At 40.9% G+C, this 229,284-nt stretch overlaps 1 protein-coding gene across 7 annotated transcripts; it reads right to left on the reverse strand.

Annotated features, from left to right (window-relative positions):
• Positions 1-3,266: 3,266 nt before the first annotated feature.
• Positions 3,267-169,912, reverse strand: PIP5K1B (phosphatidylinositol-4-phosphate 5-kinase type 1 beta). 7 transcript variants are annotated; one of them, XM_048851732.2, is made up of 17 exons: positions 169,483-169,784; positions 135,020-135,129; positions 132,789-132,881; positions 116,065-116,146; positions 114,396-114,464; positions 96,676-96,806; positions 83,193-83,310; positions 78,282-78,434; positions 75,777-76,076; positions 59,639-59,850; positions 57,033-57,116; positions 56,851-56,899; positions 55,865-55,949; positions 49,416-49,571; positions 48,023-48,167; positions 23,167-23,284; positions 3,267-4,035 (listed from the first exon to the last, which is right to left on the reverse strand). In XM_048851732.2, exons 5-17 carry the CDS (start codon positions 114,462-114,464, stop codon positions 4,033-4,035), a joined length of 1,623 nt encoding a protein of 540 aa, XP_048707689.2. In that variant the 5' UTR covers positions 116,065-116,146; positions 132,789-132,881; positions 135,020-135,129; positions 169,483-169,784; the 3' UTR covers positions 3,267-4,032. The 7 variants fall into 7 exon arrangements, with proteins under 7 accessions (XP_048707689.2, XP_048707687.2, XP_048707693.2 ...); XM_048851730.2 differs by having other exon boundaries at positions 132,789-132,939; XM_048851736.2 differs by lacking the exon at positions 23,167-23,284 and having other exon boundaries at positions 132,789-132,939; positions 169,483-169,787.
• Between the last annotated feature and the right edge of the window lie 59,372 nt (positions 169,913-229,284).

Below are 229,284 nucleotides of genomic sequence, written 5' to 3' on the forward strand. Positions count from 1 at the left end.
AGGGTAAAATTCAACACCCAAACACAGTGGCATTAAATTCTTAGGGTGATATTTTCTCTAGCGCAGAGAGTAGCACAAGGACTATTCACTACTTAAGTCTTCAAAATAGAGCCTAAGTGATGCACTGGTTGCATGCTGGCTTTCTGCATAAGGATGGATCTTACCCTCCACGTCTAATACTCTATAACAGTGCTACTCAAAGTGGTGGTCCGCAGACTGGTGCTGGATGTGAGCCATCGGCTGCCGGTCTGTGTGCACATTGGAAAAAAAAAATGGCCGGTCCCCCACATCAGATAGCTTGAGAAGCACTGCTCTATATCACTTAACCCTTCTGTGTCTTAATCTCCCCACCTGAAAAATGAGACCAACAATACCCATCTCTTAAAAGCATGTTGAGCCCATGAGGGATGTTGCTATATAGAGTTCAAAGCTTTAATTTTTTTTTAAAATCATGCAAGTCCCACAAGGGATTTGAAATAATGTAAGTATGGTAATTATAGAAGTTGAAAAAAACTCTGTAAAAACCATGCCACACTTCATTTCTGTAAGCCCTCTGCATGCAGATTTCCATGGTCTTCTATAAGTTTCACATGAAAAGGAGTTGTGTTCAGGTTGAGGCCTGTTTTGAAAAGTCTCTCTGATGCCAAAAAGCTGATATAATATTGGAAGCAAATGTGCACATCATCCTGAAATGACTCAACAAATGGCTTATGTGCTGAATAGACAGAGTGCTGCTGATTTGCTCTTTATCACTATCTGCTGTTCACTGGGTTGAGGCATGTAATGGTGAAAGATATCCAATAGTTAGATACCTGTGGTATAGTAAAGCCAACACTATCTAAATAATATATCAAAGTAGGAGTTTGGTGGTTTTCTCAGTACTGAATTTTAGAAGAGGTGCAGAAGTATCCAGTTTTTCAGTCAAGGGACTATGCCACAAAATCTTGTTAAATGCAAATGACACCTTGATTTACTTTTCTCCCCCAGAATTCCACAGGATTACAGAACAGTATCAATTACAGGGTCACGTATAACGAGCCTAAATTATTCCCCCTACATTCCCCTAGCAGACAATTATCTGCCTTTTCTTCTGGGAGGTTCATATTTAAATTAAAGAATTTAAATACCTGCGTATACAGATAGAACACCCCATAGGGAACAAAATGCGGCGCTATCTGCCCAGACCTCAAAAAATAAGCTAAGATGACCCTCTTCTAGCCCAGAAAACCTAATATTTGGTGGCCAGGCCTTCTTGCACATATTTTAATTTTTCCTGGCAGGTGTCCCCTTTTCAGTTCTTATTGATGTGCATAAATGATCCTTCAAGCTTACTTAAAAGCCATCCGTGCAAATTAAATAGCATCCAGTTACTTAAAGATCAGACATGCAGAGTCCTTCTAAACCTATTGTACTGTTATTTTGTAGTAAGATTTTCTCATATGGTTACAGGCATTAGACCTTTTCTGGGGCAGGCTTGAACCATTGGCCATCAGGAGTGCTTCATTGGACTTCCTTTCACAAAGTCCATTGGCTGCACTGATTGGAAATCATATCAACAGGAACACAATAATGCACACTTCAGAATGCGAGCCTTAGAAAGAAAAGAATCTTTCCACTAATACTTGTAATTTAACCTGGATTTCCTTTTATCTGCAATGGGTGGCTGTTTCTATTCAAGGGGGAGAGTAGGCATGCTGGGGTGACAGTATGTAAACATACTGAACATGATATGTAATCTTTTTATGTGGAGCAAATTCCCTCTGAAGATTACAGCATTTCCATTTATGAAGCCTTTTAAGCAGCTATACAGAAGAAAGCATGTTATTTGAGAATTACACAGTATAAAATGTATCCTTGCATAGACTGGTCTCTTTTCAATACATTTCTTTTTTCTGGGGTCTTGCTAAGCATAAGGGCATTCTGTAGTCCTTGAGATAACTGGAAAACAGATGAATCTACCAAGAAAAATTAAGCTTCTGTCTGTTTTGAAAAAAGTCTCTCTGATGCCAAAAACTAGGAACTTTGTTTTTTTTATGAAACAAAACATTTCAGTGAAGTTTATTTTGTTCAGACATATTCTATATTTGTTATAGATTATGCAGGAAGCAGGAGGCAATCATCTCACACATACACATTATATGCAGCAGTTTTGGTTAAGGGCATAGATCTCTCTGTTGTTTAACATCCAGGGTGCCACTGGGAACTATCTAGGATGACCAGACATCCCGATAAAATCGGGACTGTCTCAATATTTAGTGGTTTGTCCCGCGTCCCGACCGATGTACGGTCGGGACACCATTTGTCCCGATATTTTGCTTCGGCAGCACTCTGGCTATTTTTTTTTTTTTTGCGCTTCGGTGGCACTCCGGCTTTTGAGCCTGTGGCTGCCCCCCCATGTGTCCCAATATTTTGTTTTTGTCATCTGGTACAGAGGTTTAATTTGTTAATGTTGGGAAAAATCCTCACATGGCGGGTTCTACAAGATGAGGGTCTAGTCCTGGCTTTGCCACAGATTTTCTATGTACTTGAACAAGTTATATGACCTCTGTTTGTCCATACCATCTGTAAAATGGGGATAATACTCGTCTCTTTCACAAAGGTACGGAGGTTTGATTTGTTAATGTTGGGAAAAATCCTCACATGGCAGGTTCTACAGAAGTGCCAGCTCCAGTGTCCTACACTATCCGCTCTGCAAGGAATGTTATTTTTGGGAGAGCTATCATCATCCCCAATAGCTTCCATACACCTTAAAGAGGCATTTATGAAGTTCCTAAATATGCTCCCACATCAAGGTCTGGATTCTTAGAATGATGCTTAGCAGCCCTTACCCTGCTGTGACTAAATCTCTGCTCCCATGTGGAACCAGATTGCTTCTACCTTTTTTTGTCCTGCAATGGTTGCACATGGTGAGAGATCTGTAACATTTATCAAACCATACATGTTGTATCTGTTTAGGGTGACCAGACAGCAAGTGTGAAAAATCGGGACAAGGAGTAGGGGGGTAATAGGAGCCAATATAAGAAAAAGATCCAAAAATCGGGACTGTCCCTATAAAATCGGGACATCTGGTCACCCTACATCTGTTCCTTTGCCTTTCTCCTTCTAGTACAACATTTTTTCCACCTTCTCTTCTATGTGAGGGCATACGGGACAGATTACCTGTTATGTACTGTTTGGCACAGCGCATAAATAATGATTCTCTTAGAAAGGGTCAGAAGGCAAGAACAGGAAGTGTATAGACCAGAAACAGCTTGAAATATGCACCATAGGTTTTGAGAACAAAATATTTTATTTCTGTCAATAAAACTATAGTTTACAGTAGTATTTACTAAATAAATTATATAATTTCTCTTTTACAAGCAATAAACTAAATCACACATTTCAAAGACAATTTATGTACACAACATAAGGCCTTGTTATAAATAGTTTTTTTCCCCTCATTTCACCAACAAACAGTGAAAATATCTTTAGAGGCTATTGTCCATAAAGTAAGTGCAGACATTTACATTAATCCTTGTTTGAAATAATTTTGAACTTCCAACAACATGGACCTAAGTAATTATGATTCTGGGGGAGAAAAAAGTGGAATTAATTTTATTTACCACTGTGTTGATGATGGATATTTAAATAGGTAAAGCGGATTACATATTTTGCTTGTACACAATCACTGAATACATGCAAATGAAATCATGAGAGTCAATAGGAAAATATCACTTTCAGGTCCAAAAAAGGTGATTAGCACTAGTATAGAAAGCATCTTAAATACAGTTTATGCAGTTCTTCACAGTTTAGCAAGCAACAGCACATGATAGCAAAGTGTGGAATGTTTCATGTCACATCTGTCGAGTCTAGCTATCATTTCCATGGTTCAAGGTTCCCATGACATTTCTCAGAGATAAGTTCCATTGATTATTACTCTTTGTCTGTTAGGCTCAGCAAATTCCTCCCTTTAAATCAGGAGTGCAGAAAGTGCTCTTCATCAACCATGGTCACGTCTTATCCACTTTTACTTTGATTTTCTTCTATTCTCTATTACTGGAAATAGAAAATAATTTAAGAGGTTAGGAGGTTTTGTTTCTTTATTCTGCACTTTATAAAACTGTACTTGGATAAAATCTCTCTCTCTCTGTGACCAAAAGCACTCCTGTAATTCCACCCTACACATTATTGTAATAATCTTTGTGCAAAATATGCCTTGCAAGGTATCATTTATAAACTAGTAACACATTGATCATCAATATTCTTGTGTAATGTATGTACAAAATGCGTATGAAGAATTATGAACATTAAATGAAATGATAATGACCATGTTTACCAGTCCATCTGGGGAAGGGGTAAACTTGTTTCTCAAAGACAAAGGACAAGCTGAGGCCGCTAGCCAGGTGTCATCAAAGTTAATCACCTGTCAAGAAGGCATTCTCTGGCAACGAAGGGGGATAAGAACAGATCTATATGCATTTTAGCAAACAACATTGAACCTCTTTAACCATGGGACTCCACGTATCCTTCCTCACATCTGGAATGAGTGTTATCCAGGGATAACACATTACAAGGGTGCAAAGACCCGCCAGGTCTTTTTCACCTAAGATGACAAAGGAACAAGCCCTTTGACTTTGTGGGGAGATTCTGACCCCTGAACAGGGGTGAAAGTAACTTAAAAGTCTTACCAGTAGGGGGGGTCTGGCTCCGGACCCCTGGAAGGGGCAGGGCCTCAGATGGAAGGGACGGGGCTGGAAGTCAGCCTCCCCCAGCCAGCCCTTCAGTGCTGGCCAGCCTGTGCTGCCCAGGACTCCGGCAGCGATTTAAAGGGCCTGGGGCTCCGTGGCAGCTGCCCCTTTTGCCCCCCCCCCCCGGCAGACCTGGGGGAGGCAAAAGGGGCAGCGATGTTAAAGCGCTGCTGCGGCACCACTTTAATGTCAGCTGTGTACGGCCTTGTACCAGCGGCCACTTCTGACCGATACGCTGTACTGGCCCACCTTCACCTCTGCCCCATAGACTCTGGTCAGCACAGTTGCTGGGAACATGTGGTAAGGATTTACCTTGAGCCAAGTCTAGCTTGTTAAATTTTAGCTACTAGGAACTATTTTATCTTGATTTTTCTTGTAACCATTTCTGACTTTGATACCTTTATACTTGTACTCACTTAAACTTGTTTTAATTTTAATCTAAACTAATGTGTTTAAACTGAACTGTTTGGTAACTCCAGTTAAAGTAGCAAACTGTTGAAAATTGACCCTTTACAGGACAACAGACTTTTAATAGCCAGACTGTCCAGGAGAGGGCTGGACAGTGCAAAACCCACATTTTTGGGAAAATTTGCGATTGGGACTGTGTTGGCCCTGCAAGTAGTAACCAAGTCTGTTGGAAGCTAGAGTTTGACTGGTGTGTTGCTGACAGGCTGCTGGGATCAGAGTGGGTGGACCAGGGCTGCAGCTATACACAGACACTGTGTGTGTGACTTACACAATGTTAGACTGTTTGTGAGTGGCCCTGGTTGGGAGCTACAACAACAAAGCATTGTGAGGCACTCAAGGTTGCAGGGCAGGTGGTGAGACAAACTCTCACTGGTCTGGATTGCAGCCTGGAATGAAAAAGACACCCTCCATCTTCACATTTCAGTAACTTGAAGTATAGTTCTGCAGTGATACTCTTTTTTTTTTAAAAATTCACATGCACAGTATTATCTTCTCCCCTGTAAAATAGTATCCCTAGTACATTTATGTCTGTGAATATTGATATACTTAATTCATAAAACCAGTATTTGCTCTTGAGAGATACTGGGCAACCTGGATATCACTGAAGTCAGTGAAAGTGAAGTGCATCAGCCAACCACACGAGGCATTTATAACCTTGTCGGATTGATCAGGGCCTTAGAATGCATGGGGGCAAAATCCTGGTCTCATTGAAGTCAGCTATAAAACTTCCAAGATTTGAAAATAGAAAATAAATTGAATATACATTCCTCCAGGTGTAGGTTTTCTTATGGATCTGTAAAGCCTCATGAATAATTAATATATATGTAAATAAAGCTACAAGAGTTATACTCATAATATGACTAATGAACATGACAGTTATTTAAAAATATATAACAAATTACTCTATTCTATAATATTACTGGAGAAATTAATTTCTATAGCACAAATTTTATTTTTAATATTTCTGTAGGATCAGGTGTGTCTATATTGGGCACTTAAATCAAGGTCAAATGGATCACCAGCAAACTTCTAGAAAAACCAGGGAAGACCATAATTGACATCACTAAAGTGTAAAAAACCCAAACCAATGCAGACTCCACTTTCAGACCTTCTTTGTATATCCAAATAAAGCATACAGAGGACACAAAAGTCCCATTTTTATTAAACTCTTTTGTAGGTCACTGTTAACTTTAGTTCCAGATAAAGGTATTTAATTAACCTTCAAACAATTCAAGAGAAGAATCTAACCTTGGCAGTGAAGGAAAATGCAAGCTCCTCAGGCATTTTGAATAGCTTACCTTATTTAGGAAAAGGCAACCACCAGATAGAAATCATACTCAAAATGCCATTTAAAATAACGTATCTGGCACCAGGCATATGCTCCACATAATGTTCCACTGCAGCAAACTTTCAGAACTGTGATCCAGTTGTACACTGGAAAATGGTACAAGAAGGATTTTCTAATCAGTTGCTTAGTGAATAGACTGATGTATGTATCATCCTCAGTGTGTGGACATGACACCCTGGCCAAGGCAGGTTATGCTGCTATTTGTGGGACGTGGGTTCACTATGCAAAGCAATTTACTATGTAAAGTGAAACTGCTGAATAGGTGAATAGAATGAATTTGGGTGGATGGATGAAGTGGAACTGATGACTGAGTAGAAGGAATGTATTTTGATGACTGAGTGAAATGAACCTGACAAATGGACTTTTTAAACTTTTTCAATCATCAGCTTTGCAAGAAGACAGAGCTAAATCAATCACTTTGCTAGCACGTTTTTATGAGACCAGGATAAATGAAGCACAGTTTTCCCATTGATCTGTGTGGCTGGGTCTGAATGGCCATTGTTACTTCTTTGTAAAGGGTACAGTATGCATTCCCTCACCACAGCACTCAAACTCAGGCCCTGCCCTCACTTCTCCTAGCTCTCAGAGACTAATAGCACTGCTGGCATAGCTTTAAGCGGCTCCTGTACTGTACTCTCTGCAATTGTGACTAGCTCCTTCTTGCTCCTTCTCACATCCCCAACCTGAACAGACTAGTCACCATTGAGCCCTAAACATTTAGGAAAAAAGCTGCACACAGTTTACAATGCGGAAAGAGAAGGATTGACAGGACTGTAGTTGGACGTGACTAAAGACTAACAATTAGTGCTGGGTCACAAAAATGATGCTCATGGTAGTGAGAAGAAAGGCAATTGGGCTGTAGGGAGTTGCTGTCTGGAATGCCCCACTCCGGGTCCAACCCTGTGCACCTTATTTCAGGCAAAGCTCCCATCTTCAATGTTCAGGAACTAGTTCTCTTTGAGGAATACCTATGGCGCAGTTGTTGGAGTGACACTGAGGGCAACCAGAGAAGCAGTGTTTCCTGCCCATATTGATAAAGAATGAATATGGTCATGGCGATCAGAGTTGAGATGCTTGATGGGAAACGCGTAACAAGACAAAAGTGACTGACTGCTACAATGGGCCAAACACTGATAATCAAATGAGTTTGTACTAGCCAGGGTTTGTTATGTAATGGATTTAGAACGTGCTCCATTATTTGAGCATATTTTTGTGCTTTATTAATTTTTTGCATGCATTCATTCCTCAGTAAATTGATTTCCTCATACAGCACATTAAAAAGCCTCAGGGCACCAAAAATTTATTGTTTAGTGAAATTTACACAGGCTTTCTAGCACTTGACTCACTTCACTAATGTGTTAATTGTAACTTGAAGTACATTTGCATTTAGTAAAGCACATTCTTCTTGTATCTGACTTTGATACAAAGAGAGATGGATGCCTTGCTGTGGTTATATTCTTCCTTAAAAACTTAAAATATGTCTCGTGGGCCAAACTCTGCTCTCAGATGCCCGGGTATAACTTCAGTTAAAAATCAATGGCAGCCATGCACTCATATTCAAAGGACAGAATTAGGACCTGTGTATTTCAAAATGAACATTTTCCTTTTTAAGAAGAGGTAGTAATAAATGGATAAAAAATACTTTCAACCATATTAGACTACGTGTACTTCATTTTAGATGCCATTGCAACAACAATAGTTGGCAGCATTGTGGGGTTTTTGGTTTTGTTTTTTTCCCCCCCTCAAAAGATGATGTTAATTTTGAGGGCCTCCATTTTTGGGTTCAGAGCCTTGGACACCTTGGGCCTGATCTTCAGAGGTACCAAGCACCCACAGCACCAATTCATTTGTCAGGATTGGGCCCACTCCATACTACCCAACCTCCCCAGAACACACCTTAGGATTCAAAGACATTTGCAAAGGGAGGCTCCAGATGCTTGTGTTCAGTTCAAAGAGCTTCTGCTTTGTGCACAAAACTGACGCTAATGTCACTTAATAAACAGGGGAGCTTTGGACAATATTGTTCATAGACATATACACTATCCCTGCAATGACTGGATGTGGAGAAAGCTACTAGCGGGGGGGCTGTTCTAGGTTTGATTGTGACAAATAGGGAAGAACTGGATGAGAATTTGAAAGTGGAAGGCAACTTGGGTGAAAGTGATCATGAAATGGTAGAGTTCACAATTCTAAGGAATGGTAGGAGGAAGAACAGCACAATAAAAACCAATGGTTTTCAAGAAGGCAGACTTTAGCAAAACTTGGGGAGTCGGTAGGTAAAATCCCATGGGAAGCAAGTCTAAGGGGAAAAACAATTGGAAACAGTTGGCAGTTTTTCAAAGACATTATTAAGGACACAAGAGAAAGCTATCCCACTGCGTAGGAAAGATAGGAAGTACGGCAAGAGACCACCCTGGCTTAACCAGGAGATCTTCATTGATCTAAAATTCAAAAAAGAGTCCCACAAAAAGTGGAAACTCATTCAAACTACAAAGGATGAATATAAACAAATAACACAAGTATATAGGGACAAAATTAGAAAAGCCAAGGCACAAAACAAGATCACACTAGCTAGGGATATAAAAGGAAAAAAGTTTCAGAATAGCAGCCTTGTTAGTCTGTATTCGCAAAAAGAAAAGGAAACAAGACGACATTCTACAAATACATTAGAAGCAAGAGGAAGACCAAAGACAGAGTAGGCCCATTACTCAATGAGGGGGAAAAGACAGTAACAGAAAATGTGGAAATGGCAGAGGTGGTTAACGACTTCGTTTCGGTTTCACCGAGAAGGTTGGTGGCAATTGGACATCTAAAATAGTGAATGCCAGTGAAAATGAGGTAGGATCAGAGTCTAAAATAGGGAAAGAACAAGTCAAAAATTACTTAGATAAGTTAGATGTCTTCAAATCACCAGGGCCTGATTAAATGCAGCCTAGAATACTCAAGGAGCTGACTGAGGAGATATCTGAGCCATTAGCAATTATCTTTGAAAAGTCAAGGAAGACTGGGAACATTCCAGAAGACTGGAAAAGGGCAAATATAATGCCCATCTATAAAAAGGGAAATAAGAACATCCCAGGGAATTACAGACCAGTCAGCTTAACTTCCGTATCTGGAAAGATAATAGAGCAAATAATTAAGCAATCAATTTGCAAACGCCTAGACAATAATAAGGTGATAAATAAGTCAGTATACATCTGTCAAGAACAAATCGTGTCAAACCAACCTGATAGCTTTCTTTGACAGGGTAACAAGCCTTGTGGATGGGGGAAACAGTAGATGTTGTATATCTTGACTTTAGTAAGGTTTTTGATAGTCTCGGATGAACTTCTCATAAACAAACTAGGGAAGTACAACCTAGATGGAGCTACTATAAGGTGGGTGCATAACTGGTTGGAAAATCGTTCCCAGAGAGTAGTTATCAGTTGTTCAGTCATGCTGGAAGGGCATAATGAGTGGGGTCCCACAGGGATCAGTTCTGGGTCCGGTTCTGTTCAATATTTTCATCAATGATTTAGATAATGGCATAGAGAGTACACTTATAAAGTTTGTGGACAATACCAAGCTGGGAGGGGTTGCAAGTGCTTTGGAAGATAGGATTAAAATTCAAAACGATCTGGACAAACTGGAGAAATGGTCTGAAGTAAATAGGATGAAATTCAATAAGGACAAATGTAAAGTACTCCACTTAGGAAGGAGCAATCAGGTGCACACATACAAAATGGGAGATGACTGCATAGGAAGGAGTACTGCGGAAAGGGATCTGGGGGTCATAGTGGACCACAAGCTAAATATTAGTCAACAGTGTGACGCTGTTGCAAAAAAACGTGAACATCATTCTGGGATGTATGAGCAGGAGTACTGTAAGCAAGGGACAAGTAGTAATTCTTCCACTCTACTTCACGCTGATTAGGCCTCAACTGGAGTATTGTGTCCAGTTCTGGGCCCCACATTTCAGGAAAGATGTGGACAAATTGGAGAAAGTCCAGAGAAGAGCAACAAAAACTATTAAAGGTCTAGAAAACATGACCTATGAGGGAAGATTGGAAAAATTGGGTTTGTTTAGTCTAGAGAGGAGAAGACAGAGGGGACATGATAACAGTTTTCAAGTACATAAAAGGTTGTTACAAGGAGGAGGGAGAAAAATTGTTCTTCTAAGCCTGGTCTACACTACGAATTTAGGTCAAATTTAGCAGCATTAGATCGATTTATCCCTGCACCCGTCCACACAACGAAGCCATTTTTGTCGACTTAAAGGGCTCTTAAAATTGATTTCTGTACTCCTCACCGATGAGAGGATTAGCACTGAAATCGACATCGCCGGGTTGAATTTGGGGTAGTGTGGACGCAATTCGACGGTACTGGCCTCCAGGAGCTATCCCAGAGTGCTCCATTGTGACTGCTCTGGACAGCGCTTTCAACTCAGATGCACTAGCCAGGTACACAGGAAAAGCCCCGGGAACTTTTGAATTTCATTTCCTGTTTGGCCAGTGTGACGAGCTCATCAGCACAAGTGACCATGCAGTCCCAGAATCGCAAAAGAGCTCCAGCATGGACCGAACGGGAGGTACTGGATCTGATCGCTGTATGGGGAGAAGAATCTGTGCTATCAGAACTCCGTTCCAAAAGATGAAATGCCAAAATATTTGCAAAAATCTCCAAGGGCATGATGGACAGAGGCTACAACAGGAACCCGGAGCAGTGCCGCAAGAAAATTAAGGAGCTCAGGCAAGCCTACAAAAAAAACAAAAAGGCAAATGGCCGCTCTGGGTCAGAGCCCCAGACATGCCGCTTCGATGATGAGTTGCATGCAATTCTAAGTGAGGCCCCTACCACTACCCCACCCTGTCTGTAGACACCTGCAAAGGGGGAGTCTTATGCAACAGGGATGAGGATTTTGGGGATGAGGAAGATAATGATGCTGATGAGGATAGTGCACAACAGGCAAGCGGAGAAACCATTCTCCCCGACAGCCAGGAACTGTTTATCACCCTGGAGCCAATACCCTCCCAACGCAGGTTCCCAGACCATGAAGCCAGAGAAGGCACCTCTGGTGAATGTACCTTTGTAAATATAAATACATGGTTTAAAAGCAAGCATGTTTAATGATTAATTTCCCCATGCATTCACAGCCAGTACAGCTACTGGAAAAAAGTCTGTTAATGTGTCTGGGGATGGAGCGGAAATCCTCCAGGGACATCTCCAAGAAGCTCTCCTGGAGGTACTCCTAAAGCCTCTGCAAAAGGTTTCTGGGGATGGAGCCTTATTCTGTCCTCCATGGTAGGACACTTTACCATGCCAGGCCAGTAGTACGTAGTCTGGAATCATTGCATAACAAAGCATGGCAGCATATGGTCCTAGTGTTTGCTGGCATTCAAGCATCATCCGTTCTTTATCTCTGTGTTATCCTCAGGAGAGTGATCATCCCAGAGAATTGGGTGGGAGGGGGTTTAGTTGGGTTTGCGCTGCACGTTAACATGAAAACTGCAGCACCTCCTTTTAAATGGACAACCCAACGGGTGCTTGGTATGGGAGAGGAGGGTGCTGCTGTTTGAAACCATTCCCACATGTTATGAAGGTTGAAGAAGCTGAAAGACTGTGGCTTACCATGGTGGCCTGCAAGCCGAATTCTGTTGCTGCGTGTGTGATCTCACACACCAAACCGGCAGGCCCTCAATATAAGATGCAAAATGCGACCTTGTACCGAAAGCATATGTGCTATGTAATGTTAACAGCTTGGTTTACTGTGAAAGAGTCTCCCCATTGTTCTCTAAAATGTGTCTTTTTAAATACTACTCTCCCTTTTTTCCCCTCCCACAGCTGCAACTGTTTCAATGCTCCCCCTATCATCTCCGTCCCAGAGGCAAGTGCAGAGAAGGTGGCAAAAAAAAGAAACACACTCGCAATGAAATGTTCTCTGAGCTCATGCAGTCCTCCCGCACTGAAAGAGTTCAGCAGAATGCGTGGAAGCAAACAATGTCAGAGTCCAGGAAAGCAGAAAATGAATGCGAGGACAGAAGGGACGAGCGAGATGAGAGGAGGCGGGAGCAAGATGAGAGGAGGCGGGATGCAATGCTGAGGCTACTGGGGGATCAACTGATATCTCCGGCATCTGGTGGAGCTGCAGGAAAGGCAGCAGGAGCACAGACCGCCACTGCAGCCCCTGTGTAACCACCCGTCCTCCTCCCCAAGTTCCATAGCCTCCTCACCCAGATGCCCAAGAATGCAGGGGGTGGGCCCCCCTTCGGGCACCCAACAACTCCACCCCAGAGAACTGCCTAAGCAACAGAAGGCTGGCATTCAATAAGTTTTGAAGTGCAGTGTGGCCTTGTCCTTCCCTCCTCCCCTCATCCACCATCCCACCCGGTGCTTCCCTCTTCCCCCACCCCTCCTGGGTTACCTTGGCAGTTATCCCCCTATTTGTGCAATGAATAAATAAAGAATGCATGATTTTGAAACAATGACTTTATTGCCTCTGCAAGTGTTGACTGAAGGGGGGAGGTCGGTTGGCTTACAGGGAAGTAGAGTGAACCAAGGGGGCGGGTTTTCATCAAGGAGAAACAAACAGAACTGTCACACCGTAGCCTGGCCAGTCATGAAACTGGTTTTCAAAGCTTCTCTGATGCGCAGCGCGCCCTGCTGTGCTCTTCTAATAGCCCTGCTGTCTGGCTGTGCATAATCAGTGGCCAGGCGATTTGCCATAAACGTCTACCCCTTACTCTCACAGATATTGTGGAGCACACACAACAAGCAGCAATAACAATGGGAATATTGGTTTCGCTGAGGTCTAACCGAGTCAGTAAACTGCACCAGCGTGCTTTTAAACGTCCAAATGCACATTCTACCACCATTCTGCACTTGCTCAGCCTATAGTTGAACAGCTCCTTACTACTGTCCAGGCTGCCTGTGTATGGCTTCATGAGCCATGGCATTAAGGGGTAGGCTGGGTCCCCAAGGATAACTGTAGGGATTTCAAAATCCCCAACAGCTTCTTCTGGTCTGGGAAGTAAGTTCCGTCCTGCAGCTCTTCAAACAGACCAGAGTTCCTGAAGATGCGAGCATCATGTACCTTTCCCGGCCACCTCACGTTGATGTCAGTGAAACATCCCTTGTGATCCACCAGTGCTTGCAGCACCACTGAAAAGTACTCCTTGCGGTTTATGGACTGGCTGCCAAGGTGGTCCGGTCCCAAGAATAGGGATATGTGTTCTATCGCCCCACCACAGTTAGGGAATCCCATTGCAGCAAACCTATCCACTATGACCTGCACATTTCCCAGAGTCACTACCCTTGATAGCAGCTCAGTGATTGTGTTGGCTACTTGGATTGCAGCAGCCCCCGCAGTAGATTTGCCCATTCCAAATTGATTCCCGACTGACTGGTAGCTGTCTGGCGTTGCAAACTTCCAGAGGGCTATCGCCACTCGCTTGTGAACCGTGAGGGCTGCTCTCATCTTGGTATTCTTGCTTTCCCCTGCCCTGAAGCGCAAGTCACAAAGTTCCATGACAGTGCCCTTAAGCATGCAAAAGTTTCGCAGTCACTGGGAATCATCCCAGACCTGCAACATTATGCAGTCCTACCAGTCTGTGCTCATTTCCCAGGCCCAGAATCGGCGTTCCACGGCATGAGCCTGCCCCATTGCCACCAGGATTTCCAAATTCCCGGGGCCCGTGCTTTGAGAGAAGTCTGTGTCCATGTCCTCATCACTCTCGTCACCACACTGCCGTCGCCTCCTCACCTGCTTTTGCAGGTTCTGGTTCTGCACATACTGCAGGATAATGCACGAGGTGTTTACAATGCTCATAACTGCCACGGTGATCTGAGCGGGGCTCCATGCTTGCCATGGTATGGCGTCTGCAGGACAGCAGAGTTGCAGTGGAAGCGGTGGCTGACGGATGTCACGAGAAGGACCTGCGAGGTGGATTCATGAGAGCAGGAGAGCAGAGTTGCAGTGGAAGCGGTGGAGGACGACGGTTAGCACCACACACATTTCCTGAGGAAGAACACATGTATCCGGGAGCCCATGACAGACAACATGGAGAAATTTGCTATTGAGACAATAGCAGCAGAGCAGAGTAGCAGCGGAAGCGGTGTAGGACAACAGTTAGCAGTCCTACTGCACCGTCTGCTGCCAGCAGCACCCAGGACACAACAGCGGCACTGTCGGTGAGCTAAGCTGAGTGCGCTGCATGCTTGCCGTGGTATGGCGTCTGCATGGAAAAAAGGCACAAAACGATTGTCTGCTGTTGCTTTCATGGAGGGAGGGGTGACTGACTACATGTACCCAAAACCACCCTTGACAATGTTTTTGCCCCATCAGGCATTGGGAGTTTAACCCAGAATTCCCATGGGCAGCGGAGACTGCAGGAACTGTGGGATAGCTACCCACAGTGCACTGCTCCGTAAGTCGATGCTAGCCACAGTAGTGAGGACGCACTCTGCCAACCTAATGCGCTTAATGTGGACATATGCAATTGACTGTATAAAATCGATTTCTAAAAATAGACTTCTATAATATCGACCTAATTTTGTAGTGTAGACATACCCTTAACCTCTCAGGATAGGACAAGAAGCAATGGGCTTAAATTGCAGCAAGGGCTGTTTAGGTTGGACATTAGGAAAAACTTCCTAACGGTCAGAGTGGTTAAGTACTGGAATAAATTGCCTAAGGAGGTGATGGAATCTCCATCCTTGGGGATTTTTAAGAGCAGGTTGGACAAACACCTGTCATGGATGGTCTAGATAATACTTAGTCCTGTCTTGAATGCAGGGGACTGGACTAAGTGACTTTGAGGTCCGTTCAAGTTCTATGATTCTATGTGTACACAGTAGCTGATTCCACACATCATTTAAGGCATAATGCTACACTGTGTATATTCAAATTTTAATCAAGAGGAAGTTTTGAGTATACAATACAAGCGTTAAAAATGAATGATTAGTTAGAAAAACTAGCCAGAGGTTTTATTATAAAGCTCACATGCTAAAGGGTTTACCCTTATTTTCAAAATATACAATAAAGCACAGTATTTATAAAAATCAAATAAATTCCACATTTATATGACACTGTTGTATTGCTAAAAGAAATTATTATACTACTCAGAATGGGTTCTGTGCAAAGATAAAGATAATGGAGAGTGTTACTTGCACTGTGCAGAATGTTTGGCAAATAGAAACTCTCAGTATCACTGGCCCTATCAGATGAGGAAAGAAGAAACAAAGATATTTTAAGAAGGGATTAAACTATTTTGTTGCACTCATTCTCTATATTTTTAGTTATATAAGAATGTTTTGTTTATCTCTTATTTTGTTGCTTTGTTTATGGTTAATCATAAATATACGTTTATGCTTAACATTTAGCAGGGAATTTACCCTCATTCTATTATTTGCTTTACCAATTAACTTCATCTTCCATAAGAAAAAAGCACACCGATATTTTAAATATGTATAATTAGCTATTAAAAATTCATGGATTTCATACAAATGCCTCTTTCTGGAGTCTTTAATTTTAAAAAGTCTTTATTTATGATTTATAAGTTCAAAAATTAATTGAAAACATATTCTTTAGCCATCTGACACCAACCCACCATTCTTACACTACTTGAATATTTGGAAACCACTGAGATTGCCTTGAACTTATTCTGCATGAAGCACGCTTAGTCATATATTATGAATAAATTCTACATTTGATTAATTTAGTATCTGGACTAAAAAGGTTTAACAGGAAAATAAAATAACCAGCAGTGTTTTACAGTAAAGTCTGACAAAAGTATTTTAATGTGAAGTAGGACACCAATTAAAGTGATCATATGTCCCAATTTTTCATGTAATGTCCTGGAGTCTCAGGAACTTCTTTTATGACACCTGAAATGCCTTGTTTTTCCCCCACTACAATCATCAAAATATTTGGCTTATTTATAGTCACAACATATTTGTTCATAAAATATTGTTATACATGTGGAATTTGCTCTATTTACCAGGAACAATCTAGTGGAATGAGGTTTCAGAGTAATGACTAGTGTTTGGAGTGAAAAGAAAAACTGAATGATCTAGACACTGTTAAAGTTGTTCTTTTGCTCAGAGAGAATGTTAATGACACTTATTCAATGTTTCATGATAAATTAATTCATAATGATAAGCTAGTGGAAAAAATCCTCCACTCTGAGTCAGAACCTGGCAGTAACAAAAGGAAATGTCCTTTTCTGTGTCTCTTTCACAACCTGAAAAAATGTCATCACAATTTTCCTGGTTTTCAGTTTTGAAAATATGGTCACCTTTACATTATTTGTCATTAACGTGCTTTCAAACTTGTCTTCCCCTTCCCTCCTCATCATACATTCAGAACAGCAGCTGCAGGAGAGCATTGTTGCATTTCTACCCGGCTTTAAGAGTTTAAGAAGCAACAGCCTCTAATGCCGAGTGAAACTAACCAGGACTGTGATCGGCAATGGACTTCCTGGAAAAGTGACTGCAGGAGTATGGCACTTCACTTCCTTTACCCACCTGCTGAAGTGAAGAAACTGATTGACAGAGCCAGAAGAGTACCCAGAAGTCACCTACTAAAGGACAGGCCCAACAAAGAAAGTAGCAGAACGCCACTAGCCGTCACCTTTAGCCCCCAACTAAAACCTCTCCAGCGCATCATCAAGGATCTACAACCTATCCTGAAGGACGATCCCTCACTCTCACAGATCTTGGGAGACAGGCCAGTCCTTGCTTACAGACAGCCCCCAAACCTGAAGCAAATACTCACCAGCAACCACACACCACACAACAAAAACACTAACCCAGGAACCTATCTTTGCAACAAAGCCCGTTGCCAACTGTGTCCACATATCTATTCAGGGGACACCATCATAGGGCCTAATCACATCAGCCACACAATCAGAGGCTCGTTCACCTGCACATCTACCAATGTGATATATGCCATCATGTGCCAGCAATGCCCCTCTGCCATGTACACTGGTTAAACTGGACAGTCTCTATGTAAAAGAATAAATGGACACAAATCAGACATCAAGAATTATAACATTCAAAAACCAGTCGGAGAACACTTCAGTCTCCCCGGTCACTCGATTACAGACCTAAAAGTGGCAATACTACAACAAAAAAATCTTCAAAAACAGACTCCAACGAGAAACTGCTGAATTGGAATTAATTTGCAAACTGGACACCATTAAATTAGGCTTGAATAAAGACCGGGAGTGGATGTGTCATTACACAAAATAAAACTATTTTTATTTTTCCCCCTACTGTTACTCACACCTTCTTGTCAACTGTTGGAAATGGGCCATCCTGATCATCACTACAAAAGATTTTTTTTTCTCCTACTGATAATAGCTCACCTTAACTGATCACTCTCTTTATAGTAGGTATGGCAACACCCATTGTTTCATGTTCTCTGTGTATATAAAATCTTCCTTCTGTATTTTCCACTGCATGCATCCAATGAAGTGGATTTTAGCCCACGAAAGCTTATGCTCAAATAAATTTGTTAGTCTCTAAGGTGCCACATGTACTCCTCGTTCTTTACACTTCCTTAGCAATCCCCAATATTGGTAGTTTGTCACAGGCATTCACAGTGCAACATGTAATATACATTAGACATAACAGACCCAATTCTGATCTCACAGTAGCATAGACAGGAAGCGAGTAACTCCACACCAGTTTAAAATTAGATGAGAATCAGGTCCAGTAGCTATGAATAAATTTCTGCTGGCTGATGCCCATATAAAAAGACCAGAAAACAAATGGCCAAAAGAAACAGTGTAAAATGGAAGTTCTCTGTCCTGATTTTGGCTTCCCCACAAAATCCATGAAATACTCTGGAGGCCTTTCACAACAGAAGCCATGTAGGAGGTTTTCAGGTAGGTGTGGTCTATACATTTGTCTGTGTAAACCCCTTTACTTTTCTATGGCATGTAAGCAGCACCTCAAACCTACAGCTTGGATTACTCCTATTCTGGACTGAAATCTCCTTTGCAGGGCTTGGCGATTGTGCTTGGAGATGGCAAAAACAGTCAAGATGACATTTGCAGGATTATGTGCACCTGTTTCTATGATGAAATAGTGCAGTTCCATAATTTGTCCATTCATACAACACCCAATAAACAAGAGCTCTTGTCTGCAACTCTTTAATTTCTACCAAAAAACCCCCAAGTTTACCCGACCATCTAAATTATTTGTTATATACGATATTGTTCAGAGCTAGGTACTCTGCCCCCTCCCCTGTAGGTAGTAAATCCATTTTATTATACTATTTTCCTGATTCATAGGGAATATTAAGGACTTAATAAAATAGGATCAGTCATGTCTTTATCCTAAGAAGCTTAGCACTTCAAAGCAAGAGGAGTAAGGCAATGGAGTTATTGAAATGAAGCAAGTTAAAGTATTACACATTAGAATATCTAACAGATAAGGTTTTAGAAGCTTGCCTTGCAACAAAACCATTGATAAGGATTATTAACCAGCCTGCTAAGATAACCGTCAAATGACATTTAAACAGGTTTTCCATTAATGATTGACTCATGTCAATATCTTTTATGATGATGTTCAACAGATGCTTAAATCTATTTGAAAGTAAAGTAGTCATCTTTGATTCATCTAGTTTTCCTAGGAAATGCATGACTAGAATTACCAGCGTTGGTGCTTTGTCCATGAAAACCATTTAACCATGATCCTAAACACAGAAAATGGAAGTGCACTCTGATCTCCCAATTCAGAATTAAGCTGAAATTAGATCACTGCTGCTTCAGTCCCAAGCCTTATTTTCATCACAGATTTACCATTGTTTCAAACTATATATACACGATGATCTAATAAGGTCTTCAGATATAAAAGGCTTTTCCATACAGACTGTGTCACTGATCCTTCCTTCCTCCAGCATCCAAAGTCACAAGACATGCTGGTCTGGGACATCCGTTTGATTCTTTTGAAGTAGTTGGCAGATGCAGAATAAGGTTGTCTACGCTATAGCCTATGTCAGCATAATTTATGTCAATCAGGGGTGTGAACAAACCACACCCCCCCCCCCCGAGCGACATAAGTACGCCGACGTAAGTGCTTGTATGCCCCACGCTGTCGACAGGAGAGAAACTTCTGCCGCCTACAGAGGTGGTTATTTTATGCTGGCATCAAGTGTCTTCACCATAGACATGGCCTCAGACCCTTATCAGTTGGGTGACATAAGCTTTTGTTCTACTATAAAAAAAAAGAGTTATGGAGACAAGGTTGACGACCTTCAGGGCACAGTTTAAGTTCTGCCTATTTGTCCAGGCTTTTTGCCTAAGGGGCAGAGTGCTGTGTACACAGTCTTCTCTAAGGGGTAGGGATTTTAGTTACATTGCCATTCACACTGATCAATAAATTTAGTGTTTTAATCAGTTTTGTATATTCACCCAGAGGCAAAGAGATGAAATGTGTTACCTTCACCTTGAATGGTCACTTACAACATGTTAACTCGTTATGCTAAACAATCTATTCCACCTTGTATTTAGCTATGACATTGAGTACCTTTTGCAGACCTGAAGAAGAGCTCTGTGTAAACTTGAAAACTTGTCTTTCACCAACAGAAGTTGGTCCAATAAAATATATTACCTCACCCACTCTGTCTCTCAATAAATCTAAAAATACATTTAAAATACATACCTCAGAGAGAGTCATAATGAGAAAGTTTATCACTTTAATTAAATTCAAACTAAGTTATTCCCACCACTGGATTTCCCAGCACGTTCTGTCTTTTGTGCATCTTTCTTTTAGACTGTAGTCTTTATTTTGGGGTTTAAGTGTCCACTAGCATTTGTGCTAAGCAAATAATTAAAAATAAGCATATTATAGTTTTCTAAGCAAAATAAAATGTTTCATCTAGACTGGATTTTTTGGGAGGGAATGAAGGGAAGAGAGATCCATGTAACTGCTCTTTATATCTCCATTTTCCCTGATTTCCAACCTTACCAAGTGCTCCATCGGCGGTAAATATTAATGTCAACAACAAACTAGCAACAAAGCGGATTTATACAAATAGAGTAGAGTGTAATGGATTGCTTGATGGACACAAAATTGTCAGTTAAACCAGTTCTATATCTAAGTGAGCACTGGCTGCTTGCTACTGGTATAGAAGTGGAGAGCAATGACTGTTACATGGGTGGGATTATTAAATTAGTACCGATAAAATTGGTGTTCTACACATTCAGTTTTGCCTGGCTAGAAAACTACTTAGGAGAGAGAACATGTGGTGTGATAGCACATGTAAAGTGCAAGGACAGCATGGGGATCTGAAACACAAACCACTGTAACAGACCTACTGGATCCTGTGGGACAAGAAAGCTAGGAAGCATGAGACATCAGGAAAAACAGAACCTTAGGATAATCTTTTTCTAAGTGCTAAATAATTGTCACAGACATAGTTTCCTTTTTTCTCCACTAAGAAAAGGAGTACTTGTGGCACCTTAGAGACTAACCAATTTATTTGAGCATGAGCTTTCGTGAGCTACAGCTCACTTCATCAGATGCATACCGTGGAAACTGCAGCAGACTTTATATACACACAGAGAATATGAAACAATACCTCCTCCCACCCCACTGTCCTGCTGGTAATAGCTTATCTAAAGTGATCAACAGGTGAGCCATTTCCAGCACAAATCCAGGTTTTCTCACCCTCCACCCCCCCACACAAATTCACTCTCCTGCTGGTGCTAGCCCATCCAAAGTGACAACTCTTTACATAATCAAGTCGGGCTATTTCCTGCATAGATCCAGGTTTTCTCACATCCCCCCCACCCCCATACACACACAAACTCACTCTTCTGCTGGTAATAGCTCATCTAAACTGACCACTCTCCAAGTTTAAATCCAAGTTAAACCAGAACATCTGGGGGGGGGGGGTAGGAAAAAACAAGAGGAAACAGGCTACCTTGCATAATGACTTAGCCACTCCCAGTCTCTATTTAAGCCTAAATTAATAGTATCCAATTTGCAAATGAATTCCAATTCAGCAGTTTCTCGCTGGAGTCTGGATTTGAAGTTTTTTTGTTTTAAGATAGCGACCTTCATGTCTGTGATTGCGTGACCAGAGAGATTGAAGTGTTCTCCGACTGGTTTATGAATGTTAGAATTCTTGACATCTGATTTGTGTCCATTTATTCTTTTACGTAGAGACTGTCCAGTTTGACCAATGTACATGGCAGAGGGGCATTGCTGGCACATGATGGCATATATCACATTGGTGGATGTGCAGGTGAACGAGCCTCTGATAGTGTGGCTGATGTTATTAGGCCCTGTGATGGTGTCCCCTGAATAGATATGTGGGCACAATTGGCAACGGGCTTTGTTGCAAGGATAAGTTCCTGGGTTAGTGGTTCTGTTGTGTGGTATGTGGTTGTTGGTGAGTATTTGCTTCAGGTTGCGGGGCTGTCTGTAGGCAAGGACTGGCCTGTCTCCCAAGACTTGTGAGAGTGTTGGGTCATCCTTTAGGATAGGTTGTAGATCCTTAATAATGCGTTGGAGGGGTTTTAGTTGGGGGCTGAAGGTGACGGCTAGTGGCGTTCTGTTATTTTCTTTGTTAGGCCTGTCCTGTAGTAGGTAACTTCTGGGAACTCTTCTGGCTCTATCAATCTGTTTCTTTACTTCTGCAGGTGGGTATTGTAGTTGTAAGAAAGCTTGACAGAGATCTTGTAGGTGTTTGTCTCTGTCTGAGGGGTTGGAGCAAATGCGGTTGTATCGCAGAGCTCGGCTGTAGACGATGGATCGTGTGGTGTGGTCAGGGTGAAAGCTGGAGGCATGCAGGTAGGAATAGCGGTCAGTAGGTTTCCGGTATAGGGTGGTGTTTATGTGGCCATTGTTTATTAGCACTGTAGTGTCCAGGAAGCGGATCTCTTGTGTGGACTGGACCAGGCTGAGGTTGGTGGTGCGATGGAAATTGTTGAAATCATGGTGGAATTCCTCAAGGGCTTCCACATACCACACAACAGAACCACTAACCCAGGAACTTATCCTAGACATAGTTATCAGAGTTATGTAAAAGCAGAATTGCACAGACATGTAGATAATCCAAACTGTGGGCTTATAAAGGTGTTTCTCACTTCAAATAATGAAATTTCCTGTACAGCAAAACAGACTGCTCACTGGGAACCATAGCAAAAGAGGAAAGCTGTAACTTCAACATACTTCTGCAGCCACAGCTACATCATTAAGAGTGAAAAAGGAACCACTATTTATTTTAAGTCCAACTGTGCAAAACCACTTGTTTTCTTCTTCACAAATATTTGTGTGCAAAAATGAGTTTTCAGGTCTCGGAAAACTAAGCTGCAACACTATGAAAAGTTCAAGGTGAGAAGTAAAAAAAAAGTCTGCTTTTCCACAAGATTGTAAAAAAATTATTATTGCCAAGGTACATTGAGAAACGTTTTGGCATATTTCTTAAAGAATACAACAGTGAATAATCACAGTGAATATTTGAATTCTTTAAGATCCTGATTCAGCAGGGTACTTAAGTGTGAGCTTAAGTTTAAATACTTGGAATATTTCAGTGGGACTATTGTGATTTTAAAGCTGGGCATACACTTAAGAACATAAAATTAGAAGAAATCATAAATTAAGAAATGGAAGCAACACAGTCCGACAACTTACTAAATAGACATCCAAAACTGAAGCATTATCATTTTCCATTTCCAGTGTGCTCTGTTCTGAAGTCAAGTAGATGGCACTGTCTTCTAGGGTGAATGTTGAACTCGAAGGTAACCCTTTACTGAAAATACAGAGGGGGGGGGGGATATAATGAACACAAAAGCAAATTATACAGAGAAAAAAATTCCTACAAACTTCATCTCTTATGTTTGTGTACTATTTTACAACCTCCCCTCCCCCCTTCTTCAGTACTATACTTTTTAAGACAAAAAGTACAAATATGGCTGATTCCTGGTTAGCAAAAAGTGCTCACATACAACTAATGTGTCTTATCCGCACATTTCTATTGGATGGGTTGCATTAAATAAAGTGCTATCAGGAAGAAATGATGCTCTTTCTGAACACTGTAGGCCAAATTCCGCTCAAAGTTGCATCAGGGTAAATCTGGAGTAACTTCACCGTTGTCAGAAGAGGTATTCCAGTTTTCACCTGATGTAACTGTGAGACGAATTTCCTGCTGTGCCCTTAATTTTTAAATTAAACCCAATGGCGAGCGTAATAGCCCCCCCCCCCATAACATAAAAGTCTAAAGCGTCCAAACAATACTCCCTATTCCCTACTTCAATTTGGTACAAAAGAAAAGGAAAAACTGACATTTTAGCCTCCCACCCGTGTGATCAGGTTATACTGTGATCAATAGATTATCATGTTTTTCCTGTTTCGCTCATCCTGAATTACAAACAGAGTCATTACTTTGACTATGCAGCCTATTATTTGTTACACTGAAGTACCAGTGCTTTCTTCATTTGGCTTACGTTAACTGTTATGTGTGAGGGAACACCCATAACAAGACTGCACCCACACACAATTCAGAGTAACGGAAGTTCAATAATTGAGGACTGACCATATTGAATTCTGATGTGCAAATATGGGATTATTCAGGGAAAAACTTTCAAAAGCATGTTCCAAGGCAAAAAAAAAAAAAGTATGGAAGGGTGCTAGTGGGTGCAATTAATTCAGTTGTGCGTATGTAGGGCTAATTCGTTATCCACTGGGTGTAATGAGCTGATTTTAATGAATAATCGTAGGAAGGAAGTGTGAAACTGCAGGGGTTTTTGCACTTTTTTTTGCAGGAAGAGCTTGGGCCTTCATTTTTAAAAATTGTCCCTTAAGGGTGGGATTTTCAAAAGGAGTTTAAGAGAGTGACCTGCCCACCTTTCACTGAAAGTCAATGCCACTGTGGTGCCAAAATCCCATCCTAGATTTTTAGTCCCAGATTTTCAAAGATGGTCATCCTTGCTTTATCCACAAACATCCCAGGCAGCCACCTACAGTGCTGCCACTCCAGGACCTAGGAAAGGAGGATTCATTTCTTCCTCCCCTGAAGAACTTCCCAGTCTACAGTTGACTGCTTGGGTTGTGTGCTAGGGACAGGTTTTGCTCCTACGTGTATGCCTAAGAAAATGCACATCAAATACGACAAGAGTATTTGTCATTGCGCCAGTCAGTATTATTAACGTCTCCTTTTCAGAATCAGTAAAATTAGCACTCAAAATATAAAACAAATACAAACAGAATATAAAACAGGATGGATAAAAATGCCCAATACACCTGATGCCACACTAGTATTAGATGCATACAATTACATTAAGATAGTATTCTTACTTTTGTTATCTAGTGCACTGGGCGTCTTTTCAATAATAAGGCTTTATTCCCTTTCCTTCTGGGCTTATCCAATTCCCACTGACTTCAGGGGAAGTTGGATAACACCCTCTATTTATATGCCATCTAGTAACATTTCAGTCACACCACTTTCATTTAACTAAAGACAACAAACAATAAATAAAGCCAGTCTGCCAGGGTAGCACTGGAAGTGCTTCTTGAATGTTGACTATGTTTTATCATCTTACACAAATAAAGCACTGGCTTGAAAGATGTTGTCCCTGGCAAAAAAAGAAAAAAGAAAAAAAAAAGAATTAAACAGAAACAAGAGTTGTTTAGGTTTCATATTTCAATAAACTCATGGGGCCTAATTCAAACCTCAGAATGTACAAAGGTGCACACACACATGGCCATGAAAGGAGGGGAATTACACAGAGGGTGTGGGGTAGCTGCTATTTATGTAGGGATGGGGGCAGGTGTGACTGTAGAGACCAAAGGTCACCCTCCACTTTGGAAGACAGTGCTTCAGGCAGCTGGGTGCAGAGCAGACTGGCAGGCTGCAGTTTATAGCAGGCTGTCAGTGCTGTTTTGTAATGTTTAAACAGAAATAATTTAAATGGTTAAACACAAGTCCTTCATGCCCTAATAAGACTACCGCCTCCGCCACCATCACACACAGTGCCTTTTCTACCCTGCCCCCAAAAGCTGCAGAGCTCACATTCTGCAAGTCCTCTATGTTGGGAGCTAGAGAGACTGAGTGTGAATTGGGTCAGGACATTTTAGCTGTTTCCCCCTATAAATCAGCCAAGGATGGTTCTGTGACTACTTGGAACAAAATCTTCTACTTCTACTCCAGTTAGTTTATTGTTTCATTCAACCTGGTAATAGACTTTCTTTTCTAGAACATACTGCTCTCCTTTCCTTACCAGTATATTATTTCCTGCTACAACTGATGTTGCTGTAGCCTCCAGTGGTTAAAAGAAAAGGAGTACTTGTGGCACCTTAGAGACTAACCAATTTATTTGAGCATAAGCTTTCGTGAGCTACAGTGGCTAGAGTGTGAACACCAGTGACACGATGCTAAGGGCTGTGATTTTCATTCTGGCACTTAGTGAACTGTCGTTTTCGTTACTATGCAGATAGAATCCATTTCAGTAGTTAGCGGCAGCAATGGTTTCATCTTTAAAAATATGTAGAGGTGCTGCCTTCACCTTACCAGATGCCCATCACCCACACAGAGCAAGGAAGGCTGGTGGTTTCCATGGTAGAGTCCCACCATGCAACAGCGAAGTGGGTATAAGGCAGCAGTAGAGGGAAAAAGAAAAGAAGAAGGGTGGAAAGAGAAGACAAAGAGATGCTACTCTTAATGGTCACAATCCAGTCATCCAGCCATGAACTTTCTATGAGTAGGGCCCTACCAAATTCACAGCCATGAAAAACACACCATGGACCATGAAATCTGGTCTTCCCCCTCCCCCGCCGGTGAAATCTGGTCTTCTGTGTGCTTTTACCCGAGACTATACAGATTTCATGGGGGAGACCAGCGTTTCTCAAGTTGGGGGTCCTGACCCAAAAAGGATTTTCAGGGGGGTCGCAAGGTTATTTTAGGGGGTTGCGGTATTGCCACCCTTACCTCTGCGCTGCCCTCAGAGCTGGGCAGACGGAGAATGGAGGCTGGGTGCCCAGCGCTGAAGGAGGCGCCCCGCCAGCAGCAGCACAGAAGGAAGGGTGGCAACACTATACCATTCCACCCTTCCTTCTCTGGTGCTACTGGTGGCAGCTCTGCCTTCGGAGCTGGGCAGACGGCCTGCAGCCGCTGCTTGTCAGCTGCCCAGCACTGCTGCCAGCAGCAGCAGCAGCACAGAAGTAAGGGTAGCAGTACCACAACCCCTCTGCAACTCCTTTTTGGGTCAGGACCCCTACAGCTACAATACGTGAAATTTCAGATTTAAATAGCTGAAATCAAGAAATTTACAATTTAAAAAATCCTATGACCGTGAAATTGACCAAAATGGACCGTGAATTTGGTAGGGCCACATCTGTGAGGCAACAGTAGGGAGAGAAATAAAGACATGCATACAAGGGAAAAGATATATGCAAGAGGGCAGAGTAAAGAGCCTAATGATAAGATAAATCATCTGTTTGGGAGTTAAGACCCTGAGGGAAAGAAGGCATTGCAGGAGAAAAAGGAAGAGGAATGAGGCAATAGGAATTGCATGAGCCAGCACATTTCTTCCTGTAACTGAACTCCCCAAAGGTATCTACATGGACAGCAAGCTGCCTCTTGCTTCTGTGACTATCATTTCAAATGGTCAGAGGTCATCCCTTTAGCAGCCATTCATAACAAGGTAACAGTCTCCAGCACAGAACTGTTTATTAGATGGGGCCTTCCCCAGGTGGTCGTAAGATTTCAGTTGATCAGGTCCCATGCTTCAGGGGAAGCACACTGTTTGGTGGGATAGCAACAAGGAAATCACCATCCTTCCTTTCTTTCTATAGAAGGTGGGGTAGAAAGTAAAAGCTCAATAACAAATCCTTGAAAAAGACATGCTCCGAGCTACCTGGTGAAAAAGAATGCACAATCCAAGATAAAGGCTGTCTCAAATACTGTGAAAAAGCTGCAGTGTCTCAACGGGCTGGCCATGTTACAAGAACTAGAGAAACTGGATTCTATGTGTGATAAAATGGAGTGCAATAGACTTCAATGGTAGGGACAATAGTAACCAACACCAGAAAAGTTGTTGTCAGAAGCCTTTGCAGCACCAATAAAATGTCACCTTTGTCCCAGGACAGGGATGGTCAGGTGCACTCACGTTTCATAGGCAGCTCTTCATTTTGCAGTGAACAGAAAAAGGTTCTGATGATGCCAAAAAGAGTAATACAGGAACCTGCAGTATCCTTGTGGCAGAACAGAGCTTCGTTTTAATCTACCTGGACATTCAGTAACTGGAAAATTATAGAAAATGTAACTGATACTATAAGATACTACAAGAAAATGTTAACTTCTACAGATTTTTTTTTTTAATCAGCACTTTGCAAACTTGGAACAGCAGGTAGAAGCTCCCCTTTATTTATATACCTGAAGTTTGTGTCTTATTTTTAGGTGAAGCATCTGGTTTGGAAACATTGCTGGAAAGGGCATGTGAACAAGGACTGTCAGTACTAGGAAGCTAATCTGTAAAGTGAGTAAAGGAGAAAGTGGAAATTCTGAGTCACTGGCACATTAGTTTGCATTTGGAACCCACGCTGGTGCCAGAATACAGGCTATATAGCCTTTGCCAAGAGCTAAATTCTGCCACACATTAAGCTGCAGTTTAATGTTTATTGATAATACTATAATGTCACTTCAGTAACACACTGTCTGCAGCAAACTAACACAGACCCTCCAAACGGAAATACAGAAGAACATACCGCCTACGCCAACAAGGCTCCTCAGTTGGAAATCAGTCTGATGGCAGAAACCACTCAGTCATTTAGGTTTACTAAAATTGTTTTCTTCATTGTGTTATGACAATTTCTAGAACAGTTGGAGAGACCATGCAATATGCTGAAACTATGTTGGAAGCTATGTTGAAAGCTAAGCGTACTCTGGTTGTCTTTTCCTTTCAGAGGTATATGATGAGAATCAAACAGGCCTTCCATTACTGTTTGCTGAGCAACTGGATTCAACTTTGAAAGGTACTGTAATCTGCCATTGTGTTCTAGCATGGAGAACAGCTGAACACCCTCCCTCCTCCTCAGCACAATCTGGTAAATTCACACAAGTGAACAGACTCTAGTTTTATCTCCTTCTCACTAGAACAGATATTGCTTGAGAAAGTAAAACCTTTACCTACTTAGATGCATTGTAAAAACCCTGCCTTGGACATGAGATGCAACAAGTACATTGATTTTGTCGTGGTAAAGGATTACTCACATAAATCAGGGTTGCGGGATTGGGCACAAAGTTACTGATAGAATAATCAAAACTAAGCTAAACCTATGATAAATATGTAAAGGCACAACTCTTACATGCTTACATACTGCTCCTAGCTTTTTAACAAGTGAAGGTAACTATGTCAGACTAGGTCAAAAAATGGACAGCACAAAAATCTGACAAACCTATTTGAGGGGGAGGGTGGAAATCAACAGACTGGAAATCTGGTAGGAAACCCCTCAAACCTTCCTAAATCTGAACCCAGACATTTTTATTCTTCAACAAAATCTCCTGTCTTATTCTTACTTATTTTTATTGAATTGTACTTGTTATTTAAAAGGTCCCAAAATAGAAAATACTGGAAAATGCTAGCCACAGAAAAGATATGGCATTGAAAATGCAAGCTTCTCCCTACGCTGCTCTGTCAATAAGCTTTGACTCTGGTCTACCTGTAGGAGTGATGGGATCATTTAGTCTCCACGCCAATTCGATATATGCCTCCGCAGAACTCCAGCAAGTGTGCCAATTAGCAGAACGAGCATAAACAGATTTTTTGGGGGGGTGATATGGACATATCTTGTAGGAACTGAATTGAAACTATCAACTGCTTTCATATAGGCCAAATTAATGTCACAGTTTCTTCAGTATAAGGGCGACTGGATGGTTTTGATCTAATGTATTGTTACTATCATCTAATATAGCTGAACTTTATAGATGAAGTGGACACCAAGTACTCATTACTCGAGTACTCACAATGTTTACCCCTATGCACCAGCACCTAGAATAGCTGCACACTGACAACTTTCTCATAAACATGAGGGTTTCATGATAGAATATTAAGCTTCTCTGAGGCAGCCTACAGCACATCACCCCTGGATATGAAGTTTTCAAAGGCAGTGCTTAAAGGAGGGCAGAAAACAGCCTTGTTTCACAATGGCTAAGTAAAGTAGTGGATACGTGGGCAGTAAAACAGATGTCTTAACAAATGAGCTTTTAAAAGCTGTGGAAAATGCATCTACATACATGTATATATTTGCACAGAGACAACTCACTCTTCACGAGCCCATTTGGTATGATTGAATAATTAGTCTAATACAGGTCAGCAGTGGCATCATTGCTGAAGCCCAACACTGCTTTTCGGTCTACAAAAAAGGAACAAATTGTATTATAAGGAAACTATCAATAATATTTTGTTTGCACTGCAATCACTATTAAGTTCCAAAGATATAGCTACTGAAAAACCAATAAGCAGGACTAACTTTTTTAAATGCTGGCTTTGAAGTGAAATAGATTGACAGGAAGGTTCTTTTGTGCTCCCAGACCTAAGCTAATTGCAAACTAAAACTTGTGAATCAGTAAACATCATGGAAGCAAGAGATCTATTCCATGAAAATGATTGAGTCAATACTTTTATGCAGCTTCCATTGTAAATCAAAACAGCAGTTGGCATACATTTTCAGCACAATAGGGTGTCACAAGAGACCACATTTAAAACCTACTCAGTGTTTTGTTCCTGCTACAGAAGGTGCTGCAAGTGGGCAGCATGTATAGCCTCTGGGAGGCTGCAGTTTCCACGGTATGCATCCGATGAAGTGAGCTGTAGCTCACGAAAGCTCATGCTCAAATAAATTGGTTAGTCTCTAAGGTGCCACAAGTACTCCTTTTCTTTTTGATCTTGATTCAGTTACTCATCTGACCAAAAAACCTCCAGCTGGTAATGACTGGGTCCAGCTGGAGAGAATGTAATCCTTCCTACAGAAGCCAGTCAGAGTGAGTTCTTAAGTCACTCGCTCATTGAGTTTAGATGGAGGAATCAGTCTATCACATGATGGGAGACTGGTTACAAGAAGCCCTCTTCTCCTTCGCTAGCTTATACTCTGGCTGTAAGAGGCCATTAGATATGGACCAGCCTTTTAAACCTCAAAATTATTGTTTGTCTCTTGTACCTGGCTTTGTCTTACCCTACTGGTCACATCTTTCATTACGTTAAAAGTCAAAGCTACTGAGCTATAATTTTTATATAAAAACTTTTGCTGGTAGTTTTTGCAGCCTTGGTAGTTTATTACTTGTTGCTGAGGATCTCTAGTTAGAATAGATGACTTATGACAAAACAAACTGTCAGTTTTTGTCACAGATGTTGGATCCTTATTTGATATCTTTAGCTGTTGTTGATTCATCTATTTGCCTCCTAGTATCTACATGGGCAGATAGTCGACCAAATATTTCTTTTGGGAACCAGAAAATTCTTCTTACTCAATTAGGGATTTGTTTTTTTGCTGTTCATTCACTGAGAGATTTAATAGTACAAAGTATGCAAAAGTTGCAACAAAACCTAAATATTTGCCTCTAGTTTCTAACATCACCACCAAAGATAATATTTTAATGATTTGTCAACACAAGGAATAGTTTCATAAAATGAAATATAGAGTCATAGAAATGTAGGACTGGAATGGACTACAAGACGTCATCTAGTCCACCCCCCACCTACCTGAGGCAGGATCAAGTATACCTAGACTATCCCTATAGATGTTCGTATAACCTGTTCTTAAAAACCACCAGTGACAGGGATTTCACAACCTCCCTTGATAATCTATTCCAGCACTTAACTATCGTTATACTTAGAAAGTTTTTCCTGATTTCTAACCTAACTCTCCTTTGCTGCAGATTAAGCTGGTTACTTCTTGTCCTACTTTCTGTGGACGTGGAGAACAATTGATCACCATCCTTTTTGTAACAGCCCTTCAGATATTTGAAGGCTTGTCAGGTTCAACCTCAATCTTCTTCTCTCAAGAAGAAACATGACCAATTTTTTTTAAACCTTCCTTCATAGGCCAGGTTTTCAAAACTTTTTATCATTTTTGTTGTGTCCTCTGGGCTTTCTCCAATTTGTTCACATCTTTTTTAAAAGTGTGGTGCCCAAATCAGCACACAATACTCCAGGGGAAGCCTCACCAGTGCCAAGTAAAATGGAACAATTACCTCCCATGTCTTACATATGACACTCCTGTTAATACACCCCAGAATTACATTAGCCTTCTTTGCAACAGCATCACATTGTTAATTTATATTTAATTTGCGATCCACTATAACTCCCAGATCTTTTCTGTAGTACTACTGCATAGCCAATTATTCTCCATTTTGTAGGTGTGCATTTGATTTTTCCTCCTTAAGTGTAGTACTTTGCTGCAATATCATAATACCAATTTCTGGCTCCACAACGCCTGTCCAGCCTATGCTTAGAGCAGGGATCTCAAACTGAAATGACCAGGAGGGCCACATGAGGACTAGTGCATTGGCCCAAGGGCCGCATCACTGACACCCCGCTTCGCTGCCCCCGGCCCCGCCCCCACTCCACCCCTTCCATGAGGCCCCGCCCCCATCCCAACCCCTTCCCCGAAGTCCCCATCCCAACTCCACCCCCTCCCAGCCCTCAGGGGGTGTGGCGGAGGCTCAGGGCAGGGAGTTGAGGTGCAGAAGGTGTGCAGGGTACGGTAGGGGGCTCAGGGCAGGGAGTTGGGGTGCAGGGTGCAGAGGGGTGAGGGATGTGGCAGGGGGGTCAGGGTGTGGCAGGGAACTCAGGGCAGGGAGTGCAGGAGGTGCGCAGGGTGCGGCAGGGGGCTCAGGGCAGGAAGTTGGGGTGTGGGGTGCAGGAGGGGTTTGGGGCGTGGGCTCCGGCCTGGCGCTGCTTACGCACAGCAGCTCTGGGGTGGCAGCGGCGTGCACCGGGGCACCTGCCTGCCCTGGCCCCGCTCTGCTCCAGGAAGCAACTGGAACCACGTCCCTGCGGGGGGGTGGGGGGGGGAGACGGACGACGGCACAGGGCTCCGTGTGCTGCTCTTGCCGCTCCTCCAGGTACCTTCCCTGAAGCTCCCATTGGCCGTGGTTCCCTGTTCCCGGCCAATGGGAGCTGCGGGGGGTGGTGCCTGGAAGCGAGAGCAACGCACAGAGCCTTCTACCCTCCCCACTACCCAGGGGCCGCAGGGACATGGTTCCGGCCGCTTCAGGGAGTGGCGCGGGGCTTGCAGGCTGTAGTTTGCCCACCCCTGGTCTGGAGGTAGGCAGAGGGGCGTGGGGAGCTTGGTAGGCCACACAAAAGAACCCCGGAGGTCGCATGTTTAAGACCCCTGGCTTAGAGGAACAGCTCAGTCTGGCTTTTTCATGTAAATTTCCTTGGTTAGAGTACATTCAGAATTCTTTGCATTCTCTAGGCCTCTAAAAATTGAAAATGATTAGATTTATTTTAAAAACATGAAATCCCTAATCAAGTTGAGATTAGAGGATATTAATAAGCAATTAGACATAGCAGTTATTTCCATTACAAATGTGTCTCCTTGGATCCCCTTTGTTAAAAAGAGCCCTGAGTATGCAAGTTATTTAGACAGTTTGTCCAATAACAAGTTAAGGAGCTCTCAGTATTCAATCTATGCAGTCAGAATACTTAGGTATGTCTACACTGAAGAAAAAAAAAAAAGAAAAGAAAAGAAAAAAGAAAGAAACCTGTAGCGGCAAATTTTTTAGAGCCCAGATCAACTGATTTGGGTTCATGGGGCTTATGTTCTGAGGCTTAAAACAGGAGGATAGACCTTCCCACTTGGGGGTGGAGCCCAGGCTCTGAAACATGGCGAAGGGGGTGGGTCTCAGAGCCTGGGTGTCAGCCTGAGTGGCAACACCTACATTGCTATTTTTAGCCCCATAGCCCAAACCCTGCTAAAGCCCTGAGTCAGTTCACTGGGGCTCTGAGACTTGCCAACCGTGGTTCCCTCTCCCCTTCTCCCAGTGGAGACATGCCCTTAGAAGGCTGATGTACTGGCATCAAGAAACATAACCACCTCTGTCCATGCAGCTCTGAGCAGGTGGAAGACCTACCCAATTATTTATTTTGTTGTAATCTGTATTGCCACTTGAGGTCAAAATGGCTTTCCATGTTTTTGCCTTTTTCTACGACCTCACAGAAAACAGAGTATTTATTAGGAAATTTATTAGGATCAAAGCGATTGCCCTATTTGCATGGTCAGCCAATAAAATAAGGAAATGGCAAGTGGCATGGTGCATATATATGGCTTAATGGTCTTTTGACATTTGTATTTATAGGGTATTTGAATATTCTAAAACTTTGGATTTAATTTTAAATTTTACAGTAATATATTTTGGTTTTGGTGCACTGGTCTCTGACTAAGTCACTATTAATAAACTTAACCTGCTTGTAGTACTTTGCACTTGCCTAGAGTGAGTTTCATCTGGCTGATTTCAAATCAATTCTCCAATCTGTCAAGGTTGTGTTGAATTCTAATTCTGTCCTTTGAAGTGCGAGCAACCCCTTCCAGCTTGGTGTCACCCACAAATTTTATGAACATGCTCCACTCCATTATCCAATTCATTAATGAAAATACTGAATAGTATTGGATCCAGGACAAACCCATGCAGAACCCCACTAGGCTGGTCTTCCTAGTTTGACAGCAAACTATTGATAACTACTTTTGAGTAGCTCAGTAGAGCAGTACCATAAACTCACAAGCCAACTAACGCAAGATTTATAGCAAAGACACATACATTATTAAACATCCTCTAATGTCTCATTGAGTAAAAGGGAGTAAGTGTAAATGGTACAGAACTCTCTAAATGAAGAAAAAAATGATTTCTTTTCTGAAAGCCCAAATCAATCCATTGGTATCAGCAGTAAACAGTAATTTCAAATCTTGTATCTGAATTAATGAGTGAGTCAATATTCCTTCTGCTGTCAAAGTACCTCATGAAACAACCTAGACTTCAATAAAGAAAATTTCAAATTAAATTCTTCCTAGATTGTAAACTCCTCAGGGAAGTGATCATCTTTTGCTATGCATATGTGCAGTGCCTAATTCAAGGAGATATTTGGGCTACTGCAATTAATGTAATACAAATCAAACGGAGGCATTATGAGTTAAGATTACTTAGAATGCATACTTAAAAAGTCTTGTCTACTTAGTATTCAGAGACAAAACCTTTCTGATAACTGGTCTAGGACCAGTGCAATACTGAGACAGATTTCTGCTCGTTTCCCCCCCGCCCTCAAATTTAGCCACTAATATTACATTAAAACCATGCTAAGGTTAGTGATTATATCAGTGGACAGAAGGAATTCTATGCTTTCCAACGGCATAAATAATAATATTGTAGTGCATGTGGCTCAGAAAATATTGGACTTTAAAACTGTCAAAAACTTACATTGGCCTTTTGGTTTAGCAGTGCTTTTCTGATACTGATCCAACTCTGTATACATCAAATCCTGGCTTACAACACTATAATTTTCAGACCTGCTATCACATTTTCCTCTTTTGTATAATACTTTAGTAGAAGGTTTCCTACTACTAAACCCTGTCACCAATCCCTAGCTTCAGTAAAATGTTTATCCTCAGGAGAAACAAGTAACTGATATATTCTGGTGACACCATTTGTTTCATACTGTAGGCATAAAAAACTTTATGCATGGTGCATCAAAATCCAGAAATGTGTCATTACTGCCGCTGGAAGCCTTTTCTAAAAAAAGAAAGAAAGATAGCACAGCCTTTCAAATGTGCAAAGCTTTGCATAAAAGATTAAATACTGCCTCAACCAACTTTCCAACCATTCAAACAAATTACTGCCTTCTCTTTTGAATCTTAAATTAGTAATTGAACTGAAACTGATGTGTATCAGTACTGCTCCAAAAAACTATATACAGTAAATGCACAAAATCTATTACTGCAACCCTTAAAATCATCAAAAGCCTGGAAGTGCAAAAGTTCAGGTTTCCATAGTGATGTCTACATAACTGCACACCATATAGGTTTTAAGGTACACATTTTATTGTGCAATAACAGATGAAGCCATGTATTTAACCAGAAAAACACTACTACTAAATATATGCGTAAGCAACAGATTTTACATTGCATTCGAATTTTTTGCGTTTAGTTTTCCCAAGTTTTTCTTAAATGGAATGTTTCCCATGAGTAACACTAGCAATTAAACGGTCCCAATTAAGCTTAGCAGATCACACAAGTGAATGGGGTAAAAGTGGAATGAGGTCCCATCTCTGCTGTAGGTCTCATTTTGCTGAATACAAGTCAATGTTTTAGCCCCCCCCCCTTTTTTTTTTTTTAAAATAAAAAGAAGTGTAGTTAGAAATTTCTTACAATGGAAAGCTATTTTAACTACCTCCTAGCTTGGAGGAGGGGAGAGGGCGGGAACAAAACAAACAGTTGAGTAGATTTTTCAAACTCTCCCATCTGCCCTCAAATATATTCATTTTCACAAGAAGTCCAGGCATAAGATGTTTCAGATCAAAATGTGAATGTTTCAGCAAGTTTTAACAGTAGAAAAACAAGGACGAAGATACAATATAAAGTGTTTTGCAACCTGAATTATAGTAATTATCAGTGATGTTTATGTTCTATAGAAATACACTATTAATGTTTCTTTCTGGATACCTTACTTTCTTCAAGCTATGGTATAAAAACTAGAGAGAACATAATAGTCAAAGAAACCATATATAGAAGAAATCTTATCTGATAGAAGTGGAGTAAGTTTTACTGTTTAATGTAACACCCATACAGAACTCACAAGGACAGATTATGCAAAGTCATGCAGTTAAATTAATTCATTACATGTCGCACAAGTCACAGAAGGAAATGTTGCTTTTTATTTAGAAAGTGGATTTTTGACTAAAGGTATGTGTTTCATTATAAAGTTCTTCTGAAATGTATGGATTAGTTATTTTAAATTAAACCTCACAAACAAGTCCTGAAGGTATTTACTTTGTGTTCTCATTGTTTTAAAATAGAATGCCACAGCCTTTGCCTCTGTATCTTGCAATTTTTGTGTAATTTTATGAACTGCTTAGTACACAGGCATGACAGAGGGACAGACTGCAAACAAAGACAGTAGGCAGAAGGGGAAGAGAGAACCACAGGAAACCGAGGAAAAGAGCAATAGAGAAAGGTAGGACAGAACAAAAGAGTTGGAACAAAGGAGCAGACAGGAACAATAGGGAGAAGAAAAGAAGCAATTGAAAAAACACAGCTAAGAGGCAGCAAACAGGAGAGAAATGAAGAAAGACTGAGAAAATCCATCCTACAGACACACCAGCTTGAATCCTCCAGAAAGGAGGTTTAGCTTAGGAAGGTACAGCAAGAAGTAGGAATTTTCTATTAATAGGAAAACTAAAGAGGAGACAACATGCAACATTTCTTCCCGTATTAACATACTTCCAAACTACATGAAGTTCTCAGCACATTCTGGTTACAGAAATCCAGTCCTTTACCCCTTTACAAGCATAAAATATCCTGCTATATTTTATTTCTGTGCCCCCAAGCTCCCATTTAAAATATTTCAGTAGGTGGCACTGGACTTCCATAAAGACCATGACCTCACTGAGCTCTTTGCAGGTTTAAAAACAGAGTGAGTTCAGGCCCTTTTACACAATAATGGCAACGGATACCGCACGTGACCATTTTGGATATAATTGTTGTTTGTTTTTAAATTTTTGCTGTGTGAAGACGTTTTAGCACTCTGCTTCAGCAAATAGACAAACAAATATTGGCAGTCACTCACTTCTGTTACATAAACAATGCACAGGATTATATACCAGCATATACATTTTCTAAGGTAAGGTTGAACCCTTTCAAATAACAGGATTTACATGTATGTTACTGACTATAGTCAAGCATTAAAACAACCACAGCATCAAAAGAAGACCTACTTGAGAAGGAGAAGTCAGTCTTTGAAGACTTCATAATGGGAGAAAATTTATTTCCTTATGAAATTAATATTTGGCACTGCTTATCTGGCAAAACCACTTACCTGAGACCCCCCTCTTTTGCCCCTACCCCAAAAAACCCAAAACCATGACAACTATCAATTCACAAATAGAAGAAGGTCAAAGGTCATTGACTAAAGTATTTATTACAGATTATTTTCCTTGCATTAGTCATCATTTTCCCCCGCTAGTTTCTGTTTTGTTGGTGAGGCCCAGCTACCCTGGAAATCCCAATTTTGCCATTCCCACCTGCTTCCTGCTGCAGTTATAGATTCTCTAATTCTGCTCCAGCTAGTCAAAGTTTGAAGAATGGCATGCTGAAAAGGAGCAGTTCAGTAGTGCTCAGATGCAGGTATTCAGAACGCTACTAATGTCAGGATTTTATGACTGTTTATAGGTCCCTGGCTATTTCACCTCAATGACAAGCCTCTTTGCTGGGCCCTAGTGCATCGACTACCATTCAGTTGTGTGTGCTCTAATCTACAACAGAGCCCAAGAGTCTCAAAACCCCATACTTGCACAGGTTTCAGAGTAGCAGCCGTGTTAGTCTGTATTCGCAAAAAGAAAAGGAGTACTTGTGGCACCTTAGAGACTAACAAATTTATTTGAGCATAAGCTTTCGTGAGCTACAGCTCACTTCATTGGATGCATTCAGTGGAAAATACAGTGGGGATATTTATATACACAGAGAACATGAAACAATGGGTGTTACCATACACACTGTAACGAGAGTGATCACTTAAGATGAGCTATTACCAGCAAGGCGGGGGTGGTGGGGGGAAACCTTTTGTAGTGATAATCACGTTGGGCCATTTCCAGCAGTACAGCCACAGCCTTCAGCTTCAGCAAAGCACTTCTGCACATGCTTAACTTTAAGCACACAAGTAATGCCTCTGAACCCAGTGAAATCACTGAGGTAGCGAACACCTTCAACACAGACTAAGTTCCTCATGTCCATAGCACATACATGTGGTTTGAACTCTCTCGAGGGAATGCTGAGTTTCTTTCCTCTAAGAAACTTTTCCCTCCCACTGAAAAACAGTTAAATGCATAGTTGATAAAAAACCATTTATGTTTTAATAAATTAAAGCTAATACTCCAAATAAAAATCTGTCAAGCAACATCATGCTGTTCAAAATTAATGATTTGTTTTTCAACAGGCAATTAATGGATTCCATTTTCCCCACTGATGCATGAGCATATTCCTCTAACATTAATGGAAGTCATGTACACACACAGATAGATATAGAACTACTAAGCATACATGCAGTATAAATTTTCTTCAGTAAACATAATACAAGGATTCCTGTATACATACAAGCAGTTTCCTCATTCTGTACTTTATGCTAAGAGGCTTCCTAAAATACAGATACAGAATGACAGATTGGAATGATAATAAATAATTTAGCAAAGTAATAGTCTGTTACATATTTAAGGGCTGAAAACGGGTCATGTTTGTAAACAAATCTTTCAGTTTTAAATGTCAAAGCCTGCTTTAGGCTTCCTTTTTATCAAAGAAAGCTCATGGAGTAATGGCTTTGCAATCAAAGTTTCTCAAATTTAAAAACACATATCTAATCACCAAAATATCAAATTATTGATACAAAGTATCAGTTTCATTTAATCTTTTTTTCCCCACAAGGATTGAGATTTCCCAATGTACCATAAAGGTGTAGGCAAAATGTAAAACACATGCTTTATGCTGCAGCACTTTATGTCCAAAGAAAAGGAAAGCAGCAATGGCGAGAAGGGATTGGTATATTTGCATTATCTGTCTCTGCGCATATGCGGAGACTAGGGCTGAGGACGCAGCAGGAAGTGTCCAGAATCATCCAAAAGAGTATGGTATAGAGTCACCTTTGAGGTGCAAAAACCCAGGACATCCAGGGTCATCCTGAGCCCATAAAACTAGACAGCTGTCAGTGTGTTCTGAACATCCTTACAGATCTCCTGGGGCAGCTACCTCAAGAAATGGATGATCCTGGGGAAACTTGGACACGCAGCAACCCCCGTGCATTAGCCATTATTGAGCATGATCAGTGGGTTTCTTTAAACCCAATAGAAACCATCGTGGGCAAAATGTTCTGCTTGTCTTACATACTCTGCTTGAGGTCTGAGCCAGAGCTTACGGGGAAATATAACAGTAACTAAAAGCCCTAGGGGACTTTGGCTTAAGAAAATCATGTAAGGCTGGGAGGTGTGCTAGGTATTAGGCCTGGGTCATCAGAACCTGTGGCACTGTGGCTACAGAGCAAGATCTTTCATTCTGAAGCACAAGCTGAGGAGAGGCAATCATCTAGTAATAGCAGAGGAAGAATTGCTAGCTAGAAGGATCCACGGACTAGACTTCTGTTTTGCTGACAAGCCAGAAGTATTTGATTCTGGAGAGACTCTTCCAGTCCTATTCCAATTCTATGGGATCCTGGTAATATGCACTACATTATAGGCCACAGTAAAGACGGAGACAATAATTGCTGAAGATGAACCGGGGGGAAAAAAGAACAAGTTTATATGAGTGCACTAAAATACAACGTAGAAGTTATGCTAAAATCCTACATTTTTAGCAGCAGCAAAAAGTTTGTGAATGTCTGTATAGGAAGAACATGATGATAGATTTATTATCTAAAAGCCTTTATTTAAAAATTATTTCAGAGTATTTATATTTAATGAAAACAAAGAAAATACTTTAAATGGTTGTTTACTAAGCAAATTGTGTGGTACCACTGGATTAAAAACAAAGGCACTATCTGCTTTTGTAAAAGAAGAAGGTTGATCTTGTTAGGGTGCTAAAGTAGCACTCAGGGAACCCTCGTCTCTGCCGCCGACTTCCTGGGAAAACCAGTAGGGCTGAAGTCTCTAAAGCCAACTAGCCATTGATTTCATTGCATGGTAGAACTCCCGTAATACGTACGCAAAAGGAGAATGAATTAAAGAAGCCTGTGCCCAAAGTCACAAGGAGGAAAGGAGCTGAAGGCCTCCAGGACTCTCTCAAGTCAAAAGACACTGAAAGGTGGGATAGTACATATGGTAGGGATCCTGGGACCAGCACATGGCTGGTGTTTCTTACACAACCACATGAGCCTCAGTGCTTTTGCTTTCATAACCCCCCAAAACTATGCATTTCACTGCAAAAGGTTTGGACAAGCATAGTCCAGAAATGACTCAGTCCTATCAGTCTCCACATACATGTAGAAGCAGGCAGAGAAGTATACTTTTAGAAATGAAAGATGTTACCATGGCCAGAAAAAGATACACACTTGGTGATGGATTTTACATCATGTGCAAAGATAATACCAAGACAAACATAAGCACATAGTTATAATGCTTAGTTGTGCATTTCTGTACAATCTGTAGCTCCGTATGCATGTACTCAAATTAGGGCTGTCAAGCAATTAAAAAAATTAATCGCAATTAATCACAGTTAATAATAGAATACAATTTAAATAGTTTTAGATGTTTTCTACATTTTCAAATACACTGATTTCAATTACAACACAGAATACAAAGTGCACAGTGATCACTTTATATTTATTTTTTATTACAAATATTTGCACTGTGAAAAACAAAAGAAACAGTATTTTTCAATTCACCTAGTACAAGTAGTAATGCAATCTCTTTATCATGAAAGTTGAACTTACAAATGTAGAATTATGTACAAAAAAGAACTTATTTTTGAATACAATGTAAAACTTTAGAGCCTACAAGTCCACTCAGCATAGCTGGTGTTGCAAGATATTTACGTGCCAGATGTACTGAAGATTCATATGTCCCTTCATGGTTCAACCACTGTCCAGAGGACATACACCCACACTGACGACAGGTTCTGCTCGATAACAATTCAAAGCAGTATGGACCGACGCACGTTCATTTTCATCATTTGAGTCAGATGACCCCAGTAGAAGGTTGATTTTCTTTTTTGGTGGTTCGGATTCTGTAGTTTCCGCATCAGAGTGTTGCTCTTTTAAGAGTTCTCAAAGCACGCTCCACACCTCATCCCTCTCAGATTTTGAAAGAAACTTCAGATGCTAAAACTTTGGGTCAAGTGCTGTAGCTATGTTTAGAAATCTCACATTGGTACCTTTTGTGTTTTGTCAAATCTGCAGTGAAAGTGTTCTTAAAATGAACATATGCTGGGTCATCATAAGAGACTGCTATAACATGAAATATATGGCAGAATGTGGGTAAAACAGAGTAGGAGACATACAATACTCCCCCAAGGAGTTCAGTCACAAATTTAATTAATGGCTTTTTTTTTTTCAAATGAGCATCATCAGCATGGAAGCATGACCTCTGGAATGGTGGTCGAAGCATGAAGGGGCATACGAATGTTTAGCACATCTGGCACGTAAATACCTTGCAATGCTGGCTACAAAAGTGCCATGTGAATGCCTATTCTCACTTTCAGGTGACATTGGAAATAAGAAGCGGGAGCAATATTTCCTAAAAATGAAAAGGAGTACTTGTGGCACCTTAGAGACTAACCAACAGCTGTAGCTCATGAAAGCTTATGCTCAAATAAATTGGTTAGTCTCTAAGGTGCCACAAGTACTCCTTTTCTTTTTGCGAATACAGACTAACACGGCTGTTACTCTGAAACATTTCCTAAAAATGTAAACAAACTTGTTTGAGTGATTGGCTGAACAAAAAGTAGGACTGAGTGAACTTGTAGGCTCTAAAGTTTCACACTGTTTTGTTTTTGAGTGCAGTTATGTAAAAACAAAAATCTACATTTGTAAGTTGCACTAACACAATAAAGAGATTGCACTACAGTACTTGTATGAGGTGAACTGAAAAATACTATTTCTTTTGATTGCCATTTTTACAGTGCAAATATTTGTAATAAAAAATAATATGAAGTGAGCACGGTCAACTTTGTATTCTGTGTTGTAACTGAAATCAATATATTTTAAAATGCAGAAAAACATCCAAAATATTTAATACATTTCAATTGGGTATTCTATTGTTTAACTGTGATTAAAACTGCGATTAATCACAATTAATTTGTTTGAGTTAATCAACTGCAATTAATCGACAGCCCTAACTCAAATCCCTTAATTATTCATTACCGTATTTAACCCCTCCCCAATTTTAATGCAGGCTGTTCCAAGTTGTGGGGAGGGCAGAGTAATGAAGTCTGCACTTTTATGAGGAATTTTCAGCAGCAGGAGATACTGAAAGTTCAGGTAGTGGGTTTAGCTGCTAAAGATAAACTCAGAGCAATCTCACATGTGGCCTTTTGACCATTTACAAAATACATTGTAGGGAAATTATTTAAGTGTTGTGTTCAAATATGGTCTTGGAATGAAAACATTTAAGTCTCATTCTCTTTGTAAGTCTTAGCAAAGTTTTGAAATAATGAACAAATCCAATTGGTTCTTGGAGTAGGCAAGCATGGTAATTTTTTGTCTGCACGCATCAACCTGAAGGTAACTGCTGGTGAAAGTGTCTTAAATGCAGGTTCTAAACATATAACCAGCAGGCAATAAACCTATTTATTCTTTATTCATGTTCAAGAAAAAGCTAGCAACTGAAAATTCCAAAATAGTTCAACCAAAATTTTGCTTCGGCCAAATGAAACATTTTGTTCAACCTACACCAAATTCACACAATAGTCAAAGGAAGAGGAGGAAGCAGCTCCCTTATAGCATTCAGCCGAGTAGTTATGGCACTCACTTGGGATGTGACACACCCCAGTTCAACTCCCCCCTCTGCCTGATGTGTAGGAGGGAGCTGAACATGGGTCCCTCACCTACCAGGGGAATGCCGTAACTACTGGTCATTGGGGTAGTCAGGGATGGGAATCTCATGCTCTCCTGTTGAAGCTTTTCAAATCTGTATAAATAATTAGTCACTGGGGCAGGAAGGCTGGAACCTGGGTCTGCCACCTCCCATGTGACTGAAAGCACCCCTGTATTCACACCCAACATATTATTGTAATGGTCTTTGTGCAAAATATACCTTGTGAGGTATCATTTAAAAACTACCAACACAATGGTCATCAATATCCTTCCGTAATGTATGAACAAAATGCGAATTAAGAGTTATGGACAAAGTGAAATTATGACTACACTGTGTTTACCAGGCAAGTCTGGAGTGGGAGTAAACCCATTTTTCAAAGACAAATGACAAGCTGACACCTCTAGCCAGCTGTTATCAAAGTTGACTGGCAATCACTTGTCAAGTCGCCATTCTTTGGCCACAAAGGGGAGCAGGAACAAATCAATCTGCATTTTAGCAAACAGTATGGATCCTCGTTCACCATGAGTCTCCAGGTCTCCTTTCTCACAGCTGGAATGAACTTTATCTAGAGATAACCCCCAGGAAAATGCATTTCAAAGGGTGACTGGACTATAAAAGTAAGGGGCAAACACACCCCAGGTTCTCGCTCTTTATTACCTAAGACAATGGAACCAGCCCTTTGACTTTGAGGGGAGATTCTGACCTGAGAATTTGGTCAGTCCTGTTGCTGGGAACATATGTTAAGGATTTCACCTTTAATCATATGTAGCTTGTTAAGTTTTTGCTACTAGGAAGCATTTTATCTTTATTATTCTGGTAACTACTGCAGATTTTAATACTTATATTTGTACTCATTTAAAACCTCCCTCTTTGTACTTAAATAAACTTGTTTTATTTTTAATCTAAACTAATCCGCTGTTGTGTTTAAACTGAACTGTTTGGTACCTTCCGTTAAAGTAGCCAACTGTTGAATATTGACCCTTTACAGGGGTAATGGACCTTTAATATCCAGACTGTCTAGGAAATGGCTGGACAGTGCAGAACATGTTTTTGGGAAAATTTGGGTCTGGGAGTTTGCTGGGGTCACCCTGCAGGTAGTAACCAAAGCTGCTGGAAGCCAGAGTGTGACTGGTGTGTTGCTGACAGGCTGCTGGGGTCAGAGCTGGCAGACCAGGGCCGCAGCTATACACACACACACTCAGGGTGTGACCTGCCTGCTGTTAGGCTGTTTGCGAGTGGCCCTTGTTGGGAGCTACAGCAACGAAGCATTGGGAGGCACCCAAGATTGCAGGGCAGGCGCAACCTCTCACTGGTCTGGATTCCTGCGTCTTCCACCTCCCATGTCAATGGCCTGACCACTAGTCGACAGAGCCATTCTAATTCTCTTATTGGCCCAATGAATAATTATTTATACAAGTAGAACAAGAGATTGAGAGAGGCTTGCCCAGGATATCCCATAGCCCAGTGGCTAGGGCACTCTCCTGACAGTGAGACCCCCAAGTTCGAGTCCCTCCTCCACATCGGGCAGATGGAAGAACTGAACGAGGGTCCTCCCACATCCTGATGAATGCCCTAACAGCTGGGCTAAAGGCTGAAGGGGAGATGGAGGCAGCACATGCTCCCCATCCCCATTTTGTGAATGGTTCTGAAGTCGTCCTGTCCCCCACAAAAAATATTGTCCAAAACCATGTGGCAAATTCACATCTAATTCACGAATAGCTTTGGGTCAACCAAAACTGCATTTTTGGGGCAAAGAAACTGTGTGCCTGACAAATTTGCCCTCCTCTACACAGGACTATGCAAAGCAGTATACAGTTATAAGACTGCACAAAAAACCTTGTATGAATGAACATATGGACAATTGATGCACTAAATTCTGAATGCCTTATGCAATTTTTACTCCTGCAGAGCTTTTTATTTATGGTAGTAAATATGATTTATGTGGCAAGTTAAATTTATGGGATTGATGAAGCAAAAAAGTGGTAAAAAGTGATTAAAATGCTTCCCTCCTCCCTTGCAGATTTACAAAAGAAACTTGCAAACATTTCATATATGTGAGGAAGAGAAATTACATGAGGAAGGAAAGAAAGCAGAGCACCAAATACAAGCAAAATGAAGAGCTAATTCCTTTTCATTCTATGTAAGCATGTATGACATTCAGAGAATCACAAACAAACCTATGCTGACCACAATAATGTAACAAGGAAATCATATGGAAAACATATTACTTTTAAAACTTATTTGTAAAGAGTCATTGTATATTATAAGAAATATTCATAAAACGGTGCTTTAATTCTCTTCTTGTAATGTTTAAATAAGGAATACAACATCCCACAAAGGCCTTAAAATAATGATTACATGTGACATAGCAAATGTGTCCTCAGCTGAAAATTGCAATTGCTCTCCCACTAGTTTTCTATACCCTTTCTACCTATTTTTAGGCACAAGCAATTTCTGAGCATGCAAATAATTTATGCACACAAATTTGTGTTTCCTGAGACTGGACTGCAAATGCAAATTGTTTGCTTAACTTTACATACTAAATTAGGTCTGCAAGACAAGTCTGTGTTGATATGACTCTCACTGAAAAAAAAAAAAATATATATATATATATATAAATGCAACCTCCATGCAAATTAGTAGACACAAATCTGACCAAACAGCCTGCAACAGCTGAACTACCAAAGAATGTATGAGCTTCTTAATTACCTACAGCAACCATTTCTACTAACCAGAATAAAAACTTAAAACCTACAATTAAGTAGTGTTAAATTTAAAAAAAAAAAAAAATTTCTGCTCTCAGCTACATAAAATATCAATATGTGGAATGCTCATTGAAAACATTTTCACTATTAACAACCTTGAAAATGTTCTCAACATTTTTGTTTGTATCATCTTACTATTAAGTTTGTGAATATGTTCATTTGGCATATGTGGACAAAAGCTTAGAAAGAGCCTGTTGGGTTTGTTTAGGATTTAATATTAAAATAATCATTACAAAATCCAAGAATAGATATGTTTACAGTGAATATTTACATATAAATAGAAATGAAAATAGTTTTTAGTTTGGAATGTTACATTCACCTGTAATATCACTACCTTAACATTGTAATAGTTGTGGTAGTGCATTGGACCCAGAAAGCGAAATAGATTAGTAACTCACTGTAGTAACAAACGTGAAGCTATTTATTTTCACTGCCAAGCATAGGTGCTGACTCCGTGGGTGCTCTGGGGCTGGAGCACCCACAGGGAAAAATTAGTGGGTGATCTGCACCCACCGGCAGCCAAGCTCCCCTCCCTGCCCCACCTCTCCTCCTCCACCTCCTCCCCTGAGCACGCCACATCCCCGCTCCTCCGACTACCTTCCAGCGCTTCCCGATGCCAAACAGCTGTTTGGCGGCGCTTAGGACTTTCCAGGAGGGAGTGGGGAGGAGCAGGGACGCGGCATGCTCAGGGGAGGAGACGCAGAAGAGGCGGGGATGGGGCGGGGACTTGGGGTAAGGGGGTGGAATGGGGGGCGGGGACTTTGGGGAAGGAGTGGAATGGGGGCAGGGCGAGGGTGGTGCGGGGCGGAGGTAGAGTCGAGCACCCACCGGGAACAGTGGAAGTCGGTGCCTATGCTGCCAAGCTGAGTGAAATACAGGTAGTCAAGAAAGAGCATGAATGGGTAAATACGTATTAAATCTGAAAGAATTTTTAAAGTCTAACAACCTAAAGGTATTAGTAGTAGAAAAAGGCAGGCACCCAAAATATATATTTTAACTTAATAAAACATCGTACTGTTACAAACACTAACCTCTTTATATGCAGAGCATAGATACATTACGTTTATATTTGATAAGATTTATTATGGTTATTTGTCATATACTAATATGAATCTTTTCATGATGAAGAGGACTTCAAATCTTCATCATGAAAAATTTCATGATGGTATATGGCAAAGATGAATAAGACGACGACTTCAAAAAACAAACAAACAAAAAAAACAAACAAAAAAACCCAAAAAAACCCCAAAATCTCCATGATAGCTAGTCCGAAGCCCAGTTGAAACAGGAGAAGGGTTGGTGTCAGATTGGCGGCTAGACATGAAAACTCACCATAAAACTGACACTACGAGTCCTCAGATGAATCAAGAAAATGAGGGGGTATTCTAGAAACAACGCACAGTTCCCTTTGAGTTCTGAGGATAGAGAGGCCTTTTGATGCGGTTAACACAAGGAAGAAGATGGCAACTTCAAATGAAAGGGCAAATTCTCTCCACTATACCATGAAAACACAAAGGCTGAAGACAGAAGTTTTCTGCTCCAATTGTGACTCCTGTACAAACTCCCCCAGAGATGCTGCTCCATGTGTTTTCTACAAGCAGGGGAACCGAGGTGTTTTCCAGCCCAGCTCTTTGGGTCGAAGTGTCTGTGTGCACAAACCCAGTAATCCACAAAAACACAGACATGCTATTCCAACATGCAGATACCTACATGTATCACAGTAATGCAGGACCACTGCAGTTAAAATATGGGCACACATTAATACTACTTTGTAGCACATATGCCTGTTTGGAGGGCATTTTTACAAGGAGGCAGAATTTGGCCCAAACTGGTCCCATCAGAAAATAGACTAATGAACCTAATATATTTCCATCATAAATCATGCAAATAGATTATTTTCCAAGCAAGAATGTGTAAAATATCTCCCTGGGTTAAGATATTTTCCTACATATGATATGATATCTGTAACGTATTTTCAGTAACTTAAATTAAACAAACCATTACCTGCTGGAATAAAGCAGAGTTCCATCACGTTGATAGTGTTCATCTACATACAAAGAAGAAGAAGAAATAGTGGTTGCTAAGGAAGCTGCTTCAAATAGAGATGGAGTGCTTGGCACTAAATCCGGACGGTGCCGTGAACCTAATACTGTATAGGAGAAAATACATATGTTTCACTGTATATTCATTTTTAAAAATCTCATTTTTAATACAACTATCAGGGAAGTTTATGTTACTCCTGGGGAAATTCTGCTCCCAAATAATTAAAAATTATGTGCACGATATTTTAAAATTCTGCAAATTTTATTTGTCAAAATAACAATCACAACAGTTTCAATTATTTTGGTAATTTATTTCAAAATACCTGTCGACAAGTATGTCTAACAGTACAGACAACAAAAAAGATTCAGGAAATGTTTTTTGATAAATAGTTTCCTTACTAGGCATATTAATACAGAACTAAGTAATAGATCATTTAAACTCCAATACAGAAATATATTTCCTGCACCCCTCAGAAGCAGTGCAAAGGCTTGGGGGAGCCAGGGGTAATGGAGGAAATGAGGGAGAGCGAAGTAATTACTCAGAAGGAGCCTGGGAGTAAACCTGGAAGATTGCTGGGTGTGGGAAGTATGGAAGAGCTTTTTTGATAGGGTGCGGGGGGAAGGGATTGTTAGCGAGTTCGGGAGCCTCCCCCTTGCAGACCCTGGCTGACCGCCAGCCTCTCCCATTCAGTCAGACACATCTGCCCCTGTCCCCATGTGTCCCTGCACCCCCACTACCGTTCAGTCCTGGTTTAGTGCTGTCCCTCCACTAGCTCCCACACCCCAGTCTGTCCCCCTACTAGCGCTTCTGAACCCCAGTCTACGTGACCCCCCGACAGCAGCCCCATGTGCCCCCCAGTCTTCATCCCCCCCCATATCCCGTGCCTCCTCACCTGGCTTTGTGGGCAAGGCACTGTGAGTAAGGGAGCCACTGCTGGCTGCCCTCTCTTCTGGTGCCACAACAGCCCCTGGTGGGCAAAAGGTGTAATTGCAGCATCTCCCTGGCAGAATCTATTTTCTGCGGGGTGGCGTCTGCAAGGGACATGAATTCTGCATGTGCACAGTGGTGTAGAATTCCCCCAGGCGTATTATGTTATAACCTATCAGTATCTAAACAACGCACAAGCACACAGTATAACAATACTAATTTTCCAGAAGCAATCTAACACGTTTAACTAATGAGATTAATAGTTAATAAGATCTAGTCAGTGATGCAAGCACACTTCCACACCTGTAAGCCTCTTTAAAACCAAGAACATGCTTATGCAGCTAGCTAAGACATTTAGCACAATCTAGGTTCTATATTTTGAACAACTGTGGCACTGATACCCAGGTTAGCCATTCCAAAATATTACCTTCTTCATCAAGGCTGGAAAAGCTTTGTCCTTCAGTAAGGATGTCATGCTTTTCATCCTTCCATTCTTGGCTAACAGCAGACACAATTTCTTGTGATGTTGCCTTTAGGGCTGCAATGGAACTGCATCGTCTCTTGGAAGGAGAGGACTTTAGAGCTGCATTAAGAAAAAAGTGTAATGAACAAAGCTGGTGAATTATAGTGTTTTATTCATCTTTCACAGACTACATATAGTTTTACTAACTACAAACCCCTTTCTAAATGCAGATCAAGAATAAATCTAGATAAGAACATTTTAACATATACCAGTTTTATTCTACAGAGTCCATATTAGACATTGTGTCTCAAAGTCTGAATTGAGGTTTTATGGTCTTAGGGCCAAAAAGACTACTGCCTGTTAATTGCTTTTGACATTTTCTACACTGCAAGTCATAACTTGAGTATCTGCCTGTAAAAGTCAGAGAAAAAGAACAGAATGCAGGATAATGAAAGGAAGGAAGAGAACCCCTAAAGAGGATGCCATAGGCAATGGCTATGCTAACGCTGAACTGGCCTATGCCTAACACTGTCCCGGATTATCACAATTTTGTCTGTTTAAAAGGCCAGGTAAACTCTTGTTCTGTGCATTAAGCACTGGGGTGTTACACTGTAAAAGCATATAGACAGAGCTGTGGTTAAGACACTGGAGTGAGACTGCTCTCCTACTGTGCAAACAAGTTTTTCTTCCTGCTGTGATCTCCCTGCATTGCAAAGTGAACAATGGAACTCAAACTTCCATGGATCTACAATGGTGAGCACCAGAATTCAGTCTGTCCTGTCTCATGACTGCCAAAATATTTCCTTCCAAGGACCCTGATTGAAAAGGCCCCCTAATCTCCCATCCATTTCCCAAGCCATCCTCCCAAAATGAGCTACTAACATTGCTAGAGCTCCAAAGCACTATGTTCATACAAATAAATAATAAATAATCACTGAAGTCTTTTAGGAGTCCCACAAGCCTTACTTCTTCACACAGAATGCCACAAGACCAAGTGCCAGAAAGAAGCTTCCTTTAGATGGTGAGGTTGCTGCCTTTACAGTGTTTACAGCCTCTGCTACCCTGAAAAGCTCAGGGCTGAAACTTTGATCCTCATCCATGGGGAACTTCATTGCACTGCCCTTAGGATTGCCGGGATGGCCAGTTGACAGCATTCCCAATGCACAATTATTTTAGAAAAGGTACCTGTCCTAATGGAAGCATATTAATAGAATCTCAGGATTAGCTGGAAGCGAAAGGAGAGCAGGGTAATATGAGAGACCGTTACCATAGAACGCAGCAGAACCTCTGATCAACAAGGGACCCAGCAGAGGGACCAGAGGATTGAAAGTTTTTAAAGACATTCTCAGAGGAAGCTAGCAGCCTTACATAATTTGGCTAAATAGGACATTCTGAATTCTTTATTTTGCAAAAAAAATGAAAATGTCCTTAAAACCTTTAATATACAAGTAGATACACAGTCTTGTGTCAAGAGCAAACCATGAAAAGAACCATCAGATACATCATGTTAGAACTTTAGATATGATTAGTTTTGAAGAGCAAGAAAGAAGATAGAAAACTATAACTAAGAAGATTGAGCCCAAAAAGGGATAGAAGGCAAATACTCAGAGTCTTTCAACCTAGTCACCAACAATATATGGTCTTCCTGGGAATAAGACAGGAGCAGACTGAGAACAAACCAAAGTCTGAGAGTAGCCCAACTAGTAACCAAACAAAAATTAATATTCCAAGCATAGTTACACTAAAGGCATTGTCATGGAACAGTATTGTTTCCTTTCCCTATGGCTAATCAGGTTACATTACCTCAGATATATTAGCTTACATTTCCCCCATGCTGAATCACATTTTATTATTCTCATTGTCTAGATCCCTTTGTCAGGAGAAGGGCTTTTAATTGTGCATTTTCCCAGCAACTCACAAAACAGAGCCCTGATTTGAGCTGTTAGGTACTCCCATTAATGTATGATAAAGGGCACAGAATTTCATGAGTTCAGTCAGATCATCATCCACATTTGGATCTTTCCAAGAATAATTTTTGAATTCTGGTCTGCTGGAGAATAATACTATTGTCTTTAGATCAAATGTAGATGAATAAAGGCCAGTACAATGTGAAAAATATTGACTTCCAGTCTGGAATTTTTAATGAAAATAAAACCTGAATTGAACTTTTGATGGAAAGAGCCAGTAAAATCATAGCTTGCTAGAATCAGATTTTACCAGATAATCTCTTTATCTCATAATTAGCTAGTGACTGTCCAATTTTCATCTGTAATTGTTTACAACCAAAATGGCTTTAATATTATGTAAATCTAAATCTTCTTGAGGACACAATTACAAGTGAAAAGCTTATTTAACTCAAAGAATTTAAAAAAGGTATCTGACATTTTCAGCGCTACCATACCTAAGGTTAGTGTGAAAAACTAAGGGCCAAATCTTCAAAAGTGACCTTTAATTTTGCTCTGTTTTTTTCCCCTTCAATACCCAAAAGATAGTGAATTAAAACTACATTCAAAAGTAGAGGCATGGTATGGCCCCTTTGAAAACATGGGGCATGTTGGCTCCTTAAGCCTCTCAACAGCCCACACTATGAGTAAAGATTTAGACAAGACTACCACTAGAAGAAAGGAAGACTGATGCTAATCCCATTTGCTAGACACGGTCCAACCTGCCCCCTTATGAAGCATAGGCCCCAGGTAAATAGTAGTATATGATCATGTAATTAAACATTATAATATAAATGCAGAGTTAAGGCTGCACCCACAACCTCAACTTAAGCATTTCCTAACTTTTGAGTGCTTCCATTTGCTGCCTTAGCATTCTTTTAAACATATTATGCCATAAAAACAAACAACTGCTCCTCTGCATTTCTTCAGCTCATTCTAAGGATTACAGAGAACTTTGTAAACCAGAATCAACTAAACATCCCAAGACCCCTGTGTGCTGAGGAAGTACCTTTTCCCCCATTTAATAATGAGGTATCAGAAGGCTAAGTTACTTGCTCGTGGTCATACAGTAAGTCTGTGACTGAGTAGAACTCTGATTCCAGTTCCTGTGCTTCAACCATACAACTACTCCTTCCCTTTTATGTATTACTAATGGTTACTTATGTTATAGTAACAACCACCTGCAGTGATAAAAATTGGGCCCTATTGGGCTAGGCATTGTGTAAGCAGAAGGTAGACATGATCCCAGTCCCAACCAGCAAGACCAGTCTTCTTCATGTATACCTTGTCACACTCCTATAAAAATGCTTTTCAACTTTCTTATTAGCATGGATTAGATTTGGACATTAGTAAATATCATTAGAGTTGCAAGACAGCGAAGAGAAAAATCAACTATTTATTTATAAAACCCAACTGAGGGGCCTGGTTGCTCTCTTTCACATATAGCACAGTCTTGAAGTGAATAATTTTAAAGGAAAATTCAAGTATTATATTGTAGCTCTGGCCCAAAATTTAGATTCCGATCACGTGTACCCACATGAGTATTAAAAAACCTAACAAGAGAAATGTTTTCATGAAATTACATTTTGAAAATATTTCAAGGGTTTTTTTTTTTTTTATAAAAGCCCTTCAGTACTTAAAAACAGAAACTTGAAAAGAACCAGCTTAATTTCACTGCCTAAGCTAAATGAAGTGCAAGAAGCAAATAAGCAGTACATGTAGGGCTTCTGTTTTGGGGGTTTAATAAATTCATATTTCTGGATTTATTTTTAGTGTATTTTGAGTTTTATGTAGATGTCCAAAAATTGGAGATTTTCAGGGCTTTCTCTGCATATACTGTAATGAGCAATGTATATGATATACTTTATAGCATATACTACTATAATGAATAATTTCTTTGTAATGTTCACTTGTGCACTTTAATGTAGTGCTGTTTCAAAGAGCACCATGTTATAGCATACGGAGAAACCTTTAGTGCACACCAGGAGGGTTTACATGGACCAATTAACGCACAACACATTAGAGCACTTTAGAAATCACACGCCTCATAGTTCGCCTTACTGCTCTGTGTAGACAAGCCCTTAGTTACAAGTAACCATTTCTGGTGGTTATTGGATAAACACCTCTCTAATTTTTTTTCTTGGGGTATTTTATCAATGTTTATTAGTTAAAGCCAAAAAATCAGAAGCCCTGAGTAGAAGAATTTCAAAAGATCTTAATTGAAAACGAATCGAAACCTTAATTGAAACCTGTTTTTGGTTACAAACATAATGCATAAATATTGTACAAGAATTAATGTTGAGTTCAAACCAAATGTACAGTAATAGTAATACATTAATATAAAAATTATTTCAATGAATTCTTAGAAAATCATCAAAGTCAAGGACTGCATTATTTTATGGGCTCAATGTTCAGTATGGCTTACCAGGAATAAGGGTTTAATAGAATCTATATTAATTTAACCAAATTTGAATACATGGAGGTCAGACAGCAAAATTTTTCTGTAACAAATCATGTTCCGAATTTTGATGACCCAGCAACCCAGACTGAGTACGCATAACCCAAGGGCCAGACTGTCCCTCCCAAGCAGTGCTTAATTTGTAATGAAAGAGGTGTGGGGACTCAAGCAATTTTTTTACTCTCATAACTGACATAGCAAGTCTAAAGGTGCTGGGGCTATGAACAGCTAAGCCTAGAGGTGCCAGGTCTCAGTCCTGGCATAAAGTAAGCCCTGCCTCCAGAGTTAAAAGTTGTGGAAGGGCACTTTTTGCTTGTAAATCTCCATAAGGAGATTCCTCCAAGATTCTCCTGCATCATCCTGTTTACTCAACCCTTTCCTCTATGTGGAAAGCCCTTTGCAGGGCCCAGGGGGGTGGTGTCCAAGAGGCGTCATCCATGTGAGGATCTAATTAGGGAGAATCTAGGTTTAAGATCTTAGTAGCAACTTTGGAACAACATATGCCTTAGGAAATAATTATAGCATATGTCTTTTTAGCTTGTGTAACAGGGAGATCTATCCTCTTTAAGGAGCAGTGGGGATTGGAGCCATCCAACGTGTTTCATGACATTGCCTCTTTAAGGAATAGGTGTTTAAAGGAGCAGTGGACAAGCTTGGAGAATCGGAGCCAGAGGGTAATCAGGGAGCTACCTCCTGAACAGGATAAAAACCCAGCTAGTATTTGACTACAGGAGATAGAAGAGGTTCTGTGAAGCGGGGTTGGAACCCAGATACCAGTAGGCCTGGGAAGCCTGCTTGAGTCGGTACCCAGCCCCATGCAGGACGGCTGAGGAATCGCTTACCCAGGGGTTCAGATTTGAGACTCCAGGGAGCAGGGTCGGATGAGGCCTGTGGAAAAGACTGTCCAGAGAAGCCATGGTTTACAGTGTGACTGAGCTCCCTGCCTCACAAGTAACTGGAGGAGAAAACTGGGAACCTGAAGACCTGCTGTACCCTATTTGGCAGGGCTGTGGAACTATGGCAATATTAATTTGTTCTTCTCTTTATGCAGCACAATTTGGAATCAAGAAACAAAATATCTCAGTTATTTCTCAAAAACTTTTACTGAAAACCAGCTTCCCACACCCAAATGGAAGGTAATTACTGGAATGTTATTTGTTCTACTCTAACTTTCTAGGTCTTCCTAGTTTCACTTCTTGTCTGGTTAGAGAGGAATGGGCTCTCACATCTTTTACTTTTGAATGTTATAGATACTCCTGCTCTTTTAAGTCAGAGAATCTAGTGCCATTTCAGTGGGTAGGGATGAAGGTGATAAATGTGGTTAATAAACCGTCCAGCAACATTTTAAATTTAATTCAGCAGAGAGTTTCATCGCTGCCTGCACTACTGGTGGCCCTCTCTGGTTACACAGATCTTTGTATCCTTATTGAAGTATTTTTGTAATCTTTTGGTGGTGCTTTCTCATTTCTGCCCAACTAACTTCTAGTGTCGTGCCCATTCATCTTGAAATGAGTTAGATGATTAAAGAAAGGCGAAATGAAGAGAAAAAAAGTTGAAATAGGATTTTAATCACAAAGAGGAGAGAATTTAATAATTTAGACACCTCCATCTTTCCAGATTCTCAAACCCTAAAGCACAACAGAAAAGGAATCGGAGAAGGTCCATCCTTACCAAATTTGTCAGATTTAGGGCCCAATCCTTCAATCTTCATTTATGTGACTTAGATACATTCAAGTCAATGGGACTACTCATGTGAACAAGGGCTGCAGGATAGGGTGTTACCTATTAGCTTTAAATGTCCCTGACATTTAAAAATAAATCACAAATGTCCTAATTCCAAAGATATAGGGAAAGCTCCTATTGGCTTCAATGATCAGAAGGGTTTGGGCTCTTAGTATTTGTAAAGTGCTGTGAGACCCCTAAATGAAAGGTACTATTCTACAGGAGTGTAAAACACTATAAAAGTACAGAGTATGAAGTTATCCCAAGGGCTTAAAATGACAAACCCTTACCTTGAACTTTTTTGAAAACCCTCGAACTCATGAACTTTAAAAACCTGTCTGCATAAAAACTTGGTCTGTGGACTGAAACAGTGTCCTAAAAAGAGAGAAAAGACCTTAAAGTTACACTCTTCATATGCAATTCAAGATGATATGTGCAAGAGAAAAACCTGACACGTTTTGGGTAAGTTATATCATGCCCTGTTTGGGAATTCATGCAAGGAGATCTAGGATTTTACCTTCTCAGAGGTTACTGTGTATTACTACACCCCTCTGCCACCCATTTTCTTTCACTGTAATCTTGACAAAAGATCGGTCTAATTATTTTAAGCATTCAAGACAATTTAGAAATACCCCTTTATAATTTATTCGATTCATATTTTACAAAGTCTTGTTCATATTTAAAAATGTGTCATTTCCCTTTTTGGGTAAAAATCTCAACTGAAGGCTCAATATTCAAACATGGGTGCCCTAAAACGACCAAATTCCTTATTGGAATGCTTTAATCAAGCACTGATGGGCACTTAACATGGCAGTGCATCTAAGGGCCCACTGAATACCCTGGGGCCAAATTCTGCCCTGCGTGACATTCTTTGCAACTGGACTGATGTTGATTCAGGGCACAATTTGAGTATTTAATTAACTTTAAATTAGTTTTGGGGATGGATTACTCCATCCCCATTTTAGTTGTATTGTGAGGATAGTTTTGAGTAACCTGGTACAGTGTAGTTATAAGGATGATCTGGTCACCTTTGCATGTGTATCTGTTTTTCTTTTTATCTTTTATTTAAAAAAATTAAACAATCAGCAAAGTAAGATGAACATATGTCAGAAATCACATAACTAAAATCATTAAGGAAAAACATACTGAAACAAAATCACATCTAATTGCCTAGATACCACAGTGATGGGTGGATTATAAACGTAATAGCTCGCTGTCTTAAACAAGAATCAGAATTTTATTCTGAAAAATGCTAATAATTTAAGAAGCAACTTACACCATCATATACAAGTGCTTTCCAGGAATGTTCTAGCTTCTTCATTAACCTAAGCAATTAAATAAATTAAAAAAAAAAAACCATGTTGTGAAATTCCCTCATTTTGCAGCCATCTCAGAACACTTTATTAAGATAATGGCTTAACATACAGCAAAATATTTCCATTCTAAACTGCCACTTACCTGTAAGACTGTAGGATATCAATAATACCCATAAATAGAAGCAGCTTTTCTCCTTTATGGCTTTTAGCTGGAATGCCTCCCATTCTAATGGCAACAACAAAATAATTTTATTAGATGTTGTATTTTATCAGACCTTTTTAATATCACTATTTAGAAGGTGAACTGCATTTACTTTAAAAAAAATCAGCAGCATTAAGGCTAGTTGTTGAATGCAAGCTGCCCAGGACTTCTTGTCTCCTCACTGGGAGCAGGGGGGTGGCGGGGTGTGGAGGGGGGAAGCCACCCAGGGCCTTCTTGCCCTTGGGGAGTGGGGTCCAGTTGCCCTTGCGTCCCACCTCCGCTCCCCCATCCAGCTCCTGAGCCGTGAAAAATCACAAGACAGCCAACATTCCCAGCCAGGAGTGGGGTCCAGCTGCCCCAGCTCTGGGAGCAGCTGGGCTCTAGGTGCCTGGCTTTCTTGTCAATTTCATGGCGGAGAACAGCCAGTGTACGGAATGCAGTGTCTACACAAAACACTGCATTGCCCTAACCATAGGCACCGACTCTGTGGGAGCTCCAGCATTGGAGCATCCGTGGAAAAAAAATTAATGTTCACTTAACACCCGCCGGCGGTCCTGCTGATCAACTCCTCCCTCTCCCTCCCAGTACCTCCCACCCGCTACGATCAGCTGTTCTGCGGCATGCAGGAGTTGCTAGGGGAGGAGGGGAGGAGCAGGGATGGGGCGCGCTCGGGGGAGTGGGCGGAACTGGGCAGGAAGAGGCAGGGCGGGGCGGAGATTTCGGGGAAGGGGTGGAGCAGGGGCAGGCCTGGGACTGAGCAGGGGTTGAGCACCCCCGGGGAAAAGGAAGAAGCCAGCGCCTATAGCCCTAACTACACAGACATAAGCCCTCCGCCTCTCGTTTATTATGCCAGTAGAGCAAAAGAGTGACATGAACGGGCTGAGCATTTCATTGTGTACACCTCCACTGTTTTGTCGACAAAAGCTTACTTTTGTGGACAAAAAACTGTGTAGTGTAGACAAGGCCTTAGAAGCCAACATTCAATTGACTTTCAATGGGGCCTAGGTTTCTAAGTCTTCTGGGCACTTAAAATTTTACCCAACATCCCTAATCATGTAAATAATGCCAGAGGATTTTTGATGATCCTATGCTTTAAGACTCATTGAAAACAGAACACTTCCAATAACACAAAGTCCCCACCACCATGCTTGAGCATTGGTTCAGTATAACTTGGCTCATTCTTGGATGCAAATGAGAGTGTAATATTGTACAACTTCGGCACAATTCAGCTCTTTGTCTCAACTTATATTCTCGTGCTTCAAACATTTGAAGTTGTGAATAAATAATAATAATAATGCCTAGCTCTTATACAGCACTTTTTGTCAGCAGATCTCAATGTGCTTTACACAAGGAGGTCAGTATTCTTATCCTCACTTTCATATGGGGAAACTGCCGCACTGGAAGGTAAAGTGACTTCTCCAAGGTCACCCAGCAGTCCAGTGGCAAAGCTGGAAACAGAACAGTATTATCCTCCCATTAATTTGTTGTAAGTTTAAACCCATGCTTCATTAGCATTAATGGTATTTACCTGCATAACTCCCTGGTTAACGGACAGTAAGCCCTTTTCAATGTGAAATTAAGTCTCTGTTATATCAAGGATTGATTACACAGAATAAGAATGCTGACTGTAACTCTCTTATTAGCACGGAACATACATCAAGGATAGAATAATTTGAGGAGCCCTTGATTCTTGGAATGACAAAAGTTGAAATGTTTCACCCCTTTCTGTAAAATGTATCTGTCACAACCTTAAAATTCTCTGCATGTCACAGCCTGTTGTCAGACATTAAGGTGACAGAAGTATTGTCTTTTGAATGTGATATAAAGCAGAGGTGCTGATCACCATGGTTATTAAAAATTCCATGGCACTATTTGTAAGTGAAGGAGTCTTAACATCGATGTCCTGGCTGAATTCCAGCCTGGATAATTACAATCTGCCTATCTAAAATTCCTCTGCAGCTTCAGTTAGATAGGAAGAGGAGAGTAATATGTTCTAAACTGTAGTGTGGTGTTTCTGTAACCTGTTAAAATATCTGTCTTGTTTCACCTCAGCAGTGGCTGCACTTCAACAGTTGGTGAAGCAATTCCTGTGTATGTAGTGAGTACATTTCTTTGGGATGACAGGCACTACAGAAATATCAATATAATCAATATCAATAATCGCTTTGCTCACAGTGCTGACACTGTTTACAGTTAAACAGAGATTATGTGTTGAGGTCTTATAAAAGATATATAATGAAAGTCATTACAAGTGAGTTCACTACGTGCCGATAAATTGTTCTAAATTAGAACTGCAATTGCTATCATGTATTTAAAGATGAATAAATTGAATCAAAGTTTTTATTTCCTGGTCTCCAGTGAACCTTGGTATGCAAGCTTGGAATGTTTTTTAAGAAAGCATTTAGCTTAATCCTTCAATCACTCCTACGTAGCGCCTTCCTGGACGGGAAGCTAGCCAGAGTTAGATTTAATACAACGTAAAACAGTTTGCAGAAATAAAAATTTAGAAATTCCCAATCAATTTTTAACAGATTTTGGGGACTTACGTATTTGTAGCTTCTGTGGTGACAGATTCCCCAGACTTTCCAGGACCCTGTATGGATTCCATGGCTGTAGAATAGAGAACTTTCTGTCCCCCAGGACGTTTGGCATCAGATGCATTCTGGGAACTCTCCCCATCCTTCTCTTTTGTGATACTGTCCAATACATGGACCCCCAGCAGCAGACTATAATCCATGATTTTAAAGCTTTCCAGCACCTATTAACGAAGAAGGACTGCGTGTACTGTAACACACACAAATGACTACACACAATTTAAATTTCTGCTGTGTAATTCAACAACTGGAGAAAATCCAAATAAAAGGAAAAAAACCCATACAGGTATGTCAATATAATGGGTTTGATGACGACAGTTTGCAGAAACGTTAACCAAAGTAATATTTTTGTACTAGCCTCCCACCTTCTGTCTGAGATTCCCAGAGCAACTTACAAATGTTAATAAGCTAACCATCACAGCACCCTCATTAAAAGTTGGAAAACTAAAATACATAGAAATGTAAGGCCTAATTTAAGGCCATTTTCAGCGGGAGAGTTTGCCTCACCAGCAACTCCATTTCATTTCTAGTGAGGAAGCAGTTAATTAGTTGTCTTCTACTCTGATGCACTATATACATTATTTTTACCCTATCTGCTATACATATACAAACCCAGTGCTGAACAAAATCCTTGATGGGCAGATTTTCAAAAAGGAAAAGGGGCAGTCAAGATGCCCCACTCCCATGAAAAGTCAGTCGGATTTGGCATCTAACTCCCATTTGTGCCTTTGACAATCTCTCCGTAACAGGCCAAAACTGGCGAATATAAACTTTATACTTGAACTATGACTTGATTTTTAACCAGTTCCCTCCCCTGGTCCTACCAATCGCATGGACTCTCTGACCTTGACAGGTTCCACTTCCCCATTCTTGCAAGTATGTAAGAGATTCTAATCTCAGTTGCACCAGTATGAATCCAGAGGAACTCCATTAAAAGGAAAAACCTCTCTCTGAGTCAATTAACGTTCTTAGGATCTCCTTCAGTCCCCCTTTTTACATTTTAATACTATATCAGAATCAGTGACAGATAGGTATTGTATCAAACATCCTGTATGAAAGCCCTGTTTGGCACAGGGATAGCAACCTATTTAACTTCCTGTAATCTCAAAGAGAAATATGGAGCAACGGGTGCCCTTTTCTTCATGCAGCTCAAGAATAATTTAACACAGATTTTGATACAAGATGCCTTACTGATAATGTTGTAATTTTTGGCACTGAACTGCAAAATGTTATGTCATTTTACCAGGAACAAGAACAATTTGATTTTACAGAGACAACAAATGAAGCACAGTAACTCCAGGTGTGCCAATTCAGTCACGCTTATCAGAGCTGACTGAATTGGTGTTTTACACAAAACACTGGGTTAATTTATGAAACCCAGTGCACATACTTGCATTTTCAAAAGGAGATCAGAAAAGATTTCAACATAGCTGGGAGATCCACCACCTATGAAAACACTGTATCTTACCAACCATTGACTGCAGACTTGGATGTGGGGAGGCTGTTTTATTCAATGTGCACATTTCTAAAGCACTGATCACTGTAGTAACTAGAAGACATACATATACACACACTTGATATTAGCATCCGTTCTATCCCCATTCTGCAACTCTTGCATCTCGTGTTACTTTCCTGAATTAAATCCTTTTTCATAGCTGTCTTCCATGAGAAACATCAAGGCCTCCTTCTACCACCATTGTTAATGTGGAAAGGCTTGCACAAAAAGTCTTACATTGTACCCTAACTGTAGAAAGGTCAGGTCTCACTCTGGGGATAACACATATCAAATGACTGAGCAAGTGGTCTGAATATAAAGGAGGTAACTGAGCGAAGTCGAACACACACATCTTGCAGAATTCTTCTATAAAAGAGGAACAGGTTGGCTTCAAACAAAGTGCAAGAAAAGTGCCTCCATACAGTCAAACGCATGAGATGAAGCTATCAGCACCCCAGCACATCCTCTGACCCTGCTAATACAGGCTTTTGGGCAACAGTAAAATAAAAATCTAGAATAGCACATGAGAAGATCAGGAAAATCTAATTCATTACACAGAATGTGGGACTGATGGGTCACTAAACACTTCCTGGTTTATGGCATTGGGAATCTGGAACTGCAAAAACAGTGTAGTTAAGGAATACAAGGTCCTGTATTGCATGAATACATCAGAATACTAGAGTCAGGAACTCACACAAGTATGGTTCTCTTTGCCCCTGCCACAGTAAATAAAGTTTGTTTTAAAAAGGTTTATTTTCATAGGTTGCCTATTTTTATAAAACTAGATGGTCCAAGATGACTTGTGTGTGTGCCATTTAAAATGGAGAGAAAGCGGATGCCTAGCCTATTGCACAAACATAAATAAAAAGGTAAATTAACATTTGCCCTTCTGAAAATACTACTCTGGTATTGCAGCCAATATCAGTGTCTACGTAAATCCTGATTTCATCAACTAAATAAGTTTGGGAAGACGGTGCCATTTTCATTTGTGCGCTTCACTTAAAAATCAGCTCACATTCTTTGCTTTAATGAAATCTGTGCTTGCCCCATTCTCTACCCCTTTGGGATTAGATACTTCATGGTTCCGCTGAATTAAAATCAAGGTCTAACATCAAGTTAATATCTGATACAGTCTCTTGAAAGACTAAGGTATATATCCAGCTTGCCAGTGCAGAGGGATATATTGTGCAATACAGAAGAACTCTTACTGAAGTGATCCACCCTCATCTCCTTTTGCCCCTGCTCCTTGCGCTAAAAATTGACTAAGAGTTTCATTGCTGTCCTCATTTTTGTTCCAGGATCACTAAAACTAACCCTGTACTACTACTTAGCTGCTCTAAATTTCTTGGAAACTGAAGTGAGCAAAGTGACATTTTTTCCTAGGCAGACGCTCAGCACATAATTCATTTTTACATGCAGCAACCTATGTGAACCTTCGGGTAGGTCTACACTACCCGCCGGATCGGCGGATAGTGATCAATATATCGGGGGTCGATTTATCACGTCTAGTCTAGACATGATAAATAAATCCCTAAGTGCTCTCCCGTCGACTCTGGAACTCCAGTGCCGCGAAAGGCGCAAGCAGAGTCGACGGGGGAGCAGCGGCAGTTGACTCACTGGCGTGAAGACACCACGGTAAGTCAATCTAGGTATTTCGACTTCAGCCATGCTATTCTCATAGCTGAAGTTGCAGACCTTACATCGACTCTCTTCCCCCTCACCTCCCCCCCCATGTAGACCAGGGCTTACTGTAGCCATTTGAATCCTATTCTTGCTCTCTAGACATTTAACTGCATAAACCAGCTGAACAGATCCTGAATAAACTGAAATAATAATACTCTGAAATATTTTCAGTGTACATTAAAACAGTGACTGCTGTATAAGTTGCCCCTTCTATTCTTAACTTGTACTGTACAAAGATTTAACAGGATTGTCAAAAATAGTGTCCAGGCTGAATGTATTATGTGCTAAGAGACAATACACTGTCAAAAAGAGTATGCCATAAGTAAATTATGAAAAATTCTTCTCCCTCCCTCCCACACACATTTCCATTTGAATGATTGGGTTCTCTCTCTGCTGAGACTTTGAGTTAGTCAGGGGCTCTGGGAATAACCCTAGCGAGAGCCAACCACATAAGCTACCACCTAAGCCCACAATGAACCAACTAGCTCTGCCTCTGAGCAGCACTGTGTTCCTGATGCTGCATGTGCTGTAGACAGACTAATGATGGGGTCTGCATATGTAATATTTGGCCACAGGCTATCACAGCACATGCAAAACTATTACAGTGTGGTAAGACTCCTCACAATAGAACTGCTAAACAGGTTCACAAAAACTAATATCATGAGCACATGGAATACACAATCAACCTTTTCAGATTTTGCAAATAGATCATTTATTTTCTAGATGTATTTTGTTGATCCTGAATTTAGTAATACCACCAAAGTCCAGCTGAAATCCAAAAATGTACATCTAGAGACTTGAACTGCTGATTTCAATAGACTTTGGATAGTGACAATAATATAATTGCTAATGTTACTGATAAAAAAAATACTTGACCAGATTTTTATCTCTGAATACATTATGCTAGAAGAAATGGAGGGTTATTTTGGATTTCAGCTGATGTGAATGAGATCAGAATCTGGCCTTCAAACAATAGCTGACTGCCATGGAAACATTCCACGTGTGCTACAATACATGTTAGGCAAAGCAGAATGAGATACAAAAAAACTATGGGCCTTACATAAGCCCACAAAATAAAATAAAATTTGGCCATACAGACATCTATCCCTGGTGCTCCATAACACTGCAATGGGTACTCAGATGCCATATGAGCTGCAGCATTTGGACACAACAGATTGAATTAAGGCTGGAAGAAAATAAAGCCTAGATCTGAAGTTCTTCTGGGAAAAGAGCTTTTTGTCCTTAACTCTGAATTTCCTTACTTTAGTAGGTTTAAGTCAGGCCATTAATGTAGCTCTTTTAAAATTTAATTTCCTCAGTCAAGTTCACAATGTTCTCTGCTAATGCAATAAAAGAAAAATACAGACTGCAATAAAACTCTTTCTGGTAAAAAAAACAAACAAACAAAAAAACAGTATGAAGTAACTGCCCTGTTCTTAAAAAATCATGATCACAACTAGATTAACTATTGTTGCTTCTGTAATAGCTATTTTGAATTTCTGCTATTAGTGGGTTAACGACTCTAATACTATGAATTATGAAATTAGCTTTGGAATAGGTGGGCCCAACTTCCATTGGGTGGACTGGACAGATACCTAGTTACTCAAAATCTGAATTTGGCCCTTTAGTTTTGTTTGCATTCCAATTAAAAATAGCAGACAGACACTTAGGCTGGTCAGATGGAAATTCATCTTGACATATGTTAACTAGAAACAAACAGGAAAATGACAAATTTCCCATTCCCTCCCCCTATTTTCTGTCCAGCTCTATTTAGCATTTAAATATTGATTTTCTTCTTCAGAATACCTTAAAACCAGTAACTCAATCCTCATAACACTCCTGTGAGGCATCTAAGTATTATCTGAATTTTAAATTGGGAAAACTGAGGCAGAAAGGTTAAATAACTTGCCATAATAGAAGAGAGAATGTAAGAGCAGTTTTTAGAACTCAGAAATTTTTCGTTCCCTCACCAGCAGTCATATCATCTCTCTTACTCAGCAAAATGGAGGTTGAGGCTATTTGACTCAGAATTTTCCAGAGAGCGCTACATAAAAAGTCCCCCTTTTCTCTTTTTTCTGGAAAAGCTAGCACTTGAGAAAATAATAAAAAAAAACTATAATACATCTTCTAGTACATTTGCTCGTTTCTAGGTCCTTAGCATTTTGATTGACAACTTTTCGTCATTTGTAAAACTGCTCCTGTCGAAATAGTACATCTAATTGCTTAGCATTAGATAATGGATGTTTTGTTTCAACACTGCCCAACAGACTATTCATGCACAATGACATAATTCTCCCAAATGTGTAAAGATACATGCCAGGTCTAAAACTAAGCTACTGCACACCCAACAGATACACCACATCGGGTAAACACCTGGAACACAAGCCATCTAAAACTTTGATTTCAGCACTGCAGGTAAGCGTGCTTGCCTTTCCCCCCCCCCCCCCCTTGAGGCAAAAATTTCAATCAGAATGTTCTACAATAAGACCTTTTTGTCTAAACCAAAAGTCTCCAGTTGGTCATCCTCAAAAACTCCTTCACATGTCCCTTTTCTACAATACATGTAAACCTGATCATCAGAATTTTTCAGGTGATATTTGAAATGCTTAGTACAAAAAAAATTTGTTTCTATACAAGGTGGAGGACACACAAATTCTGGATAAACTGGGTTCAGACAAGGTTTTTTTTTGTAATCCCACATCAATTTAGTAAATCTTTCAGTTACACGATTAGAAGTTTTTATACAGAAGCACATTGATAATTACTGGAATCTTTTGCTCACTTTTGACCCAAGTAGGATAGGAAAAAAACCCAAACCATAAAATTAGGACATTGTGTGGTTTTGCAATCCCCTTTGGGGAATTTTGGTCCATAAACTCACACGCTAAATAGATGCTGCTCATCTGGATAGGCTTTGCCCTCTGTGAGGGTTATAATATGGACAACAGTCGGAGATACAAGGAGACCGTTTAGAGGTCTAAAGCAGTGGGTCTCAAACTGTGGGTCGAGACCCTGTTTTAATGGGGTCACCAGGGCTAGCGTTAAACTTGCTGGGACCCAGGGCCGAAGCTGGAGCCCCACTGCCTGGGGCCAAAGCCCAAGAGCTTCAGCCCTGAGTGGCAGGGCTCAGGTTACAGGCCCCCCCACCTGGGACTGACACCCTGGGGCTTTGGCTCCCCTACCCAGGATGGTGGGGCTCAGGCTTTGGCCACCCCCACCTGGGGTGGCAGGGCTCAGGCTGTAGCATTGTCTTCGGTTCCCTCTCATGGGGTAGAGTAGTAATTTTTGTTGTCGGGGAGGGAGGGGGAGATCACCATGCAAAGACATTTGAGAACCCCTGGTTTAGAGCATGGTGGCTGGAAGGGGGCTGGCTGGGGAACAAGACTATGGCTGTGGTGGGTGTGGGAAGTGAGGATGGTTAAGGAATATTGTGGTCGGGTAAAAACTAGTCAGCAGAGGTTTAGGTGGGTGGCAAGTGGATGTCAAGTGTCAAGGAAAGAGCAATAGGAAAGATATCTGGAAGAGGTGCAGGTCCCATCCTCTCAACAGACTACCAAAACCCTATGTGCATGCACACCCATTTCCTACCAGCCTTCTTCCTCCTGACAGGTGCTCTGTTTTTCTGATCTGGTCTTGCTTGATTCAGCAGCGAGTGGAAAAAGTGACCAAGTTCACTGTTTTACTCATCTTCAATCAGAAATTTCCAAAGCTGCTTACAGATGACTCTGACATACAAGAGCGTGCTGTGTGCGCGTGACACAGGATGTAAAGATTTCCAGGAAAATCAAAGTCTTGTCATTGGCTCTGTTCTCTTAGAATACAAGTTTCTCCGCTTATGTTAAACTAACATGCTTTGTTGGGTAACTGGATTATAAACAACAGTTTGGAAGGGCCAAAGGGTCTGCACTACTTTGTAATAAACATCTATATCACCAAGATATTATTAGATTACCTATCAGCTCTCTTTGATGAATTACTTCACCTGCCTTGCACTCTGAGGGACAGAAAGGATGGTGTTGTAGTTAAGACACTGGACTGGGACTCCCAAGATAGTATTCAATTCCCAGCTCTACCATATTCTTCCCATCTGACCTTCAGCAAGTCATCTACTCTATCTGTGCCTCAGACAGCCTCTGTAAAATGGATAATCCTTCCTTTCGCCCATACTTTGTCTGTGCTGTGTATTTGGATTATAAATGCTTTGGGGCAGGGAGTATTTCAGGTGTACATCTTTTACAATGTATCAGTATAGTGCCTACCACAAGGATATTCTGATCTCAGTTGGAGCATCTTGCCAGTACTAACAATGAAATGTTGCCTAACTTTACTTGGCTTCTGTGTCATCTGAGAATTAGTTCAGGGAAAAACAAACTACTACCATACTGGTACCCATTTCCCAAAGGGATCTGACTGCTTTAAATTTAATTACTGTTAATATACATACATGGCCAGAATCATTCCTCAGATATGCACCTACACTCCCCCCACCCACCCAATTTCATCAATCGTTTAAATATTTGCTCATTTTATTAAAAAACAATCCGATTTTCAGTTCAATCTTCATCTTTAGCACAAAAATCTCTAAAAACTGCACAATTCAACTCTCTCCAATGTCTGTTACATTATTTCAAAGTCTTTCATATCTTAGTGTGTAACATACATGATGAAGCTTCCACTTTTTTTTGGACAGTTCACATTTAAACAGTTTCTATTAATATTTATGGAACTGTAATTATGTCTATTGGAAATTGAGAATCTGTGCTGTGCTTTAATAATTTATTACTTGAAGCAAAGAACAACAGTGTAATGAATAGCATGATGATTAAGAATAAAACCAAGAAATTTAGGTCACACAGTTATCAAACTGACTCTGATCCATTTTCTATTTAACAATAAGAAATAAAGCAATGTTGATTTACATTGATTTACATCATGAAGTAAAGCTGGTCTCAAAGGAAAACCATAGGAGAATACTAAACTATAGGAAAATACTAATGGGCCCAAGAAGAACAAATTGATTCAGTGAGGTAGAATGCTTTATATTGGTACTGTATACTTGTATTTTTTTAAGCTTGAATATTATACATTGGAAATACGTATTTTCATTATATACTTTATCTATATAATTAACACTAAAAGAAAAGGAGTACTTGTGGCACCTTAGAGACTAACAAATCTATTTGAGCATAAGCTTTGAAGTGAGCTGTAGCTCACAAAAGCTTATGCTCAAATAGATTTGTTAGTCCCTAAGGTGCCGCAAATCCTCTTTTTCTTTTTGCAAATACAGACTAACACAGCTGCTACTCTGAAACCTATAATTAACACTGACATTTTAAAAATAAGTTTAGCTTTCAATTGTGTACTATTGCATAATCTGAAGAAAACAGTATTTTATATTGAACCAGTATCTATTATTCTCTTTCTCAGAGTCCAGCATTGTTTGTATAATATATTAAATGGCAAACATCTATGTTAAAGGAATATTGAGACTAATTTTAAACAAGATCATACAAAGGCAGGAAACACAGAAGTTAAAGGTATTTGTCAACTTGAAATCTAGTCACTGAAATAACAAATTGTTAAAAGCAGTTTGTTAATAAACTTGCCTCCAAATGCTCCTTGTTAGTTTTTGTGACTTTACAATCACATTTTTCCCCGCCTTTCAAGAAAACATTCTTCTCTCCTGCTGTTGCTGTATAAAAGACCCACACAAACCAACAAGAGAAAAACAGAGTAAGGATCTATTCCCGAAAGCTGATCTGTGTTGGTGGCCCCCTTGAGATCAGGGTCTAACAGACTGCACAGAAGTCCTGTGAAACATACAAGTAAAAGTAACTGGCAATAAGATGGAGAAATCCACCCCCCCACCCCCCAATTTCTTTCAGTTACAGTAAAATTAGAGTGTTACTTATTAAAACCGTACGTAAAAAAATCATCAGGACAAATGTTCTCTTTTTAAGTTCATGATGTCTCTAGAGTACCAACAGCAATTTGGCCATTGGGTATTTTATGGTTTATCTTGTCACAAATTTTCATTTGAAAAAAAAAATTTTTTTTAAGTGAAAAAATGGCCTTTTTATAAAAATTCTTCGTTTTCCCAAAACTGAATTCCCTGCCCCCCCAAAAACTGGAAAAACAAAACAAAAAAATAAACAAAAAAACCACCACACATACCCGGTTTTCCCTCCTTTCTTTCCTATCTGCTTTCCTTTTTTCAGTGGCAACGTGGAAAAAAGGGGGGGAAAAAGGGCAGTGGGGGAAAAGGGTACGAAGGAAGAGAAAAAACTTTAGGATTTTGATGAAAAATGGACAGATGAGAAAACTTTTCAAAATTTGTGAGAAACATATTTACATTTTTCTACCAGCTACACTAAAAATATAAATATGTTTAACTAGAAAAACAGCAACAGGAAATGCTTAGGTACACAATGCAGCCAAGTTAACATAGCCATTGAAACAATAATGGGATGTCTAGTTTAACATTACACTTCTACCTGAAATTTGTTTATCTACAGCTCCACACAACAGCTAAGACTAAACGAGCTGAAAGATTGGATAATAAAAACCATAGGTGTAGTTCTTGAAACTATTTTTAACTTATTTTTTAAAATTGCCCAGATTTCAAGTGGGTGTTTAACTTTTGTAATTCCTAATTTGTTGTTGAGCCTTAAATATGCATTAAAGTTGATGGAATAATGTTTGCCGTAAGATAAGGGAAAGATCTATAGACTGTATATTAGGATACCACAAAGGAAGCACATTAGTCTCTGCTAAAATTCCTAGCAGATGCTTAAGGCACATGTTTCAGAGTTCTTAACTATTATATATTTTTAAATAAATATTTTCCCTAAACTACATAAGTGAGAATATCCTCCTTGTGGGTGGGCCCATGAGGCCACGAAGAGCCCCATTACAGTCAAATGGACTCCATGTGAGTAGAAGGGTCCATCCACACACAGATAGTTGCAGGATTTGGGCCTTAATCTTTAAAGTCTTGGCCCTGCTGTTAAATAGACTAGACAGAGATCATCATCCGAAATCTGGCACACCTCTTGTTAGCTTGCCCAAGTTTTAACTCTGGGATTTCTGTGAGAATTTCTGTCAAGTATCATATTTGTTTTAGGGCACTGGCTGATCTCTCCTGAAACACAACTTCCAACCTTAATTTTTTTTATTTTTATTTTTTTTAAATAACTGTTTGTTTGGGAATAAGCTCATGAATTGTACCTGGAATGGAATCAGTGTCTAGACAATTTGAGAGAGCACCCTGCTGGGTACGTACACTGATTCAGGGTTTACACTGCTCAGGACTCTCAGCACTCCCTTTTTCCTCCTGAATGCTGACACTCTAATGAAAAAGTGGCGGCTCAGGAACCATTTGTAAATGTGGGCAATTGACATTAGTTTAGTAATGACTTGATTACACAAGACCTAATAAAAAAAACACACACCAAAAAAAAAAACGTTACCCAGTACAATAATTGGGAGAAGGACAAAAGAAAATACCTGCATACATCCACCTTCTGTTGTGGGGAGCTGTTTCAGTATTGCCAACTCTTGCAATTTTATTGGGAATCTCATGATATTTGGTGTTTAGCTCATGGAATACTGTGATTACATGAGAATCTCAGCTTTCATTTAACAATAAAATCAAAAGTTTCTAGACTTCATGATTGCAAAGAGCAGTTTGAAAATGTGACCCAAGTGAACTCCAAAGTTTCAAAAGCCAGATAGCAAATGCAGTAAAAGCGGTTTTATCCAGCACTTCACCAACCGGAAAGTTCTATAAACCAACATTTCTGATGTCCATTGAAATGCCGGTTTATAGTCTGGTTGGCATGGGGCCAGCCAGGGGAGTGCTGGATCCGTGGGCTGCTCTCCTCGGGCAGCTCCCCGCAAGCGGCAACCTGTCCTGGTTGCTCCTAGGTGGAGGTTTGGCAGGCGGCTCCGTGTGCTGCCCCCGACCCAAGCGCTAGCAATGCAGCTCCCATTGACTGGAAACTCCAGCCAACGGGAAATGCCGGGGTGATGTCTGCAGGCAGAGGCAGTGCACAGAGCCACCTGCCACACCTCTGCCGAGGAGCAGCCGGGACAGGTGATTGCTTGTGGGGAGCTGCTCGAGGTGAGCGGCCCCTAGATCCAGCACCCTGAACCCCCATGCTCCAACCCGCTGCCCCGAGCCCCCTCCTGCACCCAAACTCCCGCCCAGAGACCACGCTCCACATCCCAACCCCCTCCCTCTTAGTTAACTAGCATTTTTCACTTACCGGCACCCCCTATTCCCCCCCCCCATGTCCCAGATAAAACAGCTTTTATTGTAAAAAGGATATAGAAATTATTATTTCGTAAAACCCTCATGGCTATTAAACTGACCTCATGATTTTTGAACACTTGTGGTTGGCAATACTATCGTTTCCTAAAAATCACTGCTATAAAGCGCAGTTTTTCCTCCTTCCTCAAAATAAAACTGTCTTAGTTCCCACTCAAGGACAGGAACCTATACAAGAACAAACATATGAGTAGTTGAGCAAATAGTTAACTAGACAGCAGTATGCGTTCTACCAGGTAACAACAAGGTACTTCAGGGTCTTGTGTTTACTATTCTAGTCCCCCCTCACCAACCCATTTAGGTTCGTCATCAGGATCCCACTGAAGTTAATGGGAATTTTGATGAAATCCTGGATTAGACTTTTCTTTGGTTTCACCTGCAAATTTCAGATTCTAATCTGAATTCAACCCAGATTCAAATTTAAAGTCATGATCGCCTGAAATAGCTGAGTTTCACTTGATTCCATGCAAACACAAAGTGATCCATTAATTATAGAAAATAAACAGATGCAGATAGCTGCTCTTCCTCTCCCTCCCCCGCCGCCAGTGGCATACATCAAGCAAGAATTTGGCTCCAGATACAACTTAATTTTAATACATCTTGACGAAGCTTAAAGTCTGATGTTGCATCATTTGCTACTGTAACCCTATATTCCCTCAACTTTGTATATAATATGCTGTACACATTATTTAATGGAAAACAGGTATTGTAATAAGCAATCGCAATAAACAAGAGCAGTGTTTTCTGAAGCAAGGGGTGCGTCTACCTGAGGGGGGAGCATCGCAAAACAAACAAAAAACAACCCTAGCTGGGGTGAGATGGTGAAAGTGGGAGCAGACTCACCTCTCAGTTGTCTACCAGAGTCTCAGATTTGGTTTTACAAATTTGTCTACCAGAGTCTCAGATTTGGTTTTACTCTACCTCCTATGATTGTGAAAGTAAACCTTTAAAATGTGAGTCACGTGCAACTGACACATGAATGTCTTCTTGAATTTGCAGCGAGCCTGAAACAAGCAATCATTCTGAAGTGAGAGTTTCCCCAACTCCACAATGAGTTCTAACCGAGATGTCAGTGAAAATACATGAAAATGCAAACAATGTTAACTACTTCACTGTTAATCAAACCATGCAGAAAGGGAGACGAAGTATCATTCTGAAAGTTTAAGTGATTGTTCATACTGGATAGGCCTCTAACACAGAGGTGGGCAAACTACGGCCCGCAGGCCACATCTGGCCCACAGGACCCTCCTACCCGGCCCCTGAGCTCCTGGTCTGGGAGGCTAGCCCCCAGCTCCTCCCCTGCTCTTCCCCCTCCCCCACGCTGCTGGCACAATGCTCTGGGCAGCCAGGGGTCAGGGCTGTCAGAGGGCAGGGAACAGGGGGGGGTTAAATGGGGGCAGCGGTCCCAGGGGGGCAGTCAGGAAGGGGGGGGGGTTGGATGGGGCTGCGGAGGGCAGTCAGGGCAGGGGATGGTAGATGGGGCAGGAGTCCCGGGGAGGGCCGTCAGGGGACTAGAAGCAGGGTGGGGATGGCCACACACCCCCTCCCCTAACCGGCCCTCCATACAGTTTCCAAAACCCGATGCGGCCCTTGGGCCAAAAAGTTTGCCCACTCTTGCTCTAACTGGTATGTTGGGTGAATGATAACAGAAAGGCAGTGGATGGGGTAGGAGTCCCAGGGGGGCCGTCAGAGGACAGGGGGGGTTGGATGGGGCAGGAGTCCCAGGGGAGCAGTCAGGGGGCGAGAAGCAGGGGAGGTCGGATAGGAGGCAGAGGCCAGGCCATACCTGGCTGTTTGGGGAAACACAGCCTCACCTAACCAGCCCTCCATAAAATTTGGAAACCTGATTGGGCCCTCAGGCCAAAAAGTTTGCCCGCCCGTGCCCTAACACCACATGGGCAGGACTGAAGTGGTAGCAGTTGGTTTCGTTTTTCTGAAGGACAGGCTCATCTTTCAAAAGTTTGAGAGCCACTGAACTGGTGTAAGACAGCATCACAATCTGCATTTCAGTCCTTTTTGCCAACCTTCATGTGTATGAATAAATGTTATTTTTGGTTTGGGGTAAAGGGGTAAAAATCAACACAGACATTGTAGACTCATAAGAAGATGTACATACAAATATAAAATCTATAATCTTCGGGCTTATCTTCACTACTGTGCTAAAATTGGCACCACTGTATTGATGTAGCGGCCTCGATGTAGCGCGTCTGGTGAAGGCGCATTATGTTGATGGGAGAGTGCTCTCCCGCCGACATAATTACTCCACCTCAGTGAGAGGTGGAAGCTATGTTGGTGGGAGAGTGTCTCCCACAGACAAAGCGGTGTCTACACTGCGCTAAGTTGATGCAAGTTATGTTGCTCAGGGCTAGTGTTCCCTCTAATTTTTCCCACCCAAGAGTGAATGAATTTTTTTGTGCGCACCATTATGGAGGTGATGTTTGACATATCACCTCCATATTGGTGCACATTAAATTCATGTGGTGGGGGTGGGGCCGAGGGATTTGGAGTATGAGATGGGGCTCAGGGCTTGGGTACGGGAAGGTGAGGGCTCCAGCTAGGGGTGCGGGCTCTGGGGTGGGGCCGGGGATGAGGGGTTTGGGGTACAGGCTGCCCTGGGGCTGTGAGGGAGAGGGAGGGAGAGAGAACGAGAACTCCACCCAGCTCTCTCCCCACGCAGCAGCACCTGGGCTGGGGGGGGGGGGGGGGAGGGGAGGGGAGAAGCAGCTCCCGGACTGGGTTGGGGCCACAGGAGGGAAGACTCCCCCAGCCACGGCAGGTCTGTGCCAGAGCTGGGTTGGGGGCAGGAGAGGGGCGCGTCTCCCCCCGCCGTGGCAGGACTGTCCGTGCTGGGGCGGGGCTGGGGCCATGGAAGAGCGCATCCTCCAGCTGCGGCAGGTCCATGGCTAGGCTAGGTTGGGGCCAGGGCTGGGGGAGAGGACGCTGCATGGCGCTTAATAGGCTGCTGCATGGTTGAGCAGCTTAAAGGGAACTTAGCTCAGGGCACGGTTTTTTTACACCCCTGAGCAACGTAACTTACGTCGACTTAAGTGGTGGTGTAGACAAGCGCTTAGTATTCAAAGACTTGCTTCTCTGCCCTTTGTGACAACAATAAAACCTAACTCTGCCTTTAAAAGCCTCAGGGCTATTTTTTACAGTTAAATTTAGGCGACACTGAGAAAACTGATGTTTAGTCCTGCCCGCAACATAGAATACATGCTGAGAATACATCATGATTTGAAATATAGTTCCAACAAGAAACCCTTTCACATATAACAATCAAATTACTGATTCTTGTTTTAATCTAATATTCAGTCTATTTCTGTCTCTTTTAAACAAACAAACAATCTGTTTACCATTTTCTGTACACCAGATTCTTCTTCTCAAAGCTGGGATTGTGTAATTAACCTTTCTGACAATTGGGGGGCGGAAAAGAGCGCCTGGATTTCCAGATGGGACACACTGGTGCACTCTGCATTATCGCTAATGGCAGAAACTCAGGACATGCTCACTGCAGAACGCTAAAGAAACAGTGCCCTTTGTTAGAAAAGCGTCTGACAGTGAGCATGCAGCTGACTGTTAGATCACCCTGTTTTACTTACAAAGCACAAGCCATTTCGGACACTCATTTATTAAACAAAAGGTAGCATTCATGTTCAACAACAAGACTTGACAGGTGGCAGCAAACAACAAAGTGCTGTGAGGGATGCCCTTTCTAGGCTATGAGCTCATCCCATCCATGCTGCTGTTTTCTCATTGAGCTGTTAGGACTCCTACAGAATCCAGTTTTCTTCTTCAGTGGACCTCTTAGAGCCCAGGGAATCTCTCCTATTTCCTCCTTTGTGCTCACTCTCCCTTTCACAGCAACGTCCCTTATGGCAGGGGATCCATCCACTGTCACTAATGCCATCCTCCCAGTTGGACAGAGGGGTTTCTAAGAGCAAGGACAGACAGACAGTCTCACCCTCCTCTTGAAAAGCCTTGCAATATGTTCTACTCCCAACCCTTCCAACCTTGGACCAGAAGAGACCTCCTGGCTCATCAAGTCCAGTCCTTGCTCAAACAGACACTCTGTCATATAATCCTTATGGGATTATGCTCTAGAACTAAACCAGAATCTGCTGCCACTGGGGTTTCATTCACTTTGTCAACTCCTGTTAGCTAATGCACGGATTCATTTAACAAAGCAACATACAGCACCGACAGGCCTGCACATACTTTTGAACATTTGAGAACAGTACAACAATTATACTTGCTATACCTCAGAGAACAATTAAAAAAATCCCAAAGTACAAAACCTCTGAGTGCTAATCCTTTTTTATTATGGTCTTCTAATAGGTATTCATCACAGAAAGCAGTTTACTGTTACATAGCAACCCATGTCAAATCTCAGCAGCTGGAGATAGAACACTTATGCCATTTAAAAAAATAACTGCAGTTGGAATCTGTCTATAATTAAATTGCATCAGAAAGCTTTACTAGTTTGAACGATTCACAGAGCCAGATTCTGTTCTCAGTATTCTCTGGTGTAAATCTGGATTAAACAAATCTGAATGTCACTTTAAATATGAACAACTTTTACTTACTCGACAATCCCTCTGTAGTGTTTTCATCAGTGCGCTGTATGTTTCTGAGTCAAAATACAGTCCTTCATGCATCTCTTGCAAGAAATCCAAGTCTTTAAATGTGGGGTTGGATTTCTCCCTTTCTTTTCTTGATGCTCTCCGTTTATAGGTAGAGCCTTTCAAGTCATATGTGAAATGCATTTTCATTGCCCGAGGCAAAACATTGTTCATCACGACGATTCTGATGTTAATGCCCCCTGACTGAACACAGTATAGTCCATAAAATTTTGGTAAGAGAGTCCTTGGATTCTGGTTCAAATTCTAAAAAAATACAAAAACAAAAAACAACCACACCACAAAGTTTGAATAGATTTTTTTAAACATTCACGTTTTAGAGGGGTTTTCACACTTAAGCATATTAACATTGACAAAGGGGTGTGTGTTATTTTATATTCTAAACAATTTCTTTGACCAGTCAGTCATTCTCTCCATCCCACTGGGCCCAAACTTGAAAAAGCTAGCACAACCCAGGAGAAGAGACTGTTTAAATGAAATTGAGGGATCTGGGTGACAGAAGCCTCAGGGCCAAAAAATCAAAGAAATGCCCATGACATCCCAAGAGCCAGGCCATGTCTCCCTATGCCTGGGCACTGAGGCAGCGAGAGCAGGGGTGTAGGGGGAAGAGACATGGCCTGCTGATTCCATTTTATGTCACTTTTGGCCACGTGGTTCATTCTGTACATTTTAAGCTCCTGACATGACCACATTTCCTCTTCTGCACTGCCTTGAAGAGAACCACAGTCTTTCATCATTGCACACTATAGGGTTTCTTTGTCCTCTTGCATGGGGTCTATTTAAATTAGGTCAATAGCATAGCAGAAACTCAGCATTTTTGCTGCTTTTGGCCTTAATGTGCCCTCATGAGAGGGTTCTTGCTTGAGTCTAGAGATGGACTGAAGACTTAACAGAACAACCCTCTCACCCAAAGATTTTTTTTAAGGGGTTTGGATCCCATTTCATTCAAGTCACCTCTGGTTTAGGTTTTGTGAAACAAAAGCCCGACCTAGTGAGGTTTTGCAAAACCAGAGTTACTGCCAATTTTGGCTATGTTTATTATAGCCCAGATTGTTGTCTACTTCAGAATGCAAAAAGGTAATGATCCTTTTACGACATCACAGTCTGTCAAAATGGAAACTATATCATATCCCAAATTCAACAGCAGGCCAAGCATCTAGCAGGAGAGGATAAGAGATGGGAAGGCAAGAACCATATTTTAGACACTCCTATCTTGAATCACTATCAACATGAAAAACAGGTGAAAAAGAAATTATTTCTATTTTAGGTCTGTTATGGTTAAAAGTTCCCCTTTACAACTAAAGAAAGAAAGTTCCTACTTAAAGAGCCTCGATACAGGAATCGCATGAATTAAACCTTTTTATTTTGGTAAATGCTTGTGTGTATAATGTTAACTTTGTGAATGGTTAGTTCACAAAAACAAAGCAGAAAAGCCTTTATAATGTGTATTTGTATGATGGCCAATTCAGACATAAATCAAACAGATTATAAAGATTAACAATGAAGACAACCAGCTATGATATATTTTCTGAATCTTTGAATGAGTGAAGTCTCTTTACACAAACATTCAAACTCACAGTTACTTTATATTAGCTTAATACCACCACCATCAGATAATCACGGTAAATTTCAAATAAATGAGGTGGAAAGTGTCCACATGTGATTTTATTTTTTGAAAGGGGGTTGGGATGATGGGGACACATCTGGTCACTACAGGCACAATCCTACAAGATGCTGACCATCACCTGAGAGGTGTTGAGAGGTTTGCCTCTTCATGGGAGCTCAGTGGCTGTCAGGAAGAATGCAGCCTCTTGCAATATTTAGTCCTATTTGTTTCTGATGGTCAGTTTATTCACTTTGCTGACAATCGGCCCATGTTAAAGAGACAGTCAACTTAGTTGAAGCCCCAAAATATATCTGGTTAAAAATTAATATTTTTAAAGGAGTTATATGAATAGAATTTTTTTTCAACAAAATGTTGTTGTGCTAATATAGGAAAACCCAAGATTAAAGCAGTTTAGAAACTGAAGGGAAATTGACCAATCTAGTTTCTTTGGCCTCCTTGAATGAAATGCAAAAGGGCAAACAAACAAATGGAGAAAAATAAATTAGACTTTTAAAAGTTCTCTCCATTTTAATACTAAATTATTATGAACAAAGATAAGAATTATATTAAAATGGAACCATCTTGATAGTGTCCCTTTAGCATTTAAGGTAACAGTGACTTTGACCCATAAGTTAAATTACTTATTGCTGGTGAGTGCATGCCCACAAAGATGTTGTCTTTTAAAGTGTAAAATGTATAAAAATATTAAGATAAACATTAAATAAAAATTGACAAAAATACTGGAAGACAATGAATGAAATTATTCAGAATAAAAGGAGATGTGAAACATGAAGGATATGGAAAACATACAGAAGTAGAAAAATTAATGATCTGCAGTTACTCACCATGTAGTAACCTGGTAACAGCTTCTGAAGAAACTCAGCCTCTTTGTGTTGAACTGTTTTGATGATGAACTCATCATCACTAGTTACAAAAAATAAAGACCCGCTGGCACCAGGATTGGATAATTCTATTAAAGGTTCACTGCAGATTGAATACTGAAACAAAGAAAAAATGGAGTTTGCAGCCAATACAGGTGGTTTTCAATATAAAAATCTTTTAAAAGAATGGCTGGTACAAAGGGGGAGGGGGAAGTAAGGAAGATAGTTAAAGTTCCTCGATTCTCAAGCTGCCACAGCCCCTGCATAAGTTAGGCCAAATAGGTGATCGTCCAACAGTTGAGAATTGGAAGAGCATGGACATGTTCCACAACCCCCACATTATGGTGAGGAGGCAGCCTTCTGCCTCAAGAATACATACTGCAATTTGCCTTTACATTAGATAAAAAGTAGAAGATAGAATATTTTAACTGATGGGAATCAGATGTCCTATACGGGAAAAAGAAAATCTATATATTTATAAATGTTCTACTGCATCCATGTTAATTCACATTTCATGCCCCCACTCAACCCTCTTAGTATCCATCTCCTCTCCAAACTTAGTAATCAAGGGATTTTCATTTGTAATAAACTGAAGAGCAGGATTAATATGCTAATAAAAAATCTTTGTTAAGAATCTCTTTTCTTCTATTTAAAAAAGGCATAGTTAAGGTCAATAACTTCATACACATTGAAATTGTAGCACAGTAACATTAATAAGGGAGTGCCCTGCAAACAAACAAACTATACTTAAAACAAACGTGTTTTAAACTATTTATGTACCAGGGGAATAATTCTTAAAACAGAAGTATGTTTTCTGGTCTTTTTACAACTGCAAGAGTGGCTGTTCCTTAAACCAGTAGCCCTTTCCACCAGGACTATCATGAAAAGTGCCGGGCTTCATTATAAGAAATAATTTTTTATAAACTAAAACCAAGTACTATTGAATTCAAAAGGAGTTCTGTCACTGATTTCAGTGGGACGAGGATTTGGTCCTATAGACATCAGTAGATGATGCTGCGGAGCAGAGATGTCCAAGAACAAGGGGGTAGAGGTGGGGAGAGGAAGAGAAGGGAACAACAACAACAAGTATGCTTAGGGGAAAATATAGTTTAAAAAAATGAATGCTTGCTCTGAGTTCAAATGTTTCACCATGTCGTACATATTTTTAAAAACGTAATGCATTAAATTTTCACTTTTATTTTAGTAATGTTATACTATACACCTTTGAATCAAGAGTGTCTTTACATTCTGTTATTATCCACATTTCTAGCCCATCCTACCAATATATGCAGCCTCAATAGTGAAAAATATTATTGCTATGAGGTTTTGAAGCCAATTATTTGGAATAGTAAAATATAATAAACTACATTATTGCAATAAAATAGGGATGGTCTATAAGGAAAATCACAAATCCAGGATTACAAGTTATGAGACAAGGATCTTATTTTATCCTTGAGGTTTTTTTGTTTTTTTGTTGTTGTTTTTTTTTTTTGCAAAAGAAGCCACCTAACCCACAAAGTTTTGCTCAACCAAACCTTGAGCCTTTTGCTCAAGACTTAAAAAAGAAAGATAAATAGTTTGTGATCAACACATTGACATCCTGAATACCCATGTTTTGTATACTTTCCAGTCACCATTTATTTGTACAAGCTGTTCAAATTTATTTTTTCCCCTTCATCCTGCTTCCTGCAGTGCTTCCATACTGTACCATTTGGAAGACGGCAAAGCTACAACAGCTGTGCCCCACCAATGCAAATTAACAGTGTAAACCCACTTAGTGTTGCTGAGATACTTTTCATTCCATTTCTCCCCTCCCCCTCTCTCTCTAACAGGAACCAGTATAAAAGAGCAATCCCACTGTTTTCAGTTGCTGTATTGCAGCCTGAAAAGAAACGGTTTAAGACAACAGAATTTTGAATCACATCTAGTATAGTGGATAGGGGCTGAGGTAAGAGGTTGTAAATGGGGAGACTGATTTTATTGTCAGCTGATTTTAAAAGCAAATAAAATAGTAGCAGGGCTAAAACCACTGTAGCATTTTCTAGAAATAAAGAAAATGGTTCAGGTACTTCTTCTGGCCTAACACTGTGACTGTTATAAATAGAGAGAAGACGGTCAAATCTGGATCAGTTTTAAACAAATTCAGGGCTGAGTATATAACAGCAGCAAAATCTCAAGAGATATTCTCAAGAGATTTTTGCCATTTTTCGTCAAGGATTTCAGTCATATCAAAACTGGAAAAACTGGTTCCAGCCTAGCATCAGTCAGTGGTTTCTGATCTCAGGATTACAATCCAATCTCCCCTGGAATTCATGGCTCCACTTGAGATCGCTCTCATTATAATATGTGGCCCTAGAGACTCTTTAATTGAATCTACAGAGAGGTGAATGAATCAAAAGGCTATAAAAATGAAGTACTGCCTACAGTGGAGATTTGCCCCCGTTATAAGTATTGGTGGCTAACCAGAGGGGAAGCGGAACTGGTACAAACCTATAAGCCACAAATTCCACTGGTGTAGTTTACTCCTGCTTGAAACTGGGTTCAGTTGCACTGGTACAAATTGGTTGTGACAGCTTTCCCTGTCTGCACTGGGGTAGCTTCTCTGGTGGCCAGCCACTGCTGGCTGAAATCCACAGTGTAGACAAGGCCTAAGACTATAGTGTCTCCAGACCCATCTTTTAAAAAGATTAGGGCAAGACAGATTTGCCCTTAGACTTTAAGGTCAGAAGGGACCATCATGATCTAATCTGACCTCCTGCACATTGCAGATCACAGAATCTCACCCATCCACTCCTGAAATAGACCCCTAACCTCTGGCTCAGTTACTGAAGACCTCAAATCATGGTTTAAAGAATGATAAAGAACACAAATAACCCAATGGAAAGTTTGACTTTAATTTGAAGTTAGGATCAGTATAAGGCACCCAAGCACTAGCATAATGCGCCTGTGTTTGGGTTGCCAACACCGCAGGACAATATTCGTATTTTAAAAACTAAGTAGGCTAGTTTCACAGTCCAAGCTGAGAGAAATATATGAAAATAAACTGGATAGAGATGGTCTAGAAATATTTTGATTCTTCCATTAAGCCAATTTTGGTGTGTGTTTCACTTAAAATAATTGACAAATAGCTTATTAACATTCTTTCAACTGTAAAGAATCTCAGTGGTTAACACAAGTAAAAATATTTGTAAAAAAATTCAGGTTTTTTTAAACCCCACATTGGACCTTTAAGCACAAGGAATGCAAAAAGCTGCTGGGCCTCCATATTGGAGGGATCCCACAGCTCTGAAGTGAACTGGCAACTTGCAAAATGATCTGATCTTGCCCTCTTAATGAATGGGGAAGACACCCTACACAGACCCCCTCAACCTTGCCAGCAGCAGATTTGTATGGGGAGGAAGATCTTGGACCATCCTCTTTTTGACAGTGTTGGTCCCCACAAGGTGGAAAGTCACACTTGTGTAACTTACAGCAAGGTTGTTCTATTTTCACATCTGAGCATGCGCATGACACACACAGTCTGAGTAGGACCCTACCAAATTCTCGGCCATGAAAAAAGCATCACGGACCATGAAATCTGGTCTTCTGTGTGCTTTTACCTTAGACTATACAGATTTCACAAGGGGAGACCAGCGTTTCTCAAACTGGGGGTCCTGACCCAAAAGGAAGTTTCGGGGGGGGGGTCACAAGGTTATTTTAGGGGGGTTGTGGTATTGCTACCCTTACTTCTGTGCTGCCTTCAGAGTTGGGTGGCTGGAGAGTGGTGGCTGTTGGCCAGGCGCTCAGCTCTGAAGGTAGCACCACACCAACAGCAGGGCAGAAGTAAGGGTGGCAATACCACACCATGCCATCCTCACTTCTGCAGAGGCTCTGCCTTCAGAGCTGGGTTCCCAGCCAGCAGCCACCGCTCTCCAGCTGCCCAGCTCTGAAGGCAGCACTGCCATCAGCAGCAGCTCAGAAGTAAGGATAGCAGTACCACAACCCCCTACAATAACCTTGTGACCACCCCACAACTCCTTTTTGGGTCAGGATCCCTACAGTTACAACACTGCAAAATTTCAGATTTAAATAGCTGAAATCATGAAATTTACTATTTTAAAAATCTTATGACCGTGAAATTGATGATAATGGGCCATGAATTTGGTAGGGCCCTAAGTATGATTATTAAGGGCTTGTCTACACTTGAAATGATACAGCAGCCGAGTTCCAGTGAGTTGCTGTATTATTTCAAAGTGGATCCTACCTATGCTGAAGGGAGGGGGGGCTCCTGTCACTATAGGTATCCTCCTCCCTGAGAGGTAGTAACTAGGTCAACGGAAGAATTCTGAGTTACTCTGCTGGGTGACCTAACTTTTTAGTGTAGACCAGGCCTAAGACTGCAAATCAAAAGGAACAGAACAGAAAGTAGTCTTTACAAAGGTATCAATGTCGTTCTCAGGTCATCTCTTTTTCCATGTCAAGGTTAGAACATATGTATGTAAACACTATTTTCTTGTGAAGCACATAAATAAGGCAGTTAGCATATGAGAGCACTCAATTAGAATTCAATTAGCAATATTCACATGAGTTTTAAATCTAATTATAATATTCGTGTAGAGATAATTACCTGAACTAGAAGCAATACTCTAGGTATTAAGCTATCAATTAACATGGCAGGTTTTATAGCAATCACTTAAAAGCTGGAGAATTAAAAAAAGTTTTGGCAAAAGCTAAATTTATACACCAGTTACAAAATATAAAAACTTCTACTCCTCTTTAGAGCATCGTTAGCCATCCTCCTCCTCCTCCGCGACAGAAACAGAATTGTGTTCACATCACAATTTTTTATTTATCTATTTTGTTTTGGTAGTTCAGGGAACAATTACAAATTCTTACCAAGTAATCATCAGGCTTGATACCAAAAAGTTCTCTGAAGTAACGGAAAGCTAGAGGAGCATAGGTCTTAAATCTGAAGTCGGGGTAATGATGAGCCGGGGTCAAATTGCTGCCTTCACTACATGAAAAAGACAAAATTAAGAAAACAGCAAAATATTACAAGACTTTTTTTTTTAAAGACTTTCTTTTTGCAGCTAGTTTTCCTTTAATACTTCCCACCATGATCACTGGCATCCTGTGACAAAAGTCACTCAAAGGAATTCGAAATAATGTAGGTTTCAGAGTACCAGCCGTGTTAGTCTGTATTCGCAAAAAGAAAAGGAGTACTTGTGGCACCTTAGAGACTATAAGAGACCAGCAGGAGAGTGAGTTTGTGTGGGGGGGAGTGGAGGGTGAGAAAACCTGGATTTGTGCTGGAAATGGCCCAACTTGATGATCACTTTAGATAAGCTATTACCAGCAGAACAGTGGGGTGGGAGGAGGTATTGTTTCATGATCTCTGTGTGTATATAATATCTGCCGCAGTTTCCACGGTATGCATCCGATGAAGTGAGCTGTAGCTCACGAAAGCTCATGCTCAAATAAATTGGTTAGTCTCTAAGGTGCCACAAGTACTCCTTTTCTTTTTGAGAAATAATGTAGATTCAAATGTCAATATAAAAGTGGTGCCAGGAAAACAGCAGTCTTATATCCTCTCCTCACGCTGAGGGAAGTAACCATCATCATCATCAGTCACACCATCCATGGTTTAAGGTATGGTTTATACCAGCATCTCAGCCTTCCGTGTCCCTTCAGTGTTACTCTCTCTTGCAAACTAGGTCATGGCACTACCATAGGGTCCCTCAACCCCTATAAACTTTTTAGTTTGGAACCAGTAACTTGCACAACTGGCTCTACACCTGGTTTTGGGTCTGCAGGATACACAGTGAAAAAACCTCTGTTAATTACTGTGCTCAGCCAAAAGTGTTTTGCCCCACCACAGGTGCAGGCTGGCACATGACTGTGTGCTGAACTGGTTAAAAGAAAATTTTTTTCAGTGTGAACAGAGTACCCTAAACATGACCATGTTATTGGATTAGCTGTTCCACGGCCCCCACCTTTCCTCCAGCCACAGAAAACAAACAAAAGAAAACCCCACCTTTCTTGGGCAGGACATCCCAGAGTGCATTGCCATATATACTGTGATTCAGCTCTAGATGCATGTCCTGTGGGAATTCTACCCCATGCTAAGTGACTGTGGAATAGCTTCCCAGATAAACTGATACAAGACGTGTTTCAGCAGCATAGTAGGATGTGTACCTGTACCCAGACAGCTATTGCTGATAGCTGCTGTGTTAACACAAACTGAACTGTGTAACTTGTAACCAGATATAAAATAGCAGATGAAAGTTGTAATGCAGACAGGGTCTAAGACAGGGGTGGCCAACCTGAGCCTGAGAAGGAGCCAGAATTTACCAAGGTACTTGCCAAGGAGCCACAGTAATACGTCAGCAGCGCCCCCATCAGCTCCCCTCACCCCCCCTCTCCCAGCTCGTCCCACCCACTGGCAGCCCCGCCGATCAGCACCTCCTCCTCCCTCCCAATCAGCTGTTTCATAGCATGCAGGAGGCTCTGGGGTGGGAGGAGGAGGAGTGAGGGCACTACAGGCTATGGGGAGAGATGGAGCGGTAAGGGGTGGAGTGGGGGCAGGGCCTGTGGCAGAGCCAGGGGTTGAGCAGTGACCGCCCCCCCCGTCCATTGGAAAGTTGGCGCCTGTAGGTCCTGCCCCGGAGTTGGTGCCTATACATGGAGCCGCATATTAACTGCTAAAGAGCCACACGTGGCTCCGGAGCCACAGGTTGGCCACCCCTGGTCTAGGACATAATGCCCTAATTTGATCGTTTCAGACGTACATCATGTACCCAAAGTTCATTTACCTTTGCGTAAATTTGTTTACAGTAGAAATATCTAACTTATTAAAAAAAAGTATAAATGGCTAGTAATCAATGTAAGTATATGAACATCTTGATTTCTTATACTCGAAGTTGTTTTACTACCAGAAATGAAACAGACGATCTGAAATATATTCCGAATATATGCACTGAAATTATATTAGTAACATATTGTGATGGAAGACGTTCATCCAGCTCATCTACATCTATCTTTTATTATCAGGCAAAAGTAGAAAACTGAACTTAACACAACTCTGCAAGCTGGAAAAAAAGTTCTCTGAGCCTCCACAAAACTGACCCCCTAAACTCTCCAGCAGGAGATCAAGGGATAAAAGAACCGATGAAACTACAGGCTAAAAGTATTGCATCAGAGAAAACTGACTGGCTAGCCATTCTCTACCCTGGTTGCTAGCTGCCAATAAAAGCTGGTTTTTCCAGATGAACTATTCTGCAGATTTTATAGGATATTACCACAAACTGTCTTAGACACAAAATCAGTTCCATTCATCTGTTTGTTGCTCCTAAAATGGCATGGCAAAGAGAAAACAAGAGATTTAGGTGGAACTGGTAGCACTGCCTATAGTTATGATTGCCTGACACCACCAATTATATGGTCCTATTTTCCATTGGCTATAACTTTGCCAAACTGTCATGATTTGGGCGAAAAGTTTAATCAGAAATGGTTCCCAGTTATAAGACTAGGGAAAACCTAAACTGTTTTGCCCATGTTCAACTCTTATCACAATTTCATAAGGAAGCTCCACTGCCTCCATGCTTTAAGCAGAGATTTGACATATGGCAGGGGCATTGTCCTGAGATCGGGGATGTGCCTTTTGCTGTTTTTAAGTAAGAACTCCCAAATTTGGCCAAGTATAGGTCTTGGTCATCGTGCATCTGCCTAGCAAGATGGTGGTGCCCGGCTCAGCCTGGAGGGGTGGAGTAGCCCCCTGCCCCAACTCAGAGCTTTGCTGCACAGATCCTGTGTGAACTGCTCAGTTTGGAGTCTTTACTATTCATTGAATGCGTACATCAACCTCTGAGGAAAGACTTTCTGTAAACACATCTACTTTGCTTTAAGTCCCTGGGAGACACTCACTGTGATCTACTTATCCTAAAACTGGGACTCCGGTGCTGAATACATTTCAAGAAGAAAAGCCATCACCACTAGCTGCCTTTACAGGGACTGCTCTCGAGAAAGGGTCATAAAATGCATAGCTAGATAATAAAATCAATCAAAAACCCTCAAAAAAAAATTGCTCTCCACACTCGGAAGTTTCTGGAATTGGTGTGGTAGTTTTGGGTATAGTTACTGGACTCAGACTCCCTGAATGCAAGTTTCTTTGGAAAAGGCCATGTGCACTGTATGGGCTGGGAGAAGTTGAGCCTCAGGAGCAGAAAGCAGGCTGTTTTTCCTAACTCAAGCATTCTGCAGCAGGGTTTTTAAAAAAATTTACTTAACTAAGTGGTTGGTTAACTGACTAGCTAATCAGTGATTTCAGCAGGAGAAGGAGGAGGATGAAGGGTCTGTTTGGATTCCAGCTGAAAATTTCTATAAGCAAGTGGAAGGAAGATGTAGCTTTTGACTCACCAGACTGCATAGATTTGGTGATCAAAGACTAAGACTTAGGTAAACTCAACCAAAGCCTTTGGGAACTCTGAGTTTATTCTCACTGTATTTCTGTAGGGACAGACCTGTTTAGATTTAATTTGGGTTTTTTTTCTCTTTATTTATGTTTATGTATAAGCGTGAAGATACTGGATGTGGTTTATAAAGTAGCCATGTTATGCTGTAGACATTAAATTGTAGTTATTATGTTTCTTCATCGTAAGACTTTATAAACTTCAGAATTAAGTTCATTCCTTTTGTTCTTTTGGACTTGAGTGTGAGGAGGTTGACCCTGAGCAATCTTTGCTGAAAACCCTCAATGACTGAATTCTGGGTCTCCAGGTGCTTTTCTATGGGAGTTGGGGGTTTTTAGCTCCTGGAGAAGGGCAGAGAAGTAAACTCTAGCCCACTAAAAGGTTCCAACAATGCAACTTTATGAAATAGCCAATAATTAAAAAATATAACACACACCCCTCTCCAAGAGAGCATCTACACCAGAAAATTTGGGCCAGATTTGTAAAGGTATGTATGCAATGGGAGTTAGATGACTAGGTGCTTCTGAAAACCTCACTAGGCACCTGTCTGCATCTTTAAATACCTTTGAAAAATCTGGCTTTGTGGCCATTTTTCAGCATCTGCAGGGTCTGATGGCCTGGTGGCAAATAAAGCTTATGCCCTCTCTATACCAGAGCTCACACCAGCACTGATACAGCTTTATCCACGCTGGAAAATTCCTACTCATTTTTCTAGGATAGATGAAACCCAAGAGCATGAGCTACTTCAGACACACATGAAGGGCTTGTCTGCACAGGGAAATTGACCAGCACAGATATTCCAGAATAACTCACTCTCTCTCTCTGAACATCTATTCTGGACTAAAAGTGACTTATTTCAGAATATTACAAAGTGGAGTAATTATTCCATAATTAAATCAGTTTTAATCCAGAATAAGGTCCACACAGGAACCCTATTCTGAAAAAAACTATGGTGGAACAGCTTACTCTGCTTTAGCTGCGCTGGTCAATTTCCCTGTAGACAAGCCCTAGCACTCTGCAAGAGATAACACTATTTTTAAAAATTCTCCCTGGTTACTGTGGGTATGCAGGGCTGCTCACCATGCCATACTGTTTTCATTCATTACACTGATTTTTTCAGTTTCACTGCCTCAAAGAACTGCTCAAAGGACAGCAGTGGCAAGTTCAACTGCAATGAAGGAGAACAAAATTTGACAAGAGTTTGAGGTTTTTTTGCCATGGCATACAAGGCATCTTGGGCGACAAGGGACTGCATTTCTTGAGAAGCACATCCTATTAGCTGGCTTCAAAGCAGTAGTATTGTGATAAAGGAAACCCTTCCAAAGCTCTTGCAGCTAGAGATAAGCTGCTGAAAAAACTGCATGCTGGGAGGAAAGAAAGTAAGAGGGAAAAGGTGGTTTAGACTAAGGAACACTAAAAACACCAGTGGGCTAGGAAAGATGTTTTCAAACTCTAAAACCACAGGCTTTTTAGTCCCCTCCTCCCAACCTAGAAATTTGAGGTTCTCAGCCCCAAACCTATTAGTTTTGATCAACATGGATTTTTGCCCCATCCCCACTGTTTGCTGGTGACATTTTAGGAGTTCAGGCTCTGGCTGGGCTATTTTCAGAGCTGAAGTACCACATGCAAAGTGGACTGGACAATATACTTTAACCAGCCTACAAAAATATTAAGAAATTAGTATGGGGAGGATTGTTTGTAGCTGGCGAAGGCATATTTTGCTCTGTTAATTGTAATGTCTTAACTGACCATTTGATGCAATATGGTACATTCCAAAGGCAAAATAAAACACACTGTTCTTGAAAAATCTCTTGAAGATACAAACGTAAGTGTCACTCCTGGTAGAAATGGCTTAGCAGCATCCAGAAATCGGAGAGGTAAAGAAGCCCGCACTTTACATCAATGCAAACACTGTCTGTATGCTAGTTAAATTACAAAGCAGCTACATTATTGTATTCAATACTTTTCATTTGTACTGAAGGAAAAACCTAAAACTGCAAAATTATAACTTTGGGCACATATGGGAGAATGTGCAATATAAAGAAAGGAGACAACCTCAATAACTTTCCATCTTAAGACAGGGAACATATCTGGTGATTAGAGCACATGACTAGGTTCTGTTACCAGTTTGACTTTTTCTGTGACCTTGGACAACTCAAATCTCTGTACCTGAACGATGACATTTAATTCTGGTCTTGGAAGGATTGTGAGGCTTAATCATACTGTTTGGATAGTGCTTTAAAAAGCTTAGATGAAAGACTATAAAGTGCAAAGTACTATTTTTATTCAATATATTAAAAAGACTAAATTTACCATGAAAGCTATGTTCTCTAGTATCTATTCAGGTAACTGCACGTTCTGGCATTGCAGAATCTTTTAGTTTTTTTTGTTTTGTTTTTTTAAAGCGAAGAACTGTCTGCCTATAAATCCAGGGGAATAAGTTACAGTATAAGTGATGCATATCAATCTAAAATTAATCACAAAGTACTATATTTTTGAGGTCCAGCCCTGTATTGCTTTGTGGGAGACCCAGATGTGTTTGTTGGCAGTCTCGCCTTGGTTTAGCATGGACTGGAAATGTTAAGGAGGCAACACACTTAGCCCCCAAGGACAGAAGGAGTGTCTTACTACTTTCAATGGTACATCCTCTGACCAGTTACAGTGGTGTTAAGGGTTTCTGAGGAAAACTTCATTTTTTCTCTCTTTTAACACAAGAAAGCAGCCACAATGTCGAGCCTTGGTTGTGTGTATGTGCAAAGTGAGGGAAATAGTGAAAAAGGGAAGTCTCAGTGCCCAATATGGAACGGACTCCTTACCCCATTTATCCCCAAATCAAACAAAATATCGATTGTGTTAAAAAAAAAAAATCAGGTCTTACTAGTCTTGGGAAAAGTTGCTCTTTTACTTCCCACTGAAGTGCGTTCACTATCCCTTTCCTGTGTGCAACAGATAAATGCACAAGTATGCACAACTAATCCAGGCCTTGCTTTCCAATCCTCCTATTTCCTCCCTAAAGAGAAAAGATAAATGACTGCATCATTTCTGCCTACAAGAACTAGTCCCTATTTCTACACTCACATAGCTATCAGCTTTTGGTTGATATAGGATAGAGACGGATAGTGATATCCTTATTTCTAGATATATCTTCCTTTGTATTATTTTCAGCTACAGTAAGATGTGCTAATAAGTCTCCTGAAACAAGACATCTTTAAAAGGCAATGCATGTGTATATTAAAGAATCTCAAAATAAATCAAGACAATTATATTTGGGTCCATAAGATTTTATGTAGCAATAACCACTGAATGGGCATTCTTAATTATTTTCTAACAACAACAACAACACCACTACTAATTTTGCACTGCTGATACTCCCTTTTATGGAGGCATCTTAAAGCACCTAAGAAACAGGTGGCTATATTCAAAAATACATTTAAAAAAATCAACATTCACCTTATCTATATTCAGAATTGTTTTTTACTAATCAAAGTAGCTGATAGTTCATAATAGACTTGATTTTGTTCTTGGAGTCACACTGTCTCCATTTTCAACAACATTTACACACACTGGAAGAAATGGCAGTAGTTTCCCTACCAAGTTGCTGTCTGCCCAGATTCTTTCACCCCCTAAAAAGTACTCCTCAGCAGATCTGCATGTCCTCTATGTCCATGCTGGAGGAGCAGAGAAAGGGAAGAGAGAATTTTACCTAGGACTGGATTTAAGGAACTTCGGCAAGTTACATACATGCCTCTGTGTGAAACAGGTCAACATGGAGTTAATACAGTGGGCATGAATTACAGCATAAATAGCTATGCATGAGACTCTGAATACTGTTTATGTGTATCCTACAGGGAATGGTGTACATATAATTGTTTGGGAAACACTTAGCCCTTCAACTGACCAAGGTGTTTGTATGGAAATTGCCTCTGAAATTCAGAGCTTTTCTGGTCTTTCCATGACATTTCTGGAAAATACATCAGCTAATGATTCATTTATTTTGTATAGTGGAAGCTTAGAGACAAGGCACCACCCACCCTGATATTATCAGACACAAAATGACCACTGCTTGCTACTGTTAATTAGCTGTAATCATACTTTTATGTGTTAATTTTGCCTACCCACTTTTTGATGTCACCAGACTTCACAGGAATTATAAAACCCTGACAATGTCACATGCCATCACATGTTGTGAACTACAGACTAATGTTTCAGTAACAAAACTGCAAGAGAAAATGTCCCATATCTTAACTAAATCATTGTAGAAACAGCCTTGCCTGCAATACAACATGTATAGATGAAGGACAAATAATGTAAGCCTCCCAGTTGGAATGCTGAGGAACAAGACTAGGGATGCTGGTCAATGTCTAGAAGCTGAAATAAAGCATATGGCAGAGGGAGAAAAGTGAGAGACCCATAAATGGACTTATGTGAAGACTGAACACTTGACAATATTTGGCAAAAGCCTGGATCTTAGAAGTCCTTCTACTGACAGGTCTGAGAAAACAAATAGGCAGAGTCTGGTGTATGTTCCTAGTGCCCAAAGCCTGCAATACAGTTTCTGACAACTTTTTAAAGCTCGATACGTGGATCTTCTACATATGGGCAGAAATGAGCCCTGGTGCTGTCAAAAAAAACTCTGGATAAGATATTTTACCAGTTTATATATATCATGACAAAGTGTCATATTGTAATAAGGTTGTGTGAACTAGAGTTACTCTGTGACACTTCTTTAACACCAAGACACCTGGAAGTCATGACATCACACTGGATCTAAGAGGACCCGTGGGATGGAGCATGCAGCATTTCCCCAAGATTCCAAGGTAGAGTGGAGAATCCTTTAAAGTTGAGTGACAGCAGAGAAGAGAATGATTAGGCTGCATAAAATATCTCTACCTGACAGCTTGGCTGTTACTGCCAGTATTGCTACAGTAACACCACTGGCCCTGGTAGTGGGAAGAGAGGCTACGGATTTGCATAGGGGTGTTTCTGAGGGACAGGAAAGATTATTTGCATGAGTTCCCAGAGTAGCTTTACACTACCCAAATGTAGAGCAGCCATAGGTTCCCTCGTTAGGATCAACTGGCTCAGCCAATTTGTGTTCTGTAAAATGAGCACTCATGCTCACTGCCATTTAAACTGCATCCAGAATCTGGTCCTAAAAATTAATTACTGTACTGTAACCCTCTGTGACACATCACAGTTGGCTCCTAAAAGCAACATGCTATAAACTTCCTTCTGGATAGCCCAATATGAACAACAAGAGCTTTGCCTGTTGCACCCTGTCCCAAAGATGAGTGTGGAGGAGTGGAAGCTGGGAAGGTATCCTCTCATCACTGCACATGTGCTATAATGGCCAGTGAAAGAAAACATTTTAAGCAGTTTAAAGGCACAGTGCAAAGACGTGGTAACTTACTGAAAATGACTGAGTCAAACATGCAATACACCCAAGCATTGGGCCAAATTCTACTCTTAGATACACCAATGTAAATATTAAGTAATTGCACTGAAATCAGTGGAGTTATTTCTGCTTTACAGCAGTATAACCCAGCAGAATTTGGTCCATTATATTGAGTTCTAACCAACCATTTTCCTCCTTTTCCCTCTTGGTGTTTTTAACCACATGAATCTCTTACTGTTAGTATCCTGAAATAATATTATGTTTTGCTATGGTTACTAAACTATCATACAGATGGTGCAGTTTATTTGAGGGATGGAGAACTACACAGAGGTTATTTCTTTTCTGTTATTGATTAATCATAAGACAATTGTTGGCTATCTTTCCATGATTTTCTTTTATACAAAACTATAATTGTCATATGATTTTGCTTGCTGGAATGCAAGTAGAAGTGTTGTTTCATTGCACTTCAAGTAGTCTGGATTTACAGTGTCACACTCCACATCAGTACCTGGCCCGGGCCAGGGAAACTAATGATCCAACCAGTAGACTTGGTCACATGCTGCCTCAGGCACATCGCGCTTACGCTAAAAACACCACGACTGTAACAATGCTCCCACTACTATGACAACGTGGCATCAGGAGTGCACAGAACTCTAGGAAATAAGTGACATGTCACTTCATTGCCTGTATCACTCCCATCAGGCCTGGGTGCAGACAAGGGACCAGTCAAAGGGGAGATGAAATGATCAGGACAGCCCATAAAGACAAAGTGCTGCTGCAAATGGACACGTATATTATATAGCAACGTTGGAGTTAAATTAGTACTCTGGATAAGGCTACAGCTAAATCACATTGGAAACCTGAAGCTAGTGCAAAATGTGGCTGCTTGCTTGTTAAGCCTGTTTTCTCATCATGATCACATACACCTCTTACATAGCTCAAATTTACCAACGATGCCCTAATCACAGAGAGGGAGTAATTCAAATAACTATCAAACTCACCTTAGCCTAAGCTTTTTCTCCCTAGATCAGCTATTCCTCGGGTTTTGCCTCCTTTGTCTCAGTCACTACTCCCTTTGCCTTGAGAAAGAGAGACTCCTTCTACTTTTATAACCTGGTTGACGCTAACAATCTGCTGGTGACACTCAGGAATAATCTGCACTGTACTTTCAAATGGGACTCAACAGTGGAGCTCCCTACTTTACTATGAAGAGTCGTACTCTTGCAATTCATCCTAACTAGTACCTTTTTATTCCTACTCGATATCATTTTAGACAGGCAGATAAATATGCAATTTACAAAGAGATAAGACTCAGACTTTCCATCTCCTATACCCCCTAATGCACAGAAATTGTAGATTTAATAATTGGTCTTAAAAGACAAATGGATTGCTACTCCTGAATCTAATGGAGGAAGATTATTATTAATAAGTACCCTTTATAAAAAGATCCTTTGTTTCAGTCAAGGAGACTGACTATATATAACTCTTTCTTGCTTACTGACTAGTAAAACCAGACAGCAAGTCAAATTACTTGTTGCATCTGGCTAAAACTTTAAATTAATAGCTTTCTATGTGTTGTCTTTGGATGACTGGACAGGAAGATGCTACTCATTTATTTAATTAATTTATTTATTTAAAAACACACACACAAACTCTGTTAATACAGGCAAGCCAAGTTGCTCCTCATGCCCCCATTCCATTTTTAAAACAGAAGAAACCTGTCTTATCACTACCCTTAACACAAGAACCACACAGGCATTTGGAAATTGCATTTGTAAGCATGTATGCAGGAATGTTTTCATATCAGGTAACTAACGTATTATGGCTTTCACAACATTGACATTTATAAAAACAACAAATCAAACTGGAAAAAAAAAAGGAAATGGAATGGATTCTTCCACTTCTTTGCTATTAATTCAAAAACAACGGCTTATAGTAGTTTTTGTGAATGCAAGTTTCACTTGATATATAAAAGAATAACTTGGGCTCTGAAGTCTTTACAGATAGCCATGCAGACTCCTATTGGGTACATGAATTGTCTTTGTAATGGCAACATCTTCATTCAAGTAGGGCTATTATTTTGGTTTTTGAAACAGTGAAGAGTTTGGTTACATGACAATATAGAAGTGGTAATTTTCTTCTTGTGATCTGAAAAATTCTTGGTGAAGTATTAAAACGTATTTATTTGGTTAGTATCTACATATTTTCTCAGAATATAGATCACACAGAAAAAGCATATACAAGACTCATCAATTATAGACACTCACAAACCACGAGCATGGAACATGAATAATTCCCACTGGCACAACTACAGCCATGTGGGGTAAAGACTGGATATTATCCAGGCAATATGTTCCGAACTTTGAGATTTTCTTTAAGAAAATGCTTCAGATTAACTTAGCCCCAAGTCTTCTTCCACATAAACAATGGCTTTACATTATCAGACCAGATCATTTTTTTAAAAAAAAATATGGCTGTCATAGAACCATAGAAATGTAGGGTTGGAAGGGACCTCAAGTAGTCATCAAGTCTGGCCCCCCTGCAATTAGGTAGGGCCAAATCAGCCTAGACTATCCCTGATAGGTGTTTGTCTAATCTGTTCTTAAAAAATCTCTAATGATAGGGATTCCACAACCTCCTTTGGAAAATTATTCCAGAGTTTAATTACCCTTTAGTTAGATTTTAGAAAAACTTTCTAATTATAATCTCCCTTGCTGCAGATTAAGCCCATTACTTCTTGTCCTACTCTCAGACGGTGATCAATTGTTCTTCATGTCATCTTCTTTGTAACAGCTCTCAACATATTTGAAGACTTATCAGGTCCCCTCTCAGTCATCTTTTCTCAAGATTAAACACTGCCTATTACAAATATATACATTGTTTTAGTGACGTCATTCCTAATGTTTCTGAGGACTATATTTTATGTTCGAGAAGATTTGTGGGTTTATGTTCAGATTAAATGTTAGCCCACATTCAAATTGCAACATATACTCAACTAATGGCTTGTCTACATGAACACTTAATTCGCAGCAAGCTGGGGTGTAAATCTACCCCACACTAGCTTGCTGCACACTATTGCCCATGTGGACCCTGCTGCCATGCACTAGAAGTTCCCTAGTGCACTTGAATCTATCCTGCATTGTAACAGGAGAACAAATTGCAATAGGGAACTTGTGTGTGTGGCAGCAGAGTCCATATGGACATGTCATACACAGCATACTATCATGGGACAGATTTACACCCCAGCTTGCTGAGAACTAAGTGTTCATGTAGACAAATCTTAAGCAAAAAGAAAAGGAGTACTTATGTCACCTTAGAGACTAACCAATTTATTTGAGCATAAGCTTTCGTGAGCTACAGCTCACTTCATCGGATGCATGCTGGAAACCATACTCCTTTTCTTTTTACGAATACAGACTAACACGGCTGTTACTCTGAAACAAGTCTTAAGTAAGTGGCTTGAAATGTCCAGCACCATAGCTCCCAGTTACTACAATGGGAGCTGTTGGGGACTCAGTATTTCTGAGAATCAGGCAGATACCTAAAAGTGGATTTAGGAACTCTTATTTTTGAAAATCTTGGTCTATATGTTCTTTATACTTTTTGTCATACATGACAGTTTGGAAAAAAAATATAAGCCATTATGTAACAAGTTTTTTTTATTGTTGATATCTGCTGTGATCTGATTTCCCACATAAACCGGAGTATGTTTTTCCAAATATTATCCCTTAAATAGGGCTATAGCAATATCTGAAACTGCTGTCTGCACAATAACTATGGTGTCCAGTCTGTGTACAAATACTTAACATTGGCACCAGTTATGGAGTTAGATGTTGGTTGAAAGTTTCCACCTATGTTGCCCCCATCACCATAGGACCCGACAGCCTCACATATTAGTTCTCACACCACCTTGACAGGGTAGGGAAGCATTAGTAGGCTCATGTTACACATGTTCAGTTGAAGCACAAAAATATTAAGTGACTTGCCCAAGGTCACACAGGAGTCTGTGGCAGAGTCTGAAGTTTAACCCAGATCCTGAATTTCAGTCTAATCTCTCAAACACAGGACCACCTGTCCTCACTAATCAGTGTGCACATGGTAATCCCTCCTACCACCCTTTCACCGCCATATTTGGAAATATGGATCTGGAAACATGGATGTTTCTGAATGAACTGAATGTTGGAGACCATTGGCAGAGCTAACTGTATGCAAGGATTTGCTTCAGCTGTGGCTATGGCACAGGCAAAAAAGTTAGAGTCTAGTCTATTACATTAATTTTCAACTTATTTTGAATGCCAAACTTCCAGTTGAAATAGTTCACATTCATTTTTTTTATTATTAAAATATCCTCTCATAAAACCACTGAACTGCTCTTATATTAAAAACTTTACTATGATCCCATTTGTTTCAGGAAAATTCTCTTTTCAAAATAGTCCTCATAGTTAGCACATCTAGTAAATGAAGGCATGCTATTAATTTTTTGTTCGAAAAAAACATGATATAGGATTGTCCTTACCTGGGCAGAAATACACTTTCCACTACGTAGAAGTCTTGCATAAGTACATCTCTGTCTGGCTTAGAGGTGAGGTTACCTACTGTGTATCCTATTCCCAGCTGAATAGCTCCTTTAATAGCAGATGATGCTGTCTGCAAAAGAAAATAAGCATTAGAATGCAAGTTTACTATATCTGGATTCCTGCTCTTTATCATGAGCTCTTTATCATGAGCACTCTTTGAACAAAGCATTTTATTTTAATTAAATCTTTCTTTGGGATTGGTACCTGGTCAGCTTTACTTTTTCAGGTTGGAAAGCGGATGAGATTCACCTCTAACTGGAGTTAACCGCTACTCAGATAAAAAAGATTTAAAGAGATACTGTGATGTAGCTGAGGCCTGAAATCTAAACACATCTTATAAAATAGGCATAGGCTGCGATTTTCAAAAATCGCTAAGGGATTTGGACATGGGAACTGTCCTAATTCCTATGGGAAATGGGCATCCAAATCCCTTCAAGAATTTTGAAATACCACTGATAATCTTACAGGGAATACCCTCCCAAATTCTAAGGGCCAAACTCTGTATGCAGAGCTACTATGGACGCTGATATCTGAGCTTCAAAATATAGATTCTAGCTTAACTATAATGAAATATTTTATTATATATTGGTGAGATTAACAGCAGCAGCAAAAGTGTCAACAGTTTAACACTGGTCATCAAGGGTGGCATTCAGTTCCAATTGTGTAGTAGAGACTATCATAACTGCTAGAAAAGAGTATCAGAATCAACACCATTTTACTTTACACTTCATAAGCTACTTAGGCTTTCTATTATGGTAGTCACCACCAGAGGCCCCAATCATGACTGGGCCCTCTGGTGCTAGGTACAGTACATACCTACAACACAGGGCCCAACTCTGCCATCCTTACATTGAATAACCTGTGAGTTTTGGCATTTACTTACATGGGAGCAGAGAATAGCCTTCACACAGTAGTGGGCAGTCCTGATTGTGGAGTAAGGGTGGTAGAATTGGGGTCAGAATGAGCGTCCCTGCCCTGCATAGCTTCTCAATAAAAGTGGCACACATGAGTAACAAGACAAAAGATGGGGACAGGAGCACAATGTTGCGTAGACCCCTGCTATGTGCATAATTTGCAGGTTTCAACGCTTTTTTTAAAACAAACAAGAAGATAATGACAGCGAAAGACAGCTGAGTAAAATGTCAAAAATTCACACTGCAGATGAAAGCTTCTGAACCAGCACAACTTAATTGAACTAACTGGGAATTACAGTCGAAAGGGTTCCAATATCAGATACTAGATCTTACTTTAGTTCTCAGAAGTGCACGTGCTATGGTGACTATTTTTAAATGTGAAATGATGCAGCAATGTGTGCTTATTTTAAATAATTAACACTACATGCCAGGAAGACCTTGCACTTGCAGAACAGTTCATTTGGTGGAATAAAACAAGAGAGAGTCCTTACAGTGCTACTTCTACTGTAAGAAGGTTTGCTTGTGTGTGGTTAAGAAGATTCCCATTTCTCTTTCCCTGAAAAGCCTTGATTCATGAACGATTAATGCCCTTCATAAGCACTAATTATGTCACTTCATTTAAGTTGGTATTCATGCAGAGAGATTCTTGGTACACAACTGGACACCCATCTAGTACACGGCTGGAAAGAGGGCTGGAGACTGAAAATATAGCAGATAATGAGGAACTGCAACTTATTATTGACAGAGGATTACAGATAAGTCAGGTGGAAAAGCAACTGGGAACCTAAGAGGACATTAATCTTGCCATCACAGCTGGGCCAGAACATGAGCTGTTCCTGAAGGTTTCTCCAAGTGGGCACAAGTTACCAAGTTACCATAGCCTTGTAGTGCGGAAGTCCTAAGTTTTTTTCATACTGTGGACCAGATCTTAACAGAAAAATTGTTTTCTAGATCACCTCCACTTCCATTCATGATTGCCATCAGGAGCAGAGTTGATCAGTGTAATCAATCACCACCCCGGTAGCAACCACAGCAATTGTTTACATGGAAAAGTAATATTGGGAAAGTATTTATTGGGTTTTTGGTTTATTTTAATACAACTTATAGCAGCTAGAAGCAAAGGGGAGAGCCAGCACCATGTTCCCAGCCAGCATTCACTGGAGGCTCACAGACCATAGAGCCACTGGTATACTCTTTACACCAAATTCCAAAAGCATGGTGGCCCAAGCATGCCCTTAACTGAGAGTCAATCCAGTATTTACAGTTGCATCAGATGACAAGATAATGTGTATTTTTAAAAATATGTTGGAATCTTTCACTAAGAACATTTGTTCCAGTTTAAAATATTTTATTTTGTTCTTAAGAGTGCAATCAGGGGGAGAAGTGCGAGGGAAGACGACAGACTTAAGCGATTTTACAGCTGGTCCCTGAGCCTTAAGGGAAGCACTTCTCTCTGGCTATGTCTACACTACGAACCTTACAGCAGCAGCGGTACACGGTCTCCCGCGTACCCGCTCTATGCCAGCGCAAGAGTTCTCTCCCGCCAGCATAATTAAGCCATCACCAATGAGTGGTGGTAGCTGTATGTTTTTTTCCCCCACACCCCTGACTGACAAAAGTTTTGCCAACAAAAGTGCTAGTGTAGACAAAGCCTTAATTCCCCTATCTTATTACTGCAACGATATATTTATTGGAGGTTAAAATCCCTTACGGTTGGTGGGAAAATTCCACCCTCAATTGCATTTTCTCTATACTCATGGTTCCCTTTCACAGTATTCCAGGGCAGCAGTACAGTACACGATCAAGTTTCATACCCTGTCTGGTATATTTTTAAATTCCCTTTCAAGACTCCAGTACAGTAGAGTCGGCAATAAAGTTCAGGGACTTTCAGTTAGAAGAGTTCTCTCCTTTTAGAGTTTGAAATTGATTTTTCTTCATTTTAGCCTTATATGAAGGTTCAGAAGTTACCCCTTAGCCTTAGCATAACTGCACAATGATTCCAAGATCACATAACTGGGAATCAGCATATTTTAGAGTACTAGAAACAGCAGCATGAGAACAATCCGCATGATCAACATGGATATGTAGGTTTCATTAACCTCATGCTATGAAACCAATTAGCTTCTTGTCTGATGTTCCACACCATGAAATAAGTTTTGCGTCTGTTACTGAAAATGGTTGTAGAGCCCACCATATTAAACTCCTTTTCCTTTTATTTTCTCTGCACATATCTGAATCACACTTACATGGACTGTTGGCCACTCCCACTCAGATTCATGCATGCTAATATTTCTGAACATTCTGTTGCTACATACTGTCCAACCCATACTTCTGCCTAGTTGCATAATTAAAATGCTCGTTAAATAGCACCATCTGGGCCAAAATCTGCCCTCAGCTATGCATACACAACTCCTACGACTTCAGTTGGATTACACATCATGCCACTGCACAAAAAGCAGATTTTTGGCCCCTTATGTTTAATGCTTGAGCAACCACTCATCTGCCCTTTCAGAAACAAAGTGATCTGATCAACAGAAATTTTTTTTTAAATTTGCAATAAAAACGAAAAAGATTGCCTTCCTTGAGGTTTAGAGCAATGTACTTTAGAAAATAAATATATATTTACTTGTAAACATGGAGACTCAAAAATATATTACAGATAAAACTTCTAAGGACTTTTGTAGTTTTTCTAGATGAAATATAAAATGTACAAATTTACTTACAATTCAGATGCTTTTTCTACATTAAATTGAAGATAGTTACCACATACAAGACCTTGCTATACTAATGGCAAAATACTTGTATAGAGTGGCACAGTTCAAAGGGTTCTCATCTTATTTATTGGTAGTTAAGATATTACGAGATTGAGGTATAAACTAGACTTACAATAGGAAATAGTACTAGAGCTGGTAGTATGTACTGGTAAAAACGGCACTTTTTAAAATGGCACCTACTGTATTGTACAGGAGGAAAACCACAATGCCAAGAGCCCCTCCTCTTTCAAACTATGGTACAATCACCGCAAATGAGAAGAGCACTCTGGAATTTTTGAAGTTGTTTCGATTTGAGACACACACACACACACACACACGTTCCCCATCCCTGTTGCAGTTCAAAGAGGAGAAAAGGGTCAGAAAAAGCCTAGAAGCCAGCAGGAGGAGCAGAACAGAACTGAAGTGGCATGCCTCTTTCCCCAGTATTCAGAATAACCTCATGACCCCGAGGGGGTCCCAACCCCCAGTTTGAGAACCCCTGGTTTATTCTAAGCTGCAAGTTGATTTTAAATTTTTGTCTTATTAATGTATTTTGATAGACACACACAGAATGGGACCAGTTCAGTGTGGGGACAAAGCTGCATTCCACGGAGGCCTGCAGCATTCCACAGTGCGCTGAGGGGGTTCCAGGAATAGTTATGCCTTTTTGAGTAAAAATTCCTCCCAGACAGATTTCAGAGTGGTAGCCGTGTTAGTCTGTATCAGCAAAAAGAACGAGGAGTCCTTGTGGCACCTCAGAGACTAACAAACTTGAGCATAAGCTTTCGTGAGCTACAGCCCATTTCGTCGGATGCATGCAGTGGAAAATACAGGTCTAGATGATGATGATGTCATCAACGTAGCGCAAGTAGAGTCGGGGTGTTAGGGGACGAGAGCCGAGGAAGCGTTGTTCTAAGTCAGCCATAAAGTCGTCAGGTACCTGCCTGGCCCCACAGTATGCCAACATCTTTATGGCTGACTCAGAACAACGCTTCTGGGGCGGGGGCCAGGCTGTCTGGGGAGGCACAGCTTTCCCTACCCGGACCTCCATATTAGTTTTGCAACCCTGATGTGGGCCTCGGGCCAAAAAGTTTGCCCATCCCTGATCTGGACCCATGGAAAAGAAGCCCTTGAGGAATTCCACCATGATTTCAACAATTTCCATCCCACCATCAACCTCAGCCTGGACCAGTCCACACAACAGATCCACTTCCTAGACACTACAGAGCTAATAAGCGATGGTCACATAACCACCACCCTATACCGGAAACCTACTGACCGCTATACTTACCTATATGCCTCCAGCTTTCATCCAGACCACACCACACCACACAATCCACTGTCTATAGGCAAGCTCTAAGATACAACCACATTTATTCCAACTCCTCAGACAGAGACAAACACCTACAAGATCTCTATCAAGCATTCTTACAACCACAATACCTACCTGCTGAAGTGAAGAAACAGACTGACAGAGCCAGAAGGGTACCCAGAAGTCACCTACTACAGGACAGGCCCAGCAAAGAAAGTAACAGAAAGCCACTAGCTGTCACCTACAGCCCACAACTAAAACCTCTCCAACATCATCAAGGATCTAGCACCTATCCTGAAGGACGATTCCTCTAGATAAGATCTTCCTACTGTATTTTCCACTGCATCCATCTGATGAAGTGGGCTTTAGCCTACGAAAGCTTACGGTCAAATAAATTTGTTAGTCTCTAAAGGTGCCACAAGGACTCCTTGTTCTTTTTGCTGATACAGACTAACACAGCTACCACTCTGAAATCTCTATGGCACCAGACTTCCGCACTGAGCACAGGACTGTGCCCAACTGAGCCCTTTAGAAGATCGGTGTGTTCAGTTGGTAGATTAGCAAATTGTGAAAATAGTAATATTAGAGGATGCTACTGTGAAGTCATTTTTCTCAAGTCTTAAGTTTTATCATTGTAAATTGTGACCCACCCAGATATCTTTGACTGGAATCAACAAGTTATGAAGTTTAAGATTAGCCCTGGTGTCCATGTGTACAAATTTGAAATGGACTCCCCTTCCTTCACCTCCCCCCATTAAAGCCCCCATGTAAATAACCAAGGCTTCAATTTTTCAGGGTTTATTATAATTTCATTTTGGGGGGGGGGGTTATTTTTAGCAATTTGAGTTTTATGTAGATATCCAAAAAAATCAATTTTTTTCTCTTTGTATACAGTGTATATCAATCTCTTTTTTCTAAAGTATCGGGGGGGTTATTTGTTTATTAGCTAACACCTGAAATCAGAAGCCCTAAAATAACTTGGTTTTCATTGTGGGATGTACTTGTATCCCTTTTTTTTGGGGGGGGGGGGAGGTAATATATTGATTTTAAATTTAAAAAAAAGTATGCAGTTTTCTTTATACATGCTTACATTGAAAAGTTTGTGTAGCAGAAACATGTTACTTGGATACTAAAATAATAGCAGGCCATGACAAAAGGCTATAGAATAAAGCCACTACATCATACAGGTATTCACAGTCAGCTCTGTACCAATAGTTACTTTCTCCCTAATGAAAATATTCTCAGTCTTGATATATTGCGAGGTGTATTACTACCTCAACACATAGTAAATAGATTTCTGTCTTCTCTATCTCACGCTGAGCTGAAATCCTGTAACTAGCTGACATGCAAACAGTTTCTGAATAATACAATAAACAAGACCTTAAATCCTTTCAAATGGGGTATTAAGTCACCACATGATCCTGTGAATGTAATAACTAAGATTTTAATGATATTATGCTGGCTACAGACACAGAGTTTTCTATTTTAAGCTGGATCTGTGGAACTCACCACTCTATATTTATGCTGCCTAACATTTTATATAGAGGAAATTATTAAATGGTTTCATTTCAACAAGTTTTGTTAGTGACCTTATGAGCTGGCTGCAAGGTTACAGAAAAGATGGTCTTCATAAAAAAAAGAAAAAATTACGGTTGACAAATTTAGATTCTATAGTTGTCGGAGGAGGCATTGCCTGTTGCTAAATTATTTCCATGAGAATTTGAAGGCTGCTGTTACCTGCAGCCATGTAAATTAATGGGAAAACTCCCATTGATATAATGGTAAAAGATTGGCCCTGGGCACAGGACACTACAGAATAAAATATTTCAGATAATTATGAAGATAAAGCATTTAAAACAGTAAAAGACCCAGATCTGGACTGTAGCCATGTCAAAAGGCCACGTGCTCCCCTTACTATGTAAAGGGGACATTCACATAGCAGAAGTTCTGCACAAAGACTGAAGGGAGAACTGAAGGAGAAGAGATGAGTAGGGCATTGGAATAGGCTCCATTTCATTTTACTTAGATTGCCTATAGACAATCTGTTTTGTGCAACAGTGATACATGTTAACAGGAGATCACCATAAGCAAACAAGTGAGATAAAGGGTAGAAGAATCATAGAAGATGCTGAATTCAATCCTTTTACTTTTTTAAAAAGAAAAAAGGAAAAAAGTTCAATAGCTTAAATAAGCCCCAAGATCCAACTGAATCTCTTAGTGGGTTGCTCCCCTCCTTCTACGCTCTGCCAGTGACAACAGGTTTTCTAATCCATTCAGCCATTTCTCCCATAAACATCTCTTCCCCTTCCCCCCACACCCGTAAATGATCACAAATGAATCAAATTCCCTCCCTACTCTGGTCCACTGTGGGTATGTCTACACTGCAAAGAAAAACCCGCAGCACCAAGCTTCAGAGACCAGGTCAACAGACTGGGGCTCATCTGTCTTGGGCTGCAGGGCTAAAAATAGCAGTGTAGACATTCAGGCTCAGGCTGTAGTCCAGGCACTGAGGCCCTCCCCCCGACTCGCTGGGTTTCAAAGTCTGGCTTCATCCCAAGCCAGAACATCTACATTGTTATTTTTAAGCCTCGCAGCCTGAGCCCTGCAAGCCTGAATCAATTGATCCAGGCTCTGTGACTTGGTGCCACAGGATTTTCTTTGCAGTGTAGAAATACCTTAAGTCACTATTCTTTCTTCATTTAATTTGTATTCACAGGCTCAGATTTTCTGCAATGTCCCAAATAAGCAATCATGGTACCCACTGCTACATTATACACACTATACACACACGCACATATATTAAATAAAGATGAGGGACCTTAATTGAGCCACCAAGATGAGCACATGCCTGAACAGAGTAATTGCACAACAACATTGATATAATTATCGCCCTTATTCACCCAGTCCCCTTCCTTTTGTGTCACTAAGTTTTAGACATGACAAAATGAGTGAGATTATAAACTCACTGGGGAAAGGGCATGTCTTCCTGCTCACCTGTGTAGCACCTAGCATGCTAGCGTGTGATACAAAATAACTACTCTCTGTGCCTCTGGTCCTCATATATACAGAGAGAAAATACTTGCTTTTTTCCACCCCTTGTCTGCCTTGTCTATTTAGACACTGAACTCTTCAGGACAGGGATTTACTATGTCTATACACAGCACCTAGCATAGTGGGCCCAAGGTCTTAGTTAGGACCTTTAAGTGCTGTAATACTATTATTATTATTAAATACTTGTAAGCAGTGTCAGGATGAGCTCCACCCTGACATCTGGTGGTGAAGTGTGGCAAGTTGTGGAAAAGAACTTTAGGGGCTGATCTCATTTGCATAGGCACACCCACCCCACCTAGAATGAGGCCATGGCTGCCCAAATGGTCACTTTGGCTGCTGTGGGATCCCCAGTGTCTCTGTTATTGGAGCAGGAAGAATAAATTGTTATTACCCTGATTATGGGAACTGTGCTGGGAACTGTTATGCTGGAGGGACTCACCATCAACTAAGTAGCACTCGCTAGGCAAGGGTCATGGGTTCCAAAACTCTGTGAATTGAGAGAGGCTGGGGACAAGTATTAATACTTGGTGGCATGGGCCCCTGGGTGAGGGCCTTACATGCTAATTGCACTTCCTCCTCTCTCCGCTGTGGAATATCAGAGCTATTTTTGATTCCATTAGGAGTCTAGTTACAGGCCGCTGAGCTCACTTTGGGCTAATGGTGCACCAGCACTGAGGCTCCCCTACTACAAGCTGAATTCACCAAAGAGCTGAACTGACTAAGAGCTGAAATCACTGAGCGTTGTGTTAAGTAGTGGGGGAGCCTGAAGATATATTGTGGAGCAGTTTGTGGGACGGCTGGAGTGCCTTGTGGACAGGCTAGTGGAGCAGTTCATTAGACAACGGGAGCTGCTTGTGGGACGTGGAGCAGAGCAGTTGGTGGACTGGCTGGTGGAGCAGCGCGAAGCAGTTCGTGGGGCGGCTGGCGGAGCAAAGGCCTATGGAGCTGTAGGGCGGTCAGCTTCAGATCATGTAAGGTACCCCTTACCTCTCTCCCCCTTCCCCCCCCCCCCCCATCTCCACCCAGGTTGGGAGGTAAACCTCTGCAGATAAACTTTCGAACTCTGGGGCTGCCCTGACCAGGGACAGACTTTTGGGTCATTGGACTTTTGGGTGATTTGGGGTTGCTAGACTCAAGAACCAAAGGGAAAGGACACGCCCCAATTTGCTTGGCGTGGTTTTTTTTTTGCTCATGGGTTGTGTTACAAATCCTGTTGGTGGTGTTTCCCCAACATAATGCCACATTGTTTCTCTCTGTTATTAAAAGGCTTTTTGCTACACTCAGACTATGTGCTTGCGAGAGGGGAAGTATTGCCTCTTGGAGGCGCCCAGCGGGGGTGGTATATATTTGTCCCAGGTCACTGGGTGGGGGCTCGAGCCGGTATGCATTGTGTTATTGGAACGAATCCCCTAGATATTGAACCCGGCCCTTGTTGCTGCCAACTCTGACAGGCAGAAGGGTTACATACTAATAACCATCTTGCTCTTTATTAGTGCAATAAGGAATGGTAGGGATAGTTAAGTGCCCAAAATTGGGCCTTTCCATCATTCACGGTTTCTTGCCCAAGGGCAAGAACATTTATAGGGAAATTGTCAGTGACTTGTTCTGTCCTGCAGCCATGATTCCTGTAAGGAGACTTCCAGTGGCCCATTCCCTTCTACCACGGCCTGTGCAGAAAGCTGATGTTGCCCCCCTCTCCTCTCTTGCTGCTTGTGGGGATTTAGCCAAATGGGGCTGATTCTGTATCCCATAACACCCTTGTCCTGTATGCCACAAGCAACCCATCCTTCTCTCCTGCTCCCTGCCTGCTTGGTGCTAGTAGCCTGCTTCCCCTGGCTGTTGTAGTACTGTTTTGTTTACATTTGCTACTCTTATCTCCACAATTCAAGTCCCAGAGTTCCAACTGGTTTATAATATTTCATTACACTATTCAACTATATTCAGTACATCTTCCTTTAGAAACCCTGGTGTCTATTAAATTAGACTCCCCACTGCAGTTTCACATTGGAGGATAGTTTCTGTTAAACTACTTCCCCCTCTGGGGCTCACATGATACAGATACAACTCCTAAATGAGAGAAGTCCCTAACTGAAGGATGATTTACATGAAGGTACATGGTATATAATTTTTAAATGGTCAGTGTAATTCATTTAAATAATATCACCACTGCACAATGATAAATCTGAAAAAGGGACTAAAGGTAAAAGGCAGTCATTTTGCAGGCAGGACTCCCACTAATTTCAATGAAATACTAGAAATTTCCTTTCTTTTTTAAAACTCAAAATGATTCGGGTCAGCTTTGAGTCACGTTCATGCTCTAGGAATTTTTGACTACAAGGAAGCATTTGTTCTTCAGTCATACATACTTATCATAAGTAACAATCTACACACATGAGCTTTTCCAATCCCATTCAAATACCTTTCCCATTCTCATGAAATAAAAACAGCCTTGACAGATTTCTATGAATCTTAAGCCAAACCACTTAAGGTGAGCACATGTTGCACAGTGATATTTCCTCTCCTAGTCACATTTTGAAAGATGTTAAAGCAGTGATAATTTTATTTTTATTATTGTGGGTTAGGTACCGGCTGTGTCCAGTAAACTTTATATTCACTGCTGCTGCTAAGACCACATCCAGCTCTGGGCAGATGCCGAGCCATTGATACAGTCCCCGTTTTAATTGTTCTTTTCTGGGGAGTTTTTTTGTGGTAAATTTCCTGACTTCACTGGTCATTTTTGAGGCAGTCACACTTTCGACATTTTTCGTCTCATGTCACTGTTGTAACATAACTACTCAAAAATAAAGGTCTCTCCCTCATTTTTAAAAGGGCTGAGCTGCATAAGCCCACTGTTTCACCACCATTTGTAACTATGAGTCGCTGCATTCTAGTATCCCCAATTTCGGAATGCGCTCTCACTACCAGCAAGGACATCCACCTGTTTGTGGTACTCCTGGATCTGGGACTGCAGTCCCTCATAAACCCCTTTCTCTGACCTTGGGACTGCTGGGTAGGTGGACACTACTAGTTGGCTTTTCCTCTCCAGATTACAAGGTCACCTTTGTTTTTATTGCTGCACATCTGCCGTGTTGGCAGCAAATGTGACTTCCAGACCAAACCTAATTCTAATTGCAATAACACAGTCTATCACTTAAGAGTAGGAAGAAAGAAAACATTTACTCTTATCTTATAGATGCAGTTATGGGAAGCTACAGGGAGTGGTGGGTCAGGAAAGGTACAAAAGTTTAGTGGCAAAGATATAGGGGCAGTTACAAAGGTTAAAGGTCAGCAGTAGTAAAAGGCTGTCTGTCCTCTCCTCATCTCAGAAAGCCATTAGTTACACAGTTCTATTCCCTATTCTTGATCCATCCCTCTTTCCTGTCCCTTAGAATAACATCTCAACAGAACTCCATGAAACAATGGTGGTTACTCTTTACAATGACTAATATTTTTAATTTAATTGCACTGCAACTTCCTTTCCTTGTAATTCCTAAGTCAAAACAATTGCAACATTGTTCTCCTTTTCATATCAATTTCACTTTCTGATATGCTGTGCTCTTCAAAAGGGGGTTGGGAAATAGATTTCTTGTAACTGTTTTATGAATGGTTGTGATCACTGCCGGGCAGCTCGGCAGGAAATTCAATTAAAAATCACTGTTTTTCTAGCTTAAAAGTTACTAAAAAATTTTTCCTGCCTAGCTTTAATCAGAGCATCCTGTATACTGTTAAGCTGGGTAAAAGAGCATCTGAGATATTTGTTCATTTTTGCCACTGTTTGAAAATGTCTAAGCTTAGATGTTTTCAAAGAGTGTTTGGTGATTCTGGGTGCCCAATTTGAGAAAACCTGGGCCTCACTTTCGGAAATGCTGAGCACCCATAACTCTAAGTGACATCCTTGAGAGCTGAGGGTGCCAATACACTTAAAGAAAACAAGCACTCAGTCAGAGGTCACTTGTGAGAACGTTGACCTTAATTTTAATATTCTAGGCCAGATTTATTTACATCACCCATTCAGTGTTGCACATAAACAGAGAGGTCCAGGTTCACGTTGGCTTCTATACCAGCTTCCACCTGTGTGTCCCTTCTCTGCCCTGCTAGGGACCTGCAGTTGACTAGCACAGCCCAAGATGTGGTGGGTGATAGTAGGGGAGAGGGGACATAGCTATGGCAACTAAAGGATGTGGTAATTTAGTGCATTCACACTGCAGGCTCCCTCAGCAGGGTTTGTATAGTATCTGTGGTGGAAATTAAAGCCCTCACTCATCACCTTTCTTTACTTGGGTGCATTTCCCCCCAGGGGTGCAGTGACCCATGCTGGAAAAGGGAATACATAAATTACAGCCACAATGAACCTGACCCACTCTGTTCAAGTGCAACATTGAATGGGTTATGTAAAGCATTTGTTATAAAATGCAAAGTAGAAGGAACTGAAGATAGATAAAGCTGAGGTGCAAAGTCTGATTTTAGGGTAAAGGTTGTCAGTAAATACATAATCTAGGTATTAGTAAACTCACTGCAACTTCCAGAACAGAGGCAATAAATGCTTTCCACATTTGTTTTGACTTCAGCCTTGCCTTTATTATTATTATACATACTCCAACATGGGCCAGTGGATTCCCCATCATAGTGGCAAGAGACAGGAGACTCCTAAAATCCGGTTTACCCTTCACTGGGGAGCAGATCTGGGAGCTGCTCTGCGGCTGGGAACATGCAGAAATTCCATGCCCTAATCAGGGCCTTAGGCCTCCTCTGTTGCCTTTTGCAACTTGCACAAGAACCACAGCCGAGGCTACAGAATCCTTTGAGGCAATCAGCAGAGATTGTAAACCCTAATGGATATCTCAAGCAAGTGATGACCTCCTCAGGCACCCAGAAGATTGTGAGAGGTACCCAGCAGAAGTTTGAGGGCTTGTCTACACTACTCGCCAGATCGGCAGGCAGTAATCAATCCAGCAGGGGTAGATTTAACGTGTCTAGTATAGTGAAGACACCGCAGTAAGTAGATCTAAGTATGTCAACTTCAGCTACACTATTCATGTAGCTGAAGTTACATATCTTAGATCAACCCTGGGCGGTAGTGTAGTCAAGCCCCTAATCTAGGGCACTCTGCTATGGAGGGTTAGGTCTACACTGCAGCTGGGATCATGTCTCCCAACCTGGGCAGACAGACTTGCCAGTTTTGCTCAGGCTAGAGCACAAACAGCAGCACTGTGGCTGTTGGGGCATGGACAGTAGCGCAGGTTAGCTGCCTGAGTAGAAGTCCACCTGACTCACTGGGTCAGTATTTGGAATGGCTAGCCTGTGCCCCTGCACCTGTTGGAACATCCACACCGCGAATTTTGGCACATTAGCTTGAGAAGAGCTTGTGTGTGTCCATCAACCCGAGATGGGAGGCACGCTTCTACCCGCAGAGCGGACATACCCTAAGCTCTTTTGATAAATGTTTCATACCTATTTGGCTCACAGAGCTTTCAGGCCCCAAATGGTGCGTCTGAAGCTTTTAGTTTCCTTGAAATCATATCATCTGGTTTACAGAGCATACAGAATCCACTGGCCATATCTGCATAGTTTGGGATCTTGAACTAAAGTTATTCAATTTCTTCAGATTAAAAACTGTGTTGGGTGTATCTTGAAGATTCTGTATTTCTTTAGCCGAATTATTTGATTAGAGAGATTACAAACCCTCAGGATATATCTAGAATATTTATAAACTCAGCAAAACCAATCAAGAAGTTTATAAATTCAGCCAAAACTTAAAAATAGGTCCCAGAGATTCAAATGTTTGTGGTGAATAACTCCAAAATGAACAAGCTGTCGAAAAGCTACGTCTGTCAAACAAAAAAATTGTGATTTATCAGAAGATTAAAAATAGTCACAATTAATCAGTTTTAATCAAACTGTTAAACAGAATACCAATTTAAATTTATTATAAATATTTGTGGATGTTCTTCAAATATATTGATTTCAATTACAATACAGAATACAAAGTGCACAATGCTCACTATTTATTACAAATATTTGCACTGTAAAAAGTTATAGTATTTTTCAATTCACCTCATTCAAGTTCTGTAGTGCAATCTCTATCGGGAAAGTGCAGCTTACAAATGTAGTTTTTTTTGTTTGTTTTTTAAACATAACTGTACTCCAAAAACAAAACAATGTAAAACTTTAGAACCTACAAGTCCACTTAGTCTTACTTCTTGTTAAGCCAATCGCTAAGACAAACAAGTTTGTTTACATTTACAGGAGATAATGCTGCCCACTTCTTACTTACAATAAAATTATAGTATTTTGTGATTAGTTACTATGTACTTTAGTTTCTACGTTTATTTTGTGATTCTTTTCCATAGCTACCTGTCAACAGGAGTCATTCATATTACTTGCTCTTTAAGGAATTTTTATATATATATATATATATATATATATTTTAACACACACATAGTTAAAATGTATTGGAAAATACAGAAGGACCAAGATTATTAAAATCTATTTCTCTCTGGACATGGAAAATGGAATATACTACTAAGGCTCATATTTATACCACTTCTTTTTATCTTATGGGTCACTGGATTTTACATCACAAGTAGAAATTTTCCATGCATCATATTCCTTTTTTGTATGTATTTTATAAATATGACTAAACCTCTGCAAACATTATAGTCACTGCCTATTACTCAGAGATGAATACACAGGAAATAAGCTATTAAGAAGCAAAATACAATATCAAAGGCACAAGCCACATGTGTGTGTCTTATAAATATTTAAAAAGCAAAATTATTAGGTGCCAAATTCAGCCCTTCTGTAAAGCGGGTGCAACTCCATCGACTTCAGTCGAGTTGCACCAGAACTGAATGTGGCCCTAATGGTTTGGTTTTATTTTTGCCATCTGAACATTATTAAACCTTTAAATGTTACAGTATGTATTTGCAAGGAGTCTGTCTGCTGGGTTAGACTCCTACAAAGCCTTTTCAGGTCCAGATTCAGCAAAGCACTTAAGCACATGCTTATGTACTTTACTTAATCAGCACTTTAGTAAAGCACTATAAATTGTTAGTACTGGGGCAGAGGCCCTCCAGTTAGAGAGATAGTTGTGATGTTGTGGGTGGGGGTGTTACTCTGGGAGATGATAGTTTTAAAATCCTACTGAGGCTCAAGAGGAGCCCAGCCAAACATGGCCGGCCGGGAGAGTCATTGAATTAGCACATCTCTGGGCCAGGACTGCCCACTTTTGAAGTTATGCCACCAGCTCTGGGCCAGTGATGGAAGAGGGGTTGCAAGTAGCTTGCACTGCTGCACTCTAGCTCTAGGTAGACTTACTCCTGTGAACTGTCACCACCCCGGAGCAAATCTGGCCTGTTGACAATACTAAGGGGAAAAAGCACGAACTCCTACCAGTCCAAAAACAGAAGAGTCGGACCTCCAAATTCCAGGAACTTATGCAACTACAACCTCAAGCACCCTTTGACAATGCATTCCTTAAATTAATATGAAGAATTCCCTGCAGAATAACCAGTGTGTTAGGTAGTCCATGTAAAGATTCTAAATCTCTGTACTTTTCCTAGCTAAGAACATATTGACAGCAACAATTTAAAAATCAGCTCTCAGTTCTTCCTTAAACAAACAAACAAATAAATACAATCTGCTGATGTCCCAATGCCTCCTTTTATCTCTACTGCTCCACTGGAGATTTTAGAGTCATGACTGGTGTCATTTTGCACTAGGATAACATATGTGAGTTGCCAGCAAAACTGGATCAATCTGATATTGTATGTATACTTCTTTAAAAAAAATAGTTCTAGAATATACACCTGTCAATCTCTGGGCACATTTCCTATCATTAAAAATTAGCTGCAAAGAACTGCAAGAGGCAGCCACAAAGCATTGTGGAATTGGGGCCGTGGCAAGAACCTGTGGCTGGTTTTGGGATTGGGGTGGGGATAGAGAAAGATTAGGAACTTCTAAGCTACGGGCATGAGTCTAGACAGAATAGGTACAGCAAAAGAAACACAAGTGAGTTGTGGCCACTAGAGGTTAAACTCCTCATGGAAGAAGTGAATAAGTACTAATTTCATAAACTAAAGTATTCTCTTTCTACCTACAGTACCTCTGCATTGGCAGTACTATATTCTTAGTTTACTGGAGCAGTGAATCCAGTGAATCTGTACCCCTGTCTCAAACACCCATCAGTATTCAATCCTTGAGGGATGCAGACACAAACAACAAAAAGTTACATCTATAAACCAACCTCAAAAATATAACAGCCTGTTGCTTCTGAGGAAAGAAAAGGGTCTGGAATTTTAAAGCCACCCACATACTGTGAGTGTGGCTGCCAAGGAAAAGAAGAATTAAAACTGAATGTTTAAAAATCCTCCTGGACTTTACCAACAGTGTTATAGCAAAACTGAAAACGTGGAAAAATTATCATTTATTATTGGTATTGCAGGAACTCTTACAGGCCAGAACTCAATTGTATTATGCACTGTACAAACACAAAGGGAGGGACCGTCCCTGATGTACAGAACAGTGCTAGTAACCAAAAGGAGAAAACTGAATCCAGTAGCCAAGAATTTGTTCACTATAAGGATATTGACTTTTTTCTACATTAAATTTATATTTTATTTTTAATTTTAAAAAGCTTATTGTGGGTACCATCATTGCCATTAAGACTCTCATTTAATGTTACCCACACAGAAAATCGAAAGGAAGCAGCAGCAAGAAAGGTACCATATGTTGATGTAGCTCCTAAACAACAGTCTCTGTTGCACTGTGCTGCAAATACTGTGTTAATCTCTATAGCTGTTATTGTAAGAAAGAATTAAAGGCATTAAGTTATCTATTAAACAAAATTACCTTAAAACCCATACAAAACAAAAACCACACCTTTGGCAAAAAAATAAGGAGGGTTAATTTGTAGTCAAGAGACACAGTACAAACATTTGAAGCATTTGAGAACTTACTGTACTAGATTCTCGGACAATAGTGTTTTTAGCAACAGAGATATCTCTGTTGCTAGGAGCCAAGAATTTCCCATGCTATAGCAAGGTGTGTATTTAAAAAGAAAGACGTTAATATTGAGTAGTCACACTGACTGGGTATAGGAACTTGGTATACTTTTACAAAAGAGAAAGGACTCAGAAGTGAACAATGGCATTTCTCTTGTTTGTTTTGCTTCTTTGGCCTATTCTGATGAATGTTTGACTTACTTCAACTACAAAGTTGAGGGAGAGGGAGATTTGTTTTCTTCTACTTTGAAGGCTCCACATTAGGAATGCTCAAGTATTAAACTTTCATGCACACAAGAAATGGAGAAATGTCCAAGAAAATACATTCTAGAGACTAAAAAAAGACAAAGCTGTAGAATGTTTTCTTTTATACCAGTTTAGTACAATATATCCAATCTTACAAAAGGAAGAAAGCGAGGAGTCCGGTGGCATCTTAAGGACTAACAGATTTATTAGGGCATAAGTTTTCATGGGTAAATTTGGTTTTTTACCCATGAAAGCTTATGCCCCAATAAATCTGTTAGTCTTTAAGGTGCCACTGGACTCCTTGTTGTTTTTGTGGATACAGACTAACACGGCTACCCCTCCGATACTTGTTACAAAAGGAAGATGACTGGTCACATTTACCTTTTTATATGTTTTCTCCTCATTTTGTTTTCCAGCAGGGGCATCTCCATTTTCAGTAACAGATGACATCTAAGAGATAGAAAACAAATTTTTTAAAACCAAAAATACTAATTTGTTATCCCCTACTTGCTAAATTTAAAAATTTTTAGAGAGGACAGTAGTAAGTTAATAAATTGTGTAAAGACTCCTCAAAAAATTGTTTGTTTAGGGTTTCTTTGGCCTCTCACTTAAATCAGTATTCAAAGGAGCCCAAGATTGCCCTGAACTTTCCTGCTGACATCCCACACTAACTCATGCCTAATTTGCCATCCACTCATATAAATATAAATACAAATACAAATACAAATGTTTTTTGCAACTTTCATCCCTGTTTCTAATCTCTCTAGGTCCTTCTGTATTATTTCTTTCTTTACTAATATCTGTACCTCTTTCCTAGTTAGTATCATCAGTGGATACTCAGTAACATTTTGTTTACCCCCTCTTCCAGATTATTAAAGAAATGTTAGATGAATCCAGACCTAGCAGCATGACCAAGTGCAGTATTGCACTAGATATCTGATAAGTGATCACTTGTCACCACCCTTTGGTTATGGACCTTCAGCAACTTTCAAACCCACCAGTCAGTTTTCATATTCAAGCCAACTTGAACAAACTTTTTGAGGGGCTAAATTTAGTTAGATTGTAAGCTTTTCGGCGCAGGGACTGTCTTTGTTCTGGTTTTGTACAGCACCTAGTACAACAGGGGCTCCCAGGCAGGACCATAATGCAGATAACAAACAGTAAATAAGATTTGGAGAACAAGACTGACCGGACATACTATCAGATTTTTACTGCAATCCAATTAAATGACACCTTCTGCATTCTCATCTTCCCCTCCTTTAGACCCTCAACACAATCATCTGAAAGATGGATTCCTTTTTCCCCTCTAACACAAATACATGCAGCTGCCTTTGTTTCTTGTAGTTAGGTCATTTTATAAATTCAATGGGGAGACTAAGGGCTTGTCTACACTGGCACTTTACAGCGCTGCAACTTTCTCGCTCCGCGGTGTGAAAAAACACTCCCCTGAGTGCAGCAAGTTTCAGCGCTGTAAAGCACGAGTGTAAACAGTGCACCAGTGCTGGGAGCATGGTAGCTACACTTCTCGTGGAGGTGGGTTTTTTAGTGTAGACTGGCCCTAAGTTAATGTCACCATCTGAGACCAGCACATTCTCAGACCTAGCAGCATTTAAGAGCTAGACCCTCCATCATTCTCCAAGATTATACTCCAAACATGTTGTACAAGACTACATATGTAGAAGTCAAAGTTTGACTTCACAACAGATTCTGTAAGACAAGCTTGATGTATGCAGTAACTAGTGTAAACCACGAGGATTGGGATTGGGATCTAGATTTATGATGGCACACCCTGCTTGCCCAAAAGACCCAAGACCTGTGGCTAAGTTGACACATTGTGCGCCCAAAGTTGCAAGGTGATGTTTGACATTGTACCTGCTAATTGCAGTAAAGCAACACTAGTTCAAGAATAAATCACATTCCCCCACCGGCCAAGTTATAGATCACCTGCAAGTGTAGATGCCAAGGAAAGGAAGAATTAAAATGGCAAGTTTTAAATCCTGATACACTTTATCAGGGTTACATACTAGTGTTATAATGAATATATACATACCTTTCTGAACTAAATTGCAAGTCATCTGGAGCTGAGAGTGACAGTCAACCCATTCATTGATGCTGTCAATTTTTCCAGGTCCCTATTAACACAAAAATCATTCAGCATTATGTAATCTGAGTGTAATATCTGTTATATATTGTTTAAAAATTCCTTTCTACATGAAACAGTACTGTCTGAGTAGGTTAGAGCTTTGCAAGAAGCAGGGCAATACAAGATTGTTCTCAAATGGTCTGATTATTAATGTCATTTAATAGAACTAGCTTTTGCTACACTGAATAAAATCAATATGGTCATCCTTTCTGAGCTCTAACTTGCCTTTACCCTAGATACAATGCTACTGTGTCACTGACATCCTTATTGTAGGACATTTATGTAGGGCCATAAATTTTCATGGCATTGTACAGAACATAATTAAGACATGTTCTGTGCCCTGAAAAGTTTGTAAAGTGAACACCCAACCCTGCAACCTTTACTCACTTGAGTAATCCATACCCATACAAGTAGGCCCACTGAAGTCAGCAGGATTATTTGCATAAGTGAGAGTTTGCAGGACTGGGCACTGAATAGTAAATAAATAATTTCCTTTTGAAAAGTTTCTCAATCAGCACTTACTATACAAAGCATTCTAGCCTTTATACAATTAAGCTACTGTAATTATGTAATTAATACATTATAGGTAGGCTTGGAAAAATTTGATTTTTATTGGTAAATGTCAATTTCACCCTACACACAGAAACCCATGAAAATATTTCCACTGATAATTACTGAAATTTACAGATAGGCAAAGACAGACAAATGCTTCTTGAAAACTTTAAGTTTGATTTAAGGATATTTACTTTTTATATTTTGACATGTGATGTTGATAATTTGTGTTCTAACAGTTTTAATGCTTTAACTTTTTGAATCTCAGTATCTAGTCATTAAATAATTGTCTGACCTCATCCATAATTTCCCACAACTGTGAAAATTTAAATAGATACAATTTAAAAAAGCAATATCTGACAAAATTATATTTAAAAAAACCATAAAAATTGAGTTCTGCCAAGCTTAATTATAGAATAAGTCCTGCTTGCTTTCCTCACATGAGTAGTCCCATTGACTTCAAGAAGAATTACTTTCTTGAATAATTAAGGTACATGGGTGCCATTTGGTACCTCTGTGGAAATGTTCCTCTCTCCAATTTTGTGCTCTCTCTCTCTCTCTGTTGGTGAAGTTATACCCGTAAGATGGTAGTTCAATTTTTTTCTCCACCCTCCCATAAACACATTTGACTTTGCTCTTGCAATCAGTGTAAACTTCTCCCTATACATATCTACACACTTAAAAGTAGATCTTTTAATTCACCTAAAGTGAAAGTAATTTTTCCTGGAAGAAAAGCGTATCCTTAACTTTTTAAAGACGTTTTCATACAGCAGCAAACTTTTCCACTTGAAATGACTAAAGAACTGCCTCACCCACAGATCAAATATGGCTTGTGTCAAATCTACATATCTGGAAAATTAGTTTCTCTATTAAGAGCTTAAAAAAACGTATTACTCAAATCCTCTGAGAAGGATGAACCTCTTAATATCACACACCAGCATTTTATCATGCATCACAAGTTTCATTTTGCCCTTTAAGTCTTCATAAGCAACTAATATCTTCATTATTAATAGGTTATTATTACATTTCTCTAGAAAAATGCTACCATGGTTTCCAATTTCACCAGAAAGACAGCCTAACTGCTACTGGTAACTTTGAGATGGAAGCTTTGACAAAAGCTCCTCAAAACACAAACAAACTAAAGCAAGATCCTATGCTACTCCCTACATTAACCTGAGATAGGATCAGACCAACTCAAAGAAAGTCAAACATCAATACAGCATAGGAATTTCCTCCCAATAAAATGTTAGCTGAAAACATTCATGTCGGATGTGGAAGAAAAGCCTGTTTGTGCCCAATATAGCCAGATAAATTATTCAAGAACATTTCATCCATGTGAAAAATATGCCCCTGTAATGTTGCCATGGTTAGGAAGACAGATGGTGATTTCCTGACTACAGTAACAATTGAACATGTAACTTAAATTTCTATGAAGAAAGTAGAACTCGCCCATTTGTGCTAGTTTCTTCTATTTTCTAAATATGGTTGGCCCAGATAGAACCATTACTATTCCTGGTCCCAGGCTTGTGGGGAGCCATGCACCCTCAACTCCTTTGAGTTTAATGGGAATTTATAGTGCTCAGCATCTTGAAGAATCAGGTCCCTATTAGCTGTAAAGAATATGATAAGGATGTTTTGCATAACAAATTAGTTCAGTAAATTAACCTAATCTCTTTATTCTTTAGAGACCTGTGGTGCCATTTTGGTACTGAAGTGCTTTGCAAAATGCATATTTTACTGTAATTGTTTCATTTCTACAAAAATACATAGCACTTTTATAGTGCAGGGACATTATATCCCCAAAGTGTTTGGAATGTATTCACAGGCTACACTACACCTCTGATTTTTAAAGTCCTCTACTACCCTCTCATTTGAAACAGAAGGAAGTTCCTGGAGAACTACAGTATTTGATCTTAGCATGGGCCAGGCAGTTCTAGGTACAAGCAACTCACTGAGATTAAAGGAGTTTTCGGAAACTTTTAAGACCCAGAATTACTTCACCATTCAATCGAAGACCAGGCTATTTATAAATGTCTTCATTGTGGCTCCTCAGGCCCAGTCCCACTTGAGGGCATGGGGGAAGGCATGTTATTCCCCAAGAGTAATTTTAGGAAGCATTTTTCCAGATTTCTGCAGACTACCGTCTCTGGCTTTGGGTCCCCCAGCCCCGAATCCAAAATTGAAGGAAGAGGTTCAGCTCTGGGTTCAAAGTTTCAGTTCAGGCACATCTATTATTAATATTTGTTTAACATTTGTTTGAAATTCGGATTAAAAAAATTGTGATTTTTTAAAACAAGTTATTCTTTTAAATGAAAAAAATCATTTTTATTGCAACCATTTGTGTTTTATGATTTACTTCACATCACTGGAAAGCTTAGTCTCCTACACAGTCTAATGTACAAAACTCAAGTTGCAATTCCAGTGACCTCAGAGATAATAGCACTCCGCACTTTTCCCCGGAAATTACACTGGCTAATTTCTGTCAGACTCCTCCACTGAGGCAAAAAAATAATAAAATAAAAAAAAATATCCAGTCATGTTGTAACGGTCCCTTTTAAGGGACATCTGCACAGCAAACAGCACCCTGAGCCAGCAAGTCTCAGAGACAGGGTCTACAGACTCAGGTTTGTGCTATGGCAAATAAAAATAACTGTGTTGACATTTGGGCTGTGGCTGGAACACAGGCTCTGAAGTCCAGGGCCCAAGATCCCAAGCCCAAATATCTACACCGCTACTTTTCGCACCACAGTGCAAGCTTGGGTTCGTACACCTGAGGTCTTCTGTGTAGATATTCCCTAGGCAGCTGGAGGGTTGAGGACAACACTGATACAATAATCACCACGTGTTTATTAGAAATAGGAGTCAAATAGTAAGGGGATAGAGGGAATGTGGGCTTCCCAGAGTTTATGAGCCATTGGTATGCAAGTGTGTGTTCAGGAAAAGCTCCAATGCTGTTAATTTTAATCTACCATAAAACTGAAGCAGAAATTTGTGTTTTTATTTAGTGAATGTGATGAATGGCGAGAATGTCTATTCTTCATTAATATTCTGTGAGACTGTTTCCCTGTTCAGTTTTGTACTACTGCCTGCCTGAATGCATAGAGTATAAAAGTTGTTAAAGAACCAAACAGGAAAGGTAAGAGCCTCTCCGGTACACAGCTTCAAAGGACTTAACACAACAAAGGCTTGGCAATCAGTTGGGTAGAGAACTTGCTTAGCTGACTCCAACCAGGCTATGAGGTTTTACTTTTCTCAAGGCTAAGGCCTTGTCAACACAACAAACCTATATGAACAGAGCATCCAGCATAGACACAGCTTATGACGACAGTAGCTTTTCTGTCAGGACAGTAACACCACCTCCCTGAAAGACATTAGCTCAGCCAACAGAAGCACTTTTGTCAGCATAGCTGTGTCTACACTGGTGGTTTTGTTGGCATAGCTATGTTGGCTAGCCTAGGGGGTTTCTTCCACACCCCCGACTGATATAGCTATGCTAACAAAACTTTGTAGTGTAGACTTGGCCTAAGCCTGGGATCAAAAGGAGACTAAAACCTCAAAAGAGGATAGAAAAGGGTGTGTGTGTGGGGGGGGGAGCGGTGACAGATGAGCTGAAAGAGGCTGGCCAGAATGTGTCAGTGAAACGGCTGACAGTCTGAGACACACCGGGAGCATGCTGCTGCATTATACACTGTTTCTTCCTGCCAGGGATGGAGTTACGTGAAAGACAGGCCCACATGACTACGCCTTTTGTTTTACCCTGTGTTCTACCTGTTTTATACCTTTGAGTAATGAATAAATTACACTTGGTTTTGAAAAGCTGTTTCTGTAGCACTGAAAATGTGTGCTGTCACAGGCCCCTACAGTATAATGCTTACAGGTGCCGAACATCATTGGACTTGCTGAAGTAGTCACGGTTGACACCCAACAGGCTGTAGCCCAGGTCCTGGTCTAAGAGTCTGCAAACTGCAGAACTCCACCGCAGGAGAGGCAGACTTGAGGCCTGCCACTGTGGGGGCAGGGCACTCGGTAAGACCCAAGAAGGGACAGCAGTGCAGCTAGCCTAGTAACCCTGAGGGTACCTACACTCAAATACATACAGCCAAAGCTTAGAACTAAATTATTGTTTATATATGTACTTGAGTTTCTCGGTCTGGCTAATGAAAGAAATCACTATTATTACTTTAGTCCACTTCAGCTCAGATTTAAGTCAACAGCAAAACTCCCACTGACTTCAATGAGAGGGGCCCTATTACAAAAAAAAAATTGGGGGAGGGGGGGTTCTTGCTGGTAGCCTCTCTTAGTACACTCAACTAATAATTAGTTTGCTTTCTTACCATTGCCAAATGTGAAAAAATAAAATATTTCTCAGAATCTTCAGTCCCTTAACTTTCTATGAGAAAAGAGAGAAGAACCTGGTTTCTATTTCATTTATAAATAAAAAGCATGCTATTTAATTGGCATATTCTACATATAAGCAATGTTGCCTCTCAAAGCTATTGCTAGCACTTATTGCTACTAACCAACTTTTGTGGAGGGGGTTGTCAGCTGTTTGCACATGTACATCACCTGACTTTACCCTGATGAGTACCAAATCTAGGAAGAACACATTAAAATGAAAGAGTACCACTATTTTTCATCCATTATGATAATTGTAAGTAAGTGAAGTGAGAGCGGTATCCACTTTTTTAAAATCTAACTGTAAAAACAAAAATAGACATCTGTTTGTATCTTTTTATTTTCAAACACTAGATATCAATGTCCATATAGCATGGTGATTGGTTTCATATAAATGCCACAGACAACTACATACAGACAGAACTAAGTATCATCTCTGAGAAAGAATCTGGAACAGATAACTTTGGGATCTCATGAAACACTGTAGGGGACTGTTTTTTAATAATTTCACCATCATCATACAATGCTTCAGAATTAATCTAGAAATCCTGTTCTCATACTTTTGTGCATTTCAGATAAACTTATTTACTAGCAGAAGCTACTTTGCAATCACTTCTAATCCTTTCATAAATACCTTCCCGCAGGGGGATTCAAGATCCTGAAACTGGCCTGTTGCCTGTCTGGAATAAAACACAAGAATTCACACTAAAAGAATTTAATACTAGTCACAAGACAAACTTAGATTATCGTATTAATCAGCTAGCACTAATAACAAAAGGGTTTCAACATGCAAGATCCGTGCTTCTTATTTCTTGAGTGTGCCATTTGCCAAACCAGCCTGCAAAGATTCTACCAGCAACATTTCAAAGTGAAAACTTCAGCCTTCCTGCTTACCATTATATACTGTATTCATTGGCTCTATTAGAAGGAATTATTTTCATGGTAAGACTGCATGTTACACAAGTGCTTTTAGGTCAGTCACAGTAATTTCAAAGTCACAAACATGTCAGCTTTATAACTCTATGAAACTTCACTTATTGAACTTTGGCAAGAAACATTTTCAACTGTAATATTTTCAGTTCAGTCCTACTTTTAGATATGCTGCCAGTCATTGTGTAGCTTTGTCAAGTCAGTTACTGATTTGATCAGATGATTTTTCAGACCTACATGGCAATACACATCCATTTATCTGGCAGCAAGATGCAGCCTTAGACTTCCAGGTTTCATGTCAAATGTCACTATCTCAAATCAGAATTCTTTGTGCATGGGTGTATGTGGTAACAAAAAAATAAAAATAAAAAGGTTTATGAATAAATGAAAAAGTATCCATATTCATCCATTCATTTGCCAAAGGACCTCTATGTACCCCTTTGCAAACACTTCAGCTCAGTGGAATTCTGCTTCCTTACCTGATAACTCAAAGCTGAGATATATATTTTTTTAATCCCATCAATGTTAAGAACAGCTATTACATAGGGCTACTATTCTCTTATGACAAGTTTTTTCCTTCAAATTTTTCCACCACTTTTCCTTTTGTATACAGAACCCTTCTGACTCTCATTAATTGTATATTTGCTGAATTTTGGCATGGGCAACTGTACATACGGTATGACTGCCCACAGCGTTTTCATTTCTTTGCATCTCTGTTCAGTGATTCAAAGGCTGCCTATTAGAAATGTTGTCAAAGCTTGGGAGGACTAAAATGTAACTAATTCCTGAACTATAAAGGTTATGCTTTTCTCAAAAAAGAAGTAATTAGATCTCCACACTATAAGCCATCACACAGAAGAAAACAAATCAGTGTACTTCTAAATGTCCCTGGGAATGGGAACAGGAAATGAAAGAGACACCTTTGTGTTTTTTTCTTTACAGTTTACACATTACACTAATTTCTGAACTCCCTGAAAGTAGCTCAGTTTCTAATATTAAATGGAGCACTTGCTCTAAATTCAGTGCTTTTTAAAATTAACAGTATTCCCAGAGAGAAATGAAATTTTAACTGCCTTACATAGTTGTTCTTTTCTCTCTCTCCTTTTTATGCTTACTACACTTTGTAAAGCTTAATTTGGCCATGTTCTAATTTAGTGGGCGAAACTCACTAGTGATGTGTAAGCAGGTAGAAGTTATACGAGTTATATGTCAGTAAGCAGATGTAAGTGGGTAAAAAGAAAATTAAATTTGTTTAACTCACACACCCGGGGGCCCAAAGTGGGCAGAAGGGGTAGCAAAACCAACGAACAGAAGGAGGTAAGACAATATACATTAGAGTAGACCACACACACCAAAGCACACAATCTTCTAGCACCTCAGCATATAACTCCTTTTGGCTCTGATCCTGCAGTGAGTTCTGCACGAGTGGACCCCTGTGCAGGGGCCCACTACGGTCAATGGGGCTGTACCTGGACACAATGGTGTATCCACACAGAGCTTACTGTAGGATCAGGGCCTTAGACTCCCTCAGACCTAGATACAATCCCTTACCAATATAACACACCACCTCAGAACTTGGCCCTGTGCATAAATGTATTTATAAGTCTTCAATTTCAATATTTATCTTTCACTAAAACCAATATGGATAAACAGGGATATGCTCACAGAAGCCCCTTGTTCAAGTTCTGTCACAAAATTGAAGAGGTTCACAGTAACTTCTCTGCCTCTGAAGGAAGTGTCCCAACCTTTGGACACTGCTGAATCCTCTCTGCAAGAAATACCTTATCCTTTGGGTCCATAAACATAATTCTGAAGAGCCAATTACGTGTCTTTGGAATGGACCAGCTTCAGGATAAAGCATAAACAAACAGTTCCAGCGAGTGCACTCAATACAGTATCATTGGTTAGAATGTGGCATTGCTAAGCTTATGCTCAAATAAATTTGTTAGTCTCTAAAGTGCCACAAGTACTCCTTTTCTTTTTGCGAATACAGACTAACACAGCTGCTACTCTGAATCCTGGGGAGTGGTTATTAGAAATAGATTTGTTTCAATGAAAAACAATAGGCTTCCCCCAACCCCTGTCCTCCTCTTTGCATCACCTCTGCTCCCTCAAGTGCTTGGGGTCTAACACAAGTTAAGTGGGGATATTTGTGGGAGATCTCTTGTTGAAGTATTAGCAGCATATCACTTGGGTATGGAAGGCAAAGTGTAGAAGGACCACAGGAGTGGGAGGGAGCTGTACAAAGCACTTGAGCCCTTCACACAACAGTGCCCAATAGAACCTGCTTTCACCCTGGTAGGCAATCTGGGCCTCAGTCTTCAGCAGCATGCGGGGGGCTGGGACACTGCACCCCACATTCTTCAGTGACATTAGTAACATAATTATGATGTAGTTTATGCAAGATAAGGCATGTGAGGTGTCATGGGAAAGATTATGGTTTTCTGAATATGATTATCCTATTTGTATACATGTATCTTTTTTGTATCCAAATTTATGAATATTGACAATATATCTTTCACATGTAGCTATTCCTGGGCAACGCCCACTAGGCAAAATGCTCTCAATATAGACTGCTGGCTGGGAAGGGTCCATTCAGGTTAACGAGCCATTAGGAAAAAAACAATAGGCCTTAGTATAAGCTTATCTCCCACCTGGTGAGCCTTCCTGTAAACGCTCCGAACAGCCAGCGGGGGATGGCTGCTGTGACTCTACAGGGACATGTGACCAGGTCACCTGGTGCTGGACTGCATCTTGGGATGTCAGTGTTTTTCCACTGACTGGCATGGAAAACAAGCTTTGAAACAAAGGGTTCCCGACATATGCAGAAGTTAACTTCAAATCTTTTGTAGTTAATAAATTTGTTTTTGCTCTATCATAACTCGGGCAGAAAGCTGTTGCATATTCCTTGCCACATTCAGGGAGGGGGCAAATTTTATGAGCTTACGCTATACAGTTCCCTGTGCAGTGCAAGACGGTGTAATTTTGAGTTTACACTCCAGAAGGGGTGCAGGCCTAAGGAACTGTAAGGTGCCCTAGCTCAGACTAAGGTTCTCATAACAAGGGGTCCATGGCCCCAGGGGATCCACAAGCCTGAAATCCAGAGCCTGAGATCCAGCACCTCCCGCGGGGCTGAAGCCAGGAGCCATGTGGCTGAATCCCTGATCCTCGGCACCCCCTGTGGGGCAAAAGCCCTGAGCCCATGGGCAGAGTTGGCGGGGGGCGTGGGGGGGCACAAGGGTCGTTGCCCTGCCCCAAACTGCAGTGCAAGAACAGGGCAGTCCCAGGGGAGATCCATACTCCCTTCTCTCCCCACTCCTTGCCCAGGTCGGAGGTGGGAAGCTGGGCGGGGGGGAGGGGAAGGGAAGGTGCATGACAACCGCTGCTTTGGCTGGTGTCATGGAGCAGGCAACCACCGAGTTCCCTCATCTCCTGCTGCTGCATGGGCTTGAAGCTGCTCCTCAGCTCCCAGCCCCCTTTGCTGGTAAGAACTGCCTGGGTGGGGAACATGGACTGCAGGGGACCCCTCCCAGCAAACAGCTCCAACTACCCCTCTCCCTGCGCCCTGAGCTACCCTCTCCCTGAACTGTTTTCAAACTTTTTGAGCTGACCTTTGAGTTATAATTTTTGGTTGCCCCCCCACCCCCCACACACACAACCCAGATAGGTAGTTGGTCTGCTAAGGTGAGTCATGAGGTGTCAGTGGCACTCCTTCCCGGACCCCGCTACGAGGAGCTAGCTTGAGCCCTGCCCACCCAAAATAGAAGTCAAACTACATCTATGCCATTAATCATTGTACTGACACCTTTTGGCAGGCCAAAAACAAGCTATTACTTATTTGTACTTATGTTCAAATATACCTTAGAATAAGGTTATGATTGGGTAGAGTCTTTGTGTAAAGGTGGGGTTTGTTTTTAATGAGATATTTAGATTCCATGTAATAGCAGTCAATTTCTCTGCTGTTTCCATTATAAATCTATATTTCTGATCCAAAACACATACATAGATCACACCTTTCTGAATGGGTATTCCAATCTTGATAACCAAAAAAAAAAAATCTACATGTGAATCTTGCTAAATAATTACACGTTGAAAGAGGAATTTAAGAAGTCTCAATACTACTTGGACTGAATGTTGTGCCTGTCTCATTTTGGGGATATGGGATCACAAAGTCAGAAGGGTGCAGCATAGGCAGGCAGGTAGCTAGCTACATGTTGGCAAAGAATTCAAAACCTACAAGCTCATTTGGCAAAATCCATTTAGACCTGAGAGATCAAATCTTATGAGACTAGTTGGCCTTTGAAGTCTCTCCCACATTTGGAAGTAGTTACACAAATTTTTCAGTAATTTTTTCAGGTTTCAGAGTAGCAGCCGTGTTAGTCTGTATCCACAAAAAGAACAGGAGTACTTGTGCCACCTTAGAGACTAATAAATTTATTAGAGCATAAGCTTTCGTGGGCTACAGCCCACTTCATCAGATGCATAGAATGGAACATCTAGCAAGATGATGTAATTAATATATAAACAACACACACATACAAGACAGGAAGAAAAGGAGTACTTGTAGCACCTTAGAGACTAACCAATTTATTTGAGCATGAGCTTTCGTGAGCTACAGCTCACTTCATCAGATGCATACCGTGGAAACTGCAGCAGACTTTATATATACACAGAGAATATGAAACAATACCTCCTCCCACCCCACTGTCCTGCTGGTAATAGCTTATCTAAAGTGATCATCAGGTGGGCCATTTCCAGCACAAATCCAGGTTTTCTCACCCTCCACCCCCCCACACAAATTCACTCTCCTGCTGGTGCTAGCCCATCCAAAGTGACAACTCTTTACATAATCAAGTCGGGCTATTTCCTGCATAAATCCAGGTTTTCTCACATCCCCCCTGGATTTATGCAGGAAATAGCCCGACTTGATTATGTAAAGAGTTGTCACTTTGGATGGGCTAGCACCAGCAGGAGAGTGAATTTGTGTGGGGGGGTGGAGGGTGAGAAAACCTGGATTTGTGCTGGAAATGGCCCACCTGATGATCACTTTAGATAAGCTATTACCAGCAGGACAGTGGGGTGGGAGGAGGTATTGTTTCATATTCTCTGTGTATATATAAAGTCTGCTGCAGTTTCCACGGTATGCATCTGATGAAGTGAGCTGTAGCTCACGAAAGCTCATGCTCAAATAAATTGGTTAGTCTCTAAGGTGCTACAAGTACTCCTTTTCTTTTTGCGAATACAGACTAACACGGCTGTTACTCTGAAACCATACAAGACAGGAACAGGCATTGTTTAAAAGGAAGCAAGGAACAGCAGGAAGATTTTAATCCTTGTATCTGGGAGTCAGCCATTAGTTGTCATACCTCCCAAATTCCACTTTTAATGTCTTGAGTTCAAGAATGCATGTGTTACACTTGAAAACAAGCACTAAAAGTGATGGAAGTCCTGTAACACAAATCACTTCTAAGGAAGGAAGTTACAGCAGACAGGAAAGGAAAGTTATGGAAATATTTCTACACCCAGGACCCAGAGGAGACAATGGAGTAAAAGGAGAGATTTAGTGTAATCCCTACTGCATTTAATCTATACTTTTATTAAATTTTTTTTAAATTAGATTTTCCATTCAGATGAAATTCTCAGATGTAATAGACACGGACCATTTAATTTTTCTTAAATATATTTGTGGCAAAATTCTTCTCTATAGAACCTATAAAAAAGTGTTATGTTTGCCTAACCATGTGCACAGAAAATTGTGCAATGCCCAGCTTCCCCAAACCAGCAATATTTGAGAAATCCAGCCCCAAGAGTTCTGTTAATTGTCTTCAAAGGGTCATGAGAATAAGGACTCTCTCTTATTCATAATGTTAACAAAGGCTAGAAGTTTATGTTTGATAGGACTGCATTTCTAACTTCAAGAAGCATCCACCACACCAGAGGTTCCTTCAGAAATTATGATTTCACAGAAAGCAGAACAGGAAGGGCCTCTGGAACTAAGAACTAAAGTAAAGCGAAAACCAAACCCAAAACGAGGTGCCAGTATCAACTAAAACAAGATACAGAGTACATTTAAATTTTATGTTTTGGGGGCTTGACAGTTTTCCCAGTGATTTGCCTCTTGCCTTAACACCATGGTATTCACTAACAATACCAGTTCTGGCAGTCTCTTTTGGGGGAGATTTCAGCGGACTCAGCACTAATACACAAGAGAGGGTGTGTCTCTTTGCATGGGTCAGCCACAATGTGGCTGCAGAGCACAGGCATTGCACAGCTCACACCATCAAGCCTCACCAAAGGAAATGAGATGAGTGTGGGGCCATGGCCCTCTCCTTCCCTCCCACAGTGGCCTGAGGAGAGGGTCTGGAATGGGAGGAATGTGCGCTGAAACAGAGGTTGTCTTCTCAGTTTGGCGCACACACACCCCCCCAGAATCCCAGTAGAAATTCTGGCTGAGTCAATAAGAAATCTTTCTGCAACTCCTGCTGCAAAGCAAATCCTTTCACATTCTTTCCCCCCAAAGCCACACAGGTCTACGCCTTGATAGCCCAGCAGAGACCTGAGGTAATATTTATACATTTGACTTGAAAGTATAGCTCACTTATCACAAGGTCTGCAGTAGCGATAATAGAGCTGACAACACGCTGGGCTGTTTCACTTAAAGGTGCTTGCACCAATAATGACAAACTGGGAAATTTCACACCCTTTCAAATTAATTTCCCCCTCAGATCATGGTCTTTTTAAAAAACAAAAGCCATATGCTCATTTCTGGGGCAGTCTGAGTCCTCTCTCTGCTTCAACCCAAAGGAAGGAGGTTGCAGTTTAATTTCAACAAGCCATAAAGTCAATCCCCCCAGAGTTATGATATTTAATCTATCAGGGGGTAGCCGTGTTTGTCTGTATCCACAAAAACAAGGAGTCCCGTGGCACCTTAAAGAAATCTTATGCTCAAATAAATCTGTTAGTCTTTAAGGTGCCACCGGACTCCTTGTTTTTGTGGCTATTTAACCTACAGACTGTAGGTTGAGGAGAATTATGTTTTGAGTTTCTGTGGCTGGTTTTTGTTTCTTTGTTTTTAAAAGGACATGATAACGTTACAGGTTGCCTTTCAAGCAGGGGGTGGGGAAACAAAGATTTTAGATCTATCCAGGAAGGCATTTTAAACTTTAAACCACTTATATTAAACAAAGATTCCAGGAAAATAGACAACGATTGACTGTGTTTGGTGACTTTGTTTATAGTCTTTGCATGCCACAAACTCAAAGAAGGGCACACCTGACAAGCCAGGGATTCTTGGTAAACGGTAAGTCTGTACCAAAAAGTTGCCCTCATTAAGCACTTCCCATGTATTTCAGAAACATGCTTTTCTGGCTAGTTCTCAAATAACTGCTTAATTGGGATTGTTGACCCTGGCCCTACTGCTACAATGTAAAGATTCCAGTTTTTTGCTTTGGTTTACATTGTGTTATTATGCTATTATACTAAGCAGGGTAAGGGGGGGGGAGGCATGAACACTGGTAATTGCCAATGTCAAAAAAACTGAAATAGTATATATATATCATACACTAAATATTTCTGTTAAAGAAAGGCAATAAAACTTTAAATACAAAAACGGTAACAAAACTTTCACCCAGCACCCAAACCTTCCCTCAGTCTGCACAATAATCCCACCCCCTTTTAACTTCACCTGGAGAACAGTGGCAGGATGCACCCCCTCATAGTTAAGAGTTGGAATCTTACATGCCCAGACTAGAAGTCATTCTTTTGGCGACAGACATTTTACCGATCAGAGTTTTATTGGCGCTTAGATGGCCTCTGTTGTCAAGAGATGAGTCCATTCTACACACTATTCTGAGGAGAACTGAGAATAAATGTTTAGGATTAAAGAAGATATATAATCTGTCCACACATCTGAACTATCCAAAGGGGTGAAAACAATTACATTTTTCTACTGATAGATCTCCAGGATAAAATCCTCTCATGACTTTATTCTATCCCAAAGCATACAACTGGGAAAAACCTCACAATTTTTTCTTTAGCACCAGGACTGTAAAATCTTCACACAAGTATATAGCTTCTCTTATTAAATCTGGTTTAAAGAGGTGGCAGACTTTTGACTGCAAATTCAGATCCCAATGGTTTTTCTTGTTAAAAATAGTGTAAAAAGAGAAGGGAACAGCAACAGGTGACAAGAAGTCTTTGGTGAATTGCCAAAACAAAGGAATACATGTCTACTTTTGTTAAATTAGCAAGCTGACTTCCATTCCTAAAAATGCTGGTTGTAACAGTTGAAAAAACTTGTTGAAAGGCAAATTTTCAAGTCAGTTCTGAAAATGCCAGAAAATATTTGAACTCTCAGCTGTTCTCTTATCAAGTCCAACTCTTCTCATTTTTCATCAGTGAATGTTAGGATAATAATATTTCAGAGTTAGCAGCCACCCTGAGTAAAAAAGAGTGGAAAAGTAACCTTATACTGCTGGGTCATGCAGAGAGCTAACATCCACATAACCAGCCCAATTCACCCATTTAAAGCACTTATTATCCTGTAGATATTTCTTACTTGCGGCATATGTAGCTCTCTATTGCTCTTGAGGAACAAGGAGAGACACACGTATGCCACAATTATTATGTCCAAGTTGATGGAATTCATGTTCTGAGGAAACAGAGAATTTACGTTACCTCTTAAAAGTCTTTTCTTGGCCATATTGATAAGATATTAAGACTGAAGTTTTGAACCACACAGCTATAAGGCATATGCAAAGTCAACTCCAAGCTGCCATTCAAATTGTTCACTCAGTCTTGCCCAAATATAACAGATAACATCACTTTCACTTCTTCAGTTTCAATAACTTCCATTCATTTGTATGCCCTGTCAGATCTTTCAGAGACTAAAATAAGTTTTACAAGAACAATCTGAAGATTCCTATTCTGTTTGATGTTTTCTGCCATGTTACTCTAGTCTCGGGAATACAGCACGGCATTTGAATGGCAATAAAATGGCAACCCTGGGGACCAGAGTTTCACCCATTAATTCCCAGATTATTCTTAACACTACTGAACTTCAGCCTGCAAAATCTACTTTTGAATATCAGATAAGCCAGTCTGTGCTTTGCAAGCCTATGTTTCTACACTTTAATTTTAAAAACTGCCAAATCTGTCATCCTTTTTCTCAATGTAGGGTCAAGTCAGAAGGAAGCGATGAGCACCCATAAATACCCACCTACTTCACTGAGAGCTACAGATGCTCTACACCTCTCAGGAATGGGCCAAATATTAATTAGCAACTGCACTGCAAATAGTGGTGACCTACTATTGTATCTGACTCAGATACTGGCATTTTGTTGATTGTGAACATCCCAACAGTCTATTCAGCTATACCATACGCCATTACTTTAGTTATATTATTCTACAAATCATGTATTGCACTTTATTTTAGAATAATCTACCATCGTTTTTTTTTTTTTAAAATGGAGATACATCCAGTATAGTAGGAATAAAGCTGCCTTTAGTGTTTGGGGTTTTAAACTAGTAAATAGTATAAAAGGTACAAAAGTGCTGCATTGTATACACACTCACATATACATTATATGCACACACCTGAAATCATAGTTTAGAGTGCATTACCAAACACCAGACAAACGCTGCTTCTTTGTAATTTTCTACATTTTAAACAAATAAGTACAGTACAAATGCTTTCAGGACCAGAAAAACTTTTCCCAGCAACAGTCCTGGAGCAGTGATCAAAAAGAAAAAAAAAAAAAAAAAAAGGATCCCTCAGAAGATTTATATCATTAGGAAATGTATGTATTAACACTATATGAGGAATTATAGATATTGAATGATATGCTTCCAGTCAGTGATCAAACAAAAGGGAAAAAAACAGGGTTCCCCCCATCCAGACAGGAGGGAAGACAGCTACCTACCTGTCTCCAGTTTAATTAAACAAGGTGTAATCCGAAAGAATGTAATAATTTACATAGGAATCAGCAGGGGGGATGGAAATACCACAGGAAGGGGAAAAAAGGCCACTGAACTTTGGAAGACATAGGTTTAAGTGATACCAAGTACAAGGAAAAAACCAGAAAGGGATACAAACAATAAAACTACACTTATAAGACTAAAACTTAAATTCAGTAAATTACAATCTTTGCCTAAGCAGGTTTCTAACCTATATTCAGTTTCCAGAGACTTCAGTTGAAGGACCCAACATTCTGTGATTTCAAGAGCTCTGGTCTCCTGAATCCCACAAGCGATGGACAACTCAAATATCTTTTTACTCCATCATATCACTCCAAAGTTCATTGTTTTGATTATAAAAATGAGGAGTCTGGTGGCACCTTAAAGACTAACAGATATATTTGGGCATAAACTTTCGTGGGTAAAAAACCCACTTCTTCAGATGCTTCCTGTTGACTTCCCATCCCCATGCTGATTCGTATGAAAACAGGGTGTCCATTGGCTTGATTTTATAATGCTTGATTTACACTGGAGACAAGTAGACAAGTACATTCCCTCCTGTCTGAGGGCAAACCTGTTTCTCCCTGGTTTTGGTCTCCGACTTTGAAGCATATTATCAATGATTATCCATAATTTCATGTAGTGTTAATGCATACATTTCAAAATGCTATCAATCACCAATGCGTTACAGGCTTTCATAAAAGATATTACTCTATTATAAAAGTATCTGGTACACAATTGGTTGATTCAATTGTTTATCATTTGACGTTCACAGTCCCTGTCCTTGTAGACCACCCTACCTTTGAAATGTATCCTCAGATAAAATCTCTCCCCTGCTTGGGCGTAAACATCATGCTGTCTTGCACCTTCATCTTCTCTGCCTGGCAACCAGGCTGGTCAGACATGCAAATACACAATCCTTTGTTTAAGGCCATCTTTGCTTATCCATTGCTTGCCAAACAAATTTTAAGACCATTATTTTAGCACACATTTATAACTTACACATCATACACATATCATGCAAGTTTATTAATGCTCAGTTAGTACTACTTTTCTACTGACAAAAGGTGGCATGTAATATATCATGACAATAGTGTGTTAAATGTGGTTAGTATGTGGGACCTGACAAGAGTTGCTGACAGAGAGTGTTGAACCACCACTGGGCCTTTGTTACAGTAGGGCAGGAGTAATTTGCTTTTGGGGTAAATTCCGATTCTTTTCCTCCTTAGTCTCCATCTCTTTTCTGGAGATATGCACATACTCACTTTACATTGTTTCCACACAGTCATATGCTTGATCAGACTTGGCACAGAACTCCCATGACATCAAAGTGGAGATGAGGAAAGCAGGAGAATATGAGAGCTGTCAAATAGACCTATTGTTCTAATGATCAAATTTCTCATGGTAATTTACAGGATATCTAAGGTTGAAGTGAGGGGCTTATTTGTATACATTCCTTACACACAAAAACCCAAACACACATCCTACAGCAAAAGCGGACCCAAATTATGCAGACCCTAAAAGACTGGTGTGAACAGAGTCACAAGGGGCCACGCTGAGGGTTACTCAATTAGGGCAAACTGCAAAGAATAGGACAAACAATCCACAAAGTTGGATTAAGATTTACCGAGCCAGCACAAAACAGCTTCTACAATACCTTACTGGTTGCACAGAAGCCAAAACACAGTTCCCTTATTGCAAGGCAGACTTGGGCTTCCACCCAGACACCCAAGTTAGATATGATGAAGATTACCGAAAATCTTATTCATTATATAAGAAAGTTCTACCAATCCCAAAGGATCAAACACATTACCTCCCAGGTTAAGGAATATTTCAGATCTTACCCAAATACACACTTACAGTTAATTCTTATTAACTAAACTAAAATTTATTTAAAAAGAAAAGAGTGTACTGGTTAAAAGATCAGTATACATACAGACATGACTACAGTTCTGAGATCAGATTCATGGTAGAGATGGTAAGCTTTGGAATTGCAAAGAGTATTTAGAATTAGTCCATAAATTCAGTTCAATGTTCATATTCAGGGTAATCCAGGTGGGACTGGAGATCTCCGTCTTACAACTTAAACTTCCCCTGCATAAAGCATATCTGAGATAAAAAGGATTAGACCCAAGAGACCTTTATACAGTTCCAGGCCTTCTCTTGACAGCAGAGAGTCCTTAGGTAAACAATAGGCAATCATCAAGACTTTGACGTAGATAGATTTCCTAAGCATCACCGGTAATTAGCTACACGGATTAACATAAGGCAATTGCCTGTTTTCCACCATTTGCAGGTGACTTGCTATATAGTTCAAAGAGAAATCAATATAGTGATATCACTATATTTACAGTTAACATTTAAATGTTAAGATCTCCTTTTGATCTCTGAATTAGCAGATTACAGCATAGACAGGAACTGTTTGATTGCATTGTTAACCGCTAACAATATATATGTAAACACACACAAATTATCTACCAATATGTCCATAAAGGTTGAATTTGGGTCATTTATTCTGCAGGATGCTTAACCCTTTCTGGCTGTGTGTCACAACTGGGCAAGAACACCGAAAGGAAAATAAAAATTAGGCCAAGATTTTCAAAAATGAGAGCCTAAGGTTTGGCTCCTAAATTCATATTTAGGTACCTACAATCATAACCTGTTTTTCAGAAATGCCAAACACCCAGAATCTACCATTCATTTTAATGGGTGCTCAGCATGTCAGGTCACTTACACTTGGGCCCCTAAACATGGATTTAGAAGTCTGACTTCAGGCACCGAAGTTTGAAATTTATGGTCTTAATGTCTAATTTCATGTGAGAGATAACAGATGTGATTGTCCAGGACACTAATTACAAAAGCTCCCTTTTCTGAGGGAAAAGGACGACAGCAGTTAGCAGAAATTCTCTAAGAATCCTATCAGTCTATTTTTAACAGTCTTGACAAACTAGTTTTAGGAAAATGGTAACAAGCTCTTCTGCCACTGTCAGAGTGGAACAGTAAGACTCATTTCACCACTAAAATGCCTTACCTCAGGTCAGTGGTTTTCAGATTCTCCGGTCTGTGGAACAAAGAAGGGTTCACAGCCCTTTCTGGTACATGAACAAGTCCATGGGAGGACTTTATCAAGTGCCCTACAAACTAATGAAGATGGAGAACCATTAGTTCAGATGATCTCTTTACATTTCTCTCTTTTTTTAAAAAGCAGAGAGAGAGAAAAAGTCCCAAAGAGAATAAAACCTCACTAGTTTAAGAAAATTAAATTTTGAACAAATTTTTATTGTCTAAAACATAAAATAAATGGTTAGAAAATAAATGGTTAAATTACATCCGTTAAGGAAAAACACACACACACACACTTTCAACAAATAAGAGAAAAGGCCTCTGCATTTAGTGACGAGAGAAAGCAGTCTCAAAAAAAATCCCATCAAACTGACATCAGTTTTTCCAACAACTGAGGTAAGCCTGCTTCAGTAACCAATAATCTTTACATGTAAATAGTACTCTCTCCAGGGGCAGTCGCTTTAATGATGAAGGCTGTGATCCTCTCACGGAACCACTCTGAGGGGTGCGGCAGATCAGACTACAGGATTGAGGCCTAGCTCCATCACTACCTTTTTCTTGAGGTGAGACAATAGGTTGATAAGTGAGACGAATTCAGTGTACAGTTTACAAAAGAATACACTGTTCAACAACAAAAACTTCCTCCCCTCTGACCCCCTGGAAAAACCCCATAAACCAAACCAAATGCACTTTCTAATGCACATGTAATTCTCATGGACATCCATAGAAGTGAGGTATACACAGAAAGAGGAAAACATACCCCACCTGCTTTTTTAAGATATAGAAATCCAGTCACAGACTTTACCATGCTTTTTACCCCATGGTGATAAAAATGTTTAAAATTATAATTTTAAACAAAATTTAGATAATGGGTTGTTTTCTACAAGCACTCAAAGACGTTGTTTGCAGAGCCCCACTGATTAGCAAGAAACCGTCCCTGAACATTTTTGGCAGCAAGCATGGTAAAATGAGGTCATTGCTACTAATTTTGGCCAGTGCCTGATCAGTCCATTAATTTCTAAATGGCAGTTCATGCATTACACAATGCACCAATTTTCAAAATAAAAAAGTTCATTGAGTCAGTAAATTATTTGCATTCACAAATGCATGCTATGCTTGATCTTCCATCTATTCCCCTAACATTCAGTATTGGCAAAACTTCAGCAAGTGGTAGTAACCATCCGACAAGAACATCTCACCTTGCCAGCTTGTGCCATTGTACCAATGGCCAGCAATAGTTACAGGAAATTCTGCAAAAACCCTATATTGTCACTGTTACCAGGCCATGCACCTGCACATTACTGTATTTCTATCAATTGGTCTACAAGTGAATTTTTTAAAAAGTGGCTTAAAATAAAAAAAGGCAGCTAACTCCTCCAAGGACAAGAGGGGAGTGAAGATTTTCTAGTAGAACTGTAAGCAGCCTGACACTTTCAGATCTTGACAAGAGGAGATCAGTTATCCAAAGGAACCTGAGCGCGAGTTCCAATGAAAGCGGGTTCTGATCAGCTTCAGAGCAAGGTCTGAATAAGAATCTGTATAATGTACAGAGAAGCCCTCTGAGAGACTGGTTGCATCTCTCTCTCTCTCTTTATCTTTATGAACAAAGTACAAAACAAACTCTGAATTATCTATATAAACACTGTCAGTTAATGCATGCTATTACACTCTTAAAAGTTAAAAATTCAGCTTTCAGCATCTGGTGGATTTTTTCCTCCTAATCATGCTGTAAGAATAGTTAAATCCTTTTTTTGCTCTATGTGTATATTTGTGAATCATTAGCTTAAAAAAAATAGGCAAAGTATCATCTTAGTCACTGCCTATGAATTTACTCATTTATATTCTCCATAAACCTAACTAAAGAAAAAAGATTAACTGAATAGAACCTTCTCCTTTAATAAGAACAGGATATTCTGATTATTTAAGGCACATTATGTGAAACTGGTGTCTCTGATGGGCTTCACCACACAATGATCAGCAATGTCAAAGGCTTAAGAGTTATAATTTTTTCAGCCTTGATTTTGCAGGTAATTTGATTTTTATTAAATTCATGTGGATGCAGTGAATACGATGAAAAGCATGTGTGTGTATTAGTTTTATTTATTTAAATTAAATTTGTCCCACAACAGTGATTAGCTCTTTGTTGTACACTCAAAAAGAGAGGATATTTACAAAATAGGAAGGGAATCTTTGGAAAGCTACTGAGGGCTAAATAAAAAAACTGAAAAGGATATTTGTTATTGTTTGGGAGGGAAGCTTAACTAGACAGGGCCTCTCTACTGAAGAATGAAATAATGATTTTGTTAATTAGTAATAGTATTATAGCCATACTTATCATAAAGCTGTAGCAGCAGCCTCTAGCAAATAAACAGAAAACACAATAGGAAGAAAAACAGCACACGGTCTTCCAGATTCTGCCCCATGTTTCGTGCCCCTTTCCACCACACCGGCGGCACCAAGGAGCTACAAAGGAGGCAAAAACAGCCCTGGCAGACTCCCCTGTGAGAAGGGGGAGAAGAAGGTTTTCCTTAATTGATCTATACTGTAATCTCCCCCCCCCCCCCCCCCGCACTCCTCCAAACACACACCTTTACAGCCCCTGCCATGTTGAGGAGACAGATATCTCAGAGTGGGCCAGGAGCACAGCTGCAGCACATTACACTCTGGTGATGGCATAAAGGCCCGTAGAGGAGTTTTACCAATTCAGAGAAGCTCAGGGATGCTTTAAGTTGTCCCAAGAGCACATACCAGAACTAGGGAGATGCAAATGTGCCTTAAAGCCGCCTTCCACTAGCTACGACCAACCTGGTCCTGCACTCAGCACAGAACTGGAAAAAACAGAATCTGGCACAGTCTCTTCAATGCATACGACTTTCAGCACAAAGCACTTCTGCTCTGGCCAGCTTACAGAAAGGTGGTTCCAAAAGAAAAGACTCACGTCAGCCATGGGGTATTATAATAAAGGGGAAATATAGACAGTTTTAACTTAGGAGTGGCTAATGCAGTCAGTTCTCCAAGTTCTTCATGTGTTTTTGTTTGGGGCTTGGTCTCCCAAAGGGGGCTGGAAGTAAAAAAAAACAATTTCAATCCACGGGGATAACACCGCCGATTGGCTGCCTTCCCCACTGCCCACCTCCTGGAAAAGAGCAGCTAATGAACGTTGCTGGAAGAAGCAGGAAGAGCTCTCTCTCACCACTTGACACCATTATTACAGGAGGGGAAGGGTGACCAGAAAGAGCCAAGCAGCTCAGGGTTGCCTTGCTCCCTCCTCCCCTCCTGTGAGCAATGTGTCTGTTGCAGGGAGGAAGAAGCAGAGAGTAATAGCAGGCCTGGGAATGGGGAGAAGGAGGTGAAGGACCCCTGGAACTACAGGAGAAGCAGGGGGCAAGGCTGGGAAGGGTCAGAAATGATGGGAGGTAACAGAATTTATAAAAGGGGGGGCAGATGTGGGGGCAAAAATTCCTGCAACAGGGGCCAAAAAAAGTTCTTCTGAACACTGGGGAGAGTCGGCAACACATTGTCTCACACACTATGGGGTGGACCGTGCCCAGGAGGAGCTCAAAAGTTAAGGTAGACCAATATAGCCTTTTAAAAATATATATATATTTTCAAGATCTGTTTTCTGATTTTTGAACCTCTCGGGTTGGAAATACTGCTCCTAATCCTAGAAGGAGAGGGGAATACCCTCTTCCTCCTATTCAAGAGCCCTCAAGCTACTTGCCTTCCTTGCTAATATATCTGCCTCAATAAGTGCAGGTGAGAACCTGCCTTTTTCAGCAGCAGAGCGAGCAGTGGGTGGGGCAGGCCATTCAGCTAGTACCCTTTTGAAGGAAGCAACTCTTTACTGCCTGACTGAGCATGGGGTATACATACCCCCATCGGCAATACACTTACAGCTCTTGCAGCTGCCACCATGTATCAGGAGTGTACTATGGGAAAAGTCTGCTCATCACTAGGGTTCGCAAACATATGGTCCATGGGCTAAAGGTGGCCCTATAATCAGCACTCTTCTGTGTTCACTGAGCAATGGAAGCGAAACGCTCATCTCTGGTAACTTTCACTTTTATCTACTCTGCTCATTTCCTTTGTCATGTGAGTGTGTACACGCATGCACAGTAGGATACAAAATAAAACTAACTAAAAATATCTGAGTTTCACTTTGAAGTCCTCCCAGCTGTACACCAGACAGGAAAGGTGTCAGTGAACAGACAGTGCAACATGGGGTGGGGAACAAAAAGGAAAAGTGGAAACAGGAATCAGGATAGGAAGTGTGGGGGGGGGGGTGGACAAGACTGGCTAAGAGACCCTGGAATGTGGAATCAAAGGGAAGGAGGAAAAATTAGACCAGAAAGTAAATGGATGTGGAAAGGAGAAGAAACAGGTCAGGAAGTGGACTCTCCTCTCACTTCATAAAAACAAAGACTATTAATTTTGAACATACATGAAGGACATGACAAATCAGTAAATGTTTGTGAGGAAAATAATGTTTTGTTGTGGTAAAGAGGGCAGTGAAACCTATTGAAAATGTAATTTGATCCTTATCCCAAAATGATTTAGATACTCCTGCACTAGCAGTCAGACAGAATGGATTCCTGTAAGCTATGGTGAATTAGCTGAAAGAAAGAGCCTGGCATGTACCATGAATCTTCCCTACTCCTCTAACCAGGAGGGCCCTGCCTCCATTTCTGCTGTATGGAAACAGGAGGCAGGATACCAGCACAGGAATACATATCCCTGTAATGATGTGCCATAGAGCAGAGTTCTGGGGGAATGGAGTCCATGTGTCAGCATGTTATACAGTTTGCTGCTTGCAAGCAGCAGCTACTAGATGGACTAGGGATAAAAGGAGAATAAATTTCTCTCTCTGTAAGCGAACAATGATCAGATTCTTCTGTATACCACTCTCACCCCTGACTGCAGGCTGAAAAAGTAACTTAAAGGACTTATGGGTACACAGCCTGGCCCAGGCCCCCCGGGTCTCCAGCGGCGATTTAAAGAGCCTGGAGCTCCAGCAGCTGCTGGGAGCCACGGGCCCTTTTAAAAAATCACCAGACCCCAAGGCAGCTGCCCCTCTCCCCCACCCCCGTCAGCGGCCCTGCTGGTACAGTACTTAAAACGCTGCTTTGGCAGCACTTTATCGTCGGCTGTGTATCAGCAGTCACTTTCTTACTGGCACACCATAACGACTTACTGTCGCCTCTGCCTGCAGTTGATGCACTTGCGAGATATACACTGTACTCTGTCCCTCAACTGAGCCACTGGATACGTGGCACTACCTTCCCAAATTGTAACAGGATTTTTAGTTACGCTTTAACAGGCACAATGCAATTTGAAAATATGACTGCAGCTTTAAGGAGCTAAAAACCAAAGGAACAATCAAGTTCTCAGCACAATTCCCTTTAAAAATTTGTGACTCCTTACAGGAAAAACAGATCCAGTCAAGAAAATAACCATGACCTCACACACTTTTCTGTCTGTAATTGTCAAGTACCACTGGCCTAAAGTCAACCACTTTTTTTTTTTTTGGGGGTGGGGGGGGAGCTATTATCTTTAAGAAATTTCAATTCGAGCATCGGAGGAGATCAGTGGAGTTCTTATACAGAGTGCATGTGCAGAGCACAAATAATGAGAGAGATCAATAGGAGCAATCTCCCAGGAATGGGAGTTTTGACTAAGGGCTGGTCTACCCTACAGTCGCTACAGTGGCACAGCGGTACTGATGTAGCTGTGCCACGGTCGTGCAGCTAGCGCAGACCCGCTGTGCCAGTGGGAGAAAGCTCTCCCCTTCGCATTAATTACGCCATCTCCCTGAGCAGTAGCGTCAGCGGGAGAGCGCCTCCTGACAACAAAGCTCTGTCCACACTGGCACTTCGGTTGGTGTAATTTAAGTTGCTCAGGGGTGTGGAAAAGCCATCCCCCTGCGTGACAGAAGTTATATTGAAGTAAGTGCTAATGTAGACCTGCCCTCAGACATAACAATAAAAAAAAAAATCATCCAGGACACCAAGAAATCAGGAAATAAGACCCGATAAAGGCCTACTGACAAAAACCTATAGCCTATACAGGAGTAAATAAATGTAATGAACGATTCAATAAAAATGTTTAGCACTTATTTTAAAACTGCTTTTGCATGGCATTATAAAAATAATGCTCAGTGTGAATTTTTTAAACCACCACATTTCAATCACAGTGTGAAAGTGTGTTGTGAAAAAAAATATTCCATCCTCTTACACGGTTGCATAGTTTTCCTAGGGAGACTGTACATTTCTATAAAACGGTAATATTTGATCATCTAAATGCATGGAAATGATGTTGAGAGAGAGTTCACCTTTGAACAGAACAAGCTGAAAATGGTATATTAAAACTACCAATGAAAACGAGATCAATGGTTGTCCAAACTTTCAGTAAGCCTCCAACAGAGCATTCACCACTTCAAATGGGCACATTCAAATTGCTACTTAAGTATGAAAGCCTTTGCCCAAATACATTTGTTAGTCTCTAAAGTGCCACAAGGACTCCTTGTTTTTTTTACTTGTATCATTGTTGCTACCACAGTTATACAATTGCAACAAATCTTGTGCAAAGTACATCATGTGAGGTATCATTTGAAAAAAGTTATACTCTGCTAAATAGGATTGTCATGTTTATATGCATGTACCCTCTCCGTAGATGAAGTGTCCATCTCAAACATGCTCTATTCCTTGGTAAATCCCAACAGACAAATTTACATTCAGATTAGCCATCACTGCTTGATGGACCATCTATGTGATGATGGGCCATTGAGGGCAATCAGCTCTTCAGTGAGCCCTCCCTCAGACAGCATGGAGCCAATGGCTACCCCGATGATTCAGCAAAGCACTTAAGGATATTTGATCTACGACTCCATCTTTTGCCAGTAAATTTCCATGCACATGAGCTGAGGTATAAAAGTGGAAGCTGTGACATCACTTGTGTTCATGCCTGCTTCTCATTTCTGGACTGCGATTTTCTAAGGAAGCTGGGCCAGGAGGGAGGGGGGGTTATTCAGTCCTTTGTTCAATCTGCTTGGGTGAACCAGAGAGACTTATTATAAGCTAGCAGATTTAACATCACTGCTATTATCCTGACCTGCAAACTCTGAAATCAATTGTAATGTATAAGGTTATTTTAACCTATAATTATTCTTTTTTATTATTAAACCTCTAGTTTAATTCTACTAAAGGAATTGGCTACAGTGTGCTATTTGGTAAGATCTAAGTATACATAGTGTGACCTGGGATCAGAAGAACCTTATATATGAAGAATCTGGTTTTTAGTAACCTCTCATCATAAAGACCAAGTGACTGAGTGGTGATCGGGGCTGGACTGCATAAGAAGGAAACTGTGTTTTGGCTTTTTGTTAACCAGTGGGGGATACAGGAGCTCACTTTTGTTACTGGCTTGATGAACTCTAACATTAGAATAACCACCAGTTTGGAGATGTGACTGCCCTGTTTTTTATCAGTCTGTCCTGAGTCTGGCATTCTCAGCTGTGACCGACACCAGACATGGTCCACAGGCCCAACTATCTGATCTGTGCAAAAACTCTCTATTAGCATACACAAGATGTTGTGTTTAAACTTGCAAGTTTATATGCGCACTAATTGAAGGCATGCTGAAAATTCAGGCTCAAAGCTCACCATCAAAGCTGGGAAACCCAAACTTGCCCTGCCCACTCCCCTCTATATTTGTTTTGCAAAGTCCTTATGTGTTATTCTGTATGCTTTTCAAAACAAAAGCAAGCGTTTCAGTACTTCCCTCACCTTTACCACCGTAAACCCCAAACTCTCTGCAACAAGTCCCATATGGATGAGCAACCCTAAAACAAAACAAAACCCATAGGTGCCGATTTCATGGGTGCACTCATGGAAAAAAATTAGTGGGTGCTTAGCACTCACAGGCAGCAAGCTTCCCCCCCGCCTCCCAGTGCCTCCTGCCCACCAGCCCCTCTGCCAATCAACTCCTCCCCTCCTTCCCAGCACCTCCCACCTGCAGTGATTAGCTGTTCCGCAGTGCACAGGAGGGGGGGGGGAGGTATTCAGAGAAGGAGGCTGAGCACCCCCTGGGTCAATTGGAAGCTGGGGTGTGTGAGAAAACCAATGTGTGCATAAGATAAAGAAAGAGACAGAAGCCACATCTGTAACAGGTTTTGATAAAGCCTTTATCATGAACATCTCAATGTTTCACACCCTTTCCTTCCCCCACCTGTGTGATCATACACAAAACACAGGTTTCAGAGTAACAGCCGTGTTAGTCTGTATTCGCAAAAAGAAAAGGAGTACTTGTGGCACCTTAGAGACTAACCAATTTATCTGAGCATGAGCTTTCGTGAGCTACAGCTCACTTCATCAGATGCACAAAACACAGTTAAAAAAAAAGAGAAGAGAAGAGATGAACATTTGTCTACATTCTTCTTCTTTCTCCTAGCACTTGTGCAAATTTAGCCTTCCACTTTAATAATGGAATTATGCCTTACTTTACAGAGTTAACTTCTCACACACCAGGCCATCAGCACTTCCAACTGCAGATAAGGATACAGACTATTACTTGTGGGAGAAGATTGACTGTCTTGGGTAGGATAGGCTTCAGAGTGGTAACCGTGTTAGTCTGTATCAGCAAAAAGAACGAGGAGTTCTTGTGGCACCTTAGATACTAAAATTTATTTGGGCATAAGCTTTCGTGGGCTAAAACCCACTTCATCAGATGCAACTGATAAGTAGGACAGCTATGAATAAGGCCTAAGTGAGCCAAAGCAGACAAGTCTAAATATTTGAGCACAGACCAGGAGTCTTGAATGTTTTATGATCAGCACTGACACTTACTTCCTACGGGGGGGTGGGGGGAAAATCGATCTAAGCTATGAGAATAGCGTAGCTGAAGTCGATGCATCTTAGACTTAGAATCACTTCGCGTCCTCGCGGCGCGGGATCGATCCGACAGGTAGTGATCGATCTATCGGGGATCGATTTATCGTGTCTAGTGTAGACATGATAAATCGATCCCTGATCACTCTGCTGTCGACTCCGGAACTCCACCAGGGTAAGAGGCGGAAGCGGAGTTCACTGGGGTAGTGTAGACGTGGCCTAAGACTGAAATTATTCCAACAGAGGTGCTGCAAGGAAGAGCTAGTTAATGTCTGGAAAATGTTTCAAAAGATATAGCAGTGCAATCAGCCATTATCATCACTGTCTGTTTTAACTTTGGTTTTAGAGAAGTTAAAGGTCTTGTCAAAAATATATTTACATACTCCAAACCATTTGAAAACATTAAATTCACTCACGGCGATTCTGGACTGAAACTTAGAACCTTAGAATTATGATTACATGGGGGGGGGGTTTGAGATAAATGGAAACATGTTTTAACCTGCCAGTTTTCCCCTTTATAGATTTGCAAACATTTCTGCTCCCTACCGCTTGTATTTCTTATAATGCTTTAGCCAACTTGACTACTTTTATTTGCTTCTTGTGTGGTGCACAAACATCAATAAAGAGAGCAATACTTAAGTAATGGAATGTATCCTTTAAGCACCTCAAAGGAGCAGAATAGCTTTTAATTGTTCATCCAAGAAAAACTTGTGGCTATTACTTATTTTCTTAAAATATTATCAGTATTTATCATTACAGAACATTTTGTATCCAATTATTACAATTTAAAGGAATGTCATTTTGGGGTCAGAATTTACATTAGAATATCCCGGGGATGGGAGGCAGGCCTGTAGGGGGAAGTAACCTACATTGTTTATGAGTAATTGCATTGTTTCTAGAGTCTACTTTATTTGACACAAATATCACTGGCAAAGATTTTAGGAGATAAAATAATTTCCTCCATCCTCCAAAGAGAGACCTACTTAAGTTTCAAAATATATTTTGCTAAAAACTAAGGACAAACTCTGACCTTATGCAAGCCTACTGATGGTCACTGAAACAACAAATATTTGAATCAGGACAGAATTTAGCCTTTAATTAAAACCATATTTTAAGGTATTTATGCACTATATTCTAAGCATTCAGATGAATAAATCCATCCTGTTTAAAATCAGTTGCTCCCGGGCAGAAGAGTATAGCTAGCTATAATTTATAACATTAAAAGCTTATGTTTTACAAAAAGATCAGTTTACTAAATAGTTTAGTAATTAGCAGCCTTCTCTGAGAATCAGGCCTTAAGTTCTAAACATACAGAAAAAGAATCAGCTAACAGTTGTCGCTGGATTCACGTTGGTAGCAAAAGTTCTGCAATAATGACTCTTTCAGCAGCTAATTATAGGTAGCCTGCAAAGGCAACATGAGTTTGAGCATTTTGTCAAAATGCTCATTTAAAAGAGATTTAGTGCACAGATTTAAAGGTGGTGAACTTTCCACACGCTTCTATTCATTTCCCTGTACACCAACTTTGCTGATGTATGCGCATCTCCAGCTTTAGTGTGGTTATTTATAATGAATGTGACTAAATCAGAACAGAGTATTTTCAGTTTCACCAACAAAAATATTCTTTAAAAAAAAATCACTAATTTTTACCCTTATCTAAAAGTTATTAGCATATTGAGTAACCTGGTTGAGAGAAATACAAAAGCTAATACACACACACCACCTTTCTTCCTCCTAATATATTTTGTCTTTTCTTCGGAATTTAGGGTGAAATCCTGCAAACCCACACAGCACTCCAGACAGGCTCATAAGTCCCAAAATGCAAGAGAAATATTGAATTTCCTGCACAGGAGCCAGGTTACAGAGAGCCTATGGAAATGGCAACAACAATTCCCGCATACTGTGAAAGCATTTTTAGTGGTGGTTCTCTGGACTGAACTATCGGAAAGAGGCTGTGGGGGACAACAGTGTGAATTCACCATTCCAGAAGGTGACTGGGAGGCAGGATGGAGAGAGAGAAGTAAAAAGGCCTATACTGATACTCCAGCCAAGATATAGGAATGGTGGTCATGAAATACCACACACAACCTGATATACTCTCTCTGATTTGGACTAAGATGAGGGAGAACATTTTCCCATCCCTGCTAGAGGTCCCCCATACAAATATAATTCACTAGGATTTCTAGGAAGGACCAAAATATCATTGTTACAATACATACTTGATCATGTACAAATTACCAAGTACTGCTATAAAATAGAACTGGCAGGGATGAAATATTTTGTAATTTGTTTTAAAAGGTTCCTCATGTTTACCTCTATGAGCCACAGAAGTGTGTTGTACAGATTTCATTATTATTTGATAGTAAAGTGATTATCTTCAGATGAGCATGCAGTTTCAAAAGCTGTTTACAGTGTCTTCCCACAACTCCCAATAATCTACTAACTATAAAGAGGAAAATATATACATGTTCTAATAACATTGTCTTATGGTGAAGTAACAATTCACTGTTACTTTTTGTTTGGTGAAAGATTCAGCACTTCAAGGTGACTCATAGTATATTGTAGGTCCAGACAACATTATAACTTGTGTCACTTCTATCAAATTCAAAGAACTATAGTAGTAAATCTACACTAGGGAACCATCCCACACTGGCAGGAAAATGGACTAAAGAAGTTAGGGATGAAATATGCCTGTGATTCTATAAAAAAGTAATTTATTTGGACAACTTTAATGTTTATTCCAATGGTTTCTGAGGTTAAGTACCATGCTGTAGCCCTTAGCACTGCAAAAGAACAAAGATAATTTTCTTTTACCTTTCATTTATCAGTGCACAGTGGCACACCCACAAAGTACCAGACAACTAGTTTGGTTTGGAGCTTCCACTAGGGCTTGGAGAGGAAAAGAGCAGAAGACTGATATGAAGCTTGGTATGATATGGGGGGGGGGAGGGATAGCTCAGTGGTTTGAGCATTGGCCTGCTAAACCCAGGGTTGTGAGTTCAATCCTTGAGGGGGCCATTTAGGGATCTGGGGCAAAAATTGGGGATTGGTCCTGCTTTGAGCAGGGGTTGGACTAGATGACCTCCTGAGGTCCCTTCCAACCCTGATATTCTATGATTCTATGAAGCTGGCTTCACTGAAAACAAACCATCTCATCATTCTAGGTCACTGCTTTATTCCTTCTGTTTCAATTTGCTTCAGCAGGTTTCCATTAAACTGGTATATCATCTAACCTAAGCAGGGAGATGGGGCAAGGAGAAACTGACAGCTTTCTCCAACATTGCTGTCAACAATACTATTCTGCAGATCAACCAGCAGATGACACTTCATGGTACTGTAACAAGTGTGACTCAGAGAGCAAGCACACCATAGCTCTGATTCCAATGACCCATGCAGGGGGGCAGTGTCCATGCTTTACTTCAGGAATTGAGTATACCACTTCAGGAAAGCTGTAACTGCTGAGGGGAAAATGTGCTTTAATGCAGGGCTTAAAAAGTTTACCAGACACTTACTAGTCAAGGCTGAGACAAAAGAGGGGACCTCCCCACGAATCAGAATTGCAGGACAACGCCAAAGTGGGAAGCCCATCTTCCCCCTCTCCTGACTGCCAGGAGGAAGGGGAATTGCAGAGTTCCCATCAGCCTTCATTGAGAGACCTCTTTGGTACTGACCTTTGCTAGTAGGTGTTTGGAGGATGGCAGCCCCCTTCCTGGATGCTGGGAGGCGGTAGGGGGGGAAGCTTTATTCTCCTCATTTTTGGGTGCTGGGATAGAGTGTGCTACTTTTTCTCCACACTCCACTTCTGGTTACTGGGAAGAGAAGGCAATGCTTCCCACTTTAATCTCTTTCAACACCACCCCTTTCCCAGGCTTGCGTCCTGGTACCCCCTTCCTCTACTCCCACAAAAAGGAGAATTATTCAGAGTTGAGTGCTCCATTTTCTTCATTCTGGGTAAGCACAGAATGCAGTGCAGTGCCTATCACAGGAGCACTACCAGTTCTGTCTCCTGCAATTTATTCTCCATCCCAGCCCATGTGGTTCTGGCAGTGATGGGAGGGAAGTGCCTATTAATGAACCCTAGCAGCACGGGAGCCGAGCAGCTCCAGGCTACATTCAATAGTTCACTATCTGGATTTCACTTTCTCAAGCAAGCATGTATATTTTTCAAGACTGGCTCAGATGCTGGATTGCATCATCTCAGTTATCAGATCCACGGACAACACATAGAAGTTAGAGTAGCACAGACTGCTCCTCAGAAAAATTCATTCTTATTTGCTAATGGGTGAAGGGAAGTTCTTCTTGGGTTGTGGCTCATTTAAGATCCCACATACCATACAAACATCTAAAAAAGAGCCACTAGACCCAACTGACAGAAATCTTGGGGTAGCTCTCAGATCAGCTAGACATCTAGTTGTATCTGTTGGTGCTACCAAATGAGCTGCTTGTTTATTTTCATCTTTAACACAACTCAACCAGGAAAATATCCTAATTCTCAGAGGGTCAAAATAAGGTTGAACAAAAAGCCTCAGCAGCCTCACATTTCAGAAGAGGAGTGGTTCTGAGTGACTCATTTCATTTTCTAATGATCCCACTTGTCCTTCACAAGCATAAAATACAGCAAGATTTAACAGGCTGCATAATAAACATCTGTAGACTATTTTTGTCACCTCAGCATCATAAGCAGCACTCTTGACTGTCAATCCTTTCTGAATGTGACAGTGTATACAAAATGGACACTTTCCTCATACATTTTCAAGAGTCAGACCTATTACTTAGCAAAAATCCTGCACAGGAGAGGAGAATGAATATTTAAGCTGAAAAATCGACACACATTGACTAAAGAGGAAATACGCAACACAACTTAGTTTGCTCAAGGAAGGTACTTCATAAGGAAGGTGGAAATTGTGATCTATGCAAGTCCGAATGTAAAGAACAAATGCTAACATACAGATTTCAAAACATGATGGAAATGGGAAAGAAATAAGTTCTTCCCACATCCACTGCTTTTTTAAGAGAGACTTTTACTGACAAAAACAGTTTTCTAAATCTTCTGGTGTTCTTTGCATGTCAGGTAACTAATATTGCTTTGTTGTACAACAAGAGAACAAACATATTCCCTCAATAATTGATGAATAAATGGTTTTGTTCAAAGAAAATCTGGTTGACCATATTAAAAACAAACATTAGACACAACCACCATTGCATAATATGACTATGCTCTAGGAAACTATCCAGGTCATCTCTAATAACCTAACTTTGATACCCAATTCTGTCGCCTCTACTCATGCCAGCATGAATAAGAGTTGTGGTATTAACTCAACCTTATAGTATACTCCTAGACCCTACTGTACTTCAGTGTGGGAGCTAGCTGAAACCTGGCTATTCAAGGCTCTGATTAAAAGATAAAATTATTAATACGACACATTGTCACTGCACTTAATGCAACATGAAAAATACGTTTGTTCTGTATTTGTACAGCACTTAGCACAACAGGCTTCTAGGTGTTACCTCTGCCTCTCTTTACCTGGGTACAGAGGGCCCTATCTGCAGGGGAACCAGCATGGGTTTTTTTGCAGGGAGAAAGGCATCTATGAAGCTTGAATAGTAGGAGACGCATGCTCAGCTGCACAAGCTTTTAGGTAGGGATTGTTTAGTGGCATAAGCTCCAATGGCCATTCCCCTGAACAGAGAGGGGACTCAGGAACCGCAGTGGCTACTGAAGCTGTGCAGTGGTATTGTTTCCATTCTCTGGGCTGATCAGTAAGGCAGGAACACATTTCCTTGTGGCACCCCATAGTGAACAGCCAGCTTAGTTGGGCAATGCTTTAGAGATGTAATTTCTAGAGCATCAGTATATTTATCACCATTCAAGCAAACTGTGTAAGCAGAAAATGAGGGCTTCTTTAATCTAAAACACGAAACGAAATCTAAGCTAAACTTCAGTGTCTTATGGTTTTAAGTGTAAGTTTAACTTTCATAAATTCTTATAAAAGAGCTGAAGGTTCAGACTTGTGGGAATTCCTGTGGGCAGAAACCATTGAGTTACATAACATTCTAGATATTAGCAGCACAAACAATCTTTTTATGAAACTTAAGACTGTGTGAACTTATAGCATCCTCTGGCAATTCAAAACTCAGGACTGGATTTCAGCCTCCTGCCCACAGCCCCCATCCCTCAAAAAGCCCCCAAATCACTCCTCACACTACATCACCCCCAGGTTACTCTGTCTTCTCTTTAGTAATCCTTTGGTGTGGGACCGAGCTTTTTGTTCACCCTTTTCTCAATATTTCTGGGAGGAGGGTGGCTGGCTGACCTGCTTCCCACACCTGCCTTTTGAACCAGCAAGCCTCTCTCAATCCACATGAGGTCTTTAGTAGGAAGACAACCTACCAGCTCACCCCAGTGTCCTCCGCAAGGGCTGGGAAAAAACTCCTCCCTGTCCTGCCGCAATTGAGCCATTAAAGCACTGGACAGAGGCACATCATTAATGCCCTGGCACATGCACAAGTAGGTATTGTCTACATTTCAAGCTGGGGGGGTCTGAGTCCCAGCTCGAGGACAAATACTGACAGTATTTCTCATTGCGCTAGTGCACTAAAATTAGAATCTAGCCATAGCAACATGAGCTGTGGCATGGACTAGATGCCCTGAGTGTGTGCTGACCCTAGACACGTACTCAGGGCAGTTAATTTCCGCTGCTGCTCATTCTGTCATGGTTACACTATTTTTAGCACACTAGCTCAACGAATGCTAACATGGGTATGTCTCCTCAAGCTGGGAATCACACCCCCAGCTCAAAGTGTAGACGTACCCACAATGCTAAGGCATTGCAGCCAAGTGAACGGTACCAGCCCTTCTTAGAAAATGGCTTATGGGAAGCAGGCACTTGTCCCCTAAAAAAGACTCAATCTAGATGTTGGAGGAGAAAGAGTACAAATGGACCTACCCTAGTCAGCCTCCCAAAGGAGCAGAAAGGGGAAGGGGCTGGTTAGTTACCCCTAAAAATTCAAAACAGGGGGGAAAAATGTTGATAATACAGCTCCTAAAGACATAAGGAAAGCAGGTGAAAGGCTACTATATTTAAAAGCAAATCACGGAAAGAGGACAGTAATACAAGTCACACAGCGAGGTGGTGGGACATGTCCAAAGTCACACAGGAATGGTCTGATCTTGCATTCTTTTAAGTCAGTGACAACACTGCAACCTTAATTAATGCAGGATCAAGTTGCCAAATCCAGGTCTAGAACCACAGCCTCCCGACCCCCAGTACTCCAGGCTTCACTGCCTCCCTCTGTAATAGTCCATTATCTCCAGTGGACTATTCACACAAATGTGAGGATTTGCAGACTAGCACCCCTGAGGAGCACAGCACTCGCCTGCAGATCTTAAAGGCATGGATTGCTGTTGCATCACAAGCTTCATCCTGCCAGTTACTTTAAACTGCCCTTGTAGATAGGTTTCAGAGTGGTAGCCGTGTTAGTCGGTATCAGCAAAAACAACAAGGAGTCCTTGTGGTACCTTAGAGACTAACACATTTACCTGGGCATATACTTTCGTGGGCTTTAGAACCCACTTCATCAGATGCATGGAGTGGAAGATACAGGAGCAGGTATAAATACATGAAAAGATGTGAATTGCCTTACCAAGTGTGAGGTTAGTCTAACAAGACAATTCAATTGACAGCAGGGTACCAAGGGAGGAAAAATAACTTTTGAAGTGGTAATGAGAGTGGCCCATTTCAGACAGTTGACAAGAAGGTGTGAGTAACAGTAGGGGGAAATTAGGTTTAGGTTTTATAATGACCCAACCACTCCCAGTCTTTATTCAGGCCTAATCTGATGGTGTCCAGTTTGCAAATTAATTCCAATTCAGCAGTCTCTGGTTGGAGTCTGTTTTTGAAGATTTTTTGTCAAAGAATTGCCACTTTTAGGTCTGTTATTGAGTGACCAGGGAGATTGAAGTGTTCTCCTACTGATTTTTGAATACTATGATTCCTGATGTCAGATTTGTGTCCATTTATTCTTTTGAGTAGAGACTGTCCGGTTTGGACCATGTACATGGCAGAGGGGCATTGCTGGCACATATCACATTGGCAAATGTGTAGGTGAACGAGCCCCTGATGGTGTGGCTGATGTGGTTAGGTCCTATGATGATGTCCCTTGAATAGATAAGTGGACACAGTTGGCACCGGGGTTTGTTGCTGGGTTGGTGTGTAGTTGCTGGTGAGCATTTGCTTCAGGTTGGGGGCTGCCTGTAAGCGAGGACTGGCCTGTCTCTGAAGGTCTGTGAGAGTGAGGAATCATCCTTCAGGATAGGTGCTAAATCCTTGATGATGCGCTAGAGAGGTTTTAGTTGGGGGCTGTAGGTGACAGTTAGTGGCATTCTGTTTCTTTGTTGGGCCTGTCCTGTAGAAGGAGACTTCTGGGTACCCTTCTGGCTCTGTCAATCTGTTTCTTCACTTCGCCAGGTGGGTACTGTAGTTTTAAGAATGCTTAATAGAGATCCTGTAGAGGTTTGTCTCTGTCTGAGGGATCGGAGCAAATGTGGTCATATCTTTGAGCTTAGCTGTAGTGTGATGTGGTCTGGATAAAAGCTGGAGGCATATAGGGAAGTATAGCGGTCAGTAGGTTTCCGATATAGGGTAGTGTTTATGTAACCATCGCTTATTAGCACTGTAGTGTCTAGGAAGTGGGCCTCTTTTGTATACTGGTCCTCGTTGATGGTGGGGTGGAAGTTGTTGAAATCTTGGTGGAATTCCTCAAGGGCTTCCTTCCCATGGGTCCAGATGATGAAGATGTCATCAATGTAGTGCAAGTAGAGTAGGGGCATAAGGGGACAAGCTGAGGAAGCATTGTTCTAAGTCAGCCATAAAAATGTTGGCATACTGTGGGGCCATGTGGGTACCCATAGCAGTCCCATTGACTTGAAGGTATAAATTGTCTCCAGAACTGAAATAGTTGTGGGGGAGGACCAAGTCCAGCCACTAGGTTTGCCGTGATGGTATCGGAGATGCTATTCCTGAAGGCTTATAGTCCATCTTTGTGTAGAATGTTCGTGTAGACAGCTTCTATATCCACAGTGGCTAGGATGATGTTTTCTGGAAGATCACCAAAGGATTGCAGTTTCCTCAGGAAGTAAGTGGTCTCTCAAATCTAGCTGGGTATGCTGGTAGCGTAGGACCTGAGGAGAAAGTCTTCATAGCCAGATAATCCTACTGTCAGGGTGCCAATGTCTGAGATGATGGGGCATACAGGATTCCCAGGTTTATGGACTTTGGGTAGCAGATAGAATACCCCTGGTTGGGGCTTTAGGGGTGTGTCAGTGTAGATTTGTTCCTATGCTTCTTTAGGGAGTTTCTTGAGCAGATGGTGTAGTTTCTTTTGGTAAGCCTCAGTGGGGTCAGAGGGTAATGGCCTGTAGAATGTGGTGTCAGAGAGTTGTCCTGTAGCCTCTTGTTCATATTCCGATCTATTCATGACTACTACAGCACCTCCTTTATCAGCCTTTTTTATTGTGATGTCAGAGTTGTGTCTGAGGCTGTGGATGGCACTGTGTTCTGCACGGCTGAGGTTATGGGGCAAGTGATGCTGCTTTTCCACAATTTCAGCCTGTGCACGTCAGCGGAAGCACTCTACGTAGAAGTCCAGTGTGTTGTTTCAACCTTCAGGAGGAACACTTGGTAAGGCAATTCACATCTTTTCATTTATACCTGCTCCTGTATCTTCCACACCATACATCTGATGAAGTGGGTTCTAGCCCATGAAAGCTTATGCCCAAATAAATTTGTTAGTCTTTAAGGTGCCACAAGGACTCCTCATTGTTTTTGCCCTTGTAGAGGTTTCCCTAACCATGTTACTAATACCACCTAAGTTTTTAATAAACTGAAGAAATGTAGCTTATTTTGTATCATTTGTGCTGTTTACTTTTGCCATTTCATTCAGTGAAAAGAACAACAGTTCACTTTTATTTACAGTTTCTACTAAGTTTCAACTTTCTGGTTCTGATTCATTAGCACAATGCTACTATGTTTGAGTCGCAAACACTGGATGTAAATATTTCCTCTGCAAACAAGACACTGCTCACAGATTTATTTATTTTTAAGTATTAAAAACAAGGTTTTTTAAAATTCAGTTTAGCTTCCGTTTTCACTTTAAAAATTAGCATTGTGAAAGAGCCAATAAAAAACTCAATAGGAAAGGAACATATTTACCTTAAACATCCTATTAAGAAAATTATTTCTCTTTTACTTTATCTGAAATAGTGACATAAGATCAACTCTGCTATTAGAGGAACTTTATTTGATGTTCCTGTCATTAACCAAGAGACCTAGGTTACATTCCTTTTGTTATGATGTTTTATATGAGCAATCTTCTGATTCTCAGTCAGACTCCAACAAAAAAATATCCAAAGGCATCTTTTGTTTGTGACTCAGTCTTTATGAGCTTCAATCCCTTGAGACCTTGGAAAGGAATAAATATATCTGTCTTTTGTACCAGTATCTGGAAAATACAATAAAAACGAACCTAATCCTGTTCTCCAAAAGTCACCCTGTTATAAAAGTGCAGTTTACATTATAAAGGCCCTCATGCTACAGTCCTTACACATACTTAACTTCCAGAGAAGTCAACTGACGCTTTGTGTTCATGAGGACTGCAGGATCAGGTGGTTAAAATGCCAGAGGCCAATCTACACCAGTGTTCCAACAATTGCGACCACCTCTGCACTAGTGGTAGCAATAGCAGCACATTTAGGAAAACAGGCAAATGCACAAAAGGTCAGAAATTTGGGAGACAATTTCAGATGGTATGTAGCAACTACCTGCTGCATAGGAGTAAGTTATTCATATATCACACATGACTAGTAAAAGCAAAGTGGACTCACAACAAACCTTGGTCTGAAAACTCTAAGCTTCTCATAATTTAAGATCTGTATGTACTTTGTCTCGGGTTCACCTCCAGTATAAAAAAAACCCACCAAAAACAAGGCCCTAATCCTTGAAAGTCTTATGCATGTCTGCAACTTTACCTAGCTTGAGTAGTTCCACTGATTTCAAGGGAGCTATTCACAGAGCCAGATTCCCTGTTTGCACAATTCCATTAGTGTTAGAGTTACGTGAGCAGAGAATCAGAGCCACAGTGCATACAAAAAGAAAAGGAGGACTTGTGGCACCTTAGAGACTAACCAATTTATTAGAGCATAAGCTTTCGTGAGCTGTTAGTTTAGACTAATAAATTGGTTAGTCTCTAAGGCGCCACAAGTCCTCCTTTTCTTTTTGCGGATACAGACTAATACGGCTGCTACTCTGAAACAGTGCATACAGATACACATGTGCTTAAGATTGGAGCCCCAACTGTTAATTACCCGAAACAAAATAAAGAGCCTATGTAATGGTTGCAGAATTTGGCCTCAAGTGATATAAAAGTTTTAGAGTAGTTTCATTGTAATAACTACTGTATATCATTGGAATAAACTACATGAGTTTTCCAGTAATTAGTCTTGAAAACACTTGCTATAATGCATTTCTCTTTCAAAGACAAAAATAGGTGCAATGCAAGAATATGGTACTGGAAATCTATTTTATTCACTAAAATAATGAAAATAAGCAATCACCACCTTAGATTTATGCACACAATAACACCAAGGCTCGGCTTTAATTACAGTTTCCTCTAAATACCTTAAAAGAAAACACTATGTTACTGTTCTTTAACTGCTATTGCTTCAGACAGAATATAATTCATACTATTAAACACAGCAGACAAACACAAAGGATGAAATCTGCAAGGCTGTGTGCATACTGCAAGGCTTACTACACCAAACTAAGTAAGTAGTACTCTGACAGTAGAAAATTATATTTGAACAACAGCAATGACTGTAAAACATACAAAATGTATTCACTAGGTATACCAGGCTTCTCTTGTTAAGTTCTTAACAAATTTTACAAAAGTGGGCTAGCATTATTATCCTCATTTAACATAGAAACAACCAGTCCTGAAGCTAGGGCTCTGATCTCATGCCCATTGATTTCAGTGCTGGAAGATCAGGGCCTAAACAACTTACCTAAACTCATAAAAACATAGGAACGGTTTAAAAAGTCCACAACTTCTGCATCCCCAGCCTCTTCTCCATTAGCATTTTTCTTCCTATTTTCCACCACAACATCATCACTGGTGCAGCTCCACTAGTGGTAACTACAACAGAAGAAGTGCCGCAGACAGGCTAGGCTGCCAGCAGCCACCAGCATTTTAGCTACTTGACAGGATAGTTGCAGAGCAGGGCTAGATAACATGCTGGTTAGAACACCAGCAGTAGTTCTCAGGTTTCCACCATCATTATCAGTGGTGGCCACACTGACAAAAGGCTCCCTAAGCCAGCCTTAGGTTCAGTGCAGGCCAAAGCAGTTTCACCTTCAGAGAGAATCCGGGCTTGACTATGTAGATAAAATAATCACAAAGCGTGAAAGTTAAGGCAGTATTAGTGTAAATCAACCTCTGGCTGTAATATATCTGCCCTTATTCTTAGAGATAAAATCAATTCCCTCATTCCCACAAATGCAGCCCACTGCTCACCCTAAGTAACTGAAGTGGTCACATTCCCTCTGCTCCCTTTGCCTCTACCCACCAACTTGGGGAGTTTGAGACACTGGATCAACGTAAGCATGGATCCAGAGTCAGCTCCTTCAGCTGGCCGTTTTGGGACTGACACTCAGATCCCACCTGCAATAAATAGGGATGAACACTCTTCTGCCAAGTCCCCTCAAGTAGGGAGAGTATGGGGCTTAAATTATGTGAAGTCTGCATGGACCCGCCATGCTTAGATTAATTTTATATATTAGAGACATGCACCTAAGCAAATTATAGGTTTTGTGTTGTCATTTTCCCTTTGGTGAAATATCACATACAGATTACTCCTGGGGGAATTCTGTGCCACTGCAGAATGCAGAATTTTGCAGAATTCCCTGTTTCCCCTGCAGAATTTCTGGCAGCCACCAGGGGCTGCTGGACTCTGCAAAGCTCAGATCGCAGTGAGCAGAGAGCCCAGCCTGGCAGGACTGCACGCTCTTTGATCCTCATCCTCCCAGGGATGGGAGAGGACCCGGGAGACCCAGCCAGGTCTGGCAAAGAGCGAGGAAGGTCAGGGCCACACCACACCATGTTCCCCATCGGGACACTAAAGAAGTTGGGGGGAGCAAAGGCTCTGGGGGTGCTGGTGTCTGGGCTCTAGGGGCCCCACACAGCCCCCTCCAACACTCCCCAACGGGAACTGGGTTATTCATAGAATCATAGACTTTAAGGTCAGAAGGGACCATTATGATTGTCTAGTCTGACATCCTGCACAAAACAGGCCACAAAATCTCACCCACCCACTCCTGCAATAAACCTCTCACCTATGTCTGAGCTATTGAAGTCCTCAAATCATGCTTTAAAGACTTCAGGGTGCAGAGAATCCTCCAGCAAGTGACCCGTGCCCCACACTGCAGAGGAAGGCAAAAAAAACCACAGGGCCTCTGCCAATCTGCCCTGGAGGAAAATTCCTTCCCGACCCCAAATATGGTGATCAGCTAAGCCCTGAGCATGTGGGCAAGACTCACCAGCCAGACATGCAGGAAAGAATTCTCTGTAGTAACTCAGATCCCACCCCATCGGGCACATCTGCCGCTAATCGTTGAAGATCAATTATTTGCCAGAATTAGGCTATCCCATCATATCATCCCTTCCATAAACTTATCATGCTTAGTCTTGAAGCCAGATATGCCTTTTGCCCCCACTGCTTCCCTTGGAAGGCTGTTCCAGAACTTCACTCCCCTGATGGTAAGAAACCTTTGTCTAATTTCAAGTCTAAACTTCCTGATGACCAGTTTATATCCATTTGTTCTTGTGTCCACATTAGTACTGAGCTTAAATAATTCTTCTCCCTCCGTGGTATTTATCCCTCTGATATATTTACAGAGAGCAATCATATCTCCCCTCAGCCTTCTTTTGGTTAGGCTAAACAAGCCAAGCCCTTTGAGTCTCCTCTCACAAAGACAGGTTTTCCATTCCTCGGATCATCTTAGTAGCCCTTCTCTGTACCTGTTCCAGTTTGAATTCATCTTTCTTAAACATGGGAGACCAGAACTGCACACAATATTCCAGATGAGGTCTCACCAGTGCCTTGTATAATGGTACTAACACCTCCTTATCTCTACTGGAAATATCTCGCCTGATGCATCCCAAGACCGCATTGGCTTTTTTCATGGCCATATCGCATTGGCAGCTCAGTCATCCTGTGATCAACCAGTACTCTGAGGTCATTCTCCTTCTCTGTTACTGCCAAGTGATGCGTCCCCAGTTTATAACTAAAATTCTTGTTATTAATCCCTAAATGCATGACCTTGCACTTTTCACTATTAAGTTTCATCCTATTACTATTACTCCAGTTTACAAGGTCATCCAGATCTTCCTGTATGATACCCCGGTCCTTCTCTGTATTGGCAATACCTCCCAGCTTCATGTCATCCGCAAACTTTATTGCGCATTCCCACTTTGTGCCAAGGTAGTAATAAAAAGATTAAATAAGATAGGGATCGGTTTTGGGACCAGAGGAACTCCACTAGTAACCTCCTTCCAGCCTGACTGTTCACCTTTCAATGTGACCCGTTGTAGTCTCCCCTTTAACCAGTTCCTTATCCATCTTTCAATTTTCATATTGATCCCCATCTTTTCCAATTTAGCTAATAATTCCCCATGTGGAACCATATCAAATGCCTTACTGAAATCGAGGTAAATTAGATCTACTGCATTTCCTTTGTCTAAAAAAATCTGTTACCTTCTCAAAGAAGGAGATCAGGTTGGTTTGACACGATCTACCTTTTATAAAACCATGTTGTATTTTGTCCCAATTACCATTGACCTTAATGTCCTTAACTTTCTCTTCAAAATTTTTTCCAAGACCTTGCATACTACAGATGTCAAATAGGCCTGTTACCTGGCTCACTTTTTTTCCCCCCTTTCTTAAAAATAGGAACTATGTTAGCAATTCTCCAATCATACGGTACAATCCCTGAGTTTACAGATTCATTAAAAATTCTTGCTAATGGGCTTGCAATTTCGGGTGCCAGTTCTTTTAATATTCTTGGATGAAGATTATCTAGTTATTATAATCCCCCGATTTAGTCCCATTAAGCTGTTCAAGTTTGGCTTCTACCTCAGATATGGTAATGTCTACCTCCATATCCTCCTTCCCATTTGTCATCCTACCATTATCCTTAAGCTCCTCATTAAAGACTGAGGCAAAGTATTTATTTAGATATTGTTGTAGGGGTTTCTTTAATTCTCTAGTCCTGAAGGAATCTTTTTTGCTGTTGTCTGTACTGACGACATACTTGTTGAGAGGTATTTTGAAATAAATTACCAAAATAATTGAAACTGGACTGATTACATTTTGACAAATTAAATATGCAGAATTTTTAATTTTTTGGTGCAAAATTCTCCCAGGAGTAACAATGTATATAAACCTGTTGCTATCAATTACCTAGTGGGATGCTGGTACAGTATACAACCACCTCCCTTCTCCGTTAGCTCTTCCATGCAGTACATTTTCCCTGAGCACTACAGGGCATAAGTGATGTTTACTTGAAGAGTGATGCCCATCTTATTGATACTGTTGACAAGACTGACTGACCTCCTCTTCCCCTCACAAATCGTATATGTAACCAAGAGAAAAAATTGTTACATTAGAAGAACTGAAAAAAGCAAGCAAAGGAAACCTCCCCACTGATTGATGGGGCCAAAATAATAATAAATAATAATAATCTCAGTTTTAGGATTCTGCATTCTAGCATTATGGGTTACCATGTGCTTTGTAACTGTTTTTTTAGACTATGATTGAAGTGATACAGGATGTAAAAAGCAATGCTGAAATACATGGACTCTTTGAAACTAACTTGTAAGTTGGAGGAGATGGGAAGGATTCCACAGACTTTTGCTAAAGATGACGACAGTTAATAATTATGCAGATGTTCACATCTGTTTACTAGTAAATGATTAAGTGCTCAGAAAGGTGAGGACAATGTTAAAAAAATAAAACAAAACAACAACACCTCAGTTCACAGGAACACAAATGCTAGCAACGAAGATAAGGGGTCAGATTCTCCAGCAAAGCATGGCTGCCTTGTGGTTCATTGCAGCCACGCTTTGGCCCTAAACCCATCTTAACAAGCCCATGGAAGATTACCATGCAGTCATGGCGACTCCTGTGATATAGACCTGATATAGGGGCTCTTACACCACTCCTCTTCACTGCTGGGGAAGCAGGGATATACAGGGTCTTGGTAGTGGACAGGAGCATGATTGGGACACCCATCCAAAGATCTACATGGTGCAAATGTTTTCAGCCCTAAGGAGCTGTTATGGCTTGGTGTCAGTTAAAACATATGGAGCAGAAGAAAGCTTGGTACATTGACATGTTACACAGGCTTTTCTAAGTCAACTGAAAGCCTCAGGGAACGTATCAGATGTGCTCAGTTCCAACCTTACTGTGACAGAATTCAGATTTCAAAAGATACCGAACATAATCTAGTACCCACAGATCTTTGTCAGGAGAGGCTAGGAATCATCTCTCTTTCTACAATAGATGTCATTCCCCAATCACATCTCACAGATCACTGGTGTGGTTAAGAATGTCCTATTAATGTACACTACCAAGCCTGTAGCTAAGATAAGGACTTCCCTTCTCAGAGCTACAAGCTTAATTATCCACCGTACAGAAAGGAAAATGTACCAGTCTTCCCAGTGTGCATATATAAAATGCCCTCTATAAAGGGCTAGAGCTAGAAAAGCTAGAGCTGAAAAAACAATGGAAACAGTATAAATGTATTTTATTTGAAAAATACTAAGCTAATCAAACTGATTATTCTATAAGTAATTTGGAATGTTATTGTAAATTGATTATTCTATAAATAATATTTGACAAGTTCAGCTGCTAACAGCTAATGAAGCTTCTACTTGAATTCAAGTTGTCGTGACCTGTGTTTCTGCAGCACGAGGGTCTGAGCTCGACCCCTACTTTCACCATGAAGCTTTGATAACTCATGGTGGGCAAAACGAGAGCCATGAAACCCTTTGTGAGCATGAATTTGTACAGTATGTTTTATTAAAGACACTTTATACCCAGGTGTTTCACTGACCAAAAGAAGAAGAGGCCTTATAAACAATGAACACAGGCACATCAAAATTTTACCAAATATCATTCTAGCTAGGCACTTGTAGGATTCCCTGCAGTGCAGCATGTGAGCACCTTAAAAGTACATCAGACACTAAGTAGATTGGACAGTATTTCTCCATGGACAGGTCAAAACAATTACTATTTGTCTGTGCTTGTTTCTAAAACCCTATGAATTAACTACAGTGCACAACAAAGACGACAATATACCAAAAGAATAACCAGTACTTCATTAAATCCCTTTTGGCTAACAATAGAAGAGCTCCTCACATTGCTCGGTTTAAATAGAAAACTAAAGAATGTGAGTTCTGAATGCAAACGCAACCTTCACAAGGCATTTCAGTTCTGTAAAAGTTACAAGAACTATCTCAACCTAATTATTTATAGCTCTGAGCTATTGGTCTTTTGATTTCCAGCGTGGGAAAGCCAAATCTTAAGCAAAAAGAAAAGGAAGGGAAATTAAAAAAAAAAAAGTTTTACATGTACACCTACACGAGCAACATGAATAAAATTTAATGCTTAGATTCTGTTAAAAATATATCCCTCTGAGTTATGTGGAACTACAACTGCTTTTTTAATATAGCACTAAAATAATGTTGCCTTGTCTCTGAATATGTAATATAGATGACGTTTCTGCTAAATCTATGGCATCATCTAAAACTAATTATATTCAAGTCCAAAATCTACATTTTCTTTAAAACTATACAAAACTTCAGTCTTAAAAAAACTAGTATTTTTTCCCTTTTTTATTCCGCTATTTGTACTTCAACCCCATAAGAAAAATGAAAGAGCATATTTCAAAGCACCTCTTCAACACAGTGATCTCCCTCTAGTTTTCTACTATATGTTTAGAAATTTAATTCCTATGATAGCTTGTGTCAAACTGGATCAGACCTATGGTTCATCTAGTCCAGTATCCCATCTCTGACAGTGGCCAGCACCAGATGATTCAGTGAAAGCTGTAAGAACCTTGTAGTAAGCAGATGTGGGATAAACTGCACCCCTCATTAGGTCCCATCCTGGTCTCCAATAGCCAAACTAGCTTGAACCCTGAAGCATGAAACAAAATCCAAGTCTGGTTTTCCATGGCTCCTGAGAAATACCCACTAATCTTTGTGATTTTCTTTTTCACCATTAAAGGGATTGTTAGATTCAGTTTCCCAGTGCAATAAAACTAAAAATAGTCAATAAAATCTGGCAACAGATAAAACACACATACCCTTATTCATAAAACAATTTGTTGCATTATCATGTTTCTATTAAAAACAAAACAAAACCAGAATCCGAGGTCTTCCATGAAAAGGTTTCCTGTTTCATAGCCAAAACATCTTCTGGAATAGATCTTTTCTTTCTGTTTTTAATAAATTGATTAAATTTGGTTGGACTGACCTTTTTTCCCCTCTAGATCTTTTGTCAGGGAGAAAAACAAAAACAAACAGTCTGGGGATTTCTTTTTGTAAAAGTGTGTGTGTGTGTAAAATCTGGATTAGTATGCACTTAATAAGCAATAAACTAATAAAGCCCTAGTCCTGCAAAGAGATACATGCTTATATTTATGCACTGAGTAGCTGGGTTGACTTCTGTGGGACCATTCACAGTGCATAAAGTTAAGCACATGCATGAGTCTTTGCAGAATTGGGGAATGAGGTCCAGATCCTGCAAAGATTTACATACAAGAGTTTGACTTCAATGGGATTCCTTACATATGTAAAGCTAACCACATGAGCAAGTCTTTGCAAGATCAGAGCCTAAGTAAATTTCAACTACTTGAAAGCCAGTTTACCACAGGTGAGTGTGAGAAAGACTCTCGGAAGCACATAAATATTGCTTTATTCTTACATAGCACGGGGGGTGGGGGGGAGGTTTTACAGGCTGAGTGGCTGCATAAGAGAGAACCTTCACTCCTGCCTGCAAATCACAGAGCAGATCCCATCCCACCCCTGAATAGGCTGGCACAGAAGGGGCCATAGGCAGAATAAGCAGAGATTCTAATCAGCATGCACCAAGGTGGATCCACTGACTGTGAACTACCATATGGTGAGTGTAGAAGGGCAGCCATCTTTATTCTGACCCAGAGGCTGAGATCAGCTACGGAGGGACTGCATTGAAGCCTGTCCCTAGGGGTGAGAAGTTGCATTCCTTCCATCCGTCCACCCCTGATTAGTCATCTGGCAAAAGGCAAAGCAATCAGCCACAGTCCATTTTCAAAACTCTATGTAATAGGTGAACTGTGCAAAATTCTTATATTTACACAAATGAAACCACATTTGTGCGCATGTACCAAATAACCGCTTATGCAAACAAGCCTGTGCACACAAATACAAGAATTTGCACATGCAGGTAATGAACATTACATGCAAATTAAGAACTTTAAACTTATAAAATGAGTGCACCCACCTTTTGCACAATTCCTGTATTCTGTCTCTTTTTGACATTATGACCTATGATGTGTACTTGCTGACAAGAAAGTTGCTTTACAAAAATGGAGATTTGTTTGTTCAGATTAATCCTTATCTTGCAGTTAGGGAATATTTAGATGCTTTAAAAAAAAAGTACCCTCTAAGTCCCATGCAACTTAGGAGCTTTTTTGAAAATGTTACCCATACCTTTGATTTTTAAAGATTTGTTTGTCAATATGGATTATTATGAAGACCTTTATTGAACTGTTACTACTGAAATGTGCTTTTTAAAATGTTTACGTTATTTAAAATCTAACTAGGCAACTATCAAAAATAAAGCTCACTATTATTGGTTTACATCCTCTTTAGATGGTTTTGATGTTCTTTCAGGAGCTCTAATGCTATTAAACCATTTATTTATAAGGCTACTGTACAACTTCATTGTTTTTATGCCAAATCTTTGACAGCACTTACACCAAAGGATATGCATATTACCATGTATGAGGGGAAACATCAACAGGCCTTACTTTAAGTGCTAACAAATTTTAGTCCACACTGACATTGGATAAACTTCCTTTCTATTCACTCTTGGACATGGAAAAATTTGACAAGAGACACAAAAAACTTTGTCTGGTTATACAAATTAAAAACAGAAGGTTTGACTATGCATGAATAAATTAATAGCTATAGCACCTTTCACAGCTAGAAAGTTATTACCTTAAGGGCCTGATCCAAAGCACATTGATTTCAATGGAAAGACTCTCGTTGGCTTCAACAGGGTTTGGATCAGACCCTAAAAAAAGCAAACAAACAGAATTTTGAGACAAATTTTTTGCCTCCTTGCAGCTTTGGCTAAGAAAACTGGTTTGGCATGAAAATGGCCAGATTTACGCTGAAGAAAAATTATTTTTTTCCTGTTCTCTGTAACATTACTTTTAAAAGTTACCCCAGTTAAAACTGATGACTGTCCAAATTTTCTTTGGGTCCCTGATAAGTTATTACTGCCCCTTCAAACTTTCTAAAAAGAAATTTCTGTTTTTTTTAAAACTAATGTGTTAGCTACATTGGGGGGGAGGGGGGAAAGCTTGTAGTTAAGCAAAGTTACTAACAACTCTTGTATCTAATTATAATGGGGGTGTGTACACAAGAACAACAAAATGTCAAATGTTAGGACAGTGTGGCATTTTGTGGACTCATTCCAGTAGCAAGAGATTTCTCATTAAACCCAATTCAGCAAGAGAAAAAAACCGAGTGGCTCTCTGGTATGAGAAGTATAGGGAGTGACAAAGTACTGGGGCTAAACCAGCTTGAAGGGAAATTGGCATGAGGTTCTCAGTAGAATTGTGAATACAATCCTGCCCCAGAGATTTGTTACAAAATAAAAAGAAAACTGCAACATTCATTGAGAACCATTCATCTCATACACTGAGAAAGGAAGGTGTCCCACAGAAAACATGGTCTACAATTCTGTAATACAAGATATAGCAAAGTGTATATACACAATAGGGCAGAGTTAAGGGTGTGCTGATAACTTTGCAGATGTAATGTTCTTGTGATGCAGGTTTTTGGGGGGAGGGGCTTGTATGGAAAAATCTCTCTCTACACTTTTTTTTTTAAAATGTATCTCTGATGATGGTGGGTGAGTAATAGGGGACAAAGAGGAATACTTACGACTCCAACTTTACCATTTTCCCACATCATTTACCGCAAATTAAAACAATACTCTCAGCATATATGTTGGCCGCTCTCCCCCTCCTTAGTATAAAATTAACAACACTAGCTCGGTTTGATGAATAAATTACACCGCAATCCGACCGTCTGTGGCATATATGTAAAGCGGATTGGGATCGGGAAATGTGCGGCCTGCAGGAGGATGGTATGGTTCTTTGACTCACATTGGAAGGATGAATAGGGAAGGTAGAATGGAATTTCCAGTTCATATCAGGAGGGCAGATGGGGTAGTTCAAGCTTTCTGCCTCAGAGGGAATGGGGGATGGCTACTGTTTCTGGATTGTAAAGTGCATGAAGAAGAAGATGAGATGTGTAGTCTCTTGACCACAGACAGAAGCTGGAATGGGGAAAAGGGCCAAGTCTGTATATGGAGGGTAAGAACTGAAGTGTTAATTCCCCAGCCCAAAATGAGAAGATATAATAGAAGACAGCCTGTGAGCAAGTCTATGGGCTACACAGTGGTGATTTAAAAAGCTATGCGGCTCATGTTCAAAATGTCTATAACCCAGTGTGAGTAGGTATAAAAAATTTTCTGTGTTTCATAGGTTGGTGCTGGGCAAGGATTGAAGGGCAGAGTTAAAGTTGGTTTTGGAACATACAGTACAATATTTCATAAGTGCAGATTTATGTAAGTGATTGTTGAAACTGTGGTTATATTTGAATATACATGTATCTCCCCTTAACTACTTATTTCTATACTTCTAAATGCAGTTACTGAATATTTTTTAGTTAAACTTTAGCTTCTTTGGCCTACATATGTTTAAACTTTGGTGCCAACTAGCCACTAAGGGTAACAAAGGCTTACACAGCTCCTTCTGTACTCAAAATATCTTAAAGCACTTTACGAAGTCATAAGTTAAACACTGGTAGTACAGTGACTGCAGTAGGCAAATAAAACAGCTATTATGCACTCAGTAGCAGCTCCCAATCCTGCAACATGCTCAGCACTTTGTGGGAGCTGTGCAGCACTCCTATCTCCCACTGAAACAAAAAGAAGTTGAAGGACTCAGTGCCCCAAAGGAGCTGATCAAGCACTAAAAGAAGGAATGTTGCTGAACACACCAGGTTCTTCCCTGAATTCTCTGAGAAGCGCCAAGAGACTTAACATCCATTGCTTTTGGTATGATGCGTAACCAGAGAGTGGATATTAGTGTAATGGAGCTGCATGAGATAAGAAGCTATTCGAAGTATATAAACAAACTCTAAACAAACCACCAAAAAGGTACTTTTAAATATGAGAAAAACATAATTCATACATTTCACACAATTTTAAGCATATGCTTAAGTCCCATTTACTTCAATGAGACTTAAGCACAGGCTTAAATGCTTTGCTATAACAAAGTCACAGACAAAATCCTGCATCAACAAGAAACCAATGGCAAAAATCCCATTGGCTTCAACAGATGAAGGATCATTTCCCAAACATATTGATTCTCCACTGTATTCTGCACTTACCTAATGAGGGGGCATGGGAGAAAAATGTGGGATGGTAGGAATAGGAATCAAAATTAGAGTAAAGAAAAATGTTCCTAAACGCTTTGTGCTTTGTAACTACTTGCCACGTATGAGCTTTTTCTGGGGATTTTAATTATAAAAGCAGACTTGAAAAACAATGTTTCTCTATTCAGACCTTTTTCATTAGCTGTATACAGTTCTTCCTGAATTATATTTTTCAGGTGCCCATGACAAAGACATGTGGAGCAAAAAAACCCATGAAAATTGAACGTATTGAGGAAAAATATGTTTGAAAAGTGCCGAAAATGCCAGATCAGCCACTATGGCTACCAAGTCAGCAGCACATGTATTTTGCGCTGTGAAAATTTCTGTCTAGGTCACAAACTAAAGTTCTTAAAGAAATATATTTATTCAGAATTCTTTTACCATTATGTTAAACTCAAATTCTCTCAACTGCCAATGTTCTTTAAGTTAAGTTTAAGAGAAAAACCCCCTGAAATTCTGCTTTGAATTGAGTCCTTCCTGCATTACTGAAGACCAGCATAAAACATTTACAGACACATATAGTTTGTTTTGTTTCTGAAAAGGAGAACTAGGTTTCTTCACCTCAAGCAACATCCTTTTAAAAGTGACATGAGCCAACTGCTACTGACTTTTTTTTTAGGAGACCTAATGTGACATATTTATAGATTTTTTGAAGCAGTGATAAGCAGAGCAAATACACATAGGTTTGTTTTTCATATGGTGAAGATGAAAAAACCCCTAAGCATACTCCAGATTGATATTGACTACCTAAATAGCGCATCAGCTGGCTCCAGGAAGCACTGCTGTTTTAAGTAAACCACCCTGTGATACTCCAAGATAGGTCTGCTATATTTATGAGACAGTTTCCTGTTTCAGGACGTTATTCAGCAAATTTAAAGCCTTAAATCCATCTACCACAATTGTCTGGGTCCTTCTCAACTCTTCCAAACACTCAAATAACTAATCAACACAGATTCACACCATAACCCCTATCCTATAAAGATTTATGCATATGCCTAATTTTAAGCATGTGAGTAGTCTCACTGAATTTCAGTTTAAGTTAAGTTTTAGAGGAGCAACCGTGTTAGTCTGTATTCGCAAAAAGAAAAGGAGGACTTGTGGCACCTTAGAGACTAACAAATTTATTTGAGCATAAGCTTTCGTGAGCTACAGCTCACTTCATCGGATGCTTATGCTCAAATAAATTTGTTAGTCTCTAAGGTGCCTCTAAGTACTCCAGTTTAAGTTAAATCGGCAGGATCAGGACCTAATTCATGTGAAAGCCTTAATGTCACCAACCCCTGAAATTTAACAAAAAAAAATTTATAGACTTATAGGAAGTTTGTAACCTTCTGAAATATATATGAAGATGTATATATATGTAGATTAGACGGTATCTTGTGGGATCTTTTCAAAGAGGACATAATATTTTAGGATCAGACCTCCATGCATATATTAAATCTTACTGCAATCATCATCAGGCTACCAACCTTATAATCTATGCATGCATTAATTAAGGTGAGAGTATATTATTAGTATACATTCTCTTGTTCACTAGAGTATTTTCTCAGCACACTTATTGAAATTATTTCAGATTTATATTAAGCAAAATAAATCATTATTACCTCACTTGTGATTCCCCTACCTAGAAAATCTCTATTAAACAATCTATGTAAATCAATCTTCTATATAGTGTTACATTTTAATGAAGACTTTTGTCCTTTTACCAGAGTGCAACAGCAAAGGTTGAGATTAGGAAGGATAATTTTCTGCTGTGACTACAAAACTGTGAAATAAAGAGTCAAATTGTTGCTCTCTCCATGTTAGCATGTTTCAAATACCAGGAGGCAAAATTCTGGAAAACACAAATCCTTATACACCTTGAGGTTTTCAATGATCTAGCAGCACTATAGTGTCTATGAGGCACCTAGGGCCTCAACATGAAGGGGTTTGTGTGCTTGTTTCGTTGGAAGTAGCAGTACAAATTGTAACTTGTGTAAGAGTGTTAATGGGGTATTATTCTTGTTCCAGAGCATTGATTTTACTGTCTGACACAGAACAAGGTAGCTAACCACCTAAACAACTTCCTAGAACCAGGTTACAATCCACCGTGTCAACCACAAGGCAACAGCAGAGAGAGATTTTGCACCTGCAAGGATGTCAAATAAACAAACCAGCCTTTGTAACTGAAACAGCAGAACAATTTGCACATTTTCCATCTCCCTTCCCCCGGTTAGCCCGCGCAGGGTTCGGTATCAGTTTGAAAGGCGTGGGGTGGGGAAACTAAGGCTTTGCAGCATTTGATGTCATTACACCACCCCCCCACCTGTTCAAGCCGGATCCACAGCTAGCAATGAAAAGAGTAGGACGGAGCCTCCCCGGCGACATGCAGGGGCCCATGCAACCCCGCTGTTGCGCGCCTTCCCCTTCCCCACCAGCAGCCACCCCAGCCCCCTCCCACAGACACCATCCCTCTTCTCCGCCCCGGCTGCCAGCCCCCCAGTGCCCGGACAGCCCCCTGCTGCCCAACCCTCGGGAGCTGCGGTGCCTGTACAGCTCTCCCGGTGCCACCCGCCCCAAGTCAGGGGGCTGCCCAGCGCCACCGCGTCCGCTGCCTACGAGTCCCTCCCCGCCGGCAGGACCCGGCCCCGGGTCCCTGAAGGAGCAGCCGTCACAGCCCCGCACGGCCCCGGGGGGAGCAGTCAGGCCGGTCCGCAGGGGGCGAGCCGCGCGCACTTGCCTCTGGCCCCGGGGACTCCGCGCTCCAGCCCCGCTGCGCTCCCGCGGTGAGTTCCGGGGCTGCCGGAGCGCCCAGCGCGCCCAGCCGGGGCAGGCTGCCGCCTCCGGCTCGGCTCTGCCGCCCTCTCTCTGCGGGCTGGGCTTCCCCCGCCGGCCCGGCGTGGAGAGGCCGGTCCCGTCCCTGGGCAGCGGCAAGACCCCGCCGTCCTCCTCCTGCTCCGGGCAGGCTGGGTGAAGTTACGCGCCGAGCCGGCCCGGCCTCCCTCCCCTCCAGCCCTGGTGCTCTGCGCGCCTCCCAGACACTGGGCTGCGCCGCCGGCTGAGGCCCCGCCCGGCAGCCTCCCAGGCTCTTCCCCTTCCTCCTCCCCCTGTCTCGCACTGAGCGGCGGGGCTTCATCGCCTCTCCACTTACCCTTCGCCAGCCCTCAGGGGGAGCGGGGCTGGTTTGCGGAGGCCGGGCTGCGCGAGGCGGGGCAGGGTGTGCCTGCCCCGGCGCCAGCCAGCACGGCCGCAGCTGCGCCCAGACAGGGGGGAGGTTCCGCGAGGTCCCCGCACCTGTGGCCTTGAAGGAAGGAATGTTTGGGGGAGCGCGGGGCACGTTACTGGGAGGAGATACACGCAGCAGGTGCGTGACTTCACAGGATCAAGGCTCCAGTGGCAGGTGTTTAACACAAAACTCTCCTCCCTGCATCACGCAGCGATGTAGAATATGGCACCTCCTCCAGGCTCTTTGTTGTCTCCACCTCTTGGCTCTTACCTTATGCTTAGATTGTAAGCTCTTTGGGGGCAGGGAATTGTCTTTTCCTTCTGTGTTTGTACAGCCACTAGTACAAATACAGGACTCTTAGGTGTCCCAGTCGTACAAATATTGACAAATATAACTGAAAATGCAATGGGATATTTCATGTACTATATGTTAGGCCCTTGGGGTCTGTTCATATTACAGTATGATCTGGCGCAGTGGTACAGAAACTCTTCTAGTCACACTCCCTCCCCCTGTTGTGCCCCATTGCCACCCTTACAGCTGCACGGCTGGTGGTGATGGCACTACCTTCAGAACTGGGCGGCCAGAGAGCAGCGGCTGCTGGGTGGGCTGTTCATGTTGCTTGTGGCACGGTAGGACTGTTTTTTTTTTAATCCTGCTCTCCTCCTGCCCTGCAATGCTCACTCTATTTTTATTCCGCTCCACCTATTACGGCAGCGGGTCCCACAGGACTCGCAGGATCCCAGTTTCTTTATGCCCCCCAAGAGAAGCTCTTATGTCCCCCCCAGGGGGTACACCCCCCCCCAGTTTGCACACTACTGATTTTAGTGCATTGACAATGGGACTGGAATCCAGGAACTCATGACCCCTGAGACAATGACTCATATTAATGGCTTTGGGGAAGCCATTTAACCTCTCTGTTCACCCATTAGAGCTAGTAATGCAACGAATTGAGGATTAATTAGTGTTTGTGCAACATTAATTAACGTTGGTGTCAAAACCATTATAGACGTGCAACATTATAAAATGCTCACATACAATAATACAAATAGTAAATAATTATTAGTTTATTTTCAGAAGGAAGAACTATACTTCTGCCCATGATTTCATGACCCCCCTGTAAAACCAGATTAAAACTCTATACCTGTGTGAGTGTTTGCTGTATGGGCTATGTTCCCAAACTAGAGAAGTTCAGGAGCCATTCTAGATTTCTTTCATTCCCAAAGCAAGGGAATGTCCCTCAAAATTAATAGCATACGTATATTCTGAGGTGATACCTTCAAAGAAAGCTACTTTTTGTGGGAAGAGTATTCAGCCAAGAGGTACACCCTGAAGCATAATGAGCTCAAGCAAAGCTGGGGCTCATAGAAAAGTCATTCAGGTGAGCCCTATCCACTCTTACAAGGCCCAAATTCCATCCATAAACTTCTCCACCACATCCTTCACCTATCTCAAATGATTCTGCTATACCACATAGGGGTATCCATTTGGGAGACAGAGAAGGCACTGGAGGAAGCAAAAAGGCAATGCCCAGAATGATGCATGTATGAAGGAAGTTAAAGAAACAATGTATGAAGATTTCCTATTGAATAGGATCCGTGGGGTGGGAGGAGCTTGCACCAACCAGTGCTGTGATCAAGGAAACATCTTGATTACTTAGGGGGCTCAGCTTATCACGACAAAATGAGATATTGTGTCATGTCACTGGAGCATGAACAATGAATGCTATACTACCCTTTGAGCCCATCTCTGATGGGGTAAGCAACCATAATTCAGGAAGCTCTAGGAAGAAGATCCCTCTCGGGAGGTTTGGGTCCATTTTTATTCCTTGTTGAATGGACCCATACTCAGCCCGCACAGACTAGATAATGATATCTTAGTATTTACTACTGTAAATTAGTGACATCAGATATGCTGACTCATGTATGTGGAATTACAGAAAGTGCAAAGGTAACTATTACAAAGTATGTTTGTGTTGAAGACCTTGTATCATTTCAAAGTCCTGCTTTCATTTCTGGTTGTTCCTTTCATTTGGGTCTTTATCTTCAGTAACGCTCACAGTGACAGGTAAGAGAGAGAAGTGCAGCCTAGGTTTATCCAGTGGACTAGATATCCAGTTCAAAGACGGTTGCTTCCTTAGGTCAGTCTAGGAAGATAGGTGGCAGGGACAGCTATTGGCGCTAGCTTCTGGGCCTCTTGGCTCCCCTTGTTTCCTATAGAGGCAGTGAGGCCTACCGTGCTTCTCCTGTTCGTAATACCACTGTCCTCAAAACACCATGGAGAGGAAGAAGAGCTGCCAGCTGCTTGCCCTGCACCCCTCCTTTTGCAGTCCCCTCAGAGTGGCGAATTTGCTTCATATTCCACTAGAAGTCTGCAGTATTACCAACACCAAGCATTCAAAAATCACGAGTCAAATCACCAAAACATCATCATGAGACTAGGTTAAAGAAATAATTTTACATAACTTATTTTCTTTGTGAGCCACTAGGATGCACTCACTCCACATTTACAAGCTTTACTCCCCAACAGAAGGCTAGGATATTACTTTGTTTAAATAAAGCTGAGATGAATGCAGTCTTTTTATTCCAGTAACTGGTGCTGTAAAAAAACCCCGCCACCCATGATCAAAAGAACTCTTGATAACATCGTAGGAGACTGGGACAGGGGAAGCAGGGCAGACAACTCTTCCTGCTTGTGGCGCTCTAGAGAATCATCCTGTAGTAGGAGGAAGAAACTGATGTGATCCTGCCTGCCTCAGCAAGAGTGAGGGGGAGCTCAGGCATCTGGAGGATGCCTTTCACCCCCACATGGCTGCATTGTTTGCAGGAATTAACAGTGCTTAGGATCCCTTTTCCCAGAAAGCAGGGGATAGTAGGAGTGAAGCCCCTTCCTTTCCACCCCATTAATGCAGCATTTGGGTAGGTATCCTCCATTCAGGGAGCCCTGGAGTGACATCCCATTCCTCACAGGAACAGCCATGATGTTGCTTTTTGCTGATACCAGTGAAAATCCTAGGGCACTCTCTTTCAGGAGGCAGGGGTGCTATTCTTAGTTTGGCACAAGAGGCTCTAAACCCCTGAAAAAAATTTTAATGTTTAAAAAGTTATTCTATAGTGCATTTCCATGCCAGATTTCACCCTTCAACACTCAGCTATATGACTCTTCCCAAAGCCTTTTTATTTTTAAATAATGGAAAATTATTTTACCTCACTTGCCTCATACTAAAAAATATCTGAACCATTTCCCCTCAAACTTTCCAAAATATTAACCTGTATGTGTGCTATGTTAATTTTATGTCATTCTAATGTTTAATCAAAGTGTTGTGCAGTACTAAGTCAAATGTTTTACAGAAATCTAAGTATATTACATCAACACTATTACCTTTATCAACCAAACTTGTAATCTCATCAAAAACAGATATCTAGTTTGAGATGATCTATTTCCCATTAATTCATGGTGGGGTGAACCAGGCCCTCAGGCCCCCTGCTGGAGGACTCGCAGCCCTGCCACCCCAACCCTAGAAAAGGGCAGTGGAGAGGTTTCTGTGGGACACAGAAAATTGGAAAGGGGCTGCAGAGAACAGCCAATCAGGGCCTAGCAGACTAGTATAAGACAAGCTGTAGGGCCAGCATGAGATCAGTTGCTGCTGGGAGCTGGAAGAGAGAGAATTGTGTTCCTGGCTGGCTGAAAGAGCAGAAGGACCATGGATAGCTCAGTACTGGCAGGGACTGGGGGAGCGAGAAGGAGCTCTTTTCTGACTGCTGGTCCTGAGTAAAGACTGAGCCCTGGGAGGGCTTCAGGAAGATAGCATCCCCAGGAAGGAGGCCCTGGGAATATGACCCCATACCAGGGCCAGAACTAGTTAAAGGGCCTGAGACCAGGGAGGGCTACAGGGAAAGAAAGGAAAACCACAGGGTACTGAGTTAGGCCCCCCTGTCAGACTGTTTCCCTGGAAGGGGTTTTTATTTCACATACAGACTGTGTGTGACTAAGTTGGAGGACTGAGTCACTTGAAGGCCCTCCACAAACCAAGAGAGTGTGCAGGCACATGTCCTTAGAAAGTCTAAGGTGTGTGTGTGAGACCCCATTACACCCTCCTTTAATTCTTTATTAATCATGTCCTATGTCAGCCACTCCGTTATCTTGCCAGGGATCACTGTCAGGGTGACAGCCATATAATTACCCAACTCATCCCCTTTACACTCTTTAAAACTGACACAACATTAGCTTTCTTCCAGTCTTCTGGAACTTTCTCAGTGTTCCAAGACTAATTGAAAATCAACATTGAGTCCAGCAAGTTCTTCAGCCTGCTCTTTTAAACTCTTGGATGCAAATTGCCTGGACCTGCTTATTTTAAAATGTCTAATGCTAGTAGCTTCTGTTTAACATCCTCCAGACATACTAGTGGAAGGGAAAGAGTTATCAAATTGTAAGACTGCATCTTCTGTTTCTACATCTCCCCCAGTACAGAATAGAAATATTTAACACTTCTGCCTTTTCTTCATTATTATTGAGAATTCTACCATTGCCATCTATTAATGGACCAATACCATTGTCAGGATTCTTTTTGTTGCTAATATATTTTTAAAACTCCTTATTTGTCCTTAACTCTGCTGGCCATAGATTTCTCCTTGTGTCCCTTGGCTTACCTGATCAGTTTTCTACAGTTCCTAACTTCTAGGGACGTGATCATTCCCCTCTATTCGACATTGGTGAGGCCTCATCTGGAGTACTGTGTCCAGTTTTGGGCCGCACACTACAAGAAGGATGTGGAAAAATTGGAGAGAGTCCAGCGGAGGGCAACAAAAATGATTAGTTGACTGGAACACATGTCTTATGAGGAGAGGCTGAGGGAACTGGAATTGTTTAGTCTACAGAAGAGAAGAATGAGGGGAGACTTGATAGCTGCTTTCAACTACCTGAAAGGTGGTTCCAAAGAGGATGGATCTAGACTATTCTCAGTGGTAGCGGATGACAGGACAAGGAGTAATGGTCTCAAGTTGCAGTGGGGGAGATTTAGGTTGGATATTAAGAAAAACTTTTTCACTAGGAGGGTGGTGAAACACTGGAATGCATTACCTAGGGAGGTGGTGGAATCTCCTTCCCTAGAAGTTTTTAAGGTCAGGCTTGACAAAGCCCTGGCTGGGATGATTTAATTGGGGATCGGTCCTGCTTTGAGCAGGGAGCTGGACTAGATGACCGCCTGAGGTCCCTTCCAACCCTGATATTCTATGATTTTATGATTGATTCTAATTTGCTGACAATTATTTGCTGGCAGTTTACACAGAACTATGAGGAGAGTCCATTTCTCCTCTTAAATAAAATAAATAATTTTCTGCACTCTGTCTTCCTACCATCAGAAACAGTCTTCCCCCACCATGGTCTTCAATGAAAGATTTGGATTTTTTTGTTCCAGAGAAGCCTATTTTCCAGTTTTAATGATATGATCAACTTAGAGGAAAAATAGCCTAATTAAACAAACCATATATTAAAATAACATTAAGTATTCTCACTAAGAATGCAGTTCCCAGGAAATACAATTAGTCTTTTATTGGTCTCCTACACTTATCCAGACATTTGGGTGTAATTCCTCCTTGCTGTCCAGCAGAGACAGCAACCGTGAGTTTCTGCCATTATTCCACCTCTAACAGATCTCTGGGCTCCAGTGCCTCAGGCCTTGTCTACACTAAAGGGAAAAGTCAATCTAAGCTACCCAATTTGAGTTACATGAATAGCGTAATTCAGATGGATGTAGCTTAGATCTATTTACGACGGGGTCCGCACTACGCAACGTCAATGGGAGACGCTCTCCCATCAACTCCCCTTACACTTCTCAATCAGGTGGAGTACAGGAGTTGACGGAAGAGCACTTAGCGGTCGATTTAGTGGGTCTTCACTAGATTTAGCAGGTCTTCCCTCTGGTCTTCACTAGAGCTGCTAAATCGACCCCTGATGCATCGATCACTGCAGCTTCGATCCTGTGGTGAGTGTAGACAAGCCCTCAGTTATTTCTCATCAGATGAAACATACACTTGGTGGAATGGACTGAATTTGTTTCATTGGAGCCAGTGGGGCCATGGTTTGTTGAGCCTAGACTTTCCCCTGGCCCCACTGGCTGCTTTTATAAAACCAGACACTGTTCTTAAGGGATTTCCTTACTTTATGCTGACTGGTTGCAGGCTTAGTTTTTCTTAACTAGGATGATGATACCTTGTTGAACATTTTCCCACTGCTCTTCAAGCACAACTCAGATCAATGTGAGCTCAGCCAAGAGAATCAGTTCTTGACCCCCTTCTGTAGAAAGGAACATACATGGTTAAGCCACAGATGTGAAGCTTCCCTGGGGTACCCAGAATTGTATGGCACCTCACTACCACCTGCCCTTAGCACAAGGCAGTCGTGTCCATGCCAGCTGTGGATCAGCTCCCTGACTCTACCAGCCTCTGTCAACACAAGCACTCCCATCTGGGCCAACTCCTGAGCATCCCTCTGGAGTGCTCAGTCCCCATTCCACTGATCGCTCACAGAACTTTCAGATTCGCTACTCCCAAAGGAATAGTGTACAGCAGCTTGCAAGATTCAACACACGATCGTCACTCTACTTAACACACTGCATATATAATGAAAATGAGTATAAATTTATTATCGAAGAACAGAGATTCAAGAGATAGAAAGTAAGAATATTGAAAACAAATGATTACATATAGAACAAGTCATAACGTGCTTTTTCGAGCCTTAACTTACCAAACAAGATAGGTTACCCCAAGTCCTTTTCCCAGCGATTGGCTGAGATCCCTTCCCATAAGATCAAACTATCTGGCTGCTTGTCCTTACAGATTGACAGAATATCTGGGGAATCATCTGCACTCCAGATATCGTTTCAAAAGTTAATTGTCTTACTCCCAAACAGGATAATCCCGACCCTGCTGGTTTTGGTTTTTCCTCCAGCCCTCGGAATTTGTTGATTAGCATTTTGCTCAAACTGTAAATGGGCATTCATTGTGAAACATACAATATTTAATTTCCACATAACCAGCCAGAGTGAGATAAGCATCTCTTCCCCCCAACCTGTCAAGAGTAGGCGAAAGCTTTTTGGTGACCAGTCTTCACTCACAAACCCAGAGAACAAATTTTTAGTATATAGATACACATAACTCTTCACATATTTGCTGTATAAACATTTCACAATAATTATGATAACCCACATGACGCAGGCTTTTATTAGAGATTTTAATGACATTCTTTGGTGGACTAGTATGCAGATATCAGTCCCTGGGATCCCTTATGCACCCCTTTCCTCTCTACCTTTTGGCATCAGGAGGACCTTGCATCACAATTGACTTGATTGTTCTCAAATGAACCAAAGCATTTTTATCCACTTCTGGGACTGAGGATATCTTTGGCTGAAAAAGAAGACTCTAAAGCCAGTAATCCCGGCAATTAATCCATTCACATTTATAGCGTGCTCAATCTTTTGGATTCCTACGTCTAAGACCCCATCTTCCTAGCCATCAGAGAATTCTTTCAAGTTGTTCTCTTCAATCAGCAATTCCAGTATAAGCTTTCTTTTTGGCTTAACTGCAGAGTTAGAGTATACGTATATTTGATGGTGCTGATGTCAGCCCTGGCACAGGAAGTTCTCAATAATTTCCTATATTTTTAAGACAATTGGCTAATCTAGGCCATGTCCGTAGGGCTGGCTTGGATATGCACATAACCAAAGTAACTATTTTTCAAGGTCTACAGATGGATAACCTGGTCTGCTGTCAGACATCACTTTGCAATTCTGGATGGCCTGTTTGAGCACCTGAATGGAAAATAGGCTTATAACAGTGGACAATATTATCAAGGTGCAGATGCCAGGCTCTTCATGGCTGAGAACATTGACACTGTATCCAGCAGTGTCTTCAGGTTCTGTAGAACGTTGAATTCTGTTTGCGTCCAATCCTGCTTCAATAGAATTTAATTTTGAAATTCTCACAGACTTCAGTGGGAGTAATTTCAGGCTCTTTGGGCTGTACAGAAGACATAATACAGTGTCAAGAGCTATTATATCAAGGTGAACTATGGAAAGTCAGAAAAATCTATGTTTAAAGCAAAGAAACCTAAGTCCTTCAGGATCCATTCCACTAGTACAGTAACAGTTTCCTAAGGTAAAGGAACAGAATCTTCTGTAGCTGTACAGAGGGGAGATATTAAACAGTACTTCTCACCTTTGCCAAATATTATGCTGTGTAACTACTGGATAGGTAATGGAAAATTTTTGTCCATTATCTTCTAGTGAAGTAGTTGTCAGATAGCTAGCAGCCATTAATTCCTTGCTAGCTTTTGTGCTATTGCTTTGGAAAGGTTCCAAACATCAATAAGGGATAATACCAAGAGAATATTTTCCTTTTTATTTCTCCGAGTTCTCATGTACAAGACAGGGATAGCCTACTTGATTTATTTTACTGGTTGCTAGTACTTAATTTTGATTCTGTTATGATTAGTTTATTATGATTATGGATAGGTTTCAGAGTAGCAGCCTTGTTAGTCTGTATCTGCAAAAAGAAAAGGAGGACTCTTGGCACCTTAGAGACTAACAAATTTATTTGAGCATAAACTTTCGTGAGCTACAGCTCACTTCATTGGATGCATTCAGTGGAAAATACAGTGGGGAGATTTATATACACAGAGAACATGAAACAATGGGTGTTACCATACACACTGTAACGAGAGTGATCAGGTAAGGTGAGCTATTACCAGCAGGAGAGCGGGGAGGGGGGACCTTTTGTGGTGATAATCAAGGTGGGCCATTTCCAGCAGTTGACAAGAACGTCTGAGGAACAGTGGGGGTTGGGGGCAGGGAATAAACATGGGGAAATAGTTTTACTTTGTGTAATGACCCATCCACTCCCAGTCTTTATTCAAGCCTAAATTAATTGTATCCAGCTTGCAAATTAATTCCAATTCAGTAGTCTCTCGTTGGAGTCTGTTTTTGAAGTTTTTTTGTTGAAGAATTGCCACTTTTAGGTCTGTAATCAAGTGACCAAAGAGATTGAAGTGTTCTCCGACTGGTTTTTGAATATTATAATTCTTGACATCTGATTTGTGTCCATTTATTCTTGTAAGTAGAGACTGTCCAGTTTGGCCAATGTACATGGCAGAGGGACATTGCTGGCACATGATGGCATATATCACATTGGTAGATGTGCAGGTGAATGAGCCTCTGATAGTGTGGCTGATGTGATTAGGCCCTATGATGGTGTATCCTAAATAGATATGTGGACACAGTTGGCAATGGGCTTTGTTGCAAGGACAGGTTCCTGGGTTAGTGGTTCTGTTGTGTGGTGTGTGGTTGCTGGTGAGTATTTGCTTCAGGTTGGGGGCTGTCTGTAAGAAAGGACTGGCCTGTCTCCCAAGATCTGTGAGAGTGATGGGTCGTCCTTCAGGATAGGTTGTAGATCCTTGATGATGCGTTGGAGAGGTGTTAGTTGGGGGCTGAAGGTGATGGCTAGTGGCGTTGTGTTATTTTCTTTGTTGGGCTTGTCCTGAGTAGGTAACTTCTGGGTACTCTTCTGGCTCTGTCAATCTGTTTCTTCACTTCAGCAGGTGGGTATTGTAGTTGTAAGAACACTAGATAGAGATCTTGTAGGCATTTGTCTCTGTCTGAGGGGTTGGAGCAAATGCGGTTGTATCATAGAGCTTGGCTGTAGACAATGGATCGTGTGGTGTGGTCTGGATGAAAGCTGGAGGCATGTAGGTAGGCATAGCAGTCAGTGGGTTTCTGGTATAGGGTGGTGTTTATGTGACCATTGCTTATTAGCACCATAGTGTCCAGGAAGTGGTTCTCTTGTGTGGACTGGTCCAGGCTGAGGTTGACGGTGGGATGGAAATTGTTGAAATCATGGTGGAATTCCTCAAGGGCTTTTTTTTTCCATGGGTCCAGATGATGATGATGTCATCAAAGTAGCGCAAGTAGAGTAGGGGCATTAGGGGACGAGAGCTGAGGAAGCGTTGTTCTAAGTCAGCCATAAAAATCTCTTTGGTCACTCGATTACAGACCTAAAAGTGGCAATTCTTCAACAAAAAACCTTCAAAAACAGACTCCAACGAGAGACTACTGAATTGGAATTAATTTGCAAACTGAATACAATTAACTTAGGCTTGAATAAAGACTGGGAGTGAATGGGTCACTACACAAAGTAAAACTATTTCCTCATGTTTATTCCACCCCCACCCCACTCTGTTCCTCAGACGTTCTTGTCAACTGCTGGAAATGGCCCACCTTGATTATCACTACAAAAGGTTCTCCTCCCTCCCCCCCCCACCCCGACTCTCCTGCTGGTAAAAGCTCACCTTACCTGATCACTCTCGTTACAGTGTGTATGGTAACACCCATTGTTTCATGTTCTCTGTGTATATAAATCTCCCTACTGTATTTTCCGCTGAATGCATCCGATGAAGTGAGCTGTAGCCCACGAAAGCTCATGCTCAAATAAATTTGTTAGTCTCTAAGGTGTCACAAGTCCTCCTTTTCTTTTTATGATTATGGAGTTACTCTTTCTAGATGTGATCAAATAATTCATAAAGAATAATTTAATCAATGAATTTCATCTCAGAGATGCACTGCCAGCAAAAAAGAACAGAGTGTAATTCTCAAATATATCCAAACTTTTTCATGTGTACAGCTAGCTATGTGAAATCTGAGCTATGGTGCTTACTCATGATTGGCCATATACGTTAGATGGTATCAATTCTGTGTCTTAATTATACGAGTGTATATCCCATAATGACTTTCTGGGGATGATGTTCAAAGAAAGCAAGTTCCAAATATGCTTTCCATGAGCATTTCTGTACAAAGAACTCAGGTGAATCTTGGTAAAAAATTAACACAAAACTTAGCTGAAGTACATGTGTTTAAAGACTTGAACAAATATTCATAGCATATCTTTATGTGGCATTCTCCTACTTCTACACTTTTTAGAAGTAATGTAACTGAAATCCTTGAACCAATTAACTCATTATATAATAATAACGCCTTTTTGAATATATCCTTAAACTAAATTGTGGAATTTACACTGAAGCTTGGCTTTATGAGAGTGTTATTTACTAATAATGCCCATACACTATCATGCACAATAAACTAGATTAATTATCACAAGTGGACTTTAAATTTACTGTTTGCAGCATTGTCCCAGGATGTTAGAAAGACAAGGTGGGTGGAAGTAATATCTTTTACTGGACCAACTTTTGTCCTTAATTGTACTTCTTCTATATAGTTTGAAATACAAAATTATACAAACAAAAAGTACAATGAGACAGGATAGCACCTATGTTTTCCCTCTCAGTATTGGCTTTCAGCATACAACCCCACAATCTTTGTCCTTCTTCCCTCTGAAAGCCACACCTTCTTTTTAAGGGGCAGAATCTAAACAATCTCAGCTGCAACCAACTAGCTCCATTATGATAGCATCTCTCTGAGTTGTCTGTGAATCCTGGCTTGGAATTAACCCCTGTGAAACCCCCACACTATTGTCTGGCTTGGTGAGGTCTCCTCTTAGAGGCACCACTGGGGCAGAGGGCATCCCTTCCATTGGCACGTGAGGACCTTGTATACCCTTTCACAGGGTAAGACATTTTACCCAGTGAGAAAATAATTAATTTTGTTTTAAAACCTTTCTGTCTAGGCATTTGTTCTCTTCCTCTTAAAAAAATCATCTAAAAACTTATCTGAGTCAAGGATGTTGTACTCAGTGACAGAGGTCAGGAAATCTAACCATGGAAGCAGTGAGCGTTCAGTGATTTCCTGCATTCTGGTTTATAAAGTAAATACCTGATCTTGCAATGTGATATATAGGGGTGTGGAGCTTTGCCCATGTGCATCACAATGCAGGCTAAGGGCCTCTGGTTTTCACAACCTTGATTTTGTGAGTTTCTAATGGTACTTAAAGTCGCATTGCTATTGTAATTGTATCTTCCTGTATTATTTACAATGGAAATTTTCATCTGGCTTTTGCATGTACAGATAGTTATATGCACAAATTTCAGAGGCCCTTGGAAAAAGTGGTGTGACAGATATGACAATTTCCTGCAATAGCCTTGAAAAACATTATTGAATTAAGTTTAAGTGTCTTTGGGGGTCTATTGTACTAAATATAAAATTTATGTATTACTTTGGGCTGGGATTGTATGTAACCGCTCTTGGGGAGAGATGTGATATAAGGCCTAAATGATCAAAAGACTATATTGAACAATGTGCCAGACAAGAATGAACTTTTGGGATAATAGGTTTGCAGTGAATTTTCTGCAAAATATTAAGGTGGTGGTGAATGCAAATTCCACATCTCCATTTAGGCAAAAACTCAGCCTTTTGAAGCTACACCCTGAGTAGTAGCCCTTTGTCTGCTGATCACCTGTTACATAGGGCTAAGATCAAAGGCCCAAGCTGTATAAAGGAAAGACTGAACTATTCATGGTTGTTCTGGTTCTGAATCTGAGATAGTGATGAACTTGTATCACAGGGAAAACTCATTTGTGGATTTTGTGGACACCTACCAGAGCTGGAGGCTGAAGTTGGAGGTGATCTCTGGTAAGCCTTTTAGCTTGCATGTAGGTTCTTTAGTTGTTTTTAATGTTTTCTCTGTAATGCTTTCACCTTAAGCATAAATGTGCTTGCTTAGAAAGAGCTCTGTTGCAACTTACAACTGAGGGCAATTTCAGCTGTTCATAGCCTTCCGAGATAGAGCAAAGTGCAGACACTGATTTGTTTAGGCTGTCTGGCTTGATGGGGATATCACAGTGTAGGCGGGGAACTATGAAGCCTGGAAAAATCCTGGTCATGAAGGAGAGAGAGACATGGGTCTCCCAAAGAGAGGTGAGCCAGGAGCCTTGCGGGAGTCAACCAAGGAGGGGGACTACAGGCACGATTACCCTGAACTGTGACATGTGGGTCTTATGGTGTAGTGGTGATTTTAAAAATGCTTTTTTAATCCACAGGAGGATATGAGCACTGAAAGGGTTGCTATAAGCCATGGGGCTCATGAACAGGCCCGCGGCTGTTATATCAGTAAATGGGAGCTAATTTTGAGTCTTTTCTGGTTGGAAAATTTAGAAGAGATCAAAATATTGATGAAAAAATGTCCAAAAAATCATGCAAAATTTTCAAAAGATTTCCCTCCCTCCCATTTTTAATAGCTATAATAATACCTGGAGAATTTTTGGAGAATCTAGCTATATCAGTCTTCCTCAGGATCCATCCAATAATAAACATACATCTGAAAAGCCTTTCATTGACCTGGACAAAGAGGCAAATGATTGACGGACATGTGGGATGGGTTTAAACAGCAGACTGCAACTTTATTAATTATAACTTGGGAGGACTACTACATCACCTGCCCCAGCTCTCACATACCAGGCATTTAATTGTTTCAAGGGCAGGTGACAGGGTTTTGACCACAAACCGAACAACAACTCGGGGTAGACCCTTCCTGCCTATCCCATGGACTCAGTTCAGTTATGAAACTTCTACACACCCCACCCCCACATGTGAGCAGGGAGTGACAGAGGCCATAAGGCTAGGTGAGGTGAACTGTAGTCTGCAGAGACCTGAAGCTTCTCTACCTCATAAGTGCAAAGTCCATCTGCATGATCCTCGGTCTCATTTACTGCTGGGAGTTGGTCCTTTTAGCCTTTGCCCAGACTAGACAACGGCTGTAAGTTTCAGTGAGTCGGCAATCATAACAACATTATACGAATCTCAAATCCTGTTGCTTCTAACCCAAGTGTACTACTGGGAGACTGTGAGGAAGGCCAAAAAAACCTAACCAGGCTACGTGCCAATTTAGCCCAATCGAAAAATTCCTTCCTGACCCCCTCAGAACAGGTGGTTGGTTGGATCTGAAGCATCATAAGCAGCACAACTCTTAGTCTACAGCCACAGGGAGTGAGGGCAGGGCAGCTAACTGAAGAGAAAGAAGCTTTTGCAAGACTTGGGATTAGCTCAGATTGACTGCTGCTTGTGCCCCATCTTCTTCTTGCCTATCAGCTGTCCCCATCTCCTTTACCCAGGCACTGCTAAGCAGAGAATGAAGTGAGGGGGGCTCCCCTCCTGCCAAGCATGCATCTGAACCACTCTCATCCCCTGAAAAAAGAAAAGGAGTACTTGTGGCACCTTAGAGACTAACCAATTTATTTGAGCATGAGCTTTCGTGAGCTACAGCTCACTTCATCAGATGTTTACCGTGGAAACATCTGATGAAGTGAGCTGTAGCTCACGAAAGCTCATGCTCAAATAAATTGGTTAGTCTCTAAGGTGCCACAAGTACTCCTTTTCTTTTTGCGAATACAGACTAACACGGCTGTTCCTCTGAAACCTCTCATCCCCTGCTGTCCAGTCAACGTTCCTCCCACACTAAAGGCGGTAAGAGGGTATTGTTAAGGAATTACATGTCCATCTCATGCCCCCCAAAAGCCTTTGCTTAGACCCCAGTTCTGCAACGAGCTCGACATAGTCAGACCTTTGTGTTGAAGCAGAGCCCCCAGTGAAGTTAATGGGAATCCATGCTGAGCTAGGGCCAGCTGCATGGAAGTCATGGCAGGATCAAGGTTTAAATCAGGCAGAAAGAGGAGTTGTCAACCTGTATGTTTTGGCTACAGGCTCCTGAGTTTCAAATTTTAATAGCTTCAGAAGGAGATAGCAACAACACTTCTGTTTTCTTCTATCATCATGTAACCAATTGCAGTTGTAAGAGGAATAGCTCCTGACAACACCTCTTTATGTAGGATTATTGTTTTAAGAATACAATTTTCTTAATAGGTGGTATTTATATAAAATAGCACACCTATGAAAGTGCTATCATTCAAACCACATTTTGGGTCCAGCTTAAATTTATGAAATCAGTGAAGTTATCTAGAGCTAAGGATCAAATTTTCTTCATCACCCCTCACTCCATACCCTCCCCAGCTGTATATAGCTACGAAAAAATATTAGCCTTAACTCACTTTCCCTGATTTGATGTTTTTATATTCTGAACATTGATTGAACCTAATTTGCATGTGGCTTAAAATCAAAAAGATATTTATTTATGTTTATGGAGGCCAGGATTTTAAAAAAGGGTTAAGGAAGTTAGGCACCCAAATCCCATTTGGATTCAGTGGGATTTGGGCACCTATGCCTCTTAGGTGCCTTTGGAAAAAAGTATGGTAGGGATTTTCAAATATGCTCCCTTGTCATTTTCTTTGAAGGCGTGAGAGAGAGGGAAAAGGCAGGATGATCAATGAATAATCAAAATCACTGATTATTCTTGCTTGTCCTCATGCTTGCGAATACCTCTGGGAAAATAAGAAGTCATACTCTACAAGATAACCTTCCTTCACACTGGGCATGCTGAACCACCAAGAGGAAAGAACATGGAACAAGGTCTGCAGTCAAAACTGTATAAAAGGGAGCACACTTCAAAACCTTTGAAAAACTCACAGGGTGACTAGTGGAAAATACCTTCTCATTACCCCTCCCCTCCCTTTCTTATGTGTGCGCATTTCTTCTCCTCCTCCCCTTGGTGAGAAAACTATGAGGATTTGATCCTGCCATTGACTCTGCTTGTGCCCCCACAGAGCCCTATAGACTTCAATAGGAGGGAGGAAGAGGGGTCTTCTTTCAACTGGTGTTTGCTGGATCAGGGCTGTTGGCATCAGAAACAGTGTGTAGTGGATATTATAGATGAGAAGAGTATTCTGTTATAAATATCTTCTTTTGGTTACTCTTAAATATCTCAAATGCCCTTTTGGGGTTGAAACTTCACATACTCAGTCTAAGAACATTCTTTTTCTCTCCACTGTAAAATTTAAGCAAAATTCACAGTAACTGCAGAGTTTTGTGAGCATAGGGGAAACCAGTTTTTTTGCTTTAATAATTTATTGCAGTCAGTTTAAAAGCAGATGAACCTTAAATGTAGGCTCTAACCTTCCAACTGCATCGAGGTGGGTGGATCCCTGAAACTTTGTAGAGCCCCATTGACTTCTGGGGTATGTCTACACAGTAAATTAAAACCCATCGCTGGCCTGTACATGCCAACTTGGGCACATCGCGGGGCTTGGGCTGGGGGGCTGTTTCATAGCAGCATGACCTCCAGGCTCAGTATGGAGCTGGAGCTCTAGGACCCTCCCACCCCACAGGGTCCTAGCACCCAGGCTGCAGTCTAAGCCCAGAAGTCTACACAGCAATGAAATACTGCACAGCAGTGTTCCCTCTAATTTTCCCCATCCATGTGCAGAATGAATTTTGTTATATGCACCAATATGTGTGACACATCACCTCCGTACTGGTGCACATAACAAAATCCATGTGGCAGGGTGGGGGGTGGGTGGGTTGAGGGTTCCAGATGGGGGTGTGGGCTTTGGGGTGGGGCGAGAGGACTCCCCCGCAGCTCTCTCTCCCCGCAGCAGCCATTGAATTGAATGAGAGCAAGATCAGACTGTAAGGTCCCGATCTTGCAAAGCCTTAGGGCTTGTCTACAAGGTGGGTTAGTGCACACCAGCTGGAATGTAAATGTAAATTCCCGTGTGTGTCAGCATGTCAGACACTAACTGTCCATGTGGGCCCTAAATGCACTAAAATTTTTGTATTGTGCCCTGCTATAGTCCTATTTTGAACAGGACTATGTCAACACTCACTAAAGAATTTTTAGTGCGTGTCAGCAGGGTCCACGTGGACAGTTAGCACATAACACACTGTCCTGCACTAGAATTTACAGCTAGCTGGTGCACACTAGTGCACTGTGGAGACAAGCCTGAATACACACCCATTTAACTTAACACAGGTGAATAGTTCCACTGATGTCAGGCTCCCTAGGGAGTGGCTCAACAAGCCTCAGACCATTTGCCATGGATTTATCTGCAGTAATGAGAATACCGCTTACGTGCAATGGGCTAAACTAATGTCAAAATATTAAACTTTGAACTTCCTGTCTCCCAGCCACATACATTCTTTACCTTTCACTTGTAAAATTTAACCATGATTTGCATGAAACATAAAATGAGATGAATCCATCTTTGTGGTTACTGCAAGTGGAAGACAAGTCTTTGCAACAAAATAATATACATACCCATCCACACAAAAACTTGCACAGCAAGGGCTATTTAATTCACAGTAGGTATAAATCTAAAAAGACACACCACAAACCCTTGAAAATTCAGATGGGTTATATTGTTTGTTTCCTCTGTGTGTCACTAATGTGTTACATGTTTCGGGTTGCTTCCATGTCTCACTCATTTTTCTATGCTTTTGTTGCCTTTTAGAATCATAGAATATCAGGGTTGGAAGGGACCCCAGAAGGTCATCTAGTCCAACCCCCTGCTCAAAGCAGGACCAATTCCCAGTTAAATCATCCCAGCCAGGGCTTTGTCAAGCCTGACCTTAAAAACCTCTAAGGAAGGAGATTCTACCACCTCCCTAGGTAACGCATTCCAGTGTTTCACCACCCTCCTAGTGAAAAAGTTTTTCCTAATATCCAATCTAAACCTCCCCCACTGCAACTTTAGTTGACACATTTATATTCTTATTGATTTTAGTTTGGTTTCCATTTTTATTTCCAAATATTTATCTGGCTTTCTATGACTTATTTTGATTTGATTTGTACCAATCAAATCTCACAAAAGTTGGGGATTTTGTTTGTTTCCATTCATCTGTTGCTGAATCTTCTGACATCACATACACGCACAGTCTCTTTCTCTTCTTTGTTTAACGTGTGTCAGAGTATTTGTTTGCCTTAGAACCTCAATAATCAAATATGCTTTATGGGTGGAGCCACATTGAACAGCAAAAATAAATAATGATCAGGAGTTCTCTTATGCTAGCTCCCTTATTTGAACATCTTTGTCCTCAGCAGCATTTCCTCCTAATATTTTAATCTCTTCTCTTAAAGGGACCTTGTCCACCACTTTAGTATTATTTCCTACTTTTATTAGAAACAGAATTGCCAACTCTTACACATTTGATATTTTACTTAAAATCCCCAGCTCCTAGACACAAGGGATTACATGAGAAGCTGAGTTTTCATTTAGAAAAAAAAAAAAGTTTCTAGCCCTTATGGCTGATAAAGTGATCCATGTGCATCCTGAAGGTTCAAAAGCCAGAAGGCAAATAAAATAACCCAAAGTGTATTTTTTTAAATATACCAGGATTTTTAAGCCTTCCATCAAGTATGATTTCATAATAGTCCTTTGGCACAGGAAGTTAATAAAAACTCCTACCAGTAATTGGGCTAAGGGAAAACCCATTTTCCAGAGATAAAGGATTATCATGGGAGTACTATAATTTTATTATGAATATCCTTTGTTTAAATAAGTGTTGCTTTTAAATAAGCCTGCATTTGAGATTGCAGTTGTGCCTTTGTCAAAAATTTCTCAGTTTCACCATCACAGCCAAAATATTATTGGTAAAGTGTCCTTATCTATGGTGTATTTTATGCACAGTTATTAAATATAACTGAGTTAAAATAAAAGAATTAGATGAGTTCCTGGAGGATAGGTCCATCAATGACCATTAGCAAAGATGGTCAGGGATGCGATCCCGTGCTCCAGGTGTCCCTAAACCTCCAACGGCCAGAAACTGAGCCTGGATGACGGAATGGATCACTCAAAATAGTCCTGTTTTGTTAATTCCCTCTGAAGCACCTGGCATTTGCCACTGTCAGAAGATAGTATAGTAAGCTAGATGGACCATTGGGCTGACCTAGTACAGACCTTCTTATGTTAATTATAAAAGGACAAATTCTCTTCTCATATGCATATTGAAGTTCTGTGATATTTGGGGAACATTATTGATTAAAGGGATAGAAGTAAGACTCTGTATACTGTTGGCATCCTGCTTTCTCCTTGAAAGTGCGGATTTTCAGATCCATGTGTCTTCTGTGTTTCTGATGGCAAATCTGTAAAAGGAGGTGTGGTCTGAGTAATAAAATAGGCACTAGTTGCGAAACAGGTAAGTTATTTCCATGCTACCAGCTGAGAAAGTAAGATTAAAAATGACAAAAAGGAGTATATCAAGAGAAGAACAACATTTAACTCATATTAAAGGGGCTAGATCTTGCTCACATTAAAGTCAGTGACCGTTCCGCCACTGATTTGAGTGGAAGTAGGATCAAGCCCAAAGTTACTGGGAGTTCTCTGCACATACCTAGAGAAAAATATAGGCTTTAGTGAGTGTGAATTACAATTGAGTTTTCTTGGAACAACTTGTATTCGTGAGCCTCATCTGCTGTATAGTCAGCCAATAACCTATCTGGGTACCTGAGATTTTACACATTTTTTCAGCTAAACTCAGAGATTCAAATGCAGCATTTAGTCACATTACACAGATTTAGGACACTGCTGGAAAGTCTTGGATCCAAAAATAAATGATTTGATTACATTTATTTTACACACCCCCATCTGTGATAGATATATTATTTAGTCAGCAGTTAAATCGTTGCAGGCTTTGTAAACTTAGCTTTCCTTTTAAGTGCTCAGGAAGTTTCAATTGCATTCATAAATAAAAGGAAACAACTTCACAGGTGCAATAGACTAAAGTTGTTACCATGTGATGGTGGTTTGGTCACCTCACCTGCATAAAATCAGCTGGTGTCCTCAGTCCTGGAGGCTGAAGTCTTCTATTTATCCACAGAAAATAGGAAGCACAGGCACCAGCAAAAACGGAAATGCCACATGCTGCACCAGTGTGCCTCAGACCTAGAGGGAATTTGTGGGAGTTCAACCTCCATGCCCCTCAATCCTTAGCCTCTCTGCTAGGATTAACAGCCAGCACCAGCTGCAGTGATGGTTATTATATGAACATGTCAGTTCCGATCTGGATTTTAGATTACAAGCATCCTTTAACATAGGTCCCAAATAGCCCTCAGAAGATAATAGTTTGAATTGGTGACCTAAAGAGGAAAGACTATATCCTGCTACCAAGCCCATGATCTACTTCATTCCTATAAATTTCTGGTCAATAGAATTAAAAGGGAGGAAGTCTAAGGAGTCTTCGTGTTTGTGTGCTCGAGCGAGCAAGCAATTGTTTACTGGATTCAAGTACAAAATAGGTTGTGCACAGAAACATCAGGGGTAAACACAAGGATTTTATTCTGGGAAAGCTGTAAGAAAGAAGCCCTGTTGGGCGGGGGGGGGGGAGTAATTTAAAAGAATTCTGGGAAAACCTGCTCCCAATCCTATTCTTTAATTAAGTGATACATATTGAAGTTAATCTACGGAGCTACCAGAGGGAAAACAATGGTGACGCCACTTGCCAAACAAATTGACAAAGGCCAAAATTTCAAAATGTAGTGTTCCTTTGTGCACCCAGATAACAGTATATACACACAACCACATTAACAATTTCAGACAGAACACAAATAAATGTTGCTCATTTATATTCTAGCAGCTGGATGCAAAAGTGACAGTGCTCAGATATCATGCACGTGAAGAGGACAGATCAAGGCCTCTGTAGCAGGAGCTACCTACGGTGGCTTAGGGTGCCTCCAGTGCCTCAGTTTCCTTTTTATCAAGTTAATCAAGGTTCACACGGCAGGTGTTTTCACAATAACTCAACCCTTCTGGGAGTTTGTTAACAAATCAAAGTTCAAAGTACACAGTACACAGCTTCCATCCAGCTTCCTGCTTGGTCACAACCCTTAGTGCAGGGTCCTTAAAATTGTCCTTTCTGAGGCTCTCTTCCCAGCAGGTGTGTTTTCCTGCCGCCTTCCTAATCAGTTACTGCTTCCCACAGACATGGACTTCCCAGGTCCTGTGCTGGGAAGTGAGGAGAGCCTCCAGCCCACTTTCTCCGAGTCTCTGTGTGGAGCAGCTCACTCCGGCCTCCTAATAGTCTGAGTCTCTCCCTTGACTGATCTCAGGTTATCCTTATATCCCCCAACCAGGCCCTGTTCCTAATCCCATGCCTCTCCCCCCTGCACTAGAAGGTAAACTAGTCTCAGGGGAGGTTGAACTCTGGACTTAAAGGGCCAGCTCACTGTGTGACAGCCCTTTTGAAAATTTGTTCTTATGTGCATTTGCTGAAATTCATATAACACCTTGTTTCTTAAACAATAAGTCTTCTTTTTCATCTTTCCTCTTCCTCTCTTTCTCATTTATTTCTTCAGGGAGAAAAAAAGTTAGAGTAAAAATGTTTTGCATGAAATTTTATTTAAATATAGTTTTAATTCTATCTTCCCTGTGGTGTTTGCAGCCAAAACGTTGCAGCACTGGACTAGTGCATGAGAACTGGATAAGACCATGACAAACAAAAATGAGATTGACAGGGGAAGATGAGAGAATAAATAAGAAGACAAACGGCAACTGCTAGAGTAAAAATGGGGATAGAAGTAGAGAAAGAAGGAGAGAAATAAATATAGAAGAGCAAAGCATCCTGGTTAGTGAATTGTTCTTTAGTCCTGCTTCTAGTTTTATTGCATTGGTCCCATAGCTCTGTAGGTAGAGAGGAACTGCGATAGCTAGGGAGAGTGGAGTCTAGGGCTTTGTACAGCTGGTGTTGTTCAGATGTTAAACAGGCACAAAAACTTTCTTAATGTCAACCTTTCTCTGAAGGCAGATAAGGCAATTTCACATTCATGTAAATAATTCATAAAGAATTAAAAGGCTGGAATGATTGCTGGCACCAGTCTGATTAAGGGCTTGATCTCTCAGTGCTTGTATATGCAACACTCCCATTGACTTCAATGGGATTTCCCTGCACTTGTGGACTATAGGACCAGGGAGTTAGCCGAGGGATTAAGAGATGTATAAGACTTGTGCTGGCCTTCTGCACAAGGTGATTTAATCCTGTAAGTGCATTTTTTGGCAGTATAGCCTAGAATCCTGAACTCAGGTCTTGACAGGTAAAAAGCCCGTCATTCACTTTAACTTTGTCCAAATGTGAAAAGAAAATACAAAATAGTAAAAAAATTTAAAAAAATAAAAATCAAACCTAGCCCTCAGATGAACAATCTGAACATTAGAGAGCATATTGCAAACAATCTTCATAAATTATACATTATTACTGACACCTGCAAGTACATTAAGGAAGGTTAGACAGGTAATTAGATTACTAAAATCCTGTTTTGAATGCACACACACACACACTTACTTTAAGTGACTGCACCTTCATATTCAATCCCTTAATTAAGTACTTACTAGTTTATTTGATGCTAAGCAGCACTTGTTAATAATTGTAAAGCACTTGCAAGTTTAGGTATTGTTTGCACACATGCAATACAAGGATTTTTAATGCAGTTTTTTTAGAATCTTTACAGTATGAAACAAATACAGATTAAAACAGAGTTTGACACTGGTTTTTCTCCCTTTTTTTTTAATCTAAAGGGTAAATTCTGCCCTCTGATATGGGCATACAGCTCCCATTTACATCACTGGGAGTAGCATGTACTTATCCGAGATCAGAATTTGGACCCTTGGTACTATACTTTTTTGCAGGATCAGTATCATATTCTTCCCCTGCACCCTCCCTCCCTCCACAAAACAAGGCCTAAAACTCACCTAATAGCAATGCCCATAACTTGTAAACAAACAGTGTCACATCTTATGAAAAATAAAGAATTCTCTTTTCATGTATTAACACCAAGTACATTCCTTGGAGGGGCTTGTGGATTCAAGAGAGAGTGAGAGGTTAAAATCAACATTTCAGTGATTCAGGTTGTCTTTATGAGCTGCTGCACTTTGGCATCAGAGGGGCCAGTCGAAAGCATGAATTACGGGGACACAGCACAGAGTACACGGCAACAGCTTTTCTTTGGTGCAATCCTTTACACCTGTACAAAGTGGGTATGAAATGCAACCCTACTGATGAGTGGTGTCGTACAGCTACTTTGCACAGGTTTTTAAGAAAAAGTTCAACAAACACTAGTCAGAGATGGTGTAGGTATGCTTAATCCTGTTTTAGCACAGAGGGCTGGACTAGATCTAGTAGATGACCTCTTGAGGTCTCTTCCAGCCCTACATTTCTCCTATTCTATAAGTGCAACTGACTAAACAAGCAGCATGGTGGTGGAGAATCAGGACCAATAAGATTATAGACTTGTCTGCCAAGGAGAAGCAGTAATTAATTAGGAAAATAAATGCAGATCTAGAGAGGTTAGCCAATTTGTAATCTAGAGTAAAATTTTCCAAAGCTGTTAGCAGTTGTCCTCCAGTAAATTTACCACTTGAGGTAGACAATGCACATGATGATTTTCCAGTGAGCCTTACTATTAAGAAGCAGGATGCTGAAAGTGTACAAATTACAGTAGTGGCATCCCTGTTGGGACACCAGTTTTGTGGGAAAGAAAAAAAAAAAGTGTTTTCCTAAAGCAAATAATTGGGGGAGGGGGCAGGAGAAAGGAAACATTCTCTTGAACTCTTTCCTCAGTTCTACCAAATAGGCACACTGAGCACAAAATGAACACAGCTATGAAATGAGTGGGGGAAAAACCTGATTCACCCCTTGCTGTAATGTTACTTTACTGATGTCTAGAAAGGCAGTAACTCTGCTGTAAATTAGACATTATTTCCTGGTAATCTGAACATTAAGGAAAACATGCTGACAGAATTGAGGTCAGTGGTGATGTGAGCATAGTGCTGTAACCTTTAGGGAAGTTTTGAAATTTTTCATTTATCTGGAAGTGAACTTTTTAAGATTATTACATACCAATCTGGTTACTTCAAAAGGAAGAGATATCTGATGAGGGCAGTAGGTTGAAAGGGATGAATTTAAGCTGGAACCCCCCCGAAAAAAAAAAACACACAAAACAAATCTCTAACTTAAAATGGTTACAAAGAGAGATGCCCCTTCTGTTATCAAAAAATGTGATTTGGTTATCATAGATATGACCAAATCTAACTTACTAGTTTCTCTCAATATCTTTATTGATATTGCTTTACTGAGTTGAAAGGGGTACACAGGCCCTCTGCAATAGGGCTGGGAATAAGAACTTAAGAGTCCCAATCACAGAAGGCAGAAGTGCTGGTGCTGCTACATATGCCCATGGTTGGGAACCACTGACGAAGTGCATTTCATCCTACTTACTAGATGGGGAGGGGGGGCAAAATAATTCATTGTAAAAGTACATATTACTTGTGGTAATCATATTTACTGTACATATACCAAAATACATAGCTTTTATGGAGAGCTTTTCACCTGTAGATCAAGCATTTTACAGGGGTGGGTAAGTATTATTATTTACAGGGGAAGAAATGAAGGCCCAGAGAGTCTAAGTGAAATTACTTAGGTCCTACCTAAGGTCACACAGCAAGTCAGTTGGAGAGCCAGGAGTCTGACCAGAGAGTCTCCTGACTCAAAGTCTGGTGCCCCATCCACTGGGCCATAATGCCTATGAAACTGGCATCTGAACTACAAAGTGACAACCGAGTTGAGTGATTCTGGTGACACAGCGATCCTCCCAAGAGCAGAGCCCAAGTCACCACAAGCATGAAATATAGTAAGCACCATGGAATTAGGATTAGATTTTGAAAAAGAGGTTACATAATAGATGGATGCAAGTCTCTGAGCTGTGCTCTGCAGAGACTCCAGTGGCTCTATCCCTTTGCTATACCTAGTGCCTGTGTTGGAGACACAACAATGTTGCTTCTCCTCTGCAAGGTCCTGTTGCTGCCTGCCTTTTGTTCTAAACTCATTCATGGCTGTCCTGATTACTGCTCTGGTGGGCAGCTCTTCTTCCAGTTTCCCTGAGCAGTTCTCCCTGTGATGCGAGTAGATCTCCTATGAAAGCTGCAGGAGCCTCAGTTTAAAGACAGAAAGAGCAAGTGAACTTTTAGCTTTGATTTGTTTTGCCTTATAATTCACGGGTGTGCTGTGTGATTTATTTTCCAGGGATTATTGCAATGTGTTTAACAATGAGCCATGAAGTAAATTATAGAAGTTACAAAGGGGACTATATGCAGTGGGGGCTGAAGCTAGAGGAGAATTACATTGATATACACATTCATTCTGGGGAAGTTCTTTCATGGTGCAGATAACCTGTGCAAGGTCTCCATTCCATTAGGTCTCAGGTGGGCCATGAAAACAGGGCTGTGCTGGGAGGCCTTCAGAGCCCGTCTAAAAAAAAGGTAGTGCTGTGCCAAGCTCAAACAGATTGGATGTAGGAGAGATTAAGGAAATGGACTTTGCTTATACAGATCCAGTGTTCCTAGCACACCAGATAGGGGGGATGTGGAATGCAGACGACGGGCGGGAACAGAAGCTGCAAATGGACTCCACAGCCCCTTTTGCACCTGACACAAAGGCTGATTACTTGGGGTTTATGTGGTAGAGATTAATGTCACACCGGACATTACATAGTTTATTGAAAGCAAACTTAATGGATCAAGTTCTGACCTTGTTTATACCTGTGCACACCCCAACGGCTAATTACATGCGGCAGTTAGAAAAGTGTGGGTATGAGATATGGCAAGGAAGATAAGACACATGACTGCTCTGCTCCCTCACAGTGTGATATCCACTGTCTGAATCACATACTCAGCATTCCAAAGGGTAAAAAAAAACCCACCAATCAATTTGGGCCTTATACTGCCCTCAACAGGTGCACAGAATAAGTAGTCCTGACTATTTCTGTAGTGTGTCAGTAGTAGGGTATATTTCATAGTACATTTAGTTACCAGTAACACTGATCTAATCTATAGCTTATCATAGAGATTACTGGGGGAGGTTCTTTGGCTTGTGTTATGAAGAAAATCAGACTAGATGATCATAATAGTCCCTTCTGGCTTTAAAAAAAAAAATCTATTCATTTTACTGGATTTCAAGTCACTCAAAACGTGAAAAAATAAGGGTTCACACCAGACAGTTGTGTTAAACCTACAGTCATCAGAGCTGCTACTGTGCAAGTGAATGCTTCTGTCTTAGAACAAAGTGTGTTTGTTATAAAGACTATGATTTTACAGTTTGGCTGCTTAAAATTAGGCTCCTAAATCCTTGTTTAGGTACCTCTGTGAGTAGCTTGATTTTCAAAATGACACTCATGTTAACTGGAGTAACAATGGTGATTCAGACCTGTGGAACTCACTCGGAGGTGGCATTCCAGGGAGGGGAAAGGGCTTATTGGCAGCGAATTTTAGTGCATACTCTACTCACTGCCCCTGTGTCTTACTCTTGCCTTTGGAAATAATTATCCGAGTGAAGGTACTGGACCATTGCTAGATTAGAATCTGAGCCTACACTAATGATGCTTATGCAGTGCTGGTGTATCTCCATGTCTGTCACAAAAATGAGTATGGCATGGCGGTGTCTCTGAATAGTCTTTTCACACAAGAGGCTGCATCTCCTATGGAAATTGTCCATTTTGGAAAGTCTCAGATTTCCAGTGCCTTAACACTATTCCATAGCGATCATTAAACCCGTAACCCTTGAGATTCTTTTACTATGAAGTTTTTCCTAACTCAGTAATGTCATTTAGGACAACTTCCATTGACAGAGAAATAGGATGGGCTGGAGTTTAAATTTTGTTATGTCATTGTTGACATTTTAGTCTATTTCATGTACACAGTGTGAATTTTTACCTTAGAATTTGCTGTCTTTCAGTTGACTATACCTGTGTTTAATTACATATTAAATATGTACTATGTTCCTATGCACTTCAGTACATGTGTTTCTTTCAGTTTAAGATATAGCAGACCATTGCACACATAGGTGAAATGTTTCATTAAGTAGTTTAATCTAAAAATGACTTTTGCCCTTAAAGATTACCAGTACCCTATACGCCTTTTGACATCTCAAGCTGGTTATTCCTTTCCTCTGTTTATTATAAGCAATGCAATTAAATGAGACAAAAGTATCACTAAATAATAGACCATCTAAAACAAAGAAATGGAAAAATGTAATCCGATTATAAAAATAAAGCAAGCGATCTGTATAATTAAATCAGTTATCAGAACTGTAGCAAAGTCTTGAGAATCTCTCCCCTCTTTCAGTACTATTGCAAGGTTACTGAAAAAATCAGACTCTAGTGCAAAAAAAGCAGAAGGTGTAAATGAAAAGCAGATTGTTTCACACACTGTTAACTAATTCAGTTCAAAGCAGTAAGTGATGCATTTGGGCTTAATCCTGCTCCATTAAAGTCACTAGGTTTTTCCCATTGAGTTGAGCAGGGGCAGGATCAAGCCCTGTGTGAGGAATTGATTTTTGCAATTTAAGACTGTTTCCTCCTGTGTTGAGAAAACAAAATACAGGCACCCTGCCGCAGTGTGTTGTGGGGACAGCTTGCAGAACTGCTGCACTTGAAAGACTGCCAATTAACTGGCGGTGCTTACTGCTACAAAGGGAAATGTTGGATACTGTAATTAGCATCACCTCACCAGCCTTGAGTAAAAGCTTACCAACAGATTCAGCCTCATGACTACCCCCATCTTTTGACTGGAGAAAAACTGGAAGAGATAGGAGTGGAGAAAGACATGACTGCTGGGAAATAAATAGAGCAGCTCAAGAGGATATTTGCCAACTTAAGACATTTTACTGTCTTCAGTGTGAGAAAGAAGAAGATATTATTAATAGCACACACAAGTGTGTACACAGCACTTTCCAATAAAGAAAGCATGCCAAGCAGTTAACAAAACCCCTGCCCCAAAGAACTTTTCACTGTACAGATGAACAAGCAAGTAGAACACAAACCAAAATGCAGCAAGGCATCTGATCACAAGTGGAAGGGTTCCCAGAGCAGATGGGGTTTCAGAAAGAAATAAATTGACATAAGTTTACTCATTGGTAAAGTTCAGTTTTTTTGTTGGCACTGCAGTGTTATCATGAAAGAGGGGAATACTACAAGTGCGAATTTACCAACTCTTACTAAGCTCCAAGGGAAAAGCTTTGATTGACGTATTGGTACAGAAGAGATTAATAAAGCAAACAAACCAATGCCTGTAAGCAAGTTGCCAGGGCCCTGATAGATTCTCATGTGAATATTATTAAATTTTAGCAGAGGATCTGGCTCCCACACTTGCCAATTTGTTTAACAGTTTCCTAGAATTCTCTCAAATTCCAAAATGGATGGTAAAAGCCACTAGTTCATGGACTTTGAAACCAAACAAAGACAAAATCATGCCCCTTCTAGGCATGTTACTCTAATAACATTGATGCAAAGATATTGGCCAAGATTAATAGGCAAATCTCTATTGCCACTATTCATTGAGAGACCAGACTTCCCTCTCCCCCCGCAAATCTGACAGTGAATGAATAATTCAGAGTTGTGGGAATAATCCAGGTGGCCCAGGCAAGAGATACACCTGTTATGTGACTGTGACCTGAGGGAGAGAGTGCCGAGGATCAGGTGGAACAGAGCTGCTTAAGAAGAGTGCTGGATAGTGTGGGGGTAAGGTATTATTGTATAAGATGGATGAAATTTCTTTATTGAACCATTCCCCACCCCACCCGCTTGCCCTGTGTTTCCCAGGCAGTTGGGTTTCTTTTCAATAAATGGCTTTGAAAACATTACTACATTAAGTAAAAGATACCTTAGTCCAGGAAAGCAACAGGCACTGCAAGTCAGTGTAGCAAACAGATTCTTACCAACATTGGAACCACTGCACTTCACTCCCGTGTAGGGCACCAAACATTACTGGTGGCTTTCAGCCTCAAATTGCTCCCTCAAGGCATCCCTAATCCTGCACTTCAGCCCTGCACTGGGCCCCTCTAATAGCCCTGCTCTCTGGCTGTTCAAATTCAGTCTCCAGGTGTAGAACCTCAGAGTTCCATGCCTGAGTGAATCACCCTTCCCCTCACAAATGTTATGGAGGGTACAGCACGCAGCTATAACTGTGGGGATGTCATCAGCCAGGTCCAGCTTCCCATACAGAGACCGCCAGTGGCCCTTTAAACAGCCAAAAAGCACACTCTACAGTCAGTCTGCACCGACTCAGCAGCAAGGAGCGGTTCAACAAGGAGCAGTTCAACAACAGGCTGTCAAGGCTTCTTGTGTAGGGTTTCATGAGCCACGGCATTAAAGGGTAAGCTGGGTCTCCAAGGATCACAATGGGCATTTCAACTTCCCCTACGGTGATCTTCTGGTCAGGGAAGAAAGTCCCAGCTTGAAGCTTCCTGAACAGGCCAGTGTTCTGAAAGATGCATGTCATGCACCTTTCCAGGCCAGCCTGCATTAATGTCAATGAAATGCCCACGGTGATCCACAAGCGCTTGGAGAACTGTAGAGAAATACCCCTTCCGATTCACATACTCGGAGGCTAGGTGGGCTGGTGCCAGAATTGGAATATGTGTCCCACCTATTGCCCCTCCACAGTTAGGGAAACTCATCTGAGCAAAGCCAGCCACAATGTCATGCATGTTACCCAGAGTCCTGGTTCTTCTGAGCAGAATGCGATTAATGGCCCTGCAAACTTGCATCAACAGGATTTCAACGGTCGACTTTCCCACTCCAAACTGGTTAGTGACCGATCAGTAGCTGTCTGGAGTTGCCTGCTTCCAAGCTTCAATAGCCACCCACTTCTCCACCGGCAGGTAAGCTTTCAATCTCGTGTCCTTGTGTTGCAGGGTGGGAGCGAGCGCATCACACAGTCCCATGAAAGTGGCTTTTCTCATCTGAAAGTTCTGCAGCCATTGCTCGCCATCCCAGACTTGTATGACGATGTGATCCCACCACTCAGTGCTCATTTCCTGAGCCCAAAAGTGGCATTCCATGATGGTGAGCATGTCTGTGAATGCCACAAACAATCTCGTGTCATATGCATTACGCGAGTCAATATCAGACTCCCCACTGTCAGTTTGTAGCTTAAGGAGTAACTTGACTGCCAAACGTGACATGCTGGTGAGACTCGTCAGCATACTCCTCAGCAGTTCGGGCTCCATTCCCGTAGACTGAAAGGGAAGATAGAGCGCGCAGTACAAAAAAATGTTGAAACATGGTGCCAAATGTGGACGGAAGCACAGGGATTGCTGGGATGCGAACCGATGCATCACGGGGTGTTGGGACAGGACCCAGAATGCCATGCTCCTCCCACCCCCTTCCCACAAGCCACAGCGCCAGAATGGGAAGAGGTGCTCTGTGGGGTAGCTGCCCATAATGCACCACTCCCAATGCTGCTGCAAGTGCCACAAATGTGGCCACACCACTGCGCTTGCAGCTGACAGCATGAACACACTGCTGCGTTTTCCCTACTGCGCTCTCCGAGGGCTGGTTTAACTGACAGCACTCTACATCTGCAAGCGTAGCCATGCCCTTAGATTTCGGTCCATAGGCATGCCTCTGCATGCCTTGCTGAGTAATAAGGTTTATCTCTTGCCTTCTCTCAATGGGTCTGTCAAGGTTCCTCCCCCACTCTGAACTCTAGGGTACAGATGTGGGGACCTGCATGAAAAACCTCCTAAGCTTATCTTTATCAGCTTAGGTCAAAACTTCCCCAAGGTACAAAATATTCCACCCGTTGCCCTTGGACTGGCCGCTACCACCACCAAACTAATACTGGTTACTGGGGAAGAGCTGTTTGGACGCGTCCTTCCCCCCAAAATACTTCCCAAAACCTTGCACCCCACTTCCTGGACAAGGTTTGGTAAAAAGCCTCACCAATTTGCCTAGGTGACTACAGACCCAGACCCTTGGATCTGAGAACAATGAAAAAGCATTCAGTTTCTTACAAGAAGACTTTTAATAAAAAATAGAAGTAAATAGAAATGAAGAAATCCCCCCTGTAAAATCAGGATGGTAGATATCTTACAGGGTAATTAGATTCAAAAACATAGAGAACCCCTCTAGGCAAAACCTTAAGTTACAAAAAAGATACACAGACAGAAATAGTTATTCTATTCAGCACAATTCTTTTCTTAGCCATTTAAAGAAATCATAATCTAACACATACCTAGCTAGATTACTTACTAAAAGTTCTAAGACTCCATTCCTGGTCTATCCCCGACAAAGACAAACTATAGACAGACACAGACCCTTTGTTTCTCTCCCTCCTCCCAGCTTTTGAAAGTATCTTGTCTCCTCATTGGTCATTTTGGTCAGGTGCCAGCAAGGTTACCTTTAGCTTCTTAACCCTTTACAGGTGAGAGGAGCTTTCCCCTGGCCAGGAGGGATTTCAAAGGGGTTTACCCTTCCCTTTATATTTATGACAGGGTCAATTGTATAGCAGATGGTCCTTAATAGGCCATCAAGAAGGCTAGGCAGTGCTCATGCCAATCTGTCTGGGGATGTCACCCAGAAGCATAGCACAAGTTTTGAAATACAGATATACCCTACACATATATAATTCATAATACAAAAATGATACTATCATACTTGGCAAATCATAACATTTCCACAGATATCTTAAATGGCATATCTGGCACAACTCATTGCAATTTTACAATATTGGTGTTCATAATATCCTGAAGTGTCCCCCAGATTCCATACAGTGTCACACACTGCCAATAGAAATGCCAAAGATGTCAGAATTGCAATCCTTTAACATTTTATTTGGAGCAGCAAGATAGTCAGGGTTAATACATTTATATATATCTAGACTAGTACTGGAGGGAGGGTTTAGCACCTGAACCTTAGGGAATATTATTCAAGCAGCAGAACTATGGGCTTGGATAACATGATTGTTAAAGGGACACTCAATGCTAGAGCACCTCCTTGTGGTTGGGAAAGGCAGTTCAACCATCAGTGGTGGCCTTCAGATGGAGGGAGCTCGGGCACGGCAGTGGCCCAGTCTCTTGCCATAACTCGGTCCTCCAGCCAGGTCACAATGTAGTCCACTCCTTCTGGTGTAACAAGTCTAACAAATCAGCATCCAAGATCTTGTCTCAGGTCTTCAGTCCCAACTCTGGTCCCTTGTTCCTTACTCCTGGTCCTCAGGGCTCTCCAATGGCTTTGTGACCTTCTCTGGCCTCATGCCACCATATTAGTGGATGGGAAGGGAACCCAGGCCCTCCCATTACACTGGGTTCCAGCCCAAGAACCCCATAAAGAGCAGCCATGGACTGATTCATTCAACTTTTTGCTACTGCTTCTCTGAGCTTCTTCCTGCTCAGCTGCTCTCAGGTCTTTTCTCCCCAGACTCCCTTCCCCCCCTTGTCTTAGGGCCCTTTCCTGGAATCCCCTTAACAAGCCCAAATCAAATGTATAAACTCAAACCAATTCTAGCCGTCCTCAGGCTTTGCCTTTCATTACCTTTCAGCTACTCTGGTTCCCCCGCTTTGTTCCTTAACTGAACATCTCCCAGAACTCTCTCTGTGGAAGTCTAGATCCTGCTCTTTCTATCAGGTCTTGCCTCTGGAGTCTGCTTTGTCTCTTCCTTAGCCTCTTTTCTGACTCTCTGCTTAGGAGAAGATCCTGCTCCCAACTCCCTCAGCTTGCTGGTCTCTCCACTCTAATTGCTCCCTTTCCTAACCGCCCCTCTCTTTGTCTTGGTTTGTTTTTTTGGCACAGCAGGCTCATCATGAGAGGCTATGATCACCACTTCCTTTCTTCATTTTTAGGCAAGTTTTTATTTTTTGTATATTTATTCTTTCATTCGGTCTAGTATCCTTACGGGAACAAAACAAGGCTTTTTCTGCACTATTCCATTCTCATCAGTTCCTTTAGGGAAAAAATCTTTGGTTCCAAGCACACAATTTTTCATAAAGAAACTTACCTTTCATAGAATATTACCCTAGAATGCCACAGAACATGATCAACAATTTCTTTAGTTTTGCATACATTACACAGTCCATCTTTATGTCTTTTTAATAAGTTTAACTTATCATTTAAGGCACAATGTTAACACTTTAAAAATGCCAACTTCACTTTTCTGTCATTATCTTTGGGTTTTGAGCATACATCCTAGAACCTTCACTCTTTTGTTTCTGTAGTCCATAGCTCTTGCAATTTCCTTGCAAGCTTCTTCATTACCTCACTTTTAAATTCTTGTCTGCTTACAGGTATCTTAAATGTCCACCTCCTTATTTTTAGAGGAGGTTTTACTTCTGTCAGCCATCTCATTTCCAGGTATTCCAAATATGTGCCAAAATCCATGCTATTGTTATACCTGCTTGCATTATTTCTGTAGTTAGGAACATTATTTCAATTATGTCATTTCTGCTTTTCAGAGTCCCTGTTCTGATTGTCATAATGCCTGACAAGGAATCAGATAAAATTACAGCTGCAGCCAGTCACACATCTCTTATCCAGGTTAGTGCCAACATTATCCCATTAGTTCAGCTTTCAGAATGGTCATATAATTTGATAGTATTTTTAATTTCTGGATTCTAAGATTAGGAACACACAAAGCTGCACCCAGTTGACCTGTGCTGTCATATTTTGATCCATCTATATAGACTTGACAAAGGTGGCTCAATTTTTCATAAATAAATTCAGAAATGTCATTGGTCATAATGTGTTTTTCCCCCCTTCCCTTGGTTTTTTCATACAATCCCAAATACACAAAAGCTGTAATTTGATTTCCCATGACTAGAAATTTTTAATTCTCTCAATTTTTCTTTTTTCCCCATACCTCCTTTACCCATTTTGGGAGGAAATCTGTGGCAATCCATCACATTTTGTTTACTAATCTCCCATTAGTCCTCATAAATCTGTGGTATACATCTATTTTCATGATTCCTTTTTTACTTTTGCCCAAAAGTTTCATCCTTAGTTTTATAGGTGCTTCTCCAGGGGCTATTTGCAGCCCAAAGCTGGTGTTATCATCATTGTGCCACATGCCAACTGCAGAGCTTGGACCTGGAGCAAGTCCAAGTTTCTAAGAGTTGTTTTTGAGGCTGAACCAAAAGCTTGGCAACCATAGTCTAAAATTGGGCTTATCACTGCTCTATACATCATCAATCCCTTCATACCTGCACCCCATTTGTTTCCAGCTACACTTTTAAAGTAAGTTCATCCTACTTTTACACTTTTGTATGATATTATCTAAATGACTGTCAAGGTTCCTTCCCCACTCTGAACTCTAGGGTACAGATGTGGGGACCTGCATGAAAGACCCCCTAAGCTTATTCTTACCAGCTTAGGTTAAAAACTTCCTCAAGGTACAAACTTCTCCTTGTCCTTGAATCCTATGCTGCCACCACCAAGCATGTTAAACAAAGAACAGGGAAAGAGCACACTTGGAGACGTCTTCCCCCCCCCCCAAAATATCCCCCGCCCCCAAGCCCTACACCCCCTTTCCTGGGGAAGGCTTGATAAAAATCCTCACCAATTTGCATTTGTATACAGAAAGGTGGTTACCCTTCCCTTTATATTTATGACAGTGACCTTTCTACATTAATTTATCATCTGAATTTTTTCACCATAAAAGAAATAAGCCCCAGTCTTCCCTAATTTTCTTCCTGGTTAAAAGCATTCCTTTTGTTTTTGCAAGTGAGAATTTAAATCCCTAATCATTTCCCCACTTGGAAATTTTCTGGAGTGCCTCCTTTGTCTTTTCCCACAGCTACTTTTTAAGTCTTTTATGCTTTGTCCATAAAGCACACAGTCATCTGCAAAAATGGGAAATGCCCATTCCAGTCAGCACACTTTCTGAGAGGCCATTGATCATAATGGAAAGCAAAATAGGGCACATAATACTCCCTTGTGGAGTTCCATCTGTAAGCTTGTAGGGGTTCTCACTTTGATTTGTATTATTCTGTCACTTATTCACCAAAACAGTCTCCCTGTTATTCCAATTTTGGCTAGTTTGGAGGCCTTCTCTACATAGCATGTCATATGCTTTTCCAATGTCCAGGAAAATCATCATAAAGTTCTTAGTCCTTATGCTTTTTTGTATCTCAGTTTCTAATCTCACTATATGGTCAACTGTGCATCTTCCTTTTCTGAAACCACTTTGTACCTTGGTTATAAAATTATTCTTCCAGTATTCCACTAGTCTTATATTTATATTTTTTTCCCCACTCTTGATAGGACAATAATCCTATAAGCATTAGTCTTGTATGTACCTTGCTTGATCTCCTAATTGGTATCACCAATGCATATTTCCATTCTATTGGCAGCAGTCCTTTCCCCACTTTGTAACCATAATAGATTCTTTAGACACTCTTCTGAGAAGTGTTGAAGCATTTTATCTCTTATACTATCTTTACCTGGAGCTGTATTTTTCCTTTTTTCTAATGGCTGCAATAAACTCCTCCATAACAACATTTTTGTTTAACACATCATCAGTATATGCTCTCCAGCCATTTAATAGTTCACAGTTATCCTCCATAAGCCTCCATTTCCCCGCTCCCACAAAGCTCATTGTTTTTGAGTCGTATCACTGTTGACCTTTTAGAATTTTTTTTGCTAAAATGCCCACCTTTCCTAAGTTGGAGACTTACCTCAATTTCATTGTTTACAATAAGACCAGGCATACATGTTCTTTTACTCCAGATTCCATTCATTCTGTGAATTTACTTGCCTGTTTCTGAATGCTTTGAATCTTTGTTCAATTTCCCACAGAAATTTCTCCAAGTTTCTTTTTCTGCTCTTTGATAATTCTTTGTGCCATTACCTTACATCTTTTATAATTCATTAAGTCTTAACTATCCATTGTGTGCTTTGCTTTCTTGTATGCCTTATTTCTTTCCTTGATTGCTAATTTCCAACCCTCCTGCCACCAGAGAACTGGATTTCTAAATTGGGGGCAATTTGATGTTTTGAAGGTGACCAGATCAGCTGCTTCTATAGTTCCTTTTATTACATTGTTAGAGAATTCTCCTAGGTTGTCACTTGTACAGTTACTACATAAATATTTATCAGATTTAACCTTGAAAAGGCCCCAAGTCACCTTTTTGAAAATCCCAGTTAGGAACACTTTTTTGTGTTTTTGACACTATCTTGATCCTCAATAAGCATAGGACAGTGATTACATCCCTTTCCATCTTCTTTATGGCTTTCCCAGCTGCATTTACGAGCTATATTGGTTGCAATCCCCATATCCAAAACAGAAAAGGATCCAGCCACTGAATTGGATCCAGCCACTGAATTAAATCCAGTAAGTGCTCCTGTATTCAGTATTACCAGGTTATGCATATCAATAAATTGTTCTAAGCATTTACCATTTAGGTCATTTTTCTTACTTCCCCATAGCTCATTATGGCTATTCAAGTCTCACCAAATTATGACTGGGTTTTTGGACATTATTAACTATTTTTTCTAGTTCTAAAATAACTTTTACCTGGATTATAAACATTATAAATCCATATATGAATTTTTTTCTGCATGAGAATCTCAAAAACATTCTATTCAAAATTAGTTTTTGTACATCCTTTTTGAGTCCCTGTTTTATAACTATACAAATGTCCCTCATTTACCAGATCCCTCAGAAATATATCATATCCAGGTAGATTAAACACAGGTTTACTTGTCAGACATGTTTCTTGGACACACATTGCATCAGGCTTTCTTAAATTCCTGTACATGCATTATTAAACTATGCACATTCTAGCCAAGGATCATTAAGACTGGTATTATTGCCTTCACTTAAAATCACGTGAATGCAGTCTGTTGAGAGTTTGTCTTACCTTTAGTTATTTTTCTGCTGTTTTTGCTAGGATTTTAATCCTTTTGGGGTTTTCCCCTGAACTGCAAGGTACACTTAATTACTTCTATAATGAATTCTATAAACTTCTCTTTACCTACAAGAATACATCATCTCCCATTCCTCTTATATTCTCCTCCCTGACCAGAGATGTGTTGTTCTGCCCCTGTATGTCTGCTCTCTTGCTTGTTTTTTTCCTATTTCTATATTCTGCACTAGGTAGCCTCTACATAGGACTCTTTTGGAATAATATTTGTATTTCTGTAGCTTGTTCTACTACCGCAAATCCTTGATATGCTTTACTGTGCTTTCCTATTGCTGCATTTAGGTTCTGTTCCTTCTATACATTTATTGCACCTCATTGTTTCCTTACAAATGGCTACCACATGTCCAAACCTTTGACAACTATAGCGTCTTGTGTGGTGCGGACAGGGAGGGGAAATATATGGTTTAACCCAGAAAGATTGATGCCACATTTGGATCCTATCTGGAAGTGTCCCACTTTTAAGTGTTAGGAGTCCAGCTGTAGACAGTCAGTTTTTTCCTCTCTCTCCTACTAAGTAGCCATTTAACAAACATTACTTCACCTATACTCTTTCTGATATCATCCTCAGACAACCCTAGTGGCATTCCATATCTAACTCCCCCTTGCCTTCATCAGGAATTTAGGCAGTTGACAAGCAACTTTCATTTTCTCTAAAGTTACAGTTTTAAGAAGTTTTTCAGCTTGCTCCTTATGTGTATGTTCTATCACTAGATCTCCAACCCACATTCTTTTATCTCTTTGTGTGTCACCAACATTGCTTTATCCATTCCACCATTTTCAGGGAGTTACCAATGTCTCTTATTTTCACATCTACTATCACTGATTTGACAATTGTAAAATGTTGACTTATCTTGTTGTTGTTTTTCCATTTCTATGCATTCCTTCTTCAAATCCTGATATATCTGCCCTCCCCCCCGATCCCCTGCTTCTTCTCCTTCATAGTTCAAGGCAACTTTCTCTCCCCCCGACCTCACCTCCATTGTCAGTTTCAATGTTCATCTTCCTTTCAGCTGGCAGCCAGCTGCAGCCCTGGACCCAGCCTGCTCCTACAGCCCACTCTCACCATCTTCAGTCAGGCACCAGCTCTAGCCTACCAGCTCGCTCGTGTCTCCAGACCCATCACAGCACCCTTCTGCTATCAGCTTCCTCTTTCTATACAGTCTGCTCCTGCCCAGCTGGACTTCATGATCAGTTAAGCCTCACTCTCCAGGTGCAGCCTGGTGTGTTAATTGGCTTCCTGAGCCCACAGTAACCCATTCGGGTACTGTGTGGGGTATACACCCATCACACTGATATAAAATGGGACTCATAATAAACATTAGCAGGAAGATTTCTTACCAAATCATCTAAAGCCAACTTAAAAAGATTCCATGCCAGCAGTTTTCCTTATTTAAAAATCTAGAACAAGACAGAGCTATCTCTGCTCCTTATAACAATTAGATACAATCCAGACTTCCCTCCAGGAGACACTGAGCCCGTTATATAAAAGTGGGCCTGCAAAGTATAGGGCAGTTAATTAAAGGGGAAGAACTGATGCATGCTGATACATTATACAATACATTTTGTATAGATAAGGTACGAAAAAAGTCTAAGAACGGCTGGTAAGGGGAGGGAGGGGTAATTTTTATGCCTGTAATAATTGAAATAAACACAGCTCCTCACATATGAAAAACCCGTGGAGCTTCATATGTTTACATATTGGAATGTATTTAGATTTATATCCTTTAAAAAGGGTGCATATTTATATACTCTGTGTACCCTTGACACAATTTAAAAATACATGTTACAGAAGTCCAACACTTAGCAGAATGTACATTTAGTAGAAAATGGTGTACAGGTTCGCGCTTTTGGATATTTATAACTTTGTTATTCCTAAACTAAAATTTATTCATATATGTCATAAGCTCTAGTCCTTTCTGAAGGCTAAATGTGTAGCAAGTTCAAAGTTGTAACTCAGAATGGGTTTTTTTCTAAGCACAGAGAAAGTATGAAAATTGATTAGCCCACGAAAGATACTTTTCCCCATGTTAAAAAAAACCTCAGAAATGGTCAGGGGAATTTAACTAATTTTGTAAAATAAAATCACTTTTTCACTGAAAGTTTTTAAAGGTATAAGTGCCTGAAAATAGGAACTTAGAATAAGTTTCTTCATACCCTTCCTATGGTGTTTCTAGCATGATGCAATTTATAATTAGATAATTTTTGGTTTGAGCTTTATGTGCAAGTACACAAGTGACTGTTGCCAGATATGAGTGGTGTTTGCAGGCATAAAGAAAACACACTCCTTTTCAGTCTCCCTAATTTTTTGATGCATGCATGGCATAGAAATAAATCAGTTTGGGGAATAAGATTGTGCTACAGAATTTTATTCCATTCAATTACCATTTTAAATATGAAGCAAAAGTCTCAATTCTAATGGAATGTCTGCTCTGTCTTGGTACTACCAGTCCCCCATTTCAGGGTGTAATGTTATTATAGTGGAATGTTATCAGGAAACAGGAATATTGCAGGACAGTATCAAGCTGGGTATTCAAGGGCACAGTGAGAGAATCCCAGATAGAACCTACCTATGATCAAACAGGGGCAGTGCTTACTAAGATTGGCCCTGATTCTGCAAACATAGGCTTGTGTTTAACATTTTGAGTGTGAGTAGTTCAATAGGGGTGTTAGAGTTAAGCAAATATGTGTTTGCAGGACCGGGGACTAAAGCTGAGCTGCTGTGAAAGTTCAGGGCTCCTTTACTCTGGTTTTACCCTGGGAATAATTCATTAGCATTAGAGCACTTTTTTACCTGTGCTGAAACTCACAGGTTGAATTCTAGACTGAAATTTCTTAACCGAGTTAAATGGTTTCTAGTTACTCCATGCCTACTGATTAATCAACATGCCTGCTATTTATTTTTCTATATTATGAAAGTGTTTTATTGTGGCCACTATATACGTGTAGAAATAATTTAACCTCATCAACCTACACATATATAGTCATGAATGGTAAATAAGAGCAACCCTGAGGGGAAGAAGAAAGAAAAAATAAATAGACTGGATTCCAAAAGAGAAGGAAGAGAGGGACAGAAAATGTTAGGGAAGGGAGCAGGAGGAGGGGGAGGAACAAGACTGCTGCTGCTGCTAGGTTTTGGAGAAAGTTACTGAGAAATTAGGAGCTTGTGGACCACACTAAGTTTGGTAGGCAGAGAGCACAAGCATTCCAAAGGGACCGGAAGGGGGTTGGTGGGATTAGAGGTGGAGGGGAAGGGATATAAAAGAAGGAAGGAAGAGTGGGGCTGGTTTAGGAGAGATGTCACCAGCAGCGAGGGGGAGGAAGAAAATTACATGACGCTTTGGAAGACTTATAGTGGGGCACGAAGCACGGTGGGAGAGAGGGAGTAAGTGCCTAGCAGCAATCTCTGAAGAAAAGTGCCCAAGCTCCATGCTTCTCAGGGAAACAAGGGAGGATAGAAACTCCCTAATGCCTATTAGTATGAGGGGGCCATATCCACATGCATTCTATCTGGTTAAGTGACTCTAGAGACAGAGAAGGGTTATAGGTATATGGGTGACTTCCGGATATACAGGTTACTGCAATAAGAGGAGAGGCTGTACTACAGACTCAGCAAAGATGATCTAAAAGGAGCCACCCTGGCCGTCCCCCATTTTTGGGGCAGCAGCCTGGCCAGCAGCCCCCAAAAGAGGCAGGCTATCAGTGGCAGAACCTGGAGGATCACGTCTCATTCCCCTGCTGCTTCATCGCTGTTAGCACTGTCCCTCTCCAGCACCCTGAGACTTTTTTACTGGGGAAGAAGCAAGAGAGGCAGACAAAAAGTGAGTGTCAAACTGCATGCCCCAAGTTAGTGGAGACTTTAAAAATGTGGGCTTAAGTGACTTGGGGGAGGAGAGAACAGTTATTGTGGAGAAAGGCTGCATTGTTGCAGGACTTGCTCCAGAAACAGCAGAACAGATGCAAGAGCAGAAGTAGAAGAGCTTAGAGGAGAGCCAGGGTTGGGTTTAGGGTGGTAGATAGGGCATTGGGAGCTATTGGCTAAGCTGTCTTTCCCTCACCAAAGAGACTAAGGATGTTGCAGAGGGACAGTGAGAAGTTATGAAGGAGGGGAGTAGGCAAAGTGATCATGCTGGTTCTACCACCAGTAGTCTGCCTCTTTGAAGAGCTCATGGCTGGACTGATGTCCCAGAAATGGAGGAGACCTTTAAAATGGTCCTTTCTGCTTTTGTAGCTCAACCTGCCTGCAGCATTGGGAGCAACCTGTATGTGGGCAGCCACCTATTTGCTCTTCTTCTTTATTTCCTGGAGCAGCCAGTGAGAACCAGGCATGTGTAGATTCAACAACTATGAAAACTAGGCCCTAAGTGTCTCAAGTTGGGTAGTAAAAATTAATAGACACTTATAAACATTTTGCAACTTAATGATCTCAGCACCTTCCTTGCCTGTAAGATGCATGCAATGATGCTCATCCACGTTCAGAAAGCACACTGAGATCTCTGGATGAAAAGAGCCATGCAGCAGTTAGATGGTAGGATGATTATTAGGTGTTATTAACTGCAGGAGAAAAATGTTATATTGTGTAAGTGCAAAGTCTCATTTATAAAATGCCATCCAGGAATAACCAGTACCTGCTTATTTCAAACCTAGCATTTTCCTACTGCATGACTCTTGTCGCTACACTCCCTACCTTATGAGCAGGAAAGGTCCCAATGGAAGTTTATAATTACTTGCTTAACATGATGTTGTTTCAACATTTAACTTGTAGCCTGAAGGCTCCCAGCTAGACATGCATCACTGCATGCGGAATGAGATTTTTTCACTGCCAAAAAGATGTCAGATTCAATTTATGGAATCAAAGTAGGTTTTTTTAAGTGTATTACCTTCAGACCCAGCATGACTCAGGTAGAAACAGGAAGGTAAATTGAATTGCTTCCCACTGGGTAGGCTGAAGGGTTTCTTTGGGGAGTGGGAAATAAGGGAAGGGGGAATTAATGTGGGGTTTGTTTTGTTTCTTTGTGGATTTTTTGCTATATTAATTATTTGAAAGACAATATTGCATATTCTCCTGATCAGAAATAGTCTGACTTTGGGTACGCCTACACAGCAAAAAAAGACTCATGGCAGCGAGTCTCAGAGTTTGGGTCAATTGAGGCTGGCGCTACAAGGCTAAAAATAGCAGTGTAGATGTGCAGGCTGGTGCTGGAGCCTGAACTCTGACACCCGGCGAAGGGGAAGGGTCTCGGAGCCCAGGCTTCTGCCCAATCCTGAACTTCTACATGCCTGTTATTTAGTCCTGCAGTGCAAGCTCTGCGAGCCAGAGTCAGTTGACTCGGGCTTTGAGAGTCGCTGCCATGGATCTTTGTTTGCTATGTTGGTGTACCTGTAAGGATTACGTGTGAAGACTCTAGAGTGGCTCCTTTATTTAATGTTAGCCCCTTCCTCAAAGGACAGGTTTATAACATCCAAGACTCTAGCTTTACAGAAAAACCAACAGGTGACCTGTTAACCGTGAAGTGTCTCCCTGCATATGGAGTTGTACAAAAAGTAATACAGTGGGCTATGTAGTACAGATGCTCAGCTAAAGACTGATCCAAAGCCCACTGAACTGAATGGGAGTCCTTCCAATTAATTTCATAGCTTTTTGTTCAGCGTCCTAATCATCTAACTGCACCAGCCACTTATATCCAACCCTAATGTTCTGTAACAGATATTCTGCCATTCATTGCATGGTATCTGTTGTACTGATTTTCCTCTTTGAGACAAATCTTCCAGGCTGCCAGATAAAATCGCAATCTATATTTTTCTTACGATTCCATTTTCCCCCAGTGGCATGCATTACATGCCTATTCATATGTGTTCACTATTGCACAGGTACAATGCTAAATATTTACCATTGACCTAGTGGGGACAGAGTTAGGTCAAAACTAAGTGATTTTGAAAATCCCATCCCTAATTTTTAGAGGAATAACAAAATGTCTTATGAATTGGTATCTCCTTTTTTAAACCAAAAAATGAATTTGTAAAATCTAGAGGAATTACATATATAACAGTAAATTCAAAATTCCCTGGTGTACTTTTTTAATCTTAAATTCCACGATGGCTAGTTATGGCTCAGAGCTCTGTGCTGCTTCTGCAGGCCTGAGAGTAATAAGAGATTTTCACAAGCAAGCAGATATCACCTATATTACATTGAGGGAGCAGAGCTGGAGAGTAAGAAGGTGCCATTTTCAGTGTCACTTTTTATAGTAAAACTACAGTTTCATGCACAGTAAACATGTAGTACTCGATACAAGATCAGCCAGAGTCCTCACTGAACCATGAACTTGCAAAGTGGCATGAGTGAAGGATGGAACTCGAGCGCCTGCTTCTCCTCCACTCAGTTTCTACCAATTTTAGATTGGTGTAACTTACTACAATGGAATTACTTCTGATTTATCCCAGAAGATAAAGGTCCTGAGTCTTAATTCTGAATTTCTTGGTTATTACTGTATTCAGCAGAAGTTTTTATTTTTTTTAATTTATGACCTAATCCTGAATCTGCAACACACTGGCCAATTTAAAGTGAAGTTACATTGAAGTCGCTTAATCCAGTATGTACCTGCCTAAAAGTCTTATTGATACAATATTGATACATCTAACAGAAAGGAATTCTAGAAATTCAGTGTGCTCTCAGGAGAGCTTTAATAAGCACATGCAATGAATTAGGTCAAAAACTGCACATGAAAAAAGATTGCAGGTACAAAAGGTGTACATGTAGGGTAAGGAAGGTTATTTATGTTTTCTTCAGACAAATTTCTACAGCAAAAGTTGGGCATCTGTATTAACTGCTTTTTCTTTGAAAATCCTGCCTTCATATTCTAAAGTAATCAGTATTTCTGCTATAAAATGTTATTAAAGTTTACAACAGTTATCAACTTAGTGTATGCAATCCTACTGTTATAGCAATCCTCATTAGCAGAACGATATCACTTGCTATTTTGTTTTACTCTTCTATGGAATTAATAATAAGAAGCTGTCTGATGTTATGCAAATGCATACTAAGTCTTCAGTTTTGAAACACCGTATGTACTGTATCACCCACAAAAAACTATGTGGGTGATAAAAAAAAAAGGGGGAAGAAGGAGGATCCTGGGAACTACAGGCCAGTCAGCCTCACCTCAGTCCCTGGAAAAATCATGGAGCAGGTCCTCAAAGAATCAATCCTGAAGCACTTACATGAGAGGAAAGTGATCAGGAACAGTCAGCATCGATTCACCAAGGGAAGGTCATGCCTGACTAATCTAATCGCCTTCTATGATGAGATTACTGGTTCTGTGGATGAAGGGAAAGCAGTGGATGTATTGTTTCTTGACTTTAGCAAAGCTTTTGACACGGTCTCCCACAGTATTCTTGTCAGCAAGTTAAAGAAGTATAGGCTGGATGAATGCACTATAAGATGGGTAGAAAGTTGGCTAGATTGTCGGGCTCAAAGGGTAGTGATCAATGGCTCCATGTCTAGTTGGCAGCCGGTGTCAAGTGGAGTGCCCCAGGGGTCGGTCCTGAGGCCGGTTTTGTTCAATATCTTCATAAATGATCTGGAGGATGGTGTGGATTGCACCCTCAGGAAATTTGCGGATGATACTAAACTGGGAGGAGTGGTAGATACGCTGGAGGGCAGGGATAGGATACAGAGGGACCTAGACAAATTGGAGGATTGGGCCAAAAGAAATCTGATGAGGTTCAATAAGGATAAGTGCAGGGTCCTGCACTTAGGACGGAAGAACCCAATGCACAGCTACAGACTAGGGACCAAATGGCTAGGCAGCAGTTCTGCGGAAAAGGACCTAGGGGTGACAGTGGACGAGAAGCTGGATATGAGTCAGCAGTGTGCCCTTGTTGCCAAGAAGGCCAATGGCATTTTGAGATGTATAAGTAGGGGCATAGCGAGCAGATCGAGGGACGTGATCGTCCCCCTCTATTCAACGTTGGTGAGGCCTCATCTGGAGTACTGTGTCCAGGTTTGGGCCCCACACTACAAGAAGGATGTGGATAAATTGGAGAGAGTCCAGCGAAGGGCAACAAAAATGATTAGGGGTCTGGAACACGTCTTATGAGGAGAGGCTGAGGGAACTGGGATTGTTTAGTCTGCAGAAGAGAAGAATGAGGGGGGATTTGATAGCTGCTTTCAACTACCTGAGAGGTGGTTCCAGAGAGGATGGTTCTAGACTATTCTCAGTGGTAGAAGAGGACAGGACAAGGAGTAATGGTCTCAAGTTGCAGTGGGGGAGGTTTAGGTTGGATATTAGGAAAAACTTTTTCACTAGGAGGGTGGTGAAACACTGGAATGCGTTACCTAGGGAGGTGGTAGAATCTCCTTCCTTAGAAGTTTTTAAGGTCAGGCTTGACAAAGCCCTGGCTGGGATGATTTAATTGGGGATTGGTCCTGCTTTGAGCAGGGGGTTGGACTAGATGACCTCCTTAGGTCCCTTCCAACCCTGATATTCTATGATTCTATGTCCTATTTCATCAGCCCCTCCTCTCTGCACCACACAAGAAACATGTATGATCTTTGGAGGGTTCTGGGCTAGGGAAGGATGAGTAAGATACAAACTACTGAATATTTTCACTCAAAATGTGATTCAGATTTTTATTGATATGATAACAGTTTCATTTGTTTGCATTTTTATTTTTAATATCAGTGGTGTGGCTGTACTTTCCAGTTTTAGCTGGGAAGCAGAAGTAACAACATAGCATGAGATAAGGTCTTGCTGCCTTTCCTATGCTTGACAGGAAGTACTGACAGTCTCATGAGAGAGCCTAATTTCATCTGGATTCCCCAGTAAAAGCAATGTAGATAAGAAAAACATTCAAACTTCTGGATTCAGTTTGGGTTGAATGCATCCAAAGTGAGATTTCAAACACTTTTGGCCGTCGAACATCTTGACAGATGAAAAGACACATGACAAAGTCAGTCCATCAGTGGTGCTTAGGTATGGGAAAGGAGCCCGATGCGTGAGCAACAGATCTTCCTACAGTGGCTACAGGTCCACTCGCCAGACAGAGGTTGGAGCATATTCTGCTTTCTGGCTTGCTTGTGGGCCTCAGCCTGGGCTCTCTGATGGCTCTTATGGTAACTACACCAGCCTTAACCTGGCTTCTCCAAACTGAGCAGCTGTGGGCAGGATTTTCTCAGTTGTCAGTGGGAATGCTGAATTTCTTGAGGCTTTGCTTCACCTTGTTGCTGTATCGGAGGCTTGGCCTTCCTCTGCATCATGGGCGGTTCTTAAGCTGGCCATAGAGCACAGCCTTCAGCAGGTGATCTTGAGGCATGCTCTCCACATATCCCAACCAATGAAGCCTGCAAACGTTCAGCGTAGTCTGCATAAACTGTAGGCCGATTCTCTCAAGGATCTCATTGCTGGTGATCTCTTGGTCCCAAGTAACTCCAAGGATTTTTCTAAGACAGTGGAGATGGAAACTGTTCAATCTCCACTCCTGCTTGGAGTACGTAACACAGCTTTCACAGCCATAAAGGAGGGTACTCAGGGCACAAGCCTGATAGATGGACAACTTTGTGTTCAGGGTTAGAAAACTGTTGTTCCACAACGGGAGGTAAGTTTTTTCCAAAAGTGACAGAAGCTTTGTTGATTCTAGCAACATGATCCAGAGCTTCATTATTGACATAGATTTTAGGTGGAATGTTGGTACCTTGTGACATAACTGTTTTCTTGATAATGATTACCATACCAAACTTGATGCATGTGTCAGAGGACTTATTCCTCATGCCAAACACCAACTCTTGAAGATGTAGAGAAGGCTATCAAAGAGATTGAGCCTGGGAAAGCAGCAGGCAATGATCAGATACCCCCAGAGCTCCTGTCATAAATATAAAGGGAAGGGTAAACCCCTTTGAAATCCCTCCTGGCCAGGGGAAAGCTCCTCTCACCTGTAAAGGGTTAAGAAGCTAAAGGTAACCTCGCTGGCACCTGACCAAAATGACCAATGAGGAGACAAGATACTTTCAAAAGCTGGGAGGAGGGAGAGAAACAAAGGGTCTGTGTCTGTCTGTATGCTGGGTCTTTGCCAGGGATAGACCAGGAATGGAGTCTTAGAACTTTTAGTAAGTAATCTAGCTAGGTATGTGTTAGATTATGATTTCTTTAAATGGCTGAGAAAAGAATTGTGCTGAATAGAATAACTATTTCTGTCTGTGTATCTTTTTTGTAACTTAAGGTTTTGCCTAGAGGGGTTCTCTATGTTTTTGAATCTAATTACCCTGTAAGATATCTACCATCCTGATTTTACAGGGGGGATTTCTTTATTTCTATTTACTTCTATTTTTTATTAAAAGTCTTCTTGTAAAAAACTGAATGCTTTTTCATTGTTCTCAGATCCAAGGGTTCGGGTCTGTGGTCACCTATGCAAATTGGTGAGGCTTTTTATCCAACATTTCCCAGGAAAGGGGGGGGTGCAAGTGTTGGGAGGATTGTTCATTGTTCTTAAGATCCAAGGGTCTGGGTCTGTAGTCACCTAGGCAAATTGGTGAGGCTTTTTACCAAACCTTGTCCAGGAAGTGGGGTGCAAGGTTTTGGGAAGTATTTTGGGGGGAAGGACGCGTCCAAACAGCTCTTCCCCAGTAACCAGTATTAGTTTGGTGGTGGTAGCGGCCAGTCCAAGGACAATGGGTGGAATATTTTGTACCTTGGGGAAGTTTTGACCTAAGCTGGTAAAGATAAGCTTAGGAGGTTTTTCATGCAGGTCCCCACATCTGTACCCTAGAGTTCAGAGTGGGGGAGGAACCTTGACAGCTCCTAACGATGGGGGGAGGAAGCTTGCAAGTGACATCTATGCACTTCTCTGGGGAAGAAAGCCATATACCCCAAGAGCTGAAAGAGGCAAAGATAATTACTCTATATAAAAATAAAGGGGACACAGCAGATTGCAACAACTGTCGAGGGATATCTTTGCTCAGCCTGGTCGGCAAGGTGCTTGCAAGGATCCTACTGAAAAGGGTCCAAGTTCTTGCTGAGAGAGTCTACCCTGAGAACCAGTGCGGGTTCAGAGCTAGATGCTCTATGACTGACATGTCCTTCACATTGCGCTTATTGCAAGAAAAAAGCTGTGAACAACCGGAGATGATTATTGAAATGGACAATAGTAGAATAGACTCCCTGTAAAGGAGGATTTTTTCTTAATTCACTTCAGTTAGTGGTTTTATGTCCCCTGAAGCATGAAGGTTTATATCTGTTATATTTTCATCCTAGCTTATCACATTATTCATGCGAATGTATAATGCTTTTGAAAATCCTGTTAAGCATTTGAAGTCTATGGTGTCTTGTAGCAATGAGTTCAACAGGTTAATTACGCATAGTGTTAAAAAAATTCCTTCTATCGGTTTGAAAGTTGTTGACTTTCAATTTCCTTGAAAGTCCCTTGGCTTTTTATTATTAATTATCATTCTTATTATGAGATAGGGTAAACAAGAGCACCCACTTTACCTGTTTTATTCCTATCAGTGTTTTGTGATACGTCAGTTGTGTATTCTCGCAGACATCTCCAGCTGTCCTTAAACTGAAGTCTCTCCAAGCCTCTGATCACTTCACACTCATCTCTGACCCCTTCTACTTTTGCTAAATCCTTCTGGAGATGGAGTGACCAAAACTGAGCACAATATTCCAGGGGAGGGCATGCTGCTGATTTTAATAATCACATTGTAACAGTTTCAGCATTATTTTTTATTCCATTCCTTATCCATCTTACTGTCTCCAATGGGCGCTTTAGGTCAGGAGACTGTCCAGATGTGTACATCCAGTACAGTGCCCAGCCCCCTTGGTCCATAAAATAAGTATTCTGAAAGAGAACCTGGAAATTTTGTCAAAGAATTTGACACAACTCATTGCTTACAGCTTGTCAAATAGCTATTGCATAAGTAGAGCAATTTTGAGAGTCCACAAAATCTTTCACTTATTGTAATGATGTATGTGAGACCCTGCTCTGCACAATATGTGCTACACTGCTCTCAGAGACCATGCAACAGTGTGCTCCTCAATCTTTCCAAAACAAAGTCAAATAAAGAGTTCTAATTCGAAACCCTTGAGGCAGGGAAACATGCTCATGTCAATCACATTCAAAACATTCATCCTTACCTCTGAGATCTGCAGTCTTGCTAACACTGGAAACTATTGAAAACAACATTTTGGGAGGAACATTTCTACCCCAAAAAAGAAAAATCCAAAAAATTTCAATGATGCATTTTAGTCCATGAAAATACATCAGACTGGTGCTGGAGGAAATAGTTTATGGAAATACAGAAGTGAGCTGTGGCTCACGAAAGCTCATGCTCAAATAAATTGGTTAGTCTCTAAGGTGCCACAAGTACTCCTTTTCTTTTTGCGAATACAGACTAACACGGCTGTTCCTCTGAAAACTGCTTTTGCTTTTCCCCATGTTAAGTATCCTCACACCTTCTTGTCAACTGTCTAAATGGGCCATCTTGATGATCACTACAAAAGTTTTTTTCTCCTGCTGATAATAGCTCATCTTAATTAATTAGCCTCTTACAGTTTGTATGGCAACTTCCACCTTCTCTGTATGTGTGTGTATATATCTTCTTATTATATGTTCCATTCAATGCGTCCGATGAAGTGGGCTGTAGCCCATGAAAGCTTATGCTCTAATAAATTTGTTAGTCTCTAAGGTGCTACAAGTACTCCTGTTCTTTGTGCAGATACAGACTAACATGGCTGCTACTCTGAAACCTGATTTTGAAGGGACTGAGTGGGAAAATGCTAGGTACTTGGCTAAAAAGTTGGCATTGGCTATCCTCCATAAGTACAATTAGCATGCATCAGGAACGCATTTCAGTTTTAGATCAAATAATCGTGAATCTGTCACTGCATGTAAACATACATATGTTCTAAGGAATGTGAAGAACGGTGTTGGACTATGTTAAAAATATTTCTGTACATGAGTGTTGTGTTAATGTAAAATGGCCTTTAGATGGTGCTATTGCTACACTTGTATTTATCACTGTGCAAGGTACCCATTCAAAGTGTGCACTTGCTCTTATTGCTCCAGACTGTGGTATCCCAAGAGGAAAAGAGTCACTCTAGCTATGTTTACATCCTTGTGACTCCCCATCATTTTTAATTTGCTTCTTAGAGAAGTACCATGACTCCTGTGAATGCAGCTGCTCATGTTTTAATGCACATGCCTCAGCCATTGCCAAGTTTCTCCAGAGACGCACTTGATATGATATTTCTTGTGTTTTGTTCTTATGTAATGGGCTTCCCCTCTGCAACTAGCTGGATTGCAGGTGAGTGTGGACTGAGAGAGGCAGTAAATGCCTCAGTCCACACTCACCTGCAATCCAGCGATTGGGAGAGTGGGACAGGAAGAAACCTGCCTCTCTTTCTTTCAGAATGTGGCACTGCCTGTGGCCTCTCTAGGAGAAGCTGGTAGTGCTGCTTGATGGTGGGGTTTTTTTGGCAATGTGGTCTCACCTCATTCATTCCAAACCCGTGATGTTACATTGTATATCAGTAATATTTCCCAGGAAAAAAATTCTGACATTCAAGAATAAAAATTTCCAAGAGTATCTAGTAAGACTCTTTCAATTATTATGTGTACATATTTAGGCACTATTAACAGGTTTAGAAATCCTGGCCAGGTAAATATCAGAAACACAACAACAATCATTACAGCAATCAGCTTTTGTTCACAGAGACCTTATATAGGAATATACTCATCAGCTCTCTCTATTTCACTGTGTGAGACCATATTACAGAGTGAGGATCATTACAATACCTATGACACAATAAGACTCTCGTTTTTGTCCTTTCTTTTTTAAGTATGGAAATTCATAGGAAATTTAAGGGAAAATATAAAGGAAATAGCTCAAGAATAATGGTTTCTTGTGTTGTTTCCTGTGCTTTCTTATACTGCTGTCCCACAGTAAAACCAGGAAGTGTTCTCAGATGTGGACAACAGGTGTAATCATATAAACAGGGTTCTCTGAATCTTTGGGTTCAGTTCAGGGTGGGGGCACAAATGCATTCCTCATGAATACTCAGGCAAATATTGAGTGCACACAACACTTTCTTTCACTTTCTATTAAACACTCATCAAAAAACAAAAAAACCCAGAACTGGACTGTTCTCTAGCCAACTGGATAAGTATCCTCTCACTCTGAATGCTGGCTGTCGATGGTCTGCAAAGGACAGGTTTTAGCTTGATTGTTTTTTCTCTTGTTAGCTCAAAGTAGGACCCTAGCCTAAAGCAAAAAAAAACCCCCAACCCCATGTTCACACTTTTCAGGGAAGCCCGATAGGATTGGGCCCAAACGGAAACCCTGGATTTAAATTGTATACCTTGGTCCCGCCTTTACAACCCAGCTGCTAACAGCTGTAGTTAAACCCAGCTGTAGCTAGAATAGTTCTAATCCCAGTGTGGGCAGGGCCTTTACATGTCACTCTGTGCAAACAAATATTAGGCTAATAAAACAGCCAGGATGCTGACTGGGTAGAAAGGCAAACATTAGGTGACTTGTGATGGCTCACTTTTTGAGTGCCAAACTTGAGACCCTTTAAAGGGCCCTGATTTTAGAAAGCTCCTCAAACCCATCCTTTGAAAACCAGGCTTCTTTAAAGTGTCCCTGTCACAGTTATGCAGTGATGCCACAGCAGTGCTTGCTGTATTGTGGGCCTGCCCAGAACCCTGGGTAATTACTTGGGTAGCTAGCCTGCACTGAAGCCCCTGCTAACATGGCTTCACTGCTATCAGTACCCGAGCTAGCTAGGTTAAAGCTAGATTGGGTATAAGCTGCAATCACTCCCAGCCCTGTTGTAAATAGACCCTAAGAGTGGATCTCTGTACAGAAGCCCTTTGGTTCACAACTATGATAATTCAACAGGCCCAACACTGGTCTGGCCCCTGTAGGCCCTCTCGCTCCAGGGACCTGTGACCAGCACTGGTTAAAGCAACTCAGAAACAAGGTCTTCACAATAAAGTATTATTTATCCATTCACCCAAACGTATGTAGCACACATAGCAAAGGGTAGAAACAATAAAGGTCTACATGCATCTTTCCCTTTACCTAGTCCATACTCTTTTTGTGCAAGCTTTTGTCATTTCAGCTAACTCTGGCTTGTGAGAAGCTGACTGCCCCAGCTGCAGTTTCTGCCTCTCTTTCTCTGTGTGTCTCCTTGCCAGCCTGTTAGCTTTCGCTGACACTCTGGGCAGCTTCTCTAACTAACCTAACCTAAACCTAACTTTCCTTTTCTTGGCCTGGGCTCCTGTAATGGTTTACTGTTCCCTTTGCTCTGTCTTGTCTCAGCCTTGGCAAAACAGCTGTGTCGTTAGCACTGGGGCTGAGGCATCGCCTCTTTGAACCTATAAACCTGCCAATTGTTAGTTGGGATGTCCCTTATCTAGCCCATTGTTTTACCTTTCCTGCTTGGTTCCTCTAACAAGCCCTCTTGATCGTACCCCATAGCAATTAACTCAACATAAACACACATGGGGGCATGCCTGTATTCATAAAAAATAATGCAGATATTTCCCAGTTTGCCATAGTCTCAAGCTGGGAGCCCAAATCCAGTTACTTTTGCAAATTTAGGCCAACAAATGTGGCTATAATTAGGAACTGTTATTCTTATCTGTGTAATGGCTTTGAGACAGAATAGGTAGGCTCTCATTGTCACAAAGGTAGGGTCTCTGCATTTTTTCCAGCACAATGGACAATATTTAGCACCAAGAGCAATCTCTGTTTAAACGGAAATCTAAGGTAATTAAACTCTGATGACCTTTTTTGTGTGTCCCACCTTTGCTTCACAGAAGTGACGTCAAACCAGAAACATATCAGGAAGTCCAAGTTAACCAAGCTATAATATTTAACTTTATTATTTCAAATCTAATGGGAAACAGTATTTTAATATTAAATCTTCTCGTGTAGCCAGACAATTAGTTGAGAACCTTTTTGGTTATGTCAGCATAAGATCTTCCAGCAGTTCTCAAAGGACACACTTTAATCCACTTCAGACAGCATGGGCCAAATCCTAGGGCTTGCCCCTGCTGCCATTGAAGTCAATAGCAAAATTCTCATAGATTTCAGTGGAAACGGGATCGGGCACATTGTGTTCTTACTCAGCAAAAAAAATCTCCTTAAAGGCAATGGGAGTTTTGCCCCAGTGAAAACTGGGTAAGAACATAAAGTGCATGTCACCTTACCCTAAGAACAGCAGCATGAAGCCTACACATCACTTAAGTCCCATTTAAGCCCTATTTTGGAGGACTTAAGTAATGCCTTGTGCTGACCCCCTGCACAGGGACAAATTTCACTCTAAAATATTAGTTTAAAAGGAAAAGAAGCCTGATGTGTGAGGACAATGATTTTCAATGGAAACTAAGTGACGGGATTTTGAAAAGACAGATTTTTTTTTAAAGTTGACATACGAACTTCAGAACAAAAAAGGCTATCGTTTATACATAGCTCTTTTCTCACCAAGGTTTTTTATAATGTCGTTAGACAATGTAATCACCTAATTGTACACATTCTAACAGTTAGGTGATTACACATCATTACATGATTAGATGGAATTGCACAAAATACTTTAGGTGCACAATGATGGGCTACAAAGATATTTTCAAGATGAACATTTACAAGTTAGCAGACTATATATATTTGAAAATCAGACTCAGAGAAAGTTTACTGATACCTCTCACACAGTGGATTCCATAAAAATATTAACATTTGCCTAACAATAGCACACAGTCGTTTCTTATTCAGAGTACAGGGGGCAACAACTGTGTTCTTGACACCATTGTGTGGCAACTATTGGCAAAGTGACTTTTTAAAATGGTGGTGACCCCTGTACCCCAGTAGCCATTCACACTTAACTATCTCATATCAACACTATTTTATCCACTATTTTAACCCTTGTGCCTTGGCAAAACAGGGCAATGCTTCTGCCACTCCCTTTTTATGTCCTACTGTCTGTAACTAACACAGATTTCCTTTCTTTCTGGGCAAGCCTGAACTGGGTGGGGGTTGGGATACTAAAGATTTGGGCTCTCATTAAACAAACATTTTTTACTTTTTGTTCAGTGTTTTTCACCTTAATTCAAACCAATGTCTTTCAAGAGAAATGTAATTGGTGTATTTTTATAAGTCACTTCCCCCCAGTGTACTGGAAGCATGTGCCATACAAACCATCAAGATTCTTAGATTCTTGTTTGAAAGTAGTTCTTGCCCTGTTTCTAAGAATCCCCAGGATTTAAATATCATAATCATAGGTGTGATATTAAGAAATAAGCAAACAGAGAAAGAACTATAGGGCCACAAACTATAGGGCCAGATTCCCCACCTTTACTCACGTTGACTCGTACCTTATTCTGCAATTAGTTCCATTGAGATCAATTGAACTACTCAGTGTAAGGCACTACTTAATCAGTGAGTGGATGGCAAAAATATGGCTTTATAGTTTTATTTTTAATGTGGTAACCAGAACTTGTGTTTTGACAGAGAGAAATGGAAATCAGACTTCCCTATTGTACCTGGAACTCCCTCATTTTCTTTCAAACTGTTCTTTAATAACCTATTCTGCAAAGTGCATTAACAGCCTGACAAAGAAAGAATGGTGCAACTTACATTATTTTAAAAACTGCATTGCTTTGTGATAAAGCCACTTGCTGGATCCCCACCACACAATATATGAACCGTATTGCTTGTCCTGTATTGCCAACTCTTGTGATATTTGGTGTTTTTAAAACCTCCGCTCCTGGAGACATGTAATAATGTAAGAATCACAGCTTTCACGTTTTTTTTTAAAAGGGAAGTTTCTGGCCTTCATGTTTGTGGAGAAAAGCAAGAAAACATAAACTTAAAGGTATAAAAACAAGAAGGCAAATGAAAAAGATCCCAAATGTATTATTTTTAAAAGACTCATGAGGTTTGGAACCTGACTCCTGTTTTTTTTAATTTTTAGGTTGACAATTCTCCTTGTCTGTTTAAACCATAAACTTTGAGGGACAGGGACAAAATCCTTTTCACCTGTCTATTTTGTAAATTTCTCAATAAATAATAACATCAGTAATGCATTATTTTCAAGGGCGTTCTTGCACGCCCCTACACCTTTCACATCCTGGCAGCACAACCTTAATACAGTTTGCTTTGTGCAGTCAGTCCACATATGTTCCCCAACATCAGGTAGGTCTTGTAATGTCATCATATCTTAATGGATGTGAAATAGTCCTCTTTCAGTTTACAGCACTTAACTTACTGAACACCACACATGAAATAGGTTTCACTAAATTCACTGAGTGGGACCCAACTTACTTGTGAAATATGTACCTGGCCTTAATATTGTTTGCATATACAAGAGGCCAAATCTGCTATAGCTGTGTACAAAAGGACCAGGCATTGCTTCATGCTCTTACTTTGTTACTACTAAATTAAATCCATAGAGGAGGAGGAAGCAATACACACAACGAACTTTTAAATAAGCCACAAATTGTGCAATAATTGCAACTGTCAAATTATCCAGTAGAACATCCTGTTAAATGCTTCACTGCCAACTTCCTAAAGAGAAGTGCTTTTTGAGCTTTTGTCAGGCTGCCATTTGACCTTGGCCCTGGGCCAGTGCCACTCTGCAACACAATATTAGCTTTTCTATTTCCCACCTGAGCCTCATTAGGACTAACTTTCTTCCTGTTTTGTAGCACAGAAAAGTAGCCTGACCATCTAGCATGTAAAGTCAAGCTCCACTGTACAGCTTGAGGCTTTGCCAATGAGATGGTTAACTGAGAAAAGGGGAGGGAGGGAGAGAAAGTGGAGGTTAGCATTAAAAAACAACAACCTCCCCGCAAACATCTGAAAGCAAGAAAAATCAGACCCTAATGGAAAAAACTTTACATCCCATAGCTATGCCAGTCTCCCATTTTTGGTCTCCTCAGACCTGCTTTGTAAGATGCACTATTTTTGAACCAAGGGCTTTTTCCCAAGACCTCAAGTAAGTCTCTATCCATAGGTTGTGGTGACCTTAACCTGGGAAAAGACACAGAACTTCCACGGTTTACAGGAATGTGAAGGTTATCTGCAAATCTGAACCAGTGGAAAAGGGAGTTCACAAGAGCAATGTGCCCTTCCTAAGGCCCTCAGGAGATTCCTGGGAATGGGGCTCCCAGCCTATTGGCTTCCTGCTTCACCACCATGTTTTTTTCTAGTCACAACTGCACTCCTGAGGGGCCATCTACTATTCTGCAGGAGAGGACCCCTAGCACTGTGCACCTCCTAAGGTGAACAGGAAGGGAAACCTGCTCAAGTTCACAGGTGTGGGGTCTCCCCCTTAGGACAACAGGAGCATATGAAGAAACTGAGGCGGCCTTCTGCTCTTCCTGGTTTTGCAGAGGAGACCAGGGAGCAGGTGGGGGTAGAAAGCAGGTGTAACATACCTGGAATAGCTCACAACTGTGAGTGCCTACTTCAGGGCAGGGCAGATACCCCAAACTGGTGGTATGTTCTAGAATTAGATTTCATCAACCCAGTTCCAAATGTGAATTCCCAAAGTACTAAAATAGTCTTATAATGGAGTCACAGACAGTCCCCTTAGACACTCCAGTCTATCTTGCAAGCTGGACTGTGTGATAAATGGTCACATACCAAAAATCACAAAATATTTAGTCCCAAATCCCAAGAGACCAGTCACTCACCCAGGTCGATTTGCATCCTAGATCTCACACCAAAGAAAACACGGATAGCCAATTCTATAATAAACTAACTAAAGGTTTGTAGCTAAGAAAAAGGAATGAGAGTTATTGAGATGTTCAAGCAGATAAAAATATATGCACAGGTGAGTTCTAGTCTATAATTTCAAAAGGTAGCAGACATGTAGTAATCTGCCAGTTTCCCAAAAAGTCTTCTAGGGCTACCCAGAGTAACTCTGGAGAGTTCTGTCTTCTTGTTTGGTTATTCTGCCCTATTAGAATCCAAACGGTCTAGAGAGAAAAATTTTTTCCTCGTAACCATACTTATGGCTTTATCGCCCAGAAAAACATGTTGACAGTTTGGCCACTCACCTGGGCTCTTACTTTGATGAGAGAGGGGAATACTTTTAGAGTCTTTGATCATCACACACAATGTCCACTTGCTTTGAAATGTGCAGGAATTAGCACCTTCCTGTTACAGTCCTTCATTTGCATGACATGAGGCTTCTTTCTCTTTGATGAGTCACTTAGATATAGGGTATGTACAATGTAAACGTTTGCTACTACATTCTAACAGGATATAGGTAAATAAAAACAATGCATGTAACCTCCCGTTAGTTTTCATGAGGTTTAAACACCAAACACATTCTAACACATTTAACAGCCACTTTGATGTATACTAATACACAAATGAATTGCCCTGGCTTCCAGCTGTGAGTTTGTCAGTTTTTAGCTGACGCTTATGGCCTTGGCCAGAGCTGGCACCAGCGTTACAGATGGCCCCTGCTTTGCATTGCACTAAGGAGTCCTAGGAGTGGTGCCTTACCTCTCCACTGTTGATACTCCCCCTGTGACAAACCCATGTATGTTCCACCTTTCTGATGAGCTTTTTAAAGCTCAGGAGCACCTCAGTTTGTTCTGCACGGCCGATGTCTCCCTAATCATGCTGACTGACATTCCAATTGCAGCATCTGATAACTTTGTACATCGGACTGTGAGCTTCCCAGATTTGGGTTCGTGCACTGCTGCTCAACTAGATGAATCTACTCTGCCTCATTTTAGTTCTCTCAGTCAGCCCCAAGGATGTTATAAATAAATAAATTAAATAAAAATGAGAAGAATTCTCTTACCTTGATGGCTTACTTTTCAGAGGGGCTGAGCATTCAACCCCCTCCCTCTCTCACTTTTGGACTTCAGAGAGGGCTGTAAGTGATCAGCAATTCTGAAAAATAAGAAATCAGGCCATTATTTTAAATGTCATTTTTAAATGGCTGATGCAATTCACCACCATTCTGGTTGAAGCAATTCTTTTCTGGCCAGAGAACCCTTACTGAAAGCTGACGTGGAAAGGACACTTTAAAAGGATTTGGGGAGGATAAAGGGCAGGGTAAAATCTTTAAGATGGAAAGTGAGATTCCATTCATACTGCCCTCTCTCACCGTACAGCATCAGTCTTCTTAAGCAACATTGGTTGCTTTCAACAAAGAAAATATGACCAACCATTTTTACCGGTAGCATCAAAGAAACAACACCACAGCAATTTTATAATAATTAACTTATGATGTATCCACAGAGGTATCATTTCTGGTTAGTCTTATCACCTGCACATAAAACAAACAGGTCAATAAGTGCAAGGTGTTGTCACCATCAAAATTATTGGAGCAAATATTATATGTGATCGGAAGGATGACCAGTTCTGTAGATGATCTGAATTACAGTCATTATCTTAGCATTACTTGAGATAGAGGTCATAGACTATTCAATAGGTGTATTTACCTGTGTGCATTATCTGAAAGCTCTGCACACACTGAACAGCCAGGAGGAGGAGGAGGAATTATTTAGCAAAGTAAAAAGGACATATAATAAAAGGAATAGGATGCAAATTAGAAAAAGGAAAGTCTGGGCTGAATATCAGGAAAAGCTTCATATTAGCATCTACTAAATCCATTAGCTTCTCGGGGTGGGGGAGTGTGTCATGGGACGTGGGGGAAGCACCAATATTGGAATATTTTAAACTGGACAAAACATTAGGTAAATGTACAATAAAGAACAATCCTACACTATCAGGGAACTGAACAAGTTGATTGAATAGTTTATTAGATTGTACGTAACAATGTAGGTTAATAAGACAGTAGTAGCATTTTCCAGGCCTGAATGTCACATAGTTACTGTGCCAGGTACACCTACAGTTACACAGTTTAGGACAGCCCCATTAGGGTTTTCTGAAGCTCCTGATTGTCTCACTGATCTCCACTCTCATCCTCAGAGTCTCAGCTTGTCTGCTGACTATATCTGCAGCCATAATACACAGTGGCATACCTCTTGGATGCACAGGACACCATCTGGCCTGTGTTAGAGTTGGTCTACCTTTTGCTATACCAAAGGCCAAGTTAGCAACCTTCCAGGATCCCAGAAGCCACAACAAATATGCGTTTACATACAGCTTAAAATAGAAAATAGATGTGTGCAAACCTCACCTTGGCTCTTCCTTGTATTTTCTTTGATGGAGCAATTGCTCCATGGCGAGGAAATTCTTGTGCTTGTGTTTGTCAGCAATAAAACGACTGGTGCTCCCAGGTGGTATTGCCATAAAAATACTAAACAATAATAATACATTCAAGATAGAGTCTCCTCTCTATACCACCAACAGGATACTGAACAACAAGGCAGAACATTCCACCACGGTGCTCTTGCTGCTGTAGCATGGCCTGACACCAGGACACGAAGGCCCAGATTTTGCAAGGTATATAGGTGTTGCATGGCTCGGCATTGCAAGGCCAAAGTGACCTAGGTGGTGAACGCCCATTTTCGAAAGTGGTTTAGGCACATAGGAGCCAAAGTCCCATTGAAAATTTAAAAATCTGGGCCATAATACCTGGACACTAGCCAAAACTGATTGAAATCTGATGCCAGGACACTTAGTACCTAGAACTGATTAACACCACACTTAATCAGAGCAATGAATTCAATTTTACTGCACACGATAAGGGATGCAGGAGATGATTTATGTTATTTTTGTGATATTATTTATATTACCCCTTATATACAGTGAAAACCTCCATTAGTGAGCTTGGCTTTGCCCCACCTGTTATAAACAGACTTTCACTAGGGCAGGAGATGGCAGTTTATTAAAATGTGTG

The sequence above is a fragment of the Caretta caretta genome, chromosome 5 (genome assembly GCF_965140235.1).
Source record: "Caretta caretta isolate rCarCar2 chromosome 5, rCarCar1.hap1, whole genome shotgun sequence".
Lineage (NCBI taxonomy): Eukaryota > Metazoa > Chordata > Testudines > Cheloniidae > Caretta > Caretta caretta.

Coding starts and splice junctions, on each gene's coding strand:
- PIP5K1B (XM_048851734.2), bottom strand. CDS start 114,464: ATGTCATCTGTTACTGAAAATGGAGATGCCCCTGCTGGAAAACAAAAT. Junction 76,077..78,281: donor TGTTACCAGGTTACTACATG/GTGAGTAACTGC, acceptor GTATTTTTTTAG/AATTTGAACCAGAATCCAAG. Junction 56,900..57,032: donor GATATCCTACAGTCTTACAG/GTAAGTGGCAGT, acceptor TTAATTGCTTAG/GTTAATGAAGAAGCTAGAAC.